The following is a 285,196-nucleotide window of genomic DNA, read 5'->3' as shown; positions in this document are numbered from 1 at the left end:
AGAAAAAAAAAAGTGCCTCTTGCCTCTCAGAGCTTCCACCATTAGCAGGTCAGTCATGAAAACGACTGTTAGCTTTAGCTATAAATTAGTAAATGTCCGAATAAATACATGACTAAAAAGACAAGTTTCGGTATGGTTTTCTCCCCCCCATACTGGATCAAAGTTTTGGTTCCACCTTAGAATGACAACTTAATGAAACGTTTTGAGAAATGATTTTTATGTTCCAAGACCTAAAATGCGAGGCCAGTGTTGACAGTAAACCAAGATGATAGAAAATGAAGGAATGGGATGATGGGAAGGTCAATCCTGTGTCTAACTCATGTTTTGACTCATCAAAACGCAGTTAGAGGGTTTTAGTGTCCATCATCTGCTTGACGGAACCCGACGGCAGTTTGATTACTCTACATAAATACATTCTCCATGTGAGCCAATAGGTCAATGCCATCCAGTCCAGGAAGTACGTAAGAAGTGATCCCGAGGTGGGCAGCAACACCATTGAGCTTTGAGTCCAGCAACCGTTCACAGTTTGATCCTTGGAGAGGTGAGAGGGGGAAGGGGTTCCGTGTCAACAGTCAAAGCCTCAGATGATGGACAGGAGACGAGTGGGCGAGGGAGGGGCAGGTAATGATGTCACTGGAGGACCTCAAAGTAATGCAGGATGGCCATGATGTGCTGCGGCATGAAGACATAGCCGGTGTAGACAGCCATGGCAGCCACCGAGATCAGCAGCGAATCTGAACGCATGTCGTTGAGGTAGAATTTGAGTTTCACAGAGACACACTGATGTAATTTAAAATTAAATGAACCAACAATTTATCCAAACCATTGTACACCCAATATTTTAAACCTAAAAATAGTCAACCAAGGAGCTGTGCGGTGGGGACAGGGGGAAACTACATCGCCTATATCAACCTATCAAATTTCATTCTAATGAAATCATGTCCAACTAATTGACCAGCCAATTATTTAACTCAACTTAAAGTGCCACTATAAGTCAGACAATGAGGCACTGAACCAATCATACAGAAAATCCTGTTTTCGTTGAACAAATCAAATCACTTCGCAATCTATCTCAACATTTAGTTTCATTCTTAAACTGAGTACACAACTAATCAATCAACAAACCATCAAATTATTCAATATCCAATCAGCCAAATAATTTACATGTTTAACCAATTGGTCAGACATCTGGTACAATCTGTTAATAAGTAATGTAACAACAATAGCTACAATACTCATGTTTCAAAATAATCTAATTTTTTCAAATAAATCAAACAAATAATTGTCAGATTTTATCCATTTGACCAACTTACAATGTTATCAATCGTTGAAGTCATTCTTTGACAGACATCAAAACTCCAACCTAAAAATCAAACTTCTCAGACACCTATCAAGGTAATACCTTAATTGTCATAAATTCCAGTTGATAGTCAACATAATCTCTCCAACTCTTCAAAATAACTGACATTCTACTCACCGTTCACCTTTAAATCAAAATGACCAAATCAGTCCAAACCACCCTTGCCACTAATGAAATGAATGAAATGCAAACAGATGATGGACCAAACATCTAATGATGTAAACAACTGTGCAACCCAGAATCCAGTTAAGATTGTAATACTTTAATTTTAAGATTTCACTTTGTATGATTGATTGCTCAATAACTTGTAAAAAGTCTGCTGATTGTCAAACGGTCTAATACATCAATCAACTATTAATCTTCCCGTAAATAAATCAAAGGAAAGTCAAAAAAGTCTTTTTTCCTGTGAATAATTGTTTAATTATCTATCTCATCATCCAAATATTCATAAGTCTGATAATTCAACTCATTGGTCAACAAATAAAACAAAGTCTAAAGAACCAACCATCTAACTGTTAAAACAGTGACAGATGTCCCAAATAATATCCATCTGATATTTTGTGGATTTTTTTTTCAGTTCTGCAACATACACATGTGAAGGAACACAAGAAACTACATGAAATCAATCCACCTTACAAGTTCATCTTTAATTAATAAAGCAGCTGTATCCTTCACAGTGAAGGGAGAACTTAAGGAATTAAAAGTGAGACTATTGAAAATTCAAGCAAAGTAACAGGCTATGACGTCGGAGAGTTTTTTTTCATGCAAGTGTGAATCACCTGACTGCAGATCTAAAGTTCTATGGCCGCCTAGATCCTCGCAGGTCAACGCAGTGCACAACTCCGGTTATAGGTATCAAAAGTGTGCTCTTGCAGACAGCAATGTCCGGAGTCTAACAACCAGAGACAGTAAGCCTTTCTGCACCGTAGTGGGAAGTATTTCTACTCGGTACCATTTTGAAAGTTAAACAACGATCATCTATTTTGTAAAATGCATTGACTGCGGCCAAAAAATACCCACTTTTACTTGAGTAAGTTCACGTTTCATCGTGAACAAGAAAAAGCAAACACCACCACAACAACTGACACACTACTATTGATATTTCAACAATTCTATCATTAACAGTAAATAAGTTAGTACTTGAGGTTGTCTTTCCTAGGGCACCTGAGGGCGAATGGGTAAAAGCTAATGAGTGCAGAACTCCCCTCGGAATTACGCTGATTTAAATTATTTAAACTACCACACTACAGCTTGAAAAGTAACCGCGACGCTGTTATTACATTCAAATTCATAATAATCAACTCACAATTAAGCATCAGTTTCAAATTACAATTAACATGTGCCTCTTAACCCGATGTCAACCTGTCGACTTTAGCTTTACGTAGATTCGCTTGTAAACGGTTAAAAACGATTGCATAAAAGACAAGGGAAGTTCCCTAAAAACCTTTATATTTGGAAAGACAACTGTAATACATTATGGAATGTTTTAATTAAAAAAACGGGACAAGATATATTAATCACAGTGTGACTGAAGCTGGGTGACGCTCCGACTTCGGTTAACATGTTAGCCGGCCCGAAGCTACTGAACCCGGAAAAGGATACTGAAGACGGTCCGCTCCCAGGGCTCCAGCATATAGAGTGCCGTCACCAGCAGGTACTGATAGTAAAACCAGGACAGGTGCTTCCAGCAATCGCCGAGCGCCATGGTAGTACCAACCTTAGTACAGCAAAAGTTAGTTCACCGACGTTACAGTTTACCCTTCCACTCCGGGCATTTCCTGACGCCCCGTGACGTATTATCATCAGCACCTCACTTACAGCCAATTAGAACTCCGCTTTCTCTTGCGTGATCCCGGACTGGCCAAAGGGAGTTCCAACATCCGGTATTGTCAAAGTACAAGTCCTGCTTCCGGGTGTGCTCAAAATTATTTTGATTTTCAAAAATGGTTCAGTGTATGACATGACAACGAACTTTTTGATATATAAAGAGAGATATCTACAGATGTTGCCAAATGTATTGGTTTTAAAAGATAAAGGACATTCAGTTTCACAAGAATGACAAGCAAACTGACATTCACAGAAGCATAAGCTACAGTATATCAAGAAGAATGAAGAAGCTTTATTGTCACCTTACTATACATACCAGGTAGGGCAGGAAAAATTACATGTTTCACCGGGACTCAAAAACAACATATCACACACACCATATACCCCCTTCCCTGCACAGGCACCCACTCACAGACATCATGTATGTCTGAGACAAGTAACATCACAGATAAATAATATGGAGTGAATATAGAAAAAAAATTAAACTGGGTCAAAGTGCAGGCAAGGTGGAATAATTAAACAAGGTGCAGAATAATTCTTTAAGGTGCAGTTGTTCTTCCTGTTTGGGATGAGCAGTTCAGTTCAGCAGTTTAACAGCTTGCGGGAAGAACTATGGATCAGCCTGTTGATTCTGCCTTTCCTGCTCCGGTGACATTTGCCTAATTGCAGCAGCTCAAAGTATTTGTGGAGAGGTTGTGAGGCATCCCTGACAATTTCCAGGGCTCTGCTCCGACAGCGGCTCTTGAAAAGAACTTGGATAGAGGGGAGGGAAGCTACGATGGCCCTCTCTGCTCCCTTAACAATCCTCTGCAGGGATCTTTCGTCTGCAATACTACAACTGCAGAACAATTCTGAAAGGCAGAATGTCAGGACATTCTTGACCACACGTCAACTGAAGGCCCTGATGATGTTGGTGGGGAGAGAGAGGTGTGTGTCAGCTTCCTCAGGAAGTGCAATCTCTGTTGTCTCACTATCCCGGACGTGTCCTTATTCCACCACAGATGCTGCAAGATCTTCACTCCTGTTGTCCACTCTCTCCACTATGCACTTGCTGATGCAGAGAGGCGCATACTCGAGCCATGACTTCCGGGACTCAATGATCATCTCCTTCATCTTGTTCATGTTGAGCAGCAAGTCGTGGACAGGTGTCAGCCAACCAGGTGTCTAACTTCCTCCCTGCACAGTGGCTCCTCATTGTCGTGGATGGGTCCCACCACTGTGGTGTCATCTGTGAACTTGATGATCTGGTTCTCCTCGTATCTGGATACACAGTCTTGTGTTAGCAGTGTAAACAACAATGGACTGAGTACACAGCCTTGAGGCAATCTGGTGCTCATTGTTATTGATTTGGAGATGTTCCTTCTGACGCAGACCGACTGTGGTCTCACGAATAGAAAGTCCAGGATCCAGAGACGTGTGACAGTATTCAGGCTGAGTAAAAGGAGTTTGTCCATTACTCTCTGGGGGCAATGGTGTTAAACGCTGAGCTGAAATCGTTGTACAGGGTTCTGGCGTAGATGTCCTTGTGGTCCAGATGTGTGATGATTGAGTGCAGGGTGGTGGATATGTCATCCTCTATGGAGCAGTTGGGATAGTTAGCGAACTGGAGTGGATATTTGCATAAAGATGTACATGAAAGATTGAAGCTCAAGTTACTCTTCCCTCTTCGAGGGGAACTGGACTCTGTCCCCTAATGTCTTCTATTAAAAGTACAAACTGGTAGAGAAGTAAAGATCTTTTTTACAAGCTTCCGTAACCTATGTAGAGTACAAAAGAACTAAGATGCTAAAATATCTCCCTTGTAAGAAAAAAGTACATGTATATTTTTTGGATCCACAGTGGGGTAAAACTACCTGATTAAGTTTAAGTCAGAAGAGGATTACGCTTTCAATCTCAGGGATGTGGTTTCAAGTCCTGAACTGAGTGTAAAAGAAAATCTCAGAAACTTGATTTGTCCAGGGAAAAATTTGCAAAGAAAACTCAAACCTTCAGAGTTTACAGAGAGCCCAGTCAGGTCAGCCAAAGAATATTGAATTTTGAATCTCAGACAAACCAGTTTGTGGCAGTAGCACTTGTTTGGAGTTTTTTTGAGAGACTTTTAATCTTAGGGCTGTGGTGGATTTGGGTACACTTTCATTAACTTTCCTTTTTTGTGGGGTGAGCAAGTTTGTTGTCCAATTTAAAAAAAAAAAAACACCAGCCTTTTTGCTCTATTAAGGAGCCCAGCTAGCTCTGCGCATGAGACTTATAATCTCAGGGCTGTGGTGTATTTGGGTGTACTACGTTGTTCACTATCCTTTTTGGTGTGGTGGGGCAGTTTGTTGGACACATTTTTTGAAAAAAAAAAGCCCACTCACTGTGGGACTTCAACTGAGTGGACAGTAAACATGTCAGATACTTTCTCAAATGACCACTTGGTTGGACAATCAGCTATTTTTGTTGGAACAGCAATTTTGAATTTTTTTAAATCTGGTAGAGCATGAAACTTTTAATCTCAGAGCTGTGGTGCATTTGGGTACACTATGTCATTCACTTACCTTTTTTGTGTGGTGAGTCAGTGTCTTAGACAAATTTTATAAAAAAAAAAAAAAAAGCCTTTTTGCACTATTAATGAGCCCAGTTTGCTCAGCTTCTGGAGCATGAGACTTGTAATCTCACGGCTGTGGTGTATTTGGGTGTATTACGTTGGTCACTATCCTTTTTGATGTGGTGGGGCAGTTTGTTGGACAAAATTTTGAAAAAAAAGCCTTTTTTTAGCAAGAAAGGGCCCAGTTAGCTAGGTTGGTAGAGCATGAGACTTTTAATCTCATGGCTTTCATCCGTGGGTTCAAGTCCCACAGTGGGGGGAAAGTAAACATGTTAGAGGCTTTCTCAAATGACCACTAGGATGATAACCACCTGTTTGTGTTGCAAATGCAATTCTTTATAAAGCGTCTGGCATTTTGAAACTGTGAAACTTAGAGGGGACAAAAAACAGGTTCTAAATAAACCAAATTAAGGACTTCAGAGGAAACAAATTTCCATGTTCCAGGGGCACTTTTATATCCCTTCCCTTGGATATTTGCGTGCACTTTACAACAACTAATCTGTTGTCTGTGTGGTGGGAGATTTTGTTGGACAAAATTGTTTGACATAAAAAAAGCTTTTTTTCTGGTGACAGTTAGCTTATCTGGTAGAACATGAAACTTTTAATCTCAGGGCTGTGGTGCATTTGGGTACACTATGTCATTCACTTACCTTTTTTGTGTGGTGAGTCAGTTTCTTAGACACATTTTATTAAGAAAAAAAAAGCCTTTTTGCACTATTAATGAGCCCAGTTTGCTCAGCTTCTCGAGCCCTAGACTTGTAATCTCAGGGCTATGGTGTATTTAGGTGTATTACGTTGGTCACTATCCTTTTTGATGTCGTGGGGCAGTTTGTTGGAAAATTTTTTTGAAAAAAGGACTTTTTTCTGGAAGAAAGGGCCCAGTTAGCTCAGTTGGTAGAGCATGAGACTTTTAATCTCAGGGCCGTGGGTTCAAGTCCCACACTGGGTGGAAAGTAAACATGTTAGACGCTTTCTCAAATGACCACTAGGATGATGACCACCTGTTTGTGTTGCAAATGCAATTCTGTGTAAAGCGCCTGGCATTTTCTTTTCTTTCAGTCCTGTTAAACCAACAAGGGCCAAAAAAAACAAGTGCTGAACACCAAATAAAGGAGTTCAGAGGAAACAAATTTCCATGTTCCAGGGGCACTTTTATATCCCTTCCCTTGGATATTTGGGTGCACTTTACAACACCTAATCTGTTGTCTGTGTGGTGGGAGATTTTGTTGGACAAAATTTTTTGACATAAAAAAAGCTTTTTTTTTTCTAGTGACAGTTAGCTCAGTTGGTAGAGCATGAAACTTTTAATCTCAGGGCTGTGGGTTCAAGTCCCACGTTGGGTAGAAAGTAAACATGTAAGAGCCTTTTTCAAATGACCACTAGGATGGTAACCACATGCTTTTGTTGCAAATGCAATTCTGTGTAAAGCGCCTGGCATTTACTTTTCTTTCGATCCTGTTAAACCAACAAGGGCCAAAAAAAAAGTGCGCAACAGCAAATTAATGAGTTTAGAGGAAACAAATTTCCATGTTCCAGAGTCACTTTTTTATCCCTTCCCTTGGATATTTGGGTGCACTTTACAACACCTAATCTGTTGTCTGTGTGGTGGGAGATTTTGTTGGACAAAATTGTTTGACATAAAAAAGCTTTTTTTCCATTGACAGTTAGCTTATCTGGTAGAGCATGAAACTTTTAATCTCAGGGCTGTGGTGCATTTGGGTACACTATGTCATTCACTTACCTTTTTTGTGTGGTGAGTCAGTTTCTTAGACACATTTTATTAAGAAAAAAAAAGCCTTTTTGCACTATTAATGAGCCTGGTTTGCTCAGCTTCTCGAGCCCTAGACTTGTAATCTCAGGGCGGTGGTGTATTTGGGTGTATTACATTGGTCACTTTCCTTTTTGATGTGGTGGGGCATTTTGTTGGAAAAATTTTTTGAAAAAAGGCCTTTTTTCTGGAAGAAAGGGCCCAGTTAGCTCAGTTGGTAGAGCATGAGACTTTTAATCTCAGGGCCGTGGGTTCAAGTCTCACACTGGGTGTTAGACGCTTTCTCAAATGACCACTAGGATGATGACCACCTGTTTGTGTTGCAAATGCAATTCTGTGTAAAGCGTCAGGCATTTTGTAACTGTGAAACTTAGAGGGGACAAAAAAAACAAGTTCTCAACACCAAATAAAGGAGTTCAGAGGAAACAAATTTCCATGTTCCAGAGGCACTTTTATATCCCTTCCCTTGGATATTTGGGTGCACTTTACAACACCTAATCTGTTGTCTGTGTGGTGGGAGATTTTGTTGGACAAAATTTTTTGACATAAAAAAAGCTTTTTTTCTGGTGACAGTTAGCTTATTTGGTAGAGCATGAAACTTTTAATCTCAGGGCTGTGGTGCCTTTGGGTACACTATGTCATTCACTTACCTTTTTTGTGTGGTGAGTCAGTTTGTTAGACACATTAAAAAAAAAAAAGCCTTTTTGCACTATTGATGAGCCCAGTTTAATCAGCTTCTCGAGCATGAGACTTGTAATCTCAGGGCTGTGGTGTATTTAGGTGTATTACGATGGTCACTATCTTTTTTGATGTCGTGGGGCAGTTTGTTGGACAATTTTTTTGAAAAAAGGCCTTTTTTTTAGCAAGAAAGGGCCCAGTTAGCTCAGTTGGTAGAGCATGAGGCTTTTAATCTCAGGGCCGTGGGTTCAAGTCCCACACTGGGTGGAAAGTAAACATGTTAGAGGCTTTCTCAAATGACCACTAGGATGGTAACCACATGCTTTTGTTGCAAATGCAATTCTGTGTAAAGCGTCTGGCATTTTCTTTTCTTTCGGTCCTGTTAAACCAACAAGGGCCAAAAAAAAAGTGCTCAACACCAAATTAATGAGTTTGGAGTAAACAAATTTCCATGTTCCAGAGGCACTTTTATATCCCTTCCCCTGGATATTTGGGTGCACTTTACAACAACTAATCTGTTGTCTGTGTGGTGGGAGATTTTGTTGGACAAAATTTTTTGACATAAAAAAGCTTCCTTTCTAGCGACGGTTAGCTCATCTGGTAGAGCATGAAACTTTTAATCTCAGGGCTGTGGTGCATTTGGGTACACTATGTCGTTCACTTACCTTTTTTATGTGGTGAGTCAGTTTGTTAGACACATTTTATTAAAAAAAAAAAGCTTTTTGCACTATTAATGAGCCCAGTTTGCTCAGCTTCTCGAGCCCTAGACTTGTAATCTCACGGCTGTGGTGTATTTGGGTGTATTACGTTGGTCACTTTCCTTTTTGATGTGGTGGGGCAGTTTGTTGGAAAAATTTTTTGAAAAAAGGCCTTTTTTCTGGAAGAAAGGGCCCAGTTAGCTCAGTTGGTAGAGCATGAGACTTTTAATCTCAGGGCTGTGGGTTCAAGTCCCACACTGGGTGGAAAGTAAACATGTTAGAGGCTTTCTCAAATGACCATTAGGATGGTAATCACATGTTTTTGTTGCAAATGCAATTCTGTGTAAAGCGCCTGGCATTTACTTTTCTTTCGGTCCTGTTAAACCAACAAGGGCCAAAAAAAACAAGTGCTGAACACCAAATTAAGGAGTTTAGAGGAAACAAATTTCCATGTTCCAGAGGCACTTTTATATCCCTTCCCTTTGATATTTGGGTGCACTTTACAACACCTAATCTGTTGTCTGCGTGGTGGGAGATTTTGTTGGACAAAATTTTTTGACATAAAAAAAGCTTTTTTTCTAGTGACAGTTAGCTTATCTGGTAGAGCATGAAACTTTTAATCTCAGGGCTGTGGTGCATTTGGGTACACTATGTCATTCACTTACCTTTTTTGTGTGGTGAGTCAGTTTCTTAGACACATTTTATTAAAAAAAAAAGCCTTTTTGCACTATTAATGAGCCCAGTTTGCTCAGCTTCTCGGGCCCTAGACTTGTAATCTCAGGGCGGTGGTGTATTTAGGTGTATTACGTTGGTCACTATCCTTTTTGATGTGGTGGGTCAGTTTGTTGGAAAATTTTTTTGAAAAAAGGCCTTTTTTCTAGAAGAAAGAGCCCAGTTAGCTCAGTTCGGTAACGCATGAGACTTTTAATCTCAGGGCCGTGGGTTCAAGTCCCACACTGGGTGGAAAGTAAACATGTTAGAGGTTTTCTCAAATGACCACGAGGATGATAACAACCTGTTTGTGTTGCAAATGTAATTCTGTGGAAAGCGTCTGGCATTTTGAAACTGTGAAACTTAGAGGGGACAAAAAAAACAAGTTCTCCACACCAAATTAAGGAGTTCAGAGGAAACAAATTTCCATGTTCCAGGGGCACTTTTATATCCCTTCCCTTGGATATTTGGGTGCACTTTACAACACCTAATCTGTTATCTGTGTGGTGAGAGAATTTGTTAGACAAAATTTTTTGACATAAAAAAAGCTTTTTTTCTAGTGACAGTTAGCTCATCTGGTAGAGCATGAAACTTTTAATCTCAGGGCTGTGGTGCCTTTGGGTACACTATGTCATTCACTTACCTTTTTTGTGTGGTGAGTCAGTTTGTTAGACACATTTTATTATAAAAAAAAAGCTTTTTGCACTATTAATGAGCCCAGTTTGCTCAGCTTCTCGAGCCCTAGACTTGTAATCTCACGGCTGTGGTGTATTTGGGTGTATTACGTTGGTCACTTTCCTTTTTGATGTGGTGGGGCAGTTTGTTGGAAAAAATTTTTGAAAAAAGGCCTTTTTTCTGGAAGAAAGGGCCCAGTTAGCTCAGTTGGTAGAGCATGAGACTTTTAATCTCAGGGCCGTGGGTTCAAGTCCCACACTGGGTGTTAGACGCTTTCTCAAATGACCACTAGGATGATGACCACCTGTTTGTGTTGCAAATGCAATTCTGTGTAAAGCGTCAGGCATTTTGTAACTGTGAATCTTAGAGGGGACAAAAAAAACAAGTTCTCAACACCAAATAAAGGAGTTCAGAGGAAACAAATTTCCATGTTCCAGAGGCACTTTTATATCTCTTCCCTTGGATATTTGGGTGCACTTTACAACACCTAATCTGTTGTCTGTGTGGTGGGAGATTTTGTTGGACAAAATTTTTTGACATAAAAAAAGCTTTTTTTCTGGTGACAGTTAGCTTATCTGGTAGAGCATGAAACTTTTAATCTCAGGGCTGTGGTGCATTTGGGTACACTATGTCATTCACTTACCTTTTTTGTGTGGTGAGTCAGTTTCTTAGACACATTTTATTAAAAAAAAAAGCCTTTTTGCACTATTAATGAGCCCAGTTTGCTCAGCTTCTCGGGCCCTAGACTTGTAATCTCAGGGCGGTGGTGTATTTAGGTGTATTACGTTGGTCACTATCCTTTTTGATGTGGTGGGTCAGTTTGTTGGAAAATTTTTTTGAAAAAAGGCCTTTTTTCTAGAAGAAAGAGCCCAGTTAGCTCAGTTCGGTAACGCATGAGACTTTTAATCTCAGGGCCGTGGGTTCAAGTCCCACACTGGGTGGAAAGTAAACATGTTAGAGGTTTTCTCAAATGACCACTAGGATGATGACCACCTGTTTGTGTTGCAAATGCAATTCTGTGTAAAGCGTCAGGCATTTTGTAACTGTGAAACTTAGAGGGGACAAAAAAAACAAGTTCTCAACACCAAATAAAGGAGTTCAGAGGAAACAAATTTCCATGTTCCAGAGGCACTTTTATATCCCTTCCCTTGGATATTTGGGTGCACTTTACAACACCTAATCTGTTGTCTGTGTGGTGGGAGATTTTGTTGGACAAAATTTTTTGACATAAAAAAAGCTTTTTTTCTGGTGACAGTTAGCTTATTTGGTAGAGCATGAAACTTTTAATCTCAGGGCTGTGGTGCCTTTGGGTACACTATGTCATTCACTTACCTTTTTTGTGTGGTGAGTCAGTTTGTTAGACACATTAAAAAAAAAAAGCCTTTTTGCACTATTGATGAGCCCAGTTTAATCAGCTTCTCGAGCATGAGACTTGTAATCTCAGGGCTGTGGTGTATTTAGGTGTATTACGATGGTCACTATCTTTTTTGATGTCGTGGGGCAGTTTGTTGGACAATTTTTTTGAAAAAAGGCCTTTTTTTTAGCAAGAAAGGGCCCAGTTAGCTCAGTTAGTAGAGCATGAGGCTTTTAATCTCAGGGCCGTGGGTTCAAGTCCCACACTGGGTGGAAAGTAAACATGTTAGAGGCTTTCTCAAATGACCACTAGGATGGTAACCACATGCTTTTGTTGCAAATGCAATTCTGTGTAAAGCGTCTGGCATTTTCTTTTCTTTCGGTCCTGTTAAACCAACAAGGGCCAAAAAAAAAGTGCTCAACACCAAATTAATGAGTTTGGAGTAAACAAATTTCCATGTTCCAGAGGCACTTTTATATCCCTTCCCCTGGATATTTGGGTGCACTTTACAACAACTAATCTGTTGTCTGTGTGGTGGGAGATTTTGTTGGACAAAATTTTTTGACATAAAAAAGCTTCCTTTCTAGCGACGGTTAGCTCATCTGGTAGAGCATGAAACTTTTAATCTCAGGGCTGTGGTGCATTTGGGTACACTATGTCGTTCACTTACCTTTTTTACGTGGTGAGTCAGTTTGTTAGACACATTTTATTAAAAAAAAAAAGCTTTTTGCACTATTAATGAGCCCAGTTTGCTCAGCTTCTCGAGCCCTAGACTTGTAATCTCACGGCTGTGGTGTATTTGGGTGTATTACGTTGGTCACTTTCCTTTTTGATGTGGTGGGGCAGTTTGTTGGAAAAATTTTTTGAAAAAAGGCCTTTTTTCTGGAAGAAAGGGCCCAGTTAGCTCAGTTGGTAGAGCATGAGACTTTTAATCTCAGGGCCGTGGGTTCAAGTCCCACACTGGGTGGAAAGTAAACATGTTAGAGGCTTTCTCAAATGACCATTAGGATGGTAATCACATGTTTTTGTTGCAAATGCAATTCTGTGTAAAGCGCCTGGCATTTACTTTTCTTTCGGTCCTGTTAAACCAACAAGGGCCAAAAAAAACAAGTGCTGAACACCAAATTAAGGAGTTTAGAGGAAACAAATTTCCATGTTCCAGAGGCACTTTTATATCCCTTCCCTTTGATATTTGGGTGCACTTTACAACACCTAATCTGTTGTCTGCGTGGTGGGAGATTTTGTTGGACAAAATTTTTTGACATAAAAAAAGCTTTTTTTCTAGTGACAGTTAGCTTATCTGGTAGAGCATGAAACTTTTAATCTCAGGGCTGTGGTGCATTTGGGTACACTATGTCATTCACTTACCTTTTTTGTGTGGTGAGTCAGTTTCTTAGACACATTTTATTAAAAAAAAAAGCCTTTTTGCACTATTAATGAGCCCAGTTTGCTCAGCTTCTCGGGCCCTAGACTTGTAATCTCAGGGCGGTGGTGTATTTAGGTGTATTACGTTGGTCACTATCCTTTTTGATGTGGTGGGTCAGTTTGTTGGAAAATTTTTTTGAAAAAAGGCCTTTTTTCTAGAAGAAAGAGCCCAGTTAGCTCAGTTCGGTAACGCATGAGACTTTTAATCTCAGGGCCGTGGGTTCAAGTCCCACACTGGGTGGAAAGTAAACATGTTAGAGGTTTTCTCAAATGACCACGAGGATGATAACAACCTGTTTGTGTTGCAAATGTAATTCTGTGGAAAGCGTCTGGCATTTTGAAACTGTGAAACTTAGAGGGGACAAAAAAAACAAGTTCTCCACACCAAATTAAGGAGTTCAGAGGAAACAAATTTCCATGTTCCAGGGGCACTTTTATATCCCTTCCCTTGGATATTTGGGTGCACTTTACAACACCTAATCTGTTATCTGTGTGGTGAGAGAATTTGTTAGACAAAATTTTTTGACATAAAAAAAGCTTTTTTTCTAGTGACAGTTAGCTCATCTGGTAGAGCATGAAACTTTTAATCTCAGGGCTGTGGTGCCTTTGGGTACACTATGTCATTCACTTACCTTTTTTGTGTGGTGAGTCAGTTTGTTAGACACATTTTATTATAAAAAAAAAGCTTTTTGCACTATTAATGAGCCCAGTTTGCTCAGCTTCTCGAGCCCTAGACTTGTAATCTCACGGCTGTGGTGTATTTGGGTGTATTACGTTGGTCACTTTCCTTTTTGATGTGGTGGGGCAGTTTGTTGGAAAAAATTTTTGAAAAAAGGCCTTTTTTCTGGAAGAAAGGGCCCAGTTAGCTCAGTTGGTAGAGCATGAGACTTTTAATCTCAGGGCCGTGGGTTCAAGTCCCACACTGGGTGTTAGACGCTTTCTCAAATGACCACTAGGATGATGACCACCTGTTTGTGTTGCAAATGCAATTCTGTGTAAAGCGTCAGGCATTTTGTAACTGTGAATCTTAGAGGGGACAAAAAAAACAAGTTCTCAACACCAAATAAAGGAGTTCAGAGGAAACAAATTTCCATGTTCCAGAGGCACTTTTATATCTCTTCCCTTGGATATTTGGGTGCACTTTACAACACCTAATCTGTTGTCTGTGTGGTGGGAGATTTTGTTGGACAAAATTTTTTGACATAAAAAAAGCTTTTTTTCTGGTGACAGTTAGCTTATTTGGTAGAGCATGAAACTTTTAATCTCAGGGCTGTGGTGCATTTGGGTACACTATGTCATTCACTTACCTTTTTTGTGTGGTGAGTCAGTTTCTTAGACACATTTTATTAAAAAAAAAAGCCTTTTTGCACTATTAATGAGCCCAGTTTGCTCAGCTTCTCGGGCCCTAGACTTGTAATCTCAGGGCGGTGGTGTATTTAGGTGTATTACGTTGGTCACTATCCTTTTTGATGTGGTGGGTCAGTTTGTTGGAAAATTTTTTTGAAAAAAGGCCTTTTTTCTAGAAGAAAGAGCCCAGTTAGCTCAGTTCGGTAACGCATGAGACTTTTAATCTCAGGGCCGTGGGTTCAAGTCCCACACTGGGTGGAAAGTAAACATGTTAGAGGTTTTCTCAAATGACCACGAGGATGATAACAACCTGTTTGTGTTGCAAATGTAATTCTGTGGAAAGCGTCTGGCATTTTGAAACTGTGAAACTTAGAGGGGACAAAAAAAACAAGTTCTCCACACCAAATAAAGGAGTTCAGAGGAAACAAATTTCCATGTTCCAGGGGCACTTTTATATCCCTTCCCTTGGATATTTGGGTGCACTTTACAACACCTAATCTGTTATCTCTGTGGTGAGAGAATTTGTTAGACAAAATTTTTTGACATAAAAAAAGCTTTTTTTCTAGTGACAGTTAGCTCATCTGGTAGAGCATGAAACTTTTAATCTCAGGGCTGTGGTGCCTTTGGGTACACTATGTCATTCACTTACCTTTTTTGTGTGGTGAGTCAGTTTGTTAGACACATTTTATTAAAAAAAAAAAGCTTTTTGCACTATTAATGAGTCCAGTTTGCTCAGCTTCTCGAGCCCTAGACTTGTAATCTCACGGCTGTGGTGTATTTGGGTGTATTACGTTGGTCACTTTCCTTTTTGATGTGGTGGGGCAGTTTGTTGGAAAAAATTTTTGAAAAAAGGCCTTTTTTCTGGAAGAAAGGGCCCAGTTAGCTCAGTTGGTAGAGCATGAGACTTTTAATCTCAGGGCCGTGGGTTCAAGTCCCACACTGGGTGTTAGACGCTTTCTCAAATGACCACTAGGATGATGACCACCTGTTTGTGTTGCAAATGCAATTCTGTGTAAAGCGTCAGGCATTTTGTAACTGTGAATCTTAGAGGGGACAAAAAAAACAAGTTCTCAACACCAAATAAAGGAGTTCAGAGGAAACAAATTTCCATGTTCCAGAGGCACTTTTATATCTCTTCCCTTGGATATTTGGGTGCACTTTACAACACCTAATCTGTTGTCTGTGTGGTGGGAGATTTTGTTGGACAAAATTTTTTGACATAAAAAAAGCTTTTTTTCTGGTGACAGTTAGCTTATCTGGTAGAGCATGAAACTTTTAATCTCAGGGCTGTGGTGCATTTGGGTACACTATGTCATTCACTTACCTTTTTTGTGTGGTGAGTCAGTTTCTTAGACACATTTTATTAAAAAAAAAAGCCTTTTTGCACTATTAATGAGCCCAGTTTGCTCAGCTTCTCGGGCCCTAGACTTGTAATCTCAGGGCGGTGGTGTATTTAGGTGTATTACGTTGGTCACTATCCTTTTTGATGTGGTGGGTCAGTTTGTTGGAAAAAATTTTTGAAAAAAGGCCTTTTTTCTGGAAGAAAGAGCCCAGTTAGCTCAGTTGGTAGAGCATGAGACTTTTAATCTCAGGGCCGTGAGTTCAAGTCCCACACTGGGTGGAAAGTAAACATGTTAGACGCTTTCTCAAATGACCACTAGGATGATGACCACCTGTTTGTGTTGCAAATGTAATTCTGTGTAAAGCGTCAGGCATTTTGAAACTGTGAAACTTAGAGGGGACAAAAAAACAAGTTCTCAACACCAAATAAAGGAGTTCAGAGGAAACAAATTTCCATGTTCCAGGGGCACTTTTATATCCCTTCCCTTGGATATTTGGGTGCACTTTACAACACCTAATCTGTTGTCTAAGTGGTGGGAGATTTTGTTGGACAAAATTTTTTGACATAAAAAAAGCTTTTTTTCTAGCGACAGTTAGCTCATCTGGTAGAGCATGAAACTTTTAATCTCAGGGCTGTGATGCATTTGGGTACACTATGTCATTCACTTACCTTTTTTATGTGGTGAGTCAGTTTCTTAGACACATTTTATTAAAAAAAAAAAGCTTTTTGCACTATTAATGAGCCCAGTTTGCTCAGCTTCTCGAGCCCTAGACTTGTAATCTCACGGCTGTGGTGTATTTGGGTGTATTACGTTGGTCACTTTCCTTTTTGATGTGGTGGGGCAGTTTGTTGGAAAAATTTTTTGAAAAAAGGCCTTTTTTCTGGAAGAAAGGGCCCAGTTAGCTCAGTTGGTAGAGCATGAGACTTTTAATCTCAGGGCCGTGGGTTCAAGTCCCACACTGGGTGGAAAGTAAACATGTTAGAGGTTTTCTCAAATGACCACGAGGATGATAACAACCTGTTTGTGTTGCAAATGTAATTCTGTGGAAAGCGTCTGGCATTTTGAAACTGTGAAACTTAGAGGGGACAAAAAAAACAAGTTCTCCACACCAAATAAAGGAGTTCAGAGGAAACAAATTTCCATGTTCCAGGGGCACTTTTATATCCCTTCCCTTGGATATTTGGGTGCACTTTACAACACCTAATCTGTTATCTCTGTGGTGAGAGAATTTGTTAGACAAAATTTTTTGACATAAAAAAAGCTTTTTTTCTAGTGACAGTTAGCTCATCTGGTAGAGCATGAAACTTTTAATCTCAGGGCTGTGGTGCCTTTGGGTACACTATGTCATTCACTTACCTTTTTTGTGTGGTGAGTCAGTTTGTTAGACACATTTTATTAAAAAAAAAAAGCTTTTTGCACTATTAATGAGCCCAGTTTGCTCAGCTTCTCGAGCCCTAGACTTGTAATCTCACGGCTGTGGTGTATTTGGGTGTATTACGTTGGTCACTTTCCTTTTTGATGTGGTGGGGCAGTTTGTTGGAAAAAATTTTTGAAAAAAGGCCTTTTTTCTGGAAGAAAGGGCCCAGTTAGCTCAGTTGGTAGAGCATGAGACTTTTAATCTCAGGGCCGTGGGTTCAAGTCCCACACTGGGTGTTAGACGCTTTCTCAAATGACCACTAGGATGATGACCACCTGTTTGTGTTGCAAATGCAATTCTGTGTAAAGCGTCAGGCATTTTGTAACTGTGAATCTTAGAGGGGACAAAAAAAACAAGTTCTCAACACCAAATAAAGGAGTTCAGAGGAAACAAATTTCCATGTTCCAGAGGCACTTTTATATCTCTTCCCTTGGATATTTGGGTGCACTTTACAACACCTAATCTGTTGTCTGTGTGGTGGGAGATTTTGTTGGACAAAATTTTTTGACATAAAAAAAGCTTTTTTTCTGGTGACAGTTAGCTTATCTGGTAGAGCATGAAACTTTTAATCTCAGGGCTGTGGTGCATTTGGGTACACTATGTCATTCACTTACCTTTTTTGTGTGGTGAGTCAGTTTCTTAGACACATTTTATTAAAAAAAAAAGCCTTTTTGCACTATTAATGAGCCCAGTTTGCTCAGCTTCTCGAGCCCTAGACTTGTAATCTCAGGGCGGTGGTGTATTTAGGTGTATTACGTTGGTCACTATCCTTTTTGATGTGGTGGGTCAGTTTGTTGGAAAAAATTTTTGAAAAAAGGCCTTTTTTCTGGAAGAAAGAGCCCAGTTAGCTCAGTTGGTAGAGCATGAGACTTTTAATCTCAGGGCCGTGAGTTCAAGTCCCACACTGGGTGGAAAGTAAACATGTTAGACGCTTTCTCAAATGACCACTAGGATGATGACCACCTGTTTGTGTTGCAAATGTAATTCTGTGTAAAGCGTCAGGCATTTTGAAACTGTGAAACTTAGAGGGGACAAAAAAACAAGTTCTCAACACCAAATAAAGGAGTTCAGAGGAAACAAATTTCCATGTTCCAGGGGCACTTTTATATCCCTTCCCTTGGATATTTGGGTGCACTTTACAACACCTAATCTGTTGTCTAAGTGGTGGGAGATTTTGTTGGACAAAATTTTTTGACATAAAAAAAGCTTTTTTTCTAGCGACAGTTAGCTCATCTGGTAGAGCATGAAACTTTTAATCTCAGGGCTGTGGTGCATTTGGGTACACTATGTCATTCACTTACCTTTTTTGTGTGGTGAGTCAGTTTCTTAGACACATTTAAAAAAAAAAAAAGCCTTTTTGCACTATTGATGAGCCCAGTTTAATCAGCTTCTCGAGCATGAGACTTGTAATCTCAGGGCTGTGGTGTATTTAGGTGTATTACGATGGTCACTATCTTTTTTGATGTCGTGGGGCAGTTTGTTGGACAATTTTTTTGAAAAAAGGCCTTTTTTTAGCAAGGCTATGTCATTCACTTACCTTTTTTGTGTGGTGAGTCTGTTTGTTAGGCACATTTCATTAAAAAAAAAAAGCTTTTTGCACTATTAATGAGCCCAGTTTGCTCAGCTTCTGGAGCATGAGACTTGTAATCTCAGGGCTGTGGTGTATTTGGGTGTATTACGTTGGTCATTATCTTTTTTGATGTAGTGGGGCAGTTTGTTGGAAAAATTTTTTGAAAAAAGGCCTTTTTTCTGGAAGAAAGAGCCCAGTTAGCTCAGTTGGTAGAGCATGAGACTTTTAATCTCAGGGCCGTGGGTTCAAGTCCCACACTGGGTGGAAAGTAAACATGTTAGAGGCTTTCTCAAATGACCATTAGGATGGTAATCACATGTTTTTGTTGCAAATGCAATTCTGTGTAAAGCGCCTGGCATTTTCTTTTCTTTCGGTCCTGTTAAACCAACAAGGGCCAAAAAAAAAGTGCTCAACACCAAATTAATGAGTTTGGAGTAAACAAATTTCCATGTTCCAGAGGCACTTTTATATCCCTTCCCCTGGATATTTGGGTGCACTTTACAACAACTAATCTGTTGTCTGTGTGGTGGGAGATTTTGTTGGACAAAATTTTTTGACATAAAAAAGCTTCCTTTCTAGCGACAGTTAGCTCATCTGGTAGAGCATGAAACTTTTAATCTCAGGGCTGTGGTGCCTTTGGGTACACTATGTCATTCACTTACCTTTTTTGTGTGGTGAGTCAGTTTGTTAGACACATTTTATTAAAAAAAAAAAGCTTTTTGCACTATTAATGAGCCCAGTTTGCTCAGCTTCTGGAGCATGAGACTTGTAATCTCAGGGCTGTGGTGTATTTGGGTGTATTACGTTGGTCACTTTCCTTTTTGATGTGGTGGGGCAGTTTGTTGGAAAAATTTTTTGAAAAAAGGCCTTTTTTCTGGAAGAAAGGGCCCAGTTAGCTCAGTTGGTAGAGCATGAGACTTTTAATCTCAGGGCCGTGGGTTCAAGTCCCACACTGGGTGGAAAGTAAACATGTTAGAGGCTTTCTCAAATGACCATTAGGATGGTAATCACATGTTTTTGTTGCAAATGCAATTCTGTGTAAAGCGTCTGGCATTTTCTTTTCTTTCGGTCCTGTTAAACCAACAAGGGCCAAAAAAAACAAGTGCTGAACACCAAATTAAGGAGTTTAGAGGAAACAAATTTCCATGTTCCAGAGGCACTTTTATATCCCTTCCCTTTGATATTTGGGTGCACTTTACAACACCTAATCTGTTGTCTGTGTGGTGGGAGATTTTGTTGGACAAAATTTTTTTGACATAAAAAAGCTTTTTTTCTAGTGACAGTTAGCTCATCTGGTAGAGCATGAAACTTTTAATCTCAGGGCTGTGGTGCCTTTGGGTACACTATGTCATTCACTTACCTTTTTTGTGTGGTGAGTCAGTTTGTTAGACACATTTTATTAAAAAAAAAAAGCTTTTTGCACTATTAATGAGCCCAGTTTGCTCAGCTTCTGGAGCATGAGACTTGTAATCTCACGGCTGTGCTGTATTTGGGTGTATTACGTCGGTCACTATCCTTTTGATGTGGTGGGGCAGTTTGTTGGAAAAATTTTTTGAAAAAAGGCCTTTTTTCTGGAAGAAAGGGCCCAGTTAGCTCAGTTGGTAGAGCATGAGACTTTTAATCTCAGGGCCGTGGGTTCAAGTCCCACACTGGGTGGAAAGTAAACATGTTAGAGGCTTTCTCAAATGACCATTAGGATGGTAATCACATGTTTTTGTTGCAAATGCAATTCTGTGTAAAGCGCCTGGCATTTTCTTTTCTTTCGGTCCTGTTAAACCAACAAGGGCCAAAAAAAACAAGTGCTGAACACCAAATTAAGGAGTTTAGAGGAAACAAATTTCCATGTTCCAGAGGCACTTTTATATCCCTTCCCTTTGATATTTGGGTGCACTTTACAACACCTAATCTGTTGTCTGTGTGGTGGGAGATTTTGTTGGACAAAATTTTTTGACATAAAAAAAGCTTTTTTTCTAGCGATCGTCAGCTCATCTGGTAGAGCATGAAACTTTTAATCTCAGGGCTGTGGTGCATTTGGGTACACTATGTCATTCACTTACCTTTTTTGTGTGGTGAGTCTGTTTGTTAGGCACATTTCATTCAAAAAAAAAAGGCTTTTTGCACTATTAATGAGCCCAGTTTGCTCAGCTTCTCGAGCATGAGACTTGTAATCTCAGGGCTGTGGTGTATTTGGGTGTATTACGTTGGTCACTATCTTTTTTGATGTGGTGGGGCAGTTTGTTGGAAAAAATTTTTTAAAAAAAGCCTTTTTTCTGGAAGAAAGGGCCCAGTTAGCTCAGTTGGTAGAGCATCAGACTTTTAATCTCAGGGCCTTGGGTTCAAGTCCCACACTGGGTGGAAAATAAACATGTTAGAGGCTTTCTCAAATGACCACTAGGATGATGACCACCTGTTTGTGTTGCAAATGTAATTCTGTGGAAAGCGTCTGGCATTTTGAAACTGTGAAACTTAGAGGGGACAAAAAAAACAAGTTCTCCACACCAAATAAAGGAGTTCAGAGGAAACAAATTTCCATGTTCCAGGGGCACTTTTATATCCCTTCCCTTGGATATTTGGGTGCACTTTACAACACCTAATCTGTTATCTGTGTGGTGAGAGAATTTGTTAGACAAAATTTTTTGACATAAAAAAAGCTTTTTTTCTAGTGACAGTTAGCTCATCTGGTAGAGCATGAAACTTTTAATCTCAGGGCTGTGGTGCCTTTGGGTACACTATGTCATTCACTTACCTTTTTTGTGTGGTGAGTCAGTTTGTTAGACACATTTTATTAAAAAAAAAAAGCTTTTTGCACTATTAATGAGCCCAGTTTGCTCAGCTTCTCGAGCCCTAGACTTGTAATCTCACGGCTGTGGTGTATTTGGGTGTATTACGTTGGTCACTTTCCTTTTTGATGTGGTGTGGTTGGAAAATTTTTTTGAAAAAAGGCCTTTTTTCTGGAAGAAAGGGCCCAGTTAGCTCAGTTGGTAGAGCATGAGACTTTTAATCTCAGGGCCGTGGGTTCAAGTCCCACACTGGGTGGAAAGTAAACATGTTAGAGGCTTTCTCAAATGACCATTAGGATGGTAATCACATGTTTTTGTTGCGAATGCAATTCTGTGTAAAGCGCCTGGCATTTTCTTTTCTTTCGGTCCTGTTAAACCAACAAGGGCCAAAAAAAACAAGTGCTGAACACCAAATTAAGGAGTTTAGAGGAAACAAATTTCCATGTTCCAGGGGCACTTTTATATCCCTTCCCTTTGATATTTGGGTGCACTTTACAACAACTAATCTGTTGTCTGTGTGGTGGGAGATTTTGTTGGACAAAATTTTTTGACATAAAAAAGCTTCCTTTCTAGCGACAGTTAGCTCATCTGGTAGAGCATGAAACTTTTAATCTCAGGGCTGTGGTGCATTTGGGTACACTATGTCATTCACTTACCTTTTTTGTGTGGTGAGTCTGTTTGTTAGGCACATTTCATTCAAAAAAAAAAAGGCTTTTTGCACTATTAATGAGCCCAGTTTGCTCAGCTTCTCGAGCATGAGACTTGTAATCTCAGGGCTGTGGTGTATTTGGGTGTATTACGTTGGTCACTATCTTTTTTGATGTGGTGTGGTTGGAAAAATTTTTTGAAAAAAGGCCTTTTTTCTGGAAGAAAGGGCCCAGTTAGCTCAGTTGGTAGAGCATGAGACTTTTAATCTCAGGGCCGTGGGTTCAAGTCCCACACTGGGTGGAAAGTAAACATGTTAGAGGCTTTCTCAAATGACCATTAGGATGGTAATCACATGTTTTTGTTGCAAATGCAATTCTGTGTAAAGCGCCTGGCATTTTCTTTTCTTTCGGTCCTGTTAAACCAACAAGGGCCAAAAAAAACAAGTGCTGAACACCAAATTAAGGAGTTTAGAGGAAACAAATTTCCATGTTCCAGAGGCACTTTTATATCCCTTCCCTTTGATATTTGGGTGCACTTTACAACACCTAATCTGTTGTCTGTGTGGTGGGAGATTTTGTTGGACAAAATTTTTTGACATAAAAAAAGCTTTTTTTCTAGCGATCGTCAGCTCATCTGGTAGAGCATGAAACTTTTAATCTCAGGGCTGTGGTGCATTTGGGTACACTATGTCATTCACTTACCTTTTTTGTGTGGTGAGTCTGTTTGTTAGGCACATTTCATTCAAAAAAAAAAAGGCTTTTTGCACTATTAATGAGCCCAGTTTGCTCAGCTTCTCGAGCATGAGACTTGTAATCTCAGGGCTGTGGTGTATTTGGGTGTATTACGTTGGTCACTATCTTTTTTGATGTGGTGGGGCAGTTTGTTGGAAAAAATTTTTTAAAAAAAGCCTTTTTTCTGGAAGAAAGGGCCCAGTTAGCTCAGTTGGTAGAGCATCAGACTTTTAATCTCAGGGCCTTGGGTTCAAGTCCCACACTGGGTGGAAAATAAACATGTTAGAGGCTTTCTCAAATGACCACTAGGATGATGACCACCTGTTTGTGTTGCAAATGTAATTCTGTGGAAAGCGTCTGGCATTTTGAAACTGTGAAACTTAGAGGGGACAAAAAAAACAAGTTCTCCACACCAAATAAAGGAGTTCAGAGGAAACAAATTTCCATGTTCCAGGGGCACTTTTATATCCCTTCCCTTGGATATTTGGGTGCACTTTACAACACCTAATCTGTTATCTGTGTGGTGAGAGAATTTGTTAGACAAAATTTTTTGACATAAAGAAAGCTTTTTTTCTAGTGACAGTTAGCTCATCTGGTAGAGCATGAAACTTTTAATCTCAGGGCTGTGGTGCCTTTGGGTACACTATGTCATTCACTTACCTTTTTTGTGTGGTGAGTCAGTTTGTTAGACACATTTTATTAAAAAAAAAAAGCTTTTTGCACTATTAATGAGCCCAGTTTGCTCAGCTTCTCGAGCCCTAGACTTGTAATCTCACGGCTGTGGTGTATTTGGGTGTATTACGTTGGTCACTTTCCTTTTTGATGTGGTGTGGTTGGAAAATTTTTTTGAAAAAAGGCCTTTTTTCTGGAAGAAAGGGCCCAGTTAGCTCAGTTGGTAGAGCATGAGGCTTTTAATCTCAGGGCCGTGGGTTCAAGTCCCACACTGGGTGGAAAGTAAACATGTTAGACGCTTTCTCAAATGACCACTAGGATGGTAATCACATGTTTTTGTTGCAAATGCAATTCTGTGTAAAGCGCCTGGCATTTTCTTTTCTTTCGGTCCTGTTAAACCAACAAGGGCCAAAAAAAACAAGTGCTGAACACCAAATTAAGGAGTTTAGAGGAAACAAATTTCCATGTTCCAGAGGCACTTTTATATCCCTTCCCTTTGATATTTGGGTGCACTTTACAACACCTAATCTGTTATCTGTGTGGTGGGAGATTTTGTTGGACAAAATTTTTTTGACATAAAAAAGCTTTTTTTCTTGTGACAGTTAGCTCATCTGGTAGAGCATGAAACTTTTAATCTCAGGGCTGTGGTGCCTTTGGGTACACTATGTCATTCACTTACCTTTTTTGTGTGGTGAGTCAGTTTGTTAGACACATTTTATTAAAAAAAAAAAGCTTTTTGCACTATTAATGAGCCCAGTTTGCTCAGCTTCTGGAGCATGAGACTTGTAATCTCACGGCTGTGCTGTATTTGGGTGTATTACGTCGGTCACTATCCTTTTGATGTGGTGGGGCAGTTTGTTGGAAAAATTTTTTGAAAAAAGGCCTTTTTTCTGGAAGAAAGGGCCCAGTTAGCTCAGTTGGTAGAGCATGAGACTTTTAATCTCAGGGCCGTGGGTTCAAGTCCCACACTGGGTGGAAAGTAAACATGTTAGAGGCTTTCTCAAATGACCATTAGGATGGTAATCACATGTTTTTGTTGCAAATGCAATTCTGTGTAAAGCGCCTGGCATTTTCTTTTCTTTCGGTCCTGTTAAACCAACAAGGGCCAAAAAAAACAAGTGCTGAACACCAAATTAAGGAGTTTAGAGGAAACAAATTTCCATGTTCCAGAGGCACTTTTATATCCCTTCCCTTTGATATTTGGGTGCACTTTACAACACCTAATCTGTTGTCTGTGTGGTGGGAGATTTTGTTGGACAAAATTTTTTGACATAAAAAAAGCTTTTTTTCTAGCGATCGTCAGCTCATCTGGTAGAGCATGAAACTTTTAATCTCAGGGCTGTGGTGCATTTGGGTACACTATGTCATTCACTTACCTTTTTTGTGTGGTGAGTCTGTTTGTTAGGCACATTTCATTCAAAAAAAAAAAGGCTTTTTGCACTATTAATGAGCCCAGTTTGCTCAGCTTCTCGAGCATGAGACTTGTAATCTCAGGGCTGTGGTGTATTTGGGTGTATTACGTTGGTCACTATCTTTTTTGATGTGGTGGGGCAGTTTGTTGGAAAAAATTTTTTAAAAAAAGCCTTTTTTCTGGAAGAAAGGGCCCAGTTAGCTCAGTTGGTAGAGCATGAGACTTTTAATCTCAGGGCCTTGGGTTCAAGTCCCACACTGGGTGGAAAATAAACATGTTAGAGGCTTTCTCAAATGACCACTAGGATGATGACCACCTGTTTGTGTTGCAAATGTAATTCTGTGGAAAGCGTCTGGCATTTTGAAACTGTGAAACTTAGAGGGGACAAAAAAAACAAGTTCTCCACACCAAATAAAGGAGTTCAGAGGAAACAAATTTCCATGTTCCAGGGGCACTTTTATATCCCTTCCCTTGGATATTTGGGTGCACTTTACAACACCTAATCTGTTATCTGTGTGGTGAGAGAATTTGTTAGACAAAATTTTTTGACATAAAGAAAGCTTTTTTTCTAGTGACAGTTAGCTCATCTGGTAGAGCATGAAACTTTTAATCTCAGGGCTGTGGTGCCTTTGGGTACACTATGTCATTCACTTACCTTTTTTGTGTGGTGAGTCAGTTTGTTAGACACATTTTATTAAAAAAAAAAAGCTTTTTGCACTATTAATGAGCCCAGTTTGCTCAGCTTCTCGAGCCCTAGACTTGTAATCTCACGGCTGTGGTGTATTTGGGTGTATTACGTTGGTCACTTTCCTTTTTGATGTGGTGTGGTTGGAAAATTTTTTTGAAAAAAGGCCTTTTTTCTGGAAGAAAGGGCCCAGTTAGCTCAGTTGGTAGAGCATGAGGCTTTTAATCTCAGGGCCGTGGGTTCAAGTCCCACACTGGGTGGAAAGTAAACATGTTAGACGCTTTCTCAAATGACCACTAGGATGGTAATCACATGTTTTTGTTGCAAATGCAATTCTGTGTAAAGCGCCTGGCATTTTCTTTTCTTTCGGTCCTGTTAAACCAACAAGGGCCAAAAAAAACAAGTGCTGAACACCAAATTAAGGAGTTTAGAGGAAACAAATTTCCATGTTCCAGAGGCACTTTTATATCCCTTCCCTTTGATATTTGGGTGCACTTTACAACACCTAATCTGTTATCTGTGTGGTGGGAGATTTTGTTGGACAAAATTTTTTTGACATAAAAAAGCTTTTTTTCTAGTGACAGTTAGCTCATCTGGTAGAGCATGAAACTTTTAATCTCAGGGCTGTGGTGCCTTTGGGTACACTATGTCATTCACTTACCTTTTTTGTGTGGTGAGTCAGTTTGTTAGACACATTTTATTAAAAAAAAAAAGCTTTTTGCACTATTAATGAGCCCAGTTTGCTCAGCTTCTGGAGCATGAGACTTGTAATCTCACGGCTGTGCTGTATTTGGGTGTATTACGTCGGTCACTATCCTTTTGATGTGGTGGGGCAGTTTGTTGGAAAAATTTTTTGAAAAAAGGCCTTTTTTCTGGAAGAAAGGGCCCAGTTAGCTCAGTTGGTAGAGCATGAGACTTTTAATCTCAGGGCCGTGGGTTCAAGTCCCACACTGGGTGGAAAGTAAACATGTTAGAGGCTTTCTCAAATGACCATTAGGATGGTAATCACATGTTTTTGTTGCAAATGCAATTCTGTGTAAAGCGCCTGGCATTTTCTTTTCTTTCGGTCCTGTTAAACCAACAAGGGCCAAAAAAAACAAGTGCTGAACACCAAATTAAGGAGTTTAGAGGAAACAAATTTCCATGTTCCAGAGGCACTTTTATATCCCTTCCCTTTGATATTTGGGTGCACTTTACAACAACTAATCTGTTGTCTGTGTGGTGGGAGATTTTGTTGGACAAAATTTTTTGACATAAAAAAAGCTTTTTTTCTAGCGATCGTCAGCTCATCTGGTAGAGCATGAAACTTTTAATCTCAGGGCTGTGGTGCATTTGGGTACACTATGTCATTCACTTACCTTTTTTGTGTGGTGAGTCAGTTTGTTAGACACATTTTATTAAAAAAAAAAAGCTTTTTGCACTATTAATGAGCCCAGTTTGCTCAGCTTCTCGAGCCCTAGACTTGTAATCTCACGGCTGTGGTGTATTTGGGTGTATTACGTTGGTCACTATCTTTTTTGATGTGGTGGGGCAGTTTGTTGGAAAAATTTTTTTAAAAAAAGCCTTTTTTCTGGAAGAAAGGGCCCAGTTAGCTCAGTTGGTAGAGCATGAGACTTTTAATCTCAGGGCCGTGGGTTCAAGTCCCACACTGGGTGGAAAGTAAACATGTTAGAGGCTTTCTCAAATGACCACTAGGAAGATGACCACCTGTTTGTGTTGCAAATGTAATTCTGTGGAAAGCGTCTGGCATTTTGAAACTGTGAAACTTAGAGGGGACAAAAAAAACAAGTTCTCCACACCAAATAAAGGAGTTCAGAGGAAACAAATTTCCATGTTCCAGGGGCACTTTTATATCCCTTCCCTTGGATATTTGGGTGCACTTTACAACACCTAATCTGTTATCTGTGTGGTGAGAGAATTTGTTAGACAAAATTTTTTGACATAAAAAAAGCTTTTTTTCTAGTGACAGTTAGCTCATCTGGTAGAGCATGAAACTTTTAATCTCAGGGCTGTGGTGCCTTTGGGTACACTATGTCATTCACTTACCTTTTTTGTGTGGTGAGTCAGTTTGTTAGACACATTTTATTAAAAAAAAAAAGCTTTTTGCACTATTAATGAGCCCAGTTTGCTCAGCTTCTGGAGCATGAGACTTGTAATCTCACGGCTGTGCTGTATTTAGGTGTATTACGTCGGTCACTGTCCTTTTGATGTGGTGGGGCAGTTTGTTGGAAAATTTTTTTGAAAAAAGGCCTTTTTTCTGGAAGAAAGGGCCCAGTTAGCTCAGTTGGTAGAGCATGAGGCTTTTAATCTCAGGGCCGTGGGTTCAAGTCCCACACTGGGTGGAAAGTAAACATGTTAGACGCTTTCTCAAATGACCACTAGGATGGTAACCACATGCTTTTGTTGCAAATGCAATTCTGTGTAAAGCGTCTGGCATTTTCTTTTCTTTCGGTCCTGTTAAACCAACAAGGGCCAAAAAAAAAGTGCTCAACACCAAATTAATGAGTTTCGAGTAAACAAATTTCCATGTTCCAGAGGCACTTTTATATCCCTTCCCCTGGATATTTGGGTGCACTTTACAACAACTAATCTGTTGTCTGTGTGGTGGGAGATTTTGTTGAACAAAATTTTTTGACATAAAAAAGCTTCCTTTCTAGCGACAGTTAGCTCATCTGGTAGAGCATGAAACTTTTAATCTCAGGGCTGTGGTGCATTTGGGTACACTATGTCATTCACTTACCTTTTTTGTGTGGTGAGTCAGTTTGTTAGACACATTTTATTAAAAAAAAAAAGCTTTTTGCACTATTAATGAGCCCAGTTTGCTCAGCTTCTCGAGCCCTAGACTTGTAATCTCACGGCTGTGGTGTATTTGGGTGTATTACGTTGGTCACTTTCCTTTTTGATGTGGTGGGGCAGTTTGTTGGAAAAATTTTTTGAAAAAAGGCCTTTTTTCTGGAAGAAAGGGCCCAGTTAGCTCAGTTGGTAGAGCATGAGACTTTTAATCTCAGGGCCGTGGGTTCAAGTCCCACACTGGGTGGAAAGTAAACATGTTAGAGGCTTTCTCAAATGACCATTAGGATGGTAATCACATGTTTTATTTGCAAATGCAATTCTGTGTAAAGCGCCTGGCATTTTCTTTTCTTTCGGTCCTGTTAAACCAACAAGGGCCAAAAAAAACAAGTGCTGAACACCAAATTAAGGAGTTTAGAGGAAACAAATTTCCATGTTCCAGAGGCACTTTTATATCCCTTCCCTTTGATATTTGGGTGCACTTTACAACAACTAATCTGTTGTCTGTGTGGTGGGAGATTTTGTTGGACAAAATTTTTTGACATAAAAAAGCTTCCTTTCTAGCGACAGTTAGCTCATCTGGTAGAGCATGAAACTTTTAATCTCAGGGCTGTGGTGCATTTGGGTACACTATGTCATTCACTTACCTTTTTTGTGTGGTGAGTCAGTTTGTTAGACACATTTTATTAAAAAAAAAAAAGCTTTTTGCACTATTAATGAGCCCAGTTTGCTCAGCTTCTCGAGCCCTAGACTTGTAATCTCACGGCTGTGGTGTATTTGGGTGTATTACGTTGGTCACTTTCCTTTTTGATGTGGTGGGGCAGTTTGTTGGAAAAATTTTTTGAAAAAAGGCCTTTTTTCTGGAAGAAAGGGCCCAGTTAGCTCAGTTGGTAGAGCATGAGACTTTTAATCTCAGGGCCGTGGGTTCAAGTCCCACACTGGGTGGAAAGTAAACATGTTAGAGGCTTTCTCAAATGACCATTAGGATGGTAATCACATGTTTTTGTTGCAAATGCAATTCTGTGTAAAGCGCCTGGCATTTTCTTTTCTTTCGGTCCTGTTAAACCAACAAGGGCCAAAAAAAACAAGTGCTGAACACCAAATTAAGGAGTTTAGAGGAAACAAATTTCCATGTTCCAGAGGCACTTTTATATCCCTTCCCTTTGATATTTGGGTGCACTTTACAACACCTAATCTGTTGTCTGTGTGGTGGGAGATTTTGTTGGACAAAATTTTTTTGACATAAAAAAGCTTTTTTTCTAGTGACAGTTAGCTCATCTGGTAGAGCATGAAACTTTTAATCTCAGGGCTGTGGTGCCTTTGGGTACACTATGTCATTCACTTACCTTTTTTGTGTGGTGAGTCAGTTTGTTAGACACATTTTATTAAAAAAAAAAAGCTTTTTGCACTATTAATGAGCCCAGTTTGCTCAGCTTCTGGAGCATGAGACTTGTAATCTCACGGCTGTGCTGTATTTGGGTGTATTACGTCGGTCACTATCCTTTTGATGTGGTGGGGCAGTTTGTTGGAAAAATTTTTTGAAAAAAGGCCTTTTTTCTGGAAGAAAGGGCCCAGTTAGCTCAGTTGGTAGAGCATGAGACTTTTAATCTCAGGGCCGTGGGTTCAAGTCCCACACTGGGTGGAAAGTAAACATGTTAGAGGCTTTCTCAAATGACCATTAGGATGGTAATCACATGTTTTTGTTGCAAATGCAATTCTGTGTAAAGCGCCTGGCATTTTCTTTTCTTTCGGTCCTGTTAAACCAACAAGGGCCAAAAAAAACAAGTGCTGAACACCAAATTAAGGAGTTTAGAGGAAACAAATTTCCATGTTCCAGGGGCACTTTTATATCCCTTCCCTTTGATATTTGGGTGCACTTTACAACACCTAATCTGTTGTCTGTGTGGTGGGAGATTTTGTTGGACAAAAATTTTTGACATAAAAAAAGCTTTTTTTCTAGCGATCGTCAGCTCATCTGGTAGAGCATGAAACTTTTAATCTCAGGGCTGTGGTGCATTTGGGTACACTATGTCATTCACTTACCTTTTTTGTGTGGTGAGTCTGTTTGTTAGGCACATTTCATTCAAAAAAAAAAAGGCTTTTTGCACTATTAATGAGCCCAGTTTGCTCAGCTTCTCGAGCCCTAGACTTGTAATCTCACGGCTGTGGTGTATTTGGGTGTATTACGTTGGTCACTTTCCTTTTTGATGTGGTGGGGCAGTTTGTTGGAAAAATTTTTTGAAAAAAGGCCTTTTTTCTGGAAGAAAGGGCCCAGTTAGCTCAGTTGGTAGAGCATGAGACTTTTAATCTCAGGGCCGTGGGTTCAAGTCCCACACTGGGTGGAAAGTAAACATGTTAGAGGCTTTCTCAAATGACCATTAGGATGGTAATCACATGTTTTTGTTGCAAATGCAATTCTGTGTAAAGCGCCTGGCATTTTCTTTTCTTTCGGTCCTGTTAAACCAACAAGGGCCAAAAAAAACAAGTGCTGAACACCAAATTAAGGAGTTTAGAGGAAACAAATTTCCATGTTCCAGAGGCACTTTTATATCCCTTCCCTTTGATATTTGGGTGCACTTTACAACACCTAATCTGTTGTCTGTGTGGTGGGAGATTTTGTTGGACAAAATTTTTTTGACATAAAAAAGCTTTTTTTCTAGTGACAGTTAGCTCATCTGGTAGAGCATGAAACTTTTAATCTCAGGGCTGTGGTGCCTTTGGGTACACTATGTCATTCACTTACCTTTTTTGTGTGGTGAGTCAGTTTGTTAGACACATTTTATTAAAAAAAAAAAGCTTTTTGCACTATTAATGAGCCCAGTTTGCTCAGCTTCTCGAGCCCTAGACTTGTAATCTCACGGCTGTGGTGTATTTGGGTGTATTACGTTGGTCACTTTCCTTTTTGATGTGGTGGGGCAGTTTGTTGGAAAAATTTTTTGAAAAAAGGCCTTTTTTCTGGAAGAAAGGGCCCAGTTAGCTCAGTTGGTAGAGCATGAGACTTTTAATCTCAGGGCCGTGGGTTCAAGTCCCACACTGGGTGGAAAGTAAACATGTTAGAGGCTTTCTCAAATGACCATTAGGATGGTAATCACATGTTTTTGTTGCAAATGCAATTCTGTGTAAAGCGCCTGGCATTTTCTTTTCTTTCGGTCCTGTTAAACCAACAAGGGCCAAAAAAAACAAGTGCTGAACACCAAATTAAGGAGTTTAGAGGAAACAAATTTCCATGTTCCAGAGGCACTTTTATATCCCTTCCCTTTGATATTTGGGTGCACTTTACAACACCTAATCTGTTGTCTGTGTGGTGGGAGATTTTGTTGGACAAAATTTTTTTGACATAAAAAAGCTTTTTTTCTAGTGACAGTTAGCTCATCTGGTAGAGCATGAAACTTTTAATCTCAGGGCTGTGGTGCCTTTGGGTACACTATGTCATTCACTTACCTTTTTTGTGTGGTGAGTCAGTTTGTTAGACACATTTTATTAAAAAAAAAAAGCTTTTTGCACTATTAATGAGCCCAGTTTGCTCAGCTTCTGGAGCATGAGACTTGTAATCTCACGGCTGTGCTGTATTTGGGTGTATTACGTCGGTCACTATCCTTTTGATGTGGTGGGGCAGTTTGTTGGAAAAATTTTTTGAAAAAAGGCCTTTTTTCTGGAAGAAAGGGCCCAGTTAGCTCAGTTGGTAGAGCATGAGACTTTTAATCTCAGGGCCGTGGGTTCAAGTCCCACACTGGGTGGAAAGTAAACATGTTAGAGGCTTTCTCAAATGACCATTAGGATGGTAATCACATGTTTTTGTTGCGAATGCAATTCTGTGTAAAGCGCCTGGCATTTTCTTTTCTTTCGGTCCTGTTAAACAAACAAGGGCCAAAAAAAACAAGTGCTGAACACCAAATTAAGGAGTTTAGAGGAAACAAATTTCCATGTTCCAGAGGCACTTTTATATCCCTTCCCTTTGATATTTGGGTGCACTTTACAACAACTAATCTGTTGTCTGTGTGGTGGGAGATTTTGTTGGACAAAATTTTTTGACATAAAAAAGCTTCCTTTCTAGCGACAGTTAGCTCATCTGGTAGAGCATGAAACTTTTAATCTCAGGGCTGTGGTGCATTTGGGTACACTATGTCATTCACTTACCTTTTTTGTGTGGTGAGTCAGTTTGTTAGACACATTTTATTAAAAAAAAAAAGCTTTTTGCACTATTAATGAGCCCAGTTTGCTCAGCTTCTCGAGCCCTAGACTTGTAATCTCACGGCTGTGGTGTATTTGGGTGTATTACGTTGGTCACTTTCCTTTTTGATGTGGTGGGGCAGTTTGTTGGAAAAATTTTTTGAAAAAAGGCCTTTTTTCTGGAAGAAAGGGCCCAGTTAGCTCAGTTGGTAGAGCATGAGACTTTTAATCTCAGGGCCGTGGGTTCAAGTCCCACACTGGGTGGAAAGTAAACATGTTAGAGGCTTTCTCAAATGACCATTAGGATGGTAATCACATGTTTTTGTTGCAAATGCAATTCTGTGTAAAGCGCCTGGCATTTTCTTTTCTTTCGGTCCTGTTAAACCAACAAGGGCCAAAAAAAACAAGTGCTGAACACCAAATTAAGGAGTTTAGAGGAAACAAATTTCCATGTTCCAGAGGCACTTTTATATCCCTTCCCTTTGATATTTGGGTGCACTTTACAACACCTAATCTGTTGTCTGTGTGGTGGGAGATTTTGTTGGACAAAATTTTTTTGACATAAAAAAGCTTTTTTTCTAGTGACAGTTAGCTCATCTGGTAGAGCATGAAACTTTTAATCTCAGGGCTGTGGTGCCTTTGGGTACACTATGTCATTCACTTACCTTTTTTGTGTGGTGAGTCAGTTTGTTAGACACATTTTATTAAAAAAAAAAAGCTTTTTGCACTATTAATGAGCCCAGTTTGCTCAGCTTCTGGAGCATGAGACTTGTAATCTCACGGCTGTGCTGTATTTGGGTGTATTACGTCGGTCACTATCCTTTTGATGTGGTGGGGCAGTTTGTTGGAAAAATTTTTTGAAAAAAGGCCTTTTTTCTGGAAGAAAGGGCCCAGTTAGCTCAGTTGGTAGAGCATGAGACTTTTAATCTCAGGGCCGTGGGTTCAAGTCCCACACTGGGTGGAAAGTAAACATGTTAGAGGCTTTCTCAAATGACCATTAGGATGGTAATCACATGTTTTTGTTGCAAATGCAATTCTGTGTAAAGCGCCTGGCATTTTCTTTTCTTTCGGTCCTGTTAAACCAACAAGGGCCAAAAAAAACAAGTGCTGAACACCAAATTAAGGAGTTTAGAGGAAACAAATTTCCATGTTCCAGGGGCACTTTTATATCCCTTCCCTTTGATATTTGGGTGCACTTTACAACACCTAATCTGTTGTCTGTGTGGTGGGAGATTTTGTTGGACAAAAATTTTTGACATAAAAAAAGCTTTTTTTCTAGCGATCGTCAGCTCATCTGGTAGAGCATGAAACTTTTAATCTCAGGGCTGTGGTGCATTTGGGTACACTATGTCATTCACTTACCTTTTTTGTGTGGTGAGTCTGTTTGTTAGGCACATTTCATTCAAAAAAAAAAAGGCTTTTTGCACTATTAATGAGCCCAGTTTGCTCAGCTTCTCGAGCATGAGACTTGTAATCTCAGGGCTGTGGTGTATTTGGGTGTATTACGTTGGTCACTATCTTTTTTGATGTGGTGGGGCAGTTTGTTGGAAAAAAATTTTTAAAAAAAGCCTTTTTTCTGGAAGAAAGGGCCCAGTTAGCTCAGTTGGTAGAGCATGAGACTTTTAATCTCAGGGCCGTGGGTTCAAGTCCCACACTGGGTGGAAAGTAAACATGTTGGAGGCTTTCTCAAATGACCACTAGGATGATGACCACCTGTTTGTGTTGCAAATGTAATTCTGTGGAAAGCGTCTGGCATTTTGAAACTGTGAAACTTAGAGGGGACAAAAAAAACAAGTTCTCCACACCAAATAAAGGAGTTCAGAGGAAACAAATTTCCATGTTCCAGGGGCACTTTTATATCCCTTCCCTTTGATATTTGGGTGCACTTTACAACACCTAATCTGTTATCTGTGTGGTGAGAGAATTTGTTAGACAAAATTTTTTGACATAAAAAAAGCTTTTTTTCTAGTGACAGTTAGCTCATCTGGTAGAGCATGAAACTTTTAATCTCAGGGCTGTGGTGCATTTGGGTACACTATGTCATTCACTTACCTTTTTTGTGTGGTGAGTCAGTTTGTTAGACACATTTTATTAAAAAAAAAAAGCTTTTTGCACTATTAATGAGCCCAGTTTGCTCAGCTTCTCGAGCCCTAGACTTGTAATCTCACGGCTGTGGTGTATTTGGGTGTATTACGTTGGTCACTTTCCTTTTTGATGTGGTGGGGCAGTTTGTTGGAAAAATTTTTTGAAAAAAGGCCTTTTTTCTGGAAGAAAGGGCCCAGTTAGCTCAGTTGGTAGAGCATGAGACTTTTAATCTCAGGGCCGTGGGTTCAAGTCCCACACTGGGTGGAAAGTAAACATGTTAGACGCTTTCTCAAATGACCACTAGGATGGTAACCACATGCTTTTGTTGCAAATGCAATTCTGTGTAAAGCGTCTGGCATTTTCTTTTCTTTCGGTCCTGTTAAACCAACAAGGACCAAAAAAAAAGTGCTCAACACCAAATTAATGAGTTTGGAGTAAACAAATTTCCATGTTCCAGAGGCACTTTTATATCCCTTCCCCTGGATATTTGGGTGCACTTTACAACACCTAATCTGTTGTCTGTGTGGTTGGAGATTTTGTTGGACAAAATTTTTTGACATAAAAAAGCTTCCTTTCTAGCGACAGTTAGCTCATCTGGTAGAGCATGAAACTTTTAATCTCAGGGCTGTGGTGCATTTGGGTACACTATGTCATTCACTTACCTTTTTTGTGTGGTGAGTCAGTTTCTTAGACACATTTTATTAAAAAAAAAAAGCTTTTTGCACTATTAATGAGCCCAGTTTGCTCAGCTTCTGGAGCATGAGACTTGTAATCTCAGGGCTGTGGTGTATTTGGGTGTATTACGTCGGTCACTATCCTTTTGATGTGGTGGGGCAGTTTGTTGGAAAAATTTTTTGAAAAAAGGCCTTTTTTCTGGAAGAAAGGGCCCAGTTAGCTCAGTTGGTAGAGCATGAGACTTTTAATCTCAGGGCCGTGGGTTCAAGTCCCACACTGGGTGAAAAGTAAACATGTTAGAGGCTTTCTCAAATGACCATTAGGATGGTAATCACATGTTTTTGTTGCGAATGCAATTCTGTGTAAAGCGCCTGGCATTTTCTTTTCTTTCGGTCCTGTTAAACCAACAAGGGCCAAAAAAAACAAGTGCTGAACACCAAATTAAGGAGTTTAGAGGAAACAAATTTCCATGTTCCAGGGGCACTTTTATATCCCTTCCCTTTGATATTTGGGTGCACTTTACAACACCTAATCTGTTGTCTGTGTGGTGGGAGATTTTGTTGGACAAAAATTTTTGACATAAAAAAAGCTTTTTTTCTAGCGATCGTCAGCTCATCTGGTAGAGCATGAAACTTTTAATCTCAGGGCTGTGGTGCATTTGGGTACACTATGTCATTCACTTACCTTTTTTGTGTGGTGAGTCTGTTTGTTAGGCACATTTCATTCAAAAAAAAAAGGCTTTTTGCACTATTAATGAGCCCAGTTTGCTCAGCTTCTCGAGCATGAGACTTGTAATCTCAGGACTGTGGTGTATTTAGGTGTATTACGTTGGTCACTATCTTTTTTGATGTGGTGGGGCAGTTTGTTGGAAAAAAATTTTTTAAAAAAGCCTTTTTTCTGGAAGAAAGGGCCCAGTTAGCTCAGTTGGTAGAGCATGAGACTTTTAATCTCAGGGCCGTGGGTTCAAGTCCCACACTGGGTGGAAAGTAAACATGTTAGAGGCTTTCTCAAATGACCACTAGGAAGATGACCACCTGTTTGTGTTGCAAATGTAATTCTGTGGAAAGCGTCTGGCATTTTGAAACTGTGAAACTTAGAGGGGACAAAAAAAACAAGTTCTCCACACCAAATAAAGGAGTTCAGAGGAAACAAATTTCCATGTTCCAGGGGCACTTTTATATCCCTTCCCTTGGATATTTGGGTGCACTTTACAACACCTAATCTGTTATCTGTGTGGTGAGAGAATTTGTTAGACAAAATTTTTTGACATAAAAAAAGCTTTTTTTCTAGTGACAGTTAGCTCATCTGGTAGAGCATGAAACTTTTAATCTCAGGGCTGTGGTGCCTTTGGGTACACTATGTCATTCACTTACCTTTTTTGTGTGGTGAGTCAGTTTGTTAGACACATTTTATTAAAAAAAAAAAGCTTTTTGCACTATTAATGAGCCCAGTTTGCTCAGCTTCTCGAGCCCTAGACTTGTAATCTCACGGCTGTGGTGTATTTGGGTGTATTACGTTGGTCACTTTCCTTTTTGATGTGGTGGGGCAGTTTGTTGGAAAAATTTTTTGAAAAAAGGCCTTTTTTCTGGAAGAAAGGGCCCAGTTAGCTCAGTTGGTAGAGCATGAGACTTTTAACCTCAGGGCCGTGGGTTCAAGTCCCACACTGGGTGGAAAGTAAACATGTTAGACGCTTTCTCAAATGACCACTAGGATGGTAACCACATGCTTTTGTTGCAAATGCAATTCTGTGTAAAGCGTCTGGCATTTTCTTTTCTTTCGGTCCTGTTAAACCAACAAGGACCAAAAAAAAAGTGCTCAACACCAAATTAATGAGTTTGGAGTAAACAAATTTCCATGTTCCAGAGGCACTTTTATATCCCTTCCCCTGGATATTTGGGTGCACTTTACAACAACTAATCTGTTGTCTGTGTGGTTGGAGATTTTGTTGGACAAAATTTTTTGACATAAAAAAGCTTCCTTTCTAGCGACAGTTAGCTCATCTGGTAGAGCATGAAACTTTTAATCTCAGGGCTGTGGTGCATTTGGGTACACTATGTCATTCACTTACCTTTTTTGTGTGGTGAGTCAGTTTCTTAGACACATTTTATTAAAAAAAAAAAGCTTTTTGCACTATTAATGAGCCCAGTTTGCTCAGCTTCTGGAGCATGAGACTTGTAATCTCAGGGCTGTGGTGTATTTGGGTGTATTACGTCGGTCACTATCCTTTTGATGTGGTGGGGCAGTTTGTTGGAAAAATTTTTTGAAAAAAGGCCTTTTTTCTGGAAGAAAGGGCCCAGTTAGCTCAGTTGGTAGAGCATGAGACTTTTAATCTCAGGGCCGTGGGTTCAAGTCCCACACTGGGTGGAAAGTAAACATGTTAGACGTTTTCTCAAATGACCACTAGGATGATGACCACCTGTTTGTGTTGCAAATGCAATTCTGTGTAAAGCGCCTGGCATTTTCTTTTCTTTCGGTCCTGTTAAACCAACAAGGGCCAAAAAAAACAAGTGCTGAACACCAAATTAAGGAGTTTAGAGGAAACAAATTTCCATGTTCCAGAGGCACTTTTATATCCCTTCCCTTTGATATTTGGGTGCACTTTACAACACCTAATCTGTTGTCTGTGTGGTGGGAGATTTTGTTGGACAAAATTTTTTGACATAAAAAAAGCTTTTTTTCTAGCGATCGTCAGCTCATCTGGTAGAGCATGAAACTTTTAATCTCAGGGCTGTGGTGCATTTGGGTACACTATGTCATTCACTTACCTTTTTTGTGTGGTGAGTCTGTTTGTTAGGCACATTTCATTCAAAAAAAAAAGGCTTTTTGCACTATTAATGAGCCCAGTTTGCTCAGCTTCTCGAGCATGAGACTTGTAATCTCAGGACTGTGGTGTATTTAGGTGTATTACGTTGGTCACTATCTTTTTTGATGTGGTGGGGCAGTTTGTTGGAATTTTTTTTTTAAAAAAAGCCTTTTTTCTGGAAGAAAGGGCCCAGTTAGCTCAGTTGGTAGAGCATGAGACTTTTAATCTCAGGGCCGTGGGTTCAAGTCCCACACTGGGTGGAAAGTAAACATGTTGGAGGCTTTCTCAAATGGCCACTAGGATGATAACCAAATGTTTGTGTTGCAAATGCAATTCTGTGTAAAGTGTCTGAAATTTTCTCTTCTTTTGGTATTTGAAACTTAGAGGGGACAAAAAAAACAAGTTCTCAACACCAAATAAAGGAGTTCAGAGGAAACAAATTTCCATGTTCCAGGGGCACTTTTATATCCCTTCCCTTGGATATTTGGGTGCACTTTACAACACCTAATCTGTTATCTGTGTGGTGAGAGATTTTGTTGGACAAAATTTTTTGACATAAAAAAAGCTTTTTTTCTAGTGACAGTTAGCTCATCTGGTAGAGCATGAAACTTTTAATCTCAGGGCTGTGGTGCCTTTGGGTACACTATGTCATTCACTTACCTTTTTTGTGTGGTGAGTCAGTTTGTTAGACACATTTTATTAAAAAAAAAAAGGCTTTTTGCACTATTAATGAGTCCAGTTTGCTCAGCTTCTCGAGCCCTAGACTTGTAATCTCAGGGCTGTGGTGTATTTGGGTGTATTACGTTGGTCACTATCCTTTTTGATGTGGTGGGGCAGTTTGTTGGACAAAATTTTTCCAAAAAAGCCTTTTTTCAGGGAGAAAGGGCCCAGTTAGCTCAGTTGGTAGAGCATGAGACTTTTAATCTCAGGGCCGTGGTGCATTTGGGTACACTATGTCATTTACTTACCTTTTTTGTGTGGTGAGTCAGTTTGTTAGACACATTTTTAAAAAAAAAAGCCTTTTTGCACTATTAATGAGCCCAGTTTGCTCAGGTTCTCGAGCATGAGACTTACAATCTCAGGGCTGTGGTGTATCTGGGTGTATTATGTTGGTCACTATTTTTTTTGATGTGGTGGGGCAGTTTGTTGGATGCAAAAGCCAGGAAGAAAGGGCCCAGTTAGCTCAGTCCGTAGAGCATGAGACTTTTAATCTCAGGGCAGGGTTTCAAGTCCCAAATTAAGAATGTGCACTTTGAATTCAGAAATGTATTAACTGATGCTACATTTTCAGAGAAACAGCAAATTATCACTCTTAATTATTTGGTGGCTAAAACATTGTTACTCTCTTCATAGAGGAAACGGGACCCTTTTTTCATTGTTTTGCTTTTTTTTTTTTTTTTTGTATTGATTTTATGTTCTGATAGTGTTTGTTTTATGTCATTTGTTTGCTCCAGCCATCTGTACAGCCATCTGGCCTTGGTCCTTCTTTTAAAGATGCTCGATAAATAACGCGATAATGATGATGTTTTAAGTCTCTTCTTCTTCCCCTTTCGGCTTTTCTATTTAAGGGTCGCCACAGCGATTCAACCGTCTCCATCTCACCCTTTTCTCTGTATCCCCCTCTCTCACACCAACTACCCTCGTATCCTCTCTCACTACGTCAACATTTTGTCAAAAGCTTCAGTAAAATTCAGTTCAACAGATTATATTTTAGCTTCTAAATAAGTTTCAAAAATGGGCACCAGAGCCTCGCGATGCCGCCGGAGTGTGGACATTTCCTACAGTCTCAGAACGCATCCTGGATCGCAGCAACGCGGCTCTTCGGTGCAGCGTCAGATTTTTTTTTTGCGGGAGCGCAGGACGTGGAGTGTCTGGGACGCGGCTGCCGCTTCCCGGCTGATGGTGTGAGTGACGGGCCGCGAACACCGCCATGGCCCCCGATAGTAAGTGCGAGCCTCTCCGCGTCCGTCACACCGTTCTGTGTGCGTCGCCGCAGGGTCGGATGCAACCTCATCTTCTCGCGTATTTTCCGGTGGCGGCCGGCGCGTCGGCGTTAGAATGAGTAGGCCACTTCGCCCGTCGTGACACAACACCATATTGTACCGGGAGTGCAACCTGGATGTGACAAACCGATCGTCCCCTCAGACGGATAGATCGAGCTGCAGTTTATTAGTCGAATCTTCAGGCAGGTGTGATTTTCAGCAGGTTCACGGCCAGAGCGGCCTCATCATGGCCCCTTCAGGGCAGCTCGTTTTTTTCAGTTCTATCATCGCGGTCGATCACAGCTTTGCTGTGAAATTGTGGAAGTGTTAAAAGTTGCCGCAGCAAACGGTTAGAAATCACCCCGATAACCAAGATAAAACTATTAAATAAAACGAATAAAACCAAACGGTAAAACAATCTATATGATAAGAAAGTATTGAAAGATCAAAATAACGGCTGTCAAGAAAAAACAGAGACATGCAATAACGAAGCAACAGAAAACAGAAAAACTAAACATTGTATAGTTTTTTTTTCATGGGGAAAATTTGATTTTATTAAAACTGTATTTACAAAAGACCTAATGAAAAAAAATCAAAATTCATACATGTGGAAAAGAAATGGATCATTGTTTAACAACTCCAGGTGAATGGTGAGCCTGTAATTTTGATTCTTATTTATTTACAGTTTTTTTCCAAACTGCCCTTGCCGATTTGACAGGCATTTGCATTCTTCATGCCTCTAAGAATCGTAAATGTTATATGTTATCACTGGTCATCCTCGTTGCACTACATTAAGTGCAACGAGGATGCCGAGAGTTTTGTGGCTAACTCTCAGTTACAGCAGTTTTAAAAACATCTTTGTGACTTCGTCAAACCTTTTATTTACACTTTAAATTTATAACTATATAATAGATTCAGAGCTCATCTTTCATAAAATGTGCTCCAGATCATTTTTAGGTAAATAGAACTTTGTAAATAAGGTCTCTTGCATTGCTTTTCTTACTCATTATTTCATGATTTTCATATTTTATTTTTTTGTTAATTTCTCACTTGTTTTTTTCAGGTATTTTCCCTTTCTTGATCGTATCCACTAGAATTTTAGTAGAAACTGTCATTTTTTTAACATCATTTCTTGCAGGTTTATTCCTATTGTTCATCTTAAAAAAAATTCTAAGGATTAAATGCCGGTATTTTACTAGACCAGTCTTGTCTAATTTATAGGGGGCCAAGAGAGAGGGCACAATATTTAATGGTTCAACTTTGCACATGTCATTATGTTAATTTCTGTCATTAATGTGTATGTATTTGTTGGTGTGTGTGTGTTTGCGCTTCCATCATTTGAGTAGAAAAAAATACAGTAGAACCTCTGCTTACGAAGACCCCTAATCACAAAGAAATCGAACAACAAACAGAGTCTTAGATCAAATTTTGAATCGACATCCGAACAAGCCTCGGTGCACAAACACATATACAAACAAAATCACAGGCTTTTTGCGTTGTAGCGTAGTGGCAGTTGTGCGTGGTACTCTGCGTTTTTTTACACTGTTCATGTGTGCTTGCACTAGTGATGATAAGAACAAATTAAGAATTAAATTCAATCTGATGAAGGAAATACTCGCTAGACACAAGAGTGGTGATTGTGTTACAGATCTCGCAAGCACTACAACATGGCTAACTTAGCCTGATGTGGCTGAAGGGGTGACTACATTAATGAGGCAAAGGTCTCAAATCTTCGTAGATGTTGAAAAGTGATTGTTAGTTTGGATTAATGAAAGATAGCTTGCTCTCATATGCAAGGGATGTTGGGTCTCATATGTGAGAAGGCTTTATTTTAGCACGTTGATTTAGTGACGGAAACTCCAAGTACAAGTGCTGGCAAGAAGAGAAAGAGCTCCAGAAACACACTAATCATTGGCCATAAATAAACCCATTAAAATTTAAAAGAGCACAGTACATTTTTGCCTGGGGAACGGATCAATGGGATTTATATTGATTTCAATGGGAAAAATGATTCGGTTTGCAAACGGTCTAAGAACAACTAAATTTGTAAGCTGAGGTTCTAAGTAGGCTCACTGGTGATTCTGTAATTGTTGTTTTATTTAAGCCTCTGCAACGAAATCAGAAACATAGTTTGAATTGAGGTGTTGCCTGCAGTACCCCTGGGCACTTCAGTACACTTCAATAAGTGCCCTACTGGTTCTGGGAGGGTTCGCTTTCATTGTTACATAATCCAATCCACTTTGGTCAATCTAGATAATTTCATTCGTGAACATTCTTAGATGTACCTTCATGTAGCTTATGTAGCTAGAGGGAACATCATGTTTATTTTGCTACCTATTGCTTCCAAGTTGTGTTGCTATATAATTTTGACACGACAAATAAATTGTGACAATTGTCTAGTCACCTCTTGATTTAAAAAAAAAGGACCCCCCCCAATAATTTTGTCAGGAGCTGCTACTGCTGTGTGGTTGATGTTTGTACTGCGTTCAGGAAGCACAAGGCCCCACCTCCCTAGACAGGAAGTCTTTGCTGAGTGACGGCTCCTGCTGGTGCTCAGGAAGCAATGAGAACAACGAGAGATGAAGAGGAGACAGAGAAAGTAGGACAGAAAACTAAGGGGAGAAATGAATCTTGAAGGAGGGGAAAACATATATGGGGAGAGAAACAGGACACAGACGCTGTCGTCAACAGGTTTGGTGCTATTCTTTCTAAATGTCTATCCTTAGGGTGGCGGGTGTGTCTTTGAGTGTCGCCAGGTCCCAGCAGGCCGTTTTTTTTTTTTTCAAGTCTGACAGGATTTTGGTGAACAGCTTGAATCATTTTGCCTTCACCCCCCCTTCAAGAAAGGAAACAAAGAATTATTCTCTTCTGAACCCTTTCTTCTTCCTGTTATGTCATCCATGTTGATGAAAACGGGATAATCAGTATCAAATTTTTACTATGAAATATCATTTTCAGTCACTGAAATTGTTAATTTATAGATTAATTCAATGTTATTGATATTTCTTTATATTTTCAACGCCTCATTTTATTCTTGTTGCACATTTTTTTTTGTCAATCAATCGAACTATCAGCGAGAACCTTTTTAAAAATAATGTTAAAATAAAAGTGCTAAAAATATCACCTCAGGCTTACAGCCTGAAGGACTCTGGTTCAGTTCTGACACCTTTCTGTGTGGAGTTTGCATGGTTTCTTTGTGCAATTTTTACAAAATGTCAATCTCCATCCAGAACCTATCAAAATATACAATTCTGCAGTAGCTAAAAGACTCTTCACATTGATTTAACTTTGACAGTACACATATTGTTTTCAGTCAGACTGAACAAAGTTATTTTTTCCTCCCCAATCCCTTGGATAGTTGGGTATTACTATGTTGATAACTATCCATTCTTGGTGTGGTGGGGCAGTTTTGTTTTGGATAGAATTAAATAAAAGGTATTTTTAAAAAGTGCCTTTTGCAATAAGCACTTCTTCGGAGAAGTGCTTGTTGTTGCATATACATTCTGTGTACAATTTCTACAAATTGTCACTCTGCCCTTATAAATCACCCTGAACCTGATCAAACATACTATTCTGCAGCAGATAAGAGATTCTTTATTTGCATCTCATTTGTGTTTTTGACAAACAGACGGTTACTTTTCAGTCAGAAGAAAGAAACTAATTGGGCGACGCAGTGGTGCGCGCTTTGGCCTCAAAGCATGAAGAACTGTGGTTTGATTCCTTTCAGTGTGCATGTTCTCCGTATGTGGGTTTCTTCCCACAGTCCAAATACATGCAGTAGGTTAAATTGTCCCGAACGAGTGAGTGAATGGTTGTCTGTCTGTATATGTGGCCCTGCGATTGACTGGTGACCAGTCCAGGGTGTACCCCGCCTCTTGCTCGATGACAGCATCCCCCATGAACCCTGGGTGCAGGATAAGTGGCAGACGATGGATGGATAGTTTGTTTCTCTTGTCCAAAATATTATCCAAAATTTTTGTTTTATTCATTTATGTATTGATTGCTTTCTAAGCATGAATTCGCCCCAAGCCGAACTGCCGCCCTCTTCCTGGAGTTCAGCCTGTGAGCAACAGGGGGCGCTTCGACATCAGGTTTTTACCCCTTCAGACTGGTTGCATAAATGTGTAAAAATCATGATGTAATTTATACTTGTAAAAATTTTTTCAGTCCTTTTTTGCGAGTGCTTTGAATGAGATGTATTAATTTCATGAATTGAAGCAGCTTTTGCAGAATATCCGTCTTAAAGCAGGAAATATAATATCTAAACAAGTGAAGAGTTTCATCCTTTTTTTTTTTTTGACTTGCTTTGATTTCTTTCAAACAGAGTTTTAACAAAAGTCTTCAGGCTCTATTGATTCATATGTTGATCAATCATATTTTTCAGGTGTCAGAAAACATCTGAATGAATAACATTTAAAGAACAACTTTATCAAGAATCATTTCTGTTTTTTGTAGGTCATTTTGTCTTTATTTTCCTCTCCATTTTTCTCTTTCTGTTTTCAGAAAGATTTTATGCAATTACTCTCTTTTCTTTGGGTGTTTTTTAGGTACTTGTCACTTCTATTTGCAGATGTTTCTTTTGTTAATCATTGGTGTATTTTTAGATCATGTTTGACAACCTTTTTCATCAGTATGTTGATGAAACAATTTGTGATTTATTGCTACAATTCTCTCTCATTCATAATTCTCCCTTTTAATGTCCAACAATAATTTCCCTGCTTGATTTTTTTTAATGTATCCATTGAACCCCTATATTTTAGGATGTCATCACTATTTTATGACATATTTTCAAATCATCATGAATTTCTGTGTCCTGTCCCACTGGGCAGAATCAGAATCTCCAGGTTTTATTAATTCCAATCCTGGTTCATGCTCATTTTAGGTTATCATTCTTTTGTACTTGTCAAGTGCCTCATTTCCAGTTTGCTGGTTACATAAGTCCCACCCCCCACCCTCCACAGTCACCGCTCCATCCCCTAGGCTTCAACTCCACCAAATGAACAAACAACCGAATCAGGGCTAGAAAGTGCAGTTTGGCTCTGAACCGAAAACGAGATCAAACTTGCAGCGCGTGACCAGAATTGGAACGTCAGGAAGGAGATGGCACCCTCTTTTGGGCGGTAGAAGCAGAGGGGGAGAAGAAGGAAGGGGTGAGAGGAAGTCAGAGAGTCTCCTGGCATGTTCTCAGGCCCTCTTTCTAGAATCAGAGGCTTTTTCTGTCGTGGAGGTTTAAGTCTTTACTAAGGAATTCTTGAGAATTTTTTCATTTTCAAGGAGCTTTAAGTAGTCTCTGACATTCTTAGGGATTCATTTTAGCAATTTTGTAGCAATTTTGAAGGAATTTCATGTTTTTCCTTTCCTTTTTTCATTCTTCAGGATTTTTTCTATTCTTGAGGAACTTCTCTAACATCCTAAAGGATTAATTTTAGTTTGCCTTTAAGGAAAGTCTTTGTAAAAGAGTTCATTAATGATTTCAAGTATTTTTTTGTAATTCTTTGTAAATTTTCTCAAGAAATATTTTTTTTTATAACCTTTGAGAAGTTTCACCCTCAGTCTTAAGTAATTTCTTTAATTCACGATTATTGATCATATACTAATACACAAATCCCAGTCTATCTATTTTTACTCCCCTGATAATACGGAGGTAATAGCCTCATCATCAGCTTTCATTTGAAAAACTAACAACCTAAAAATGAGCCAGAACTCAAATAGAAACAAACTGAAGCTTGAGTTGAAAGAAGAATCTGGAAACATATTTAGGACTGACAAATACTTTGTAAGTAAATAATAAAAATCCAGAAAAAAATACCTGAAAGTTGGAGAGAAACCTGAAAATTAAATATGAATCACTGGTTAAAGAGCTCTCCTCTCTTCTTTTATTCCTCTGACTTTTTTTTTTTCAAATTATTCGTCATCTAAAAGATGCTCATGTCCTGCCCTCCAATCAGAACGAAGAGACATATGGCTCCATGGTAACCATGAGACCTTCTTACAAGTGGGTGGGAAAAGGCGCATTCATTATACCTTGATAAAGCCACGGGGCTGTTTCCACGGAAACCGCGGTTTTATCAAGTGTATACGTGTGTGTGTGTGTGTGTGTGTGTGTGTGTGTGTGTGTGTGTGTGTGTGTGTGCGCGCGCACGCGCTTCAGTCAACGGGTTTGACTCAGAGTGAAAACATAATGTTCTTATGTTTGTGGGTTGGCCCTTCTGTCCAACAAGTGTCTGTGTGTCTGGGACCACAAGGTCAGTTAATGTCACATGCAGTGTGTGTGTGTGTGTGTGTGTGTGTGTGTGTGTGTGTATGTGTGTGTGTATGTGTGTGTGTGTGTGTGTGTGTGTGTGTGTGTGTGTGTATGTGTGTGTTCAATTTATTATAGTGTATAGTGGAGTAAGAGTCCAGGGAATAATAGACAGTCTTATTTTTTTGCACAGAGAGCAGAAGGCATAGAGTAAATATTAAACATTTTGTTAAGTTTTCAGTTTTTTTCAAAATTCCAGGGATTTAAACACTAAAAATGTCAAATTCTCTGATATTTTTGAGGGGTCTTATCACTTTGTACAATTTTCAGGAATTTTACTGAATTATCCATGAATTTCCTTTTTGTTGTATTTATTTTAGTTTATTTTGAGAACATTTCCCACTTTTTTTACATTTATATTGACATTTTCAGACTTGTAGTTTTCTGATGATGAATTTTACAAAGAAACAACAATATAACATGAATTTCTGACTGCTTTAAAGAGTTTTCGCATTTCTGACACCAGATCATCATTTTGTTTGTGTCCTGTGATGTGTATCTGTGTGCGCGTGCGCATGCGTGTGCACACACAGCAGGTGCGAGGCTAGACTCCTGTCTGCGGGCCTCTTCCTGTCCATCTGGCTGCAGACACTAGGAGTCTTAGAGTCTCCAACACTGAGCTTCTTGTCCAATGCTCAGAGCAGCTCCGCTTTTCAGTTGCACCTGAATGCACCATCTGAGACATTCACCATCACGCTGTTTTCTCTTTTTCCTATTAATTTAAAGTCTAATTTTGTCCTAAGTATGGTGCACCTCTGATTTTATTTTGTCGATCAATATTTTTCTATATAAATTTTTGTTCTTTGCGTCTGTGAACTTTATCGATCAGTATTCGACTTTATCAGAAGTATTATCATATTTCTTCATAATAGGGTCAAATCTTCCAATATCTGATCAGTTTTATCAATTATTTCCGGAGTTTTGAATTGGTTTTCGTTTCCATGCATGCAGTTTTTTTTAACTATGTAACCACAACAAAAACAGTTAAAACATAATTTGTGTGTGTCTCAAGATTTTTATCTTTAATGACAAATTCAGTTTTGGTCATTCTTTTTTGTGAGTCTCTGATGTCATGTACAAAATAACCATCACTATGCCACTTTTGTAAAAAGTTGTTAATACATAATAATGCAAGTGACTGCCTGCTAGACATACAGTACTACTCATTCGTGAGTAGTCTTGTACATCTAATACGTTCAAATAGTCAGATGTAGTTTGCGTGTTGTTGCTTGTTGAACCCAGATTTAAGTGAAGAGTTTGATTTGCTGGTGTTTTACTCTTCCTTGACTTTGCCTCCTCACCCAGTGTATCCGATCATCAGAACGGTTAAAGTTTAGACATCTAAGCAGGGAGGAGCCATTCATTGTTCAGACACTGGAACAGCAGATTAATATTATTAATGCTTGCATCACCTGCAAAAAGAAAATGCTAAATAAATAGAAAACTTCAGCCAGGGTCTGGAAATTAAAGCAGCTAAATGGAAGTGCGTCCTCCCCTCTGCACACTGCCACTAGCCTTTTTTTTACCATTGTTTTGGCCCACTGTCACCATGGAAACGCTGCGTTATCTGTATTCATGTTTTTGAGAGGCGTCTGAGCCAGCTCACCCTGAGTGGAGCGACCTGCAGCTCCTCTTCGTCAGCTGTGTTTTTCCTCTCAGCTGCGATCTTTGTTCAACTATGTCATTTGACGTAGTTTACATTTTACATTTATTTATATTTTCATTTGTTATTGTCTGCTTTGTTGCACTTTAACTTTTATAATTGTGATTATTGTGATTCTTCTTCTTCTTCTTCTTCTTCTTCTTCTTCTTCTTCTTCTTCTTCTTCTTCTTCTTCTTCTTCTTCTTCTTCTTCTTCTTCTTCTTCTTCTCTTTATTATGATTATTATTATTATTATTATTATTACTACTACTGTTATCATCTTCATGATTATGGGGGGAGGGGGGGTGCTTTGTCCAGTTTATTCAGCATTTTGACCTGGAAGAGGAAGTCAAATACTAAAGTATCTTGTTCTGTCTGTGTATCACATGTACCATACGTATTGTGTGTGCGTGTGTGTGTGTGTGCGCGTGTGTGTGTGTGTTTGTGTGTGTGCGTGTGTGTTCAGACTGCCTGTTTGTGTGGTCTGATCAGTGTGTCATTGTGTGTCCCCTCTCCCTCCCCTTCCTCCTCCCAGTCACCCCAGAAGCCATCAGCTTCCTGTCGGCGGTGGGCGTCTTTATCATGGCGCTGGCCGTCCTCTTCCTCCTCATCAACAAGAAAATGTGTTTCTCACGCGTCGGGGGGATCCCCTGCTTGGAGCATCCTGGCCAGCAGAGGAAGGGTCAAGGAGCTGGGGTCCGACCAGGGCTGGGTGAGTGGTGCCCAAGTTCTTGATCATGGGATCAACGGTCTTGTGGTCACTGAAAATATTACCGTCAGAAAACTGTTAACCATCATCTGAAACCCACAAGAAATATATTGGAATCATTTAAAAGAATCTTCAATGAACAATTTAAGTATTTATTTTCCTAAAAAATTGTCCCAAAACCCAAGCATTCAACCAAAATATCCATAAAGCATCAAGAAATCCTAAGGTATGCAATTTATTTATTTATTTATTTTTTTTTTCAAAAAAATCTGCTTTGAATTTTTACAAAAGTCCTACAGTTAGGGTCATTGGAGGTGCCATTCCACCTGCTATTGGGCGAGAAATGACGTCTAGCCTGGACTGGTCCCCAGTCAGTCACAGCGCCACATACAATCAGGCCAATAACTTTTTGATCCCCCCTGTGATTTTGCAAGTTCTCCCACTTAGAAATCACGGAGGGGTCTAATATTTGCATTGTTGATCCATTTCCACTGTGAGAGACAGAATTTAATAAAAATCGGAAATCACACTGTATGATTTTTTTTAAACAATTTAATTTTAAATACAGGGTCAAATAAGTATTTGATCCCTTGAGTCAAACAATTGTAATATTTGGTACAGAAGCCTTTGCTAACAATTACAGAGGTCAAACAATTCCTGTAGATCTTCACCAGGTTTGCACACACTCCAGCAGGGATTTTGGCCCACTCCTCCATATTAAGCTTCTCTAGATCTCTCAGGTTTCGGGGCTGTCGCTGAGCAACACAGAGTTTCAGCTCCCTCAAAAGATTTTCCATTGGATTTAGATATGAAGACTGGTTGGGCCACTCCAGAACCTTGATATGCTTCTTATGGAGCCACTCTTTGGTTTTCCTGGCGGTGTGCTCGGGTCATTGTAATGTTGGAAGACGCAGCCACGACCCATCTTCAATGACAGAGGGAAGGAGGTTTTTGCCCAATATCTCACAATACATGGCCCTGTTCATCCTCTCCTTAATGCAGTGCGGTCGTCCTGTGCCCTGTGCTGAAAAAAAAACCCAGAGCAGGATGCTTCCACTCCCATGCTTCACTGTAGGTATGGTATTATTGGGATGATACTCATCCTTCGTCTTCATCCAAACATGGCAAATGGAGTGAAGACCAGAAAGTTATATTTTGATCTCATCTGACCACAAAACTTTCCCCCATGACTCCGGATCAACAAGATGGTCCCTGGTAAACTTCACGTGGGCCTTGACATGGGCTGACTTGAGCAGCACCTTCCGTGCAATGCGTGATTTTAAAAAACCATCACGTCTCAGTGTATTACTGATAGAAGCCTTGGAAACGGTGGTTCCAGCTGTCGTCAGGTTGTCGACCAGCTCCTTCCGTGTAGTTCTGGGCCAATTCTTCACCTTTCTTAGCATCACTGATACCCCAAGAGGAGAGATCTTCCGTGGGGCCCCAGTCCAAGGGAAATTGACAGTCATCATTAGCTGCTTCCATTTTCTGACAATGGCTCCAACAGTTATTCTGTTTTCACCAAACTGCTTGGCAATTGCTCTGTAGCCCTTTCAGCCCTTTGTAGCGTTGTGAAGGTCGGCAATTTTGTCGCGTGTCTTTTGACAGCTCTTTGGTTTTACACCTATTGGCTGCTACACTTTTGACAGATTATGGGGTGCACATGTGTCTTTCAGAAAGCTAACAACCTCAAATAGGTGCTACTCAATTAGAATGATGAGCAGAGTGTAGTTGGACTCTTTAAAGTAGAGGAACAGGTCTTTGAGGGTCAGATATCTGGGAGAACTAGCAGAATCACAGGAGGATCAGATACTAATTGACCTGACTGTGTAGGGACAAGCAACCATTCACTCTGTCGTTCACACAAATGGGCATTTTTTTCCAATTAACCTTCTGCATGTATTTGGACTGTGGGAGGAAACTGGAGCACCCGGTGGAGACCCATGCAGACACGGCAGACACGGGGAGAGCATGCAAACTCCTCACAGAAAGGATCCCTGTCAAAATCGAACCAGGGTCCTTCGTGCTGTGAGGAAGAACCACTGCGCCAACCACTGCAACACCGTGCTGCCTTCAAGATAAATATTTCCATTAAATTTCCTAAAATGCAATAAGAAAATGCGATAAATATAAATATAACAAATTAGTAATAAATTACCACTAGTCAATAAGTGATCTAAAAAATCAACCCAGAAATCCTGTCAAAACCTGCAACATCTTACCTATACCTATACACAAAATACTATATATACAAATCACTCTGTATTGACATGGAAATCAGTAAGAGCAATGGTGAAGCTCCACAGGAAGGGTGACGTTCCCCTCCCTCCCTGTTCAAACACCTTCACCTGCCACAGGTGTAGCTGCAAGTATTTCCAGTTGCTTCCCTGAACAAATATCCTGCTCCTGTTTGCTCCGAGTTCTCCGCCGCTTTCCTCAAACCAGGTAGGAGCTGACGGCTACGGCTGACACTTAATCTTAAAAAACCTAGGTGGGATTCCAGTAACACCTTCTAACTTGTACAGCACTTTGATGATAATCAATAATTAATATTAGCAATAACCACAACTATGGGAAGTCTGGAATTATTGCTGAAATAGCCTCAGGTCAGCTGCTGGTACAAGACAACATGTAGGAGTGGAGGGTTTATTTATAAGATTAATAAGCTTCTTCTTTTCCTTTCAGCTTTTCCCTTCAGGGGTCACCACAGCGAATCAACCTTCTCCATCTAACCCTGTTCTCAGTATCCTCCTCTCTCACACCAACTACCTTTGTATCTTCTCTCACTACATCCATAAATCTTCTTTTTGGTCTTCCTCTAGACCTCCTGCCTGGCAGCTCCAATTCCAGCGTTAGTCTACCGATATATTCACTCTCCCTCCTCTGAACATGACCGAAAGATCTTAGTCTGGCTTCTCTGAACTTTCACTCCAAAATATCTATGTTAAATTTACTTTACATACTTGTCACCATAATGCATTTTTTTCGTTATGAGTTTTATTTTAGGAATAAACTATAAAAATATAACCAATGTATTTATTATAATACACATGTATATTCTCAGTGATATTCATGCATAGACATGTTCAGATCCTCATATCCACATTTAGGGAAGTTTTCTACACTTTGCCTTCCTAAATTAGACTCAATGTCATGTAAACATTTCCTTTAGAGTGAAAGAGATTATGATTCCGATTTAGTGCCTGCAAGATACAATGACAGATGATGATAGAAGATGAGAGACAATGAAAACTCCGTCAAATAAAATAAACAGTGTCCCCTTATGAGGACGCTTCATTTAAAGTTGTCAACACCTTACCCTCTTATAAAGAGGTTTCATGCCTGCTTGTGGCTTTTTCTTTATTGTCATTCAGGTAATATGGAGGAAAAGGGGAGGAAAAATTGTGTCTGAAGGCGATATGATGCAGGTTGTCCTCCACATCTATTTTTGTGTCCTTTATCCTGGACAAATTGTTTGAACTTAAGACTGGAGGGTTTTTCAGAAATTTCCAGGCAGATACATTTTTCTGTTGTCAACCTTGTTAACAGGATAACACCCCAACCCCAATGCTTAGCAGCATCAGCTGCTCCTCAGAGGGCAGTGTCCTTCATTCAGTAGTCGTTGAAGAACTATTCTCAAATTGTGGCAGAAGAGTGGCCGGGGATTGGTCGTTTTCTCACTTTGAGAGACGACTTGAGTTCACACTTGTTTTACAAAATCATTTGGGAGTAGATTAAAACTGCCAAATACAGAGGAAGAAATGAATTATTTTTTTCAAATTCTATGGTAATGTTCTTTCTATCTTAGTTTAAAGGTCCAGAAATCTCGAAGGTAGAAGACGAAATGTAAAGAAAATCAAAAATATTTTTTGGGGGCTGGGGGTTGTTAGAAATTAAAAGTGTTTGTTTGTTGTTTTTTAAGCACTTTATGGAAAATAGTTTGAAATTATTTGTTTATGGAAAAAATTTCTACCCAATAACGAGTCAGAAATTCCCTAGATATTTGACAAAATTACACAGAAGAACGAGTCCAAAAATTGTAAATAGGCTTGAAAATGATCTTGAATTAGTTGAAAACTAACATATGCAACAAACATAATAACATTCAGCTACTTCCTGGAATAAGTCGTACTGAAAAAAAATGGTCAATGTTCTCAAATCTGGATCTCCCCTCCCAACTGTCCTGCATCTCCTCAACCCCCAGCTCCTTCTCTTCCTCAACCCCTGTGTGTTCTCCCTGTGTTCCCCTCTTTCCAGTGAGCAGCTACAGCGGTGATGGCGACGACTATAGCTCATCTGACAGTGAAGCTGAGATCCTGAAGCAGTTTGAGATTTCCGTGTCCCGTTCCCAGAGTTTCCGCAACACAGCGGTGGCTGCCGGCATTGAGCAGCAGCAGCTTCCGGCTATTCAGACGCCACTGGGTAGAGGCCATAAATTCAACCGCTTGTCAGACAAGGAGGAGGGCAGCACTGAGCCCTCGGACTGCGACGGTGAGTTTGGATGTACCTTTTCCTAATTTAAGAAACAAACAAAAAATAGCAGGCAAACAAATAGCAAAAATATCAAGATATGACATCTCAAATTATTAAAGGTTTGCTGAATAACGCATGTTGCCATAACACCTTTAATAGTCTCCATATGCACAGGTTCAAGTGTTGTTTTCATTGCCATCTGACTGTTGGGATTGATTCTTGTGTCTGTCATAGCTGTTGTTGTGAGAGACCACAAAACAGATTCTTCAGAGCTAAATATTTCCCTGAGGTGGTGGTTGAGAGTATAAACATCAAAAAGAAAGGGAACATTAGATTCATGTCCATCACCGAGTTAGTACAATAGTTTTTGCTAAAATAGTAGTGACAGCAAAATTGAACTGTGCTTCTTTTTATGCGCACAGTGTATTCTGTTGTACATAAACATAGGTATTGAAAGCAACATATGACTCAACTATTTAAACTACAGAAGACCGAAATTAGAACCTTGATGAACCCCACAATTAACTTCTGAACACCTCCATTGATATAATGCTATTGCTGATAAAGTGGACAGAAATGTGAACATCTCTGTATGCGGACATGTGATTTTCCGCTGACCCATCCAAGTTAAATCCCCACTCTTGCCTGATGTAAGCCCCTCGAGACTGCAGAGAGGAACTGATGTATAGATTATGGATTCATTAATTAATAAATCTTTCTGATCTACTTTTCATATTCTGCCATCAGGTCTTAAGTTTTAATTTGATGGCGTGTCAGATCCTTTCACAGAAACTAAAATGCTAAGTTATTTGAGGTGTATTTTTCAGCCGCGTATCTAAGCTGAGGCTTAATTTCCAGCAGACAGACAATGACCCCGAAAACAAGCATGTGATGTCGAACTCTGGAGTTCAGCTTCTGCCAAACAGACAAATCTAGTCCACTAATCCGGGCCAGTGTCGTTTTCCAAAAGGCTCTGAATAATCTTTCCTTTCGGCAGATTAGAGCTAGTAAAGAGCTCAGAGGAGCTCAGTGCCATCGGACCGCTGAGGTTTTGAGGGGGGGGGGGTTCTGGACCCACAGCGGTGGCTTTAATTAGAACACACATTTGCATTTGGGTTTTTTTGCCTGGGTATTTGACGAGCGACCTCACTGCAAACAACAGACCTTACAGGCTTTTACTGTGAAACTCGTTAAATCGTGTTTGATCCGCTTGTTTGTTGACATGTAAATGTCCCAGCAGCTTTTTTTTTTCATTGTTTCTACCACATTTGGCCACATTTTAATGAACAGGCTCGATGAAAATCGAGTTGAAATCAGCTAAATTACGTCAAGCTGGAGAAAATCTGAATGACTGAAACTACCATTGTCATAAATCATATTTAATTCACCAACAGTTGAGTTTTGAGTCCACATGCTCAAACCTTTTTTGGCACATTATATATTTATTGATCTTGTAGTGCCTCTCTATCTTTTACTTTGAAAGCATTTATTACCTTTTATTTTTTCCAAACACATCTTCTCCCTGAGGCTGTGTCTGTTATTTTGAAGGGCGTTTTCCTCTGCCCTTTTATGGCATGTGTCGTGACTAGTGGTCTCGCCCTCCGTGTTCCGTGCCAGTTAATACTCTTGTGACTTCCTGTTTTGGTATGTAGTATTCTGGTTTCTCACTTATCACTGTATTTCCTCCCTTTGTTCAGTTTCCCTCATGTGTGTTATTTTTTGCCTGTATTTATTTTCTTTCGATAACCCGAGTCTTGTCAATGAATCAGCAATGAATTCCCCCACCACCACCATGTGATCACCTGTCATTTATTAGCGCAAAGTTTGTATTTTAGGTGTGTGTCCAGTTTCGGCCCAGGTCAGATTGTCTCACAATATTTTGTTGGCCTTGTCATGGATTTTTTTCGCTGCACCCAATTAAACAAGCTTTGGCTTTTTTTTTTTCTTTTTTTTTTTTAAGATCTATAGTCCGTTTTTATCTACATCCTTGTCTCAAATACTTGACAATGAGTGGAGTATTTGTATTTGATAGAGGTAATTGAAGTGACAGGGAGGGAAGCCCTTGCTGAGGAGGTGGACGCCTGACAAATATTTGGTTCCCCATTTCAAACAGGCTGACATGTGAGCCATAAAACACACATGCACACACATGGGTTTATGATTCACCTCAGCCTGTTGCCATGGCGAGCGCTCAATGCGGCCATTGATATAACAGTCAGGCCGACATTAATGGGTATGAATTAGAGATGATTGCTATTGATTGGAAAGAGGGACAACTTGTTCTCCGAGTCTTTCTTCTTTTTTTTTCGGAGAAAGGCCCAAGTTTCAAAGAGACGCTGGCGAAGAGGGTGAAATAAATACAAAATAAACTGAGACTTCAGTGTCTAATCGGTGAATCCAGGGGTCTCTTAGCCAAGGGGAAAATTACCACATTCTAGTAAATTATATTTTCATAATTGTAGGGAGCACTGTAAATTTTTTCTGCGTCTTTCCTTATTAGCAAGGCCGTCTATGATCAATTGCCTGAAACGTAGTAGTTTCGCATGTGTGTTTGTTCCTTGTAACATAAAAAACGAACCCGACGTTTACCAGGAATTCAAGCTACAATTCATATTGCCTCTGTTTGTTTTATTTTAATAAGAGATTTGGATTGACGCTGTATTATGATTGGACTAAAAGAACTAAAAAGCAAAACAGAAAGAGCACCTGCTGTGTGATCGCTTTGAGCCTGATGCATCACTGGCCAACAGGGGCCTTAATGCTGAACTTCTCCGCCATCTCATCTCTCCTCCTCAGACATGGATGCCCAAAGCAAACCTGGATTCCAGGACCAACTTTCTGCCGCTCCAGTGGAGGCTGAGAAGACGCCGCCTGTCTCTCCAGAGGTGCCGGCCAGACTGGAAGCAACAGCAGGCCCCACCCAGGTCAGGCCCAGCACTAACCGGCAGGCCGCAGACGGGAGTGAGGACATGAATCCTGACAGAGAGGAGCCCGTGGACAGCTGCTCGACCTGGAGCCCTGAGGTACCAGAGTCTGGGGTTTCGTCTGCAATTTAATCGACGATTATCAGACAAGCTACAGTTACAAGTTGGGGGGCTGTCTTAGAACCAGTTTGAAATCTATACAGAGACAGCATCCTCCAGGCTATTCAGGTGTTTCAGCAAACACATGGTTCTGCGATCCAGGTCGTTTTTTTTTTAAACAGATCCAAACAGCTCTGGTGACTGGAGTTTGACCTGTTAGTCCTGTTCACAGGCTCCACATATCTCTCACACGGTACCTTGGAAACCCCTTTTAGAGAACTCAGAATTGGATTGATTAGATCATGGTCAGTGTATATTTTTGGCCATATCTCAAGGATTTCACAGGTAAAGTGAGGCTAACATCATACAAGTGTAGTCTTTTAATTTACCTGTTTGGTCCCAGGTTCAGCCCAGGCATGTATCTGTATTTACCCCCGGGTGGGGAGTGAGGATTATTTAATGAGTACAGTTACTGGCCATCACCCGTCGAGCCTGCCGGAGGTGCGACGGTTCAGCTGTGATAGGATTATCACTTCGCCATCCATGCCCTCAGGTTTAATTTTTTGATTTTTTCTTTTCAATTCAAATCCCCAATGTTCAATGTAAACATAATTGTAAACAGTCCATGGTTCCTTCAGCGCTGCATTAGCTTTCCATCAGCTCATGAATAACCACCTGTGTGTGTGTGTGTGTGTGTGTGTATGCATGTGTGTGTCTTTGCATGATCGCGTGCATGTGTGTGTTTTCATGTAGGACAGCCAAAATGCAAAGTCTCAACATCTCAGATCGTCAAGCCACACTTTTGAAATAGGCAGCAAGCAATCTGTGCTGTAAACACCTCCCACACAAACATACATACACACACGTACGCATGAAAGTTTCAATCCCATAATACTGACTTGTCTTGATTTTAACATTATTTACCGAAACCCCCCCCAAACATTTTTTTATCCAGGTGGATAAAAGGTATATACAATTAGAACATTGAATAAGATAAAATCATTTTTGATATATTTCCTTATATATGTATTCAATATGAAAATGTTTACAGAATTTAATTTCTCATTCTTTTTAGCCCCGACATGTTTCACAAGTACTTTCACAGTTGAAGGGTTTCATTATACTTGAACACAAAATTGTCTGCAGGAAATAGTTTGGTGAATCACGTCAGACCCCTGACCACTTCCACTTCATCCAGTCATCTGGAAACTGACTGAGTAAGATGTCGGAGGGAGAAGGGATGGGGCTTAACTTGTTATTCATAAAGATGTCCAAGCATTCACTCTCTCGTTCAATTCCTTTTGTCAAAATGTTCAATTGAACTGAACTGAACTGAACTGAACTGAATGATCAATTCAGTTTGTTTGAATATTTTCATAACCAGAGAAAGAGAGACTCTTATTCAAAAAAAAAAATTGAAAAAATGCTTAAATTGTTCTTTTCCAAGACCCTCCAATTTAATTTAGTCATTCTGCTGCTCCTCGAGTCATTTTCATTCATTCATCCCAACCGCACCATCTGCTTGTCAGCCTCCTTCTCAATCGTGACTATGACATAGTTGCCACTACTGATGGATGGTTTCTCGGGCTGTTGCAGCGGCAGCAGGTGTCGGTGGTGTCTGGGGCACTTGCCAAGCTGAACCTCGCTCTTTGCGATTCCTCTGACCTTCCAACCCGCCCCTTTGATAGGCTGCAGCCCGAGCAGCGTGATAATCTTATCTCTTCCCTCGTTGCCATGTCGATGCAGGCACTCTGTCAACACGGCACATCATCCGCACAGTGTTTGCAGACTATACGAGGATGGTGACATGGTTTTGTGTGTGTGTGTGTGTGTGTGTTTCAGGAGGGGGGGGGGGGGGGGGGGGGGGGGGGGGGTCCTGTTTGACAGGATTCCTTCCCAGTTTGTATCTCAGGCTTTTCATACAGACGGTAATAAGATGGCGTGTCGTGGGTGAACATGGCGGAAAATGATGGAGGATTCTGAATGCCGTTTGACAGCTGAAAAGCAAGACTACTTGGCTTGTAAAGACAAAATTCAAAGCACTTTGTATGAAACACAAAGGCGGGAAGATGAGGTAGAACAGAGCCAGAGAGACATTTAAGGTTCCCCAAATTTCCCAATTCCCCAAATCATCTTTTTTGCAATAGCTGGAATGTACTTGTGGTCTGGACCATAGAACCATTAATGGGCACTAACCCACTTCCAAGTGAGCGCCAGCTATAAATTTGGAAGAAACCTTGTCCTCTGTCGGTCCCGTCCTCTTCCCTATCTCGCAAATAAAGATGGTATCGATTAGTCATGCTAGAATGTATGGCAAACATGGAGATGCAAACATAAGGGGGAGACACTGCAATATCCCTTGTCTTTTTTGCAGTAGGAAATTTGGTGAAACCGAACAATTCTACTGAACTTGATTTAAAGAACTGACAAATTATCAAAAGATTTTTTGTGTTGTTTTGAAGATCAATTTCTAATGTAAAGATAATGAAAAACAGTATTTTTCTTGTCCTATATACCCAGCAGAATATACTCCCCCCAGATGAGGTCAGCTCGCAACCAGTGAGCTCCTCTCCCCGATCCCCAATCTCAAAGTGCGGCGACCTGGTCCTTTCCCTTGAGTACCATCCTGTCACTGAGAAGCTTCTGGTCTCCGTGATCGCCGCCCGGGACGTTCCTGACAAGGCTCGCAGTGGAATGGACTCCTGGCAGGTTCACATGGTCCTGCTCCCTGCCAAGAAACAACGCCACAAGACATCAGTACAGAAGGGCTCGCTCCCTCATTTTAACGAAACCTTCCGCTTCTCACGCCTGGAACCATCCAACATTCACATGTTGGCCGTCAGGTTCCGCCTCTACGCCCTGGAGGGCAGGATGTCCCGGGCGCGGATGATGGGGGAGAAGGTGCTGCATTTAGACGGGCTCAACCCGGACGGCGGCACCATGGAGACAACACTGGTTCTGGAGCCGCGAAGTAACCTCAAGGTGAGTCACTCTGGAAATGATACAGGCAAACGAAGGCATTTTTGTTTTAAACATCTGGTGAAGCTATCGAGTGATGATTATACGACAAAATGAGAACATCGGCAAATCTAGTTTTCCACGAAGGGCTGGATGCCGCCGACATCACTGAAGGTAAACTTTGAGATGGGTAAAAAAAAAATGTCCTTCTCTGTTTACAAACAAATGTCTCGAGGGCAACTTTAAATCATTTTATGGCGATTAACAGTTCTTCATGGCAGGTTTTTTTTTCATTTCCAGTGTCTAGGCTCCCAGCTGAGTCTATCCGCCGCATCTCAGAGTGACAGCGCTTCGTCCACCCAGTCCCTCACCCACGGCGGTGTCCCCGAGCTGCTGGTGGGCCTCACCTATAACGCCACCACAGGACGCATGTCTGTGGAGCTCATCAAGGGCAGCCACTTCAGGAACCTGGCTGTTAACAGACCTCCAGGTGTGCAGGCGAACACACACACACACACACACACACACACACACACACACACGCACACACACACACACACACACACAGAGTAACATTCTATCATGTAACAGATGTTTATTATGTAATATTAAGTCATCATAACCATAACATGTAAGAAAACTTCATTTTATCGTCCCAGAGACATTTGGTCACAATGTCATGCTTCAAGAATAATTTGACTGGATGGATTTTTAAGTGCATTTCTTTTACTCCCTGAAATTCAATTTCAGCATCAAAACTGTAGCATCAGTCAGTTTTTATTCATACATTGGGTAGTTTTTCTACCCAATGTATTTTTCTGTAATACATATTAAAGCTCTGTATATATTTTGTTATGCATTATGTTGATTTTGTATGTCTTGTACTAATGATTGTGAATGTTTTTTTTAATGTTTTTGTCATTTTTCATCTTATTTTGTGTCCCTGAAAACCTGGAAAACAGGATAGCAAGTTTCCAATCATAGTTTTTGAATTATGAAATATGAAAAATTGTTAAATCATAGTATTTGAATGTCCTGTCTTAGTCCTTTCTTGTTTTTTTTCCTCTTCTTTTTGATTCTCTACTTCGCTTCTGAGCCAAATTAACAGGAGCTAAAAAGGGGCAACATCAAAGAATGTCCGGGGCACCCCAAAAACATCACACAAAATAACATTTACCTTTCTTTAAATGTCAATTTTTACAGAGCCCTGTCTTCTGCTTCCTTTCTCCAGACACCTACGGGCGTCTGACACTATTGAACTCGGTTGGTCAGGAAATCTCACGGTGCAAGACGTCGATCCGCCGCGGGCAGCCCAACCCAGTCTACAAGGAGACTTTCGTCTTCCAGGTAGCGCTCTTCCAGCTGTCAGATGTCACGCTCCTGGTCTCCATCTACAACCGACGAAGCATGAAGCGCAAGGAGATGGTGGGTTGGGTGGCGCTGGGCCAGAACAGCAGTGGTGAGGAGGAGCAGCTCCACTGGCAGGACATGAGGGACAGTCGAGGACAGCAGGTCTGCCGCTGGCACGTCCTGCTGGAGGCGTAACGCCCCCTGCTGGGCAGGAAAGATCCCGCAGGAGAGTTTAGGTATTTCGGTTTCTCCCCCATCGCAGCAGCCCAAGGTTTACAAAACACGAGACCAGGGTTTTGAAGGTCTGATCTGTGACTTGATACCAAAATCATCTTAGACACATAAAAACAAGACATAAGATATAGATGTTAATATAGAGGTGGCCAAAAATGCTAATGTGAACCTTGTTTTCATTCGCGAGGGTGATACTTTTTTTTTAAGAAAATGTAAAAACTTAGTGTTTTTTTGAGGTTTTTTTATTAATTATTAAGACATTACCTTAACAGTTGGCACAAGATTTTCTGAAATATGTGAAAGCTTAAAAGAAAAAATTATAACCACAAAAATATCCTTTCAAAAAGTTATTCTTAAAACTGACATTTTAGTACTTCTGAGAAAAAAACACTTTTGATCAAAACAGAGATTGGGATGTATTTGTGTTTCATGTTTCAAATTTTATAATTTGATTAGTTTAGTTTACTGATTACTTAGTTGGGTTCTCTCTATGCTCCTGGTTCCTGGCAGGGTCAGTAGATTCATTGAAGACTAAACTGTTTGCCCCCCACCCCTAAAAAATAAGTATTTGTGGTAGAAAAAATGTTACTGGTAATGAATGAATGAATGGATGACATTTATAGTTGTTGGTGTGGTTGTTCTGTGTTATGTTCCCGCCATGCTTTCATTTCAGGCGCACAAAGTCGTGTCGACTGCCACCCTCCTGCTTCTCTCACACCAGTTCATTTGACACAAACCCACCATTTTGAAACTGGGCCTGTCAGATTTGGCAGGGAAATAAAAGCAGGTTTTTTTTGTTTTGGAGGAGGGAGTTGGCCTAAAGAAATAGATTAAAAAGATAGTTATAACCATCAATCAGTGTTAACGTTTGGAAAGTGTTTGATTTTTGAACAGGTGTTAACATCCCAATTTGTTGGCACCCCATGGGAACCCGCTCTGCATTATTGCAACAATGTCATTAGCACAGGCTCACATTCCTGACATGTTTGCCAACTGTTGGTTTTCATGTCACGTTTTTGCTGCCAAACAACCTTGAGCCGGAGTGTGTTTTTATGCCACGGCTCCTCTGATGTTACCTTCGATTTTCGGCTCAGCAATCCAGATAATGTTTACTCCAAGCTACCAAAGAAGCAAGGATTATACCACATCCTGCTGAGATTGTGGGATGATCAATTATGGCAGCGGAATAGATTTTATAATTTTAGGTGTCTCATTCAGATTCTACTGGCGACAGGAAGCCAAGCAGCTGGAGACTCTCGCCCTCCTTTCAGAATGACTAACCCTCCCCCCATACCTCCACCCCACCCCATCCACTTTGAATGATGCTTGGTTTCGGCTCCTTCACAGGCCAAAGCTCTTTTCACCATCCATCAGCACCGAGCCGAAAAGAGGCTTTAAATATCTCTGTGCAGCTGCTCAAAACACGCAACACATTGTGTTGGGAAGTGCATGTGTGTGCATGCGTCCATGCGTGCGTGCGTGTTTGTGTGTGTGTGTGTATGCGCTACCCATGTCTAGATGACCTCGGTAATTGGTAGTTACAGCTGTTGAGCTGCGCAGGGTGATGTTGGTGATGCCAAGGCTCATCCTCTGTGATGCTGTAGCATCGAGTCAGCCGGCTACAGTGTGTGTGTGTGTGTGTGTGTGTGTGTGTGTGTGAGATCGGTGGGGGGGGGGGGGGGGGGTTTGTTTGTGTCAACAGATAGTGGTGCTGAAACCCTCAGGAGTTCTCAAACACACACATACACCAGGAGCTCAGATGTGTTAGTCTGAGGGTTGGTTTTCTTTGGCAGGAAAACTAGATCCGAAGCATAGGACCTGTTTTAAATGAGAAAACAAAGAATGTGAGACAAGAATTTATGAAACACGTAGTCTCAGCTAAGCTCACAGCTATTTTGAGTCACAAATTTTCCGCTTGAGAATATCATGACAATGGTTAATGATTCTATTCAGGTGAATTTGGTTTTGGCACAAAATCAAATTGGTCCAGAAAATTGTGTATTGGATTAAACTTGGAAAGTGAGTGAAGAGAAGACTGAAGGGAAAATGTCGTTGAATTTAGGTTTTTCTGTTCTCTCCATGTTTGTGTTTGGGTTCTCTCCAAGTTCTCCATCTTCCTCCTAGTCCCTAACAGTCAGTGGGTTAATTGAAAACTAAATTATCCATACTTAAGAATAAGGGAGTAACTGGCTGGCTGTCTCTATATGTTGTCCTGTGACTGACAGCTCACCTGTCCAGGTGTAAACTCTGCATCTCAGCACAGTGATTTGCGCTAGCTACCCTTTGAGCAGAACCAGTAGTTTAGTTGATAATTGATATACTATAATGTATCATAGAGAATTAAGGAATTCTTGAGCTAATTAAACTATGTGTAATTATATTTAAACTCTAGTTGTGGAACAGAAGCATGGATTTTATTCATTTGAGCCTATGGCTTTTTTTTTTTTTGTGAATGAATTATTTAAAATGACATAAACATTATATCATATTAACATATTTTGTGCATTTCATTAATTTTTTAGTTTATTTCATGAATTAAAAACAATGGGGAATGGGAATTCTGAAACATTTCCACCCATTTGTACATTTATGTTTTTAATTTTATTTGATATGTATTTTCTAAATGTGCATTAATCAAAGTTGTATAATTTCACGTCAAACCAACATGGCGGGCAGGGAGAGGTCATGTTAACTTTGTGAATCCTACCTCTATTCAGATTTGTTTCTTGTTCTTGAGGCAAAGCTACACTGTATGCACCTGTCAGTTAGACCGTCTGAAACCCTGATATTTTCACCCAAAGATTCAACAGCAGTTGATGGTTTACAAATCCATGCACCTGTTAACAATTTTAAGACAAATTGGCTTATCAACTCATAGAGCTGGAAGTGCAGTTTAAAAAGTCTGTCTCTGAAGGTTAGATGACTGAAGAAGACAATCATAGATGGTTTATTTCACTTTATTAGTCAGTGGTTTGAGGTTAACATGTAAATACTGTGTATTTGATAGACATGCTAACTAACTAATTTGGAAGACAATGCTAATTTAGCACCTGTTAATGATGCAAAAAAAGGCTACAGTCTGTTCAAATTGTATTTTTAGCTGCACAGACAAAGACCACAAGGATTTCTTTTTTTTTTTTTTTTTTTTTTTTTTTTTTTAAATAGTTTTAACAATTGCAGTGGCCAAAAGGGAACAAGTTGCTTGCATTAGCCTGAATTGCTACAAGTGCATCATTCAAAATTTGTCAGGGAGTTGATAACGTTGGCCCGGCTTTTTTTGCAAACTTCTAACAATGCAGAAATACTCGAGGCTGTGATATGTTGCGTTTAGTTGTCCAAAGTGGTAGTCTGCTAGTTGCCAGGTAGGCTTATGATAGCATAAAATTTTCCCTACAGACTTTTTTGGGAGACCTCACTTGATGTGGTCTAAGTTTCACATATGTTGCCAAGTTATAGTTTCAAATCACCTTTTGTTCAACTGAAAAAAAACAAGCACCAAACAATTAATTTGTTTTTGTTCTTCAAGTTTGCCAGACTCTGCCTAAGCAAGTGTTTTGAGAAAAGATCTAGAATGAACACTAAAAAATAGTTTTGTCATGTTTACACACAAATGAAAGGTTTGTTGATGTTCCTCATTCCTAATATCAAGTAATTTCACTGTAAAAAACTTTTGAGACAGAGTAGTTTAGCAAACAGTTAGCTCTTTGTTACAAATCATGTTTAGCTCGCTAAGCTAGTCCTTGTGGAATGCAGTTCCCTTGCATGTACATAAAAGTTAAAGTTCCTTGGATGTTAGTTGTCAGAAGTACCCACTCGATTGAAAAAAAAAACAATTTTATACACAAAGTAGTTTAGCATTCAGTCATTTTCTTTTCTGTAATTCAGGCTGAGGTAGCTAAGCTAGTGCTGCAGAATCCCACCTCATTTGCACACTATAAAAATGAGCAAATTTCAAACAGGTATGTCATGTTTGCCCTAGAAACTAAGGTTTCTTGATATTGCTTCCAATTTAATCTACCAATTCAAATAAAAACGACAAAAATAACTACTATGAAGCAAAGTGAAGTTTAGCAGTCTGTCAGTTAACTATTGGTGATTTATGTTTGGCCATCCAAGTGAGCGCTTGCAAAATATCATCTCCTTTGCAAACCAGGTACCTCGAAGAACAATTTATGAACCCGAATGGCTTTTTCACCACAGCAACAGCATTCAGTCGAGTTTTGCTGGTAAGAGTATGTGACCAAGGTCAAAGTATCACTACTGCACTGTTGTATTTCATGCATGAGAAGTTTTCTGTACAGAATAGATAATACCCGGTCTATATTTTTTTTTAAAATGGTAAACATTGAGTATTTTCAAGGATTTCTATAAAAACCTGCATGCTGAGATCCAGATTCCAGACTGTATTACGGATCACATTATGCTGCAGATGTAATACAGTGATGAAGTGCCTGTAACTTTGGGGGTTATTTTGGTATGTTTTTGTGTTTTGTTTTGGTTTTAGTAGGAGTTGAGTTACTTTAACTCAATACCATAAGTCCAAATCTTTGCATGAAGCCGTGTGGTTGTTCTCCCGTGTTCTCCTGAAATCCAGGGCCGGCTTGGTCCAGGTATTATTGAGCCTGCAACGGCATGGGATCTAGAGTTCAAAATGGCAACGTCGGACACTAAAACCATAGCGGTGTCTGTAGGCCTTCACATGAGACTTGTTTTACCAAATAAAAGCTACAGATTATGTAAATTACATAGAGTAATTTCAGAGTGCTCTTACCACGATGTCACCTTTTGTCATAATTAAACATTAAGGTTTGTGTTTCTTACATGATCCTTGCTTAGTTGTCTGTTTGAGTTAGCTTAACAGTTAGCTAAACCTGTTTTTAGAGGAAATATTTGACAGAACACACATGTCAGTAATGTAATCGGCCTGCTACCATGTACTGTAGAAGAGGAGCAGAAGTTTCTGTTTTCCCTCATTTTTTTATTTTCCTCTGTTTTTTTCCCCACCTGTGGAAATTCAAGATAATCTTGCTAACCAAAATATGATCCTGTCCTATATTATCTGGAGAAAACAATAAAAATTATTCGAACGTTTATGCGAAACCCCGGCAGCACCAGATATCCACTTATGTTGTTTGTGCGTACAGAGTTGTTTTTTGACATTGCCTCTAAAACCTGAAAGATCCGGCTGTGGGAGTGCCTGTCCACCATCTGTTTGATTTGGGTTCTTCTCCACCACTGAGACAGTCAGACGTCTTAATTGTGACTCTCGGGTTGTAAACACAGCAACAATATCGCCATTGGACATCATCCTATTGGCGGTGCAGATTTCCAGTTTTCCTAAGGCAGAGGAAATCTCTCTGACTGGATTAGAGATTAGGGAAAGTATCCAGCGAGTATGTGTGTTTTCTTTATTTAAATCTAATCTCTAGCAACAGATGCTGTAGTTTTTCAGCTGACACACTTGTTTATTAGCTGCTGGGTATGGAGTCTGACCTCCTTCAGGGATTATGACATAATTTATTCCCTCTTTCTTATGTCTTCGAATATAATTGTTTGCCAGTCAGAACAATTAGGTGCCATTTAATCCTGATTGATTAATGGAACTTTAATGAAAATGCAATGAATCCTGGTTGCCGGAAGTCTCCTTCCCAGCAATCAATTGATTTATGAGTCAAGAAATTGTAATCTTACTGTTCTGAATTCCAGGTTTTAATCCCAATATATCATTCTCACAATATTTCTGCATACATCTCTGATATAACAGAAATGTTCCCTCCTTTGTTATATCCAATTTTACCTTTGATTTCATTCTACTTTCACAATTATTCAAAGCCTTTCCAGCTAAATGCATTGTAATGTTTCAAGGGAAACAGGTCAAGGTTAACAAGGTGGCTAGAGCAATTTAGATTTAAGTTAATGGGATTACCTTGTAAATTGTACAGTTCTAGTCGTAAAATGGAATTAAATGAAAGGACTGTGTCTTGATGATTAGGAGGGAGTCAAGAAAATTTTTGCCAAAAAGGAAAGGGCTAAACAGGGAGTATTACAAAGTTGTTACTATATAATATTCACAAACAATCATCTTTTGTATAATTGCGCACACAATTTGTCATCAGACTGTCTAAACTACGCCCCAACAACAAAAATAAAGAGAATATAAATATAGCATACGGGGGAAAATCCCATTCGTTCAGACGTGTGCTCACGACTACTTTGCACAAGGGCCAAATTTATTTGGGAGATATTTCTTGAATCGAACTTGGAAAAAAAAAAGCGCCCCCCCCCAATTAAAAATAAAATCCGTGTATAAAGTGATTCGAAGGCGCGTTTTTGAACAAAAATAAAACATTTTAAAATTGCCAGAGTTCTAGTTTTAGAGGAAAAGGCTGTGTTTTGGTGTTTAAACAAGAATCGGGATGTTTACAGGGGGACAGTTAGCGCACGCGTATTTGCGCACAGAGCCGCCTCCAATGCGGTAAACTCGCGATCTCACGTCGGCGCGTCGCCGCCCGGCTTTCGCAGTCTCCTAGCAACAAGAAACATCTGCCTCCGCGGGGACCAATGGGGACGCGCGCCGAGCGGCGTGCGCCGTCGCCGGGAGCGGGATATTTTAGGAGGCTGAGAGGGGAAGGCGGGAGACACCGATGCCCGGAGGAACCGCAGCCTGACTCGCGTAAAGACGCCAGGCCGAACCGGAGCGGTGTGGAAGAGGACGAGGCTGCGAGCTGGATTTGACTGACTGACCAAACTGCCGGACGCGATCAGTTGAAGGTAAGAGCGGGAATTATTCAAATAAAATCAAAAATGTAACTTTCAGTCTATATTTCAATTCTACCCATGAAATATTTCAGAGCCAAAAGAACAAAAATATTGCAAATATGGTGAAATGCGTTTGAAAATTACCCTCAATGTGGGAATCAGAGATAAATCGCAACAGCTGTGACACCCAAACCTTATATTAACCTTATATTTTTGTATCATGTACTCAACGTGCGCGCACGTTTAATTTCAGTCAGAATTTAACAAAAAAAAATCTGCACATTTTCTTTCTCCAAATGAGAATGTTTGAGCTCGGTCACACGCTCTTGCATCCGTGCAACACATCCGTGAGTGTTTGTGTTTGTAAAGAGTCCAACACGCCACGCAAACAAAATACACACGTACAAACACTTCCCACGCACGCTCCCTGCTCCTGCCCCTATCATCTTGCATCATTTCGCCCCCAGATGAAATAATCTTGTTGCAGCTCGACGCTTAGAAGCGTGAGTCACCGCAGCGGCTGTAACGTTTCGCAGCCACACAGCTTCCCTCTGCATGATATTTGAAAGCGCAACACACACACACACACACATCCACTCACTTTCTTATCTTGGTAACCTTATTCATCTTCCTTTTCTTCCAAATCAAACGAGTCTCTTCTGGGCAGGAATGAAAGTGTGTTCTTCAGACTGCGTAATAACAAATACATTTGATGGAATTTTTAATCGATGCATTAAACACGTACTAAAGAAACTTTCAGATAATATTATTTTATGTTCAAAACATCAGACCGTCTATATCGTTTGCATGTTGAAGCTATGTGTTATTTCCATGTTTCGTTTTATTTTGTGAACCTGTTTCCCATGGCCCAATTAAAAAATTAGCAGAATGCTTGGGAAAGAAAAAGCAGGAGTTAAATCAACCTAGTTTAGTTTGGTTGGCGGTGCTCGTGTCCAATATGGTATTTTTTTCTTACATCTGTTACCCTCTTCCTGATGGCACCTGACTCAAGACCAGATACTATCCCTCCTTGGTTGTTTATGACTTTTGTGATATTGTTCTTTTCTACATCCAGATCTGAATCAGTGCAGTGTGATATCACAGGGGGAGACAAATTGGAAACCATGGTGTCACTACAAATGCTTGACGGTGTGACTTAGCTTAGCTTACTTAGCTTATGTCAGCAGAGGACAACACCAACACATTTGTGGACCAGAGAAATGCTCCAACTTTAGCTTTAAATCAACTATCAACTTGTAGCCTCTGGTCCAATTTCCTTTTGCTTGCCAATTACAACCCATTATTTCTTAAGGGTTGGGCTCAATACAAAGACTGATCAATAGATACAGAAGAATAACAAAATCCTAGATTGGATCTCCCAACTCTTAGTACAACATCATACATTCTTATTGGTTTCCATGGCTCCACTCCTCTTGCCTTCTGATTCCTTGCTGGGTGCAGGTCTTGCTTTTTATTTTCCCAGGAATAAGTTTAGGGAACCTGATGCTAACAGACAACAGCGCAGTTCTCCTGATCTGACACGCTGAAGGGATTCAGCCATTTTTAGCACACATTTTGTTGCACTCAGCATTTCTTTGACCCTACTACTAATAATAACGCATTTCATTTGTGCTGATCGAGATTACAGGGAGTAGGCAAATTTGAACAGATGGGTTTGAGTTTTGGCTTAAACTGAGAAAGAGAGTCTGCTTTTCACGTATCAAGAGGGAATCAGTTCCAGAGTCGGGGAGCAGAATGACTTACTGCTGTAGATCACATGGCGCTAAGGTGAGCAGGGGGAGCAACGGATGAAGTCTCAAGAGAGGAGGCGGGAGTGGCAATATGAAGCAGGTCGGATAAGAATAGAGGGGCCAGTTTGGGGATGCACTTCAACAAGAGGATCAATATTTTCCAGTTGATCCTAGAGTCGATGGGCAAGCAGCGGCGCTGTTTGAAGAACTGGTGTGATGTGTTCTCTGTGACGTTGCGTCACAATTTACCCAGATACTTATTCAGTGCTTGCGTTTGAAGGGGTTAGTGCACCCTCTCAGACAGTGCGCTACCCCCTATTGGCTTGGAGAGTCCTCGTGACCCATGGCTTGTCAGTATCAATGTGATATCACCAAACTGACACCTCCCTGACAAAGAAAAAAGCCTCAAATGTGTCGCCTATTTATTTGAGAGCAGTTGCCATCTGTCAAGAGTGTCATTCAACCAGTGGAAAACGAGCATTCGATGAATAGGCAACGTCACTGTGCACTGAAAGAACGCTCAGCGGTTAAAAAGCATACTGTTGACCATTTCCAGTGCTATAACCTTGAATTGTGCCATCATACAGGAACTGTTGCATGTTTTATTTGCAGTGTTAAAAAGAAACCATATTTTCACCCGAGTCTTGTCCTTCAATCTGTACGTTCCCCTTCCGCAGCGGCTGCTTTTACAGCAAGAGAGACCAAACCATTTAACAACGTCGAAAGTTGCCTACTTCAAGAGGAAATATGCGGAGGAGGAGGTTTTGCATCGAGGCTTACAGGGATATTTTCAAAAAGTATGACCACGTTCTTTTCTTCTCCTCTTGCTGTTCACATCTTATCTCTTTTGTGTGATTCAGGGCCAAACAACACCAGAGAGGGACAGATTTGATTTGCTGCGACCTTCTCCATGTGTGGATCTCTTTATCAAATGACATCCTTTAAGTCAGACTGTTTGTGCTTTATTTCTTTTCAACCCATCCTGTTTTTTTCTCGTTTTTTTTCTCTCTGAATACAACATATACCCTTTCCTACCTGTCATCCATGTGCGATGTTTCCCTTTTCATTTTTATTCACTCTCTTTTTGTTGTCCTTCAGTGTGCAGCAACACATGTGTTTTTTTTCCGATTCTATGCAGACAATATAATGTTATAATGACTGCAGACACACCTCAGAGAAATCTCGCTGCTTCTGTTTTGTCCTGCGAATAACGTCCATAAAATTTGAGCCAAACATAGTTACAGAGTTTATTAGGTACACATCAGGTAGTCAAGCTCAAATAAAATGTCTTAACTTGGTCTAACAATGTTGTGCAAAAAATTGGGGTCAACACTTTATATTGACAAACAGCAGCAGAAATACAAATATTGAGTTTGGTGTATCAGTATGATGACTGCCCGTATTTTGAAGCATTTATGCAGTAAAATTGAAATGGAAAGAATTTTATTTTTTTTGTCAATTTATTTTCCAAACTGGCACTCCTTCTCAGAAAAAAAAAACATATCTGTAGGATGCTTAATTGCAATTAAGTGATACAAAAAAATATTGCTGAAGTAACAATGCTTAGAGGCTTATTATTCCAAAAAGTTAGAGTTTTCCAAAATGTTTGAATTTCACTTCAAAACATTGAAATATCATCAAAAAAAAAAACTTGCGTTATTAATCTAGTTAGCTTTGATGGTTTCTTTCTGTGTGGCGCCTCTGTTTTCCCAGCCCGGACTCTCTTCAGATTCTCCCTCTCCCTTTCACATTCCAAATAAAGTCAGTGCGTGCATTGAATACATGTCTGTTGATGTGAATGAAAAAGTGAGTGATGGGATTTCTCTCATTGTGGTTTTGTGATGATTGCTACCCCATCCACGTTAGATGGGACTGGCCATCGAACACTATTTGAAGGATTAGCCTTTTTGATGAATGTCTGAGTGTACCTCTGTTGGTGGAGTTATCGTGTACAGAGAGCTGCTCACACAAGGAAATACCAAATACCTACTTTATTCTTCTTCTTCTCCTTTCGGCTTTTCCCCTCAGGGGTCGCCACAGCGAATCAACCTTCTCCATCTAACCCTATTCTCTGTATTCTCCTCTCTCACACCAACTACCTTCATATCCTCTCTTACTACGTCCATAAATCTTCTCTTTGGTCTTCCTCTAGAGCTCCTGCCTGACAGCTCCAATTCCAGCATCCGTCTACTTATATATCCACTATAAAATACCGACTTTATATCAGACCAAATTGTCAAACCACACCATCCAAAGTAAAGATGACAAAAAATACCTGATTCATCGTAAATATTGTTCCTAAGTTCTGCTAAATTCTTATATATGATGTGGAAGACATTGTGTAATACTTTTCACTGTTTCACAGTCATAATGTCTCATTGTTCATTTTCTTTATTTCTGTATTCACTTCTTGATTCATTTTCTGTTGTGTTCATTCATGGTTCAGATGTTCTTGCAATAGAATTCTGATCCATTTCCTTGAACAGAATCAATAATATTTTTTTGCTCAGCACCTGATACTGCAGGAGGACCGGAGCTGCATCCTGAAACTGTCCCTGGAGAAGCTACGGTTCCTGGAGGACCCTGAGGCGTACCTGCGGCGCTCCGTCCTCATCAACAACCTGCTGAGGAAGATCCACCATGAGGGTGAGGAGCCAGAGGCCGAGGGGGAGGAGGAAGAGGAGGAGGAGGAGGAGGAGGAGGCGAGGGGTCAGCGTAGGCTGATGTTCTCAGACAGGAAGCGGGTGAAGGTGCTGGTGAAGGGCTGCTGCTCTCCGGCATTCAGGCTGGAGGAGCTGCAGGAGTATCAGCTGGTGCCCTGCTGCCCAGCGGCCGGCTGCCTGTATCGCCTGGGTTCCAGCCCGGGCCTCAACGGCAACCACCAGGTCCTCCTGTGCAACCTAGACGACGACAACGGCTGAGCCGAGGCCCCTCCTCGTATCCCACCACCGCGCTGCACTCCAACGCCGGGGAGATGCAGCCTTCGCGATCAGCAGGGAGGACCAGGTGGTTCTCGATTGTAAAACAAAACCTTTTTCGGAAGACAATGCGTCTTTTTTCCGCCTCAGGATCAACAGGGTCTCCCGCCTGGTCACGGTGGGTAAACTGCCACTCACCGTGTGTGAAAATGTGACAAAAGCAGCTTTCTGGATATTTTTTTTTTATTTACATTTATTTCATTTTCAATGTCGCTCGCTTGGAGTGCGAGTGGAGTCAGGGATGTTCACAACAGGTGGGGACAGAAACCGCACCGATACACTTTCTTCGTTGTTTTTTTTCTCCTGTGATTTCCTCTACTATCCTTGGTGGTGTGTTCATTTCCCGTGTTTTGGTATCCATTCTGTGTGCTGTTATTGACCGTCAACTAATGTCTCTGTCGCCCTCTGCTGCCGACGCTCTTCAGTGAAAGTCAGCAACAGGAAAAGATCATTTTTGTTTTGTCTTTCCCTTTAAGTACCACGAAATGAGCCATATGATCGTTTGTTTGTCGTTTCATTTTAGGGCAAAATGAGGAAAGTGTTATTTTTTTCTTGCCTGTGAAAAATTAGACAGTGTTTTACGGCTGCGCTTTTTTATAAATAGGCATCCCTTTATTTGTCATATTCAGTTATACATGCAGCATAACAGTGAAATTTGACCATGGGATTTTACCTATCATGGATGAACCATGAGCAGAAGGTAGCTACTTAGCATCGCTAGGGGATCAGTGGCTTCTTCAACAAGCTTGGGGAAGCGCGGGGATCGAACAGTAATCGACCACTAATCGATTCCAAGGATGATTGTTCGAACCCAATATGCCTAATTGTATAATTCGGGGGAGGACAATGGTAGGTCTTAACCACAGTTGTTAAAGCTAAACATCAAATTGTATTGAAGGAAATCTCTGTGTTTGTTCTTGACAATTATTTAATACAGAAGGTATTTAAATGAATCTTTTTTTTACTCAATTCAAAGTTGTTGTTTTTTTTCTGGTTTGTTTTGTTTTTATTATGAGTACATTGATTTGACTGATTTTAGACTCAGAAGATAATGCAACATTAACATTTGGTAAGAAGTTACCCTGCAACCTACACAAACATCCTCAAAAAAAGAGGAATAGGTTACTTTGATAAAATGTGAGAATTTCCAAAAATATCGAAAAACAAAGTGCTTTATTCAGTGCTTTGGCGATTTGGGCAGCTAGAGGGACTTTCAAAAATGTTGACAAAATTCAAAATCGTTTAAAATCAACTTTTAGCCATTATTGCAATTTTCAATTCAATTATAAAATGCCCAAAATGTAAAAAAAAAAAAAGGTGTCAATGACTTTCATTTGCCTTTCTTTGGACGAGCCTTTCTTATTTCTTTGCTTTCAGGTTCCCAAGTCTTCATGCAATTTTTTTCTAAGTTTGAGTGACTATATTGATGAGACATTATGTAGTCCTCAAATACCAGCCCATCTGAAGACAAAAGGCACTCAACGTTTGTGGCAAGGCAAGTGGCGTTTGATGAAACTCAGAGAAAATATTTGCCCCTGTAAAAGCCTTTTGTTTTCCTCCGTTTGACAAAAGTAAATGATATTTCACATCTTTTCAATGGATGCTTTTGTTATGTGTGGAGTTTCTGTCCGGAGCTTGACTGGACTTGAAACATGTGCATCTTGATAACAATCACTGAAAATGTATAAAAAAAGAGACGCTCCTTATTTTATGACAAAAGAAAAGATATATATTTTGTTGAAAAATATATTCAATTTTGACTAAAAGGGGCCTTTCAACCTTTTTTTTCAGGTGATTGACTATCAAATAAAGTGTATAAAATGACGTTTTGTGAGTCTCATCTATCTGAACGTCAAAGCTTAGCGTCAAAGCTTAGCGCGGTCATGTGACATCTTAGGGGCGTTTTTTGTGCGTGCGCGCCGTGCTGCATTCAGGTGATGATTACGGAATGCGTTTTTTGTAAACCCCCCCATGAACACACACTCACATGGGCCATTACCATGTAATTTCTGCATACATACAGCATATCTTTCGTAACAGACAAACTGGGTGACGTATTTTAGTTTAAACAGGGGTTTTGTTGGCGACAAACGCAAGCCGACTGTTCATGCAATAAAAAAAAACCTGCATCAGCATGCGAAGCCACATTTAATTATTAAGGCTCATTCCATTTTACAGCAATAGATACTTGGACTCAAACTTGTTAAAACATCACAACTAAGAATAGATCAACATATACAAAGTGTTTGTGCAAACGTCGATATTATTTAAATTGTGTTAAAAGAGCATCTTGGAAATATCTTGGAAGCCTGAACCTAAACCTTTGATTAAAAACAAATCCTGCGTTGGTTTTCGGAAATATCAAAACTATCACTTCAGGCATATCATACATAAAATCTTGTTCACTTTACCGGAAGTTCTCAATGGTCCTCTCATTGGTCTGAGATATCCGACAGTCCCTGAACACACACAAGACTGCTCGCTCCCGGCTCTTACTTTATCTGTCAGTTGCCGGATCCTGGTCAAACAGCTGGACGCCGAAAGGACCGGGACCCCGCTGACACCGAACCGCCACGTTCGGTATCCGGAGACCATTAGCGCCGGGTTTTTAGTTTTCCCTGTTCGGGGAGAGATAGACCCCCGACGCGACACGCCGAGGCGTGTAAACGTAAACGTCTCTCTCCCCGACCAGCACCTTCGCCGCGATGCTCCAGTTAGCTTGCTAACGTTAGCTAGCCTCCATCCTCCGCCGCTCGGGTAGAATCCAAGCGGGAGCTCGCGGCTCCACTTTCGGCGGCAAGGCTCTGGTTCCAGCCCGGTGAAAACATGGAGAAAATCCGCCGCTTCGCCGAGCTGTTCCGGTACCTGCAGGACCCCTTCCTGGTTGCCCGGTTTCAGCGTGTTTGCGGGGTTCGCGGAACGTTTTCTAGAAGCGTCTGCGAGGAGCGGACTCCGCCTTTGAACAACGGGGCTTGTTGCTTCCGGCGCACCGGGGAGCCGGGGAGCGGTGCTCCGGGAGGAGCGAGGGAGCGGGATGTTTCTAACAGCACTGCGGCGCGGAAGAGAGACAAGCACCCGGGGGGACTCGTGGAACCGGCTCCGCAGAACGGGGCAGTGCCCTCGGCGGTAGCCGACAGGTTTGAAGAGAGCTGCACCGGTGCGGAGAGGAGCCCGAGCCGGGAGGTGGACGGCGAGTCCCCGGCTACCGTGAAACCTCTCCGCAAAAACTCCTTAACGGGCGACGCTGGGCAGGAGTTCCTCATCGAAAACCGGTTCTTGTACTACCTGTTCACTTTCGGAACTGAACTGGGCAACGAACTGTTCTACATCACCTTCTTCCCCTTCCTCATGTGGAACGTGGACGCCTTCGTGAGCCGGCGGCTCATCATGGTCTGGGTCTGGGTCATGTACCTTGGCCAGTGCACCAAGGACGTGATCGGTTGGTCCCGGCCCGCTTCGCCGCCGGTAGTGAAGGTGGAAATGTTCTACAACTCCGAGTACAGCATGCCGTCCACGCACGCCATGTCTGGAACCGCCATCCCCTTCTCCTTGTTCTTCATGACCTACGGCCGCTGGGAGGTAAACCGTTACATTCATCTATTTGAGTGTGGATGTCTAAAAGCAGAAATGTGAAAATGAAGTTCAGCAGTCTATTTCCCCTTACTACCCACCCCTTGCAGTAAGAGGCGAAAAATCCCTTGAGTTCACTCAGGAACACTAAAAGTCACCAGACAACTTAGTCACTTTCCTGCTTTCTAAACTGAAAACATCTGCGGTGACAAGCACAGTTAAAAACACCTTCAACATTGCCGGCCCTCACATTTCCAGGCCCAAATCCAGATGCAGCCAAAACTGGGGAATCGCGTCCTTTGTGACCGATGGTATTAATGTGCAAAAATTGCATTAGTTCTGTCAGCTAATTCTAGAAAAAGGACCAACACTGATGTTCCAGCTGCACTGGACTCCCAGCAACTTGCGATGCAAAGTTAAAATAACTTATCAAAGAAGTCTGGAGTAAAAATATAAAGTGTCAGTTGAAACTGTGAATATCTCAACTTTGAGATCTTTTGAAATATGTGAACCTTAGCTTCATGACGACATTGGCTGGACAACTGCTTTAACGACAGGATCATGGCCATTTCACATCAGAAGGACGTTATGTCATTTAGGCTGTGGTAAAAATCCAAACCTGAGTTTGAAATTAAAATTGTCAGTTTCAAAAAGACAGGCAATGTTTGGTGGACGCTGGAATTCTGATTTTGGATGTCACGGCCATTGTTTATCTGAACATCAACGGCTATACGTCTCCAAAGAGGGAATTGCACTGAAATTGTTACTTTATGCTACAGATTACAGCCAAGTGGTTTGTCGCAGGATTACTGATGAAAAGACATAATAATACTTTATCCTTTATTGATTCCAATGGGGAAATTTGTTCTCTGCAATTACCCGATCATGGAATCGATCCAGGACTGTTTGGTTCCTAAGACGTTTGCTCTACCTTCTGTGCCATGCCGCCCCTGTTGACATAGTGTCCTGAGGCGCCAAGCGCCCAGCATCTTGTCTGACCCAACAAATCATTTATGTTCTTGATGTCTCTATGGCGCTCTGAGATAAACCATCTTGACCTTTGACTGTTCATATTCATATCTATAATCATATTTATGATAAAGTTTACACTCTTCCTATCAGCACATATTGAAATACACTGCAGACAGCAGTGTTGGAAAGTTGGAATTTCACTGTACAGGGAAACACGTTTTTACACTGTGCATGTGATAATAAACGCTTTGAATTTGATTCCCCCCAGCCGCCAAGTGACGGCGATGGCCGACTGCCTCTCAGGCCGAACTTTCACCCAGTTGGTGGCCGTTGTCAGCCATGAAAAGAAAACAAGCAGCAGACATGTGGCTGCGACATGCTGGAGAGTTAGCGTCTGCTGCTTTAGCATAGCATGTGGTGTCCCTGTCAGGAAAGGGGTCTTTTTAGTTGTTTTATTTTATTCATTTTACTATTGTTGATGTAGCTACAGACCTGACTTATTTTCGAAAGATGCACAAATGTCTTGTTTTGAAATTTTCCCAACCCTCGTCGTAAAACTGCTTGACATTGGGAAATCAAGTGGAAATGAGGAAAAAGTAAACAAAGCTGAACTTACTTGGAAAATCTTGATGTCATAGAAACTTTCTCCGATTGATTTTTTTTTTTCTGTCCTTGTTTCCCCGGTGAGGTCATGTGATGAATCCTGATAAGAAATAAATATGTTTATAGCCAAGAGAGATTTTACTATAAAGATTTAAAAGTTTAATTTTCTGAGAAGGACACCAGATACTTTGAACCAGATATTGTTTCTCTTCATCATCCACTGCCTTTGTTTAAGGAAACCGGAGTATTTCAGTGGCCAGTCTGAGGAATCATTAGCCGATGAGTTGCTCACTAATCAATGACCCCATCAGATCATATGACCATAGTATTGGAAAAGATAGACATCTAAAGTTCAGGTCACTGTGTCTGTATTTCTCGCCGGACAGTACCTTTACCAGCCGGACAATACCTTTTTGTGATGTGATGTGATGACAATGTTTAGATCCTGACATGGCAAACATTTACATTTCATATGTGTTTTGTGACATCGAACAGTGTGGTTGTTTGTCAGCAGTGTGCAGGTGGGAATTGGTAACTAAATTATGCTTAAACATCGGCAGTCAGAAATATCTAATTAAAAATTGATGGGGCCATCATTCTCACGCAGGAACCATTTCACTCTGCTGGAGGCACTGATGTACTTTTACATCGACCCCTTTTATTGATAGAATTCAAAGAATTTGTCTTCTCTATCCAATATCATGTGAAGGCCAGCGGCCTTAGACAGATGATTGAAGGCGCCACGGCATTGACCTCCCTCTGCCCAGAACACATTCTCTTCTGCAGCAGAACAGGACTGTTGTTCTAAAAGACCAGACATAAACCAACCTTGTAGTCTGTCAGCAAAATGTCCATCCATCTGTCTTCCGTGCACTCTTGTGCTTGCTTGTGATTCTCCGCCTCATGTTTTCAGGTTCGAGCGCCAAAGTGAAATCATTAGAAATAACACAGAGTGTTGGGTGTGTGTGTTGCTCTTAAGTGTCTCCTCTTCTCTCAGGAAGAATAACATGGCTTACGTAGACTGACTAGCGTCGTCGACATCCATTGTCTTAACAGGGGAGACGTGATCTTCCACCTGTAGCAACTTCCCCCTGCAGAGCAGAGAAGTAGAGCAGGGGTCACGTGGAATAAATAGAACTGTTGCTGAACTCTGGAGGCCTTTTCATTATCTGGAAACAAAAGCAGCTCAGAATTAGAAAGCACTACTTTAAAAATCATTAATGGTTTATTTCTTCATCACAAAGAAGTTTCTCAGAAAGGAAAAGCCTCTCAAAAATCAGAGGACTTACCAGAAAAAAAAATCAGTTTGAAAGTTACATTAAATCACAGAGGATCAAAAATTCTCTGATGGAAATTATTTAGCCAGAAGTGGCTTACATTTCTGCTAGAGGTGACTTTAAATCACCACATCACTGTAAAATAAGCCAGAAATAAAAAAGACTAAAGAGACCTTAGCCTCAATTCTGTAATAAAAAAAACATGAAAAAAAATCCCATTACATAACTAATTAGCAAGAATTTGCCAACAGTTAACTTCAGAGATAAGACAGAGCAAAGCTAATCTGTAATCAAGTTTCCTGATATTTAGCAGGAAATTTGCTTTGAATTAACTCTCATTTGAGCAAGAAATGTGCCCTGCCTCCTACCCCCACCCCCACCCCCCGTAGACGCCTCATGGCTGTGACCCATAATGTACCCTGTCTGCTGAATGCTGTTCTAAGCTTAAAGCTATTTAGGTGGGAAAGTGTGTGGGAAAGTTGAGGCTTTTAAATCTCAGCAGGCGAGAGTAATTTATCGCCCCCCTCCCCCAACACACACACACGCACACGCACACGCACGCATGCACCCCACCACACCAGCCTCACCCCCCACCCCCCTGTTTGTCTGCCAGAACACCAGATAAAGATCTGACCTTCGACCTCAGGGTGTGGGATGGTCAGATAAGACAGATCCAGACCAAATATTTTTTCTGGGTCAGTTCAGGAGGCCAAAACACACTTTGCACCAGTTGCTGACTTCAAATAACCACTGGACAGACGTTGACCTCCCCGGACCTGGTCATCACGTTTCCTCTGCTCTCATTTCAGTGAACTTGTCCTCAGAGTGGAATTCAATCCTAGTACTTGCAGCGTCCAGTCACAATGCAGCAGGAACAATACAGCAACTAAGTATTTTGAAAGATTGAAAATGGTAAAATAACCTCAAAATTACCATTAATCACATTACCTGGAGATTTCTGAAGAAATGGCCTGAAAATCAACTGAGAAATTTTACAAAAATTGGCAAGGAAAAAATCCATGACAATTTTAAAATGGGCAAAAAATCAACTGAAAATCCAACAGGACCTGAGTAAAAATGACTCCTGCGTTCTTGTATGACTCAGCCGACCAAACTTTTCCTTGTGATATCACAGCCAGCCTCCAGACTTGGTGGTGGAAGGAGGAAGTGCAGGAGTATATTCAGAGAAAGCAGTTAGCAAAGAAGAAGTGGGACACAGAGGACTGAGGAGAACAGACAGGAGTACAGGGAGATACAGCATAAGGTAAAGATAGTGGTAGCAAAGGCAAAACAGAGGGTGTACGATGACTTATATGCTTGGTTGGACAGTAAGGAGGGAGAGAATGATCTATACAGGTTGTTGAAACAGAGAGATAAAGATGGAAAGGATGTACGACAGGTCCGGGTGATTTAAGGACAGAGAGGGAAATGTATTGACAGATGCTAGAAGAGTGATGGGAAGATGGAAAAAGTACTTTGAAGAGCTTATGAATGTGGCAAATGAAAGAGAGGCAAGGGTAGAAGAGGGGACTATTGTAGACCACAAAGTTGCATCGATTAGTAAAAGTGAAATGAAGAAGGCATTGAAGAGGATGAAGAGTGCAACAGCAGTTGGTCCTGATGAGATACCGTATTTTCTGCACCATAAGGCGCACTGGATTATGAATTGCACCTTCAATGAATGGCCTATTTAAAAAAAAAATCATATATAAGGCGCTCTGCATTATAAGGCACAGATAATAGAAGCTACAGTTGTGGCTGGGGTTGTGATATGCATCCACTAAATGGAGCTGCTCTAAAGGGAATGTCAAGAAAACAGTCAGATAAGTCAGTCAAACTTTATTAATAGAATACAAACCAAGGTTCTGACAACTCCGTTCATTCCCAAAACAAGTTAGTGCATTCATTTATTTTAAGAATGCTAATCGAAAACCCCGTTCACTCCCAAAACAAGTTAGTGCATTCACAATACGGTACTGTATGTACCGGTAGCTCTTACTGGTATTTGCGCCGCCTTCGTTGAAAACAATGTATTTCCAACTCAATTTGTCACAATTCAAAGCATTTCATAAAACAAAAGCACCAAGAAAGACCACCTCTAAATTAATTGATGTTCATGTCGCTAGCTAGCGCTGTAGCTTTCATTTGAATGGTGGTTGTATAGACGCTTCTACTTGCTGCTCTCTGTTCAACAACCCACTGTTCAAGTTTGTCCTTTAACTGTAGCCATTTCGCTCTGTTTCCTCAGATACTCCGTTCAGTCTTCTTTACTTAGCCCAGGTCAACCTGGCCCCTCCACCACTTCTGTACCATTGACTCTTTAATGTTGAATTCTCTCACTGCTGCTCTATTACCGTGTTCTACTGCCTTGAGTTAAACTATGCGTCGTAAGCATGTCTCTTGAAAGGCGCCATTTTGGGGTCTTTATACACACACAAGTGGTGTAGGACTGGTATTCCCCTTTACCGTTTTTACCGTTGCTACTTTGGCGACGCACGCACACAAACACAAATGGAAATGAAAATGCATGCTTCGCGCAGTCATACATCCCAGCATGCACCGTGCACTACTTCTTCTATGGGAGAAAATGGAGTCGGCGGCTGCTTCCCGTAGTTGCGAGACCTCTTGCGACTTAATATTGATCCATATATTGATCCATATATGAGGCGCACAGCAGTATAAGGGACACTGTCGGTTTTTTAGAAGATTAAAGGCTTTCAGGTGTGCCTTATATTGCGGAAAATATGGTATACGTGGAGGTGTGGAAGTTTCAAGGAGAGGCAGCAGTAGAATTTCTGACTAGATTATCCAACAGGATCTTAGAGAGTGAGGAGATGCCTAAAGAATGGAGACAAAGTGTGATGATGCTCATTTTTAAGAATAAGGGGGTTAGGCAGAATTGTGGCAACTATAGAGGGTTGATACATACAATGAAGTTATGGGAAAGAGTAGTGGAAACAAGACTGAGAGCAGAAATCGGCATTTGTGAAAAGCAGTATGACTTCATGCCTAGAAAGAATCCCACAAATTTGCTTTAAGAATGCTAATCAAGAAGTACAGAGAGGTCAAGAGGGAGCTGCTTTGTGTTTTTGTAGATAGCATATGACTGGGTGCCAAGAGAGGAACTCTGGTATTGTATGAGGAAATCTGGAGTGGCAGAGAAGTATATTAGACTGGTGCAGGACTTGTATGCTAGCTGTGAGACAGTGTTGCGATGTGCTGTAGGGGTAACAGAGAAGTTCAAGGTGGAGGTGGAACTATGTCCGGGATCAGTATGCAGGGGTGATGGACACACTGACAGATAAGGTTAGACAGGAATCTCCATGGACCATGATGTTTGCGGATGACATTTTGATCTGTAGTGAGAGCAGAGAACAGGTTGAGGAAAATCTAGAAAGGTGGAGGTATGCGATGGAAAGGAGAGAAATGAGGGTTAGTTGCAGCAAGACAGAGTATTTGTGTTTGTGAGCTCGAGGAGTCCGGGTGGAATGGTGAGGCTACAGGGAGTGGAGATCAAGAAGCTGGAGGATTTCAGGTACTTAGGGTCAACAGTCCAGAGCAACGGAGAGTGCGGAAAAGAGGTGAAGAGACGGGTCCAAGCAGGTTGGAATGGGTGGAGAAAAGTGTCAGGGGTACTATGTGATAGAAGACTTTCGGCCCGAATAAAAGGAAAGGTTTACAAGACAGTGGTGAGACCAGCGATGATGTATGGACTAGAAACTGTTACAATGACCAAAAGACCGCAGGCAGAACTAGAGGTTGCAGAGATGAAGATGTTGAGGTTCTCTTTGGGAGTGACCAGGATGGATAGGATCAGGAATGAGTCTATCAGCGGGACGGCACATGTTTGATGTTTTGGAGAGAAGGTCAGAGAAGCCAGACTGAGATGGTTCGGTCACGTACAGAGGAGGGATAGTGAATATATTGGTAGACGGATGTTGGAATTGGAGCTGCAAGGCAAGAGCTCAAGAGGAAGACCAAAGAGAAGATTTATGAATGTAGTGAGAAAGGATATGAAGGTAGTGGGTATGAGAGATGAGGATAGAGAATAGGGTTAAATGGAGAAGGTTGATTCGTTGTGACGACCCCTGAAGATCACAGACAGCCTCCCCCAGACTCAGCATATATGACTCTTGTGTGATGCCCTTGACCTCGTTTGTTTTCAAACATACACGTTAAGACCTGTAACATGGATTCAGGTGTCTGTGAGAATTATTAATCAAAGATTTTCCGGTTGGGCAACCTGGGTGTTAAACTTGTAGTGGTGAGGTGTGCACTTGGCAGGAGGCAGATAATGGCTGGCGATGCACCTCTGGGAGCAGGCGCCTTGATGCGTTGTTGAGATTTCCCTGCTCTGGCTGACGAGTCTGAGCAGGGCAGGAATGTTTGGAAGGGTCTCCTCCCATAACCCCCCACCACCATCTCTCCCCTTCTCCCTCCCACTGAGCCATTATAACTGGAGCCAGATGTCTCCAACTGGCAAACATCAGCAAAGGGGGCATAAAGACAGAGCAATCATAAGAGATGAAGCTTAGGTGATGTTAAGAAGAAAGCACTGAAGAAATTGTTGTTTCTAAGATAGTAAGGAAAAGTTATACATTTAAATTAATAAATCATTACTTTTAAAAATCAGCAGAGGAGTTAATTACAAAAAATACCAGCATAATAATCCTTAATAAGGGAGTAGAAATGACCTTGAAAAAAGATGAATAACCAAATAAACATTGAAGTTACAAAAATTGTCAGAAATTACTCAGTTATCTCAGAAATGACCCCACAAAAGTCCAGTACATACAGCTCGGCCCAGAAATATTTTGACAGTGAGTCTTTATGATTGGGGCTCTGCATCCCACTACATTGGATTTGAAATGAAACAGCAACAAAGGAATTGAAGTGCAGACTTAAAGGTTTAATTCAAGGGGTTGAACAAAAAAATACATGATTAAACATTTAAGAACTGTAGCTATTTTTATACAAACGCTCCTCACTTCAGGGGCTCAAAAGTAACTAGACCAATAACATAACCCTAAGAATTCTCTGCAAGCAATGACTGCCTGAAGTCTGGAACCCATGGACATCATCAAATGCTGTGCTTCCTCCTTTGTGATGCTTTACCAGGCCTTTACTCCAGCTGTCTTCAGTTGTTTCTTGTTTGTTGGTCTTTCTGCCTTAAGTTTTGTCTTGAGCAAGTGCAATGCATGCTCGATAGGGGTGAGATCTGGTGATTGACCCTGCCATTGCAGAATAACCCACTTCTTTGCTTTAAAAAAAACTCCTTGGCTGCTTTTGCAGTATGTTCTGGATCATTGTCCATCTGCACTGTGAAGCGCCGTCCAATAGACTTTGCCGCATTTGGCTGAATCTGAGCAAAAAGTATATCCCAACACACTTCAGAATTCATCCGGCTGCTTTTGTCAAGTCATCAATTAACACAAGTGATCCAGTGCCATTGGAAGCCATGCATGCCCATGCCATCACACTGCCTCCATTATGTTTTACAGATCTTAGTCTCATCTGTCCAAAGAATGCTGTCGTAGAGCTGGGCTGGCTTCCCCTGGTGTTTTTTGGCAAAGTCAATTCTATTTTTGAGGCTGATTAATGTAATGTAATGTAATGATTAATGGTTTGCACCTTGTGGTGAATCCTTTTTACTCCTTTTACTCCTTTTATCCTTTAATCCTTTTTACTCTCATGAAGTCTTCTCTTTATTGTAGACTTAAATGGAGAACACTCTCCAGGAAGTAGGTGTATCGGTATATGAGTGGATGTTGCGCAGGGGTTTTTCTTCACCATTGAAAGGATTCTGCAATCATCCGCCACTGTTGTGTTTTATGGACATCCAGGCCTTTTTGAATTCCCAAGCTCACCGGTGCACTCCTTTATTTTCCAGAATGTACTAAACTGTTGATTTGGCCACTCCTAACATTTCTGCTATCTCTCTGATAGATTTCTTCTTTTTTTCAGCCTAGGAATGGTCTGTTTCACCTCCATTGAGAGCTTCTTTGACCGTGTGTTGTTTGTTCACAGCAATAGCTTACAAATGCAAACGCCTCACCTGGAATCAACTCCAGACCTTTTTAATTGCTTAATTGATGACAGGTTGCTGAGGTAAATGGTTATGCAGTCTTGTTATTTTCTTGCAGCCTTCTGAGTCAATTGTCCAATTACTTTTGGTGCCTTGGGAAAAAGAGGTGGCTACAATTAAGGGGCTGTAAATCCTTGCTCCAATTTGGATGTAAAAACTCCCAAATTACAGCTCAAATTACCTGCACTTTAAGCCCATATTGATCATATAATTGTACCCTGAATTTGATTTATAAAATAAAATAATAAAACTTATGTCACCATCCAAATATTTCTGGGCCTAATTGTATTTTGAAAATCAGGGTCTGGTCATTTAATCAACCAGTGATGAGTAGCAAGTTCAAAATTCCTCCCCCAGGTAACATAATGATCATGTAGCTGGGGCTTTAAGGTATGCATACATGGTGATTATGTTTTTAAAAATGGCCTGAGATTCACAGAAGTATTTACAAGCACGCTAAAAGTAGCAAGGAATCTTGCCAAAAATTAGCCACAAATTAAAAAAAATGTATTAAAAACAATACAAATAAAGCAGGAAGCAGGAGAATTAGAGGAGGGTGTCACCACTGAGGAAGATGAGAGGAGGAATAGTTTGGCAGTACAGTAGTCATAATTTTAAACATATGTAACATATATTTTCACATCCAGAAATCTCCACAATCAATTTTTGTGTGTGTGTGAGCCACTTCCTCCTGGAAGCAGGAAGTGTGAGGCGGGACCCACAGCACTTCCCGTCGGCATCAATACCCTAACCCTGAGCCAGAGAGAGGGAATTTTGGTTTTGCAATTATTGTTATTCCTTGTAGTCGCTTATTTCTGGTAGTTTTATTTTGACAGAATTCTGAGGGTAATTTTCACTGATGAATCTTTTCACTCTTTTTCACTACTTTTTAGGTTCTTGAAGGTTTTTTCAAAGTGGGAAAAGGAGCAGGCTGTAACTGGTTGATGCCATCCTCGGTTTCTGTTTTTGCCCGTCAAAGTCAAACACAATACAACTCGCCATCTGGTCTGTATGTTTGTGGGCGTACATATGTATATGCAATGCCAGTCACGTGAAACTAGCTGGGAGCTAACCCACAGGCTAAATGTCAATAAGCACTAAAACACTACACACCAGTTGCAGCCTCCAGGAGATGAGCGAAGCTGCACTGCTGAGGTCACAGGCGTCCGGCCAAAGCTAGCAAGACGTTGACACAAAATCCAGTGGCACATGCTGGACATGGTTGGTGTTTAGACAATGCACACCGCACCGCATCAGGCAGGCCTCAGTCATTCCAACGTAAAAAGGCCTCACTGGGGGGATTCTAGGAAACTTTAAGGCAGGATATGTGTTTCAGAGATCTGCGCCATAGAAAAAAAACAGAAAATCAGCGTGAATCTTATTTCGGATTTCAAGGTAAAATGTTAGAATATATAATTTAATGGTGAAAATTATAGGTCAGGTAATCCATGACGTGACCGTTTTCTTTTATTTGTTAATTTTTCCCTCCTTTTTAGAGTGTCAGTTTTTCCTTGGACGTTGTCCCCCGACAGTCACATTACGAGACATGTGACCGTCACTTGACCCAGATAAAACCTGCAGACCTGTGATTATTCCCCAGCTTCCTGCACTGATTAGAAAACAAATAATCGCATGCTATGGGAAAAGTTTTCTCACTCTCTCCATGTTTGAGGCCGCGAGCTGCTGATAAGGAGCTACTGAAATGTGAACAAACTCATTGGCTGATAATTACATCGTCATGTTGCTTTAGTAGCCCAACATGGCTTTTAATGACAGGGTCAGAGTCGAGGCAGCACAGGAGGGGGCCAGGCAATACACGCTGTAGACCTGTTACAGAGCCTTTCTGTTAAAGGGGCAGTTTACTTATTTAACCTCAGATTCTGTCACAGTCATATTATACTTATAGTCATATACAGTCATATACTTTGAAATCTGGCAGGTTTTTGAGGATGGTATGCTGTGGCAACCCCTGAAGGGTAAAGCTGAAAGAAGATTTGCTTGTGAAAAATATTTTGGTCTCCTAAATGGGCTCAAATATTACCTAAAGCCTTAAATTAAGTTCTTATATGCTTCGAGTGAAGAAGCGGAAGCAAAGAAATTGGAGTGAGTGGGACTATCAACAACAAACGCTCCTTGGCTTGGGAAAGAGTATGAGGGCTTTGTTTGAAATAAGAGTTGAAATAAGCAACACTTGACTGAAAAATCATCACATCGATGAAAATGGATTGATTCTCCGACAGCTAGTCTCTATCACTGTTCCTCGTCGTTTTAATTTTTTCTTAATTATTTTGGCAGTTTGAAGGTTCTTTGACTTGAGGAACATGTAATGGGATGCTGCAGGTTTTGCTGTGCCGTTATTAAATACTCTGTTCTCCCCCTGCAGTACCCCTTCAGTCTGGGCTTCAGCCTCGCCGTCTGCTGGTGTATGCTGGTGTGTGTCAGCCGTATTTACATGGGGATGCACTCGGTGCTGGTAGGTCCTTATACACACACACACACACACACACACACACACACACACACACACACACACACACACACCAGTCGCAGCTGCAGTCACCTCATTTGTCAGTCAAGTTCTTCAAAAACCTGGGAGAAATATAAGTACGTCAATTGAGAAATTTTTCTAGAATATTAAGAATTTTCCTTAAATTGTACAGGAACCAAGGAACTTAAAGTCACAATAGGCTGAAAATTTAGGACAGTAATGTATCCTTTATTAATCCCCATGGGGAAATTTGTTCTCTGCAATAACCCATCATGGATGAACCATGAGCAATAGGCTGCTGTCAACCAGCGCTAGGGTAGCAGTTAGGGTCTTGCTCAACACCACTTCGACACACTAGGTGGAGCCGGGAATTGTACCAGGAATGTTGGTCTACGTCCTGTGCTTTACCACCCCTAAAATAAAGGGGCAAAAGGGACCAAAATGTTTTTTCAAAAAAATTGTTTTTTACTTTATTGATCATATGATTGGGTTGTCCTTTAAATATCATTATAACAGGTTTTCTTGGTTGTATGGGAGACAGAGCAATTATTAGGAACCTTCCTGTTTCTGTTCTAGCGGTTGATTGGGTACTCTTTGTGTGGGTTCTCCCTATCCTCAGGGTTCCTGCCTACATTCTCCCTAGGTTCTCCTTCTTCCTCCTACAACCCAAAAACAATTTAGTGGGTCCATTGAAGAGTCTAAATTGTCTATGGAGATGAATGAGAGTGAATGGTTGAATTTTTTTTATGTGCCACTGTAATAGACACCTGATCCATCCAGGTTAAACCCTGCCCCTCTAACCCAACTGCAGCTCTGTGAACAGCTTAATATAATCTCAGAACCAACAAATGTGAAAGCCTTAATGATATTGTTTGGCTAAAACCTCTTCACCTTTTCACTCAGTTGCTGTTCACTGGGGATGGTCCCTTTATTTCAATATGATAATGAGGAATCACTGAATAAAATGGATGTAGCAGGAACCTGATGAATGTGATCCGTCGACCATCTAGCCAATGTTCTAGCCAGCTGCTTTTAAAGATTAGATCCCCCCCCCACTGCACACTCTTCCCACCCTCGCGGTTGTACCAATTGTTGCAGGGATGTGAGGAGCTCTATCAGAGAACCTTTTGTCTTTGTGCACTTACGTCCAAGTGTGGTTGGCATACAGCAACCATGTTTGGTGGTGTCTTCAGGCCTCTATCAACAGATGGAGGGGGAAAACAAGCAGTAGCATCCTGTCATCTCCATGTAGGATATTCATAGCTTCAGAAAAACAACAAAAAAAAACTATCGCTGGTCCCAGCAGGACCTGATAAATCCACCTGAGAAGAAGGTGTCTTGGTCATATGTTAGCTGCGGTTTTGGACAGCAGACTAATGTTCGGTGCTTGTTTAGGGATTAATATAATTCAGCTATAAATTAATTGATATGGAGTTCCTCTTCTCAGCACTGCTCTTGACAGACATAAATCAAATCACTGATTTTCGCCTCTGCTCCTGAAGGAACTGGAAACATTTGAAATGATGGCAGAAATGCGACCTCAAAAGGTGACGGCCCAAAGGGAGTGCAAGTTGAACCGCAGAATGTGGACTGTACAACAGTTGAGTTACATTACATAGCCTTGTGAATCTGGAGTGGGACAATTTTTTGGGCCAGATTTTTGTACCTGCCAAGTTGGAAAAACAAGTATAATCATATACTAAAGAAATAGCCCCTGAGTTTGAAAAAGGTATTTTGATGTATATTTTGCCCAGATCACAGACCTTAGACCAGCTATCTTCTCATCATACCAATGAAAATGTACATCCAACAAATAGTTACATTTCAGTCCAGCCAGCTGGCAGATTGAAGGTCTTGTCATTTACCTATATCCAGAACAGGATTCAACAGGTCATAAAAAGACGATTCTGCCACATCAAGGCCTTGTCAAAAAAATCTACATTTTTTTCTAAAATAACTGAGGCTGTCAGGAGGTCGACTGGAAAACCCCAAATATTCATGATATCACAGAATCCAAAGATTATGCCACTTAGGGACAATACACAAGGCAATGGTGGCATCAGGGAATGAAATGGAACATAAAGTTCTAACTCTGTTTATGTTCCGTCAACTGAGAGTGACTCCCCATCTGTTAGCTTTAATTATATGATTGTAAAGGAAACAGAAGAATGCTTATGACTGAAGGACCCCTTCTGATATTGGCCTTGTATGTCCTCCGACCACCACTGGAGGGAGGTTTCATTTCGGGTGGGGAAACAAAAAGTCTCCCTTGTGCCTCTTCCCCGAACATTTCTTTCTCCACTTAGTGATGTCATGCTGCTTGTGGTGGGCTTGGGCGGTTTGTCGCTGCGGCAACAGCCCAGCAGTACCCCGGACTGCGTCACAGAGACTGATTTATGTTGGTTCGGTACCAGAAGCAGCAGCGAGCCTGAGCCTTCTGGTTGGCCCGCAGCCCAGACAAACTTCAGAGGGTGATGCCACATCAGAGTCCCTCCCCGCAGCTGCCACAGAAGGTGGTGTGGTTGAGACCTCAGTAACCACACGGACATCTGCCGCTGCTGAAGGAACATCTCAGGACGATCACAATTCGTTGGTCAGCTGATTGGACGAAGGTTTAAGACTGCAGGCAGAGCCATCGAACATGCAACATCAAATCATCCTCCAATTCATCATCCTTAATGGTTCATTTATACCCCATTCTGACCTACTCCACTCCACTCCACACACACATCCCTGACCTCAATAATCTGGCTGAATGACCTTCAGAGTCCAAGGTTGAAGGGTTAACAGAAAACTTATGTATGAGAAAAAAAGGCAGGAGAAACATGTTCATCCCCATCACCGCCTTTTCAGTGGCTTCAGCAAATTGTATCCACACACATACACAAGGAGAACACGTTGATTCCATGTGTGTTCCCCTGTGAGGAAGAGTGAAGAGGTGGAATGAAGTTTAGCGTCTGTTACAGTTTAAAACTCCCATCTAATCATGATATTAGAAGGTAGAGTAAGGTTCATCAGGATCTCCCCTGGAGACTGTTCCATTTGTTCAGTCTGAAGATGAAGAGAAAAACAGCGTGCAAGGAGTCAGCTCTTTATGCCTGAAGGAGAAGACGGAATTTTCTGCTCCTCCTGAAGGACCATGATAATCAGTCTGTATTTACCACTGAGAACCAACCAGAGGTGAATTTCTACTAACAAAGAAATTAACTCTTTCCCTGCTGACGTTTCACTGCAGAGACATCTGACGGTGGTGCAGGTCAAACCTGCTCAAAATCAGAAAGATGGAAATCTGAATTTTGTCTGATGGCCTCTTCATCATTCACCAGGATTCAATGAGGAATAAAAAAAATATACATTGTGAAGACGCTACCTGTTGTCATCCTTTCTGGGAGCTGAAAGACTCAGTCAACCTATAGTGGATTAATATCTACTAAAACATTTTTGTTTGCAGAGAAGCCATAGTAGCTGCTGAGTAAAATAGAAAACTTTTATTGTTATTGAACAAAAACATACTTTGATATTGGCCATTAGATATTAAGAAAGACATCCAAAAGTTTCTGGAGAGAAGCTGTCTCTATCCGAAGACATTTGTGGAATTAAAATACACAATAGAAAAATACTGCAGGTTTCAGAGTGGGTCAGATGGCTCTGATCTGCTGGATTCTGGAGCCTCTATGTTCTCCTGGTTCCTGCCTGGGTTCTCTCCACGTTCTCTGTCTTCCTCCTACAGTCCAAGAACAGAGATCACAGATGCCACATGCCACATTAGATTGATCTTCAAATCCACTTATGTAGAAAAGTGAAATGAAACTCCTGGTTCTGCTGCTATGTGCATGTGTATGTGCATGCGTGCATACTGCCTTTCTGTCTCTTCCATCAACATTAAACTACTTTATTCCCTAATACTGAAACCACATGTGGTGTTTGTCATTATGTAAGGATGGAAAATCTGAGTGTTCTGCTCATGTTTGACATGAAGATCCTCTCCTGTCTATGGAAACTGGGATAAAAGAGATGCAATAACTCCCCCCCACCCCAGTCCTTAAATAGTTTTATCATTTGATTCGGACCAAAGTAAACTACACACACTTACATATGGGATTTGTGTGTGTGTGCGTGTGTGTGCGTGTGTGTGCGTGTGTGTGCGTGTGTGTGTGCGTGTGCGTGTGCGTGTTTGAGTGTGCCAAGCACATGGCAGGCCATTAGTGGTTCTGCCCGGCCCAGCAAGCTCTTAAAGACATGCTCTGGAACTAATCAGGTCCAATGAAACTTCCTACAGCAGTGGGGTCTGTTGCTGGATTGTGTGTGTGTGTGTGTGTGTGTGTGTGTGTGTGTGTGTGTGTGTGTGTGTGTGTGTGTGTGTGTGTGTGTGTGTGTGTGTGTGTGTGTGTGTGTGTGTGTGTGTGTGTGTGTGTGTGTGTGTGTGTGTGTGTGTGTGTGTGTGTGTGTGTGTCATTTAATGCACACAGCTAATAGGGGAAATACGTGATCTACACAGTGATAGCTTCTGATTACGAACTAATTGTCAATTGACTAATTGCTACATTGTTAGATAAATAAACTTCGCTCTTGAGCCTCAGTCCAGGGTCACAACGCACCTGCTTATCCTATGCTCATCTGTACCACCATATGATGTCAATATATGATTACCCACATGTTTTAAGTGTATTTACTCTATTTGTTTATACAAATTGAGGATTATCCTTTCAACAGAATCTACTTGAAAGCACATTTTTTTGGGGGAAAAAATTCAATTATTAAATGTGATTAAATAAACAAATCCATTATTCGAGGCTAATGGTATATCAGACAGCCAGGTGGGTTTCAATGATGCAGTGTTGGGACCCTGTTTTGTCTTTTGCCTGTTAAAATCTGAACTGATAGTCTCGAGGCCGCAGGATACAAAACCTACCTAGACCCGAACTTCATCCTTCAGCTTGCCGGTGCTGTTTTCTCACACAGGCATCCTCGCAAACGTTAGTCTGTTGGAGTCAGAGGTTCTTTGGGAAGGATCTTAGCTCCTCATGGAGGATTTGAGACCCAGCTAGTTCAGTTCAAACCTAACAAGCCCCGTGAGCTCTTCGGTTCATAGATCTCTATATTTTTGTAACGGCAGAAATATGGACTCTGTTGAGAACACTAAAACTGAAACTATGATCCCAGCAGGTTTTTTGGATCAATGGACTAGCTCAAACTTCCACAAATATCCCGTTCACCAATTAAAAGTGGAAGTTATCTTTTGAGCTGCAGCTACACGTATGAATTGGGAAAGACAGTCTGCTTCTACAACAAATTGCTAGCTCATTTTTAACAACCAGCTATCATTTCACAATCCGGGTCAGTCAAGGAGTGGAATTCAAAGGTTGTCACCAGATCCAGCTGATTTCCTGTTCCCTGTCAGCTCTTCTCCACTTCCTATATCCATCCTCAGGAAAAAACACTAGATTTATTTAGATCATTTATTTAGCATTTGTTCTAGGACTGACAAACCAAACAGTTTAGAATTTCTACCCAGATATTGTTTAGTTTCCTGTAATTATCAGTTTTATGTAAGTCAATAATAGGTGTCCGGGCAGGTAAAAGGTGAGCCTCACAACAGGAAGGATCATGGTTCTAATTCAGTTTGAGATTGGGTTCCCTCCAGTTAATCCCACACTCTAAAAACAGTCAGTAGATTCATTGAAGACTAAATTGCTTGTAAGAGTGAATGCTTGAATGTCTCTGACAGCTGATACATACAGGTTAACCCCCCACCCCACCCCGGCAGTTGTGAGTGGCTTCTACCCTCTAAGCAAGAAAAGATGCATGGATGATGGATGAATGCTTGAAATATCCTTCCTGTTCCACTCTGAGGTCTATTCATTCTCTTCCCTTGCTCTCCTTTTCTCCAACGCACTCCTTGTCAAGACAAGGATCGGGCCTCTAAATATCGGAGCTCCACCTCCTAACTATCAGCTCTTCAGTGAGTGTCCTGTTCCATTGTCAGACTGGAGGAGCAGGAATAAAAACAAATTGACTGGAGGGAGAAGAGGAGGACTGAATGAACTTTTCTGTCCTACCAGTTGGAAAAGACTAGTGAGGGATTGTCTTTAACAAGTCCCAGTTGCTTTTAATTTAATTCTGAAATAAAAATTTAAAGGGGGTTGGGGTTCAATCAAAGGAACTCCAGGCAGAAGGTCCCAAGATCCCGAAACATGCCGGAGAGATTATACTGTATGTACTGTACTGAATGTAACAAATCATTTTATTCATCTCCTAGTGGCCTCTCACCCTCTGTGCCTCCTCCTTGCAGGATGTCATCGCTGGTGTTCTCTACAGCATCCTCATCCTCTTGGTCTTCCTGCCGGCACTGGATCTGCTGGACGACTTTAACCTGATGTGCAGTGTGGCGCCACTCATCATCGTGTGCCTTCATTTGGGGCTTGGCCTCTTTTCCTTCACGCTGGACACCTGGAGCACCTCCCGCGGAGACACTGCCCAGATCCTGGGCACGGGCGCCGGCGTGGCACTGGCCTCCCATGTCAACTACCAGCTGGGGCTGATGCCAGACCCCCCCACCGATCGGCTGCCGCTGTCGCTGCCAGCCCTGAGCGCCGGACTGGTGGGTGTGGCCATACTGCGCCTTGTGCTTGGCGTTTTGGTGCTGGTGGCCACACGGGCGCTGATGAAGGCTTTCACCATCCCGCTAGTGTGCCAGCTAGCTGGTGTCCCCAGCGGTGATGTGAGGGAAGCAAGACAGCGTATGGAGGTGGAGCTGCCCTACCGTTATATTGTGTACGGGACGGTGGGCTTCAACGTTCTCTTCCTCGTCCCCCTCCTCTTCAGATACATGCTGCTTTCCTGAGCATCACACCTATCTTCACCTGGACCACCAGGAATCCAGAAATAAAACTTAAATAATTTGTAATATTTATTTTATACATTTGAAAATGTAATTTGTATCTTGGCTTTAAAACTGACTCATCAGTCGGTCTTATCAGTAACAGACAGAATTACAAAGAAATGATAAGATATCATTAAAATAATTATCTTTATATGTGTAAGACATATTTTAGATATGTCTTTTCCATCCATTAGGAGGCATCTATCTGTTAAAATTCTTCACTCATTGCTGTTATCAATGGGGCTCTTTGGCCTGTGGCAACAGAAGTGTTTGAGTTTTGTTCACTTCCTGCAAATTCTTGCAGGCGGCCCCTTGTTAAGAAACAATTTATCTCAAAACATTTCATGCTCCTGAATGCGGCACCTCATTTTTTTCACTCGACGGGTGTTCAAATTTTTAAGCCTTTCCCTGTTTGATTTTGATCTGCTTCTTTTTTTTTTTCTCTCACCTCTTAAAGCAATAAGATCCCCACAACACGTCTTCCGTGACCAATGATCCCCCTCCCTCTCATGGAGCAGAAACCCCTGTGTTTAAAGTCACTGAACTGCAATAGTTTAAAAGTATTTTCTCCTTAAAGGGCTTTTCCACTGTCATTGTTTACAGTCCAATCTTCTGCCTTTCTATGAGGACGAAGATGGTGATGAGGCACATATGGAGGGTAAACGTTAAGAGGTTTTTCATATTTTTATACAATAGAGTATTCACTCAGCTCAGCCTTTTTTTTTTATGAACACTGTAAATGTGACTTCCTGTTTGTGAATATGGAGACGAGATTATCACATCTGGTGGAGGGCAGAAGGTTTTCCGAGGGTCGCCTAACAATCGGAGGTTGGATTCCCGGAAGGGAGGAGGAATCCCGGATCCTCCGCCACCTCTGACTTTTAGTCCACAGTCATCTTTCCCAGCCTGTAGTTTTCTAACGGCTCAGAGCACTAACATCTCGATCAATGATCGATTTGTGATTAATTGACCATTTGCATCAGATCTGTCATCCTTTCAGTTTGAATTTCAGCTCCGGGAGAAACCAAGTCATTTGTCTCTTCTTCTTTTCATTTTATTCGTCAGCACACAGACCAAGCACTGATTTCATTTTGACTTCCCCAACATCAATGGAGGTCAGAGGCTTTCTCCACTCTTACCACGAAGGTTTTCTTTCTCTGCTGACTTTAAGGCTTGTTGAACTCCTGACCAATCAATGAATTATTTCAAAACATGGCTTCAGCTGTTTGCCCTGCGGTTTAATCCCCATTCCATACTCTCTGACAGATTCTGGTATGAGGATGACTCTTTCACTTTGGGGTTTTATGAAAAAAGTAATACCCAAAGCAGTGTCTTCCTGTCGGCTCCCTTCCTCTGAATGATGATGAACGACAAGCCTCTCCACAGGCCAAGACTTTTAACCTCCTGCTGGAGACCAAAACAGTGACATTGTGCATGTCTGTCCTCTTCTCACCTGAATGCTCTGTTCCCAGAATGCACTGTTCTACCCACACATACATAGACACCAGGATCCTGTTTTGGCTCTGCCTTTAAGATACAATAAAGTGTCAAATAGGGGTAAAGTAATTCAAATATTTAGATTTTAAGGATGTTTACATGTCATTGCTTCAGTTTTAGGCCATTTTTATTGTCTGTTTTTAATGCTTCAGCCATTGTAAAGACCTTTTTACAACTAAACGCAACTTCATTTTTTAGCAACTGTGTTTTAACCTAAAACCAGATACATTTTGTCTTTTAACATCTTTTGTCGTGTTTTTAAGAATTTGGTCCCATCAAACATTCCAGAAAATCATGGTGTGATGAAAGTTTGTAGCGTCAAGCTTTTTTTTTTTCTGAAGTATCAGCCAGTATGCTTTAGTACTGCATAAAGTAAAAGTACAGTTAGTAGGACAACATTAAAGTTCTGGTGTTTTCTTTTTTTTTTTTCCATCCAGGACTTATTCCACCTTTGAGCAGGATTTGAATGTTTTCATAGTTGAGTTAACTAAGTGTGGTGTCTGTTGCAGCACTAGTACTTACAATACTTCCTGGTCTTCATGACTGGTTGGGTGAACGCATCCATTGGATGGCAACCCTCTCTGCTGCTGCTCTCCCACATCCTGCTTGATGCCGATATTTGATGCCTTCTTTTCATTCTTCAGCTGTTTCACCGTTAACCCTTTGTCATCTGGGGCCCTGACTTATGACGGTATACATTTTGATTTTGTTTGTTTTCAGTTCAGATCTCAGCTCTGGAGATAGTATTATTTTCCTTTTTCCAACTTATTTTTTTAATTTCAAGGATTATTTTTCATCTAGATGATTATTTCCTATGTATTAAGGTATTTCGTGATTGAATTTCAAGTCAATTTTTTAGGATTTTTTTTTTTCCAATTTCTTTTTTTTGGGGGGATTTTTTTTGTTCGTAACACACTCAACTCGTAATATGCTCCACCCATAAGTTGAAGAGAACATTCAAAGGGGCACCTGTGTTTTGAACTTCCTGGCAACAAGACATTTTCTCTGTATGTCATAGAAATGAAATGAGACCAAGAAAAACCCAAAACAGCCTGACACTGATGATGAATACGTCGCTATTGTGAGGCTGTTAGTGTGTGTTTGGATCTGCCTGCATACCCCAGATGATTATCCTGTAATGCTGAATCTGAACTGCATATTTGTTCAAAACCCAAATTGTAGTGCTTTTTTTAATGGATTTTTTCAAGATTTGTATGATCTCTTTTGTACTTTCTGAAAATCTCTAAAATTTGTAAATCAAAATTGAAGTCATCCACTGGAAACACTTTTTTTCTTTTACTTTTTTGAGGGTTGGGGTAATTTAGTCATATCTCCAGAAGAATATTTTTGTACCTATATTTTTTAATTCAATAAATCCAAAAAGTTTAAATCCACCATAAGATATCATACCTTTTTCAATTTAATTTTCCAAATCTGCACCTTTTCAGCCCAAACACAGGCTGTAAACCAACTCAGGTGTTTAGCTAGTTTGTTTTATCCTGATTTTATTTTGGAGGAACTTTTTTGAAAATAGTGAATTTATTTTCACCTCTCTCCCATGACCAAATGTAAAGGGCTTTGAATCCATTAGCCAATTGCTGTTAGCCGCAGAACTACTCTTTAGTGCCTTGGAGATTTTTATTCTGCATGAAAACTGTTCCCTACTCTCACATTGCCTTTTGCACTTAGTTGCAGCGTTAATCAAAACGCTTATTTCCAAACTCAGGCGTCAAGCAAAATTAACTGCCTTGCACTGTTTTCGCAGCTGGTGAATCACCACAGATATAAACTTGTATGTCTTGAAAGTGTGATTTGAAGTGTGTTAAAAATTTTTGATGGTGTTCTTCTCACTTTTCACAAGAAAACGTGAATCAATCAAGAGTCCTGTCCTCTTGCCGGAATGTCTAGTTTCCTTGAGTAACCTAGAAGTTGTGATTATGTGAAATCTTTTGTCTAAACCTTTATTTTCCAAAATCTGAACCGGAATTCCTCGTGTTTTGATCTTTTAAATGAGTTTCAAACATGTGTTGATCTGAGTGAATCTGAACTCCAGAGGGCCATTCAACCAGTTTCACTGTATTTTTATTCTGTTTTTTAAAGATCAGATTAATACTGTCAGATTTATTCTATAGATCATATTGAGGTTGTATTTTGTATGTTTTGTGAGAAATGAACTGCAATAAAATTGAGTGTAAAGTAAAAAATAAGCCCTTTTTTGCTACATTTATTTTTAACTATCTTAAAAGTAACAGCAACAGTAACTGAGGTTTAACATAAATATGACATGTTTTGAATTGGGAAGCAACAGGCTAGCTCGTGATTAATGCAACCAAGGGCTGTGTCCACCAGCTAACTAGCTGACATTCTTTGTTGATAATTTGAGTCTTACCTCAGCCCTGGAAAGTTTACTGACCAGTTGATTATTTTCTTATTACTGCTGGAAATTGCACATGTTAATATGCAAAATAAAGCCTATTAGCAAGTGTTAGAGTTGCTCATGGATTAGGTCGATGGCAGCTGTGTGTTAGCGGGTAGCAAGGGTTGGCATTTCTTGCAAACACCTCCAAAGCAACCTGGACTCTGTCCTTCGCAAATCATTATCAAACATGTAATGAATCAACCATCGGTAATTTGTAGGTAATTATTCAATGAGCATTGTGGGAATATTTGGGAATATTTACTTTCTCTGCATTGTAGAGATGAAAATCATGTAAGGCCCAGAACTGGCCACAGTATTCATATTTGGGGGTTTTAATACCGCATCAGTATAGTAGAACAAAAAACTGTTGAGTTGTTCACAGCCAGACAAAAGGGTAAGCATGATGAGTGAGTTTTCGTGATGAGAAGAAAGCACTTCATCAGCAATATTCAACACATCAGTGAAATTCAACCAATATTTAACCATCATGGATGAACCAGCAGAAGGCAGCCATGGAGCAGTGCCAGGGTAGCAGTTAGAGATTCAGTGTCTTGCTCAACAACACCTCAGCAGACTTGGGAAAGCATGGGAATCCCAATCCTAGGACCGAGAATGTTCACTTCCAAGAGGACAGCTCTAACCCCCTGAGGAATGACACCCCAAGGCAAGTGGGTAATTGTTAGTAACCACGCTGGTTGACTGGCCTGACATGGATGGTCAGGGAACTGTGTAATCCCTTTTTTATTTTGTGGCTAATGCATTAATTTAATGGACGGTAAAGCCAGAAATGTAGTTTAGTTTATAGTAAACATGCTAAACAATCAGCATGAAGGCTGTAGCAGGGAGCCCACTGAGTTAAGAGAAGTGAGATTTAGCTGTTTATTCTGATATTAACAGCATGCTAGCTGTTGATTATTTTCTATCTAACATTGTAGCTTGTCTGCCTCAAACGGACTAGCGATCACTGACTAATCTGCAGCTGCATCAACCACGAAAAATAGAGGAAAACTATCTGAAAGTTTGTCTCAAGGGTAAAATTGCAGGTTTGAAAATCTGTTTATATTATTTCATTTTCTCCCGCTGGGCTGCTCATATTTGTGGCCTTCGGCTGATATTTCAAACTTCCTATTTGGATGCCAAATGGATTCCGTAACGTGCGACAGGACCCGGTTTTATGTTTTTGTGGCCAGTATTGTTTGAATAAGATGTTCCAGAGGGTTTGGTGACGTCGCTAGCGGCAGACGGTGATGCGGTGTCACCTGACCACCAGTTTTTTATCTTCTTCTTCCAGGGTTCTTGGTTGCCAGAGCCGCAGCTGCCGGCCAGGATGTTCAACACCTTCTCAACTCCTCAGAAGGCCAATGTCCGTTCATTTTTGGCAGGATGATGCTATAATAAGAAAAACACTAAAATAAACTGAAATCAGAGTAACATGATCAAAAGACATCAATATTTGAAAGCTTAGGTTGTTTTTACTTTCTTATGACACTTTGTCCTTGATCACAGGAATTCAACTTTCATATAAAAATCGTTCCGCAGTGGGAAAATTTCAAGAAAAAAGAGAAAGTAGAAAAAGGAAAACAATGGGGGAGAAGAGGAGGAAAAAATCCATTCCCAAACAAGGCTCCTGTTGGGGGACACAGTGTGGGATTAGGAAAAAAAACACAGCAGCACTTAAGCAACGTGATAAGACATTACAAATGAAAAGATATTACAACAGCACTCAAACACTCGCACATGTGGTGGTGGTGGTGGTGGGGGTGGATGGGAAGGTGTTGCAGCATAGACACTGGACATGCTGCAACACTGGAGGCGCATCACACTGACTTCCATTATGATACTCCGCAACAAGGGGAAGGAGAGGGTCGGGAGACAGGAAGGCGTTGAGTTAAGGAGGTGTGTGCATTATGTGTCTTTACATAGTCGTTGCTGTGGAGACGACCTCAGAGAATTCCGATCAAGAGACAAAGTTCACAGGTGGAGGGGGGTGGTATCTTGTCTTCATAACATCTAAGAGAGTGGAGAGATACCAGCCTTCCAAGGCCGGCGTTGGGGAGCTAATGAAGATAACAATTGTTCTGGGTTCAGGCCAACTCTGTAACTTTCCATCTGCCTTAAGTCTGTCCCGTTCTCTCGGTGGCATCCAGTTGTCTGAATTAGGTGGCTAATTTCTGTCGAGCCCAGCTGTCAACTTCTCCAAGTTACCATCCATCCTTGACAAACCTTAATCCTGTCTACGAGAGTGCTCTGCAATCATATGAGTCTGAGAGTTGCCAGCCCTGCCCATTCCCTCAACCATCTATTGCATTTTGTGATAAATCAGGTACCCACCATCTCCAAATAGCAGTTGTCATATGTTGACATAATTCCAATTATGTAGATGTCTTCAGCGTCCTCTATGGAAAGGATCGGCAGGCACACGATCCTCCACTTCTCTCAGAAGTTTATTGTGTATCCGGCTATAAATGTGGATATGAGGGCTCATCTTTCATTGAGAAAATTTGATCAATTAGATTGACAGGTAAGTTTCGGACGAAATGCGAATAGTTCAGACACAGACTGTACAAGACAAAGGGCGGCAAGGGGGACAGATAAGGGCAGGGAGGGAGAGAGAGAAGTGTCCGCCTCCATTGAGAGCCAGAGACTAACTTTTATATATTATAGGACTGTCTCAGAAAATTAGAATATTGTGATGAAGTTCTTTATCTTCTGTAATGCAATTAAAAAAAAAAAAACATTTTCATGATATTCTAATATTTTGAGATAGGATTATATATATATATATATATATATATATATATATATATATATATATATATGTCAGTATGATTGTTTTATTATCTTTATAAAATATGTTGGGTCGTTTAGCTGTTTCACTCAAAAACAAAAAACTGTTATCCAGGTAATGCAAGTAAACAGGTAATGCAATATCAAGTCAATATAATAAAAACTACATCTATCTTGTCCGCCACTAAGAAAACCATTAAATTCTTTGTGATCTTAATAGTTGCCGAAATCCCTCTATATAATGTCTTATATTATGAGCCACTATTCTGAGCCACTATTCGGAAAAAAATAAGGTTAAGGTTTTTCATCCCTGACAATTGAGTTGTCTGAATATACTGTGGCAAGCCGTGCATTCTTCGCAATTTAGAGATGATGAGGTAGTAGTATTGCTCAGTCATTCTTTCATTTTGGACATACAAATCATTGGATAACAACCAGCCATCAACTTCACTCCCATCTTCAATTCTGGTTGGATCCCTGTGGGACACAACAATATAGCTCACGGCATGGGTCAACAAAGGAGTTGACAGTTATTTGGAAACCTTTTTAAAAATTAAAAGGATATATAAAGACGGTTTAAGTACATTTTTGTAGACCCCTGATGACCGAGAAGTCTCAGAATCAGAAGGCTGCAGTTCCAAACACGTCTGAGTGTGAGAAAGAGGCTGCTGCTGCCACCTGCTGGACATCAGAAGTCTCACACCTTTTCCACCCTGACGGTCACCGTATTTGATCGACACCTTTCCACTCGTTTGAAGTGGAAATAAATAATTGTAAGAATGTGTGTGACTCTGTTAAGGAACCTGTTCTAATAAATGTTCAAAAAAAAAAAATAAAGTGGAAATAAATCTCGTTTTGATAAAGGACCTATCTTTATCATGAATTATTTTACAATCTTTATATTTTCATGTATTGGTTTCGCGAACAAAAAAAATATGCATGAAAATTAAAAATTATTCTACAGAAAACATTTAAGACAAAAAACCCACTAGTTTTCAATATCAATGATCAAAATAAAAATGTAGAAGATTTAGAAAAGCAGCGAACGGTCTCTTGCGCTCCCCATCCCGGAACCTTCATCAGCAGTGTGTTTGTTTCCTGACGAGTTGTAAATACTGTGACACCTTGATCCATCATGCTTTGCTGTCGTAGAAACCATGTGAAAGAACATGTCTGTTTAATTCTTTTAAAGCATTTTAACGTTATTCGAGGAACAGGCTAAATAAAAAAAGAAATCAACGAGCAATTCGTTGATTTCTTTCGTTGGGCAATTTGATATTTAAGTTCTTGTACCCGGAGAAATTTCTAGAAAGTAGGTCCATCGTCTCTTTGGCAGGGCAGAACCCGACGCTAGATAGTTAACAATTTAACTAAACAAAATATTTTGAAATATTTTTTACGTGGCATAGCATAGCATAACATAGCATTCGGCTGATTTTGTTCTCACGAAAAATTACATTTTTATCGGGGGGAAAACGCGTATATACTTAACATTTGAGTTAGCAGAAGACAGGAATTCTGCGGGAGGAGAAAAGGTAAGCATTACATGTAACGTTTGTTATCGCTGCTTTTTAGCTTACTTTTGAGCTAATTTTAAAGTAATTTATTATCCACTTGTCTGGTCTAACTGTATGTTTGTCTCTCAATCCTTTATATTTCCCCCCTATTGTTATCTTTTGCTTTTGGAATGAGCTGCAGAGCAGAAAGGGTTTGTTTCTGTTGTTTCTATTGTTTTCTTGAATTTAGCAAATCTATTAATGATGCCTTGCCTTAAATTTAAGCTTTTGCTTATTCAACGTGGTTTTTACCTTTTTAGTCCCTCACTTAAATATTCTGTCAGTATTTGTTTCTGTAATTTTCTGTTAATAAATGCTTTATAATGTTTTTGTACTTTAATTCAATTATTTTCAGGCTACAGGGATTTTATGTGATTTCCTGTAATTTTCAGTTATTGACAGTTTTTTTTACGTTTGTTTTGGAGATTTTAGGCTGATTTATTGCAACTATTTGGGAAATTCATGAATGAGTAATGGGTATTTTTTTATATTGTTCAGGCAGTGTATAGGTGATTCCATGGAGGCTTTGGAGGAGAAGCTCAGAGGGCTGTCTTTGGTGCGGCGATCCCGTCCAGGGCTGCCCACATATCTACTGAACTTGACCCAGCAGCCCAGTGGCCTGTTGGCTGTCTCCTGCTCCAACTTCACTGTACATCTTCATGACCGAGACAGTCTGCGTCCGCAAGGCGAGTATCTGGGCCACAGTAGGCCGGTGTGTGATGTCAGTTTTGCTCACAACTCCCCTCACCTCCTGTACTCCGGGTCAGCTGATGGGACAGTGAGAGGTTGGGACGTACGCCATCCTGGCACAGACGCTGTGCAGCTGTTCAAGAGTGACCCAGCGCACCACTACTGCAGCTTTGACTTGAGCTCCGGTGACACGCTGCTGTGTGCCGGCACAGAGCAAGTTGACCAGGAGGACAGTTTCCTGGTGTTCTGGGACGCCAGGAAGCCGGGGGCATCTGTGCTGGGCTTGTACTCCGAATCCCACAGTGACGATATCACGCAGGTCCGCTTCCACCCTCAGAATAAAGACCGAATGGCTTCTGGCTCCACGGACGGCCTGGTGAACGTGTTCGATTTGAGCAAGGGAACGGAAGAGGAGGCTCTTCTTGCTACCTGTAACAGTGACTCCTCTGCAGCTGTGGTGTGCTGGTGCGGCCCTGATCTGACGCGCCTTCTGTGTCTTGGTCACAGTGAGGGGCTTCACCTGTGGGACCTGAGCCACCTTGACTCAGACAATGCACTCACCATCTTCAGTAGTGCTGACGCCCGAAGTCAGGTGCCACTGCCAGACGGCAACAGCCTGGACTACCTGGTGGGGGGCTGCTGGCTGGACGAAGCCCAGACACTGCTGGTGGTGGGAGGGACGAACAGAGGTGACCTGCACCTGATGGACTGTGATGGGGAAGGGCTTCGTTTGCTCAAGAGCTTGAAAGGGGGACATGGCGCTGTTGTGCGCTGCTTCCTATGGGACGCGGCAGCAGACGCCCTGGTCACAGGAGGCGAGGATGCTCAGCTGTTGCTATGGAAGCCCGGTGGCATTGAGCTCACAGGAGGTAGAACGGAGATGATGAAGAGCGAGTCGGCCCTTAAAGTGAAGTCCAGGCCTCACAAACACCACTGTTTCCATAAGAGCAGGAAGATGTAGAAACAGAATCACAAAATGATCAATGAATGGGCCATCAGTTTTCATCTTTATAAGGGTTTTAACAGGTTCTCAAAACAGCAGAACTGAAGACAGGCGATCGAGCTGAACTGAATTCCAACTGTGTAATGATCTTACTGTCAGAGCGTCTGCATGGTCATCATTTTCTGCCTTTTCTTTGCAAATTGAGTGTTCATTTATAGACATTTTCCATTCAGTTTTTTTGTTGTTAAGGTAAATGTTCCTTTACAGCTGCTCAACTGAGGTCACCACAGCAAATCAACCACCTCAATGCGACCCTATTCTGTTAAGGGAAATTGATCAGAATTAGTTTTGTGAAGGAAGAAAATCAAAAGTTACCTGATTATTAGCATGAATCTATTTCAAAAAATATCTTAACAAAATAAGTTTTTTTTTTAAATGTCAGAAAACTAGCAAGAAATTCCTGAGCAGTTCAAAGAAAGTAAAGTGTTACAAAAGCATGACTTAAAACTCTTTTCCAGTTACTCTGCTGATTCCAAGTGTTCTAACACCAGATCAGGGATTGTGTGTTTAATTTCTTTTGCTTTGTTGACAGCAGAATCGTGCTTGGCTGTGTGTGTATGTGTGTCATGATAAATCCTGAACACTATATAAATATGCTTGTGATACGATTAGAGGAAGATAGTGTTTCTTGTTTTGTTTTTTTTTTTGTGTTTTTTTTTTTAGATGAAGTTTATAATCACCTCTGTGGTGTCCCGTGGCTCCACTTTCCATCCGTACCTCTGCACTATGTCCTCCAACAGCGTTTGCTGTGACATCTCTTCTTCCAGCTCTGCTGCTTGAAGGATCCTACTGGGAGTTTTCATGCTGATGATCCTGGAGTCCTCGCTCACTGGGAATGACCTTCAGGGTGCACTTCTCTGTTACATGTCGCCGTGGAATAACATGAATGGCAGTGTTTCTGTGTGTGTGGGTGTGCGTAAGTGTCTTCTGCGGTGATCAAGACTGTCTCTGATTAAAGAAATCTGCTGTGACTCGATGTTTGTGAGAGAAGTTTTTTTCTGAGTTAAAAAAAAGTTATGCAGTGAGAAAACTTATTAAAAGTAAGGAAAGATTTTTTTTTTGCAGTTTTTTTGTCAGTTTAATGAAAATATTGACCAATCACCTAAAAACTAAAGGTGTAAAAATGAGAGCGAAAAACCCAAATATTTTTATTTTTTTTGTTTTGTTGCTCAAAATAATGTGTGGAGGTTCTCAGTCATCCAGGTCATGATTGATTCTTGTCAAAATCTTTTCATGGCACCTGTACTTGATTTTCTTCCCTTGAAGAAGTTTCGGCTCTCATTCGAGAGGCGTCTTCAGATCAGATGGACTGTGGGGAGTTTCAAAAAGTAGTCCGGTTGCTACAGGAAGAAGATTTTTAAGACGAATGCTTAGAATAATGATTTACAAAGATCGTTAAATGTGACTACCCTGCAATATGAAGTCACTTCTGGTATATTATCATCATGAATTATGTAAAATTAGTATTAGAAATGGGCAGGACATAATGAGAGTATATAGGAGATTAATTTAGAAATTAAAAAATAGTTTCCTAGAAACTAATCAAATCAAGGAAAGAACAAAAGTCACTTATTAAACTCTAGCACCAATAATTAAAATTCAAAAAAGCTATTAGTCCTTGGGAAATTCAAGACAAGTAAGCATGGACTGCAGAGTAGAAAGAAATACATGTCAGAACAGATAATACAAAAAAATAAAAGATGATAAAAATGAAGGAGAAAAGAAAACTGCACAAGCTGTGTGACAAGCTGTACAATATATCTTAAGCTGTACAATGTACTGTATGATTAATGTTTAAAAAATAGTAAGATACCTATAAAGAGAGGGTTACAGATTAGTGCATTGCAGAAAGAGAAAAGAAACATCTATGTTTACAATGTCATTTGTTTTTGAGTAATAAATAATCAATAACTTTGAATGACAAAATCATGATTTTGAAGGTCACATCTGTGAAAGACCTGTGGCAGATCTTTTATTCAGAACTATTTTGATTAATCAGAAGTATTTACATTTTTTCTGAATCAGGTTAAAATTATATTTTCAGTCCATTTTGTGGGTAAATTGGTTAATCATTAAAATATAGTTCTTCGGGTTATTCTTTGTTTCTTTTAGGGACATGTTCTGACATTATTTTCCATAAAATTAAATGTTTCCATTAATTAAAACGGTTTTTATTTATCTATTTTGTTTTAGCTACATTAAAATGTGTTTCATTTTTCCTACCTTTCCTCATCAAAATAAAAAAATCGTATTAGTTTCGGTTGAATTGTTTCTGTTTTGTTCTTTTCTTATTTCCAAGCCAAAGTTGATATGAAATGTTAAATCGGTGTAAAATCAAAATTGTTAACGGGGAACTTTCCCCTCGCCCCAACGCAAGGCGTTGGAGTGAGTGCGAGGAGGAGATGAGGAGGAGCAGGGCTGGGTCTCCGACAGGTTTAGCTTCATTCCGCCACACAAACTACACACTTGGCTCCGTGCCCCCGATCCCTTTCCTTGTCCCTTCTCCTCCACCGAACCGACGGCTACACAGCCGCGGTTCGCTCCACCGTGATTGACGTGTTCCTCTGTCCAATTGTAAACGCCGACATTTCCTCCCGGCAGCCAATCGCCGTCGCAGGAGGCTCGGAAGCCCGTCCAGCAATCTTCGGTGCGTTTCTGTTATGTGTCTCAGCCCAGCAGTGTTGACAATAGGGTGAAAAGAAACAGCCCCGAATTAGAAGCGAGCTGAGGAAAATACCAGCATCCAGGGGGTTTGGGGGAAGACACGCAATCGAATCAGTCCCAGGAATGTAATTGCGTTGATTTAATCGTTTTATACAGCCGCGTTTTTGTTATTAATGGGAGTTTGAGGGTTTTGCGAGGTTAAAAAGACAACTCGTGGGTTTGGCTGTTTCAGGCCAAAGATTTTCCTGCTGTTCCGCCGCTGCTGCTCTGGAAAGGTTGTCCGCATCGAGCTGGAGGTAGCCCGATAATTAGCCCGCTAGATTCCCCCCAAAACGTAGGATATAACTCCTCGCCGCCGTCTCCGTCACGAACCCGCAGAGGATCAAGGTAAAGTACCTGCGACTGGAAGCCCTAACATCGGCAGCTGTTCGGGGTTCGGGACTGTGTGATCGTCCCCCCCTGTCAGTCTGAGCGCTAGCTAGCGGTAGCAGCAGCATTAGCACTGCCCGTGTATTTACATCTGAGATGATGGGTGATCGCCCGAGCCCGCCCAGGTAAAGTCATCCCATTAGCACACTTGTCAAAGTTAGATAATATGTATTCCATGTCTATGTGGTCTATGTGTTTTTCATTGCCGTGTAAAAAAAACGCACGCTAGCTTATGGCGCCTAGCAAGCAAGGGTTAGCCACAAGTTTAGCTAACCCGCGGTAACCGCAGCTCCAACGGCTGCTAGCTTAGTAAAATCTGACTTTTCTTACACGGAGCTTCGCCAACTCCAATAAAGGCCCGACTGGTCTCCCTCTTTGTCTTACGCCAGTGCGTTTTCAAGTGGGAGGAGGCCGCTAACTAACGATATATAGGCGTCGAATCGCGTGTTACAGTAAATCGGGAGGCTAACGACGCTAGCCATAGACATCGCGCTGTCAAGTTTTGAATGTTGTGCCGCTGCCAGGCCCAACATGGGCTCCTAGGAACGGCACGGTTTGTGACCTTATGCAGCCCATGGCCCGCTTCTCCACCTCTGCTTAAATTTACACCCTTTGAAATTCTACTATTACCCACTGCACCACAACACGGGTATAATCTTCATTGTGCTGTCTGGCTTAGGCTGCTGGCTTAGTGGCTGATCTTTCCGGGCTGAGCTGCTCTCGGCGGAATCGAGCGGCTTGCTAGAAAGTTAGTGTTGCTATTTCAACCTCATGCGTTGAATTCGAAAAATAAAATAAAATTAATTTAAATCCACACATGTAATGTATGTGTTACATGGTAAATCTAGCTGTCCTGTCAAGTGCAGTTAGCTGTGAAATGTGTCTTGATGTGAACTTTGACTGGCTCAACACTGAGATAATGGGCCTCATAAACTGCGGACAGTCTGGTGTTTTATGGAAAGGTACATTTGACTTTAACCAGGGCAGGTTTAGAGGGGGTATCCAATTCAACTCTGTTCAAAGGTCCATTTATTCAGAATTCATATGTGTATGATGTTGTTAAAAACACTAGATATTTAAGACATTAGTTTGTTCTCAAGTCTTGCTTTTGTTTTGTTTTTTGTCCAAAAAGTCAGGATAAATCCCCTAAAATCAGAAAGCAATTATCCCAAACAAAGTTTAGACAGTTAAATATTCCTAAAGAGGAAGTAGATATTCTGAGCATATTGGGAAGACATTGTGTGAAAATTATCAAGGGCTTTTGTGAAAATTGGCATACATTTGCCTCAAGAATAACACGTAAAGCAAGAAAAAGAATCAGCAAATCAAAATTAATTTATTGAAAAAGAGGGGATAAAAAAATCTGAGGTTTGACTTGTGAAACTAATAAATTACTGGATAATCTGCCCTGTGAGGGCTTTTAAGGGAATTTAAACTCCTTGTGTTTCTGATGACAGACAGTAGCAGTTTATTTACTCACTTTGACTTGAAGAGAAAGGTTTTCTTTTTTTTTTGTCCTGTTTTAATGACAGAATTGTGTATCACATTTGATTCATGTTGAAGTAGAAAAGTGCAGATGTTGTACAGCCCTGGGCTTAATCCGCTCTTATAAACAGGAGTATATTTATTACAGCTGGACTAATGTCATGCTTTTATCCCATTGAACACACTCTTCCTCTGTGGTTTTGTCTGTGCCAGTCATGTGTGAATGACAGCTGAAAAATACCAAACCACAGGTGTGGTGTTGTTTTGTGACCTAGTGTGTGTGTGTTTGTGTGTGTGTGTGTGTGTGTGTGTGTGTGTGTGTGTGTGTGTGTCCTGACAATTATGTTGTACCCGCCATTTTCTTATCAGTGTGTTTGTGTCTAAAAGTTGCTGAGTTCATTTGTTGTCGACTGAGGACTCGGTGGTCCCATGTTTGAATCGCAGTCGTTAACAGCCGTCATTTGCAGTGTCCAACAGTCAAGGTGCTGGATACACTCGGGTGTCTGTTGTGTCCTGCAAGGAGGCTGGTCTAGTCGGGCCTGATGGGCGGGTCAGAACTGTCCGAGTGCTGAACCATAGACGAAGGAGGAATGTTGCAATACTTAGAAACATTCAATCCCTCATTGAAATAAAGAGCAGATTTTAATATAATTGGCGGTCGTAAAATTTTAAGCAATTTTTTTTGTTTGAAAGTAAATACATTTTATAAGTCCCTTTTTACACATTTAAAGACAACCTTTTATTGATCATGAGGAAATTTATTCTTTTTCCTTTATTCCCTTTATTTCCTTACTTTTAAAGTTTTTTCTGTGCCCTTTACTTTGTCAATGTCATTATTGTGTGGATACTTTTAGTTTAGTTTCCCTCGAATGATTTTCATTTTTCTATATTGCAAAATTATGTGCTGATTATAACAAAATTGCTTTCTGAAGAAATCCGTAAGTTAAACAGAAAGTGAAATTTTTGCAAAAGCTTTGCATAGAATAAGAAAAAAAATCTATAGAAATTAATTCTATCAAATTGTTTTGCAGAAGAATATACCAGGATAAAAGTCAAAGCCATATATATGTAATTTGTGACTTAATGATAAGTAACATACTGATCTTTCTCAGCCCCATATGAAGAAACTGTTTATCATTTGGTGTAAATAATGACATTCAGTGATGTGTGAAGGCTTTGTTTGGCTTCAGCACAAAATAGTTGTTTCTACTGAATGAAAGATCCCAATTCTTCTTCATACAGGCTCTACTGTTGACTGAGGCACACACACGTGAACACACAAACAGGAAAGTGTTGATTTAAAAACAAAAAAAACACTTCGCCTGTAAGTAGAATTGAATAGTCAGCAGTTAAATTCAGGCTTTTCTCTTGAAGAAACATTATGAGATGATCAATAATATATTGATCTTCCAGTTTCCCTGCTGTGGGACCAGTAAAGGACAATCTTAGCTTGTTGTGCTAAAACACAGAGTCCTTCCTGGCTGCAGAGGAAAAGGATGACAATAGTTGGTTTACAGATAAAAAAAAAAAAAAGTGTCCTGCCTCAGTTACAACATGTTATATAAAGGACCTTGTCCCTTAATCCTTGACAGGATTAAAAAGACAAACAAAATATATGAAAAAATAAAATAAAAAGAAACTCTTACATCAATCTAACCAGTGTGTGAATCTGTGAAAGACATTAAAGGTTCAATTGTAACTTGTTTAACAATAGCTCCAGCTACTTATGGGAGGATACCATTTAGAAAAATGTCTTTTTATATTCAGATAATTCAATGTACTAAAGCGTAGTCAATACTGGATACTCGTTTGGGTCAACATTAAAACTTGAGAATTAAAAAAAGTTAAACATAAATACTCAGTAAAGTATTACAGTACTCAGCAGAATGTACTAAAGATGATAAAAAATAAAAAATAAGCCCATTTACTTTGACTAATCCCACAGTGCTTTATTGACATATTGATAAAAATAAACTTGAATAAAAAATGTAAGTTCAAGAAATTGAGCATGTGTTTTATGTGTTTATTTTGGACATGAAAATAGGATCATTATCTTTTGTACATTATAGAAAATATCCAGAACGAGCAAGCTACAAAATAATTTCCAGTGAAACATCAGCTGCAGCTAAGTCAGAACAGTAATTTCCCTTTAGCCACGCAATTACCAGAGAATCAGCCATTAGATTCTGCTTTTTTCATTTCACTCAGACTTGAAGCGGATGTTATTTAGATTTTTGTGACGTGACAATTTCACATATATGAAGTATAAATCTTTGCGCCAGTCCTATTGTAGCCATGCAGGTAGTTAGGACTTTTATTGTGACAAGAAAGGATCCATTGCGCTTCCCGAAATCCTCCAAAGCATCTAATCTGTGACCAAAGCCAATTGATGGAAATTTACTCCTGGGGGTGAAACACTGATGACATGAGGTAAACAAGACGTTTAATGATGCCTAAGTACTTCAGGTCTGCATCTTCAGACATAGGTTCTTGAAATAAGACTTTGATGATGTTCAAGATATATTTCTTCTGCACTGCAAAAACAATTGCATAAAATACCAGGAGAATTGGAACTAGATTGTATAAAACTGAGCGATAAAGTCAAAAAGAGAGTAAATCACAGAAAGCAAAACAAAATACTTAGTTAGCCAAAAAAACAATTGGTAAAAATCAGCAAATCATTAGCTAGATATGGCAAGAAAAACAAACAGTTGTAAAACACATTCATATAATGTTAGAAACTGCCTGTGGATCAGCTGGGGGCCACAGTGCTCTGGTACTTTTTTCCATAAAAAATTCTGGGAACCCCCTTAACAACGTTAAGAAAAAAATAATAAAAATAAACCAAATAAGCTTGGCTTTTGTTGCTTTCAGATCATGACACTGAGCACAATAATAATATAAATAAATGATAACTTCCATTGAGGTTTAACTTTGAGTAATGGCGATGTGCCATTATGTGACTTGGTCTTACATCAGATCCCACTGTTTTCACATGGCACACTTAAGTATTGCAGTAATTTTTGTGGTAATCATGTATTCTCTCACCTGTTGTTGTCCCATTTGGCACGGCGTCTCTTAATCTATGACTGTACCATAATAGGAGCTGCTGAACACCCTAAACAATCAGTGTTGTCAGGCATTTCCATGTGTCAAAGCAGGGATTCCTTGCCTTTAAAGAATCTGCATCACAATATTGTGACTTTGTCACCTTCTTGACCTGATCTTTACGACAAAAAAGTGTCAATCTCACGGTTTGACTGTCGTTTTTTTGAGACAGAAGATAGTCTGTATCTCCTTTTTCACAAATGGGGGTAATATTTAATCCCGGCTTCAATTGAGATCCCGCTGAGTCAATATTTCACGTCTCGTCATTAAAGATCATTTAAAGATCATAATAATAAAATCCTCTAGTTCCAGCTGCTCTGGTGGAGTCTCTCTCTTTGACCTGTAACCTAAGGTCTTTTTTTTCATTTTTCTTGGTTCGATCATGTTTATGCAAATTTCAATGGTTATTAGACTGTTAGTCGGGAAGTTCAAAGACATAACCCTGGGCTCTGGGACCTCGTGATTGACATTCACTATGTCTGGTCCCTCAACAGGAATATTATCTGGACTATATCAGATTGGAAAAAAAAACAAAACAAACATATACTATATTTTATTCATGCCAAGCAGTGTGTTGCAATTCTCTGATCTTGTATATGTGTTCCTGCTCAGAGAAATCAGCATTCAGCCTGTTCGCCCATCCCACTGGGCGCCCAGCGTGTTTTCCCAGGTTTGGTACCTGAATTTAGATAGAGCTGAACATCAAAGCAGACATAGGAGCGTATAAAAACTACTGTCACGTCAGATTTTTAACTGCTTTGAATTTTTATTTTAATTTTTTTTTTGCTTTGGACCACAGGCATGATTCTTGAGCTTTGCTCCTGCCAGCCTCTGTGTGTGTGTGTGTGTGTGTGTGTGTGTGTGTGTGTGTGTGTGTGTGTGTGTGTGTGTCTGTGTGTGTGTCTGTGTGTGTGTTGCATTCACTTGTTTCAATGCAGCTCCCTTCAGTCAGCCTCTCCGCTCCCTGTTTGTTGACTTCCTGTGGAATAGCAGCTCCCTCCCTCCCTTCAGACTCTTCCTCTCTTTCTGTTGCACCCCCACCTCCCTGTTGTCTAATCCCTCCCACCCTGACGCTGTGTGTGTGTGTGTGGATGTCATCTGGTGTGTTATATAAGCGGTGGGGAGGGGACTGGCTGTGCTGCTCAGGGGCCGTGTGCCTGGCTGGCCCTCCTGTGCTGTGGTGCCTTCGGAGCGTTTCCACCATTAAGCCGGTGACTGTTAGCCCAGAGGGGGGAGACAGGGAGGCACTGATGGTTGTACGCGGGGACTCCAACATCCCCTCCCAAAGGTACGTGCGTCCTGAGTCATTTGAGAAGGATCAGAACGTGTTCTGTTGTGTTGCAGCGGTTTCACAAGTGTTGGATTGGCTTTGAGTTCTTCACAGCTTGAAGTGACAGTTTCCTCTGAGAGGTGCTCTGCTAAAATAGCCAAGGGCTCTGTCAATTAATTTAACCTACTAATAATTTCATAACTTTATTTAAGATAAACTTTATTGATCCCCATCGGAGAAATTCCTTTGTCACAGCATCAGCAGTAGCAGTTATAATTTCAAAAATAAGATAAATATGAGTATAAATATAAAGAGACAGAAGATAGCAAGACATTCACAAATAAATAGACAGCAGGGAGAACAATAACAGCAGCAACATCAGGGATAATAATAGACAACATAATGGAACAGTAAGAGTGGAAAAATACACAACCAGGACTAAACGACAATATAAATAGAGTGACAGTAGCAATGGCAAGAATAGAATAGATAAACAAAAATAGGATGTGTGGGCAGGGACCAACAAGGAGAAGAAAGTGATGGAGTTAGGGCATGACATGTGAATGGGTGAGGTAGTGAATGGGGTAAGGTAGTGAGGTTGTGGAAGCAGCACAGATGCACCTTAGGACGTTCAGGGTTGTGTGCCGTTCAGACTGCTGTTATACAGTCGGATGGCCGTGAGCACAAAGGAGCATCTGAGTTCTGAGTTCTAAGTTCTGCACCGAGGTGAGATGAACTGTTGGCTGTAGGAGCTGTCCATCAGCCACAGCTCATCCTGCAGGGAGTGGGAAGGATTGTCTAGGATAGCTCCCAGTTTGTCCGTCACCCTCCCCCCCTCCACCAATTGAAGATGGTCCAGGTTCAGTCCCATTACTGCGCTTGTTTTCCTCACTATCTTGCTGAGCCTATTGACCTCACCAGTCCTGGCACCGCCCCACCAGCACATCATACTGAAGAAGAGTGCACTGGCTACCATAGACTGGTAGAAGGTCTTTAGGAGCTTGCTACAGACACCAAATGACTTTAGTTTCCTCAGAAAGAACATCCTGCTCTGACCCTTCCTGTAGAGATGAGAGATGATGAGATGAGATGAGAACAACTTCATTAATCCCGAAGGAAATTGTTGTGCCAGAGTTTCAAGTAAAAAACATAACAGTAATAGATAATAGTAGAAAGGAGGAAGAATAAGAAATATAATGAAATATGTATTGCCTTAACTGTTAGCGGTAACTACAAAGATTGAAGATTCCCTGCGGCTGAGTGTTGTGTGACCAGTCCAATTTATTGGTACTTGCAGGAGTCCACTATCTCCATCTCTTCACCCCGGGAGAAGGTGAAGTTTGGTGGTGGTGTTTGCATACGGGTTAGAGGAGATTGGGAGGCTGGGTGAGGGGGGCTGTCCTTAGAAGCTGATGCTGGTCGGCAGGGGGGCGGGGGGGGGGGGGGGGGGGGGTGGCTGTGTGTTGTTTGTGGGGGGTAGCAGAGCATACAGCTGAGTTGTGAGGGGATGGGAGCCCAGAGCTCACAGGGATGTCAAACCTATTGATGAAAAGGTTTAGCTCCACAGCAAAATCAGGGCCAACTTGGCTCCATCTGTGATTTTCTCACAGCCTGTCATCATCCTCACCTCCTTCCAAACCTTCCTTGTTTTACTCTGCTCCATCTTGGACTCAACTTTCTCCTTATAGTTGAGTTTTGCCTCCTTCAGTTTCCTCCTCAGCTCCTTCTGGACGGCCCTGAGGGACTGGTCTTGTCTGGTATGGAGTTGTCCAGGTAGACGATAGAAGGCCCATGATGTGTTTAACAAAGAGGGTGGAGTTTTTGTCCACCCTGGACTGTCTGCTTATCAGTTCATCTTCATTCAATGTAAGGTCATTGTCAGTTATTTTTCTTCAAAATTGATGTAAACTATAAGATTAAAAAAGGACATTCAGAAAATTTTGTGCCAGATTTTATAATTTAAGGTTTTTAATATGTTGCTCATTTGGAGTCAGGTGAATTGTTTTTGTATTCCCAGGCGAAAACAGTTCATTTTTAAGAAATGTTCAATTCTATTCAATGAAGTCTGCTTTATTCACTGAACACGATACTAAGATTTCAAGGCTGTCGACTAACATTTGCCATATTATTTAATCACAACAATTTTACTGTTTTTAGCGTCTGATAAATGTTGAACGGGAAGTCTTCAAATGTCGTCATTCTGGATTATAGAAAATTAAACCATTTGTTGAAATCTCAAGCACCGTTTTTAAGAATATACAAAGTACTTTTATGATGTTTGGGTTTATCAACACAGTTTTTTGGATGGTTTCTTTCTCACGCTTCGGTAACTTTTCCTGCTAAATTAATAAATATAGCATTTTCACCATCATAAAACAATGAAGAGAATTGGCTTTGGGATAAGAATAGTAAATTGTGTAAATTTTTGAAGCCATTGCAGGATAAAAAAATGCAGAAAGACAAGTTAAATCATAGCTTAAAGGGGTTGAATTTCAAATATCAAACACCGTTGACACAATCATTCAGTGCTTCTAGTTTGTTTAGGCAATATTGGGAAGATACTCCTTATTTCCTCTGCTTGATTTGAACTTCAGTCTGGGTGTGGGAAACGCCTCCGACTGATGGATGTGCTAATCATCACAGGATGACCACCGTGTCCTGCAATAAGAGGCTCTTATAAGCTTTTAGCTTATTAGCTGTGACATATCCGTTTGGAGTTGATTGACAGTCTGCAGGTGTTCAGTGGCTGTCTTACAAGTTTCACGTTGACATTTTTGGAACTTGCAGGTGTTTGAATTATAGGTGTTGAAAGGAATTGGGTGGATAGGTTGAGATGAAAATCCTCCTCCAATATTTTAGACCTAAGTCTATTTTTAGGGTCAATTTGATGTTGGTTTGTCTTTTGCTAGTGTTGGTCACTAAACGTTCTTTGCTGGATGATCTGGTCTACTTGTATATTGAAATGCTACCCAAAGTCAAACATTTTTAGTGATGTACCTGCCAGAGATGGATTGCTTGGTGGGTGGGGGTAGGGCTGGAGGTATCCAGCTGACAGGCTGATGGCCGACACATGGCAGGGACTAGTTAACAGCATTGTGGTTATGGAAGAGAAAGATGAGCTGAGTCGACAGATGACTGTTATATTATTCTTGTAATTGGTTTTGTCATCTATAAGTGTTTAGCGCTGCTCTTTAATTGAAATGTGGAAGGATGACAATCATCACCACACCAGAGCTGATTCTATTTTTTACACCTGTCAGTGTAATAATCTACATACCTTTCTGTTGTCGCTGGTGATATTGAACACTTAAAACCCCATTGTAAGGCATCATCCTTCTGGCATGCTGTCTAGTCTCAGCTGTGTGTTTCAGGGATGTTTGAATAAACAGGAGGAACAAGCACGCCATGTGGATGTAAGCATTCCCAGCTGCCAAATAGTGGAGTTGCAAGCATGGTGCCAGTCAGTTGACTGGGGAAAAAAAACAAAACAAAGAACTTTTCCCCAGAGGCGTAAACTGAGAAATAAGTAACTGTAGACTGACCCCTTAACTCAAGATTGATGGATTGATTGATTTGATGTGTGTGGTCTGATAGCAGTTTGAAAGTCCATTGTAGTCCAAATGGGGAGATGATTTCATCTCTGTTCATTTAGCTGAGAGAACTCTCAGGTAGAAGAGAGTCTCAAGTGTTCTTGCCTGACAGAATCTGTGCATCTAGTGATCACTTGCATCACGTGACCCTGAACAGCTTTTCAAATAAATGAATCGAGGCCCCGTCTGTCAATCTTTATCTAGTTCTATTTAGATCCATTAAGCGCTTGAGGGACTCCCTTAAGGGAGTTTCAGTCCGACCGTCCAGTGACTCTCCTCTACTGTGACCAGAAAGCAGAATTGATAGAATTTCAACATTTAAATACTTTAGTAACATTTAAAAGCCTTCTTAACATCAGTGGACTATTGACTATGTGATTTCTACATTCAGTACAGACTTTTCAAGTCGTACAAGGTACATTCAAGTACATTTGAAAGCAGTAAACTTTAGGAGTTGAAAGAAACAGCAGAATTACAACTGAGGGTTTTGTGGTTTAGTTAATCATGAAGTCTTAAAGAAAAAAAATAATCAAGTAGAAATTATTCTACTTAATTGATAAATGTTTGACGTAAATTTCACACTTATTTTTGAGAAACCTTCCTTTTTGTAGGCAGGCATTTTTATAAAGATAATGATTTGCTTTTTCTCCCCTAAATTGTTGATACTTTTTTGTAAAATTATCATAGGCAACTGTTAATGAAACTTTTTTGTTCCAAAAAATGAGTAAATAACTTTGAAAGCTTTTTCCAATACAGCAATCATCTCACCCTGACATTGATTTGTCTGTTGGGAAAATGACGAGTCATCGCAGTAAGGATTTGGCATGTGTGTGCATGTTTTGACATGTCACAACTCATCTGCAGCCAATTGATGCTCTGTTTTCTGGCTGTTTCACACAAAAGACTGTCCAGAGTTGAGGGGCAATGAGAACCGGTTTCAAATGGACAGATGAAGCTGATATGATCAGCTGTGTCAGCAGCAGGCGTATCTCTGTAAACACGTCCTTGTCTGAGGACACTAAAACCCACGATGAAACCTGAGCAGTTAATAGGAATCAGCAAGAGAGCTTGCTTTCACAAGATGGGGTGAAAGGTTTGTTTTTAATTTTTTTACCCCTGAGCAAGAAATTATTTCTGCAATTAAGCTGAACAAGTACTTCCAATTTTCAAAATGTATGAAATTTGTATGGATCATACAAACAAACCCCAAGCAAGTGCAGCATGATAGAAAAAATAGTGATAATGCACTTCTTAATATTACCCTCTGAAGCACTAACAGGGGAATAGATTAACAGACTTTAAAGCAGACATGCACAATGTAGTTCAGCATCAGATTCATTTCTGTGTAGTCAACAAACTATGTTGAAAAATGGTCAGGTTAGTTGATGTCTCCCTTTTTAAAAATGAGTGAGTAGAAGAAGAAAGTTTGGTGGTTTTCAGTGTCTTCCAGTGGCTGCTTAGGTCAAGCACTGCTCGCATATCCCATCTCATTAATCACACACATCCAGTAAAAAACTGTTTTGATACGTATTGGTTAAAAGACACAAAGTGTAAAGAACATTTAACACTTATCTTGTGTTCCTTACGCTTCCGGGCTGCTTCCTAGCAACTGACTAATTTTCTGTTAAATAAACAATTTTCATTCCTTTGACTTGAAGCTTAAAAATCAAGGATAAGTCAATAAACCATTCGGTGACCAAAAATGTCATGCATTTAATTTGAAAGGACCCTATCTGAATAATGGTCAACATTGTTCTAGATTATCAGTTTGATTCAGCATCTGATTGATTGTCTCATGACAATACTTGCATGTGTGTGGTTATGTAAGAAGCTCTTGCTGGGTTGGCTGTGGGATTAGACATGACCTATCCCATCCTCCTGTCACCTGTTGTCACTGCTAACTTCTCGCTAAGCTGCTAATTTGCTAAATTACCCGGGCAAACCTTTCATTGAGACTCAAGTTCAGATGAAGCTTCAGCCGTTAGATCAATCCCAGCTGATAGTGATCTGATGCTTAGCGCTTAATAATTAACACAGTCAACACTGTTCCTGAATTTTGGTTACATTTCAAGGTTTTAAATGCATCAAATTTAAAGACATCATGTAAATCAAAGGAATTGTTGAACATTTGCCAGAAAATAGTCTCAAAATCTGAAACTTCTGAATGAAGAAATTAAGAAAGAATAGATGAAAATTATTTGTTAATCATGTTTAACTTATAACTGAAAAGTTAAAAACAAAATTTCCCCAAAGTCTGTGTGCACAGCCTATTTGTGTATGAAAGTGAGTTGTAAAATGTGTAAGGGTTGATTATATAACCCATCATCTGTCAGATTTCAAGTAAAGGGCAACAAGTTGCCACGTCAGGATGTTTATTTCCTGCTTTGCCTGGCTGACGTGGTAGCCTTTGACCATCATTCCATGCACAAGAGCACCTTTACATTTAACATAAGAGGACTTTGTTTTTTAGAGCATTTTCACTGGGAACTTTTTCTTTCAAAGTGAAAAGTAGAGCTGGTATCTAACATATATTTACTGTGTGGTATCTCTGTGCTTCAGGAACAAACTCCCACAGTCCTTTTGACCGAGAGTTTTTTTTTTTGTCTGAGCAGCCAGTTATTTAGTTGTAATCAGCGGCGAACACAACCAGTGCCGCCACTCCCGCCACTTCCTCCCCTTCTTCCCTCAGCAGCTGTGAGCTCACTCAATTGTTGTTGAAGATGATGGTGTTTTGCTGTGTGTGCATGTTACTGGCAGGTGAGAGAAAGACAACAAATTCTGTTATCCCCCCTCTTTTTTGAGCTCTCATCAGCATCACTGTCTCGGCAGAACATGGATTCCTTGTGCCTGGAGATCAGGATTTAGCACAGCTCCTGCCGTGCAGTCCTTTCCTGAGAGAGGCAGTCACAGATTTAACAAGAGACGGCTTACGCAGACAGAGGGTGTAGGGTTGTGTCCCGGTGTTGTTGCCGTTGTCTTCTCAGTGCTCTCTTGGTTTTTTTTGGTGTTCAGCTTGGAAGGCTTTGTTGGGGATCTTGCTTACAAGTGTCATTTTAGCGATGCTTATGTCAAACAGCAGGTGATTTGCCATATGCCAGTTATGTATCAAGGATATCCTTCGAAATTCCTCCATCATCCACTCTAGTACATGTCCAAGGCAGTACACATGGCAATGCAATAAAGAGAAAGTATATGCTCAGAAGCTTTGCTCCTTCTGGGACTACTGCATTTTATATTCTGTCCTTCTTGGGGATGCCCATTTGGTGCCCCCGGCAGCGCCAAAAAGGAGTGATCTGATGACATAGGCATTGTACACCTGTATCTTTGTCTGGACTGAGAGTTTGCTTTCAAGCCACACTCGTGGTAAACTTTTCCAAGGTGGAACTTACCTTTTCCTCTGTGGTTATTGAGTTCGGTGTTGAGTGATAGATTGCTTGTGATGGTGGATCTTAGATGACACGCTGTGAGGGGGATCTACTCGTGGCCCATTTTCTTTGTCTAGTTCCTTTGGGATCACAGCGACCACATCTCAGCTTCTCAGAGGTGTTTGGCTCTGTTGGTGTTTGGCATCTCCAGACCCCCACTAGGCTTTTCTTGGAACAGAGGAAACGAGCGGTGTCTGAAACAGTTCATTTTCAGATTTCAGATTTTCAGTTAAGTTGATAACTGGAAGAAAATGTTTGGTCCTCCGTACCTGTTTGTTTTCTGTTTTTCTGGTCTCTGTCCGTCTCACAGGTACAAACAAAAACATGAAAACCAAGAGTAACTTAAGAAAGTTAAGACAACAACAACAGCAAAAAAAATCATAAAATGTATTAGCAGTAGCAATCATTGCATAAGAGCGTTAAAATGTGTTTTTTTTTTCTTTCTTTTTTTTCTTATTTTTTTAATACTGATATGAAGCACTTTGCACTTAATTGATTGTTGTTTTTAGTCCTGGGAAAATCCGGGCTTCTGACAGGAAAATGATTGAAAGCTTGACGTCATTTTGTAAAACTTGAGAATTGTGATGATGCGAGTTAATGGAAGCCGCTGGCTTACCGTGGCATAAAAGGAAGCTGCAGGAGTCTCGACTTTTCCCGAAACGTTTCAGCTTTGAGTGAAAAACACACCTTTGTGTTCTGCCTTTGTGTGTTCGTTTGAGAGGACGGTCCTCATAAAAACTAAACCCTCAGAAGTAGCCGTTTCATTGCTCACCTCACCACATCTTTTCACATAACATCTCATTTAAGCCATGTGCCGAATAGTTGAAGTCATGCTGAATAGAAACGTTCTTTTCAGTTTGAGCTTATCCCCTCTCCGCTTTTCTCTCTCTGCCTCTCCCTAGCAGGGCTATGTCCTCGGCAGCCACCACGTCACCCTCTGTGGACAAAGTGGATGGATTTTCACGGAAGTCTGTCAGAAAGGCCAAGCAGAAGCGGTCGCAGAGCTCGTCCCAGTTCCGCTCTCAGGGCAAACCCATCGAGCTCACGCCCCTGCCATTACTCAAGGGTGAGTTTGGGAATTGTGGGGATGGTGGGATACAGAAAGGATCTTAACAAAGACTGGTGTCTGAGGATACTGACGTCCTGCAAAATCTGATGTATATTATAAGCCATGTGCAATTAGCCCCTGTTACTAAGAAATAGTATATTTTTGCAGTGTGAACTGGAAATCCAGATACTAGACTAGACTTTGTTTTTGACATTTCTTTGCTAATTTTGAAATTTTTAATTTGTTGCCTTAAAAAATGAAGCCAAGAAAAAACAAAATATATGTGTGTGTGTGTGTGTGTGTGTGTGTGTGTAACTGGGCAGGAAGAAATAACCATATCTGCAAGAACCTTTCTAGAATGGGAGTAAAATACATTGATGTTACTGATGTTAAGTTTCAAGTATCAAATAAGTGACACACTATTCTTAAAAGAATCTTTTGCAGTTATTGAAATTAAACGTGACACTGTATACCAGAGACATTCGGGCTGTTTTTTCTTCACCTGAAAGAAAATCTAATAGGCTGTCAGTAAATCTTGATATGAAATAATCTTATTGTTGTGTTTCACACCAAAGTGTCCTAGTTTTATTTTGAACCTCTTGTACTATTTAAGAATGGTACCAGTTGATACTCATCACGTATTGGTGGTGTGTTTTGGGCAAAGCTCCACTCTGTATCTAAGTTGGTGAAACAAGACTGTTTAGGACCCCCCCCCCCCCCCCCCCCCCCCAACCCCAGTGTGGTGCTTAAATACTCGACACCTAAATCCAGAGGACGATGGCGGGGCTGGTTGTAGTGACTTGGCATCTTGAAACTCTGGAATCGCTCATTCTACTGCCGTTTACATACCTTCTGTGTGTGTGCATGCGTGCATGTCTGACGGCCATGGCAAGCCCAGGCGTGCTGATGATTCTAGTAGAGGCATCAGCAGGTCACTGCTGCGGTCTGAAGTCCCATATCTTCATCTACAGGCTTGTGATCCCTGGTTAACCCAATGAACGAGCGAAAACCTCAAGGTTCTCTCACTGATTCCAACCATAACGAACAACTGGTAGATATTTATCCCCCTCTGAGCCTCGGGTCTCATAAGCCTCTGAATCCTTTGGTCTTAAAATTAACCTTGATGAATTAAGGTAATTTACGAATGATAGTTATTTTCTGACTCTTCAGTTTTAAAATGTCAGAAGTTCCCTGGGATCAGTTGAACCAGGAGGACTGCTGGATGTTTTCTGGATAATCCTGACCGAAGGCTAGACAGCCTGGGAGGGTGAAAATAGCAGAAATCGGGTGCTGGTGCAACAATTGGTTTCGTGGCTTGATCTGATAGGTGAAATGCCCCAGCTGAAAAGGTGTTTTTGTTTAGCATGAAGTCAGTTTAGTCATGTCAGTTAAGATAATTATCTTGCTCTTCATTCAGCTTCAATCCTTAAAAGTCTTAATCTGACTTTGTGCAGTTTTCATCAGAACTGAACATTAGCTTAACCCAAGTTATTATAAAGAACCGTGATTTAGAACAGAACCATTCAATTAGTATTTTATGTCTCTTTCTTTTATTGAATTTTAGCTGAGGACATTGTGTATATATAAAAGCGAGACACCAAAGCTGGAGTAGGGGGAAGGTATACATGCACCTTCCAAAAGGAGTCTGTTCAGAGTGGGAACAGCAACATGTTTGAACATGACCAGTCTTACCAATGACCTGAGAACTCTGTGTCAGGAAGCACCAGGACGTAATAAATACAGAAAATGTAGCAGTATTTTGTCCAAAATAAGAGTATTAGTAAAAGTAGCAATAGATTAAATAGTGGTAAAAGTTTATTTACAAAGCGCTTCCTTAACAATGATAAAATATTTATATATAATAAATGAATAAATTTAATATCTAATATTTCAGAGAAAATAATAATTGTGAAATGAAATTGAAACAAACTCATCAGTTTGAAACTTCATCTTCTGTTTGTAGAACGAGATGGAATAATAAATATAAGATGTACACAAATCCAAGCTTTTCTAGATCTCACGAACCTGCAGTTTCCCAGCTGGGAACCACCTGAGCCCCGTCACCCCCAACCATCATTGCACCTATAGCTGTTCTGAAACAGAACAACTATATGGCAATACTTCAAACAATATTAGTAGCAGTTGCAACAGTAGTGGTGATAGTAAGATGAGTAATCATTATTAGTATTAACATATATAATGTTATTCGCATTACTGGAAAAGAGTAGGCCCTGCGATCGTTTCGCGACCAGTCCAGGGTGTACCCCGCCTCTCACCCGATGACAGCTGGGATGGGCTCCAGCATCCCCCGCAACCCTGAGCGCAGGATAAGCGGTAGAGGATGGATGGATGGATGGATGGATGGATGGATGGATGGACGGATGGATAGATGGATGGATGGATGGATGGAAAGAAAGAGAGTATCTGTTTTTTAATAGGAGAGGTCCGACAATAATAAACTGGGCATGTTTTTCCAATCAGCTCTGACCTCTGACATAGTGAATTGTTGACTATGAAAGCTGTGTGTGTGTGTGTGTGTGTGTGTGTGTGTGTGTGTGTATGTGTGTGTGCGTGTGCGTGTGTGCTTGGAGAATCCTGCCAGACAGAAACCAGACTGACAGACATCAGTTTCAGTCTGCAGGAACGGGTCTGTCAGTGCCGGTGTGTGTTGAGATCTGGCTCCTTGGACCAAAGAAGCCATGGCTGTGTGTTTGCTTCGTGATCCTCCACCGCAGAGCTGATCCGGTAGAGAACAGAGGGCTTCTTGTGAGAAGAAGCCCAGAGTCAGAGATCTAGAAGAGCACGCGGGCTGTTCTGGCCTGTTTCACAGAAGAGGAAAACTGAAAGCTTAAAAGCTGGTTGTACCCCTGCTTGTTTTTTTTATGTTGATTTGTGGAAAAAAAAAACTCTGAAAATTGGCATGGATTGCAGGAATCTGCTGTCTGTACTCAAACAGCATTTGGCAAAGTAACATGAAGGTCACTTTTTTTATGAGGAGCTTCCATCCTGTTGTTTTGCTCTGCTGCAATTCCAGGTGTATCCCACACAGCAGCCAGCGGCAGTGGGAAAAGTTGTCCTGTTCCTTTTTTGTCCAAACGTCTGTCCGACATCTGGCTGAGATAATCTCACCCTTCGAGTTTCTATCTTGTGAACTGGAGGTGCCTAATGTACTCCACCTGTTACTCCGCGTGGTTCTGTCCACGTCATCTCAAGGCCTGCTGGGGAAGCATGATGTGCTTGTTGCCAAATACTTAATCCTTTTCCTTTAATTTGTTTTTTACCAATATTTTTCTTCCTTTTTTTTTAAATTTTTGCCACTCTCGAGACAAATTTCTTGACAATTTTTTTTATCTTAAACTTTAAACTAAATTAATCAGCTGTTATGCGCTGAGGAGAGGTACCTCTCACCGAGCTGTGAATTGACATGGGAGGTTATTTCGATTTCTATACATACAAAACATTTTGGGGCAGCATTTCTCGTGACCATGGTTCAACGTTACTATGACAACAAAGCAGAAACCCTAATGGCTGGGTCTCTGCATAGGGTCTTCATGAACAGCAGAGGTGAAGAGACAGTGGGTCCACAAATACATGACTCTTTGTGAACTTGACAATGGCTGTTGAACCAAGTCTATGATGTGTTGATAACACCAACATGGAGTCAAGAAAGGCAGACTTAAGAACTAGGGACTGTCAGATATTGAAGGACACCTGAGAACTTAAAAGGGCTTGTCTGAAGCATCCCTGCACCCACAGGACAAGAAGAAGAGGGATGAGCTCTTGCACGAAAAGCTGAGAGCATCTCGTCAGAATCCCCCCACCCCCAACAATCTTAAAACTAAAGCCAGTGAAAAATATGTTTACATCCCATCAGTCGATGTCCAAATCAGCAAAATGACTGAAGCTCCTTTTATCAGGATGGACATGGAATAATGGATCATGTGATTACAACAAATGAAGGGCCTGTTAGAAGGAAGTCGGTACTTCGGCTTGATGAATCCTGGCTCTGCAAAGCTGCATTATTTAAAGAATGTGACTCTGTCTATGAGGGAGCGCATGCGTCACGCGCTTCACTCCACATTGGGTTCTTCAGATGCAGATGGAGGAAGTTAGTAACGGAGCTGTGGCAATTTCACTGGTCTCCCAGGATGCGGATCAGGATGGGTCAGCAGACCTCACCTCCTGCCGTGCTCCGCACCTTATATGTCCACGTAAAACAACTGGAAGGGCAAGGATTAACTTTACCTCTTCCACTTGACTTTTGAAATAAATAGACAGAAATACACGGCAGGCTCTCTACCATGAACCCCCCCGCCATGTTAAGTCACCAGCCAGTGGGATTGAAGGGATGAATAGAAGCGACCTTTGTTGACCTAATTTGACTGCATCATGTGACCTTTCTCAGGTATGACGTTCAGAGGATCCCTTTTATCATTAAATTGGCCCCCTTTTTTTTTCACTGACAGGCCTGTAATCCCTGAGCGTTGCGTAATTTTGTCAGCAAGATGCGTATCAGGTCCAGCCTGCTGCCCGAGTCAGTGGCCGCCCTCCAGGCTTGATCCGTTCGAGAATGTTTTACACCGACATTTTGAGAGGAAAAAAAGGGCAGAGAAGCAGTATATTCCAGTAAGTCTTTGTTGCCTCCTGGCTCTGTCTTATTTACAGTTGTGGATAATTCAGCTGCTGAGGTTTTACAGTGTCTTTTAATATTCCCTGGACGTCATGTGCCCATTTCCATTTCATCTGCACACTCCTGCTGGGCTGCGTAATTTTTAATTTTTTTTTCCCATAATGTTTATTTCATAAGAGAACAGGGGACACAATCGACTCTTTCACCACCAAGTAGTCGGACCCGTCTCTTTGTGCCCACGGCAGGTGGGAGCATTAGATAGATGTCTTAAAAATTCTTAAAAGTTTTTGATTTTTCCTCAGCATAATTGACATTTATCGCTAATTTCCTTCTTTTCATTTTTAAAGAAATGTTATTGCCAGTTATCACACTTAAATACTTTCCGGATGGCTACTTGTATCGTTGAAAGGATTTTTCCTTTCCTTTCTATTCTCCAGACATTTTCAGGAAACTTATTTATTTATTTATTTATTGAAGCTAATGTTTTTTTTTGTTTAATTTCAGGTAATTCAATCCCCTAATCTGTATTTTTAGTTTGTCCCTTTTAATGCAGACCACTGATTCCATTGATTCTTGGGGTCAACAGCAGATCAACCAAACACCACTGACAAACCCACAGCGCCCCCTGTTGTTTTAGAGAATTTCAGCCCTTTGCATCGCCCCTCATTCAATTTCTTTTCTTTTTTCTTTTTTTTTTTTTTGTAATTTTAAATTTGATGAGAGAGAGAGAGGCCCCGGACCTCATGTGGCTAGTTGGTTCACACTGTATCCGTGCAACTCTTGCTTTAGGAACACCTCTGTGTTCCAGCGCCAGTTGATGACACTGCTCTGGCCTCAGACAAACAACATGCAGGTTCCTTGTTGGAAACTCTGGATTATGTAAAGCCTCCCAGCGGCTGTAGCGCCTTCCCAGACCTTTTTAGAGGAAGTCAGGGAGGGTGTAGTTTCCTTCGGCGGGGGGGCACAGGAGGATGACGCCCACCGAAGGAATGTTGACAATAGACCCAGGCACTTTCATATCATGTGGTTCCCCTGGTCACACCCTCTTTTCAGCAATGTGCTGATTCAACACATATATTTACAATCACTTTTGACCTTCACACAGGACATGGTTGTAAAAGACATGTGACAGCACTGGGAGTAATTATTAATTTTTACGATTTATGTCATTATTATAGTAGAAAGCACACAGAGAGCAGCACTTCACTCCGCCATCGTTAGATGGCTACGAATAGAAATTCCCTTCATTCGTAACATTCAGTGATACATACAGCACAACGTCGGCAAAATTCTGACCATTGCATTTTACCCATTATGGATGAACAATGAGCAGAAGCCACTTATCAGCACCAGAGGGAGAATTTTTAGTGTGTTTTAGGGTTTAGTGTTTTGCTCAATAACACGTCGAAAGGCAAGGAGGAGTGCAGGAATTGAACCAGGAATGTTCTGTTCCAAGGATGACTGTTCTAACCCCCTTTGCCATGCTGCCCCAAATAACCTTGTAATAACATAATGCAAATTTGTAATTAAATAGCACAGCACACACTCTGTACTCAGACAGTTACCTGCAGGAAGTTGGTTTATCCTCCTGCCTGCCAGGCTGTATCCAGAAGCAGCTCACACACACACGACCAATGTGTGTATATAGAATTATCTGAGGTGGCCATGGATCGTCCACAGTTCAGGGAGTGCGTAGACCCTGATAGGGTTAATGAGACTGCAGTGGAACCCAAGCACAACCAGTTTAAAGGGATAGCAGGGTGACACTCTACCCCCGCCAAACCTCAGCAGCAACCATCCACTTTTTTGATTCATTTCTCATTCGTTTTCTCCACAGAATGTATGGAAAAAACTTGAGCAATTTTTTTGAACTGGAATTAAAATTGACTTTGAATGGAAACAACATGACAATAACGACTCTTGAGCTTTAGCTTTCAATCAACAGGCCAGGTGTGGAAGAAGCTGTGCGGTTTGCTTGATCGACTAATGTAAGCGAATAAGGTTTAGCATGAAACTTGTCACAGAGAATCAAAAACTGAGGTTTAATTGCATTCCATTGCAATATCTCAGCAACCTGTTGACAACCTAGTTGAGCGTCAGAAATAGTCACGTCAGTTGTATAAACAAAACAGCTGAGTTGTTGTGCCCCCCACTGGACAACCATTGTGAAGGCACATTTTCTAAATTTCCAGTTTATTTGCTTAGGCACTTATCAGCCAATGTATCGCTCTGACTGTAGAGCAAAGATAGAAATGAATTGAAGATGTACCGCTATCACTGATGACATGCAATCATTGACAAGACGAAAAGTATCTAAATAAAAAAAATAAACAGCCTCCATCTCATTGGCTCAAAAGACTTACTTCCTCCCAAGGTGGCACCATCATCCTAACCTCTCAACCCAGTGTGACGTCAGCCTGACATTCTCTCCCGGCAGATATGTACATGTTTAGTCATGCATCGCTTGGTTGCTGCTGGTGGGGCCACAGAAGATCGTATGAATATGAGGCACAAACTGAGGGAGGTCTCACTCTCCTGATTCGGTAAATTTCAAGACAAGGGGAAAAAGAAAAACAAAGCAGAAATGGACACATGAAGTGCTTGGCTGCTCACCCCCCCTCCCCCCACCTGAGATGCTAAAGTTGCTTTTCTCTGCCATTTATGTACTCAAGATTAAAAGATTTCTCTCCTCTAACATACGTCCTTAAGAAGATTGCAAAATGCCAGAGAGTTCCTTGGTTTCTATTGGGGTTGTTATGGCAACAAAAATATCACATAGTCAGAGCCCTTCGCTGAAAACAGTATGACGTGAGCCTGCAGCAATACTTGCAGTGTATGGATGGGATTGCATAATGTCATTTGCATAGCAAGTCCAGCACGTGACATTCGGTGAGTGTTTTCTGTGGAGATCAAGGCCCGCAGGAGACAGTGTGAGGGAGGGGCCGGGCCAACAGAGGTAGGTTGTAACTGCTGAGAAAAGGATGTAGAGGTCTGTAATGTGTAGGGGCAGAGGAACAAGAAGAGGAATAGGAAGGCGAAGGAAATAGTTCTTGTCATGCGCCACTCAAAACACAGAAACCCTACAGTCGTCTGTCTGCACTGCTCTTGTCAGCTATTTCCCGACCGTAACATTATAGATACAGTGATTTGATGGGATCTTTGGGTGGTTGATGGAGTTTCAGAAAGAACAGGTGCATCGAATGCACCTTTTGACCTTACCCGCAGCGACAGGTCAGCGAATTAATGAGTGCTGATACAACATTAGTGATCAATAGTGTTTTACAATGGAAGCTGATATTTGTGGCCGATACTTGCAAGCAGTAAAGGTTTTTTACCAAATATATTCTGAATGAAGCACAGTTAATTGGAATAAGTGCATTAGGGTCCATATAATGGTCTCATGATGGGTCAAAGGTCACGAGCTGGGAGAGGAATGGGTTCTCGCTTGCTAGAAGTATTCATGTTCTCCCTGTGCTTGCTTTGGTTCTAAAGAGGTTCCCCTTAGTGGTGCCTCTATGTCTTCAATGGTTCTCTCTCCAGGCTCTACATCCTCCTCACACAGTTCAAAAACAGTCAGATAGTGAATTGAAGACTGACTTGTCCTTTGGTGTGAATCAGAGAGGAGCCTTTCCCCTCCCCCCGTCCCAGTTAAAAAAAGCTGGGATTAGGTGCAGCCTGCACCTCGACCTGTGAGCAGCATCTAATGTCGACAATGAATGAATGAATGAATAAATTTATAGTAAATTGTGGACTGTATAGCACACCTTTGTAAAGGCCGCACCTACTAATTTGTAAAAGAAAAAAAAATATGTACATGAATAAGCTCCACTTGCTTATAAGCCGCAGGTGTCCCTGTTGAAACATGAGATATTAACGCAGCAAGGTGTTATAGGGAAGATTTTGTTTCGAAAATTTTGAACTAAATAAATGACGGTAAAATCTACAACAACCAGTACATAAAGCAAATGCTTTTTTTCAGAACAGATGTCTAGCTCACTTGCAGCAGCTCGATTTTCCTTCTTGGACAGCCAGACTGATTGCTTTCAACGTGAAAAGCATCAAATGCATCTTTGCACGTCTTTTTCATGATTGGGGTGTGTGCAAAAACCCAAAATGGCTGATCTGACGAAATTATCGTAAATGTGAGTGAGTTTGCCGACAGTTTCGATTGTCCACTGTGTGTTGGCAGAAGGAAGCCACCGTAATTACCCTATAGAAATCTAAAAATTAACTGCATCAAAGCCCCCTCTTCAAAGCGTGTGAATAAAATAGTGGCTTATATGCCGGAATTTGCAGTATAAAGTAAAGAGCCATCTGTCCTGAGGCACAGTCTAGTAGCTGGAGAACTCCATAGAACTTCTGGCTCTGGAGTATTCTTTTAGTGAGTGTTCTCTGATCTGAACCCCGTTCACCATTAGCTTGTGGAGCATCTTAGCCAGTGGTTTAGTCCCAGTGTAGTATCAGACTGTTGCTCAGCTTGCACAGCTGCGCTGATCTGTCTCTGACCTCTGCAGCCTGCAGGCTTTTTTTAAAAACAGAAAGCGGGGCAGGAGCTAAAAAATAGAAATCCAGCCAAGCTGGGACATACAATGGTGCAGCCAGCCCGCCCCCCGGGCTGTTACCTTGGGCCTCGCTCCGGCCAATGGAGCCCACCGACACGGCGGCCTCGTCTTCCCTCCCCTTAGGAGAAACCCGATCCACGAGGTGTCTCTTTACATTCTCCAGCCTCGCTCACCACAAACAAGCCACGAGAGGAGACCAACGCTCAAACGCCTATTGTCCGCATGTCAGGCACACTTTGGAAACGTTCATGACCATCTTTTCTCCCGTCCGTGCCGTTACTGGGAGCGGGAACCTGACTGAGTGAGTGCCCGCTTACTAATTGTGTGATCGTAGGGGGAAGAGCAGAGGCAGCCTGAGGGGCTTACAGGAGTGTTAAAGTTAGCCTCTAGCTGTCAGACCAGTGCTGTTGCCACCCAGCCTGTCCTGTGTGAGAGGCAGATGGAAAGGTGGACTCAAATGGGCTGGTGGTAACAGAAGAGGAGTGGTTTCACTAGGTGTGAGGAGAATGGAAAGTGAACTAGTTGTTCTTCTGTTGCCGTTCTGGAGTGTGGTTGTTGACATGCATGAGGAGAGATGGAACAGGCTCCAAATTTAGTTCTGACTGGTGTTTTGGTTTTGAAGCCAGAGGTCTGGAAAGTGTATTGCAGGGCCTGCAGAGACTGCACATAAAGGACAAGACATTGAAGCTAATCATATGCAAGTGGAAAACTTATTTTAGCGATGTACTGCTTGGTTTGCTGTTCTTCAGTTTACAGTTTGTCATTGTTTTCCTCCCATTATCAGGACTAGATTAACCTCGGCTGGGCAATACAGTGTTCCTTTGATCCCCCTCATGGAGATTTCGGAGAACATTTATCTGTAAATTGGTCTCAAGATTAATTTGAAGGGGTTCAGGTTCCGTGGTGTCAGTTTGTGGCGGCAGGTGGATGGTGGCGTTGCAGAGCTGCTAACTTATCTTGGCTGACATGTGATGTTGGTGTTAGCAGCTGTAATACCATGTACTCTTCTCTCAATCCATTATATTGATCGCCAAAAGACATTCCAAGATGGTCACGCAGACCACAGCGAGTGCTTGTTTCAGAAGGTAATGAAATTGAAGTTAAACACAAAGGGACCTAGCATCCCTGTAGTTCGCTTCGCAGGCGAACCGTCTGTGCTCCTTTTTTCAAGGATTAGCTACCTTAGTGTCGAGCTTGACAAATAGCGAAGACAAAGAAAATAGCTGACAACATCTTATGGTCTGATTACTGACAGATACCTTGTTTGCAAGAATATCTTGTTTGATGTGTCGAAATCCTGTTGTATGACAAATGGCATCTGGCTAAGAGTTGCTGTTAGGTGAGTGTTGAAGGGAGACTGATGTTTTATGTGTTGCTTTAAGCCTTGAATCCCAGAAGACTTGATTTTCATTTCTATGAAACATGTCACTACCTTTAGCGTACTTTGTAAAGCGTACTCGCCAGGGACATCAAAATAAAAATTTGGCTGTTTAAGAATTGTTTTCTCTTAATAATTATTCCAGTTCTTATCAGTGGAACAGTCACCTTAATTTTAAAAAGTAACTTAAGTAATTCTTCTCTTTTGTCTAATTTAAGCGTTAGAAGTTCAAGTACGGGAATCTTAGAATCCACTTTAACTGCTACCTGATCCCACAGAACTAGACTTATTTTGACTATTTCAATGCAGAAATGTTTGCTATTCTACCTGGAGTTTGATACCTTTACAGATGATGATAACATTTAGGCAGAACTCCGCTTTAATCCACCTCTTTACAGTTGAGAGTAGCGCGTGCTGAGATTGTCTGCTTCCTTTTGACGCGACAAAAACACCCCTGCAAGCTGGCATGTGACCTGTTGCTGCTGTTAAGAAAACATAGCAGCAAAAGGCTGCAAGCTGAGGGTGTAGTCACAGGTACTTCCTGTGCTGATACTCATTGTCGCTGAAGGCGGTTGGAATGCCTGCTATGCCCGGCCTGCTACTGCCTCACCTGAGCCTGACAACGCTGCCTTTGTGTGGAGGCGCGAGGTGAGTCTGCTCTCAGGACGGTGTTGCACTCAAGGAAGCTTTGATACGACACATCAGCTGTCAGGGGGTTCAAACCGGTGACCCTCTAGTTATGTGAGGCTCTGTGGCCAAAGCACAGTATACCAGCACTGGATACTCTAATCTGAGAGCCGCAGCGAGTGAAAACAACATTAAAATGTCTTATATGTTGGCATCTGCTCACCTGTAACAAACAAGAGGGAACCACCATCATGGACAGGTTAGATATTTCCCATATTTATAAGTGATTTCTCCCACAGTCTTGTCTATTGGCTCACATTTAACCCTTTGTGAGACATGAATAAGTCAATCCTAGGTAAATCTTTTTTTGTTTCTGGAAGAACAAGCCAGCATAATGTTTGATCGGTCAACAAGTGTCGATTTCAGAGAACGAGTGGGCCTTTGATCGCAATAACAGCTGTGCAATATTTCCGACAATATTTGCCCCCCCACACACCATCATACCATACATTCATCCTGATGTTCAGCTTTCCAGCTGTAGACTCCCAGATGACTTGACTGTTACTGTTAGTTAACTACCATTTAGCAAAGGGTAATCTCCCTAAACCAAAGTGTGTCTCCATAAACCGGAATGTCAATAAAACAGTCAGATAAGTCAGTCAAACGTTATTAATAGAATATAAACCAACATTCTGACAACTCCATGCATTCCCAAAACAAGTTAGTGCATTCACATAAAGGTACTGTACGCACCGATAGCTCTTACTGGTATTTGCGCCGCCTTCGTTCAAATAATGTATTTCCAACTCAATTTGTCACAGTTCAAAGCGTTTCATAAAATGAAAGCACCTAGAGGAACCGCCTCTTAATTAATTGATGTTAAGTTTGCGTGCTAACGCTGTTGCCGTCATTCGAATAGTGACCGTGGTGACACTTCTACTTGCTCCTGTCATGTTTGTCCTATAACTGTAGCCATCTCGCTTTGTTCGCTCGGAAACTCTGTTTGATCTTCTTTACTTGGCGCAGGTCATCTTATTGCTTCCTCCACTTCCGCACCATCGATTCGTTAATGTTGAATTATCTCGCTGCTGCTCCATTCCGGTGTCCTACTGCGTGACTGATAGCCTTGAGTTTAAACTATGCGTCGTAAGCGTGTCTCTTGAAAGGTGCCATTTTGGGGTCTTTCTACACACACACACACACACACACACACACACACACACACACACACACACACACACACACACACACACACACACACACACACACACACACACACACACAAGTGGTGTGGGACTGGAATTCACTTTTACTGTTTTTACCACTGCTACTTCGGCGACGTGCCCACACACACACACACACAAATGGAAATGAAAATGCATTCTTCGTGCAGTCATATATCCCAGCATGCACCGCGCGCTACTTCTTCTACGGGAGAAAATGGAGTCAGTGGCTGCTCCCCGTAGTTGCAAGACCTCTTGCGGCTCAATATAGATGCATATATAAGGCGCACAGGATTATAAGGCACACTGTCAGTTTTTTAGAGGATTAAAGGCTTTTAGGTGCGCCTTATAGTGCGGAAAATACGGTATATAGCTGCATGGATGATATGGCACAAAATTATTGTTGTAATTTTTTTTAGAGACCTATTGGGACATTAATCAATATAGCCGAAAGTTGATTTTCTTTAACATCATAGACAGTGATACTTAGACAATTTATCAGCGGAATGTGTACAGGTAGCAGACTTTTTAACTCCTCAATATAAGGTTGTGTTCACATCCTAGACATTCACCATTTCATATAGAAATCTGAAGAACCCAGAAATGTTTCACATTTAATGAGCCGAGATTTAAGAACTATGATTCCTCAACAACTGGTGGGACTACCTGTTGCAGCTCGGCTCAGCATCCATGGACTGGAGTGCATGAACAACCACTTTACTCTGTGTGCGTGCGCCATTATTAGCATGTATTGTCCAACACGGGATTTACCCTCCCCAACCTGAAGGTGTTAATGTGTGAACACCAGACTGAGCTGCTGTGTCACTATTTTCAGAGAAATTACATGCAATTGAGTGAGAGAGAGTGTTTGTAACCGTGTGTGTGTGTGTAATTTGATTGCTCATCAGTGATTGAGCCTCCTGGAATGTGTTGATCTCCTGATGACTGGCCCTTCTGGGGTGAAAGTGACGCTGCCATCTGCCGCAGCAGGAGCACAGTTTAGCCATGGCAGCCGTCAGTGATTGACGGCACCCTGGCGCCTGGCAGGAATGCCTCTTTGAGACCTAAGATCATGTCAATGTGGCCACGTATTTGGGTCAATATATATTTAAATCCATTACGTTAATCTGGCTCACTAGCCTCCATCATCCTGATACATAGTCACGTATTATATCCATGTTCTTTCTACTTTCAGTACTAATGATTACTACAATACGGAGAGAAATGAGACTGTGAGAGGGTCATTAAACATTTTCTCCTTGCTGGAACCTCCTTTCTTTCTTTCTTTCTTTCTTTCTTTCTTTCTTTCTTTCTTTCTTTCTCTCTTTCTCTCTTTCTTTCTTTCTTTCTTTCTTTCTTTCTTTCTTTCTTTCTTTCTTTCTTTCTTTCTTTCTTTCTTTCTTTCTTTCTTTCTTTCTTTCTTTCTTTTTTTTTTAAACCATCATACAATGATAAATAAACATTATAGAGGAAAAATAGATCACCTATTATATAACCTAATTACTCTGAAACAGCTCTATAAAAGTTGCAGACTATTTAATCTTTTTTTTTGTCCTCAAAGCAATCGTAAAAATAGCAACATTTACTATTAGTGGAGTAGCATACTGTGTATGTAAACAAAGATGTACAGGTGTTCGTTTTTTTAATTGCATGTTTAGGTGGTGGTGGTGGGTTTATTATGTTATTGTATGTATATAATATATGTATTTTAACCTTAAACTTGGACCCCAGGTTTAGCCACTGTTGCCTTGGTAAGAAATTAAACCTTTTGAAATACAGGTGGTCCTCACTTAATGACAGTGTTACGTTCCAAGGGGTCTGCCGTTAAGCCAGTTAGTCATTAACCGAAACACCATCTCTCCCGTACAGTATTTGTATACATATCGGCCATTTGTGCAGTGCTATTTTACATTTTTTTCCTGTAATGTTTATATTTGCATGAATATAGGCCAGTTATAAGCGTGGGTAAGCGTGTACAATACATACTTACAACTCCACTGCCAGTGCATTCCGCGCATATTTTAATATTATCATAAGCCCGTCGTGACCCTGAGTCATCGTTAAGTGAGGACCACCTGAAAGCAGTAAATGTTGAGGTGGACAGTGATAAGAGCACTGAGCTTTCAGACATCTTGCTGACATAGAAAGTCAAAATCATAGAAGGGTACTTCCATCGAGACAAGTCTACACATGGTGAGTCAGGATGAAAGCTTCTAATTTTGTCCATTAAAATATGGCTTCAACCCTATCATCAGATTCCAAATTTGTAAGTGATTACCTCAAAAATTGACAAATCTGCTTCAGGTCAAAACTGCTCTTGTCAGTTTTGAGAATCAAAAAAATGGGGCATACGCAAACACCCGTCAATGGCTTTGACTTGGTTTCCATGGTTACAAGAGATGCAGCTTCTCTGTAAAGTAAAACCCGCATATTCACATCCCTGTTGTGACATTACCAAACCACCAGATTAGCTTGAATACATGTAGAGGTGTCTTTCTGACAGTGACCTGCCAGACATACATGTTGCTTGTACATCTGTAACTGCGGTTCGATTCATGTCATGAGACAGTATGAAGGTGTAAGGGACTGGTGCTGAATTCAAAACAAGTGGGAAACACAAGAAACTTTATGTGTTCAGGACAGCATGAGATTGTGGCTATAAACACTACGATTCCCTTTATGTGAGACATTGGGCCATCCGCTTCCCTGATGGTTGCAGATTTTGTGGGATGATGTTTGATTCTGCATCTCAGACGTTGGGTGGTCTGAGTGGAGAGAAGCTGTTGCATGATGTATTCAGGTGTCTCACTGTTGAGCTGATGTCTGTTCTCCACCACCGACGCTCGAAGAAAAAATTAAAAAGCTGCAATTATGTACCTTTTTTGAGGGACTTTATAGCAACATTGTACAAAGGAACACCTGCTAAGGAACCCAAGATCTTCCAAGAGATGTAACCTTTTTAACCTTTTTTGTCTCAAGGGCGCACAGTCTGGGCTCCCCCCAGTTGTCTGCAGGGTTCTCAAATCTTGGTGGTTGTATGTTCAGACAATGAAGTTGACTGGTTGTGAACTGTTGGACAAATCACCATCTTCTCTGCTGATTAGGCTATCCAATGGAGAATTTGGAATAGAATTTTTAAGAAAAATTTGGATCAAACTTTTTCGACATTCAAACGATTTCTGACATTTTATGTACCTTTATACAGAATTTATTAACTGATAAAGCGAAGAATCAACCGTTACATCGAAGATGATTATGCTCATATCCCCAGTGCAGCAAATCGACAAATCCAGTTATTAAAACCATTTTATACGGAGGAGTAATTTCCAGGTCAGTCTGACAGGACAGCGTGCGGTGACTCTTGATGTGTCCACTTGTGTGATGGTGCACACAGCCCATGCCTGTGTTGTTGGTGGTGTGTGCATCTGCATGCACACGGCCGTGTCACTGTCTGAAGACCACACAGAACAGATGTTCTGACAGTCAGCCTTCATCATTTCCCTCACTCTAATCCTTTATGCAACATTTAACCCTGGTGGCCTCCAGTGGCAGCAGCAGTGGCTGCTGGGTAATTATACTGCACAGCAGGAAACAAATGGTGTGTATGTGATTATGCTGTGTTACACCAGTGTGAAAGATGGAGATGGATTTATCTGGACAGAAATATCAGTGACAATAATCCCACCTGATTGCACCGGATGTCAAGAGGATGCAGGTGTTTTGTTTCTGAGCAACGTCGAATCAGTGTGTGTGCGCATGCGCACACCGACTGTGGGGTGAGACACAAACCATATGTGATATATGACCACAGGTGATTGTTCTGTCAAACAATATTCGTAGCTTCATCAGAATTACAAAAGAGCAGCATCTGGCCAATATAAATAACCCCTGTGGTTACTGCAGATTAAACACACTTTTAACCTATTCAACATACGGAGTTGCTTCAGGCAATTATTGCAATATAATTGAAAAATATACACGAAATTGTAATTCTGCAAATATATACGTTGTGTGGTTGTAAATCATGCTGTAGCCCAGAATATTGACATGAAAATCTGCAAATGAAATGCAGAAATAAGTTTAAAAAATATGTAAAATTGTGTGTGTGTGTGTGTGTGTGTGTGTGTGTGTGTGTGTGTGTGTGTGTGTGTTTCTATAAATATATTTTTTTCTTTACTTCAAGATGACTATCTATCTCTCTATCTCTCTATCTCTCTCTCTCTCTCTCTCTCTCTCTCTCTCTCTCTCTCCTTCACAAGCTGACAGAATTAAAAATAAAGACACAACATGTTGGGAGTAGGAAGTTGGTAATTAATCTGACTTTTTATGTGAAGTTCATTGAAATTCTTTCTACATGGTCAAACTTAGAACACACACACACACACACACACACAGGAGGTGTGCTTGAGGTTGTTGACGTGCTAGGTGTCACCCACTGGTCTGCTATTCTTAGATCAGTCCCGTGCAGCTCTGCACTGCCACTTCACTGGAAACACAGGTCTAGGAAGGTGTAAGGAGACAGGGCAACACACTTTTTAAGAACACACACACACACACACACACACACAGTAAAGGGGGAATTCCCCAGCGTGTGTGCGCGTGTGTGAGTGAGACTGGGTGAGCAAGCTTCAGTTACAGCAGGAGAGATTCCAGCAGATGACTGGACCTCTGACTGAAGGTCACTTGGGAGGACATTTAGAAGTGCGTGCGTGCGTGCGTGCGTGCGTGCGTGCGTGCGTGCGTACATCCAAACCACAGCTGTCATAAAAAGTATAAACAGCAGTAGAACAATCATCAAACGGACACAGCATGGATGTAGGAATGTGGGTGTGATCTTTTGACCCTGCCCTGCCTCTTGTAGCTTGTAATTAACCTTCCCGTGGCCCATACAGTTTACTCTTGAATCAGTGAGTGGGAGGGGATTTAATGGTTAAACCCACCTTGAGTGGCTCCCTGGGGGATGAATATTTGTGCATTCATCCGTTCATTTTCTGCACCACTTATCCTTTACAGAAGGTTGTGGGGGTAGCTACAGCCAATCATAGCTGGCACTGGGCAAGAGGTGGGGTTTCACTTGTCTGTCGCAGGCGGCACCTTTGGAGTTGATCCTGCTTTGGTATGAATTTGAAATTCTTTGTATACAAAAAGTTAATATTGTATTTTTCTCTCAACATATTGGGGGTTAAAATGTCAGGTTCTGCAAGTGCCTCCCACCTTAAGATCGAAGTGGTGGCAATTCTGCCAACAGCAGACAGATGCTCAGGTGTAATTAGCTTAGGAGCAGGGACTTCCTGTGGTCAGCCTCGCTCAACAATGCCTGCCCCACTATTAATGAAGTAGCCAAGACTGGCATTTTCTGTTCCACCAAACAGCAGGAGCCTCAGTGTCTCCTCTAATGCTCACCACTGGCGGCCATGTGACCAAAACACCAGTCTTTTCCAGGAACACATGGATTAGCTCTTTGTTATGATGGTTGGGATGGGGTAAAGCTGAAAATCACTGCACAATTAACTGTTCAAATTCAGTTAACATTAATGGGTTAATTTCTATTGCTTGGTTTTTGGGAAAATGTGATAAAACATCAAATAACTGATTTCAAATTCACTGTCACTGGTTTGTGTCTCAACTCCTTTATTGTAAAGCAAGCAATTACCTGTAAATTGGCAAAAAAAAAAACAAAAAAAAAACAATAATGGTCTATATAAATACATACATACATACATGGAGTCCATTCTCATCTTGCAGTTTGAAGGGCTTGCGCTCAGCAGATTTCATTCACGTACTGTTGCACTCAAACACACTCAACACTCATTGTGACAGAGCTGCTATGCAAGGTGCCAACCTGGCCGTCAGGAGTAACTCAGTGTCTTGGCATTTGGGCATGCAGACAGAAAAAGACCGGAATCGGACAGACGTTCCCATTGGCGGAACACTCATTCCACCAACTGAGCCATAGCCGCCCATAAATAGCATCAAATTAGCGTATTAGTGTTCCTAAAACCCTCAAAAACTCAATTAAAATCAGCCTTAAAAATGATAATTTATGAGAAAAAAAAATCATAAAAATCTGCAAGAGACTATCAGAGAAATCAACTCAGAAATCAACAGTGAGTAGCTGCTGGAACATTCATTGGAAATGAGTGGCAGGAAATGAGCAAAAAACCGAGGACAACTAGGAACAAAACTTTATTTAGTTTTAGACAATGGGAAGACTTTGGAAAAAACAAAATGAGCTTTTCTGACTTTTATGCCGCCTGTATAATCCTGAGAAGGCCTGATGCTCTGTGGCCCACCGAATTAAGAATATATATACAAGAAACACCTCATGGATGCACTGGGACACATTCCCAGTGATGTATCCTGGGGTCATTGGGTTTTTCGCATCTCGCAACATCATATACCCTTGCCCAAGCAACCCAGCTGAGGTTGATCAAGTCCTGACTTGCGTCGCGGTAGCAATCCATGGATCCGTCCTTTTTAATCCACTCATTGGGTGGTCTTCTCTGCGGCTTCTCTTGCGGATGTAATTGCCCTCTTTCTTGCTGCTCTAACAATGCCTTTTGTATAAGGCGTGATTCTGCATCCACTGCTTTTCAGTCTTTCCACTTCCTTCCTGTCCTCACCTCGATGCCGGCTGATAACATATTACATTCCCTGGAGTCTCTGTACTGTAGGGCTTCTCTGGTGCGAACCACCATAAACTCTTCAGCGAGGCCACTGAAAAGTAGCTGCAGGATGTTGCTCGTCCCATAGAGTGCAGCGCTGGTGAGGCTGTATGGGAGGCCCAGACACTTTCAAAGAAAGCCACTGAGCTTCCGTTTGAGGGACTCAACTGCTGTCATTGGAACTGCATAGATCAGCAGGGGCCACAGGATTTGGGGAAGGATAGTATGCTGGCTTTAACTCTACCAGGCAGGCCAGACTTGTGAGCCATGTTCCAAGTTTTGTGCTGTACTTCGGGATGCTGGCTGAGTCTTTAATGCTGGAATTGGAAGAGTTTCCCTAAGCTCTTGACAGGTGACGGCTGGAATGACAGTTCCTGAGATGGAGAACTGGAACGTGTCAATTTCCCACTCTCCCCTTCTTTAGCACCATGGATCTGGAGTTGGAGGGCTTAGAACTCATCCTTGCCCAGGCCATGAGTGTCTTGAGCCCTTGTAGGATCCACCTGCACCCTGGGACCAATTTTGTTGTAACAATGAGGTCGTCCATATAGGCTCTTATCGGGAGCTGTTGTACATCTGACTTGGTCAGGGATCGTCTGAATTCCACCTCAGCTGACTTGTCCACCATGTTCATGGCTAGCACGAAAAGGATGACCTAGATGATACAGCCTGTTATTCTTCCTTTCCCAATGCGATGCCAGTCTGGTGTTTCTGACATGATGGAGGTGAGAAGCTAGCATGACAAGTTTGTGGGGTATGGACTCATAAGCATTGTCCACGTCCAACCACAAGACAGCTAGGTTGTCGCTGTCGTCATGGGCCTTGCTGATTAGCTGTGTGACGACTCCAGTGTGCTCCAAGCAGCCAGGTGCTCCAGAGATGCCGCCACTCTGTACTGATGGGTCAATAAGGTTGTTTTTCGAGGAGAATCTCTGTCAGTCTTTGTGAGACGATGCTGAAAAACACCTTCCCTTAAACACTCAGGAGTGAGATGGTTCGAAATTGGTTGATGTCTTTCAAGTTCTCCTCTTTGGGGATTCATACTCCCTCAGCACACCTCCACTGGTCAGCAACTTTTCCCCTTCTCCAAATCACCTCCACAGGTGTCATAGAAGCTCTGGGCAGTGCTTGTATACCAGATAAGGAATGCCACTGGGGCCAGGAGCAGATGCTGAGTGGGCCGCTGTGATGATCTCCTCAACACCCTTCAGGCTTGGCTTCTTCAGGTTGAACTCTGTTATTGGAGGGGTGGGGCTGATGAGAGCTTTGCTGGGTTTCAGTTCCTGCTCTCTCAGGGGATCGCTCACTGTATCCTGGAAGAAGCGATTCACTTGCTCTTTTGAGCACTCAAGCTGGCCACTGCGCTTGCCCCCGAGCAGTTGTTTCATAAAGACAAAGGGATTTGCAATGAAGGCTGCTTGCGTTCTCGCTCTCTCTCTTCCCCATCTTTGATACCACTTTGCTCAGTGAAGGCTCATCAACTTCTGCCGCAGGATGTTTTGCAGTTGTGCTAAAGGTAGCTTATCCTTATCTGTAGCAGTCTTGTACTGCTTCTTTAGAGTGTGAAGCTCCCGGCACAGGTGGTGTATCTTGGTGGCTCTGCGGTTCATTTCGTAGGAGGTGGGCTAGGATTTCCCTCTCTCTACTTGCCCAAATCCTTCCATGGTATAGCTGAAGATGATGGTGGTCATCATTTGGAGTCGGCTGTCAGCATCTCTTTTGGCTGTGGCTTGGATGATGTTGGACACATTCTCGTCAAACTGCAGCCACTTGCTTGCTTGCTGAGGGCCACTTAATCCGCTGCTGCAGAATTACGCTGCTGGGATTGGGAGGCTCAGGTACGTGGATGGACTGGGCCCTGGTCAGGTTGCCTCCTGGCCAGGCGCCTGCTGCGTCTCACCAGGTAGAGGACCTGTGCAATGTACCTCATTCCCCTCGCTCCAATCATTTGATTCTGGTCTGATGTATTTTCAGGCCACAGTGGTTCTTGCACAGCTTTCCGCAAATACATGTCCCGTTCGTCGTCTGTCCGTTTGCATGGGTTGTCAACCTTTGTTCCGTCAGATTGGAGATCTCACCACCCCTCTCCGGATCTATTGGGAGTATCTCTCTGTAGGGCTTTCCATAGCTTGTTTGGGTTCTCTCTCATGACAGGATAGGATGCTAAGCCAAACTGTCCATGGTGCTGTCTTTCTGTGCTGTCAACCGTGTCTCTAGCAGTCGACCAAACTGTTCTTGGTTGTCACCTAGTCTGTTCCTGGGGGTCACTGGCTGTGCCAGACAATTAAAAATTAAGGGAAAAAAGAGCCCCCATTTGTGCAGTTAAATGGATTTGGGGATAAAGATGGCGGTCAAAGTAAAAGCTCCTGGATGATAACGGCTAGTTGAGCAGCCAACAAATTGCTCTGTCTGCATTTGAGCCGATCCGCCCGTGTATTATAAATCAGAGTTGCAGGAAGTCACATGATAGCAGCACATTTGGCAGTTTTGAACAGATTGATCTGTTTTTGACTTTGGAGGCAATAGAAGGCACCCGTTGTCCCTCACTGGGACACACATTTTATGTTTTGAAGATAACAATTGCCTTGGCACCTGCCACCTCTGGCAAGCAAGTGCGGATGACCTGCGGGATTTGGCGCTGAACACGTATCTTCTTCTTCTTCGTCTTCTTCTTTTGGCTTTTCCCTTCAGGGGTTGCCACAGGCGCTGAACATGTATACAAGTTTAAATTAAAACATACAGTTAAAAAAATGTTTAAATAAGCATTCGTCATCTGGAATTATGTAAAGGATGTAGTCAGAAGGTAGAGATAGCAGAAGGTATTCCTGTGGATTTACTTTCCTGCTTGAAAATCTCAGACACTTGTTTGAATGCAGATTGTCTGACGTCTGGATCAGTCATGTTTCTTTCTTCTAAATATGTTGAGGTATTTCATGCACATTTTCTGGCCCAAAGTATCTTTCTTGTCTAACACACACGGCAAGAATCAATCGTCAGACGTTGTGAGACAGAATTATAAACCTGATGAGGTGAAATGGAAACATCAGGCAAGACTGGTGTCATTTGCATGCAATAACCGAAAAGGCACATTAGAGAATTGATCAATCATTGTTTGAGGCTGGAATGTGCCTGTGCCTGTGTGCTCGCGCATATATGCGAATGTGCGGGTGCGCATATATGTGTATGTGCGTGCAGCCACACATGTGTGTGTATACATACTTGAAAGTCTAGTAGACTGGAAAAAGCAAAGCTACATTGTGTGACTGATGGATGGGAACAGTACGCACATGCACACACACACACACACACACACACACACACACACACACACACACATTCTCTGACCTCTTGCTCTCTCCCCATCCTCATTCTCCCCCTGGTCTTCCTAAAGTTACTCTGGTGTTCCCTTGCCCAGTTTCAGTCTAGTTTTCAGTGCTCGCAGTGGGATTAGTGTGTCCTATGTGATTATCTGTCTATTAATAGCTTCCTTTAAGGCTGTTCTCATGCCCCTATAGAGCAGAGCGGCAGGATGGAGAGCCCACCCCCAAATCCTGCAGCAAATGATTACTGTAATGAAGTGCAGCGCTGCACATGCATGCACACACACACACACACACACACACACACACACACACACACACACACACACACACACACACATACACATACACACACATACATATTTACATGAGCACGACTGAAAGTCACTGTCAGCAATCAGAACTTGTCATTCCAACACTTTCATTCTCCAGCAAACCCTTTTGTATGAGTTTAAGTCATTGAAGGTTTTGTCATCGAGCCTGTCTATGAACTCTCTTGGTTACTATTCTATGCTTAAATAAGACCTTTTATTTGTGTGATTAAAGAATGAGAAATATAGTGACACAAAACACAAGAAACACCCATATAAATGAATGATAAATGGTCTCAAAAGGGCAAAAATCCTTTACAATTGAAAATAAACAAATAGATTAAAAAAATAAAGAAAACTAAAGATATCAGGAAATTAGAAATAAAACCCATGAAATTGAAAGCTATTCATTAGTTAGTTGGAAACTACCTTTAACTTTTACTGCTGCCATTTCAAGAAACAAAATGGCTTATCATTTTGAGCACAATTTTTCTGTTTTCCTTGACCTTTTCATGAGTAACTTTCATGAGAGTGTCCTGTCACACTGGTAGGTCACCTGACTTTTTAGCTCCCACAGCCAGCAACTGAGGATCAGGTATTCTTCCTCCAGGTCGTAATTTGCCGTCTCCCCAAGGTTGAAAATCTTCAACACTGGTTTTGCCTGTATCTCAATAACGATAACGAATGAACACGTGTACCGCACCAGACCAATTTCATTGAGCCAAAGTTTAAGTACTGATGCTTTCTACAGTCCCTCTAAGGTTTGGGTCGATGTTAGAAAATACATTTAATTCTTATGTTGGCCAAAAGGGCATTTAATAATCCAGACCCAAAAAATCATACAAATGACTATAAGGATAAAATTAGAATGTTCACTATCTAAGGGGTCAAAGGCCATTTTCCATCAGGTGACGTAACAGTTTTCTGGCTCTTGGTTGCTTTCAGACCTGATGAGGCTCTCAGTCGGACAAAAACAACAAATATTGATTTCACCCTCCGTAAACTCAAATAATGGAAAAAAAAAGGAAATTATTCTTCAAGGAGAGGTCAATGGCAGGGCTCTTTTGTCTTTTAATATTACAGGGGTTTCTTCGACGTGCCCAGGTTGGAAACTCCAGCCAGGTTGTGAAAAGTTGAATTAAAGAGGGCCTGTGTTGTCAGAGCACGGAGCAGAGATTTGAGCCTGTGGAGTCCAGGACTCCTGCCAGTCTGTCGGGGGTTTCGGCTCTTTTTATGGACAGAGCATGGAAAACATGTTGACTGTAATCGCTCAGAATGTGGCTGATGAGGTGATTTGTGGTTTGCTTTCCGGGACTGAAGCTTGTCTTGCTCTCTGATGATCAGAAAAAGAGCAAATATTGATTTGCCAGTGTAGGTAGTTACAGTGCATTGAAAATTTAGCTTAGTGGACAGAAAAAAAAGAAATGTTATCAAGTATTACAATTTGATACTTGATGAGACACATCAATCAGTAAAAACTGTAATGCATTAATATGAGCATGGTGATGCTGCTATAGGCAAAGGTCAGTTATCTGTCCAGATTAAACTCTCCCTCCAGCCCAGGACAACCCCCACTCCCCTATCCCCACCCCCTGACGCAGGTTCCACTACCCACCTCAAGTAAACTCCAAGTGTGTGTCTTTATAATAACCCTGATTTGACACAAAGTGTTTGATCACATTTTAGCCCGTTGATCAATATGGATCAATCAGTCAATGGTTTCAATTTGAAGTGACTGATCGATCTGTCAATGGTTCAAAGTCCAAAAACGTAATTTGTTGCCAGAGGGCAATTACGTGTCAGCATAAAAGGGCCGTTTCCCATTCACTGGAAAAGTTTCCCCTTCATTTCTGTCAGTTGACATTCAGCTGAAAATGTGACAGAATTCAAAAAGGCAATCGAGCACTTTGAAGTTAATTTCAGATGCGCGCACACAGACACACACACTCACTGAAACACACACACACACACACACATGCAAACAGTTACTGGTGCCTTTGGAGGGGCTTATCTCTTACATAATGGCCAGTCCTGCCGGGAAGGGGGAAAAAAATGGCATCATGGTTAAGTTGCGGTGATGAGTAGAAGAGCTGAGGGTCTCCCTGGAGCTGTGAACTCCCCATGACCCCACTGCCATGTCGACCCTTGCGGAATCAGAACGAAAGGCACCTGTCTGCCTGGTAGTGGTCTGTCAGCTCAGCCTGGATAATGAGGGCCATCACACCACTGAGCTCAGAAGGAAGGTGAATTAGTAGAAAGATTTGTGCTTCACCTGAAACCTGCCTTGCTTTCTCCCAGCAAGAATTTTTATTTCAAATTGAATCTACCATTTAAAATTCTAATTTGGAGTGCTCTATTACACCACCTTCTATAAAAAAACAGACACAATGAAATGTAATACAGCCACGAACTGTCCTGGGTGTTTATTTGATTAAATGATGATGTCATACATCGCTAGACATATCTGTGATCCCGGAATTTAAATAAATGCTTTGAATTAAATCTAAACAGCCCGAAAAATATGTGAAAGGAAAACCAGGAATGTGGACAAAATTAGCGTTCAATGGACCAAAACAACAAAATGACCTGACCATTGGTTGAAAATCCCTGGAAATTTGGGGAAAAATAGAAAAAACATGGCTATACAAAATACCTGATTTTTAAATATTTGTTCATCCCTGTCACCATTCCTGTTTCTGTAGATAAAAATGACAATCATTTTTGGGCAACTTACTGCCGGTGTTAAGTGAATATATTCGGTTTACTTACAAATAAACAGAAATAATTAATAATAATGATTAATAATTCAAATCCTGATTTATGGTTACGAACTAAACAAAGCAGAATCTAAAGAAAACATTTCCTACCAATTATGGAAATGTTTCACATTAAAATTGAATGCTGGTGGAGATTATCACCATCCCCACTGTGGCCTGAGATATGTGAAATTCTGTTTTTTATCTTTTTTTTTTTTCAGGGAAGAAACTGTTCAAAATACCCACAGAAATGGTTTTCAAACTGCTATATCTTTAAGGACAAAGTGAAAACTATTTTTGGTTTTCATTCTTTAATTGATGATGATTATATATAGCTTAAAGTCAATTTTGCATATCTTGTATTAGGTAGTAATACATGTACAGCACACAATATTTTGACTACATCCTCCTTTACTTCAGTCCTATCTGAGTCTGGTACCTAGAGTACCGACCTCTGCAGGAGCACCGGTCATATTCATTATGGTGACTGACATCCATCTCTGTTGGGTGTTGCAGACGTGCCGGCACCGGAGCAGCCGGAGCTGTTCCTGAAGAAGTTGCAGCAGTGCTGTACTGTCTTCGACTTCATGGACACGCTGTCGGACCTCAAGATGAAGGAGTACAAGCGCTCCACGCTCAACGAGCTGGTTGACTATGTGACCGTGAGCCGGGGATACCTGACGGAGCAGGCCTACCCAGAGGTTGTCAAAATGGTGAGTCTGTGAAGCACTGCAGGGGCATCATGTCAAGCCAGGTGCTGAACTTGGTCATATATTGTTGGCAGGATGCCCAGAATTTTAGAATCTCAGTGACATACGAGCATGAAAGTATACCACCTGAAATATAATGGAAGACAGAAAGGCCAAACAAACGAGGACAGTCATTACACACTAGGTTTTGAGTTGCTTAATAGCATCATGAAAATGATAAACACAATTCACATTGATATGTTTGTCACCTGGATACATGAAGGTGACTAACCTGTAAACAGAAGAAGACAGCAACACTAGAATTTTTAGAACAAGACCACCATCAGTGCGACACTACCTGGTTGTGTCCCATTGGACCGAACACTGGCCGCCATTAGTTAGCTGCCTATCTACTGCTCTCAATGAAATGGGAGAAATGTCCAGTTGGAAATAAGAGTTGGATGGCTGTTTGGTTTGGCCTGTTTGCAGACTCCTCGAGTCACATGTGACTTGTCATGTGACTTGTGATTCTTGATCCGCTTTTAAGTTTGTTCTCTTCTTTACCGTTTGACCCCACCAATTCTTTTTTTTTACTTTACGCCATGTTTTGTGATGCCAAACCAAAGGAGTATCTGCTGTCTGGTGGTTTAAGATTTGGGACAGACAACCTTCGTGTGTAGAAGCAGCTGTTTTGCTGTTTCTGGAGGGAGATGCATTGAACCCCCCCCCCCATCATCATCTTTTATGTTGACCGACATACATTCCCCTTGCCCCGCCATCCCACTTCCAAACAGGACGAATGGCCCACTGAGCAAATCGCTATTTCACACTTGGACAACATCAGCATCAGTCCAGATGAGTGACAGCTCTGCTGTTCAGTCAGCTGTTGTCTTCACTTCACCGACCCCCTTGCAGCAGCTGATCCCCCCCCCCCAACTTGTCCACTTATCCCCCCCCAACATAAAAACCCAAGCTGGTGTTTTATTACCTGCACTCCCTTAGCTGTCTGAACAAACAAACCATGAAACAACCCTTGACGCTCTGAAGGTTCTTCACACCTGCGTAATGCCGATGTCGAACAGTGCAGTGAAGATAACTGCCAATCATGTTGGCTCCACTGCAGACGCTTAGCGGCCCCCGTACCATTTTCCCACAATAAATAATATCCATGCTGACAAGTACGCAGAGCACTCAGCAGCTGCTGACCTTATGGCATGAAGTACAAAATACAGTCCTGTCTTTACAAACAGCCAGGGAGAATTCCAATGCGTGGACAAGAGGGGTCGCTGCAGCAAGGCTGCATGAGTGTTTGTTTTATTTGGACTCCTCATTTCCCTACCAAACTGTCCAGTCTGAAAACTCTGCTGGTATCTGATGAAGAGGATTTTGCTCAATGTGTTACCCGTTTTTAATTGGTCCATAAAACAGTGTGAAATACAAACAAATCAAAAGAAATTCGAGGGATATACCGGACTGCAGGAGGGTTAATGATGTCTGAAGTCAATGAGCCTACCTAATCTCAGGTCAGTATAGTGGACCCCATCACTGTGAATCCCTGAAGGGGTGTGGTGTGTTGCCATAACTACCCCACTACACCAACATCGTCGGTTGATTGGCCAGCCAACCCTGTGTGTTATCAGATATGGATTTGTTTGCCACGCAAACAATTCCTGATACTTACTGATGAAGACATACTGGTATTGATGGATTGGCTTTTATTCTTTATGTTGTAGATTCTGCTTGCGACAAGCATAGTATAGAATGTACCGTTTCTGTTTTAAGACCTCATTTAAGGATTTCAACATGAATCTGAGCGATTCCTGCTGTGTTTCAGCAACTTAGGCCTGGGTTGTCACTGAACTGTCCAATTAAAGTGTGTGCGTGTGTGTGTGTGTGTGTTGCCCCCTAGGTGTCTCACAACATATTTCGGACCCTCCCCCCCAGCGACAGTAACGAGTTTGACCCTGAGGAGGACGAGCCCACACTCGAGGCCTCTTGGCCACACTTACAGGTAAATGATAGTCTGTGAGTTTAAGTGTGTGTGTGTGTGTGTGTGTGTGTGTGTGTGTGTGTGTGTGTGTGCGCGTGTGGCTTTGTGTATGTGTGTATTTGCTTCTAGGGTTGGGCAGTCCAGGTTTAGACCCTTCTTGTCTCTCACCCCCCCTCCTCAGGACTCCTTTAGAAATGAGATGCAAATCTCAAGGAGAAGCTTCCTGGTAAATCCTTCTTTTTGTTTCTTTTTCCGTTTCGTCTCATTTCCCTGACTTTCATTTCTCCTCAATTGAACCTGAGTCACCACCTGCCCCCAGACACCGGGCCACAGGGGCGGGTTTTCTTTGCCCTGTTCCTCCTTAACTTCCTGATCTTCCTGTGCCTCTTGTGACCTTTGACCCCTGCCCCAGACCAGTCCCAGTGTTGACGGGGTTTAGAGGAGGCAGTCTTTACTTCGTGACAAACTTGCAGCGGGAAGATTGGTGTGATGGACGTCTCGGGGGGGGGGGGCTTGTAGAGGCGGAGCCATGACCAGAAAAGAAATGGGATTGGAAAATAAGAAGACATAGCATGGCTAATGATCTGGATTGACAGACAGAAAATAACAGATTAAATTTAACTCAGAAAACCCTGAAAGTGACTAAAATTTTCTCTTTCAATGAATGAAAGAATACATCTGAAAGAGGTGGATCAAAATAAGTTACTGATATTTAACATTTTTGTAATTGTGACCCTAAAGTTCACTAGGCTGTAATGAATTGGGAAAAAATCTAAATTTACTCAAAGGTAATGGGTATTTTAGCGTAGTCTGACGTATGAATCTGTGAGTTAAAAAAAAAAAAATCCTGTAAAATTATTGATAAGAAATTACTTCAGGTAGTGGTATGACAGTTTGCGGAAGATTCCATGAAAACTAAAAGCAAAAAATCTGAATTAGAACATTTAGAAATAAAAAATTCTTGAACTGTTTTAATGACGTTAAAATTATAATGTCTTTAAATATGACACCTCTACACGGATGTCCACCAATCTTCAATCACAGCTCTTAAAGTTTTATTTTTTCTACTTTGAACGCCCGGCGCAGATTCAGTGTTGACCTCCTCCTCTCCGTCCGTCTCCTCTTCCTCAGTTGGTATACGAGTTCTTCATCCGGTTCCTGGAGAGCCAGGAATTCCAGCCCAGCATTGCCAAAAAGTATATAGACCAGAAGTTTGTCCTACAGGTGAGTCTCCCTTAGCCTCTGTAATACACCCCTGGCTTCCCCCACTGCTGTGTCATCTTCCACTTCCCATCTGTCCCTTTCCAACAGCTCCTGGAGTTGTTCGACAGCGAGGACCCTCGAGAGAGGGACTACCTGAAGACGGTCTTGCATAGAATCTATGGCAAATTCTTGGGGCTGAGGGCTTTTATACGAAAACAGATCAATAATATTTTTCTACGGTGAGTGGGCCAGCAGCGCCCCCCCCCCCAAAAAAAACAAAAAAAAACAATAAATTAAAAAAAATAACAGCACTTCGATAGTGCTGAGGTTTGGTGCCTAACTTCTTGTCTCTTGTCGGCAGTTTTGTTTATGAGACGGAGCACTTCAATGGGGTGGCTGAGTTGCTGGAGATTCTGGGCAGGTATGTAACCTTTTGCCCATGGGCACTTGCTGTTCTCTGCCCGTGAGGGGTTGAATGTGTGTGTGTGTATGTGTGTGTGTGTGGGGTGGTGGTGGGGGGGGGGGGTGATTAATTTAGCCAAAGACAGAGAAAATCTTGTGATTTTGAAAGTGCAGACGTACATGGGCTAGATCCTGCTTATCCATATATTTACTGAACATCAGTGAAATCAAATGATGTATGGAAGCATATCAGGATCATATTTAAATTTAAAATGGTTGAGCAGAAAGCTTTTTCATATCAGAATGTGGCAACATATTTTGACTCGTAACTAAAATTAGTAATAAGTTGGTCAAACTGCATTTTAATTTATGTGATTTTGGCCGATTTTCTTTGCTGCTTGTTTGTGCACTGGAATACAACACACACCTAGCTAATTACCTTATAGCTGAACGCTGAGACATGTTAGCATGGCACTCCCTAACTTTGTCACGCAAATCTCACAATTACAGAACCAGAGGGAATTACAGACAATTTCTGAATCGGATACCCGTGACCCAGTGGCTTGAACAGATTATAGACAGCGGAGTTCAATGCCCTGCCCTAATAGACACCATTATCAATTAAGTTCCCCTAGATAGGCTCTTGTCAGTCCTTCAACAACTTGTTGCAGTGGTTCCTGGAAGGGGATGTCCGGTCATCATTATCCCTTTTCAATGTGATGATGTGATCTAATGCATTTTCATTTGAATTATGATACCTATACGCTTCCATAATGGTGTGCCTTTTGCATTTCAGTTTACTTTCAGACTCCAATCATCATTTGATAAAAGGCTTATATTTTTCACACAATGTTTGAAAGCATCAGGAAAAGGGCAAGGCCTCTGGTAGAATTCATTGAGGATGTCCTCTGGGCTAAATTATAGCAAAAAAACTGTCTGGGAATGAGCAAAGAAAGTTGTAGCAAATTTGCTAAAATCCACATGGAATTCTGCAATTAATTCCCCAAAATGAGTGAAGAATTCACAAAATAGCTGAGAAAGAAATCTGTAAATTCTACCTGAAAAACAGTGAAACCAAGTCAGTCTACAAGTGGTTAGGAACTTCTTTGTGAAATTGATATTGACCAGAAAGAAGTACTGTAAAACCTAAATTATTTGTTCTAATTTGTGCCAAAAATAATCAAAAACCCATGAACACAATGAACCAAAATATAAGATTTGCAAGTAATGTGCCAAATAATCAGAAAAAAAAATCTTGGGCTTTTTGATAAACGTCCCAGTGGTCAGCTAAAGAAAGTTTAATGAATCACTTAAGGTGCTGCGGGCATAGTCAACACCTTCACATTGTCCAATATCACATTGTAATTACAACTATCAATGAAAAGTGCTGTTATTTTGGGGGCCAGAGGGTTAACTGCTTAACCTGCTCAACAGCTTAGCTTTTGTGACCTTTTTTTTTCCCCTGCTTTGAGACGTCCTCGAAACCCCCCCCTCTCCAAACCCTCACAATCCTCCCTGTGTGCCCAAGTGTCTTTTTATATCTGGTAGCTGTTTGACATCCAAGGCTCCGGGTCCCGACTCAGCAGCTGACAGTGCCGTATCTCCTCACACATCAGTTCCATCAACAGGCTCCCTTTTGTCTCCTGCTCATTGATCTCCCACCTCCTTCTCTCTCTCTCTCTTCCAGTATAATCAATGGTTTTGCTCTGCCCCTGAAAGCGGAGCATAAACAATTTCTGGTCAAAGTGTTGATTCCCCTCCACACTGTCAGGAGTCTGTCCCTCTTCCATGCACAGGTAACAAACGTGTGTGAATGTATGCATGTGTGGTCAATCGTCTCCTGCCATAATTTGTCTCTGGGTGACTGCCAGATGTTTATAAACCCTTTCATGGCCCATGCAGCTGTTCACGTCCGCTTATATGCTGGCGCTAAATGGATGCCATAGGTGACGGAACAGGTAGCCATCGACAGGTGACCCAGCTTCACCGACCACCAATATTAACCTGATTCAACATTTATCAGTTCCATGACCCACCCCAGCCATCAATGTTTGACTCGCAGAAACACCTAGTGTCTTGCTGTTGTCATGGCACCAGGACGCAGCCACACACACCACGGAAAGTGCAAATGTCCACAGTTGGTACCAGCTGCTACGTGGAGTCCATGTTAGATGATGCAGACATTTAGATGTTTTCCAAAAAAAAAAAGAATGAAACAAATGAGCCACATCAGGATGGATCAAAAGTTTTAGCCAGTGCTCATGACTAAGGGGCATCTATTCTGTTGAACAAAGCTCCATTTTTATGTCAGAAATCAGTCCAGGGGAGGTTTTTCAGTTGTTTCTCAGATCATGCCCACCATAGTGGATTGCAACTATACTCCATGAAGTCAAACTGCTTTTAGTCAGTGTGCAAGCAAGGGCAAAGAGGTCCGACGTCTTCATAAAAAACACGAGTCACGGGGAATACATTTTGGGGAGAAACTAGTGAACGAAAACCCAAATATAGTGGACACGTACCGTATCTACTTCAAGTCTCACCACTGTCTCCGGCCACTTCATTGGAAAAAATCGAGTGCCGACGACCTGCCAGGCAGCGGGCGGAAAATACACCCAGTTAGCAGCCGACCCCAGCGTTACAAAAGCGGTATTTAAGCGTCTAAAAAGAGTGCTTATCACCTGACAAGCAACTGGTTGCTGGTCTCAGATCAGAGTTCAGGACCAGAGGGGCTTCACCTCCGGCTGCCGTCACACAATCCAAAACTGGATGTGTGACGCCGGAACTCTCACAGTGCACCTCTGTTTGCCCGTTCCTTCTGACACACGCATTTTTTTAAATCATACTCAGGCTCTTTTTTTGGCCTTATTTTCTTCTTTTCGATCTACCTTAGTCATCATTTATACACCCCCGCCCCCCCAGTAAGTAAACGTGAAGTTTGACCTCGTTTGATAACTTTAAATATATCACAAAGCATTTGGCTGTGCTTTACCATGCCAGCAAAAACAGAGAAATTGATTCAATGCTTATTTGTGAAGAGTGATTATCTGAAGTCCAGTGGTGTGCGAAATCAGTCATCATGGTGTCCTCTGCTGTCCCCTGCAGTTGGCGTATTGCATTGTACAGTTCCTAGAGAAAGACCCAACATTAACAGAACCAGTGAGTATAAACATGCTTCCTTTATTACATATTAATACACACCAGTGATTCTCTGTGTCATCTGGAGGTTTGGGGAGGGGCATTACATGTTTGCACAGGAAAGTGGAACTTCAATCTTTGACTCCTCTATCATTTAAAACCCTGCTCTGATAGCGTTCAGCAAATCGCTATGTTCTGATTGGCCGATTTCCTCTGGTCACCCATTAGTTGATCATTTGCTTTTGAACCTAAAAATTGTAGAATTTAAAAAATCTAAAAAATGTTCTAAAGAAGACATTGAAGCCCCAGGGAGGGTATATCTTGTCACTTGACATGGATTTTATATTGGAGGGGATGATTTGATTTGTGTCCACCATTAAGACATGACTGATCAGCTGATCTGCGGAGTCTTCCTCTCATGTTTGCTCATGGAGGCGGCCTCCAACGCCATCTCCTGGCCAGACCAGGCCACATTAGTCTTATACAGGGAGCCAGACTGCAAGCCAACTGGATTAGTTCTATTAGCTATCATTAACAGACCTCTTCAGGTAGACAAGGGGTTAACATCGACATTTATAATCAGTGATAAACATGTTTGGCAATTATTATCTATAAAAGGTTAATTACAGTGAAACAGAAACCAGTTACTCATTTGAGCGATTGCTTACAGTCTTAAATTTGGCCAAAGGCAATTTTAATCAGATGAATTTATTGATTAATATTTTGATTATGAGTCAGTAACTGCAGTCCGATGACTTCTGTCCACTGGAAATTAATTCAATCTGCATGTGAAAGCTGCTAGCTGTAGTCTGGCTACTGTGTGAGATTTTGCCAATTACGTGAAGTTCACTATAGAATTTCCTCTTGTTGCACATTTATCAAATTTTGAAAATGAGAAAACCTCGCAAACGCACATGGAATTTATGGAATATCGTAGTTCTGACATCAGATCACCAATTAGGTGCTTCCAACCTCTCAGTCCCATCTGTCACAGTGTTATTTTGTGAAAATGAACAGCAGATTCTTTGGGAATGTGCCTCTGCCCCCCAATGTCTACAGGCAAAGACTGGATTGTAGAAGTGCTAGGAAAACAGTCCTAGAGAGAATCTGCAACCTTCATTTAAAGTTTAGCCCCACAAAACTCACTCATCACTCTTGAGACTGTGTGCACACACACACACAATCACGGGCTTTGCAAGTCAGCAGGTGCTACCAGCCCGTGTCACCAGTATGCAGTTGCATCGTGACCAGTTCGCCCCAGACTAGGGAAACATCCCCTGAGCACAGGCTGTGTTCTTCCATCTGATGAAATAGTCCATGTTAACACCGAACAGATATCGGCAAGCCCAGCCGAAGGGGGGTGTCACTTTTTTTTTCGGGTTCCCCAAAGTGGATGTGGAAGCAGGTGATTTGTCAGACATGGCGGGTTGGGGGGGGGATCAGTGTTTTTACAGATCTAGAACAAAAGGCTTATTGAAGCCTGTTCTCCGCCAGGGGCTTGTTACCGGCTGCGTGGCTTCTTTCTACCAAATATCTGGAAGCTTAAAGAGTGCTTGTGTGTGTGCGTGTGTGTCTTGTCCTCAGGTCATCAGAGGATTATTGAAGTTCTGGCCAAAAACCTGCAGTCAAAAAGAGGTGAGACTTTGTGTCCTTGTATTTGTGTTCGTGTTCATGTGCGCCGTAGCGTGCTAACACTTGTCACGCGGTGCCCCCTTGCAGGTGATGTTTCTAGGCGAGCTGGAGGAGATCCTGGACGTCATTGAGCCCACACAGTTCGTCAAGATCCAGGAGCCGCTCTTCAAACAGATCTCCAGATGTGTCTCCAGCCCGCACTTCCAGGTCTGTGACTGTTAATCTATTTTTACCATAGTAATAAACTAGAAGGGGCGCAGAATCAGCAGAATAGAAGGGGATAAAAGTTGAGAACATTTCCCTGTCAGAACCCTCTGTTTATGAAGTAATAAGTTGTACAATAAATGGTACCACGTGACAGATAAGATATCATTTTAGTCGTTTAGTCGTCTCACAAAGGGGAAATTCCACAGTTTATAGCCATGAACAAGCAGCTGATATGTCAAACATCAGTCTTCAAACAAAACTAATAATAAAAAAGCAAACACTGAGAGTGAATTAAAAAAAGATTAGTGTGAACAAAGAAAGACAAAATTTGTTTTGGTGCAAGAAAAATGATAGGAGAATAAAAAATGATAACCAAAAAATGTTAAATATACAACTTACGCTGATATGTAGATTCATCATATTGTCATAGTATCATGTTAAAATGTATGTAAAATGCTGCAGTACTGCACTGTCATATCAGGTAATACTGAGACCAGAGTGGGAATAATCTTGCACAAGAACATGAAGATTCAGTGATGCTGAATATTGTTATTACACATTATGTTAATGATACTTATCAGTCCTGGCAGAACAACTGAAAAATTAATTTTGAGAAAGGAATGATTCACATTGATGAAGAGCATTTCTGGGTCAGTAACAGAGCCATAAATGAATGAGTTTGTGAAAATGAATTTGGCTCCAAACAACATGGCAACATCTTTGAATTAAACCGTTAATAAAGTAGAATAGAAAGGATAAAAAAATCTCGGTTGGCCTTGAAAACCTCAACTCACATCCTTTTCTTGTGACTTATTTCAATTATTTTAATTTAAACTACCTTTTTTTCCTTATACCATAATTATTTTCCCATGAAGCCACTTATTTGACCAAAATACCACAGCGGTTTCTTTGAGCCAGGCAAATCCTTCCTATTAAATTTCTTGACAATCGTAGTGACACATTTAATTAGGTTGGTTTAAAAAAAAAATCCCAAAAAGGTTACAAACCTCCAAATATAGATATATTTTACTATCTGTTTGTTTTTTTTTTTATTTGGAGATTTTATTATTATAGGTTTATGGTGATTAGTGTCATATTGTTGTGATTATTGTTATTATTGTACATAAATTGTCCTTTAGTAGTTTTTGTCTGCAGAGGCCCATCTTCTAAACACCAAAGTTGTCTGTGCGTGCGTGCGTGCGTGCGTGCGTGCGTGCGTGCTTGCGTGCGTGCGTGTGCGTGTGTGTGTATGCATGCATGTGCGTGCGTGTGCGCGTGTTTTTGTTTGTGATTGTGGCAGGTGGCAGAACGCGCTCTCTACTACTGGAACAACGAATACATCATGAGTCTGATTGAGGAGAACTCCAGTGTCATTCTGCCCATCATGTTCGCCAGCCTCTACAGGATCTCCAAAGAGCACTGGAACCCGTGAGTGACCATATAGAAGGTCCCGATGATATCCATGCCTGTTATTGATGAGGCTGTGGTCATGTGACGCTGACTTTCCATCCCCTCTACAGTGCCATAGTTGCGCTGGTCTATAATGTGCTGAAGGCCTTCATGGAGATGAACTGTACCTTATTTGATGAACTCACAGCCACATACAAGTCGGACCGCCAGCGGTAAGAACCCCCAAAGATCAACTCATTCAACATGTTCCTCCTCAATGCTCAATTAGGCTAGCCACAGGATTTCGGAGCTTTCCTAATGTGTTGTACCTAGAGGGAAACCTGTTGGATCACATGAGCCACAGCTCATGTAATCCAACAGGTTTCATACTTTGTTTAGCTCTAACTTTTCATATTCCAATCCAGCTAATCCCACAAAAGTTGCTCTTTTGTCCTTATGAACAACACCCCTATTAGCATAGCAACCCCCTTAGGCCTTGGTTGTGCTGATCAACTCTTACACTGACATAACGAGGCACCATAACCTAACTTGCCCAAAACTTTGGCAGATATATTCGGAAACTCCCAACAATTCATTAAAACTGAAGAAGCCTCTTGGATGAGGGGTGACATGTCTTCAAGCGAAGCAATTCCAATCAAATTGCCACAAGACGATTCTGACAAGAATATACCATGACCTGTATGACTGAGAACCTCCAAAGACAGAGATTATAGTTGTTTACATGCCTTCCTGTAGCCAGTAAGGCTCTACACCTTAAAAACGTTCTATAAATGTCTCCAGATGGTTTTTCCCTTCAAACATAAGTTCTGGTGCAGACACGACCTGGTAGAGGGAAATTACAAATATCTCTCTATGAATAACTGGGGCTCAAAATCGGAACCCTTTGGAAATCCAGAGCTCCGCGATGGTTTTTACGATGGCCGTCTGATGGTTTCAGCGCTAAGGCTGTTTTTCCCTACCATCCAGTGAAAAGAAGAAGGAGAAGGAGCGGGAGGAGCTGTGGAAGAAGCTGGAGGACCTGGAGCTGAAGCGAGGCCTTAGGAGTGATGGGATCATCCCAACTTAACGAAGACAGCTCTGTACCCCCTCCCCCCCCACCCACACACACACACACACACAAAAAAAAAACCTGCCCCACCCCACCCCCACCCCCGACTCCCCGATTCCTCCCCCTCCTGCCTCCATCTTGTCCCCTTCCACCCCTTCACATCAGCCATGGTTTCGCAGAGCTCCACGACCCCCCTCCCCCATAAAGGCCATCTCCTCTGGATGGACACGGAGCGCCCGCTGGTTTCTCAGTTGTTGTTTTGTTCTTATGTTTTTTTTTTCTCCTGTGTTTGTGCGACTTACTTTACAGTAGATTCATCACATCTGTTTTCATTATTTCAACAACACTGTAAATATTTTTTTCTTTTTTTCCCTTAAACTGCTATTATTGCAAACAGAAGAAAACAAAACATTAATAATAAAAAAGGAAGAAAAAAATAGAAAATGAGAAAATGACTTGTGTGGGAGGGGGGGATTGAAATAAAAAAAAAAAATTGACTGTAGGACATGAAATGAACTTTTTGAGAAAAAGAGACAATAGATTGATTTTAACTCTTCATCCCACTCTTCCTCCTCAGTACGGTCCTGTATGTATTTTTCTTTCTTGGTTCTTCCTCTTTGCTTTTCCTCTCGACATTGCCATCGCTCTGCTCGCCCCCCCACACACACACACGCCCTCAGTTTTACCGCCTAAATGGGACATCCAGACTGATGGCTCCCATCTACCCTCTGACCCGCTGGGTCTCCCTGCCCCCAGTGTTATGAAACAGGGAGTTGAACTCAAGGCGGCAGAGTGCGTCTACGTGTCCAACCTGCTTTTCCCTCCATAGTTAATTTCTGATGGGGGAAGATAACTTCTCTCTGGGAAATGAGAAAAAAAAAATGTTACTCTGAAACAGAGAACTTTACAGAATGATGGAGGCAGAGTTTAGATTGGTCCCATTAGGGGTTTTAAGTTCTGTCCCTGGAAAAAAGAAAAAGAAAAAAGGCGAATTCGCTCGTTCACTAAATTCAGAACTGCTTTTTTTGTCATGACCTCACTGTACCATGGCAACTTGCGTTTTTTACGTCACCAAAATGCAGGATTGTGCAAATTTAACAGATTAAGAAAAAAAGTACGTTCTTCGTCCCGTTTTCAAAGTCTCCGTCACACGTACTCAGTGTTCGTATGAATGACCAGCAGCAAGCCAAGCCTGTCTATCTGGCAGTCTGTTCCTGGCATCCGGCTCGTGGGCTGCGAGCAAATGTTGTTTTTCCTGCTCCATATACTTAAGATTTTTGCTTCAGTCTGCCAACAATGTATGCTTTCTACGCTACACTGAAGAGGCAAAAAAAGAAAAGATGTATGGAGCCAATTAATACTATCCCCTGGTGTAGACGCACTTGCTGCCATCCGAGTTATAGGTTGCCCCTCTTCATTGGACTCTAATCGCCATCATGTTTTTCCTGCTGTTACTTTTGACCCCCCGCTCACCAGCTGCAGGGCACACTGGGTATCAGTCTGGCACTGATTACCTTTTTTTTTGCTGTTAACGCCAAGTCTAACCTACAGAGGAGCACCAAAAACCTTCCTGCTGTCGTGAAAGATGAGCGCCCCACCTCTCCTTGTCCTCCTCCTCTAGCCCATTGGGGGGCCGTTGCAGTATAACAGCACTGACACCCTGTACATGTAATGAATGCAGTACACTGATAACCTTGTATCTTGTAGTAATTTAGGCTGTTTTCTGCATAGAGGAGGAGTATCCAGTATATAAAGAGGTGTTATGGAACACGACTTCCTGGTATTTATGATAGCCCCCCCCTACCCACCTGTGCACTTTTTGCCTCTTTTCTGTCTCTTGGTTTCTATCTCATTTTGGAATTTTTGATGGAGTTTCTTTTGACCATCGGATATATATATTTTTTTTAGTTGGGGTGGGAGGGAGGGAGGAGGGTGGACTGGTGGGAGGGTGGGTGGGGGGGCATCATGTAGGCTGAAGGGGTCAGGGGTCAAATGAGGGCTGGGAGGGAGGGGTGTGGTTGGAGAGAGGAAAGGCTCAGAGCGGACCACTTTGCCCTGCTGTGGGGGGGGGGTTGTTGACGATGAACTTCCCCCTCCCTCGAGGAATTAATGTGTGCTTTAGAATGGCCCAGAATATCATATGATTTAAAAACTGAAAAAAAAAGTTAAGGGTTGGAGAAATACAAATGTTTAATTATTTTAAAAAATAAAGAGATATTAAATTAAACCTGTTTTGTGATAAAGCCCAGATGCTGGATTGCTTTTATTGATTGTTTGTATGTACGTGTGTGCATTTAAGAAAATCAATGTACCTTTGACACATTTTTTTTCGAGGATATTTTCAAAGCATTCAAGCTCGCAATTTTCCTTTTTAGGGCTGAACCCCAAAGACAAAGGAGGCTCAGATTCCTTGGGATCAGACATTATATCAATGTCCATGCATTATTATTAAAGTATCTTTTATTGATACCATTAGTGGCCTCAAGCAGATTAACAACTCTGCTTTCCCTGGGAAGTTTTGGTATAGTTGGTACAGTTTGGGCTGTTACCTCTGCTCATGTGGCCAGATTCCATCTATGAAGTCACTCTGTCCCATGCCACTCGGCCGGAGAGACCAAGGGACCAGTTGGCTTGGACTACCAGCATAGTATGCCTGTATAGTAATGGAGCCCTCTCCCTACCAATCTCAAGCCTGGTGGACGAGTACAAAGGTGCCAAATCAAGGCTGGAGATGACCCTCGGAATCCTGGGATTCATATGTCAAAGGTGCTGCATCAACCCCAGCAATTGGAAGGAAATGGAAGCCAGCTGCAGCGGTAATGGCGACAAAGGCTGTCCTCAGACACCAGGAAATATGGGGCCACGTCCAATATGACAGAGGGGGCCTTGCCTTGGAGGCAACAATCCCTACATGGCAAAAGGCTACTCCAACCGAATGGCAGCACATGGTGGTGGAGGAGGCGTGTCACCAGGAGGAAGCAGCCAGGTGTGCCAAGGCCGTCTCCAGAGCCTAAGGCTGGGATACACTGATTTAGCTGCTGAAGCAGAGGGACAGGGCTGGAAAGTGAAGGTGTGGCCAATAGAGGTGGGCTGCAGGGGCTTTCTTAGCCAGTTCTATCACGAGGCTACTAAGGGAGGACGGAATCAGAGGATAGGCCCAACGGAAGGCAATCGGGGAGCTTGGAACTGCAGCAGAACGGGACAGTCACTGGCTGTGGCTGAAGCGTACGGACGCATAATGGGCTGCGAATTGCCCGCACGGTGCCACCATAGGACTCACACCGAGGTCTGATCAGCCTGTGGTAGACCTTGGCAGAGGGTATCTTGTGAGTAAATGGCCGAAACACCCAATGAAGTTGGGAAACACAACTGATAATGGGTCATATTGGGGGCACCATACAAGAGGACACCTATAACGCCACAAAATTGTTGTCCTGAAACTTAGGGACCTCTAACAGCTAGTCCTAGTAAGAATCATGTGGGTATATCGGACTTTTTACAAAGACTGTAATTCAAGTAGATCAATTAGGGTAATTTCAAAATTGGAACGGGATTAAATTCATATTGGAATAAAAGCCGATGCTGGTTAAAATAGTAATTGAGATCACATATCAAGAAAATAATTACAATTAAGGGAAAAAAATGCCCTTAAAATTAAGTGTTTGAAGCTTGAAAATAATACATTCACATGCTTTTTGCCACAGAAGTAGGAAAATGTTCATTTTATTTATTTTTTTAAACCTGTTGGAAATTTGGTGATTTTTCTCATCTTCCTGAACTCGACATGCTTCCCAGTGGTACAGCTGAAAGGTCAGTCCTCATCACCACAGCAGCTGTTGATTATTACTCCTCTAATGATTATTTTCTTTGGTTGTCTAAGAATGATGTTTCATGTATTCAGTCCAAAAGCAAATGTAAAAGGTGAGTGACAGTGACACAAGTCACTTAAAACAAACAAAATACTAGTTTTCCATTTGATAAAGGTTGCTCAGTTTTGACGTGGTGATGTTTTGACTTCCAAAGCTTTTTCCGGTGCAGCAATTCTGACACAAGGTGGCTTCCAACGACTGAGCTAGCACAACTCCGCAAGGTAAAACCATTCATCACACACCATTAGACTAGAACGACAAATAGACCAACACACCATTGCGAGTTGTGCTGTGAGGTGGGATTAACTGCTCCGGCCACCCGAGGGATCAGTTATTGTATACTTTCGTTTGTAAGGCTATGCTTGTATTACTACCCACCTGCATGTATACCTTAGTTGGAAAGCGAAGTGGTGATCATTATTCTGTTCCACATGCCTGTCATGAATACAGTACAACAGGCAATTCTCCACCCTCTGCATGGAGGGTGGCGGAAAGGCTGTTTATTTCATTCAGTTTTAAATCGTAATTGAATTTTCTTGGGGCTAATTCCACAACATGTTCTAGTTTCTTTTAACTAGGCAGTCAAATTATAATTTTATCAATTTATTTTTCTTTAGCATGGGTTTTAAGTGTGTAACTTTGTAAAAGTGTTTTATATTTGTTGCTGCCTAAAACTTCCCCGGTTAAATAAAAGTGAAATATAAGATAAAAAAAATATATATATATATATATATATATATATATATATATATATATATATATATAATTAAAAATATATTATTATATTAATAACAAATAAGATTTAAAAACAAAATTATGTAGATTTTCAATTAGTGGCTAGGTTTAAGATGACTGAATAAAATGGTTTCTAATAAAATATCCAATCAGAGATCCTGTGACAGAAATTATCTGAAGGAATAATGATTAAAAATGTTCACAAAAGAATATAAGATAGGGAAGATTGACTTCATTGAGCCCACAATGGGGAAATTCAATTGTCACAGCTGCATTTCAGGGTAGCCAGTGTGCAAATAGTAATACAAGAAAGAATATGTAAAGGATATATATACAAATATACAAAATACACAAAGAAGTACAAAAAGAAGTATTTTGTGCAGAAAATGGTTACAAAAGCAACATGTGTACAGTAGACAATGTGGGTACTAAAAATGAAATGAAAATAATTATGGTAACCTGAAGAATATCTAATATAAACATATCAAGAGTGAGAGTGGTAAGTAGATATGGAGGTCATAGAAATGTTCATGTATTTGTGGTGTCTTGCAGTTTGACGGCAGCTGGAGCAAAGGACCTGCGGAATTCATTCTTGCAACTTAAAGCAGCAGTCTGCTGCTGAAGGAGCTGCTTAAAGCCCCCACAGTGTCATGCACAGGGTGAGTGGGATGTCTGTTGACAAGTTTCACAAAGACCTGATTTAAAAAAAACATTTATTAAAAAATCCCACATCAAATAATTTTAAAAGTCATCCGCAAAAGATAATTACAATGTATCTGAATACCATAGAAGTCAAAAACAAAACAAATGACATATGATTGGTGCGACAGCTAAGATGACCAATCAAATCACTGTTTTATTAAACTTGACTGGCCAATCCGAAGGCGAGGAAAATAAATGCTAACGGACATGTGGCTCGCAAACTAACGGGGCGTTGACTCGATTGTATGTGTAAACACAAATTCGAAAGTTAACTATATTTTAAAACAACCCCACAAGAGTTTAACTTGGAGCTTAAAAGAAACTTATTCTTTCTTTTTCTTTTGTTTAATTTCATGGATGACGGGACTAGCTTAGCCCGAACGACAATCCAGCCCTCTCTTCTCCGCTTACAACGAGCGCTTTACCCTTGGACGTGCCGGATGATTTAAGAGGTTTAGTTGAAGAATGAATAACAACGTGAGTTTGCATTATGTGTCATGACGACATTGGCTGGTACCCGCTTGTCAGCGCTTCCTGACTCCTCCCGTGGAGTCAAAATGGCCCGGCCAGCCCTCTGCTTAGCAGCATGGCGCTTATGCTAATAATGTTCATTTGCAAATGCTACGTATTTAACTCATGCTCTTCTTTTTTTATATGTATCTGTAATTTGTTATCATTTAAATAGTGGTAATATGGGTGAACAGTGTTGTCTTTTTGGGGTCCGATCTGGGCAGCAAGTGTTTGGCAGCTGTTGACCCCCTGAGCCCTTGGAGGAACTTTGTCCAAATCCCATTGGATTAACATGAATTAAACCAATTTCAGCACTTCTGCTGGGCTTTGTAGTTTAAACCTCTTGTGTGAGGGCCTGTTGGATCCAAGTCAGAACTTAGATTCCAGATCCTTCACGGAACTGAGAACATGTATGTTTTGGATCAGTGTTCTATTGTTCCAGCCGGCAGACATTTCATTCAACGGTTCTGCCATTCACTTGAACCTAAACAGTCTACATTTGTCTGCTGCTTCAGGGCGAAGCACTGTGTTGTTTGGCCATGAGAGAACGGCAGACAGCCTCACAATTCAACATGTCTTCCTTGGCCCATAAGTTAAACATTGATTTTTTTTTTTTTCCCTCCCCCATTATTTATGCTAGACATCGATGCTAAATTGCATATTGGTTATAAAATACATCTTGTGATGCAGAATCTTGGACACAACATCAGTAATAGTACCTGGGATCATGGGGGGTTTCGGGGTCTTTCAACATCAGACCCCCTTCAGCTCCTGGCCGTTGTCCGAGAAACGCTCATCCACTCCTTGTCCCTCTGTATCCACAGCCATCGTGATGCTCTCAGCAGCCTCTGAAGCTGAGTTGATGGCTCTCCTCTTGTGTGCACCTGTGATGCCCAGGAGACTATAGGCCTTACAGAGTGACTTCCCAGCCTGAACGAGCAGGCATTTTGCACACCACCCTCGTCTGCGGCAATCCTCCACTAACTCTGCCTATTTCTACTATCAGCCATAACATGATGACTTGCTTGAATGACTCAGAGTGCACGTATCTGTCTGGTTTCCATGATGTTTTCAGGGAACTTCAGTTGTCCACCCTTAGCTGCCAGTCCTTTGCTGTTCCCAGGAGTACATTGTACTTGTGTACGTATTTGTGCATATTGTACACAAATGAACCACATTGTGAAAGCATTTTTACACCCATATTATGGAGTCAGAACAACGATCTAGACAGCTTATATTTTCTGGGGGGGGGCAAGTGACATATTGATGAAAGGTTAAGAGTGACTTTCCAGTTTTACAGTGATTAAAGTCCCCCATAATGAGACTTGGGGCATCTTGTGCGATATCACCATGACACATGTGGCGTGGCTGTATTTTCCTGTACGTGAATGTACACAAGAGTTGTAAATAATTGCGGAAACTCACTCGGGAGATAAGACTGGCACAAGGAGACAAAACTTCAATATAGGCGCTGCACAGGGATTCTCTGGCCACTGCAATTTTTTGTACCAGTTTTCATTTACGTATAGACAGAGTCCACTTCCCAGTGATTCTTTTTTTTTTTTTTTTTTTTTTTCCCCCCATCACTGTGGAGTCTGTGAAGATGCAACGGCTCCCAAAAACCACCTATTCACAGATTGGTTTGAGGATCATGCTGTATGAGCCATGTCTCTAGTGGTATAAGGCAAGCACTTATGCAAAAAAAATGTAAATTGGTGCCATTTACACCATTTGTTTTCCTTTTTTTGAAAAAGTCCACTCAGCTCGAACTAGATCACGTGGTCTGTCTCTGAGAGATGTCGTTTTTTTAAAAGAAAACCCCAAGTGATATCTTCTCATCTTGGAACGATGGTGCCATCTTGTGAGTATTTTGTAGATCTAGAGCGCTGAGCACTGTAAATTGGTTTTAGGTGTCAGGGCTGGTCGGCAGTCAACTCCCACCTCACGGCAAGAAGGTTTCTGGTTTTAATCCAGTGGTGGACTGTTCTCTCTGTGTGCAGTCTCCAGGTTCTCAGTCTTCCTCCTACAGTTCAAAACCATCACAATTTTCCTTCAAGACTAAATTGTCCATAGGCGTGAATGCCACCCCCCCCCAGAATTCATCTTTAGATGTGTTTTGAAGTGTAAAGCTCAATAATATTTAAACACGGTTCATAATAAAGTGCTGCCTTTAATTTTTTTGATGTCTCAGCCAGTGTTCCTTCCTCTTTCTCCAGAACGGGTTTGCTTCAATGCTGGCATTTGCTGCCCCGCCGCTGCTGTTTGACTGCATCCTGTGACTTTATGCTGCTACAAATCCAAAATAAAATGTTGTAGCTATCATAGATTAGAATGAGTATAGTCTTAATGATTGGTGTTGATTCTCCCTCTGGAGGGTAGTAGTGAGTCACTTTCCAAAGAAATTGAACTGAACCTCGCCAGAAGGTTCTTCAAACATCTGCAGCAAAATCTAGCCAAACTCTTTTGTTTTTCATTTTATGTCACAAAACCTGCAGTGTCACACATCAATTTTTTAACAGTTACTGATTTTCAAGATTTTTTTTTGTTGAATTATTATTTATATTGCTGTTTGCCAAGTACTCCTTTTTTTGCTTAATTTTCTTTTCTAAATATATAAACCATCACACCATTGTCCAGAAAATAGGCAATGTTTCAAAAGGAGAAGCCACAGGTACGAGCAAGAAGCATTTAAACTGCAATAAGAACAGATTAAATGAAAGGTATCCACATGCCCCCCCCACACCCCCCAGAATTCACCTTTAGGTGTGTTTAAAGTTTGATAATGTTTAAACCCAGTTTATATTAAAGTGCTGTCTGCGCTCTGAGGAGCCCCACCTTCATTGATCACCCCCCCAAACTGCACAGGATGCCGCGTTTGACTGTCTTTTGTATTTTCAAATTGAACACATGCCAGGCAGCAGGTGCTGTCACTTGCAGCTGAACTGCACACATTCGTCCGGAGGTCTAGCAGGTTAATCCAACCAGAAATTGATGTAGCTTTTAATTTACACACACACACACACACACACAACAGAATCTGGAGACACCTTTATCATGGACACCAGCCGTTCGTATCCTGTCCCCCAGCCTGCACTGCACCAGCCCCCCATCCACCCCTGCCTTCCCCGGCTCCCTTTAGAAGGTGGTGGGTGTGTTGGAGTGGATGGACACCAAAGCGGTGAGTTTGGAGGCCAGTGCTTTGATGTTCAGCCTTTCTTCTGTTTTTGGGACGGGAGAGACGGCGAGGACAGACTAATTAATCCGGAGATCAATGGGGGGTGGGGGTGGTTACTGCTACCCCCCTTCCTCCAGATGTTCAGGCACCACATTGATCTGGCCATTCGATACACCTCCACCCTTGGCTCCTTCCGCTCTCCCTCTCAGACTTGAGAGTTTTGACATCTGCTGCTTTTTCAATGGCATTTTCAGATGCAAGCCAGCTTTTCTACCACAAGGTGGCCCCCTACCTCAGTTGTCTCACTCCAACATGTGTTAGATCATTTCTGGCAGGAATTCAGCTGATCAGTTTGCTTATTTTCGATTTTGTTTTTAGTCATATTTTCATGTCATTACTTGGATTTTTATTGTTTGTTTTCTGCTCTTGTTGACCTTTTTCGCAATTTAGTTCACTTTTCAAGCATTTTTTTTTGTTTGTTTGTTTTGGGCTGTTTAGGGAATATTTCTGTTTTTTTAGCTGGGTCATTACTGACTGGTAAGGAATTCCCTACATATTTCTATGCAAGCTGGTTTTTTTTTTTTTTGAACATTTATTAGAACAGGTTCCTTAACAGAGTCATACACATTCTTACAAAACCTCATAACAAGATATACATTATACAATAATCTTTATAGGTCACTTATTTCCTCGATAGCGAACGAAAAATAAAATTAAAAAAATTAATTAATTAATAAAAAAAAAAACACAAAAAGACATCTAACTCAGTTAAATAGAGGTAATATCTTCAACTCTCCAAATATTTTTTAATGGGTGCCCATTTGTCAATATATAGGTCTGTCTGAAATCGTAAGTTTGCTGTTAGGCGTTCCATGCAGTTTACATCCTTAAGTCTCTGACGCCACTGGTCCAGGGTAGGTGGGTGGGGTTTGAGCCAGTTTACTGTGATCATTTTATGTGCAATTAATAGAAGAACTCTAAGCGAAAACACCTGGTTTTTCCTTAGGTTGCTTGTTGATGCTGTACCCATAATAACTTGCTGTGGATCAATTGGTCTGTTTAATTTTAAAATCTCACTTATTTGTTTTTTCACCTCTTCCCAGAATTTCAACAGTTTAGGGCAGTCCCAAAAGATGTGGGAGAAGTCCCCCGTTATGCCACAGCCCCTCCAACACAGGGGAGAACAGTTATTATCATACGAAGCTATCATCAAGGGAGTTTTAAAATACCTTATTCTTAACTTCCAGCTGAACTCCCTCCATGTTGGGCTGCTTAAACATTTTTGCCAGGGCAACCAAGAACTCTCCCATTCTCCATCAGCAATCACGGCATTAGATTCCAGTTCCCACTTAGCTTTCGCATCCAGTGTGTCTACTGAAGTGTCCATACGTATCCTGCCATATATATCTGATATTGTATTTTTAATGTTCATTTTGTTCTCAACTATCTCAATCCAATATTGTTCAAAATTAGTTGAGGCTTCTTTAATATTGTCCCATTCTTTGTGTGTCATCAAGTAGTGTCGAATTTGAAAATATCTAAATAAATCCTTAGAGTCAATGTCGTATTTTGCCTGAAGTTGTGAAAAAGGCCTCAGAGTTCTTCCTTCAAATAACTGATTTATTGTGATTAAACCTTTCCCTGCCCATCCAATGAAACCACCGTCCATCTTTGCTGGCAGAAAGTCACCTGCTGCTGTTATTTTTGCTGCCCTTGATAGGGATAGAGGTAGATTCAGGAATCGTCTTGTCTTTTCCCAAACCTTAAGTGTATGGTTGACATATTCATTTTGTATCTTAAGTCCACGTCTTGCTTTTGAATTTAGAAAGGGGAGAGTTGAAAGCGACACGTTTTTAACTGAACCTTGCTCTATATGCACCCATCTTGTGTCCATATCTAGTTTTATCCATGAGACCAATTTTCCAAGTTGTGCTGCCAGGTAGTAACTTCGGAAGTGAGGCAAGGCCAATCCACCCTTATCTCTGGGTGCACAGAGTATTTTCAATCTCACTCTGGGCCTCTTGTTCTGCCATATATATTTGGAAATGAGCTTATCCAGTGATGTAAAGGTAGATACAGGAACAGTGATCGGCAGAGCATTGAACAGAAACAGCATTCTAGGTAGGACATTCATCCTGATACTTTCTATCCTCCCAACTAAGGACAAAGGAAGCACCTCCCATCTTTCCATGTCATTTTTGATCTGAGAAATTAGTTTACCATAATTTGCCTTATATAGCTGACTTGTGTCGTGTGTGAGAATGATTCCCAGGTATCTAAAGCCCCCTTTTGACCACTTGAATTTCACCTGTCCATCCAAGCATGTCGGCCAGCATCCTGTTCTCATCATTGCTTCTGATTTCCCCTCATTCACCTTGTAGCCTGACATCTCCCCATAGTCCCTCAGGCATTGCATAAGGGCCGGTATAGATGACTGAGGGTTTCGTATAAACAAAAGACCGTCATCCGCGAACAACAAAATTTTGTGTATCTCCCCTTCTTCATCTACTATTCCCTCGATCTGATCGTTTGTCCTTATCAATTCAGCAAGCGGTTCAATGCACAATGCGAACAAAATAGGCGAGATTGGGTTCCCCTGCCTGACTCCTTTTTTAAGGTGAAAAAATTGGGAGCAGTACCCATTCACCCTGACCCTTGATATTGGGTCTTTATTCAGTGCTTCAATCCATTTTATAAATGTCAAGTTAAATCCCATTTGTTCCATAGTAAATTTCAGATATGTCCAGTCCACCCTGTCGAACGCCTTCTCAGCATCTAGACTGAGAAGCATTGACGGGTGAACTGAATGTCTTGCCAATGATTGTACATCTAATGCTCCTCTAACATTGTTTGCTCCTTGTCGACCTGGTATGAAACCGGTCTGGTCTGGATTTATCAATTTACCTAAGTATTTCTGCATTCTGTTTGCTAATATGGCACTAATAATCTTTACGTCATTCCCCAACAAACTGATCGGTCTATAGGCACCACAATCTAATGGATCTTCCCCCTCTTTGTGCATAACCGTTATTACTGCCTCAGACCAGCTCTGAGGTGGGTCATTTTCCTGTAAGGCATAATTAAAGATCTGGCAAAGTTTTGGCACAAGCTCCTCTCCAAAGGCCTTATAAAATTCACCTGGTAGACCATCTGTGCCAGGGGATTTGTTGTTTTTTAATGATTTGATAACGTCTTGTATCTCGTTTTCTCAGATAGGAGCTATTAATTATGCAAGCTGTTTTAAGTAAGCTCTCCTATTTTATCAAAACAATTCCTTCCTTCTCACAAAACTTTGGATAATTAAGTCTTTTAAATTTGTCTTCCAGGTGAATGTTGATTCTAGATCACTCTTCAGTGTCATTTAATTTCACTTTAAATCTATTTTGCATTCTGCAAAGTTCTATTTTGACCCATTTGGCAACAATTTCTTCTCTTAATTTAAGTCATTCCTTGAAAGTTTATCAAGTTGCGGGTGGGTTGTGATATAATCGAGTTTTAGTCTGGATTTCCCGTGCAATGTTTTGATTTTTAGTTGCGTCCTTGATCATTTCTTAATTTTCATTTATTTATCTATTTATTTTCTTGATGACAGGTTTTTTTTTTTCCTCCTGGGAAAAAAAAATAATGTGACATGCTCATTCTTCGGTTGTTAACATTATTCGCTCCGCGTCAATTATTGTAATCGCCTGGTGGTTCGGCTGTTGTGCAACTTCTTGCGGGGCCCGGTGGCCACAAGCTTTGTCCTCACAATCGACGGTGTCCTGCCGGCCCACTGCTGATAAAATGTAATTGGGAGGTAATTAGAGTAATTACAGCCATCAGATTCCCATGGAGACGCTGCTCTCTACTCCGTATGTGGCCGCAGACTCGTATGACCGCTGCGTGGCAAGGCATCTGGCACTTGACTTTCTGGACTGTGTTTCAATGCTGGAACATGGAATGTCTCACTTCAAAATGACAGAATAGAGACATTTTGAAAACTCAACTCATTCAGAAAACATCACAAACACAAATTTGACTTCTATCTGTTTTTCTGGGTTGGTTCATCAGAAAGCAACATTTTTGAAACCGTCTCCTTTTTCATGAAACTGTTTTTTTTTGATGAAACAGAACATAGTGAAAATTATAAAACAGAAGTTTGTACTCTTGATTCAGAATTTACTTGTTTTGTTTTTCTTTAATCAAGGTATCTTTTCCAGCACGTTCATTCGTATTCAGACTTCAAACGAATGAAGTCAATGAAATGTATTTTATATAAATGAATAAAAAATAAAATAATAGAAAAAAAATCAAATCTTGAAACGACCCTCAAAATAAATTGAATTGGAAAAAAATTAAAATGACAGAGAAATAGCAGCCCGGGTATCCTGTAACAAATTATTTATGAAGAGCGGTAACGGACAGGATGCCTTGTTGTTTTTGACATGTTAAAATTCCATTAAGCCACTATTCCCCCCACCCTGCAGTCTCTGACGTGTACTGAGCTTCTTTGGTAGCAAGAGGAGAAGAGCACGAGCCGCTATTTCTGTCTTTGTCGTTACCACGTTAGTACAACCCTTTAGTAATGTCATGAAGAGAGAATAATGCCTGACTCCATGTAGCTTAATCTCAAAGACAATGACTGTGGAAGTGTGACTGAACCTGGACCTTCATTTGTGCCTAGTAAAGCTATCCCCTGGTCAAAACAAACAAAAAAATAGGTTGGAATTCCAAGACAAGACCTGGAAATGTGAGACTTAAGCTGTAAAGGCAAAAACATCACATCAGCAGGACAGGTCTAATCATTTAATCTCACATCTTGTGGACTTTGGTATTGTTGATAGGACCAAACAAACCAAATGGAGAGAATTAAACCCGCCATTCTACGGGTTGTGAATGGGGTAAAAAAAAAAAAAAAAAAAAAAAAAAAAAGGCAATCCAGTTTTGCAGTTGCTTGTCATTCAGTCCTGATGGCTGATGCTGAACTTGCTGTTCCACAGTTTGGCCACTGGGACTATCTTTATCAAAGCCCAGCTTCTCTTGTACCCAGCTTTTGTGGAATCGGTCGCCAGTCCATTGCAGGGCCATATATAGAGACAAAAAACATTCACTCTCTCAATGTCAGACATGGTTTTATTTAATCTCAAACAAAAAAAAGCTGGTTCCCATTAATTAATGGAGATTGAGTGTTCTATTGAGTGTTTTGCATACTGCATTTTAGTCATCAATGGGAGAGACATTAACTAAACATGACAGAGAAAGAAAGGAGAAAGCTAGAGCTAGCTAGTAGCTGCTGTTACACATGTTTAACTCGCAATGACGCACAATTTCTATCAACACACACACACATACACACACAATGGATGACAGTTAACAGTTGGTGACATTACATTTGCAGTTGAACATTAAATGGAGTGTGTCAGAATTCAAGTCTGACTGCTCCAGAAAAATGTTATCATTGAATATAAACACTTTGCACTCCCACTTTTCTCTGGGATGGGAAAAACACACAGTTCTATGGAAATGCTTAAATTTTAGTTTAAAATGAGTTCTAACAATCTCCAATTTCGGTCATGTGACCTACCGCCTTACTCCCCTTGTAACTGGCTGAGTTTTCTGGGGTGCGTCACTGAACCCGACTCATGTTGTTTGTGTTGTACTGCAAGTCGTAGCTGTCAGTTGAGGCCGGAGGGCCCCAAGCCTCATCCATAGCTGACGTCCTCCTCCGTCACATGGACCTTACAATTTCCTCTGTCCACCGTAAACGTCAGCAGAGGGGGTGCACAGAAAAGACAGACGCCCCCTGTTGGCTCCCTTGCAACCCTGTTAGCCCTTCGTGTGTGCTAATAAGCATTCCCTGGGGGGGGGGAGACAGTCTCCCCAAGCGGTAAGGATGAGAGAGTCTATAATTGGAGGCGTTGGTTTCTGCTTTGTGTGACGGCTGAGAGTTTGAAGAGAAGATCAATAGCACTTACAGCGTCACTCCCAACTAATTAACTGCCATCCAGCTCCGACTGAAATGAAATTAATTTAAATCGACTCAGACAGCGTTTCCATCTCCGGGCCGGTGCCAAGGATTTCAGTCAGCCTTCATTGACATCTTCGGTTCACATCATCAATGTGTTCCTTTTCTTTCCTCCAGTGAGAAGGTTGTTCCTGTTTCATGACACTGCACTCGCCATTGCGTCACGCTTGCTGGTTACGCGCACACGGGGACATACACGTCACACACAGACTCGTCCCAACCGTAACCAAATAACCTATAAAATCACATCACACACACAAATGCTGTGAAGGCAAACACAAGCAAATAACACACACCTTCACATATCAAACTCTTGACATCACACAAATGAAAAAGAACACATCCATTGAGCGATGACACAATCACATCACAACTAAATCCAAAAAAAACACACGAGAAACTAACAGAGACACAAATGAAAGACTTAAATACGTGAGCAAACCCCATGATAACAGTCACATGGTTTTGCACACTGACGAAACCACTACCCAACATGCAATTTGCAACACACATATTCAGCCTTTAGCATTTTTCATTACACAAATACTATACCACTGTAACCGAGGGGTTGCGAAAGTCGCCTATACTGTGTACAATTACAAAAAAAAACAACACAGGAACTACCTTTTCTCTTGGGTAATGTTCTTGTCTTCCCTTTTTTATTTTACTTTTTCTTCATCATTCCGTTATCCCCCAGTAACCACTCATACCACATTTCCACCTCAAACTGCCGGCCCTGATCACTCATTGTGGATCGCTTCCGGAACGCCATTCACCAGCACATAATCCTCAGACGAACACTGTGCAACTGTTCGGGCAGTCTGGTTAGGTAGAGCATATAGATTCACAAACTTGGTAAAGTAGACCTCCACCACTAACACATACCTGTTCCCCTTAGATGTCACCGGTAATTCTAGAATGTCAGTTGCCTCTATCTGAAAAGGCGGGGTTGCCTGCACACCCCCCATCGGTGCACGAAGCTTAGGCACTGGGGACCTGTGGGTCCGATGGGATGCACTGTTCACACCACTGTGGTATGTCCTTGACCATGAAGGGCCAGTAACAAGTTTTCCTTGCACGTTCCCACACTCATTCCCCTGAGAAATGGATGTGTTGCAGCACCCCCGGTGCAGGTGCTGCAACACATTGGGGGGTACAACAGGGTACAACAACTTGCCACAGTGTATCTCCTGTAAGGGGCGAGTTCCCGCTCCTGTAGAGAAGCCCATTAACAACAGAGAGGCAAAGATATTCGGTCCATAGTTTACAAATCCACCGGGAGCTACCTCTCATCTGCCCCTTGGGTGGCCGAGAAACACCGCCTTCAAGTGAGCGCAACATCTGCTAAATATCTGGATTGACCTGTTGTAATGCCTTCATTTCTGTTCCATCATGTGTGTTCCCTCATGAGTGTCTGCATGAAAGACAAGTCTGGTGCCTCACTGTCCACCCTTGGTGAAGTCAGAGGCAGGAGGGAACACAGTGAGAGGTTGAGCCAGCTGAATGTCTGTTTGGGGAACATCGGGTTTGCTGTCAGAGTCTATTGCATTCACCTGGGTGGTCACTTCAGGTAGGGTGGTTGTTACTACACCAGCATCAAGGTCTTGCGGCCAACGTGAGTCCGTCAGCATTAGCATGTTGTTGCCTGTCTTTATGCTTTGTAACCCAGTTAAATGAGTCCGGCCCCAATATCCATCTGGCTCTGCGTGCTGTGGTCATCCTTGTCAATGGACATGCCCGTGCAGATCTAGCAGAGGCTTGTGGTCAGTGATGATGGTGAAGGCAGTTGATCCAATGTAATGCTTGACCTGGCGGACAGCCCATACTATAGCCCACAGTTCTCTGTCAAATGGGGACCAACGTTTCTCTGGGGAAGTGAGTGATTGGCTAGAGCACACCACCACTCGCTCTAGTCCATCTCTGTCCTGGGCCAACACAGCTCCAACTGCTTTCATGGAGGCATCTGTGTATACCTTATAGGGAATGCTAAAGTCTGGCGTGGCGATGACAAGGGCAGATAAACCCCCTTCAGGTGTTCAAAGGCCATGTTACAGTCAGTCGTCCACTTGAATGCTTTGTCCTGGCAGGTGGGGCGGTATTTATGTAGCTCAGTGGTAGAGTGCATGCTTTGCATGTATGAGGTCCTGGGTTTAATTCCTGGTGTCGCCACGGTAAGTTGCTTTGGTTAAAAGCGTCTGCCAAATCACTTGACAAGAAACAACATGCCCCAGGAACACTAAATGACCTTTAGCCAGGTGATACTTTTGGGATTCAGCCTGAGACCCGCCGCCTGACTCCTGTCGATGCGCGGAATGGAAAGATGGTCTCCAAAGGTGGGGCTATATATCAGGAAATTGTTGCGATACACCATACACACCTGCCAGGGGAGCCCTCTGAGCACCAGGTCCATCATACCCAGGATGGTTTCAGATAGCGTCGATCGCCACTGGTAGTCCCAAGCCCGTTGTGAACGCAGTTTTCTCCCTGTCTTCCTCAGCGACCTCGATCTGCCAGTAGCCATCTGAACCGCAAGGAGCCCACCAGTGCTTCCAGGGTCTTGTCCACTCTGGGGAGTGGACAGTCAGACGACGATAGTCTTGGCAGAACCTCCACTCACCGTTCTTCTCTTTTGCAAGGACAACAGGCGAGGCCCGGGGGCCGCAGCTTTCCTGAATTACCCCATCCGCCAGCAAGGCGGCCTCCTGCCTGTCTATTTCCTCCCTCTTTTCAGGTGAGGTCTGGTAGGCACGTTGCCGTAGAGGGGGATGATTCCCGCTGCTGATGTAGTATTGGATAAGCGTAAACTTACCCATCCCTCCTTTTGAGGTGCTAAATATCTCCTGATATTCCACCAGCAGTGCAGTCAGTTGCACTTTCTGCTGCCGCGTAGCTGGCGATTCCTTCAGTGACGCAACAGGCACAGCACCGGATAAAAAGGCACTTGGAACTTGTGGGAGCGACACAAGGTTGGGCTCGCCCACCGTGAACAATTCCCCCAAATGCACGCCTCGTCTCATTATAACGTCCCGATTGGTGAGGCTCAACACACAGGCTGTGGAAACCCCGTCTTTCACAGATGTCACAGTGTGAGCTATGACACAATCGCTTTTGCTCTTGCGATTCAGTGATAAATAGCCCACTAAGTCAGGGAGCTGGTCAACAAGCCCGGGTAGGGACACCCTCACAGGAACTAGCGCCTCGCAGAGTGAGGGCGGTTTCGTGTCAGTGGTGATGGAAACATTGCAACATTCAGGAAATAGGTCCTTGACCCTCAACAGTGGAAGTACCGCGTCTCATAGATGCAATTCCCCACTTCCATAATCTAGTAGGGCACAATTAGCAATAAGGAAATCCCGACACTGCAGGGCTGGTTGTGAGGACCCCCTAATGATGTGGAAAACCTGCTGCTGGGAGGCCTTCCCCCGATGCAGAGTAGCTATTATGGCGACCAAGAGTGTCAAGCATCTGACCATTCACCCCTTATGCTGCAATATTGTCTATACTCAGGGCCCGCTTGTGTAGGGCTGGAACAGACATGCGAGGACGTTCACTAATGAATGACTCTGTTGCTCCAGTGTTGACCAATATATTTATTTCCATCCTTTCAATGCATCCCCTCACATATGAGGTCAGCTGCTCTGTCTTGTCCGGTATTATTGTTGTGCTTGCAAACATCGTTCCTTCTAGAGGGCCCATAGGTTCTTCTGGTGTTTTGGCCGGAACATCTGCTGTATCTCTTTTCCCAACTTGTATGCTTGGTCTTCCCTCTTTGGCGAAAGGAAGCGCATCCCTCGCCATCTCTGCATATCATCGTTGGAGGGTCTGGGACTTCGCCAATTTAGTGAGCAGGCTTGGTTATGATAGCGGGGCCTGCAGTCCTGTTTCTCTCTGTAGCCTCCTTCCGCTCCCTGCTCGCGCCAGGCGTGGTCTGGTGAACGACCTCTCTGTTCGAGACGGACAGCCCTGCTCCTCAAAGTTACACTGGCGTTGGCCTCCACATGCCAGTTGAAGGGTTTTCTGTTCTTCTTTCCAATGGTTGGCTTTCAGGCGGTGGGTTTCCTCTGCTAAAGGCCTAATCTCCATCCTCATTTCTCTCATATGGACCATGTCATCGCCTTGGGCGCTGACATAGTCCATCTTTAAGGCCTCTCTGGCCATCTAACATTGGCTGGCGACGGTCAGAGCCTCCCCCAAATCAGCGGCACCCTGCTCTTGACATTTTGCTCCGAGAGCTGGCTGCAGACTAACCAGAAACCTGCTAAATTTCTCCTCTTTCTGCTTATTTAGCTTGCTTATTTGGTGACATACACTCCAAGGCTCTCTCCAGGAGCAAGGGGACAGTTTGTTCTGAACAGGTCAAATTAATGCTTTTGCTCATAAGCCACTAGCAACTTCTCCTTAACCTGATCATAATCTGCCTGGATGACCGCTGGCAAGCTACCCCATAGAAGAAGCGCCGCTTTTGTCGGACGGGTTGGTAGAATCCTCACCAACTCATGGTCAGAGTTATCGCCAGAGCCTCCGACCAGAGCCTTCGCCACTACTTTGTATCGCCTGGTCCAGCACGGTGAACTTTGTGTTTCCTCCCTGGATGAGAGCGGCGGGAGGTCAATCCTCACGTCGCTGTAGAATGGCAGTCCTCTCCGTCACTCTTTGTAGCTATAGTCCAGTGGGTCCTCTTGATTTTCTTAAACCTGATGGCAGAAAGACAGTTGTGGACCTCACGCACCTCCGGCTTTCCGGCCCTGACACCGCCGTTCACTAGGCGGTGCAAACGGGTAAGCTCGCTGCCTCCCCAACTTTTCCTTTTGGCCGTAAAACGTCTCCCGCTCTCTGAATGCGGCCATGCAATCCCACCGCTTCCGTCAGGGGTTGCGAAAGTTGCAGATACGGCGTACATTTACAAAATAACAATGCAGGGACAACCGTTTCTCTCGGGTAACATTCCCGTCTTCCCCTTTTTATTTTACTTTTTCTTCACGCCGTCATCCTCTAGCAACCACACATACCTCACCTCCGCTCTCCATTACGGTTTCAAAATAAGAGCTTGAGGCATCTACTGTGGTCGCAACTTATGACAGGAACCAGGTCCAGAAAGATGTTACATCACCCTGTGCCCAGCGGGGACGTATCTTACCCGCCACTCTTCACCCTGCGGTAAACAAATACTCCTTTACACTTCATTCTGGATTGAATGCAAAATGCTTTTCTGATGCTGCTGTACACAAATACTCTGTAACTCTCCCAACCAAACCCAACCCTGCAATGAAACAACACTCAGTTTTTCTCCAGTCTTTACATACACTGTAGACTCCTCACCTTGCAGTAAATAATCCTCAATTGAAACCTACTTTAAGTACTGCTGCAGTAGAGAAATATCTGCTCATTCCTCTTCCCCCACCGGTAATGAAACGACTACACTGTACTCTCCTTCCGGCAGTACAACCACTATGAAAATATTCTCCATGCCTGCAGCCCGCAGCGATACTCCCGTTACTCTCATCCGTCGGTCCCACAGTATTTTTGGACCGTGCCCACCGCAGCAGCCGCGCATGCGCCGTGTCTCTCCGTGCGTGCAGCTGGGACGCCGCGCCTCCGCCGCCTTGGCTCCAGTGCGCCCCGAGCAGCCCGAGCGCACGGTTACCATGATCATCTCCACCGGTCCGTCTGAGAGGCAGCAGCGTCACACCGGAGTCCCGCACCGCCGAGCCGCCCCCGCCGACCCCGAACCGCGCCAGCCCTGGCCGCCCGCAGCAGGATGCCCGGAGGAAAGAGAGGGCTTGTGGCGCCGCAGAATACTTTCCTGGAGAACATCGTCCGGCGCTCAAGCGGTGAGTCCCCGCGCGTCCCGGCGCTCGTCTCCCCGCCTCCGATCCCCGGTGCCTCGGACCCGGACCGTTTCTGGAAGGGGGGGGGGGTCCAGCGTGTTTCTCCACGCCCGAGGATTTTCTTTCCACGCACTTTATGTAACCACCGCCGGTGTGTTCGAAGCAGCGGAGTTTCTACCGGAATCTCTTGGTGTTTTTGCGCCCCTCCATCCCTCGAGGAGGAGCCACACCGTGTCTCGCCGCATCCTTGCGTGGAATTCTGTGAAAATTGTGTCACATTTCACGGCCAGCTGGTTTCGTCACGGAATGCGCTGCGGCGCCAACGCACCACGGGACGAGGATGAAAAGTTTAATTGCGCTCTTTAACTGGCCTGCATTTGTCAATTAATACCGTATTCCATGTAATAGATGTGTAATATCGGATGCTTCTCCCTGCATCATGATTTATGTCTGTTCTTTCCGTTGTCACAAAGTTATAAATATGTATCATCCCAATATGTGCAGGTTTTAAATCCAATTCATTTTATTTTTCTGTGCGATTTTTTCTTTCCTTTCCTTCTGGGCTGCTCCTGTTGGCAGCGTCTCAGACGCACGCCGATTGATTGATGGGCTTCGTCCTGCCAGGAAGCCAATCGTCCGGAGCGGGATGCTCAAGGCGTGTGCGTGTGTGTGCCGACGCGTGTGTGTGCGTGTGTGTACGCGCTTGCGGCCCAGGGGAGCTGAGGTTGCTAATTGGCCAGATTTGGGTTGTACAATTTGTTTCTCTATGAGGCAGGAGTCAAGAGGGGGCAGCGGGGGGCAAGCAAGCATCTCAGGATGCAACAAATGCTTAAAAACCACACCAGCCTGTTGTTGAGACTCCTTTAAACAAACGCTTCAGCACCAGAATCTCAGGTCTAGACCCCCCCCCTTTCGACACTGCGTGTCATCTCAGAGAATCGTCCTCAAGTCATTTTTTTTTCCATTTTTTTTTATTTTTATTTTATTAGTTTGACAGCATGTTCTGCTGTTTTTTGCTCCTGAAGAAATGATCTCACTCAGGTTAAATTGGGATGAATATCAACCGGGATGTTTCTGTTAATTTTCAGATTAAAAAGAAGTAAAGTTAATGACAGATTCCAGGGACTGTGGTTTGGAATCACCATCCAGTGAGCCTCAACCTTTAGGGGTCTGCTAAGCTTTAGCAAAAAGTTTTGCATTCCTGGGTTTGAACAGAAAGACCCATGGAATTTGATTTGATGACTTAAAAAAATGTCTATCTGAAAGTAGCTTTAAAAAAGGCAGAGCATGAATTTTCTTGAAATTTTAGGTGGCCTCTCCGAAAAATATCAAGATAACATCTAAGTCTGTTATGATGTAGCTAAAATCTGAAAGAAATTAATTACAAATCAGCAAAAAATCACAATATAATAATGTGATATATAATATGATCTATAATGTGACAAGGTATCAGCTTGGAATTGGAATACAAGGGAAGAAGTTACTGCAGTAACACCCCGGATACCTCAGTGACCAATAATATTTATTGGTATTAGTAACCAATAATATCCTAGCTTTACTTCAATAATATGATAATAATAGAATTGCACAGCAAGCTCATGTTTCACTTGCACTGCAACACCGTTCATAGTTATAATTATTGTTTACACTACCTATTTATTGTCAGCACAAAGCCAAATTCACTGTGGACAGCAAAGTACGAGTGTCATTGTACATGGAAACATATTTCCACACTGTACATATGACAATATGTAATACTTTGAATCTTGAATTTCTTGAATGATAACAGTTAGAATAATTCAAAAATGAAACAACCACAACATACAAGACATGATGGCACAAAAAGAAAAAGGTAATTGGACAGGAGAAATTACAGATGTTAGGTCATGCATGTGTTTTAGACGCTCGTGAAATGGGCCTCAGTCAGAAAAGTGTCCTTGACACCCCTAGAGGTCAGAGGTCATTTGGCTCTGAGTCTTCAGGGAGCAGCTAGCGGCTTGTCGAGGTTTTCTGTTTTTGCTTTAATTCAGATGGATTGAGATGCTTTATGGGCTGTGAAAAATTACCAGAGGTTTACAAAATGTCCCTGAAATGAGCAATAAGTGTCTCCATAATGAGCGGGAAATTATGCCAACATTTATTAAAAATTAAGAAAAAAGAGCCAAGACCTGAATTAATAATTAGCAAGACAAATCTGAAAACAGCAGCAAGTAAATCAGTCATCATCAGAAAGTATAATGAGGGAAAATGTCTGAAAAATCAATTAACGTGACCTCAAAATCAGTAAACGATTAAAAGTCATCAGAAGCTGAATAATAAAAATAACCAGCATGCCCCCCCCACGTCAAAAATATATAAAAAGTCTCAGGGACATGAAATTGCTCCCATCCTCCATACACTCAATCCCTCCCTGGATCACTCAGCTCTTGTGACCTTGTGATGTCCCTGTTGCATTAAACTATATATATATATATATATATATATATAATTATTATGATTTTCACTGGCTGTAGTTTGTACATAGTGCAGACCAGGAAGAAGGGGGGCCTCTGGCACCTGTTGAAGGCACCAACCTGTCCATCCTCTCCCTAGATTTAACACCGTGTTTATGCACAAAGATGGCCTGGTTGGATTCTGCAGGCAGGTCAGAACCCGGGATGTACGTTATGACAATCTGAAGCACACAGTGTCAGTCAGGTGCTCTGTCCAGGGGGTCAGAGGTCAGTGGTTTGTGTGATGTTTGGACCCAAAAAATGTACGAATATGATTCTATAATAAAATGTAAATGTAATGAGAAAATTGGATTTAAGTCTTTTGGCATTACACATGAACTAGTGCAGGGCAACAAAAAGCAGTTTAGCATCTACCCAGAAGTGAAAAAAGCTGCAGGTTCAGATATAATAAGTGAATTAACAGTCTGGTAAATAAATTAACAGTCTACATGTGCATTATGTTCATAATATACAAGTGATATATTTCAAATGTTTCTTTTATTAAGTATTTCTCAGCTCTTGGAATTATCTGTCTCAGAGCTTTGAATATTTTATCTTTTTAAAAGTAAAGTAAGCATTGTTTTCAGTCTCATTTTGCTCATTTTTTGATTTTTACCAGTATTTCAATGGTGTTGACGTCCTGCTGTAAATCTTTAACAGTACTAAAATTAGTAGTTTTGACTTCCTGTAGCAGAGCAGGGTGGAGGGGAGGGGTCAGCGAGAAACCCTGGGTTCAAAGAGTTTTCCTGCTGGTTGAAAACCCCTTGAATCGCCCGGACTTTGATCCTTAAATTCCTGAGGTGAACAGTTGGTGGGGTCATCGGCGCTGAAGGTTCCTTTTGAATGTTTGATGTGGATGGAAATTCACCTGGCGAGTTCTCCACTGTTTGACTCCCTGGCAGTGAATATTTCATGTTCCATCTCTCCTGGTCAGTATTCTGTCCCCAGTGCCCTTAAATGTGCCTGGAAATGTTTTGAATAGTTCTCTGTTTGAGGGGAACGGTTTCGGTGATGTTCTGGAGGGTTGCCGGAGGTAGCTGGGCGTCGAGGAAGAGGCAAGTGGGTCTTCGCATAATGACCGATCTTTGCAACTGGATGAGGTTCCTCCTTGGCTAGATGGTGCCTCCATTAATGACAGCCTTTAATTTAATACTGAAATCACCCAAATATCCTGGAGCAATTTTTGATTTCCAAGTTTATTTTGATACATTTATTGACCTCTAAATAAAAACTGGATAAGATTGTTGATGACTCCCTGGCTGTGTTGCTCTGCCGACTGGGGATGGAGTGGTTTGAAAACATTCGCTTCTGTGGACATGATGGCCGTATAACCGCTCATCACCTCCAAGGCTGATGAGAGTCCAACAGACCCAAGTGTTGGTCAGGCTCCGGCGATGCCAAGCCCCAGTGTGTCTTCTCTGGCTGACTGCATTCAGAGTAGAAACGACTTCCTGGTGGCTCAGTGAGTTGACGCGTCTCTCCTCTTCCTCCTTGCCAGAGACCAGCTTCCTCCTGGGGAACGCTCAGATCGTGGAGTGGCCTGTAGTGTACAGCAATGACGGATTTTGCAAGCTGTCTGGTTTCCATCGGGCCGAGGTCATGCAGAAGAGCAGCACGTGCAGGTAATGTATGTCACCGAGCATGACCCAAAACCACTTTCTCTTCAGGACTGTCTCAGAAAATTAGAATATTGTGATAAAGTTCTTTATCTTCTTTATTGCAATTAAAAAAACAAAATTACTTTTTCAGGATATTCTTATATTTTGAGATAGGATTTTTGAGTTTTCTTAAGATGTAAGCCATAATCAGCAATATTAAGATAATAAAAGACTCGCAATATTTCAGTTGATTTGTAATGAATCCAGAATGTATGACATTTTTGTTTTTGTAATTGCATTACAGAAGTTAAAGAACTTTATCACAATATTCTAATTTTCTGAGACAGTCCTGTAGATGCTGACTCTTGAGTTTTTTCAAATGTCTAATTTTTTGCATATGTTGGCCCAAGTGATGGCATTTAGCTTTAACGTTAGCGCCTCCTTCCTTTTCTTTCAAAACCCCAAGAGACTTCTGACCACTTTATCTACAAATGTAGGTTTGACCCAAATTTTGTCGGGATCAAACCAAACTAATGTAGAAGCTGTATTCTGGAGTCAGACAAAACCAACGCCCTGCGTGAGGTAAAACCCTGTAAAGGTAATGGAAAATGTCAATACCACAGCGCACAACAGGTAATTCGGACCCTAATGAGAACCCCTACACTCGGGACTTCGTGTCCAAATTATTCATCCTTTAATTCATCTGGAACAATCACGCTCTCCTCCCAGGGGGAGATAATCTGGCCGCTCGTCTCCGCCCACGTGCCGAAGGCAGCTCGGATAAGATTTCATCTTTGCCCCAAAGTATCTTCCTAGCGTCTTATTACAGAGAAACATTATTTAAAAATCAGTCAAATTTCATGTGCTGTGTGTAAAGAATCCCTTAAGCTCCCTTCCATCTCCTCTGGTATTTTATATTCACTGTGCGCTAAACTCATTGCTCTGTTGTAAGTCCTGTTCAGGTTGTAACTACAGGTGCATTAATATTCATTCATAATTTACATATATTTTCATCTGGATGTACAGTTGCCATGTTTTATTCAGCCCCTAGATCGATGTGTTTTAATGTCTGAGCTGCTTCACACTAAATGGAATCTATTAAATAAAAGAAGAAATAAATTACAATATGTTTCTCAAATCCCGGCAGTTTTGTAACCAAAGGAAACTGTGCCGTGAGCTTTTAGAGATTTTTTAACTGTTTCTCATGCTTAACTGAAGCACATAGGGGTAGGTAAATTAAAGATTGAAAATGCTAAGCGCTTCTTGCTTCAGTCCCGTCGCAGTGATCATTATGACTGTTTACATCGGAGCTTTGAGACCCCCCTACCCGTCATCCCCACAGGATAAACCTGGAATGAGACGCCCTTTGGTGACTTCAGTGCAGAAACAAACGCCAATTACTGAGCGTCATGCCGTCTTCACATGCCTGGCGCCTGGCCAGCTCCCAGTTTTCATATCAGCAGCCATGTTGCATGTTGAAAGGTTAGCGCAGCCAGTTGGTTCATGTGGGATGAAGGAGGCTGGAGTTGATCCCAGCTAACGGTGATTGGTGGACTAACCCAGACAGGTCAGCTGTCAATCACAGAGACAGCCAACCATTTAGCTCGCTCTTTCACACGTAGGAACAATTAAGAGTCTTGAAAGATCCCTCTGACTGGATTTTGGGCTGTGAGAGGAGGACTGAGGACCTGTAAAGAACCCAGACAGGAGAACATTGAGAGAATACACCCAGTTCACCAGCAATTGACAACCAGGACCTTGGATTCTAGCCATTTAGTTAGTAAACCAGTCCAGGCCTGTGCCTGGACGGCTAACTCGTACAAATTTAATGTTGTAGTCCGCTTTTTTATGGTAGATTATTTCTGTATCTCTTAAGTTCTTTAAGAGGAAGACAATTAATTGCTAATTAATTTGTGAATCACAGTCTCTGTTAATTGTAGAATAACATGATCAGTAAACAACAAAACACCAAATGACATCATTATTCCGCAGTGCAAATAAAAAAACAATCTACAACTTTTCCAAAAGGTTCCTTACCACACACAGCAGTTCTTACTGTTACTAGGGCTTTAACATTAATGCAAGTGTGGGTAAAAACAAAACCGGTGTGTTTTTTTTTTTTTTTTTTTTTTTTTACACCGTTCATCCATCCATCCATCTGTCTTCCTCCGCTTATCCGCAGTTGGGTCGCCGGGGCAGCAGCCAGAGCAGCGAGGCCCAGACCTCCCTCTTCCCCGCCACATGGTCCAGCTCCTTTGGGGTGACCCAAACGTGTTCCCAGGCCAGCCTGGAGACACAGTCTCTCCAATGTGTCCTGGGTCTTCCCTGTAGCCTCCTCCCAGATGGACATGCCTGGAATAGCTCCCTGGGAGGCGTCCAGGAGGCATCCTGATCAGATGCCCGAGCAACCTCATCTGACTCCTCTCTATGCGCAGGAGCAATGGCTCTACTCCGAGCTCCTACCGTATGACCGAACTTCTCACCCTATCTCTCGGGAGAGTCTGGCCACCCTGCGGAGAAAACTCATTTTGGCCGCTCGCTTTCATCTGCAATTTCGTTCTTTCAGTCACTACCCACAGCTCGTGACCATATGTGAGAATAGGAACCTAGATTTACCGGTAAATTGAGAGCTTCACCACAGCAGACCAGTACAGAGTCCACATCACTGCAGATGCTGCACCGATCCCCCTGTCGATCTCCTACTCCATCCTCCCTTCCCTTGTAAACAAGACCCCAAGATACTTGAACTCCTCAACTTGGGGTAGCACCTTTTCCCTGACCAGGAGTGGGCATTCCACCCTTTTCTGATTGAGCACCTTGGTCTTGGATTTGGAGGTGCTGATCCTCATCCTGGCCGCTTCACAGTTGGCTGTGAACCGCTCCAGTGAGAAGTGGAGATCATGGCCTTATGAAGCCAACAGAACCATATCGTCTGCATAAAACAGACTTGATCCTGTGGCCACCAAACCGGATCCCCTCAATGCCCTGGCTGTGCCTAGAAATTCTGTCCATAAAAGTTATTAACAGAATTGGTGACAAAGAGCAGCCTTGGCTGAGTCCAACTCTCACCGGAAATGGGTCCGACTCACAACCAGCAATGCAGACGAAGCTCCGTCACAGATTATTCAGGAACCAAACAGCCCATGTAACAGGGTTTGGTACCCCATACTCCCGGAGCACCCTCCACAGGATTGCCCGTGGGACATGGTTGAATGCCTTCTCGAGATCCACAAAACAGATGTAGACTGGTTGGGCAAACCCCCATGCCCCCTCAAGGACCCTGCTGAGGGTTTGGAGCTGGTCCACTCTTCCACGACCAGGATGAATTCCACACTGCTCCCCCTGGATTCGAGGTTCAATGACCCTTTACTTGAATTTCAGCTGTATTTTAACAGACTCTGATATATCAGATGATACGCATTGGCTGAACTAATATCACACTCATCTGGTGATTGTACTTACTTTACTCTATTGCCTCCCCCCGCTTCCATTTCACCCATTTTACCACCAATCACAAGGTGAGGGGTAAAAATGGCCGCAATGGCTGTTTCCAAACACTAGATGGCTGCAGGTGAGGAAACAAAGATGGAGCTGCTGGACACTTGGCTTTTTAACACTCTAAAAAAAACAAGTAAATAAAAGTATTTATTGAGAACAGAAGTAATGGACATCTGACCACCTTCTGAGCCTTCTGCTAACAGTCAGTGTCAGATTTTACCCTGCCTGTAAGGGTGAAAAAACTGGAATGTGAGAGCAGGCGTGCAGACCTGAAGGTTCAGTCCCGCCTCAACACAGGAGGCTGCTGTTTGCAGCAAAAAGTTCAGTAGTTAGGTTGCTGCTGCTTAAGAAGGGAGTAAAAGGAGCAGGATGAAGAGGGTTAGGAGGAGGATAAGGAGATGATGCAGACAGACGGCTCTGACATGCATCCGGAACTCCGGCCTGGCCAGTCTGTCTGGCTTATTCTGGGATGTGTCTTGCTCCACTGTCAAGTCTGTCCCCTCCAGTGTGAAACAGTGGGTGGATGAGTCTGACAGCCATTTGCTTGCGGGGGCAGGGGTTAGTATTCAGACACTGACACCCCCATCCCTTGCCCTTACACACACACACACACACACACACACTCCACCCACTCCTCGAGCTGTATCTCTGACAGGAACCTCCCGCTGAACCGGAGCAGATACATGTTCAGGCACGGGGTGACTTTTTAGTAGTCCTTTCTGATATTACTATGGCAGGGTGGGGACTTCATCCCTTAATCTCACAGGGATTACAGCATGTCGCTGAGTGTGATGCTAAGGAGGCTGCAAACTCAGCAGGTTTGTCCAAATTTTCTTAAAAAAACAAATTCCCCTTATTTATTCACACCTGACTTGGCAGTACCTCTCTGGTATTTGAATATGGAAAATGGAAGAAATGTATCTATGATATTGGTTTTGAATTTCATCTTTTTCATAGTGATTTTTTTTTTTTAAATCTGTCCTTTTTTTTCCTTTTTTTTTCCATCCTTTTTTTCATTAGCAGCTATGTTCTTGCTGCTAATGCAAGCTAAAGCTTGAGGTACAACTGGTATATTTATCGAAAGAATCAAAAATATCAAAACTTCAAGTAATCCTAAATATTTATAACTACATGTCATTTCTCCTGGGTCAGTCAGCAAGAAAAAAGGTCTTTTTAAGAGAATGTTCATAGTTGTTTTCTAATGTCAAGGATATCATGTGGGCGACAAAAAAAGTCAAGGACAAACAGTGTAAATAAAGATTATTTTCAAGTCGGTATCGCTTGCATGAGGTAGTCTGTCTGCTGGGGAAATTTCCTCGCTGCTTCCACCGTTGTCGTTGTGGCAGACACTGTTGGATGATGATGCTGTTAGCCCAGATTCTAAGTTTCCTCCAGGGGAAGCACTCTCCGCTACTCGACCTTCAAATCATCGCCAGGAGATGAACTGATGCCATCAAAACAAACCCTTTATCCTAATGGGGGTTGGGTCAAAGGTCAAAGGCCATCTCTGATCCCCTCTGTCCATCTGTATTGCAGTTTCATGTACGGAGAATTGACTGACAAGAAGACCATTGACAAGGTGCGGCAGACCTTCAACAACTATGAGTCCAACTGCTTCGAAGTGCTGCTCTACAGGAAGAACAGTGAGTCCGGTCCCATCTTCACAGCACCACTTCACCATTTCTGGTTTTGATGTGCTCAGATCATATAAAATAGCAATCAAAAAAAAAAAAAAAAACGGCTACAAGCTTAAAAAAAAAAGCTGTTTAACTAAACTGGTTGAAGGAGCACCACAGGTGGATTAAGTGCGTACCCCCACTGAGAGGGTATACACTGTGGTGACATACAAAAGCTTCACATCCAAGCAAATTAAGATTTAAAAAAAAATGTACAAAATATCTAGAATATATATATATATATACATATATATCACTCAATATACAATATATGGCCAAAAGTATTCAGTCACCTGCCTTGACTCGCATATGAACTTAAGTGACATACCATTACTAATCCATAGGGTACCGACTTCGGTCTGCCCTTTGCAGCTATAACAGCTTCAAGGCTGTCCACAAGGTTCAGGAGTATGTTTATGGTATTTTTTTGACCATTCTTCCAGAAGCACATCTGTGAGGTCACACACTGATGTTGGATGAGAAGGCCTGGCTCTCAGTCTCCATACTAATTCATCCCAAAGGTGTTCTATTGGTTTGAGGTGCAGGCCAGTCAAGTTCATCCACACCAGACTCGCATGCATGTCTTAATGGACATTTGTGCACTGGTGTACAGTCATGTTGGAAAAGGAAGGGGCCAGCTCCAAACTGTTCCCACAAAGTTGGGTGCATGGAGTTGTCCAAAATGTCGTAGTATACTGAAGCTTTCAGTGTTCCTTTCACTGGAACTAAGGGCCAAGCCCAGCTCCTGAAAAGCAACCCCACACCATGATCCCCCGTCCACCAAACTTCACACTTGGTGCGATTCAGTCAGACAATTACTGTTCTCCTGGCAACCGCCAAACCCAGCCTCATCCATCGGATTGCCAGATGGAGGAGCGGGATTCGTCACTCCAGAGAATGCGTCTCCACTGCTCTAGAGTCCAGTGATGGCGTGCTTCACACCACTGCATCCAAAGTTTTGCATTGCACTTGGTGATGTGTGGCTTGGATGCAGCAGCTTGGCTATGGAAACCCATTCTATGAAGCTCTCTGCGCACGTTTCTTGAGCTAATCTGAAGGGCACATGAAGCTTGGAGGTCTGTAGCGACTAACTCTGCCGAAAGTTGGGGATATATTCGCACTATTCGCTTCAGCATCTGTTGACGCCGCTCTGTCACTTTACGTGGCCTACCACTTTGTGGTCATTCCCAAACACTTCCATGTTCTTATAATACAGCTGACAATCGACTGTGGAATATTTAGGAGTGAGGAAATTTCACGACTGGATTAGTTTCACACTTGGCATCCTGTCACAGTTTGTCGCTGGTATTCACTGAGCTCCTGAGAGCGACACCGTCTTTCACAGTTGTTTGTAGAAACAGTCTGCATGCCTATGTGCTTGATTTTATACATCTTTGGCCATGGAAGTAATTGGAACGCTGTCTGACCAACATCAGCCTCTATGGCCAAGGAGTTCTTCAACTTCCTGTCACAAGTCTCGCCAAGGAGTACAAGTGCTCAAAAGTGAGGCTCCAAATGGCCCTAAAAGACTCCAAAGATTGGATGGTCAGCACTACTGCACCACCTCTGGCAATGAGAGGGAAGTGGACCACATCCAACACAGTGCAGAATGCTGTCTCAGCCTTAAGGCCCAATGACATTGTGGGGCATGTCCAGTTGGGAAGAAGAAGCTTTGGTTTGTCAGCAAGTAAACCGACTTGGCACAAGGCTTCCACAGCAGAAAGGAGGAAAATGGTGGTCGAGGAGGTCTGTTGCCAGGAGGAAGCTAATAGAACCGGAAAGCCTTTTTCTCTTGCTAAGCAGGGGCAGGGGATTAAATGGGGAGGTCTTGAGAGAAGAAAGCTCAGCTGGAGGGAGCTCTGGGAGATGGAGGCAAACAACTGAAATTTCATCATCTGAGCTACCTATGATATACGTCCATCGGCAAAAAATCTTCACCAATGGTATGGCGTAGACCCAACCTGTGCCTTTTTCCCGTACCATGCGACAGACACATTCTGACCGGTTGCAAGACTGGCCTCACAATAGGATATTACACCTGGTGGCACAACTTGGTGTTGAAGTGTCTGGCAGTAGTACTGGAGAGCAAGAGAAATGTAGTCAACTCCTTACCCCTGAGAGCAACCAATTCCACCATGGCAGCCTCATTTGTCCGAGAGGGTCAGAAAAAGCCTAACCATCCTCCCACCACATTGAAGCCTGGACTGCTAGCCATGGCCCAAGATTGGAAAATGTTGGTCAACATTGGCCAGCAGCTAATCTACTACCCTAAGGCCACATTTGGTACTTTGGTCCCCATAACTGAACTCTGTGTACATCATAGAACTTACTATTCCCTGGTGAAATGAATTGTGAAGACCTATCTTTAGCTCTAACAGATATTTTCACAAGACTGCTTTCTGTCTCGTCCTCAATTTGTTTGTTTGTTGTATAGTCGTTTCTCGGGCCTGGCATCCTGAAGCTGCACCCTTATATTTCGGTTTGGGTTGTAAATAATAATAATAATGGTGATAACAAGGCAATAATTGTCCCCTGATGGAGGTGATGCTTGTAATTGATGTGAGGTGCCGATCATTAACTTCCTCTTTCGCTGCCCCGCTCTCATCGTCACGCTGGCTCCTCCTTTCTCCCCAGGAAAGAGGCGTCAGCTTGCTCCATTATGATTTCTCATCCCTGTTGCCACTGGGGGGGTCAAAGGTCTGCAGCAGCCAAAGTGCGGGAGTAATGGGTGACGAGTAGCGAGCAGTGCTGCATGGGTCTTCATTGATTCGTTTTATACTTGGTTGAACTTATTTTAACAAATCACTGCTTTTCAGAGGCTTAGGCCGAAGACTCTGTGTGTGTGCGTGTGTGTGTGTGTGTGAGTGTTAGTGCGCGTGTGTAAATTGTACAGTTGTTTTGAGTCCTATCACACTGCCAAATTATTTGCGTGAACGATTGATTATTTGCGATTGTGAACGTTCAAGAAAATTCACCATGAAATAGACTGGACTAGACTAATGAATAAATTGATAATATTATATATTATTTGGAATCTTCTTCTCCTTTCGGCTTTTCCCTTCAGGGGTTGGTACAGCAAATCAACCTTCTCCATCTAACCCTATTCTTTGTATCTTGCTGTCTCATTCCAACTACCTTCATATCCTCTCTCACTACGTCAATAAATCTTCTCCTTTGTCTTCTTCAAGACCTCCTGCCTGGCAGCCCCAATTCCAGCATCCATCTACCTCCTCTGTACATGACCGAACCATCTTAGTCTGGCTTGACTGACCCTCTCTCCAAAACATCTAACATGTGCTGTTCCCCTGATAGACAAATTCCTGATCCTATCCATCCTTGTCACTCCCAAAGAGAACCTTAGCATCTTCTTCTCTGCGACCTCTAGCTCTGCCTCCTGTCTTTTCGTCATTGTAACTGTTTCCATTCCATACAGCATCGCTGGTCTCACCATTGTCTTGTACACCTTTCCTTTCATTCTGGCCGATAGTCTTCTATTGGATAGTACCCTTGACACTTTTCTCCACCCATTCCAATCTTCTTGAACCCGTCTCTTCACCTCTTTTCCACACTCTGTTGCTCTGGACTGTTTACCCCAAGTATCTGAAATCCTCCAGCTTCTTGATCTCAACTCCCTGTAGCCTCGCCGTTCCACCCTGGTTCCTCTTCTTCACACACATAGACTCTGTCTTGCTGCGACTAACCTTCATTCTTCTCCTTTCCAGCACATACCTCCACCTCTCTAGATTTTTGTCAATCCGTTGTCTGCTCTCACTATAGATCACAATGTCATCTGCAAACATGTTTTTTTTTTAATTTAGATATATATATTATTTGGAATTAAAAAAACAACATTTTTTATCTTTATTTTCTCTGATGTTCCTGCTGTGTTTCAGCAGATCGTGTTCATGATGATGTTCATAATGGTGACCATCTCTCCTTGCGTGTTCACATTGAGATGCTGTTTGATGGAGGTTTCCGGTAACCATAGAAACCAAAATCATGACATACTATGTAAAAGCAAACAAAATACCCTTAGGTATGAACCGGGGGTTCCCTGTCTCAAGGAGGTTACCAAAAGAACACGAGATAGAATGTTCTTGTGCATTGTTTCATATCAAATTTCTCCTACTAAACATCAGGTCTCAGCAATCTGACCTACACAGCTTTTCAATTACTTTTTAGTCATACAACTACTTTTTAAGTAGTTGTATGACTCCTCAGGTCACTTTCACAATTGCGCTTTGTAGTGTTTTGCTGCTGTATATTAATTATATAATATATATTCGATTATGAGCCAAGCCCCATATGATAATTTTTTTCGGTGTGTACACTGAAAAACCTTGTGTCTAAGTCTAATTTTTAATACTTAAACAAGGGAGCTTTGTTTCTAATAATTTACTAGGTGACACCAAGAAAGTATTCTGTCATTCTGATAAAACTATATTAACTTTGTTCACGTGGATTTTTGCCTCTCAACTCTTAATGTTTTGAGTCATTAGCGGATATAACAGTGTTGTAATGCTGAAAAACAATAACTTGTCTCCACAGGAAGCCCTGTCTGGTTCTATATGCAAGTGGCTCCCATTCGGAACGAGAACGACAAAGTGGTTTTGTTCCTCTGCACCTTTAAGGACATCACTTTGTTTAAGCAGCCCATCGAAGACGAAACCACCAAAGGTGAGCGAGCTTCTCTGTCTCTCTTTCACACACACACACACACACGCACACTCACACCTGAACAGTTTGGTGCCTGTAGTCGCTGACGTTCTCGCAAGGGGAACCTCTAATGTCTCGTCCGAGGATTTTCAACTTTAAGACTCAGAGATTTTGAGATTTGAAGAATAGACTGAGGAATTGACAGAATAGAATTAATAGAAAATCAACCTGCCCACGGATTAATCATTTTTTGATGTCAGATCGCCTCTTAGCCGACGGTTCTCCCTGTTTTTATTGTCCTCTGCTCCAGCCACTTCTTTGCGTGTTTTCACAATTGCGTCTCCTCAGTCAGAAACCTCATCTGTCTTCCCTCTGTGTCCTCCTTCCTTGGTCCACAAATCAATGCAACCAATTTAACTTTCAAATAAATATTTATGCTTAAGTTCTTGATTAATTGCCAATAAATAAACACGGCCAATATCCTGTAACTTTCCTTTTTAATGTCAAAGTAATTTACAGGTAAATTACAGTTAATTTTCTTGTATTTTTAGCGTTTGAATAATTTTTCGAAAGTTACTACTTTTTTTTCGTTCTTCCCTCATGATGCAGACCAGTAAATGGAAAGAGGCAAGTAGTGATACTTCTCTCAGTTTCAGGATATAAGCTGTCATATTGTTGCCTGGAAGCATTGTGTGGATGCAGTATGACCTCCCCCTTCAACTGCAGTAAAGTCATACTTTGGCTGAAGTATCATAACATCAGCTGTTTCTCTGTACTCAAATCACTCTTGCTTAATTACCTTGCCATCTAGAGTCATCCTCTTCCTCCTGAAAGATCTTCCACTTTTTCTCCCTCTTTTGCGCTATTTTTTTATTTCTTCCTGGCTGTGAATCGTGCTTCCTGTTCGTTCTCCCGCTGAGCCGTGGGAAATGTCCAGCCCTGTTCCTCACCGAGTGTCTCAGCCTGTCAGCTCCTGTTGGAGGAGCTGGCATTACTGTCAGGAATCACGGGAGATGTGGGCGTTGTCGCCTAGGCCGCTGACTGATGCACATTGTCAGGTTCCACCCCCCTGGGTGACGCACTCGCGGCACCACCGAGCGGGTGTATTTGCCCTTTGAGAAGCCCCCCACCCACCCACCCAACAAACCCGCACATTGGCACGCTTGCCCTTTATTATCTTCATATGTTCATGCATGTTAACACGTGTATGTGCCCCCCGCCACGGTTGTCGTGTGACGTGGCTATTCATTAATGTGCTCGAGGACACGTGTGAAACACAAACATGCAATTAGAGCTTTGTTGGAGTTTGTAAGCATCACGGCAGTAGGAGCTGACTCTAATGGAAACGTGGCAGATGCTTGCCAAATGTCAGATTTGCGATCCATTGAACCAGAGGTGGAGCTGAGGAGACGAGGAGATGGGATGAAGTTTCCTCCCTTCTCCTCGATTTGAAGCCATAATAATTTAGGACCTACATTACCCCAAAAACATTTCCACCTTGAATGATAAGAAGCAACTGACGTCAGTTAGAAGACGGTATTTGTTTGGAAGTTGGCGAAGAAGATGCAAAAAAAAACAGTATCTGAAAAACTGAACCGTGTTTGTATGCTATACCTTGAACTCTGAAATCAGAACTCTGGATTGAGCACTTCCTCTGCTGCATCGGGTTTTTAATTATAAAGGCTTTTGTCTCCCCGTAATGGTCAGCATCACCTTGGCAATTTTGCCACTCTTTGCCGAAAGGGTCAGGTCGTCTCTGCAGCAGAATGATGCTCCCTCAGGGTTTTTGCTGCTGCTGCCGTTCAGCCGCTGCTGACCAGAGGGACTGGGTAGGGTTTGATAGGATTGTTGCCGCTGCTGGCCTTGGCAGCTGAGCTCTCTGGTTCCATCGACCGAAAAAAAGCCCACCCTGGGCTCCGTCCCCAGCGGCTTTGAGGGCAGAGCACGCCACAACATGTCAGCATCAGGCCGCCTGCAAGAGGCCCCAGTTCGACGGACCAGAACCGGGGAATCGGGCAGGAATCCAGTATTCAGGAATAACGGCGACAACTGAGAATCATCAGGCGTCTGTTAGCTTTTATTGGATTCGCATGATGACCGGTTGCATGGCGTCCACCCACCTCTGTATCCCGCCAGGAATGTCAAGACAGGGTCTCCAACCAGACTTAAGCGGTTTGAGAAATTTTGAGTATTTGTGGTTGTGTTCTTAGAAGAAAAGCTTCACAGAGGGAAATGGCTGCTTTGGTCGGGGTTCTGATCGTCCACGTGTGATTACCGGTAAGTCCTCTGTGAAGCTGCAAACCAAAGACTAAAGAAACAGCAGAGCTGTGTTCATTGGAGTTTAGTTTCAGGCTAGGATGAAACTTTGCTCTTTTAATTTGAATAAATCCTGAGACTGGTGGATTTGATTACATAGATGGGACTTAATTTACGATCAAGTATCTGTCCAGGGTTTTATTTTGAAAACCAGCCAGCTGCTTTTGTGTTTCTTTGTTATTTTTTTGTCTGACGGCCCGCACCACTCGGTCAAATCTTTCTAATCTCTAACCACTCAGGCTGTTTTTACAAGACAGAAAGTAAATAATGGAAATATATAAAGTTTACTCATTAATTCAAGTCAAGTATGTAATAAACCAAATTCTAGTGTGAGTAAGCAAATGGTTTTGTCTGTGGGCAGAGGACAAGTTGCCACCAGAAACAAACGTGAACATGAATATGACAGGGCTCACAGTCACGGTATGTGAATATAAAAGATGTTTGGATGTATGATCCCTCATGGCTTCAGTGGAGCGCAAGACACTTTGGTGGCTTGGGGTACTCTGCAGGTAACAATATTAAAGGGCAGGGTCTTGGAACCAGCTCCTTTTTCAGAAAAGGTCACTATCTTCTGGTCCAGAAAGGATTGTCAGGAGGCTTCCTTTCAAGGACAGAATTTGCAGTTTTTGGGATTGAAAAAGGGACGATTTATTCATTCTTTATGTATACATTAATTCGTAGTTTTTTCTAGTATCAAGTGAGATATCGTAATCCCACTGTCACTGGGACAAGAGGTGGGTTTAACAACAAACCCTGAGTGACCAAAGCACTAAAAAAGATTCTCAATAAGAAAAAAAAAATATCTTCTTTACTGGCTCTGAGGCTGAGAAGGAGGAGGTAAATAAGGAGGCCAAATAAGCCATAAGAACTGCCAAGCTGAGTGAAAAGAACAAGGTGGAGCAAGCCTTTGCACAAGGGGACCTCCGCTCAGCTTGGCGGGGGATCAAAAATATGGCCTCGATGAGCACTGCTTCCCCCAGTCGTTCACCCGTTCGAATCCCAGAGAGTAACCCAACATCACTCCCCAACCACCTCAACTCCGTCACCTGCTTTGAGAGTGACAACAGACCCCAGATAGAGACCTTAGTCTCCACTCGCAAACTGGATTTCCCTGGTCTTCGACTCCGAGAAGGTGGTGAGAACCCTAAGGAAAACTAGGGTCTCTACAGTGTCTGGTCCAGATGGGATCTGTGGACGTATCCTCAAGCTCTGTGCCGAGCAGCTGGGGGGAGTTTTCCAATCCCTTTTTCACAACTCCCTGTCCTGCTGCACAGTGTTCAAGGTGTGGAAACACTCAGCAGTGATTCCCATCCGTAAAAGGGGAACCCCTAAAGCCCTCAACGACCTCGAGTCAAGTCTCACCTCTCTGGTGATGAACCAGAATTGTAATTGGAGAGAAAGGTAAAAACTCACATCACCGGAGGAACTGAATCCCTGGTTGATCCTCTCCAATTAGCCTGTAGGGCTAATAGAGGGGTAGATGATGCCAAGATCTTCCTCACTGACTATACACAGATACCTGGAAACGCCCCTTATCACAGCCAGGCTCCTTTTTGCCGACTTCTTCTTTGTTTTTAACACCCTGCAACCGTACATACTGGTGGAAAAGCTGATGATTGGATGACCACCGGCCCATCCAGTAGATGATCAGCTCCCTCACCATCAAATCCCAAAGGGTTCTGGCGAACAACATCCTCTCCGATACTCTCTTCACCTCCACGGACTCACCGCAAGGCTGCACCCTGTCTCCTCTGCTCGTCCTCTACGCTGACGACTGCAGGTCCAACCGACAGGACTGTCACCTGGTGAAGCAGGCCGACAACACTGCCTTCCTGTCCCTACTGTCCGGTCCCGCACTCCACCACAGCCCAGCCCCCCAGGACTTTGCGCTCTGGTGCGAAGCCTCCTGCCTGACGCTGAATGAGAGCAAGGCTAAGAACATGGTCATCACATTCTCTAGGAGCAGGGGCAACTGGCAGAGGCAATCGCCACCACCATAAAAAGGGAGCCAGTTGAAACGGTGAAGGAGGACAAATACCCGGGCACTGTCTTTAACGACCTCCTGAGGTTCTCCTCTAACGCTGAGAAGATCATCAGGAAATGTCATCAGCGGCAGTACCTGCTCAGAAAGCTGAGTTCATTTGAGGTTAGCAGCACAATCCTAACCACGTTCTATTATACCAACATTGAAAACGTAATGAGCTTTTCCTTCACCTGCTGGTTCCACTCCATTACCCAACAAGACAGGAATCGCCTGGAGTGCACCACCTTGGTCTGCTCCAAAATAATTGGCCGACCCTCAGATCTCTCACCTGCTTTAACGACACTCAAATATTAAAAACAGATAAAAAGATCCTTGCAGATCAGTCCCACATCCTACACCCAGCTTTCGAGTGGCTCCCCTCTGGTCACAGACTCCGCTGCCTCGTCTGCAAAACCCAGAGCTGGCAAACTCCTCAATGCCCAGCAACCATGCAAACCCTCATCACCAAGCCAGTACCCCCCCCCCCCCCCCCCCCACTGAATGTAATTAATGCTGCTCATGTTATTTTTATTATAAAAATGCTGAGCACTTTGGTGCCGAAAATGTTCACAATACTGTAATTTATACATATATGCAGTTGTGTATATATATATATATATATATATATATATATATATATATACTGCTCAAAAAAATAAAGGGAACACTTAAAAAACACATCCTAGATCTAAATGAATGAAATATTCTTATGAAATACTTTGCTCTTTACACAGTTGAATGTGCTGTCAACAAAATCACACAAAAATGATCAATGGAAATCAATTGTATCAACCATGGAGGTCTGGATTAGGAATCACACTCAAAATTAAAGTGTAAAAACAAACTCCAGGCTGATCCAACTTTGATGTAATGTCCTTAAAACAAGTCAAAATGAATCTGTGTTGCTTCCTGAGTGGACACTGATTTCACAGAAATGTGATTGACTTGGAGTTACATTGTGTTGTTCAAGTGTTCCCTTTATTTTTTTGAGCAGTATATATATATATATATATATATGCATATATGTATGTATGTATGTATAAAGTACTTTACAAATTCCCTTTTCTCCCCTGTTTTTACTTTTTTTTTTTTTAAAGTTCACGCTTGATGTTTACACGTTCACAATTTTGATGCTGCTACCCTATGTGCCACCAAATTGCCCCTCATGGACACATAAAGTATTTCTGATTCTGATTACCAGCATGGCTCATTGTAAGGCCATATACTGTACAGAGAACTCCAACCATTCACCTTTAGACAATTTAGAGTCTTCAGTCTTCCGACTATATTTGGACTATGGGAAGAAGTCTGAGAGCCTGGAGAGAACCTAGGCAGGCATTGGTAGAACATGGCGAACCCAATTGAAGAAAACCCAGTCAAGAACTTTGAATTCTGAACCGTGGGTCTTAGAGTAATGCTATTTCAATGTTCCGCATGTGTGAACGTATGACAGGATTGACAATAACATTGACTTTGACTTTATCTCAGTGACACAGGCAGATTAGCCATTTCGAAGTTTGGAAGTCAAATATATGTTTCATTGCCTTAATTCCCCCAGTCTCACACCTCACAAGGTCGGACTCAGGGCCATCATGTACATTCGACATGTCACATTACACGCTCAGCTTGTCCACCAAAAACAACAGGTGTTCTCCCATCCCCAGATGAATTCAGTCCTTCTGAGCCTTGAGGGCGAGCGTCTGTTCCGCCAAAACAAAACATTTCATTTTGCTTGTTGTGGGTAAGTGCACCCAGCGGACCATCCGCCTCCATATTTACATATAAACTGTTCATTCTCAGCCAAACCCCTAAACAATGTTCAGTTTCAGGTGATTCCGCAACAAAAAAAAACACTTTTAGAACTAATCCATCCCTCACGCTCATCCTCGAAGTTCTTCTCCACACAAAATAGATCCCTTGTAAGACTTTAGTTCTGGTCCATTAAGTTCCTGCAAACATCCTGACAGCTGTAAAACAATGCGTTCTCCCTGCTGGCTGGTGTCTGAGCTGTTTTGCGAGTCATTTGCGTCTTTGAGGACCTGCAGGGGTGAAGACAGTGAATTAATTTGAAGTGCTGGTTCAGCAGAAGACTAGCAGAAATATCTGGTGAGTGGACTTAATGTCAGTGTCCGTCCCTCATGAATAATTTATGTTTATCAGCAATGAAGCACCAGAGGAGGCGAGGGAGAAAAGCACAACAAAACAACCAACAACAAAAGAAAAAACAGGTTCTGTGTGAAATAAACCCCAGAGCTCGAACCACAGATGTATTTTAATGAAGATGATGTCCTGATCTCTTTTCCAGCAAACATGGAAATTGGCTATTTTTATTAAGATTTTTATTCTAGCATAAAGGGTCTCAGACATCTTGCAGAATAAATCCAAACAAATGTGATCTGGTCCTGGTAACCCTGATGACCCTCAGGTTTGCTTCGTCGGGCCCAACAAAGAACTCAAAGGCACAGAGATCCTGAAAAGTTTCTCCAAAGTCTGTGCTTGGTCTGAATATCCAGACTGCTCACTTTGTCTACTAACTAAGTAATTGTTTGTTAAAACCCATTTCTCTTGTTATTTTACCTGCTCTGGTCTGGTCTGGTCATCCCCGCCCTGCTTCTCTTCTTCTACTATAAGAGGGCGGCTGAATCCCCTGCCTCAACTTCTTGTCTTTGGCCTGAACCTCTAAAACCAGTGTTTTCAGGCAGCCCGCTCAATGTTCTGGCTTTGCCCAGTACCCAGATGTGGTCTTCAGGTGGTACCAGATGTTAGGTCTTCGTTTCCCCTCGCAGCTGATTTCAAAATGCCTGAGGACCTAGATATAGAGACTGTCTGACCCAGTTGCAGATTCTGTGTTGAGTATTGTTGTTGCAATCAGAGCTAATTGTTTTGTTGAGTCTCTCGGGTGATGGACACATTGTCTCATACGAGACGGGTGGAGGTATGAAGCAATAATATTTTAAAAACCCAAAAAGAACCATTGTTTTAAATGTGTCAAATCAGTGGCCAGTCTGAAAGGATGGGCCTCAGAATCGTGTCTTACCATGATTATGAGTCCTCTTATTTAGCTGTGAGTAGTTCATTTTCACATGTAGCCTGGACTTCTCTCAGCTGCGTGGTCTTTTCCTGTTTTATTTTCAAGTTTTGATATCCTGTCAGTTTTTTTTATTCATCTCCATTCTTTATTTCCTTTCCTCTTTAATTGGCTCACGTCTCCAAAGTGGCCTTTAGGCGATGATTTTTGAGCCTTGCTGTGGACTTTTCTACACCCTCCGCCTCCGCTCTATGGCTTTTGGATACAATTGTTTTTTAGTTGTTACATTTAGGCTCATTCATCTCTAATTCTCTTTTTGGATTTATCAAAGAGTTACTGCCCTTTTTTTCTTCATTAAAGAACAATTTCTGGCTTGTGGGTCAGACCTTGGCTGTGATGCCAATCATTTGACTTCAGAAAACACACATCCACCTCTGATAATCAATTTAAGCCAGGGTTCATCTTTCGTGAGATGTCCTACATCAGCCTGCCAAAACACACTTCCCCGTTTTACTGTGTTCAGGTTGTCCTCTGTTGATCACAATCTCATTCTAGAATTCACTTTGGTGTTGCGTGCACCAGTTCTGCTGTGCCGTTATTTTTAGCTTTACCTTTTCTCTCTTTCCCTCTCTTGTGCACTCTCTCTCTCTCTCTCTGTCTCCCTCCCTTCTTTTTTTATCACATTTTCAAATTTCCACCTCCATTGTGCTCTGACCTGATGAAGCCGGCATTCTCGAAGGAAAAAAAGCATAGGCATCTCACCATGAAAAAGACTTCCTTGTGCTGCATTTTTTTTTACTACCATGCTCTGTGCATGGCGCTTTTGTCCTGGCATTCAGGGGAAGGCTGTAAGCTGTCAGGATGTGTTTACACAATTGCCGCCAACACAAATTCCTCCATTTTAGCTCTTGGTTAACGCAATGCTGACTCTGAGAAAGAGCACATTTACTTGCTTTCCAGGCCGGGTGGTTTGTTTTTATTCCTCAACACGTTAACGCACCTTGGTCTGTTATACATGCCTCCTTCCGAATAGACAATTCCCACTGTAGTCTGTACAAAAGAGGCACTGGCCCAAAGGACACTAGCTTAACGCTGGAGCAGATAGTCCATTCAGCATGTATTGTTAAGGAAAATAAACCACCTTTAGCTAGCAGTGAAAGTAATTTCTGTAAATTCATTTTATGTAACTTTCTGACAGCCTATTTAAAATTTAGCTGCTCCATCAACTGAGAAGTTCCTTAATGTAAATGTCTTGGAAATGTTGTCATTTGAATGGAAAACACGGTTACTGGTTCAAAACCTCCAAGTAAGCAACATTTGGTACAGCCTGAAACAGTTGTTGGTCTGTGTTCATATTGAAATAAATTTTGTTTTGCTGCGTTAAAGTCCTGGTCGAAGAACATCAGTTATTGGTCAGAATAAAAAAAATGGAATTGTTGAAAATGCCAAACTCATAATAAGATTTTGATTCTGTCTATGGAGGTTCACGGTCAACACCGTGAATTCAAATCTTTTCTTGGAAACTGCACTTGAATACGGTATTTTCCTTGAAAGACAGTTCATCTCTCAACTGAGAGGATGAACTGCAGCAGCCTCTCAGATGAGAGGTGAGACAAATACATTTTAGTTCTGTTCTTCTCTTTTTTTTTTTTTTCTTTTTACCACATCTTACCTTCCAAGTCCTCCCGCTAAGAACTAACATTGCTTTTGCGGTCCGCTTGGTGCAGCCAGAGAACTAAACTGCATGTTTTCTGTTAAATTACTGGCCAACACCCCTTAAAGTTTTATGCTGAGTCAAGTAGCTTAGACCTCTGGTGAGTCACCCGGCAAACCAAACATGTTCTCATTCCCCACTGTGTCGACAGCCTGACAAATTCTGAAGGTTCCTTTATTGTAAAACACTGACGCATTCGAACCCCTTTCTTGTAATTTTTCAACCTTGAGCGTCATGCCAACATCATCTGCATCTACAGTGGGGAGAACAAGTATTTAATATACTGCTTATTTTTCAGCTTTTCCCACTTGCAAAGCATGTAGAGGTCTGTAATTTTATCATAGATACTTTTCACTCGTGAGTGACGGAATCTACAACAAAAATCCAGAAAAGCACATTGTATATGTTTAAGAATAAGAATAAGAATAAGAACAACTTTTTTCATCCTAAAGGAAATTGCTGTGCCAAAGTCACAAGAAAAATGTAACAATAATAAATAATAGTAGAAAATTGTATAAACAGAAAAAAAAGGGAGAATAAGAAATACAAATAAACTATAACGTGTCTTAAGTAACAAGTGAAAGATAAGGAGTGCACAAAAGTAAGTAATTAATACTTAATTAATAGGTAATACTTATGCCATTGCATGGCAAAAACAGAATGGTACAGATCAGACATTTCCTGTAGTCCTTGCAGGTTTGCACACAGTGCAGCAGGGATTTTGGCCCACTGCTCCATTCAGATCTTCTCTGGATATGCTAATGGGAGTGTAATTCGTTGGGGACAAAGGAGCAATTTAGGGGATTTCCTGGATTGGAATGTGAGAAGGTAAAACCAGACAAATGAGTGTAACCTGTTACGCTGCTGTGACGAAAGAATTTCCCATATGGGGATCAATAATATTTATCTTATCTTAACCTGTTGGATCACATGAACAGAGGCTCATGTGATCATTTGACCTTACCGGGGGCTGGTTCTGGTGGTGAATCTTTCCTGGTTGTTTGTAGGGTGCTGATTGGCTGATCTGTGTTTGCAGATCTGTCTTGGTATTGATCCCAGTATGGTGTTTTACTTCTGTGAAAGGTTTCTCCAGAGATATTGTTTCTGTTTTGACCGTTATATTCAGAAACTCCCAGCAGTTCATTAGAACTGAGGAAGCCTTTCAGGTGAGAGCTGAAACATTTTAAAGTGAAGAAATTCAATTCCATTTGCCACGCCGAGAAGATCTGGGCGAGTATTCACCATGACCTGGATGACCGAGAACCTCCACAGACTCTATTGTAAATGAGAAATCATGGTCCTCCACTAATGCTGCACCTTAAAAAAGATGCTTCTCTGCATTAGAGACCCCTTACTGGTAATTTTCGTAACACAGGCTTGGGAGTGAGAACATGTAGACCAAACGGGCTGACTTGTTTATTCACTTTTTTTTAGAACTCTGCTGATTTTTCTCGCTTACTTGAAGTTTGCTTGATGATGTTGCATTTCTTCAAAATTTCCCGGGTTGTATTTAGCCTGGGATGCCCGATGCTTTGTGCAGCACTTTGACGGAAAGCGTTTCATAAATCTAAATGTACTTACTAAGCATCACGCACAGCATCATGTCAGCGTGATGCCATTTGCAATAGAGGAGTATATCTTTGTACATCTTCCTCAAGGATGCACTATTCTGCAGTCCTTGTCTTGGACTGTCTCCTTTAAGAGGAGTGGGCTCACTGACAGTTGGCTCCTTGGCTCAGACCCCTGGAGTCCTACCAGTGCCAACAATACAGGGTATGGTTTAACAACACTGCAGCAAATCTGCCCCCTCCCATTCTGGAAACTTATTGAAAAACATCCATTTTGACTCTGAGCCCTTCCCCCCCTGGTTCTGGAGCCAAATTTATGTATTAACGTATTGAAGAATCCCATAACAGAGGCAGCACTTAAGAGGGAGGTGAAGAAGTCACAAAGGAGATTTCTTGGAGTGAAGATCAGAGATGGAGGCGATAAATACCCGTGTCTCCCTGAATCCAGTCGCAGTTTGGAGAGGATGGTTAAAATCACCTCAGATTTAGCGGAATGGAAGGCTTCACACAGCTCGAGGGTTAAAAGCTACTTCAAAGTCCACTATTTACCCGTAATGGCTGCCTTCAAAAGGTCGGGTTGATGGCAATGTATGACGACTGTGCATGATGTGCCCTTTGAAAGGCATTTATTTTTTTGGAGGCGTACAATAGGATCCAACACACACACACACACACACACACACACCTCTTGAACACCAAATTGTGTTTTGACCCCTGCACATCTGCCTCACAGCCTGCGGCCCCTCCAAGAAATAACCACCACTGACTATTTTTTGGACAGACTTCCAGGTGGCATGTTCTAAGTTATCTGTGCTCTGATATGATATGGAGAGAAACAATTCCTCAGACTGATGAGGAAGAGATGATGCAACCAGAGGTATAACTAGAGTGTAACATTATTTCCTGCTGTGCCTTTTGCAAGGAGGTAAATCTGTGGTAATTTTATTGGTAAAAAATAACAGGAATACCAATTCTATCATTTCTAATACTGCTTCCATGGCTGCTGCGAAAATGAATGATTTCTGTCACTTCTTTGACTTTCCTGTCCTGTAAACATTCTGCTTTCTGCTCTGAACTTATAATTCTCTGTAAATTGATTCATTTTCACAATTTTTGGCTCAGTCGGTTTGTGAAAGACACACAAGCACAAACACACAGGCTTCAGGCTACGCTTTGAAAACATTCTGTCACTTGTGTTTCTCCAGATTTTTCTTAATCCAGTGTGCCATGTCAACATTGTGCAGACAGACTCTCGGGAATGAGGGGTGCACTTAGGTGGGGTGTGGCTGGAGTTTGGTTACCAGCCAGCTGTCGAACACAGGGACTGGTCTTCAGATAAAGATGTGTTTAATGTCCTTAGGATTCGTCACTGCTGAAGACAGCCTTATGGTTCCATTCCTGATGAAAAACTTAGCCAACAGGGAGCTGCTTACCTTTTTATTTTCATTTTCTTTACAGTGTTCTCCCAGCACTTTCCCATGTTCTTCATATAAAAAATTGGATTAAAAATAGCCAAGTGTTCAAGTTTCCTTTATGAATCACGACGATTAGATTTAGATTAGATTATCCTTATTTTAATTATATTATACCTCAAGTTAAGTTAATATTTACCCCTCGTATTTACAATAGATGGATGAATCTGTGGGGGGGAAAGGGCAAGTAGTTTAAACTATGAACAATAACTTAAAAGATTTAAATACAGACTTAATCTCAGTTTTTTACAGATGTCATTTGTTACTCTAGTGTAAGCCTTTGTGTAAGCCTTTTTTAAATTTCATAATTCATTCGACTAATTTTTTTTACAATGTTTTCAAGTCTGTTTTTCTACAAGGGTATTTGCCATGTTTAGAAACAATTAAGATACTTATCCAAAAACTTTTGTCCTTATCTAATTTGCAGTTTTTCGGGTTCCGAAGTTGTGGTCAGTTTTTTTTTTTTTTTTTGGCAAGTTTTTTTTACAGTGAACGTGAAGCTGAGGGTCTTTCTTAACCTGCTGTTCCCGTCTCGGTTCTTCAGGTTGGACCAAATTCGCCCGTTTGACTCGAGCACTGACCAACAACCGCAACTCATTGCAGCAGCTGGCGCCCATCGGCAAGCATGAGGTCAGCCACAAGCAGTCCAGACTGGCCGAGGTGAGGCAGCAAGCAAGCACATGCGTGCACGCAAACACACACACACATACACGGACTCTCTCGAGCGCTGGTATAAAGGGGCATGAAGCAACTGTTGTAAAATACAGGTAACCATAGCAACCAGTGCCTTTGCTCTGCGGTGTCCATTAGGTCTCCCGGTGAGCTTCACTCCAGATTGTAAAAAAAAATTATTTTTACTTTTCAGTCATGAGTCGCACACACACACACACCGAGTTTCCTCCATGTGTGAAAAAGACATCCTGCTTCTTTGAAGGCTACTGAGATAATCTGGCAAACAGCCGTGATGGGGAAAATATTGCTGCCCGAGTCTTTCCTCTTATTTCTGTACTCATACCGTAAATTCCGGACGATAAGCCGCGACTTTTTTCAAACGCTTTGAACACTACGTCTTAAATAACGATGCGCATAATTTATGTTTTTTTTTGGGGGGGGGGGCTAACGAGCTTCACGCCGCTAAAACAGTTATCCTCGTCACATCGGGCCAATGAAATGACCGGGAAAATCTGAGGCCGTTCAACTCCGACACCCAGGACGACGACTTCGACGGTTTTAGTGCACAGGAGGAAGCCCAAGATAGTGATCAGCTAGCTGCTGTGGCTTATATTGAGGTGCGCTCAATAGTCCGGAAATTACGGTATTCCATATTTTGTCATTCCAGGCTAATACGGTTAAACTAGATCAACTTGTCTCATAGAGTGTCCAGGAGAGACTGGAAGATGTTCTGCAAGAAACCGTGTTCTACTCTTTGTAAAAATGGGCGTGAAAGCTATACCCGAATCCCGACAGATATAACTGCAGACTGACCTACCAGGTTCAGTCATTTATTTTCAGTTCCTGGTGTAGCTTTACCAGTCTTCTCCTCTGTTAACATTCGGGTAACGCTATCATGTGGTTGCAGCCTCCATCTCTGTTGTTGAAGGTGTGCCCCTCCTGGCCAAGAACATTGGTGAAACACCCAGATTTTTTGCCCCTGCTTTCGCCAACACACCCAGCTTATCTACGTCTTGTATTATTCCGGCCGTTGCCATGTTAACATGTTGAAAAATGGATCGTATTAAGTCATCTCCGTATTTTTTTTAGAATTTTGTTTCCACTGTTTCTAAACTACAGGGATTGTGGGTTAATTAGACTGACCGCTAACATTAGCATTGCTAAGCTTCAAACATCTGTGCTGTCTGACCTCCCCAGCGTCTGCAGCGATCACGGGCTCTGATCCTTCAACCACATATTGATGAACAGAACCACATCTGAGATCAGTTCGCTGGTTGTCATGTCATTACAACTTCCAGCTCATGTCACCAAAAATGCCTTTTCCAAATTAGTTCTAAAATCCCAGCTCAGTTTTGTCGCAACATCCCTCATAGAATCAGTTTCGGTTTTAGTTTAAATAGAGAGGGGCAGTTAAAATATTGTTGTAAGTTAAATAGTTTAAACAGTATGTTGTAAGTAATGTATAATACAGTAAGTAACGAATATCCGAGGTCCAGGATCTTTTAATAACCAAGCCAGAAGCCAAGTCACATGGTTCCTACTATGACTCTGATATATTTCTATTCAATTCATTTCGTCCTTCTACCACAAACAGCTCTCACGAAGAGCAGCACTGAAGACAAATCAGGCACTGCTGCTTAAAAATGTAAAGTTATCTTCCCCAAAATGAACAATAAATCAGAAACAAAAATTCCCTGTCTGGAAAAAAATGACCATTCCTGACCATCATCCAATATTTGCACATTCCTGGCTCAGCTCTGACAGACTGACAACCCGTCCAAATGATGCTCGGGTGGATTTAAACGACAAAAATTTAAGGAAATTCATGGAGGTGCCGTTTTCCTCTCTCCTTCTCCCTCAGCTGTTGGGATCCAACGTTGTAAAAGGCCGGAAACACTGTGAACCTGCAGTTGAAGTGGCTCCTGCACTTTGCATTATTTCTGTCCAAATAAAGCCTCATATAAAACATTCACTCTGACAGTCAAACTGTTTCTCACACACACACGTATATACACAGTCACATACACACACATAAGCGAAAGAACCCGACGAGCTGTACCCCTTCTTCCACGGGATGCGGCGCTCCAGCGGGGCCATTAATATTTCATGTTCTTGGGGAGACAAAGCAGCGGCACTCAGTGTGATTGGGACGGCTAGAAATTTAGAAAATGGATTTCAGCAGCAAAGATAATGTGGGTGGAGACAAATAGGAGGGGGCCTCATCTCACAGACCAGTTTTATTCAAGTAGGTTTAAAACAAAGTGTGTCTTTATGTTTCTTTTTTTAGTTCAAATTTACTTTAATTTAGTTTCATCCCAGCTCTTGAATTCCACAACAGGAGAGGGCAGGGGAGGTGCTGACCGGAGGAAATATGGAGGAAGACGGGAAACGGTAAAAGACAAGAGATGAACACATTAATAGTGAAATGGAAATTATTTAAAACAATAAAAAAATGTACACAAGAAAAATCAATGAAAATACAGAAATGAAAAAAAAAGTTGACATACAAAAAGAACAGCCCAGTGGGTAAGACCGTTACCTCAACAAGAAGGTTGCAGATTCTGAACACATGATCGACTGGGTTCTCTCCGTGTGGAGTCTCCGGGTTTGTTATGTAATGACACTTAGTTTAAAATTTAATAAGGCTCATGGAGAGTACATTCATTACATATACGGATTGCTGTTATACACTTACTTCATAATTACATCACACTCTATCTATGGGCCCCTGACAGGTACAAATATCAATATATCATAGGGTTCTCCTGCCTGGGGTTTCTGTCTCCCAGAGTCCAAAAAGGTCAGAAGTTTTTTGGAAGTCTAAAGTGTCCATAAGTGTCTCTTACCTCACTTCCAGTTGCCGTTGGCTCAAGCGGGACAATATGTATGGATAAGCAAAGAATTACGCTCGATTGTCTTTCAGTCAGTGATTTGGTCCGACTGAGTTTCTTTATTTTCAGCTGACGCTATTTCTAGTTAAACCATAGCTGTTAACTTTTGGTCTTGTTGGTGAAGTGTTTTTGCCGTATCAGGATGGAGGAGGTGAAGCACGAGCTGAGAGCTGATTGGATCTCACTCTAGAAATGACACCGGTGATTTGCAACCCGACAGAAATTAAAAGTACTGTAGAAAATGACGTGGAGGGAGTTCAGAGGCGGCAAAATTTGGAAAAAAAAAAAAAAAAGAAATTAAAAAGAGCACATTTATTCCGAGATACTTCCTCCTCCCTGCTGTTGCCGGCCGGCAGAACGTTGCGTCGCATCCTGTAGATGATGAATCCACATTGCAGGTGATCCGTCTCCACTTCAATCTGAAAGCCACAGCTGGCGACCTCAGTCGAGGACGCCATTGAGTGTTACACTCGTCTCCTCTCCTCTCTGCCACAGTGACACTCTGCTCCTAATTGGCGCCCTCTTTGTTGTCTGAGTGGCAGCTGCGACGGCGCAGGTCAGATGAGAATGTCTGCGCCGCTCGGACCTGTCAATCAAAATCAGGCACGGTCCATGTTTGAGGACAAATGAGGCTAACAAGGGTAACAGTGGCTAACTGGATGGTTCTAGAAATAGTCATGCTTAACTGCAGAGACATGCTCACACAAGGCATGCCAGCACGAGCAGCATTAAAAGTACTGAGGTAGTACAGGCTGCAGAGCCAGCAGCAGCAATATCAGTAGTAGTTTAAGTAGAGCCAGTCCTTGTACTATTTGAGCCTGGAGTCAAGACAGCAGAAGCTGGAGGTGTAGAAGTAGTTTTAGTCGTCCGGGTATCTACAGGACTGTCTCAGAAAATTAGAATATTGTAAAGTTCTTTATCTTCTGTAATGCAATAAAAAAACGAAAATGTCATACATTCTGGATTCATTACAAATCAACTGAAATATTGCAAGCCTTTTATTATTTTAACATCGCTGATTATGGCTTACAGTCCATGAAAACTCAAAAATCCTATCTCAAAATATAAGAAAATCATGAAAAAGTAATTTTTATTTTTTAATTGCATTACAGAAGATAAAGAACTTAATCACAATGTTCTAATTTTCTGAGACAGTCCTGTATGCAAGTAGTTAAATCAGGAAATGTAATAAAATCAATTGTTGAAGGCAGAGTAGAATAAACCCACTCATGTTTAGTTGTAGGAAACACATTGGTTGTAGAATTGGTAGTTGCTCTTGGAATATTTGGAAAAGCATCAGTAATTGTCATTGTTGTAAAACCTGTGATAGTACAAGCAGTTTTAAAGGTACAAGATCCGGATCCCACCAATGTGTTTTTATAGCAGTCTTCAACAACTACGGCCCTTTTAGATGTCATGTTGTTTCCTGCCAAAAACTCCACCTGGAAATGTCAGGAAGTTAGATCCATAAACAGCAAAGGGTCTGACTGATTTTTCAAAATAAAGTGCCTCGCAGGCTCTTTTTGTGCATCCCAGTAGTACAGCAACCGCTTGAGGCCATGTATTCAGCAGCAACAAGAGGCGTCTTAGTAGATGAACTTTGATTTAACTTTGCAGCCTGGACACAAAGCCACAAACATTGTTGGAACAAACAGACGGATAAATCACTTAAATCTCCTTATCATGATAGACTCAGCCAGTCTGGCCCAACAAAGCACTCCTCTTCTGAAACATTCCCTGTGAGAATGAGAAAACTTTTGCCGTCAGAATTTCAATGCAATTTCAATGCAACAGATAAACTAATAACAAAATAAAATATACAAAACAAACCCAGCTGGCAGAATCCCCCCCCCCCCCCCCCCCCCCGCCTCCCCATCAGTGGGCGTTTGTCTAAATAACAGCATCCTCTATTTGTTTAGAAAAAAACAAAACACGGTCATCGGAGGACTTGTGAGCTGATTCTCCGCAGCAGATGAGATTCGACTAAAACAACAACCTTAAAAGGTCAAGACCAAGAATGTTGAGTGTTCGGTAGGTTTGTTTACATGTACAGTATGTTATTTTTGAGAAGGGGTCATTCAAGGATGAGAGGATGAGATCGGGTGTTTGATGTCCTCTGACATAAGTTAGATGATTCCTATCCCAATGCATCAAGATGATACTAGTTTGTCCTGCAGTTTGTAAATGGTAATTATTGTGAGTCTCCAAGGCCTCGTTTTGGTTGAACTTTTAAAAGATGCTAAATCTATCCTGGGGTTTCCTCCAATGTTACTCTTCCTGGAGCCCTATCCTCCAGTCAGTGAGTGCTGGGCTTCCAGGTTTGAATCCGTAATGACCTGGGTTTGGATTCAATGTTGTTTTTATTTACTGCTAGAGCCTCCTCGGAGCCCCGTCCCCTTCTGATAATCATGCCAGGTACGGCAGGATACAACCAGAACCGAAATCAGTTCAGGCTGAAACCATCAAACCCGGCCTGGCGTCGAGTCATAGACGGTAATAGGCCGCCATCTTTTGGGTTTATGTAGCATCAACCTTTATCTCCTTTATCTGGACAAATTTTGTTGCAGAGAGCAACAATGAATCGGGATGGAAAGTGAGGAAAGTTGCTTTGTTTTGTTGCAAAAGAATCCTTGCAGGTCGATATGATGATTTTAGTGCATTAACATTTGTTCTTACCTCTGGATTTTGAAGAAATGTCTTTTCAAACTTCCTATGCTTGATCTCATTAAGCCGTTTGAGAGTGGAGATCTTTGTAATAGTTATGGTCTCCTGATATATCAATTATATTGTGGTGAACTTTGCACGTAGCATTTTCATCCAGTTCGGTTCCTACTGCTGGCGACATGTCAATAAGCAAACAGTTCCAAAAGTGATAGTTAAAAAAAGTGCCGCCTTCACTGCAACAGTGAACTCTGCGTGACTCGGTGTCAGGCTGTCAGAGTATTGTTGGAATGAAGATGACGGTCCACGTTTACATGTGCTGACCAAACCAAAACACATAGTAAAGGAATCACAGTTCGGGGGCCAGAAATAGGTGGCATCTGGCATGTGGCAGGGTATTGAGGACTGCCGATTCAGAGCCTTCAGTGAACCATCTGACGGTTTTTGGACTGAGAGAAGAGGGCAAAGAACCTGGACAGAACCCAAGTAGGAGACATGGTGATGCCACACAGAGAGAGAACCCTAGCAAACACAACAATAACATGAAGAACAATTTTCAGACTATTGAGCATACCTTGAAAGTAAGCCGCAACCAAAAATTTGAAAAGAAAAAAAAAGGACATATCTATGTCGCACTTGTCCGTAAGCCACAAGTGCTCGTTTGTAACATTAGATATTTCTACAGAAAGTTGTGACACAGAGATTTTTTTTAACTTTTATTTTACTAAATGCTTTTTTTGAACAGTGCCGAACACATTTGGCTAGAAGAAAATACACTATCCTACCAGGAAAAGTCATTGATCGGTATATTTATCTTTATCCTGCGCACTAAAACCACTAAAGTCATCTTCTTCGATGTTGTAATTATACCCCCGTCAGAATTCCTCCGTCACACACTTCCTTTGTCTCTCTTTTGGTGTCGCTCTGAATGTCACTTGTGTAAACCAAACGTGTGTTCTGTGGTGTCTAAGTATAACCTCAATGGTTTACATGACGGGGCTAAATATTTTAGCGGCATGCAGCTCGTAATCCGGTAAAAATCCATGAATTAGCTGCAGCAATAGTATTTAAGCCGCAGTGTTCAAAGCGTATGAAAAAAGTAGCGGCTAATAGTCTGGAAATTACGGGACACAGAAAATGTGAACTGTCTCGCCATTATGCAAATGCTAGGTGATGTAATATAAATGTCAGGCTTCTTTTTCCTGGGGATTGTTTCAAGATGGTGCCTCCTGTTTGGCTGCCTGTTCCAACAGCTCTCGCTACTGGTGTACCTTCAAACTAAAGTATTTTCTTACCTTGTTAAAGTGTTTTTTTGTATGCTGGACATGGGCTACACTGTGCGTGCTGTGGCCCTTTGGCTGCATTTTTTCCGTTTTCAACTTTTTTTGGGAACCCTGTGAAGCTGGTTGCTTTTACAGCATCGATGCTACGCTGGGGCTGGTAGTATATGTGCAGCTGACGGGAAGAGGCTGGACAGACTGATGTCTGAAGGCGCGGTATCACAGGTGGATCCTCCCTGCTGCTGTTAAACCTTTCAACCAGCACCACTTTCAATAGACAAAATGCTTTTTTGAACCATGTGCAACGTGAAATTTGCCATCTCACGCATGTACAATCAATCTTTACACTGTAAATAAATAAACTATCTATATTCCATGTATTTTGGGTGATAATGTCCTTATTAAGTTTTACATTGCAACTGTTGTCAATATTTTTCACATTCATAGTTGTAAAAATTACATTCACAGAGGGATATTTTTTTATGTACATCCCTCATTTAAATCAAGACTTTGCACATTCGTTGACGTTTTTTTCTGTAGTTCACTTACCACAATCATGTACACTCATAGCTGTAAATGTATAATGTTAGAATAGGAACATTTTTTGTGTAGCTTAATGCATGAATACAGTATATCTCTTACTTGCTTTATCCTCATTGTTCTTGCTGTTGTTAACATTAAATTTCCCCACAAAGGAACTAATAAACGACTATCTTCATGACTTTTATTAATGGGACGTAATCACCGATTAATGCCTTGTGTCACCTGTTCCATCACAGAATGATAAAGCAGATCTTTTTATACATACATATATATAAATACAAGTTAAAATAAAGAGAGATTTTCTACAATTTCAGTCTTTATTGTTGGCTGACTTTCAAGAATCTGTTGCTATTATTACATAGTTTGAAAAATTTAAATAATTGGTGTGGGCTCGTGAGGATTTTTGAATTAATGTTGGTCCCAGGTTTGAGATGCTGTGCAGGCTGGTCCTGCTGGAGCTACTCCTTGAAGAACTGGCCTTTATATTTCAGTATATTGTCCGTCTTTGCCCTCCAGGTACTTCAGCTCAACTCGGACATCCTGCCCCAGTACAAGCAGGAGGCCCCAAAGACGCCCCCACATATCATCCTCCATTACTGCACCTTCAAGACTACCTGGGATTGGGTAATCCTCATCCTGACCTTCTACACAGCCATCATGGTTCCCTACAACGTGTCCTTCAAGACCAAGCAGAACAACATTGTGTGGCTGGTGCTGGACAGCGTGGTTGACGTCATCTTCTTGGTGGACATTGTCCTTAACTTCCACACTACCTTCGTGGGTCCCGGTGGCGAGGTCATCTCCGACCCCAAGCTTATCCGCATGAACTACCTGAAGACCTGGTTCGTCATTGACCTGCTCTCCTGTCTGCCCTATGACATCATCAATGCCTTTGAGAACGTGGACGAGGTATGCGGGGGGGGGGGTCTGTGATGGGTTGGATCCACTATATAACGCTTTTCCCTTTAAAAAAAAAACAACCAGATCTGCTTCGTCGGCATTAGCATTTAGCCACCTGCCTGTCACTTCACCCATCTCTGGCAACTGACTACCATAATTTTACCTGGTTAGTCCCCGATCAACTTGTCATGGCTTGCAGCTGTTTTGATGGACAAAAAAAGTTCTTGAGGTGTTTTCAGTGTGAGCTGCGATAATCATCAGCCACCAAACCAATCCTGACAGGAAGTCATACTCAAAAACATAGCAATTCATGTTGTATATAATATGATGCCCAGCCGGACTGTATGTCATAATGCTCCATTAGTCATCATCCGGCAGCTGTTGTTCAGGGGATATCCACCAAAAATGCAATTGACTGTTTTTGGGCTGCGCGTTTATTGTGAAATATTATTGCTCGGCAGGAAGAGGGCTGCTTCGGGGTTTTCATTAGCTGTTTCAGAACAGGGCTTATTTACACTGAACTGGTCACAGTGAAACGCTTGATGGTTATCACACAACAGTGAGAGCACTCTCGGTGCTTTAAGAGATTCATTCTCTGACGAGGTGTGATGATTGATCATAGCTTGACGATAGGGGTCTGGGAGTGCCTGGAACAAATTTTAAAATATTTTCAAAGACATTTAAATTTTTGGATATGTTTGATTTGCCGTGGAGCCTAAAACAGCTCAGAGAAATTTGAACTGCGTATTGAGACTTGAAGAACAGGACGTGTCTGGCTAAGGCCTGTGTTTCACGTTTATAGTGGAGACTAAAGAATGTGGACGATCTTCAGTAGATGTTGAATGCGGGGATGCGTATTTTGGTTTGATTTTATTGGAAACATCATCTCCGCGCAGTTAAAAATAGCTGTTTTTTCTCTGAATAGACTGTAATAGTTTCATTATTGAGATTCATTAAAACAAGTCCCCAGAGGCTGCCGGGTGGAAACGTCAGATTCGGATCTGCTGTGGGTGGGATCAGCTGCTCCGATGAGCCGATACAGCAGGGGGGTGGGGATGGAGAAATAAGACATTCTGCTGCATAATATTTGGGTGAGAAGTTCTTATGCTGCGCGATGCTGATGGTTTATTATTTCTCTTTGTCTGCTATTTGACAGTAGAATCTGGGTTTTCGGCCTGAGGTCGAGCTCCCTCTGCAAGATTGTTCTCAAGTTTCATCAACGTGGCGCGAAATACATCAGATGTGATTTTCCGCTCTGTTTCCCACCAAAATAATGAGATAAAATCTGCCATCTCCATTCACTCATTCATCATCTATACCACTTATTCTGCTCAAAGGGCTGGGTGGGGTGCATGGTGCTGGGGGGCAAGAGGGTGTCAATGGAGCAAGAAGCGGGGTTTAGCATGGACTGTAAATGTTGATCTCAGGGCCACACAGAGACATCCATCGATTGACCTGCCCTCTCTTTCACATCTACAGACAATTTAGTCCTCAGTGAACCAAGTGTTTTGGGATTGTGGGAGGAAGACAGAGAACCTGGAGAGAACATTCAACTCATAGATCAGAAACCCAATACAGTCTTGCTGTGTGGGAGCAGTGCTGAACACCGAACCCCACAAAGCCCCCATCTTTGGGTATAAAAATGAAAAAATGAACTGATGCTGTTGTTTTTCTTAGTCTTGATTTGTCTCTGAGTGGGTTTTTGGCAAACAGTTGTCTAAAACACACACGCAGTTCTCTATTCGTGTACATGCACTTAAAAAAAGTACCCGTCGTGGGAGTGCCAGCACAAAAATCCATCATTGTGTGCTTCTGTGTGTGTGTCTGTGTGTGTGAGTGTGTGTCTGACAAGTGGGTCTTAATCACATGGGTCTTTGAAAGCCACCAATAATTATAATAGCAGTATTTAAGCTGCCAGCAGCTAATTTTTTTTCCGTCTAGTAATTCCTAATGCTAAAAAAAGTCTGAGGTCTGAGACACAACAGCTGTAGAGCCAGAACACACACACACACACACACACACACACACACACACACACACACACACACACACACACGCACGTCACTCGCATACAGACACATACATACAATATTGAAGTCTTTGTTGCTTTGAGAAGTTTATCAGGTCACATTTAAGGCTGAAATGACCCAATATTTCCTAAATTTCTACTGGTTGCCATTTTAAGCATAATCCCTAGCAGGAAAATCAGTTAACCCACAGAAAACCAAGCCGGGGAGGCTGGTGGCATCACTGCGGAAGTCTGGAGGTGGCACTAGGCTCAGGTTTAGCTTTTTCCCCACGGTCAACGATGGATCCACTAATTTCCTGTTGAGTTAGTGCTCAGATTTCAGCAATTTCAAGGGAGTGGGTAACATGCTATGGTGGGAAAATCAACACTAGGCCTACGTGAACTTTCTGCCTATGATCATGAAAATGCTGAAGACAGGTTTCCCCTCCTCCTCGTCCACCACTGTATTCGAACTAATTGACATATTTCATACAACTTTCTTATATTACCTGGCCACCGATGGATGGATGCAGACTGAGGATACTGCATGCGGGCTTCTGATTAAACAGGAATGAAAGCAGGTCATTACAGAGAGAGCTGCCACTGTGATGGAAGAAGCTGCCAGGAAGTATTTTTACTGCAGTTTCTGGTCTAAATGCCCGCAATTCGGGCGTCAGTCTGAGTGTCATTAACAACATTGACGGGATCATTACTGAACTCCTCGATCCTGGTGGACAGTTGTGAGAGCTCACAAATCCTCTTCTCAGAGGTCAGTTTGCACTAGACGAGACATGAGGAATTTAGAAACTGAAGGCTGGAAAAATGTGGACTATCAGATTGAATAGTACCTTACTTACTAATGAAAGCAGTCTTCTTTTCCTTTCCACTTTTCCCTTCGGGGGTCGCCACAGCAAATCAACCTTCTCCATCTAACCCTAGTCTCTGTATCCTCCTCTCTCACACCAACTAACTTCATTTCCTCTCTCACTACGTCCATAAATCTTCTCCTTGGTCCTCCTCGAGACCTCCTGCCTGGCAGCTCCAATTCCAGCATCCGTCTACCGATATATTCACTATCCCTTCTCTGCACATGACCGAACCATCTCAGTCTGGCTTCTCTGATCTGCTCTCCAAAACATCTAAGATGTTCTGTCCCTCTGGTGGACCCATTCGTGATCCTATCCATCCTCGACAGGGGGGAGAACATCCTGTTGAATAATCTAGCCAGAACCTCTAACGCTGCCTGTCCTAGACACTTCCATACCTCCACAGGTATATCATCTGGACCAACTGCCTTTCCACTCTTCATCTTCTTCAATGCCTTCCTCACATCTCTTTCACTAATCTCTGATACTTTGTGGTCTACAATAGTCACCTCTTCTGCCCTTCCCTCCCTTTCATTTTCTTCAGTCCTCAGCTCTTCAAAGTACTCTTTCCATCTTCTGATCATTCTTCAAGCATCTGTCAATGCATTACCCTCTCTATCCTTAATCACCTGGACCTGCTGTACATCCTTTCCATCTCTATCTCTTTATTTTGCCAACCTTTATAAATCCTTCTCTCCCTCATTATTGTCCAACCAAGCATACAAGTCATTGTACGCCCTTTGTTTTGCCTTTGCTACCTCTATCTTTACCTTACGCTGTATCTCCCTGTACTCCTGTCTGTTCTCTTCGGTCCTCTCACTTCATCTTTTCTAACTGCTTATCTATTTTGTCTCCTTATCTACTTGTCTACCTGTCTCCCTGATCACATTAGCTGTAGTTGTCCAGTCATCTGGGGGCTCTCCCTGACCACCCAGAACCTTTTTCCACGCCTCCTTGAAAACCATACCTCCTCCCTTTGTCATCTTGATCTTCCTTGTCGCCAGAGTCATCCTACAAACAACCAGCCTATGCTGTCTGGCTACACTTTCAGCAACCACTACTTTGCAGTGACTGATCTTTTTCAGATTACCTTGTTATACAAGATGTAGTCTACCTGTGTGCGCCTACCTCCACTCTTATGAGTTACCCTATGTTCCTGTCTTTTCTGGAAAAAAGTATTCACTACAATCATTTCATCCTTTTTGCAAAGTCTACCACCATCTGTTCATCTCATTACATTACATTACATTACAGTCATTCGGCAGACGCTTTTATCCAAAGCGACTTACAAAAAGTGCAATTCAGACAAAAAAGTGCAATTGTTGGTGTTGCAGGTCAACCAGCTTTCTTCTCCACATTTGATGCTCTTTGCTTCAATTTGATGGATCATCTCCTACATTTGGTTTCATGGAGGAAGTGTTGCAATCAAAGTGAACATGTCCGTAAGAGCCTCGAGGGCGGGGCTTTGTTCAGAATGGAAAGTGTGTGTTTTTTATGTTTCAGTAAAGCGGAGAGTGGAGAGTTGGCACTTTTCTTTGACGCTGGTCACCATGTGGGCCACATATCAAGCCAGATTTTATATTTAAGCAAAATTCCAGTCAGCATCTCGAAATCATGGTGACGCTTCAAGGGATGCGGAGAAATAAAAGATGCCTGTTCGATCTTGGACCAACTTTATTGTTTCCCTGTACCGCTGGATCAAGCCTATTCAAAACAATAAGAAACGCTTCCAGGGTTCAGTGTTTAACCTGGCCGAGAAAGGTGTTTATTTTTTATAAACTATTTAGAGCAGTAACACTTTTGCGCAGGTCAGCGGGAACGTAAGAGGGTGAGAAGAAGCAGCACAGAAGTGATGTAACCTCCTCCGCATGAGGCGGCTAAAGCTCCCCCGGGCTTCCGTGGAGGGTGGTGTGATCACCACAAACATTTTCACCCACCTTCAACCCCGATCCTAGAGGCACCTGCTGTCACGGAGCAGCCTGTAGCCCAGAGCAACTCCCAGTGTGGAGTGTCTCCAAGGTGCCGTGGAGGCTCGGAAAGGTCAACTCTAACTGACCTTTGGGTGACGGGAGAGCAGCGACCATCATGAACACGCAGTGTGACTTCAACACTAGGGGAATGGGGTGGGGGTATAAGTAAGAAAGGAATGTGTGAAAAGATGACGTTCTATGTCAAATCAAGAGAACCACAGAGGGAATATTCTGTTATTTTGGGAATGTCTCTTGCTGATTGCCTTATAAGATCTTTTTTTTTGGGGGGGGGGCATTCTTGAAAAATGAATGGACTTTTCCGTTTTTTATTCTATTTCCTTTTTCTCCAATTAGAGAAAATGCATTGGGTGGCATGAAGCGTCTTTTGTTTTCAATAAATAATTTTACAATAAATTCAATAGTTATTTCCATTACTGAATTCAATATTCTTCGAAATGTCTGGGGATGTTTAGTCAGAATTTCTGGGGACATGTATCTCCTTTTTTGCTGCAGAACAGGGGTCTTCAACACCATAAGGAACTCAAGAGACGGGCTCTCGAGTGACATGAAGGGAGGGTGAAGTGGTTTGGAGGGAGTTAGATGAGGAATGTGGCAAAGGGAGCTCCTCTTCCTCCTGTGGGAGGAACCAGAGCAGTGTCTTGTGTCCCTGTTTGGACAAACAGGTGCGGCTCAGTCTCGTCACTCCTTCCATCTGCTTCGTCCGTCGTCCTGCTGGACTCATTAGCACCTCGGGCCCCAGGGATATGTCTTTGAAGCTGTGGTGCTCGAAGGAGGGAGAGAAAGAGATAGAGTGAGTGAGTGAGTGTGTTTGGGGGCATATTTAACGCATATGTCTCAGGAGGAAGTATATTGAGAAGATGTAGTCACATGTGGTACAAATCGATTCCCCTGAAATGAATGAACTGATTTATCAGCAATACAGGTTCCATCGGGGTAGGTGGGTCCGATGGTCAGCTGGTGACGGTTCAGATCAATGAAGTTTCTAAGAAAAAACATCATGGCACTGTTAAGGAAAGACGGTTCCAGGTTCTGATCCCGTGATAAAGTGGGTTCTCTTTGTCTGGCGTCGATGTTCTCCCATGCCTACCTCAGTTCTTTCTGTGTTCTCTCTCACCTGGGCTCCCTGCAGGTTCTCCAGCTTCCTCACAAAAACCCTCAGTAGCTTCATCGAGAACTCGTACATTGTTAGTGTGTGTGAATGAGAGGGTGATTGGGTTGATGTCCCTACATGTGGCCCTGTGATTGACAGGCGATCAGTCCAGAATAAACTCCGCCTCTTGCACCAATGTCATCTGTGACCGACTCCATCACCCTGAAACCCGAGAGCGGGAGAAGATTTGTAGTTAGTGAATGGATGAAGGCTGATAACGTTCCTAACTGATACCAACCCATTTCAACCCATTTCTCTATCTCTATTTTCCACTTCCTGCTTCCCCCTCCGCCTCCCCCCTCAGGGCATCAGCAGTCTGTTCAGCTCTCTGAAGGTGGTCCGCCTGCTGCGTCTGGGCCGTGTTGCCCGGAAGCTGGACCACTACCTGGAGTACGGAGCGGCCGTCCTGGTCCTGCTGGTCTGCGTGTTCGGGCTGGTCGCCCACTGGCTCGCCTGTATCTGGTAAACGCACCTAGACCGTAGAACCCCACCCCCGGGGGGGAAATTCCCTCATTTTGTTCCCTAATTGGTTCTGTGTGCCGACATTACTCCATTTTCCCATCTGGACTTTTGCAAAACACCTGCTGTTGCTGTTTGCCTGCTGCTATTGCAGCCAAAGTCTCTCAAAGTCGTTGAAGATGAAGCGGTTTATGTAATGCTTCTGGAGGAACATGGCGGAGGAGGTGTCATTTTTCAGGCGCCCGACAAATAACAGCGCTAGGGTGCAGTGGTGGTAAATCACCTCCTCTAATCAGCTGCGAGCATCCGACGTCTTGTTTGCAGGGCAGCTCCCTCAGACCCGCTGGAGGCCAAGGGTCAGTACTAATGTATTGATGGTTCACAGCCTCGTGGTGCTTTTCATTGATCGATATCAGTATTGGCGACATTGATATGTAAACCCAGCATAGTGGAGTTAATCTGTTTTCAATTTAAAGTCAGTCTAGAGATTCCTTTTCTACTTTCTAGAATTGTTTCTGAATTTGATTTTGATGCATTCAACAAATTTCCACTAATTTGACATTCTTTGTTATTGTTTCATTCAATATTTTTGACAAATAAGCCCCCCCCCCCCAATTAAAGAATCTTGGTTTAATATTTAATATTTACTGCAGATTCCAAATAGCTGTAGTAAATGAAATAGAAAAATACAAAGGGTAAAAAACAAAATGCCACAAAATAGCAATTATTTTTCAAACCACTAAGATATTTTAAGAATACCTGGATACTAAAGTTGATGTGACAGTGGTCAAATATCAGGAAGTCATCAGTTTTTGATCCAGCGATCAGCTGGGTTCACTCTGTATGTTCTCTCCAGGTTCTCCTGCCTGGGTTCTCTCCATGTTTCAGTCTTCTTTCCACAGTCCAAAGACAGTCTGCAGGTGCACTGAAGTCTCTAAACCAGGGGTCGGCAACCCGCGGCTCTGGAGCCGTATGCAGCTCTTTCATCCTTACACTGCGGCTCTGAGTGGCTTGGGAAAATAAATTATAAGTGTTTAATTGAAGTGTATTTTATTTGTTTTAGTTCCTTTATTTGATTTCAGTTCTAAATTGGAAGATTGTTGTGATCTTGAAATTTTAAAATAAAATTATATGTATTATGTTTTGACGCTCAAAATATACGTCACACTCGCGGAAGTCGGTTTACCTGCTAAGCAGTATATACAGTGGCATATTTTAAAGTAACTGCAGCTCCCACTGTTTGCTTTTCTGTGGAAACCGGGTCCAAATGGCTCTTTGGGTGTTAAAGCTTGCCGACCCCTGCTCTAAACTGTCTGTAGGTGTGAATAAGAGACTGAATGGTTGGATGTCTCTTTGTGGTTCTGTGATTAGCCCTTCAGGTAAACATCTGTCTCAACCAAATGTGAGCTGGGTTTGGCTGTAGCCCCATGGCCTCGCTTTGGGCAAGATAAACACCGTAAATCTCGGGGTCTGGTCAGATGTGTGTTGCTGGTCTAAGTTCTTGAATGGGTTTGGGGGCGTGGGTTCTGGGATTCTAAATGCCGGCTCATCCGTTTCCAAAAGGTGTGGGTTTTGGTCTGGAGATGGTCCTGGTGGGATCTGGAATGGCTCCTCTGGGAGAGAATAAAAGCCCTGGATGTAGTTAATCCATCCCTTTAATGATTAATAGCCTTAATAACATTAGTTTAGTGATCTTGGAGTGGCCTGGCACATATTCCACAGAAGTAATTTGGCCAAATGGGTGGTGGGGGATTTATGTTACGATTCTATCAAAATACAAGGATTTTTAGAGTTTTTTAAATAGCATTTTTTCCTACCTCAAGACCTGGGTCTGCCATGCTTCGTCAAGAAAACCTTTGGCGCCATAGAGATTCATTCTCCCTAAAGAGCCTGGACTCTGATAGTTTTTTTGGTTGTTTTTTTTCCAGTTCATACTCTATTTGTTTTAGATTCATGGTTATTCAATTCTCATTTTCATTTTCAGCAATGGCCCTGCCCCGGTTCCCTACCCGCCCCGTCCTCTACCCCCCTCAATACCCCTCTCAAAAGCTGGATTTGAAAACTTCCGCTGATGATTATGAGAAAAATCTGGTGTGAGGGAGTGAATGGTTGAATGACTTTATGTGGCCCCTGTGATTGCCAGGTGACCCATTAAATGCTTCCCCACAGTCTGATGTCACCTGGGATTGCCCTGTTAGCAGTATTGGCATTCAAGATTCAAAGTGTTAATTGTCATATGGACAGTCTGGAAACGTGTTTCCCTGTACAATGAAATTCTCACTTTTCCATCTGCAGTGCATTCAGGCATTGCAAACTTTTTAATTCTCTCCAAAATGCAGCTTCATTGTTCATAGCCATCATAGGAAGATGGTCTTAGATTTTAGAAAAACATCTAAATTCCATCTTTATAGATCTGGACCTTTATAGATATGGATATTTTAATTGTTGCAACTGTTTTTCTATGAGAACAACTTTATTTATTCCGAAGGAAATTGTTGATTCCACCCTGTTCTAGTCCATAATGTTACGTTTGTCCTCATCATTCAAGTCATGCCACTAAGTGGTCATGTTTTGCCCTGCAGGTACAGCATTGGTGACTACGAAGTGATCGATGAGGCCACCAACACCATCAAGAGGGACAGCTGGCTCTATCAGCTGGCCATCAGCATTGGCTCGCCATACCGATACAACGCCAGTGGCTCGGGCCAGTGGGAGGGGGGGCCGGGCAAGGACTCGCTCTACATCACCTCTTTATACTTCACCATGACCAGCCTGACCACCATTGGCTTCGGCAATATCGCCCCGACCACGGACGGAGAGAAGATCTTCTCGGTTGCGATGATGATGGTGGGATGTAAGTACTATTAACGCCACCTTGTGACCGGAGAAATCGTGGTTTTATGCTTCATCAGCGTGTGTGAATTAAATGTCTGCTGGTTCTGGATGGTGTTGTTCATTTTCCAGCTGTTTTCATGGCTGCACTGCCCGAGAACATGGATGCCTGTTGATTTGAGGTAACAGCTGACGACCCTAATATGTTTTGAATCTTTCGGATGATCGGCAGTGAAGTCTCTTTATTGGGTCTGGTCACTTTGGACGATGGTGGTTTCTCATTGAAAGAAAGTTGTGGGTGGTTTGCAGTGCAAAGGAGCCTGGAAAGTAATGATGGGTTCAGTGACACCTTAAAATGTACAAAGACACAACGTGAAAATAACAATGAATCACTTTAAACTACCAGCACTGATAGTTATAAACACCTTCCTGACAGGATGTTCTCTCCATCATGATCTCTAGAAAAGGTTTCTAGTGGTTCTGACACCATCAGATGGGAGTCCACGGATCAACTTTTTATTGAGAACATGTGGAAGAACTATGCCTTAGAACCTGCATTTGTCCAGCTGGACATGTTCAAGTATTTTTGTTGTTGTTGAATGCTACAATGTTGTTTTATCTAAAGAGCAAACTGATTTGATGAGTTTGCTCATGTAAACGGGTATTTAAGTTTCATAAACCTTGCAATTTGTTTAATAGCAATGACAAATAACTTTTTCTAATCGATACCTAATTTTCATTTTCAGTCGTGACCGAAACTAAGCAAGTAGTTTGTCAAGTGGTAATTTGTTGTTTTGGTTGAGTTGAACTCGATCACAGACCTGCGGCTGCAGAGTGCAGTTACTTCGTAGTTTCATTGTATGGGTAATTTATTGGCAACTTGCGGATAGTAGTTTTTCTTTTCCTTCGTTGATGCTGGTTTGTGTTTTCACACCTTCTTCTTGTTACTGGCGTCTCTATGAAGGGTTCTCAGTCATCCAGATCATGGTTATGGTTATCTTGTCATGGCAATCGGACTTGGTAATTTTTCACTTGAAGACATTTCCTCAATGCACATAGTAAACTGGGGACTCATTTATCAACCCTGCGTACGCACAGAAGTGTATGCAAAGAATGTATACTAACATTTCCACGCAAAGTATGGTATTTATCAACTTGTATCTGTGCATAAGAACATGCATAAATTTATAAACATATAAGTGTGTGTGTTTGTGTATGTATGTCTATATGTATATATAGTATTATATATATATATATATATATATATATATATAAGTATTTGTATCTATATTTTTTACTATAAGTGATGGTATCCCTTTTTTCAAATCTGGTGGCACGTTTTGACTAACAGCAGGTCAAACTCAGGCTAACTTCTTGCTCGCTTTTTTGTCGTGATTGTGACATATTCTTTGGGTATTCTGAGCCTAGGGGGATTTGGGAGGGAGGGAGGGTGTTAAAAGGGCAATTCCAGGCCTGTGTTATGCCTTGGACCCCTGGGATGCAGCCTAAAGAGCCTTTGATCAAAGGTTTGTCTTTCTAGAAAGGGGTTCATTTGTCACCAGGTCTTCCTGTCTCCAGTTCCTCCCGTCCTATGCTGGTGTAACACAGTCTTAAGTCCTCCAGGAGAGGTTCCCTCTCAGCCTATCAATTATTCAGCACTGTTCTGCAGAGAAACTGAGAGCACACGTTCCTGCAATGTCTTTACCCGAATGCCCTGACGATAGGATCAAGGCCGGGTTGGGGTGATGGCTAGCCATGTGTTTGCAGTGTGTTTAAATGCTTGTACAACAACTTTGCAACTGAATTACATTTAGAAATATGCATACTTTAGTTTCCTCACAGCGCTATTAATGTAACAGACAATCCACAAACCCCAATGTGAAATATCCAACAAGCAGCAGCTATCCTCTGACATATTTACCATATTTTTCCCCCAAAGAAGGAAAGGTCATGAGTCGTCTTCTTCTTCTTCTCCCTTCAGCTTGTCTCTTCAGGGGTCGCCACAGCAAATCAACCTTCGCCTTCTAACCCTATTCTCTGTATCCTCCTCTCTCACACAAACTACCTTCATATCCTCTCTCACTACGTCCATAAATCTTCACTTTGGTCTTCCTCGAGACCTCCTGCCTGGCAGCTCCAAGTCCAGCATCCGTCTACCAATATATTCACTATCCGCCTTTGTACATGACTGAAGCGTCTCGGTCTGGCGTCTCTGACCTTCTCTCCAAAACATCTAAGATGTACTGTCCTCTGATAGACTCATTCCTGATCCTATCCATCCCGGTCACTCCCAAAGAGAACCTCAAAATCATCATCTCTGCAACCTCTAGTTGTGCCTCCTGTCTTTTCGTCATTGTAACTATTTCTAGGCCATACAGCATCGCTGGTCTCACCACTATCTTGTACACCTTTCCTTGTATTCTGGCTGATAATATAGTATAGTATCATAGTATAATATGATCATATAGCTTCGATCATATAGTACCCCTGACACTTTTCTCCACCCATTCCAACCTTCTTGAACCCGTCTCTTCACCTCAAGGAAGGTTATGAGTACATTTGCACAAATCAACAACCTAAAATTGGTGATGAATTACAAAGAAATTGGGAATCATTGATGAGAGAACAAATAGAATTTGGGGAGAACAGTATCCTAAGTCAGAATATTGGGAACAAAATTTTGTACATCAAAAAAGAAATTTTCCCCAATGCCTCCTCTGTGTGGTCAGTCCTGATCTGAAGAAGAGACAAGCAGTCATCTAATGCTGACACTGGGTGTGTGGGAGATACGCCACATTGCAGTGACTGTTCAGTTCCTTCAATTGACTTCTATTTTATTTTTTTTTCCCACTGGGGGTGACAGAGGGTCGAGACTTATTCCATTTCTGTTACCGTCACAGTCGGCGCTCTGGGTGACTCCATCTGCTGTCCGTCAATGATGAAAGGCTAAAGTGAGTTCAGGGGAGTCCCAAAGAATATTCATACAGACCGTCACTCAGTGCTTGCAGAATCCGGGCCTTCTCCGTAACCATGGAAACATCCGCTAACCATCAAGGGCAGAGGCCAACGCGCGTATAGTGCAGTGGTGCCACTGCTGGTCAGGCTTAAAGACTGTGACAGATCTGTCAGGTCAGTTGACTGAAGCCGTCCCTTTAAGACATATCCTGTTTTATTGCGAATAGGTTTCTGGAAAGATTTGGCCCCACCCCAAATGAGACCGAGAGCCAAAACAACTATAGCAGACGAGGAGTGTCTGGGTCCCCCTTTAACTTAACTTTTCACAGGCCCCTTTTTGCTTTCTTTAATTCTTAATTAATCCCGCTTGACACCCTTTGCCCCCGCTGGCAACAGTGGCCGAGCGCGACACAGATGTTGAGATGTGGAAGGAGTGGTGGCTGGCCAGCCACCGATTGGCTCGCTGCTTGACGGCGTTGAGGCCAAGTTTGTAGGCGTCTGTTTTCGGCTACGAACGAAGACACAATGTTGTCTGGTGACGTCTCCCATCAAACTGGAGGCACTGTGCTGTCACTCATTGCAGGGAAGAGCAAAGTTGATGTGGCATCGTTTCACCCCAATCTGATCGATGTGTAGCCTCTCAGAGAGAATGGTGGAGCAGTGATAGGGATTGACGCTGATATGAATCCATCCTGTCACAGATCACCTGACGAATATGAGTAACAGTATTGTAATAACAACTCTAGACTGCTATTAGTTCAGTGATTCAATCCCTCAGGGGTTTGATATCAAAACTGGGCTGCTGACAAGAGATGAAGAATCAACAGCAGAAACTACAATTGTAGGACAAAGTTACATTTCAGCAGCACATCAAATTTTTCTTTTAAAGGTCAAGTCGAAGTAAAGAATATTGATTTATGCCATAGAGATGCATATTTAGCAAGATTTAATTTAAATACAAGGATCAGACTCAGCTTTATTGACCAAGTCTGTTCACATATACAAGGAATTTGGCTTCGGTTGACAGCTACACCTTGCACTGGCATGAAGGTAAACAATGACTTGACAAGAACAAAACACAATAAAAAGTGTAGAGTGCAGAGTGCAATGTCTATTTAAGTATTAAGGTTACATGAGTAATCTGATCATCAAGGTAATTCAAAATGAAGAAGTCAAATAAGTAAAATGATCAATAAAGTGATGATCAGGCACTCAAGACTCACGTTTATTGTCATTATGCAAGCATTATGAAATTTTGTACAGACCTATAACTAGAGGCATGCATGGAAAGAGGCACAAAAATTTGACAATGAATTTGCACAGTCAAATACCAATAGATAAAAATAGTTTATGACAGCAGAAAAGTATTGTGAATCATCTTCTTCTTCTTTCAGCTTTTCCCTCCAGGGGTCGCCACAGCGAATCAACTTTCTCCATCTAACCCTATTCTCCGTATCCTCCTCTCTCACACCAACTACCTTCATATCCTCTCTCACTACGTCCATAAATCTTCTCTTTGGTCTTCCTTGAGACCTCTTGCCTGGCAGCTCCAATTCCAGCATCCGTCTACCAATATATTCACTATCCCTTCTCTGTACATGACCGAACCATCTCAGTCTGGCTTCTCTGACCTTCTCTCCAAAACATCTAACATGTGCTGTTCCTCTGACAGACTCATTCCCGATCCTATCCGTCCTGGTGACTCCCAAAGAGAACCTCAACATCCTTATCTCTGCAACCTCTAGTTATGCCTCCTGTCTTTTGGTCGCAGAAAAGTATTGTGAATAAAGTGCAGAATTAGTGTATGTACAGGTACAGATGTTATTACAAGGGCATGACAATATATGTCAGATGCAGGAGGGATTATGCATTTACAAAGTGATGGCTTGTGGGAAAAAGCTGTTCCTATGTCTGGTAAAGCTGGCATACAGTGATCCGTACCTCCCTCCAAAGAGGAAAAGGGAAAATAGGTTGGGCTGGGGTATGTCAGGTCTGCAGTGATGCTTACGGCCTGGTTTGTGACTCTGGAGGTCCTGAGTAGAGGGCAGTTTGGCACCTGTGATGTTTTCTGCAGTCCTGATTGCCCGTTCAAGTCTGTCCCTCTTTTGGTGGCTGAACCAAACCAGGTGATCATGGAGGTGAAGGGAACAGATTGAGCGACTGCAGTGTAGAACTGGATCAGAAGCTCCTGATGTTGAGTTTCCTGAGTTGGCACAGAAAGTAAATTCTGTTTTGGGCCCTTTTTGATCACAGCATCTATGTTGGATGACAACTTGAGGTCCCGGTAAATGATGAATATGAGAAATCTGTAGATTTCCTAAATAGCCACAGTCTTTTTTAGTATGTTGAGGCAGTGGAGGGGGCTCTTCCCAATGTCCACTGTCATCTCCAAAATCTTAAGATAAGATAAACTTATTGATCTCCATAGGGGAAATTCTTTTGTCACAGCAGCATAACAGTTATAATGTCAAAAATTTGAAAAAATAAAATAAATAGGAACATAATATAAATAGAGAGCCTCTAGCTGACAGAACCCAGCAAGACATCCACGGATAAATAGACAGCAGAGAGAACAACTACACCAACAACATCAGGGATAATAATGGACAATATAATGGAACAGTGAGGGTGAGAAATACACAACCAGAGCTAAACAACAATAAATAGAGTGACAATAGCTATGACAAGAATAAGATAAATAAACAAAAATAGGCAGGATGTGTGCAGGCTAGGAGCAACAAGGACAAGAAAGACAGCAGAGTTAGGGCATGACGTGAGTAGGTAAGGTAGTGAGGTTGTGGAAGCGGCACAGATGCACCTCTGGCCGGTCAGAGTTGTGTGCCGTCCAGACTGCTGTTATACAGTCCGATGGCGGTGGGCACAAAGGAACGTTGTGCTCCTTTGTGCTGAATCTTGAGCAGATTCAGCTCCAGATTCTTCTGCCCGTACCAGAGGACCAGCTTTTCAACCTCCTGTGTGTATACAAACTTATTACTATCTCGGATAAGGCCGATAACTGTTTTGTCATCTGCCAAACTTCAGGAGTTTGACAGATGGAGTTTGCACCCTTGAAGTTCAGTCATTGTTGTAGAGGGGAGAGCACACACCCCTGGGGGATGCCAACACTGATTGTCCTAGTTTGGGATTTAATCCCCTGTGAAAGCAGTAAAAATAAAGAATAAATGAAAATATATCACTTAAATAGCAGAAACATGCTGGACCTTGCTGCCAGCTTATAAAGCTATATATATATATATATATATATATATATATATGTTTACAATTATGCATCCATTTTAGGTATTTTGTTTCATACTTTTATTGGAGTTTTAAAAATGGCTGGAATTTTGCATCCTACTGTAAACAACCCTGAAGACCAATCACAGATGAGATAATGATTCATTTTACCGCCGATACTCACACACACACACACATACACACACACACACACACACACACACACACACACACACGCACACACACGCACACATCAAATGTTAAATAAAATAAAAACACCTGCATTAGTGCTAATGGGAGCATCAGAGATGTTAAAGGCATAGAACCATGAAACTAGTGATGATTGTTTCGACCCAATAACCTATTTTTGTGGGAATGTACACTTAGTCTTAATTGATAAAACTCTTGACTCTGCACAGTTATGATGGAAAAGAAAAAAAGTTATTGACAAAGCAAACCAGAGTTGTTTTTCCCCTTAAATTGAACAAACCCTCCTGCTATGAATTCACATTTGGAGGAGTTCTGGAGAACATGCGGGGAGTAAAGCGCCTCTAAATCATTGATGGAGCAGCAGGAGTGACTTGATGCGGGCAGACACTGTTCTGTTTAATATTTCTGTCAAGCTCTTAAGTAGGGAGCCCACACACGCACGCATGCATATGCACAGTAAGAGCAATGCAAACAGATATGCCCTGATGAACGCTGGTAAGAGCAGATTGCATTTATTCTGCATGAACTCCGCAACACTTTGGAAAAAATATTGCGTAATTAGAGAAGGGGTTTGTGTTTAGGAGCTTCTCACTGTCAAATATTGCACACACACACACTTAACCTTTAATTAATGTGGTAACGTGTCGTGTAGCCAGTTGTGACTCCATTGGTAGAGCGGGAACCCCTCAAATCGGAAGCTAAGTGGTACAATTCACAGCTCCTCTTGTCTGCGTATCAACGTGTCATTGGGCATGGCAATGAACCCATAGTTGTTCCTGATGGCAAGGTAGAGCCTTGCATGGTAGCTCTTTCACCATCAGTGTGTGAGTGTGTGTGAATAGAATCCAGTGTAAAGCACTTTGAAAAACCACAGGGTGATGAAAGCAGAGGCGTAGAGAACATGCACCATGAGTATACAAGGGGGAATAAATACCACACCTGCATTATATTGAACTTTGTAAGAGGGGAATTTTAAAATCAAAACAAACACACACATGCACACACACACACACACACACACACACACACACACACACACACACACCACCATAGACTAAAACATTTTAACACCTGATGTCACATATATGCAGATACTTCTGCAAATACATAACCATAAAAAGACTGATACACACACACACACACACACACACACACACACACACCTTTAAACACAAATAAACAAATGTACAAGTAAACGCACTGGTATGCAAACTCACTCAAATACTCAAATATACATAAATGAACACAAAAATAAAAGCTCTCACAAATTCATGCACATTTTCAGAGCCATTAGCTCACACACACACACACACACACACACACAAACACACACACACACGGACGCACACCACACACACACATACATATTTAGCCCCCTTAGTGTGGGGGTTATCAGGACCCAGAACAGGGATGAAGTTGAGAAAGAGGGTTTAATTAAACAGCCTGGTGTTGAACGTGAAGTCGGCGGAGAGCTGGACAGGAGCTTCAACTCCTCCATCCGGTGGCACAGGAAGAGTCCCGCTCCTGTAGAGAATAACCCTTTGACTTTGAAATAGATATTTCCAACCACCCACACCCTTGAAACTGCTATTATTATTAAATAGATAGAATGAATTATTTTATGTAAGATTTTTATCTTCAAATTTCATCTTCTTTTGTTCCGCCCAACTGAGTTTTGTTCTCCCTTAAGCAGGGAACGAAATAATATAAACTAATTCAGTAGCGTTATCCTCAAAAACTATGTGGGTTAATATCAGGATTTTGCTGATATAGGCTTATAATGAAAAGTAATCAATTAATAGTAAGCACTTAATGAATGTGTCATCACTAATGGAAAATAAACTTTCTGACTTTAGGAAATTAAACATTTGTTAAGGGACTTAAAAGATCTATTTGGTAAAAAAAAAGTTGTCTTTCTTATTTCCTTTTATAAGTAATTGCATATATCAACATATTTAACTTTCCATTTTAGTCTTAATAACACATCACCGCCATACATTGATGGTAATTGGCCTATTAGTAAAGCCTCGATTAAAAGTTAGCATCAACAGTGAATATTTTTTCCCTTCATTTTTGGTTTAGTCCAAGTAAAGTGAAAGGGGAGCTGTGTTAGTCGGGGAGGGGTTACTATCTGGCAACAAGAGGGTCACTTGACAGGCTGCAGCTCCAGCAGGGGATTATGGGAATTACCTGCTCAGGGAGAAGCAGCGGCGGCACTGATGCGCTCAGCCAGGCGTAAGGATGCGGAAGATTTTGGCCCGAGGAGCCCGGCGTGACGGCCAGGTTTCCTAAGCGGAGGAGACTCTGCAGATTCAGCAGGAATTTAAAAGCGGGTGGGAATGAGGGGGTGTCAGGGGCTGCTCTCGCCGTTAGTTGAGCGTTCATCCACCATAACACACCCCTCCGATGTGGAAAGGGTCGCAGGGAGAAGCCGATCGATCCCTGTTTGGGTTCGTGCCAGTGGATTGGAACTGAATACATCTCAATCGCTTTTTACCCATTCTCCTTCACTCCTCTGGGGGTGGGGTAAATGATGCCTTGAAATAGGACGGTTGAAATAAGACACAGACAAACACACAGTGCCAGCCGCAGCTCGAAGTCCATGGTAAAAATAGCAGGTTGCTCCGTTTCGTGAGTATTAGCGAGCGTTGAGTGACTGTGTTAGCATCATAGTGTGAGGCTGCTGGACCTACACACTTTTGTTATCATTAATGTGGATGCTGTGACAGTCGCTTTTCAGGCTTACAGTGGAACTGTTTTGATCAAAACAAAAGACTTCCTTGGTCTTCTGGTCACTAGAAGTTATAGAAGTCATTCCCCCCCATAAATATCAGTTTTTTTTTTAGTAAGAACCCAAAATATTAGTATTTACCCATTTCACTTTGACTTTAAAATAAATCTAACGTTAAATCTCTTCACAGAAATGCAGAATGTGCTTCTGCCTTCAATTTTTTCAGGCCAAAACAATTCTGTTGACTTAAGCCATATTGAACAAGTTGAAGCAAAAAAAGAATATTGATTTTTGTGCCTTAAAAGAACCTCGCTCTAACAGTTCCTCACATGTTGATGGAGTTGTGATGCCTAAATTGTGGTGTTGATGCCCCCCTGCTGTCTGGTGCTACTCCAAGAGGAAACCAGGAGGTTTTCCCGCTTCTCCAGGGTGCGTGGGAACCCTGGAAAAATCATTTTTAGTAAGGATTGATTGGAGGCGGGGGGGCTGGTCTGTAGGGGATGCAGTGTATGTGGCCTATCGCACTCACACAGCAAGACGATTATTCCTGTAATCCATAAAATGCCTTTCTCCCTTCGTTGTTGTGTCGTATCATGGCAACCGGGCTTAATTCCTCTTCTTGAAGGTGTTTCACCTTTTATCCAAGAGGCTTCTTCAGTTCATGCCTCTTTCTTCTTTCCGCTTTTGTCACTTTATCCTCATCCTCCTTTCCTCCCCATTTCCTCCCTCTCCTTCTTCCTCTTCTCACTGCCTCCTTGTCTTCCCTCAATAGTGGCTCAGCCAACATGGCGGAATGGTTGTCTGTAAGTGGGCTCAGAAGTCAAGTTCTCAGGATTGAAAATACATTTTTAAAGGGGCCTCTGTTTTTGATTTTTGAGTCCGAGCAGAAAATCTAGTCTTCTATGAGCCTATCTAGTGTCTATGACTTGGAAGGACTTGCAAAGAATTCAAGCTGGCAGGGGTAGAACATGTGGACTCTGCAGTGCTAGAACCGACTCCCTCATCCTCTGCCTCACAGTGACCTACCGCTAATGCTGCCCTTTGCACGTCCGTGACCGGATACTTCAAACGTTCATTGGTGTTCCGTTCTCTGGACATTCCACTAGCCGATTCTCTTTCGCTGCCTGGCTGTCCTCTCTCCAGACGCCTCTGAAGGCCCATGGTAAACAAGCTGCAGACAAGGACAGGTTCCATCTGAGAGACTGCCATATTTGTTCTAGAATAGTCTTTAAAACACTGTTTTTTCAACAATTTGGTGATAAAGCATTAATAAATAATGTATTGCTTCAATAATTAATAAGTTATAAAGGGAAATACAAAGAAATAATGAAAGATTTAAATCACTGAGGCACCAAGTCTTTTAAATCCACAAACTGGATCAGGGTAGCTTATGTTGAGACCAAGGGGAAAAAAGACACATTTGTTTAAGCCTCTCTGTTCTTTACTGAGAACCGGAATGTTAGTTGCTTTGAATAGCTTCCAAAAAACCACAGAAGCTGAAGATTTTTCAATCAATGTGCAAAATTATTTTTTTTCAATAGTTTTGTGCAAATTCACACGTGAAGATGCCGTTCGTAATCGGATCCCCTGGGTTCTGCCTGCAGCAGGGAGGGTTCTCCGCCAAAACTGCCAACGTCCTGGCCCAACATGTTCTCAGCTAGGAAGAGAATTGTTTTTGGTATTGAAATAGTTTTGTTTTGGAATCACACACTGAAGCACTGTACAAAGTGCCTAAATATCCCATATGAAGTCAAAAACGAGTAAAACTAAATGAAAAACTTGAACCAAAACACTTTGATGGGTGAAACCCCGTCTGCAACTGTTTTAATACTAAGAGTTAACATTAGCATTAGCATCAGTGACCGTAGCTTTCTCTGACTCAAGAGTGACCACAGTAATTGAAAGCATTGCCATTGGCTCATGGCAAGGTGTGAGAGCAAATTTAACTCGCAAATTGCATGTTTCAACTGAAAACCTCTATGCCGTTTTAAAAGAGGTCATTTTTTAGTGCCAATAAAATTGTCAGCACTTATCAGGTCTTTTTTGACCTTTGTGTGCACAAACGCACTAGTCGGGCTGCAAGCTGGTTCCACAGGGAGCAATTTGAGAATCAAAACGCAAACCTCGAGATTAATGGACAGCCGGCAGCTTCTCTTGGAGCTTCAATAAAGCTGGCAGATTCACCAGAGACGCCTTATAAAGAATGGTTTAAAAGCAAAAATAAATCAGTGCAGCACAGGCTGCACCTTCATACACTCCGCATCCAACTCCAAAACCTTGATCCCTCCTCCCGTCGCCAAGTCGGACAGTGTGTCCGGTCATTTGGCTCGGCCTCTTGGTGTTTGAAATGTCTCCTGTCCGTTCAAAGCCATGCTGATCAATGAGGTCTCGCTGGGGTTCTTTTCTCAACAATTTTTCTTTTCTCTACATCATAAAGAAAACCGTGTCCGTCAGTAACTTCACACACGTTTGCCCGTGTCATGTCACATGTTTGAGCGAGTCATAAAGAGCAACCCTGTGGGGTTCCGATATTGGTCACTTCGGGGGACGCCATAGTCGTACGCCAAGAAATCTAGACCGTACACCGAGACTGTCATAGGATTTTGAAAAAGATGTTAAATAATGCCGAGTCAGCTTTTTGCCGTCCAGTAGTGCCCCGCCCCTGTTCAACTGATATGTTCGTCAGCTTGAAAGTGGGACAGTCTTCAGACATGGCGTGGCAGCAGCAGATGTTTCCCAGCTTCAGCCCAGTAACTTGACGGAGATTCTGAGGTTCTGCTGACGAGAGAAGAAAAGTTACTTTATTTTCACGGTGGAAGAAGGAGAGAGCGAGTACAAAGGAGTTTTAACAGCAATACCAGCTGGCAAGCAGTGATATATCTGCTAAGAAATGAAGGGCTTTGTGTGTGTGCATGTTTGTGCGCATGCGTGAGTATGTTAAAAGAAGTGGTCAGTCGTGTGTCAACTTTAGCTTTGAGGTCATGGGTAGAGACTCCATTCCCAGAGTTCGTGTTCTAGTCCTCATTCGCCTTCAGTTAGTCAAGTGCAGTTTTTATGTGAATGTGTGTGTTGTCATGTTTACGCATCGGAACAGAACAGAACGAATAGAGTCAAGGCTACAGTTTAGAACCTACTAAAATCAAAAGAAGTTCTGTAAATTGTTGTATGTACCGAGATTTAGTGTTGGTTGAAAAACCCTTATGAGTTTTTTTTTAAGTCATGCATGTCCAAAATCCGGTCCCCGGCTCAAATCCAAATATGCGGCCGCCAGCTCCGTTGACCACGGTGGCGTGACGCAGAGGGTTAGCGCGCTCATTCGTTGGAACCAAACATTCCTGCTTCGATTCCCGGCTCTTCCTTGCCTGTCGAAGTGTTGTTGAGCAAGGCACCGAACTCGTAACTGCTCCCCTGGTGCTGCCTTCTGCTCTTGGTTCATCCATGATGGGTTAAAGGCAGTGGTTAAATTTTACTGATGTTTGTGCTCTATGTATAACTGTATGTGACAATAAAATCATTTCTTCTTCTTCAATACAAAAAGCTAGTTTATATTTCACCAGAAGATGGTAGTAGACCTGTGGCCACACTTTCGCCCTCGTCGCAAGGGTCAAAAGGCATTGTGTGATCCTTTCCAGCCCATTTCAGAAATGGCGGCTGTCAGGAAAAAAAAGGGAAAATTGACAGCAGTGCCCACCGCTTTCAGAAAATTGGAGTATTTTTTTCACCGAAATACAAAACAACTGTGTCTGCCTAATATGCCAGGAGACTGTGGCTGTTTTCAAGGAATTCAACATCGAGTCTTACTGCCAGACGAAACATGAAAAACTACAAAAATCTCAGTGGGAATGAATGGGGAGAAAAATGTAAGCAACTGCAAGCTTTTGTAACGGCACAGCAGTGCTTTTTTACAAGAGCCCGCCAATCAAATGAAAATGCCACAAAGGGAAACTATGAGGTAGCAACGCTGATTGCCAAGCACTGAAAAACGTTTTACTTAGGGCGAATTTATTAAATACTGCGTGATGAAAATGGTGGAGAAAATTTGTCCTGAGAAGAAGCAAGAGTTTGCTAATTTTTCCCTGGGTCGTAACACTGTTGTAGGGAGAATTGAAGACGTTTCATCTGACATTAAGAGACAATTAGAGGCAAAAGGAACAGTTTTGACTTTTTTGCTTGCCTGCGACAAAAGCTTGGATGCGTCTGATACCGCTGAGTTACTGATTTTTTTTGTTTTTTTTTAGAGGAGTGGACAATAAAATGAATATCAGTGAAGTTGACCTCCAGAGCCTTAAGAACCAAACAAGATGAACAGATTTATTTGTTTCTGTTTGTTCCACCATAAATGACATCCTTGTACCTTCAGAGAAAAATCGCCACTGTTGAGGAGGGAACTTCAGGTTAAACTGCTCTCTCCTCACCGGTGTTGCTAATTGCTGGCAGCCCTTGCTTGACGCCAACTTGTAGCTCATTTCATTGGTTGTAATCGTCCCCGTAGTAACTAACACCACCCAACCTTTAATAAACCACCTGCTGTGCCTTTTAAAAGGAGCCAATTGCTCATGTTTTCAATACATATTTCAATAATATATATATCCTAGACCCCATCTCCCCACAACCTCGCCGGGTGGCATGTTGGCATGACGACATGGCAGCAGGGCACAGTGTGAGAGTGGCAGGTGTCGCGCTGAGATTTCCTGGAATTATTGATGGGTAATGGTCGTGGAGGGAGAAGAATCACCTCCTTCCATGTCAGAGGAGTCCCCCACCCCACTTCCCAGAAAAGAGGAGTCACATGACACCAAGAGCTAGAAGGTCAATCGATGTTGGGTGGGGGTGATATCTGATAGTGCCATGGCAAGGACTTAAACACACACACACACACACACTCAATGGCTGTGCATCAGCTGAGTTTGTAGGTAAACAAATCGTATGGAGGCATACGTCAAATTGGGGGAAAGTAAGAGAAACAACCGAAACCCTCTGCTTGACGTTTGAATGATTATAGTCCTCGTCATTGATCGCTGTCATCACATGACCGGCAATATTTTCTGCGATCATCTTTGTACTTTTCATGTTAGTTTCCCCGTCATCTGCCATGATTTCCATTATGTGACAAGACACCAGATGTCATGTGACAAAACCAGTACAATGTGGTTTCTTTTGCGAGGCTCCTCGGACAGCCTCCGCTGCCAAATGGATGTCATTTCAAACCTAAAACACACACAAACTGCTGAAAAAACATTTAGTACATAAAATAATATTAAAATATTTTGTAACAAAAATATTTTGTTACTTATTTTCCTTTTACGCTTTTGTATTTAGTATTTTTCCATCCAACCCTGTTAGCAAGATAAGCATTTGAGATAATGAATGAATGACTAATTGGAAAAAAAGGTACAGTAACTTAAAATGTGGTCAGTATTATTGAGCTGTCTAAGATTATACTTTATTCATTTTCGTTCCTATTTATTCAGCAATTTTAATTAGCTTTATCAATTTAATTTTCTTAAAAAATGCTTGATTTTACATGTTCATCATTGGAGATGAAAAATGTAATGAAGGCAGGAAAGAAACCAAAACACAAAATATAAAAATTTAAAATGCATATATTTAAAAATATATAACTAGGGAGTCAGCACATTTAACGTTTTCATTATTCATTTCATTCTTCTGTTTTTAGGTCACAGTTTTGAATTTGTACTGCGTGCAGCAGATTGAGTTGTCCCAGATGTCATCGTGATTGTAATTGTAATTGAACTGAAACAATAAGTGATTTTATTGAACCCGTCCAAATGGGAGGACCTGTGTTCTCGATGTTCTCGCTGCCGCAGATAGATCTTCACAAACAGACATTTGAAACCGTCCACACACACACACACAGATTAACAAATCACACAAACATATTGACTGGTTGTGGTGTTTCCACTCCTTTGTTTACCGGCCACTGCTATTGGATATGAATGTCTGCCCTCTATGACTTCATTACCAGTGGCCCTCAAGGAACCCACTTCTCCCAGCTCTGAACCCCCCCGCTCCCCCTGTGGCCCCCCGTGGCCCCCCGTGGCCTCATTACTTGTTTAAGATCCACCTCATAGTGCTTTACTGCCCCTGTGTTTTTATTCTGTCCTGTTAGTGAAGCAACTGCAACCGGAAGCCCATTGCATCCAAGGAGACAAGGTTGCTCACTCAACTGGCCTGGTTTGTTTTTGCGATAATCCCTTTTCTCTTGTGGTTCCCGGTCCCTCTGCTCTGTGTTCATTCAAAAGGAGTTGAAGAAAGGCGTCTTTGAATTAGAAGGCATTATTATTATTATAATTAGTATTATTACAGAGAAATAGATAGCCAGGAAAATGGTAAAATGTAACAGATGTAACTACAAAACAGTCATTGCACCAGGAGGTAAGCACTGCCACCAGCCCCCCCTTTGGTTTCTAAGCAAGGATGTCAGCTACGCTAGTATTATTCATAGTATCCAGTGAATCGATCGCTAACTCAATTTTCTCAGATTTTCATTAAAATCTTACACCAAGGTGGTAACAAAAGTAGAGGAAGTTTTTTGTTTGTTTTTTCAAAATTTTTTTGGCCATTTTAATTTATATTCTGATCCAGGCCTTTTTTTTTAACTATTAACTCATTTGTGACATGTAGATTAATCCTTTTATTATTTTATTTTATCTTAACGTTGACCTGCCTGCCCCCTCCAAGGTTGAGCCTTGTGACACGGCAGCTCATCCATCTGGACATCACACCTGCATTTAAATCCAGAATCCAGTTCTTTTTTTAAAATTAATTCATTTCTCCAAACTGAAATCAGCCAACAGTTGAAATAAGAAAATAATCCACTTGCATTTTTTTCTTTTCGTGATGAAAAGCTCTAAATTAAAACTCACATCAACTCTCCGTCACTTGCCGGTTCAGTCGGTCTCAGACATTCGTCTCGCCGCGTGCCGCCTCGGCCGCCCGTCCTCAACTCATTATCTTTTTCACGCCCACGTTAAGAATCCATTGAGCTGCGCTAATGAGGAGTAAACAGAGCAAGGTCTTACTTATCTTACTTAGTAAGGGTCACACACATACATACACACAATTTGGTGGTGCTGGGGAACTCAACTTTCAGTCTATTTATTTGAGACCATCAGCCAGACTGTTTCAGTTTCCCAGCTAGTAGCTGATGATCAATTACACCTTATCATAATCCATGGTTGTGTGTGTGTGTGTGTGTGTGTGTGTGTGTGTGTGTGTGTGTCTATATGTATTTGTGTGCACGCGTGCATTATTTTTCATTGTCATTCACTTGTTCATTGTCAACACTAATGTTTAATTTGTCACCATGGCGATTCCTGTTACCTGTTTTAGACCCTTGGTCATCTTTCTTTCCAAACTCTTCTTAGCTTGTCTTGCTATATGTATGGCAGTTCTTTGGTTGCAGAATGACTAACCTGCTGGGGCCTTGAGGTTTTTATGGTTATCTATGTCAATGAGTTGACAGAAGATGAAAGAAAGCCCTTTATTTAGTCATATTGTACATACAGCACATCAGTGAAATTAGACCACTGCATTTATTCCATCATGGATGAACAATCAGCAGCAGAAAGCCACTTAATACCGGGGGGACAGTTAGGAGTTCAGTGTCTTGCTCAACATCATTTCAGGCAGGCTAGAAGGAGCTCAGGAATTGAAGCAGGAATATCTGGTTCCAAGACAACATCTCTCAATAGTGTTTTAGTGATTTGTTCTTCTATCAATTTGTTTTGTGTATTTTTAATAACCAACCTTTTTGATTTGTCCTTTCCGAAGGTAGCTGCCAAAAATGAGCCTTCCCTTTTTCGCAGTGTGAATCCGCCAGTCTTTGTCCAGTCCAACAGGTGAAGTTCGGCAAGTGGCAACAGGAAGCGCAGAGGAATACCGAAATACTGCCGAAATATGTCATGTGAGCAAACAAAACCCAGCTGTCTGCAGAAACAGTGACGCATTTGGATGTGAGAGCGGAGCAGTTGCCATTCTCGTGTTCGTCTCCAGTTCAGTCGAGCGTCCGGATTCCAGCTGCGGCTTTTTGATAGAAGACTCATGCGCACACATGCAGGCAGTTTGCAGTCCTGTCAGTCCCGCAGGGCGGGCCAGTACATGACCAACTCTGAGGTTTCCGTTCAAACTGAACTAAAACATTGACTCTGCATTTCAGGTGATTTGATGATGAAGGGAATGAGATTTCTCACGAGTGCTTGCAGAACCTTCCAGCAGGTGACGTGATGCGTTTGTGTTCGATATTTATAGTTCGTACAGCAGTGACACGAATGCAGACTTGGGGCGAAATAGTATTTTAAGTGGTTCATACTTAGGAAACATAAGCACCATAAAGGTGAAAGAAGAACATGAAGGCAGTGGCATTTTCAAAGCAATTAGAAAATAAGTAAAAATACTGGCAGAAAAAAAATGGTTGAGTGTGTATCTCAATTTATAAATGAAACAAGTCCAGCTAAAAATATTGATTTAAAATGTTTATGAGCTTCAAAAAGGAAGAAAATCAAAAATTAGCGAACCACAAGACTGATCACTTTGGAGACAAATTTACGTGTAATTTTAAAAACTCTTGTGTTCTATTATAAGTCGCTTTGGATAAAAGCGTCTGCCAAATGTAATGTAATGTAATGTAAAAAAGACAAAATGATCTGAAAGAAAAATGTCTCCCAAAATGCATTTCAAAACAAATGACATTAAACTTTTTTGAGTGAAATCCCAGAAAACCAGCAGGAATCAAGATATCAGGAATAAATCAGCCTTAAAATCACAGAGATCTTTTTAAAAACAATCAGGATCCAAAAACCTTGTAAAGAAAGTGTCTGTTGGCAAATGTTGCTGTCATGGAATATGAAGACACTTCTTTAAACAAACCCTATTGGTTACAAGCAGTGTTCAGACTCTGCCCCCCATCACACTGATTATTCAGCTAAAGCCAGAAGTGAGCTGCCGAAGTGAGGTACCAAAGTTCAACTGGGTGTTAAAACCGCTGGGGTCAGGACCTCCTCCACGGCCTTGCCTCGTAACGTGCCGCCAAAAGTCCACCTTGTCTATTTAACAGCCATGTTAAAGCTGAGCCGACTCCCACCCACCTACCCCACAAGTCTGGATCCTAGAAAAGTCTCGAATATCTTCTTTCTTTCTTCTTTTTGGATTAGACTGGCACTTCTCCTCCATCACATCTCTTAGCTTTTTCTCAGGATGAAAAACAATTCTATTCTGAAGCGAAACCGTTTGGAGACAAATTCAAACACAATCATTGGTGATTTTAAGAGTTTTAATCAACAAGGAGTTGAAGGCTGATTTTTCCTAATGCTCCATCTCTCTCTCTCTCTCTCAATCCTTCTGTCCTCTCTCTACCTGTCAGGCCTAATTTCTCCACACCTTCAATCTTCTCCTGACTCTTGTGTTGAAGTTCCCAGGGGGTGGGCGGGGAGAGGGTTATTTCCAACCCAGTCTCCCTGGAAACAAAGGCGGTGGGAGAAGCGGCGTTGGCCTTCAGCTTCTCTTTAAGTTGAAAAGAGGAGACTGACTCCTTCTTCTCTTTCTCCCCACCTTATTCAGTCACTGGCCGCATAATAAGAGCAGGAAACATTAGAAGTTAAATGTTTTGTTCTCCAAAAGCTGATTAGATGCTGTTTATTTGTGATTGTACTGTCGGTCTCAGTGGGTCAGAGGTCTGCACTGTCGCCTCCATGTTTTCCTGCCCCTGTGTTTCCTCCAGGTTCTCTGCGTACCTTCCACCAAAAACATAATGCATATTGTCCAGTCTCAGCGTATTTTGAGTAGAAATAGATCCTGTTTTTTTGTTCTCAGAACCTTGGACTGACCGATAGCAGAATTGTATTTGGCTTACAGGCAGGAAGAGTCCAAACGCTGCCCCCCTTTGTTTAGAGACTGTTGCTCTAGTTTCCCAAGTATGGTGCCTTTCATTTGCCCTTAAAACTGCGTCCTCCTCGACTGGAGGTGGACTTTGATGAACAGCTGGAGCTGGTTTTCCTGTCCTGTTGTTCGTGACGCCCTTATTTACCAGTTTGTGTATTCCTCACCATATTGGACATTACATGCTGCTTGTCTGAGCTTGTGTCTAGGTGTCCTGGGAGGGCAGTAACCAGGATGTCTAGTAACCAGAATGTTTCTTTATTTATGCTTGTAGATATACAAGGAGCCAAGTTCACAGAACAACAATATGAGCATCTCTGTGTTTTCCCCACCAGCTCTGCTCTACGCCACCATCTTTGGCAACGTTACCACTATTTTCCAGCAGATGTACGCCAATACCAACCGCTATCATGAGATGCTCAACAATGTGCGCGACTTCCTGAAGCTCTACCAGGTTCCGAAGGGTCTGAGCGAGCGTGTCATGGACTACATTGTGTCCACCTGGTCCATGTCAAAAGGCATCGACACTGAGAAGGTCAGCCATGTGGCTCCGAAGTGACATTTAGCTTATTGTCATTCATGTGACAGCGAATTTATTTTCCCTGATTTTTAGCCTGCTTCAAGCTGAAATTCTTCTTTTCCTTGCAGACTTTGCTTTTTTATAGGTAATTTGTCTTCCACTTTGGAGCACTTTGAAATTCCTGTCCTGTATAATTGTGGCTCAGATATCGCACCAGTATTTTAATTTTTATCATCTTAAAATAAAATTGGTTAGGCTTTAGACAAATAGTCAGTATGAATTATTCAGTCTGACAATCAGAAGCAGCTAGAAAGGATGATCTCAGCTTTTACTGTCTGATGAAAAATGGTACAGTCTTGACTCCTGGATTTTCTTCTCATATTTGTCATCTTTCATCTATAATTGTGTTCATTTAGCCCCTCCCCACATCTAATCCTCCACTTTATGAGCCCCCACCACAACCTTGCATCCCATTTTTCCTGAGTTTCTGTTTGGGATAATGAGCCACTCCTGAAGACTCATGACATGCACCTCGCGGCCACCCCAGTATAATCTCCTCTTGGTCATATTGTGGCAGCCAATTAGTCCAAATTTTGTCACTTCTTACAAGGTAGAACCCCCCCCCCCCCAAAAAAAGGAAAAAAAAAAACACTGCGTCTCAGAAATGTTATTATCCTTCACTTAAAATGGGAAGCTGTTGTGTTTTGATGCTGCAGAAGTAGCCCCCCCCCCCCCCCCCCCCCCCGCGCGCACACACACACACACACACACGCGCACACACTCAGTCCATTTGTTCAGATTTAACAAGGCGGGGGTGTGGGGTGGGGGTGGGTAGGTAGTCTGTTGTTTCTCTTTTACCTAAATGCTTCAGCTAATTGGGCTGCATTTCACAATTTGCATAATGCGCTGGACAAAACGATTACACATCGTCGTTTAGGCTGTCTGGCAGACAGCGTTGTCCTGACTTAATTACTTTGTGATAAGCTGCTGCAAACTGCTGCAAAACATACAAACAACATGCAAGCCAGTTTGGCATTGAAGATCTTCCCCTGGTGGCAGGTTTGTGGTCAGGGAGGAGGTGTCAGCAGCAGGTTTAGGCATCAGCTTCAGTTGATTTCTTTAGGGCATTTGAGATCCTTCATTAAAATGTCAACGTTCTAGAACCGTAACAAATCTTTATACAATGAGGTTACGTGACTTCTCTTTATACAGTTTGAATTTTCCTGATGTTTTAAACAAATATGGAGTAAATTTGTTTCCACCAAACAAGAAATATCCCAAACTTAGCAATAAACTGTTAACAAACAAGCTACACAAAAGCTACCCAAGGATTAACCAGAACTATTTTGGAACCAGCAAGAAAATAGTCAAGAAATAGTAAAAGACATTTCCTGAGAATTAGAACATGAGTTCCTTGTTATTCGTCTGAAATTACAATTAGCAAGAAATTACTGCAAAATTAGCAACCAGCTACATGAAAAACTGTTAAGAGATAACCTGATTTACTTGGGAAGTAACTTTTAAGTGTGCATGAAATTACTTAAAAATTCCCTAGAGATTCCAAAACAATTACTGAGAAATTTGCTGATAATGTTGCAATAAATCCCTTGGTGTTTCTGTCCAGAAGGAACATTGCTGAGGCTAGACTGACCTCTGACCTTTGACCTTCCCAGAGCTAAAAGACAAGTGTGAGGCCTCAGAGGACAAGAACAGGACATAAATATATCAGCTCCAAACAGACGTCTGCCAGAACTGATTATTATTCTGGAAGGAAACCGGACCAGGAAACTTACATCATCTTTGGCAGCCATATTTTTTCAAAATCAGGATGAAGCCAATTTCTCCAAACTCCCGTAAAACCTGTCCGTCTGTCCTTCAGGTTCTGTCCATCTGTCCAAAGGACATGAGGGCTGACATCTGCGTCCACCTCAACAGGAAGGTTTGTATCCGATTACTTTCCACTACAAACGCACATCAGTCACGTTACAGATCTTAAGCTGATCGTGACATTGACGATGAAAGTGGTCTGGGGTGACCTATCTCAGACAGAAAGGTGCGAGGAGGTGACATAGCCACTGACAAAAAGTATAGCAGACCTGCATTAATAAATCCCTTCATAATCATTCAAGGTATCTTGAATGAGAGAACACAGATAATAGTAATATAATAATTTGAAATTTCCGTAATGATAACCATGCATGTGCATGTCCAGACTATCTATGTGTTTTAATATAAAAAAAAGAGAAAACTATTAACCGCAGAGGGCAAAACCATCTACAAGGCTAACCACCTACTGGTTGGTTGGATCTCAGAGTTGAGGCTAACATAAGCAGCAACATGAGCATGAGCAGCTAACATGAGCAACCTGGGTGAATGTTAGTGGGCATGTGCTACATTAGCATGTAGCATGTCCAGCTATTGGGTGACTCAATTATGATATGACAGCAGTGTCTATGATGATTTTCATGAAGTTTTCAATTTTTGTGTGTCAAGCTAGCTATCAAGCCAGCTCTGTGCCTGAGATAAGTTAGCTACACTTGTGGCAGACACATATCATGCACTCCCTGTTTGTGCCATATATTGATGAAAAACTAAAAAAAAAAAAAGAATTTTTTTTTTGTTTCTCTTGTACTCTGCTGCCTCCTCTGTGATGGCAGAATTCTGGCTTCTGCTGCTAATGGGAACTGTGTTTAGATTCTAAATGTTACGTTAGTCAGTCTCGGGATGGGAACCAGCTTAATAACAGTGTCATTACAAAGATGAAGAGCAAATGCCTGGATCCAACTTATCTCTAGTTAGAAAAAACTTCTCCAAACACCTGTTTGGGACATAATTACACTGACTGGTTGGTGGAGTCAGACATATCCAGCAGCAATCCATTTGTGGAGGTTAAAAGGAGAGTGTGTTCAGAGACTGGCACCTGCTGGCAGGGCCCAGGGAGCTGGCGTTAGACGAAGGGGGCTGCAGTTGTTTCACAGCCACAAACACTAAAATTAGTCATGTCCATGTCTGAAGCCACTGACTCTCTGAAAGTACTTGAGCTCTGCAGAAAATATAGATCATTGAGCTTATTCTTTATCAAGCACGACGAGACCACATTTACAGGCGCTAATGGGATTAGGGTGCTGATAAAGCTTCGCGCATTGTCCGGACATGGAAGGGAACAGACCAACAGAACCCACAAAAGAGCCATCTGGAGGAACTTTACTGATCTTGCTGAAATATTCAAGAGTCCAGAGTGAGGAACCAGGATTAAAAACAGTCTGCAAATTAACACTACGGAATTTGGAGGAAAGCAGTGTAAATCCTCTGGCATCCTCCGGCTGCCTTTTAAAATTGAAATTCTGTCTATCTATCCATCCATCCATCCATCTTCTTCTGCTTATCCTGCATACAGGGTCGTGGGGGATGCTGGAAACTATCCCAGCTGTCATCGGGCGAGAGGCAGGGTACAACCTGAACTGGTCGCCAGTCAGTCACAGCCCCACATATGTAGACAATCAACCATCCACTCACTCATTCATTCAATTTTCACAATTTTTTTTTTCAATTAACCTGCATGTTTTTGGATTATTGGAGGAAACCGGAGAACCGGGAGGAAACCCACGCAGACACAGAGAGAACATGCAAACTCCAAATGGAAAGGTCCCCTGGTCGGAGTCAGTTCAGGGTCCCTCATGCTGTGAGACATTTAATAAACAATTTAAAAAATTAAATGTAAAATGGCGGCACGGTAGTGCAGTACTTGCTGACAGCAAGAGGGTTTAATTTCTGGCATTGTTTCTTTCTGTGTGGAGTTTGCATGTCCTGCCCTTGTCTATGTCGGTTCCCCAGGGTCTTCCGGTTTCCTCCCAAAGTCTAAAAGCATACAGCAGGTTCATTGGAAAAATTGAGAAAATTGGCCATATACATGAATGAGAGAGTTAATTTATAGTTTAATTTATAGTTATCACTTTTCAATTGTTACTTAAGGCACTTTATAGTTTATTTGTATTTCTTATTCTCCCCCTTTTTTTTTTAACTGTTTATACAATTTTCTACCATTATTTATTATTATTATATTTTTCTTTTAACTCTGGCACAACAATTTCCTTCGGGATAGATAAAGTTGTTCTTACTCTTATTCTCATTATTCTTAATTATTGTCTTTCTACATATGGCCCGATGATCAACTGGCGCCCAGTCCAGGGTGCACCCCGCTTCTCGCCCTATGGCAGCTGGGATAGGCTCCAGAACTCCTGTGACCCTCATTGTAGGATAAGCAGTAGATAATGGATGGTAGATGGATGTTGCTTTTTGATCAATTGGTGTGCACGCTCCTCTCCAAATGACAGCTCGGATAGCCTGCAGCACCCTGCCACTCGAGCTCATAATAAGCAGTACAGAGAATAAATGAAATCATTACACAATATTATATTTTAGAGGGAAAAGGGTGTAACACAAAGATTTTGTGACACCACATCCTCACATGATGAGATCAGGTTTTTTATGGAAAGAAATCGGTTTATTTGTCACGCTCAGTACAACGTCAGTGAAATTTGACCAATGCATTTAAGCCAGTATGGATGAACGATGAGCAGAGGGCAGCTACTGAGCAGTGCCAGGGGTTCAGTGTCTTTCAACAACAATTTGAAAGGCTAAGAGGAGCCAGGAATCAAACCCCCTGCGCCACGGCAACCACTCCTATAGGGTGCTCTATTGCTTTTATGTTATTTTATTTTAACTTGCCCTTCTATATGAAAATGTTGATTTACCTTTCTGTCTTGAGAAAAAGAAGAAATATTTTTTAACAAGCTAAGACATTGCTAATTATAAAGTGACTTCTGCATTAGAAAAAAAAAAAAATCTTTGTCTCTGTAGGGGGACACTCTTTTAGTAAAAAGTGCTTTCAAAAACTTTTTCATCCTCTGCCATGTTAGTCTTAAGGTCCTTCTGACCCCTCCTAATCTCCATTATAGAATAAAATGATCCAGTGAAAAATTAATTAGCATTGTTTTGCATCTGCCCTACTGTGGTCATGAGCGCAAGGTATACAAGATGGCATCGGTCCCAGCCTCTGTAATGATATATTTCTTTTTTCTTCTTTACATTATTTCCTGTAACAGATTTAGCATAAGTATAATAAGTATCTGCCAACCCTCTGTCAGGTATTTAATGAACACCCAGCTTTCCGTCTGGCAAGTGATGGCTGCCTGCGTTCTCTGGCTGTGGAGTTCCAGACCACCCACTGCGCCCCAGGAGACCTGATCTTCCACGCTGGCGAGAGCGTGGACACACTGTGCTTCGTGGTGTCGGGGTCACTGGAGGTCATCCAGGATGACGAGGTCATCGCCATTTTGGGTAGGTGATGAAATGTGTTATTTATGGCATGGTGTTATTTATGTTATTTGTGATTGGTCAGTCGATTGAACTTGACTGGAAGTCCAACAATCTTCCTGTCCTGATCACAAACCACTCCCACAGAATCAAGGGTTGATCAGACAGGAGTTTAATGGTGTAATGCAAGTTGGGAATCCTGTTTTTGTTGTAACAGCTCAAGAATTGTCTGACATGGTTCAGTAACTGACTTCAGACAAGAGTCAGAAAATTGACTATATAACTCCTGTGTAAAAATCTTAACAAAACTTCACTTGTTTTCACTTCAAAATGTTTAATTTTTTTTTTTTTACTTTGGTTAATCTTGTGCCCTTCATAATATCTGTTTTTTTTTAATTCTGAGAACAACAGAGGGAAAAAAGTGATCAAAATATTCCTTAAAAGTATTTCAAAAATTAGACATTCGGAAATTCCTTCCTGACTATTAGTGGAAAAAAAAAGGAGCAGAAAAAGGTCTCTCTTGTCTCCATGGTGACAACATGTAACATAAACATGTTGCACTGTTGCAGTGAAATGGCTGCAAGTCCAGATGTCAGTCACAGCACCACCAAAGTTCAAAGTAACACATCAAACATCTTTGATCCACAGAAACTCTTGGATCTTCACTATGATGTTTTTTAATATTTCTCAACTAGACTCCATCAGTCCGCTTTGTGTTCCCAGATGATGGTGGCACCATGGGACCCGCTCTGTTTTAAACTTAGCATAAAACATGTAAACACACACGGAGTGAAGTGAAAAGCTGAGTCACTGCCATCCTCAAGTTATTTCTGTCTTTTTAGTGTTGAATGAAAGCAGCCGACACTTTGTACAACCTTCGGTTTCCATGTGCAAAGGAAGAGGAGGATGATGGTTGTATTTGTTTTGTTTTTTTTCCCCTATTTCCTGAGTAGCATTTTTGTTTTTCCCATCGACTACATTTGCAAAGACAAAAGACACAAAAAGAAACAACAAAAGGAAAAAAAAAAAAGCTGCCCATCTGGTGATGTGGGTAAAACTGGTGATTATTTGAAAACACAATTTCACTTCTCGGAAATAAAAAAGATCTTGTGACACCCCCCGACGAGTCCCCGAGCCCCATGTTGGGAACCCCAGTGTTGAGCGTGCTACATAAATGCATCTTTTTCTCTGAGGACGGGTGATCTGGCCTGGTGTTCCTCATCATAATTTCCATCAGCATGGAAGATGAGGAGCTTGGAGGCGGATCAGGATGTGCCGATGCTTCGCTTTCTGCTGAGAGAGCAGGAGAAACAAAGAGGAGGAGGAGGGGTGAAGATTTACTGGCAACGCAGGACGGAAGTGACAAAACGTGATGGATCGAGCAATTTGGAGATGAAACCGAGAGGGAGATCAGAGGCGGAGGACAAAATAATTTGCACAGCGTGAAAAACAGAGTGGAGGAAAGCCTGGGATGTTGCTGTTCTGCTTAGCCAGCTTCATCCCAGTCCGAACAAAAAAAAAAAACCCAGAAGGAACACATTAGAAGTCTGATGAATGTCCTCATCACGCTTGCTGCGTTCATCAGTCAGGCGCCTGGCAGCTGATGTTGAGGATCATAGCCTTTATTTACTTTATTTATTTTTATTTAAAACCTTGTCGCTGCTGCTTCGGGAACCCGCATTCCTCATGTGTCTGCTTTATTATCGTTACTACAAATGATAAAAACGACATCTTTCTTCCTCATGTTCTTGACCCAAAGTCAGGAAGGGGACCATTAACCTTTATGAAAACAAATGAGCTCAAAACACTTGAGCTACAGAAAAAAATATTACAACTGCAGTTGTAATTGTTTTTTTTTTAAACCAACACAAATTTCATCCCTTAGATTTGTGTCTTCTGAACATAAAAAAAATATCTATCATCATGGAAAAAGTGTAATATGACTTAGTATCTCATAACCATGTGAGTATAATCCACAGGGCCACAACCACAAGGCTGCAAAGAAAGAATAAAGTTATTTATTGTTAAATGTGCTTTATTTTCATTGGTCGTCCGTGTATTTAATTTAGAAAAATTGCCACTTCAGCCTGCATCACACTCCTCCAACTGACTCAGTCAAAGGGTTTTTCGGCTAGTGAGTCGGCAGGCTTACCCTCGTTAAAATGCCCTGCAAACAAATGTCAATTTGGAGCCTAGTTAAAATAGGAGAAAGAGGCAATCATGAGACACCAGAAGGTCTCGGAGTGCAATTAAAAGAAGATTCCCTACTAGAGTCATTCGAAAACGGGTTAATTCTCCCCTGGTCTTGTCTTGGATGTCAGCGGTCCGTGGCACTAAATAAGTTAGTGACCACTGATATAACCTATAAACTAATGCTTATTAGATTTTTTTTTTTTTTTTTTAGAATTTTTTACCATTAAATCCTAATTTAAACATTCTTGAAGTAATATTGAATTTTTCCTTTTTCTGCATCATTAAATCTCAGAATGTTCGCGAGAGATTTCTCTCTTGCTATTTCTCGATCAAACTCCCGATCAGTCGACTACCAACACAAACTGAATGATCTGTCGGGGGGGAAACAGATAAAGATGAAGAGTAATCCATTATTCATGGGGGGGGTGACATAATCTGAGCGCAGGTAAGAGGATGATGAAAGAAATCTGGGGACGTGGTTCCTTTAATGCGGTTAGTTTAGATGTTTTGGACCAAAGTATTTGAATAGAGTCTGAAGGTCACTCACCTGAAGGCTGACAGTTGCTCTATTTTGTTTTGCAAAATCAATGTTTGATTTTGCTTTAGAGAAATGTTACCCGGGTTTCCAGGTGACCGCTTATTAGACTGTGGGCTGAATGTTGTCGTTTATCAGTCGCTGCGAGGCCGATGTCTCTCCTTGGACTCGACACCTCATTTCCTAATTAGCTTTGTCCAAATGAAAGTTATGAATTAGCCAACTCTCTCTGGACAGTGTTTTTTTTTTTTTCTCAAAGGTAAATCTGGAAGCTGGACTGAAAGTTGCTGCATATTTGAACAGCAGATTTTTTTTTGTTTGTTTTCACCTCATTTTGAAAGTAAAACTGACTTATTTGTGCATTGTCCTTTTGGGAGGGTTGCTCTTTCTTAGGACTGCGAGAAGACTATTGGTTTTGGGCTCTGTTTGTTTTTTTGGGGGGATTTGAACTGAACTCTGCGTTTTTCCCATTTAAACATTACATCAATTTGCATTGTACTAAAAGTACTGAGTTTTCATGCTACAACTTGTGGTTTTGCCTTCTATATCCTACATGTTTTTTGGTGGGGAAAGCCTAAATTTATAGTCCTGTAACCACACAGTCCCCCCTCTCAGACCCAACATCATATGGCTCTCCAAAGGGCCAATAGTTCTTGGTGGTCGAAAGGCAGAGGCACAGAGAGAAAACTTTTGAATGTCAAAGGGTGGTTTCTGGACATGATTCATGGCGGGAGGTAAAAAGGCTCTGATTTTCTTGCTTCAAGTCAGGAGCACCCTCCTGCACCTGTTTGCAGGAGCCTGTCTTGAAAGGCAATATGAACCCATGTATTTGACAAATCCACTGCTTGGTCATTGAGGTCATGGCATCAGCAAAACCCCAGACACAGACACGCGCACACACCCTCGATGGCAGTGGCCGAAGCCAGCCGGAGTCGCTGCTCGTGGCTCTCCAGCCTGAGTCTAGTCCAAATCCGGACAACTAATTGGCAAGGAGCGAAGACTCCCAGGGGAGCTCATTCCTGAGGACACCCGCGGCTGAGGTTGCTGGATGTCTCAGAGAGGAAGAGGGGCCCCCGGGGGGACGAAGAGGAAGGATCATCAAGACAAGATCTGCTGGCAGTGACACAGAGTCTGTGTCACTTGGTCTGTTTCTGACAGACAGACTACGATTTGGACAAGCACTCCTTCCTGTCACAACCGAGCCCGAAGAACACGGAGCCGAAGGTTCAGACGCACAGGAGACTGGCTCACATCTCATTTCATCGGGTCAAAGTGATGGCTTTAGGTGGCGGTCTGATTTTATTTCCTGTTGATTGGATCCACATCGGGCATGTTGTCGAATTTTAATTGATAAATTGAGTAGCAGTCTCTAACTCAAATGTGGAAAGAGTTTGTGGGTGTTTGATTTTTATTGACTGTTGCTGTAATTTGTGCAATTATGAATGCAATTAGTCTTCTTCCCATTGTTGTTATCATAACGTTGCCCGGGAGACTTCGGCTGCCAGTGAAACACAGGTTCCGTTTGGCGGTGGGGGATTAGCAGCGGGGTATTTACGCTGGCTGTCGATGAGTCAAGTGTCCAGGTGGCTTGAGAAGCTGATTTCACTTTCATTCAGCTTGACTGCTCCTGTTTCTGTATTTTATTCTCCATTTATTCATCAATCAACAATACCAGTGTTTCCCCAACCTTTTTTTGAGCCACAGCACATATTTTACATTAGAAAAATCACATGGCACACCACCAAATAAATAAATCAAAAACGTTTTTAATGAAATAAAATGAAACTGTAGTCTCAATTTGAAAATTGGACCTGTTTGGTTGAACACAAAGATGATATTCTTGCGGGAACTGAGGAAACAATATAACTGTCATTGTATTGTCTTGGGGTCAACTTTTTTTTTTACTTTCTTCTGACCACTACTTACTTGGGCTTTCACTTTGATCAGAATGTTCTTCAGGACCCTCTGGTCCTGACTGAGTAGTTTTTCTTTTAAAATATTTGTCCATCACGTATCACTGTCGCTGTCCCACTTGAAGCATCACTAATCACTCAGCAGCAGCAGGTAGATGCGCAGGTTAATTCTCTACCTGTTGCCATCTAGTGGCATCTAGTCTTCCTGTCACTGCATGCTGCCCGAATATACAAGATAATATAAGATCGACTTCATTGATCCCCATAGGGGAAATTCCTTTGTCACAGCAGCGAAACAGTTATAATTTCAATAAATAAGTAAATATATGAATGCAAATATGAATAGAAAGACAGAAGACAGAGGATAGCAAGACATTCACCAATAAATGGACAGCAGTAGCAACATCAACATCAACAACAGCAACAACATTAGGGATAATAATGGACATAAGGGAACAGTAAGGGTGAAAATACAAAACCAGAACTAATCGACAATATAAATAGAGTGATAAAGATAGATGAACAAAGACACATTATTTGTGTTGAATAATTTTTTTTTGACCAATCAGGTGAAAGTGGGCATTTGCTCATGGCATACCTGGTGATCTCTCACGGCACAGTGGTTGGGAAACACTGATCTATAGCACTTTACCTGCATTTCAGGTTGCAGGGGGCTGGGGCCTATCCCAGCTGTCATTAAGCGGGGCAGGGTTCACCCTGGACTGGCTGGCAGTTGATCACAGGACCCTTTGATTTAACTTTTTCATTTATTTTGTCACATCCTTGAATTTCAGACATTTCAAATTCGGCAAAAGACTTGGTAGAGAAACAGGGTCCACACGGCCTGTCTCACTGAAGACGCTTGACTTAGTTGTGCATTCATCCGAATAGTAATGTGTTAAGGCCAAGGTCACAAGAATCATTTTCACATAGGGAAATGAACCTTAGGGTTCTGGGATTTATCTGTGAAATCCCTTCAAGGAACCCTTAACCTGAAAAGGTTCGAAAAGTGACCCCTGTACTAATCCCAGAACAGAACTGGACCAGGGTGGCCAGGGCATCACCTTATACTACTAATACCATTAATACAGTCGGATACAGTAGGATTCAGAACTGTTGCAGATCCAGTACTGAGATGGTCCTATGCTCAGCACTGTCAGCTCAAGGATAAGAACAAGGATAAGTGAGACAGCAGAGTAAGGACATGGCGTGAATAGGTGAGGTAGTAAATGGGGTAGGGTAGTGAGATTGTGGAATTGTGGAAGCAGCACAGGTGCGCTCAGGCTGGTCAGAGTTGTGTGCTGTCCAGACCACTGTTGTATACTGATGGTCGTGGGCACGAAGGAGCATCTGAAGTGCTCGGTTCTGCACCAGGCTGAGATGAACCGTGGGCTTAAGGAGCTGCACATCAGCTACAGCTCGTTTTGCAGGGAGTTGGAGGGATTGTCCAGCTCCCAGTTTGTCTTTCACCCTCCCCACTGCCACCGATTTAAGATAGTCCAGGTTCAGTTCCACCACCAAGCGGGTTTTCCTCACTATCTTATTGAGCCTATTGACCTCATCAGTCCTGGCACGGCCCCACCAGCACACTATACCGAAGAAAAGTGCACTGGCTACCATAAACTGGAAGAACTTCCTGTTCTGACCCTTCCAGTAGAGTACATCGGTGTTGAGTGACCAGTCCAGTTTGCTGTTGATGTGGACCCCAGGGTACTTGTAGGAGTCCACCATCTCCACCTCGTCACCCTGGATGGTGATCGGTACCTGTCTCCTCCGATTCTTCTAGAAGTCCACAACCACTTTTTTGGTTTTGGAGATGTTGAGTAGGAGTTGTTTCTGGTTGCTCCACTCAACAAAACTCTCAATCAGAAACTCTCGGTAGTCCTCCTCGTTGTCATCATTGATGCATCCAATGATGGAAGAGTCATCGGAGACCTTCTGGAGGTGGCAGGAACCGGAGTTGTACCAGAAGTTGGAGGTGAAAAGGGGGAAGAGGACTGGAGACAGGACAGTACCTTGGGGAACTCCTGTGCTGCACGCCACGGCCATTGAAACATAGCCATCCACCCTGACATACTGCGGCCATCTTGTGAGGTAGTCCAGGTTGAAATCAGATGGGTTCCTGCATAACATTCTGGAGGGAACCATATGATACACATAGTCTTCCTCTACTGATGGAGTAAGTGAAGTGACTTATGTCCGTGCTAAAACTCCCATATGTATTTCTCTCCAGGTAAAGGTGACGTGTTCGGCGATGTCTTCTGGAAGGAAACCACCCTGGCGCATGCCTGTGCTAACGTGCGAGCCCTGACATACTGCGACCTGCATGTCATAAAGCGGGAGGCCTTGCTCAAGGTGCTGGAATTCTACTCGGCTTTCGCCAACTCCTTCTCCCGTAACCTTGTCCTCACCTGCAATCTACGCAAACGGGTAAGGTGTGCTCGGCATGACTGAGATAAATGCTACACACACAGAGTAGCACACACAACCTTCTGGTCAGCAACGCCATTAAACCATAATTCATGTGGCTGAATGTCAGCAGACTCTTGAATGTTATTTTTAGTTCCACTTACGAGCAACAAATTGCCGGATTTGCCTGCCTGGGGTCTTATGGGCATGCGTGATGATAAATTTATACAGGTTGCTCTGGGCTAATTTCCTTGGCGGTGTAGAAATGTGAAGTCAGGCCTGCTGGTATTCTGATACAGAATACGACCAGGATACAGAATGCCATTTCTATAGAATCAGCGCAAACAGCTATCACATCACCAGAATGGTGTTTAATTCCATCCTGGGATTATCTGTTTGAATCCTAATTATTATTCAAATATTTATGGAAATAGAAGTGGCAACTTTTCCAATTATTCTTTTTTTGCAGGTTTCCTTTAAAGATTTCTTTTGTGCGGACCAGTGTTGATTTTGTTGTTGCATTGAGATGCAGGACGTTGTACTGCAGTAAAAAATTGGACCATGCTGAATAATAATGTGTCAGGAGTACAAAACAGCTCTGTTTTGGGGGGATTGTTGGATTAGGGGAGTGGGGGTGGGATGACCCCACAATTTTTGTTCCACTGCTTCTTAAAGGGAGTTAATTGTGATGACGGACACAGTTTTTTAATTTTTTTGCCACTGATTGCAGCAGGATATTGGAACCAGGGATTGCCGCATTTCCTGGGTGAGCGCTTATTGTGACGTTCACGAACCGTCTAGCAACAGTCTGGACCATTTTCCCAAGCTGGGACGGGGGTGGGGGGTGGACTCTACCTTGGCCATCACTGCAATAGTAACGGCCGGAGCTCCCCTATGTGCTTCCCTAAGCACTTTCATTCTGGGCCTGCCTTCGTCCTTATTAACCCCCACCCCCACTTTGACCCTAATTTCAACATCCCATACGTATGGGTCTCTCAGCAGATGCTGCCGAACTCAATGCTCAACTTCCAGCTCAGTCCATCATTTGTTCTCTAGACAGGACAAAATGAAACCCAGACCGACAGGTCAGTCACCATGCTGCAGTACTGCAATGAGGTAAAGAAGACATCTTCGGTGAGGGTTGGAGCCCGAAAGAAGGTCTCTTAAAGTAACGATACAAATCAGCTTCTTCCACGGGGGGCAGGGCTTGGCCTTAGAAGGTGGTGGGCAACACAGACATCCAGGGGCAGTTTTTGCTAGAGCTGCTGCTATTAGCCTGTAAGATACAGATATGGGAGCAGACAAGCAAAGTTTTGAGGAAAATTATCCCAGGCATTTGGATTTGGAGATTTTTTTAGCATCTCTTACAGAGCATATTAGACAACACAGGAATCCTGCGTCTACATTCGATGTCAAGAAGAAAAGCTGTGGAAAAGCTCTTAATTTGAAAACACTCTCAATTGAGTTCTGTAGCTATTGAACACATGCTCATCTGTTTGACAGACATAAACTTTCTTTAAGAAAACAAACAAACCTAACATTTTGAATTTTGACATTAGATCAAATTACTCTTCCCCTCCTTTTGACAAATTACTAATCAGCAGCCTTTCAGACTGCTTTAGCTCTGTTTTCTGATCTTCTATAATTCCTTGGTGGCACCATCATTTCGATACTGAGCACTGGAACCCAGCTCACCCACCTTTATGAAGGCTGCAGATGAAAGTACAGGGTTTGGCTGCAAATAACCCAGATATTTCGTTTTTGACGGTTAATGCAGTGCAGCGGGAATGATGCGTCTACATGTCAGACCCGAAATAGACACCTGCCAGTTCTGTCTTTTTAGACGTGGCACATTTTATCTGGTTCTGGATGGACTGTCGCCCTGCTCTGCTTGTATTTTGAATTTTGGGTTGTTTTAAACATTGAACATTTATTGGGGGTTAGAATTGTCTTTGAACATAATATCATGAAAAAACTTGTGTCATCATGTAGGGACAAAAGGATTCATTTCCTGTTCCATAACTGTACAGAATGATAAAAATCATATGGGTTTGTGTGTCAGGTTGTCATCCCTCAGATGGCATCCAACACTGCAGCAGGACACTCCGGTCTTTAAGTAAAGAGAAATGAACACAGTGTTATAAGACGAAGTCCCGACATCTCCCAAAAGGTTTTTCCTGAATTACAGTGTTTGCAGTTTTAGATCACTGATTAAATGAATTGTAATGTCAGTTAGATACGAAAGTTTCAGTAAAATAAAAACAAAACACTAGAAACTTATGTGCAACCTTCCAAACTAAAACCGCAATTCTAATCATATACTCAATCAATTTCTTGGTGGCGAAGTGGTTCTTGTTGGCTTGCGAGGGTGGTTCTCTCTGTATGGGTTCTTCATGTTCAAGGGAGGTAGGTACTTTAGTACGTTCCCCAAGGGGAAGCTTGTGGTTTCAGCAATATCCACAACAACCTGGTAAACTACCTAAAATGAAAATGAAGCAGAGAGACTTGCAATAAAAACTAGTATAATACAACACAACTGAACAACTACCCAATTACACATTTCAAGGTGCATGTTGTACCAGTCATAACAAAGCAGAACAGTGTGGAATGTCAACATTAACATTTTGTCCCCTGTGTGGAGTTAAAGACAGGAGCCTATCACTGAAGTTCATCTTTTGCCTGGAGATGGCACTGTGCAGTAAATGCAGCCTTCTCAGCGCCTGTCGCTCTGCCATGGAAGTCATGCGGTCCAGCTCCGTGCCTACAATGGTTTATCAAGATGTGAGGCATCCCTCTTCTTGATGTGGCCTCCCCAGCACACCGCCGCCAAGAAGAAGGAGCCCGCCAAAGCAGTCTGATAAACACCTGCACCATCTTTTTGCAGATGTTGAAGGATACCAACCCTCTTAGGGAGTACAGTCAACTCGGAACTTCCCTGCACAGAGAATCCTTATGGGCAGTCCAGTCCAGTTTATCTCGGATGCTGTGTTTGTAGTTTAGCAACAGTGGAGTGGATAATGTGTCTGTGTCAGCTCTGGAAGGGGTAGCAAAGTCTCTGGGCAAATAGTAGGGACACAAACTTACAGTCAAAAGTTCAATGTTCCCGTGGCAGGTTGAGATTTTGATATTCATATACCCAGGATTACACCACCTTTTGCTCATGTAGATGAGCATTTGGGAGTCCTCCTCTTTTCTGCTTCACACAGGCATTGGCATAACTGTCCAACTTGACTGTGATGGTCAGGTCGCTCAACATCCGGGATGCTAGTTGTGAGCCACGTTTCAGAAAAGCACAGCGAATTGTCTTCCCTTGTCTTTTCATTATTGGGGTACAACGCTGATATAGCATTCTTTCTGTAGAGCAAAGACCTGATTTCTGGAGCAGACTACACTCTGGATCTTCAAGTTTATGAAGATCCAGAGTATAGAAAGTGATCAGATGTGACAAAAGCAAAAATGACGGAAAGAAATAAAATAGCAACAAAAAAAGAAATAATGAAAGAAAAGCAGAGTAACAAAAAGAGCTCCTCACACTCAGAGCTGTTAAAAAGACTGCCGCTAAGAGTGGCGTTGGTCGTCCCATCAGTTTTGCTGCCCTGATTTTTCTTTCTGTGGGTTCTACGTGTTTTACAGCCTGAGTTCTCTCCCGGACTCTGTCTTCCTCCCACAGTCCACAAACCATCAGTAGTTTCATTGAAGACTAAATTGTCTGTAGGTGTGAATGAATGCGTATGTGGCCTGGTGATTTACAGCTGAACTATTCAGGTTAGACCCTCCCTCTCACCCAGTTTCAGCCAGAATTGGAGTAAATAGCTTTTACATTATGCTATGCTAAGGTTGGTCTGGTCTGCAGTGACTGGTCAAACTGTGGTTACCACATTGATCCATATCAGGATAAAATCTGATTGTGGTCCGTCTGAATCTCAGATTAAATCTTGGTGGCTGGTTTCCTGTCAGCTCTGCTATTTGATGTTATCACCCCGATAAAAGTCCCAAGCAATTTTACCCCTTGGCAGGTGAAACGAGGCCCTGTTGCAGCCATTTAGCAGCAATGGCTAGCTGATCGGATCTGAAATTTCGGGAGGAGGTTGAGGAGGAGGGTAGGAATCGGGGGGCTCTTTCGCTTCTCTTATCTTTTTCCTATTCTGACTAAACCAGTGAACAGTCAGAGGCTAGGAAGGATGTTAAGGGTGGACTGGTGTGTGTGTGTGTGTGTGTGTGTGTGTGTGTGTGTGTGTGTGTGTGTGTGTGTGTGTGTGTGTGCATGTTGCAGAGCTGGGAGGGGACTTCAGGGCTTCAGAGGCTGCAAGGCTTTTACCAACCCTCTATTGGATTATTTATGTAACTGAGCAATAGGGCAATTTGTGTTTGTGTGTGCGTGTGTGTGTGTGTACAGTATGTGTGTGTGTGTATAACACTGTGTGTATTGTACCCAGTGCATAGGCTGCGTGCGGTGCATCAGTTCAGTAGTTCGAGATAGTTGTGCAGCTAGTAGTTTAGTGCATCCTGCGGACTGCTTCTGCTTGCTACATTCTGTTTTCAGCTACTTCCACCAGCTAGCCCTCTTGGAACTGTTCATGCAAGTGACTGTAATTGTGGAATAGGTTAGAGTTGAGTTGGGAGGCAACTGTTTTTTTCAAGTATTTAGGAAATGAAAGGTAGATTGGAGATTTGACGGCAGTTGCTGAAGTTGGAGGGGCCGGCACCAGGTATTTCAAGATTGGAGTAATGGCAGCAGTTCGAAGGACGTAGGGACAGTTTGTGGAACAATAGTGGAATGGATGATGGTTGCAATGAGGGGAACGAAAACAAAACAAAAACAAAAAAACGCTCTGCTGCTACTCTCTCATGCCGTCAAATATCTCCAATCTACCTTGTTGTGGAGATTTTCACAGGCGGAGAGATTCTTAAATAACATAAGAGTCAGGACTGACAATAATAGTGGAATAAGATTTTATCTTGCATGCAAGAGGGGAAAAAAAGCATAATACAGAGTTCTTTAGGAAGTCTGTCTCAACATCGAAGGGCAGGTCACTTGTTGGAAGTTATTTGATAACTTCAAAATTGGGTGACCGAGGAGGCGTTCTTCTCTTCTTCGGCCAATTGTTTTCTTTTCTCCTTCTATGGAGTTGACTTTCATTCCCAGCCAGTCAAATCATTTTGGGCCAAGGATGGTAGCAGCCTTTGACGCTTTGACCATTTCAGTGTTCCTGACGCATTAGTGTACAAAAAGGACACCAATAACGCTAGTCTAACTATGGTACATGTTCCTGTCCACAATGGAGGTGGTGTATTCAATAATGTTTTCTTCCCACAGTACCAGAACAAATCTGCTCAAGCCCAGACCAGTTTAGTGGCATTTTCCCACCTGGACACATCATTTATCATTTGTACCCACCAGTCATTGGTTTTCCCCACCGTTTTCCCAGTCGCATTGCTTGGGACTAGGCAAGTATAATTGCCTTTTTGCAGTACAAACCAAGGTGGCATAGTTTTTTGCTTGCTATTGGGAATATGGACGCCAGGGTTGAACAATTACCATGGTCATTTCCCATGTGTAGTTTTAACATACAATGGAAACAGGCTTAGTATGAGTCCGGTTGGAGCATAGCTGGTACTGTGGGCAGGGTTTGTCGGGCGGAAGAGCACGCTACGCAATTGGACAGGTTCATGGTTTTGACCGTCTTGTATATCAATTCTAACCATAAGTTCTTTTCTCCGTATCCTGTTGCTATTTTTAACTAATCTTCAGATTTTGTGGATCAAAGGTGATTATGCCCTCTTCCTGTTCTGTCATGTTTCGGTCCAGGACCATATTATTGCTTCCTCCATTCATTTCTGTGACGTGTTTTTGTGCACATTTCAACTGATCCCCACACTTTCTTGTTTTCGTTTTTGGATCCACCTGACCCCAGTACATGCAAAAACAGCTGTCCACGTGGTGCACAAGCTATATTTACTAGTGTAGATTTACGTCATAAGCCCTCCACATTGTTTGACGGTTACCGCAATTGATGATGCTGCAAGGATTGAATTGGAAGCTGGTACTTGATCCTTTGGTGTTGCTCAATTGCAATCCATCACATCCCTTCAGGCAGTGGTCCATCCATGTTTTGGACACTGCGAGTTCCTTCACGGATCTCCTTCTTCTGGTTTCATCAAGGTTGACGGACGCATGTTTAAGCTTGAGCGTTGCTGTTGTTATACCTTCTTGAGCGGTGACCCTGGGTGGGTAGGTGGTTTATATAGACTACCCAGACTACCAAGAAGCTCACTGTTGTGAGGAAAGCGGTGATTCCTGTCAGTCAAACAGTCCTGGAAGGCAGTATGGGTGGCATGGTCGGTGCGAGTCCATATGATCTATTCTTCAGACTATCAGGTTTGTCCGTCCCCGGGCTTCTTGCTGTTTTCTGACCCTGGAAATCGTCGTATGGCTGGCGTGGATCCAAGTGGCCCGCTCAGCAACTTTTACTGCGGTATGGGTGACAAGGAGGATCGGGAATGGCCCTCTCCCCTGATGGTGATTCCATCTAGTAAGTTGATGGCCCAGTCGTTGGGCTTCAGACAATTCAAGGGTCCCTCAGCCTGCCCCAGAAGTGCTGCCTTTACCTGCGAAGACACTGAGGACAGCAGTGCACGCAACTCTTAAAGATAACTCATCATTCCACTATTGCTGGACTTGGCATTTTTAACCGATCTGACCAACATGTTGAATGACCTTAATCTAGAGCTGCAAGGAAAGGACAAAACTGTGATCAATATGATCAGCTCAGTTAATGCTTTCAAACGCAAAATGCAACATCTCTCCTCAAAGCTCCACCGCCATGATTTGGCAAACTTCCAGAACCTCGCGGCAGAGCTGGAGACACAAGAGCAGTCATATGCGCAGCTGGACAGTGCACGCTACATAAAGCAAATTGACAGTTGTCTGTCAGAGTTCGACAGACGCTTTCAAGACTTTGCTGTACTCGAGCCAGTCGCTACATTCATGTGCTACACTTTCCAGGAAGATGCTGAGGTTGTTTCACTGGCATCAAAAGTCGCAACACTGTTTCACCTGAACTCTTCTGGAGTGGAGGATGAGATTATGACACTTCAAGTCGACATTCAGCTGAAGGCCAGAGCTCATGGACAATTCTGGAACTTACTCACAGAGGACAAGTACCCCAACATCAGAAAATGTGCTACCTTCTTGACTGCATCATTTGGCTCCACTTATTTATGTGAGCCAGCTTTTTCCCACATGAAGATCATTAAGTCAAAGTACCGTTCCACCATGACTGATGAGCATCTGGAAGTCTGCTTGAGGCTGGCTATCAGCAGTTACTGTCCGGACTATGCATCCCTGGCTCATTCCATTCAGTGCAAGTCATCAGAGTAAGGTAATGACAAAAAAAATTTACAGAGTTGTATTGTGCAATATAGGTTGATGCAGTAATGCAAGGTACACCAACATATACTTTACATATAAAAATGATTCTCAATATATTTATAAATAATGTGTTTTGCATTTTTAGTGCGCGGTAGATCTTTTTGACTCGGTCATGTCATAAGTAGCTCTCAGGTTGAAAAAGTGTGGGCACCCCTGTCATATGGGCTAAAGTTTACTCTGCCCCTTTTTTGTATGTGAATGTACATCAGGACAAGTGGGACTGATTTGTCCAGGATAGTCTTTTGACAACATTTTGCCCATCAATACACTCTTCCTTCCACAGGTGTCAGCATGACAAAGTTCATCACAATTTGTTCAAATGGTCTCATTTGAGGCGGGTGTGCCTGTGGTTGGATATTCTGTGGTTTAGCTAGGTTGTTTTGTGCTCATTGAATCATGTGCTCATGATACCATTATCATCACGGGAGGCTGATCTATCTATGCAGTGGATCAAACCTGGGTTGATCAACAGGGCCTCTGACAGATCAGGTCAAGGAGAGTATATTTGTTGCAGTACTGAGATGCAGCAATGGTTTTCTCTTTCACCTTCAAGGGGCAAGAGTGTGGCTGGATTGAGCTGGGTGCATCGCTTGACAGTAATGTTGGGCATATCCAATAAGGTGGTGGTATGCCGCAAATAATGAGGCGCTGACCAACGAGACGTCTTTTGTTCTAGTAAAATAAGGGACACAGCATGCGTAACCAAGAGAGTGACTGGTGCGTAGCCCACAAAGTCTCTGGAGGCCATAACCGCTTTTCCACTGCGGCTATCACTTGCAGAAAGGAAGGCAGTCCAGCCGCTACCGTTTCCAATTTAAAGGAAAAATAGGCAACTGGACAGAGCCCATCCCCATGTTTTTGGAGTAGTACTGACACCATACACCTGCCCTTTTCATCAGAGGTTTGGATAAAGGGCTGAGATGGATCTGAAAGGCCCAGTGTGGGGGGGTACTGAAGCGATTGGTCCATCATGTGGAATGCCTCAGGAGTCCACCGAATTTTCTCCGAAGGTGACATTCAAGTGCCAAAAATTAAATCAGTCAGGGGTATATAGTGCACTAAATAGTTTGGGATAAACTGCCTGCAGTAGGAGCAGAAGTCTAGGAAACACATCTGCTTCTTTGTGATTGGCTTGGGGATGCTTTGGATTGCTGCCATGCGGGCAAGGGATAGAGATTTTCCCTCTGACGAAATCGTGTTCCCAGGAATGTCACTTGGGTTTGCACAAATTGTAACTTATTGAGACTGGCCTCATGCCCCTCCTTGGATAAGTGTTTCAGCAGGGCAGGGGTCTCTCGTTGGTATTGGTTTTGCGTTGGGCTGCAAATCAATAAATTGTCTATGTATTGTAGGAGAGTGGATCTGTTGGAGGGTTTGCGGGTTGTCAGGCTGTCTCTCAGTGCTGCATTATAGATTGTTGGGCTCTCAGAATAGCCTTGAAAAAGGCTACATCCATAGTTTGCCATGAAATTCGAAAGCAAACCAGAATTGAGATTCCCTTGGGACTGGAACCCTAAAAAATGCGTTAGCCAGAGCTACGATGGAGAAATAGGACGCCTGTTGTGGAATTTGAGATAGAAGGGTATAAGAATTGGGCACGGTGGGTGCCCTTGGCACCACTGCAGCATTGATCGCATTGAAGTCTTGGACGAAGTGCCATTCGGTGGGCTGTCCCGGAGGGCGGATCTTTTTTTACTGGGAACTAAGGGGTGCAAACTGGAGACGTGATGCAGGGCACTATTACCCCTGCTTCTTGAAGTGAATCGAAGACAGGGGTGATGCCTTTTAAAGCATCCGGTTTCAATGGATATTGTTTGTTACATGGCCTGTAGTCAGATTTGGGTGTGATTCGTATAGTCTCACAGTTTCTAATCAGCCCCATGTCATATTTTTCCTTTGCCCATAGTCCCTGGGGTAGGAGGAGATGCAGGAGATACGGTCATTATTTCTTGTTTTGTAATGAGACAGGAGTTAGTTGTCTGATCCCCCTCAACAATTTGGACTGTCAGTATTGCCTCCAGGCATAACAAGGTATCAGTTAAGCCCCCTCTGTAAATGCCCGTTGATGGGGAAACATAAATATCCCTCCCTGAGATAAGGTGCCAGTCAGTGACCTCATAACACTGGTTTGTAAAAGGGCCACAATCCTCCCAGCCATTCTTCTCCCCCTTTGACCTCGAGACATGAGGTTGGGAGTTAAGCATTGTAAAGAAAGGGTGCTGCACATAGTCCAGCTGGACAGACATGACAGACATTTTCCCCTTCAATTAAATGTAATTCACTCACAGTCTGTTTGCTAAACATTCCTCTCCATCTTTCAGGATGTTGGTTCCAAAATGAAAATCCAAAATGTCAGTGCTATATTTTTAGACAGGGTCACTTTTATACCCTCGGGGGTTGAGATCAGACTAATTCCGCCTTTTTGCATAAGATCTCTTCCTAGGAGACTCACTAGGCAGAGGTGAAATTAGGAAACTACATTTTTGATCATAATTGTCATGGACTGCCGCCAGAGGTACTACAAATTGCTCACACACCGTGGTTCCCGACGCTCCTGTAGAATATATGGATTTACTACTTAACTCTACCGACAGTAGTTCCCCAGCCCTTATTACCGAATGGGTCGCACCCAAATCGGCTAAAAACTTAATCTGTTTTCCATGTACCGTAAGGGGGGGCATGTTTGAATAAGATCCCAATGACATGTATGCATATGTTCCTTCCAATGAAGTTTTTGGTTTCACGGTTATGCTTTTCGTGTTTTTGTGTGAGCTCCGAGTGTCATGCAGCTCATCGCTCCCCTGCTCCATTGTTTCCTTCTCGAGGGGTTCCGAGGTTTCTTGATTCGGTCAAAGTCAGTCTGCCAGGGTTGATTGGTCGTAACTTGCGGAATTCTCTCACGCGTCCTTCTCTATGAGGGCAGTTTCTGGCCCAGTGCCCCTTTTCCCCACAGTGAAAGCATGTGTCAGGGTCCCGCTCTCTCCTTTGTCTCCCACAGCCACGTCCTCCTCTACCTCGTCCACGCCCTCTTCCTCATTCTCCTCTTGTCGGGCCGTGTCCACGGTCATCATTACGATCACTGGGATTTCCAAATCCCGCTGCAAATCCAGCAAATTTTTCCCAGGCGGACAGATTCTTAAATAACAGAAGAGTCAGGACTGCCCATAAAAGCGGAATGAAATTTTATCTTGCCTGCAAGAGGGGAAAAAAGCATAATACAGAGTTCTTTAGGAAGTCTGTATCAAAATCCTCCCCGTAGGAGGGTAGCTCACTCATTTTAAGTCACACGTCATGAGGGAAGATATTCGGACAAGAGATACAAATAGATCAGACAATGATTTTTCCATTACAATCTGCGTGCACTTTATACTTCATACCTCATAGTTTGATGTTTACTGTTTAATGTAACAGTGCAGTTTACTGCTTATTTGCACTATATTATTATTATTTTTTTAATTTCATGTCACCGTAGGATTGAGAGAAATGTCTTCTCGATTCCTCTGTATGTCCAGCGCTTCCGGAAATATTGACAATAAATCTGACTTTGACTTGAATCACATCCACAATGATAATATAAGTTATATCAGATTATCTTAAAATAATATCAAATATTCTCTTTTCAATCAAAGAGCAAAAATTCCCAGGAAAAGGCTCATTAATCATTTATTCTCATAAAACAGTACTTGTGGAAATATCTAGCATCTCTTCATCCCTGAGTGATGAAACACTGCCGTTCTTCATTAGGTTGTGTGTAGTGTGTGGTGAGACAGAGTGTGTGCATGAGTGAGCTCCAGCTGATGTTGATGTTTTAATCAGCATCTCCCCCGTCAGTAGCACTCTGTAACCTCTGTTCAAAGTACCTCGCTCTGTAGACAAACACTGAAACTGGAGGGTGTATTAACACCTGATTGTTACCTTGGAAATGCTCAGAGTTAACTGCATCCAAAACTTTCTTAAAATTAGCCGGAATTATGTCCCCAGGGGAAATTAATCTGGAAACTGAGCTGGTTTCAGATTATGTATTGTTTTCAAGATAGATTATGTGGAAAAACCTGCAAAAATTCTCAAATAATGATCTCAGATACAAAAATGATTGCTTGAAAGTTGGATTTTTTTTTTATTACTGAATAAAAATCTTGCAAGATTCCAACAAAATACAGTCGTTCATAATTAAAAAGAACATTAAAATGTCAAAGTAAACACAACAAATAGCAGCTTGAAAGAAAGTTGGAGAGCTGTGATTCATTTCTTTTTTAAAGCCTCTCTTCCCTGCATCTGAAACCACCAGAATTTTATGGACGTTTTTCCCTCTGTAAGTGTTAGAAACTCAACAGGTTTAATGAACCGTTATGTTTACACGGTTTTCATCAACACTTATTTCCTGTCTCAGGGGGAGGTCCAGGCCTTAACCGTGGACAAACGGTTATAGGACTGGTTCTTCAACTGACTAGGAGAGAGTTCAGCAGAGGATGTCAAACTGAGTGGTCAGAAACAATTTTAGACACGTATGACATCACTGTGGGCCAGACAAGCGCTCGCATTGCTGTTAAGTATGAGTCCTTTGAAAACCAAACAATTGCAAGTCTAAAGATGCTGAAGGTTCACCTAGATTGCCCTATTATCAATTGGAGGTTTGTTGTGATTGGTTGGCTGTCTTTTCTATCTCAATCTCTCAAAGTGGCGCTTTTTTTGTGAGGCCTTTGGCTGCCATTCTCCCTCCTGGCACTTTACTTGTTGCTGCTCTTCTGATGACTCAGCATTTTACGGTGGAGGCAGCGCTTGTCCGAAAATGAACCCCGCCCCTCCCATTTTAATCCCCAGCTGTACAGAGAGCCCGAGATGAACTAAGGTTTAGTGGTTCATCATGGAGGCAGATGTTTTTTTTTTTTTTTTAAACTCCCATCTCAGTATCCCGGCCGCCTCTGCAAAGTCTTTGTCCTGACAGATATGGTCACGCTCCAGCTGCGCTCTCTCAGGCTGCAACCGCTGCTCCTCCGGCATGGTTCTTATTTTAGTCCGTAGAGGAGAAGCTACTGCCGCTACGACACAGCAGATTTTCCACGTTTCAAATATGCCGTATCAGTGTTTCTGACTCTGTGCCTGTCACTCTTTTAGCCATTGGCTAAAAAGATTCTGGGATGTTGTATATTGGGGCACTCGTAGTTTCATGGGTTTCATGGCGGTATGGCTGCGATACGGTTCTAAAGTAGGCTAAAGGCTTGTTTGGCAGCAGGTTCAGACCGACTATCCAGGGCTAAAAATAGAAGCATAGCTGGGGGGTGAATGAGCTTATTTTTGGAAAGAGGGTGAAGCTGTGCTGCAGGCCAGATCTAGCCTCACAGAAACAGAAAGTTGCCATGGCACTGATGCAATATCCTCCTGCTAGGGCCATCATTTTTTAGCCACCACCTGTTACATTTTTCCAGAAACAAAATTGGCGGCACACTTGCCATTTTATTCATGATTGTGTTTTTGCAGTCAGCCGGTTCACAGAAGACTAAAAATTATTCATAGGTGTGAATGATTGGATGTCTTGCATTAACAACTGACCTGTCCAGGTTAAACTCCACTTTTCACCCAGCTGGACTAATTGGCCACGTCACTGTATGAAAGAGCAGCAGCCTCGTCATTTCAAACTGCCCCCCTCGTTACCTTCATCCTGGCGTTGGTTCTGACAGGATGTGATTCAGGGATAAAACCACCCTTACAACTCTTTCTTGCCAAAGCGCCTCTCATCCTCCTCATCTCACTTCCCAATGGAACCTTGAGAAAACTCCCAACAAATCGCCTAAATCAGGAAGCAGCAGCCGACCACCCTCAGCCAAAAATTGTGAAAACGATCTGTCAGAAACTACCCCCCAGGGCGCCTACTCATTTATTGTCCCATTTTGTGCCATCAAAGGCTAGGACTGACAGTTTTCAAACTCCCCCTTTTATTTCCATGGAGTAGAGCGAGTGCCAATCACCCAGTTCGTGACACAACGAAAAACAAGATCTTGCTTGTCCTTGAAACAAGTCAGAGAAACTAATTACATTTGGCCATTTAAAGGCAGGGAATCGCCACATGGTGGTGGCCAGAGCAGGCTCTGTTGACAAAGAATCGGTGCCTTTTCAAAGGTGATGAGATGCGTGCGAGGAATGAAGACCAGACCGGATCCTGAATCCTGTTTATCCTGGCTGTCCTGGAGTCTTGCCCAGTTTTGCCCCAGTTGTCCGTGCTTTTGGGAAATCAACAGGGGGGCATGGAAATCCTTTTCAGGTCACGATGCTCCAAATCAGGGGTGTCAAACTTATTTTGGTCCGGGGGGGCACATACGGCCTGATTTGATGTCAAGGGGGCTGGATTAGTAAAACCCCCAGCGTAATTACCTAGAAGTAACACCAAATTTTTCCTTTGTTTTACTGTAAAGGGGAACGGTTAAATAATAAAAATCTTTATATGTAATGAACTGTTCTTTTAAAAAAGTACATGACAAACAACCTGAGATTCCTGAAGGAAGTAAGTGCAGTTTCAACAACACTATACCTCAGTTCTGTCTTCCCAGTAGTTGCACTGAATCTTGCTGCATCCACACCAAACATATAGGTTTCTCATTAACCTCAACAAACAAATAAGAAGTTGTCCATTTTTCTTGGAAAACCCTACACTCGATGTCCACTTTCATCTGTTTCTAACAACGAAATCTTGTTGATAAGGGTGTTATTCTAAGAATAAGTAAAAATGCTATTTACAGACCCAGAAGCAGCATTGCTGCCATCTGCTGTAAATTCTGAATCACATAGTTTAGTGCCATGTTGCTAACACCGACTAAAACAGCGTGCCCTGGTAAACAATATAGGAACTGTATTTTTATTTTCAAAAAGTAGATCGTGATTTTTATGTATTTTTTCAAATTGTCGATTTATTCCATGAGTACGACCTGAGCCCTTGGCGGGCCGGGACTGGCCCGCGGGCCGCACGTCTGACACCCCTCCTCCAAATAAACGCCTCCTTTGACCCGGAACTGTGGCATCATGTCCATCGTGAAGTCAGTCGGTAGAACAGACGATTGCAGCCTCCTTTTCCTCAACTTCTCCCATCATTTTCCAGTGTCTGCAGCTAGTCACCTTTACAATTGTAACCCTGTTCCAGAACCTTCATAACCTTCACAACCTCCTCCTCACCCCCAACCATCTTGGATGGAGGGTGAACATGTGCGGCAGGCCAGGTCTCTGCTTACAGAACCAGGAAGCTGCTGGGCGCTGAAAACAAATCCATGCTCTCCTCCCTACAGTAAGATGGGGGAGTTTCTTGCTGAAGCCTGAAGTTTTGGTTGACCTGTTGCTCAGAGGCACTTCAATAGTCCGAGTCACAGGCCTTTGACATGCAGCCCACGGAGACGTAGGTTGTTTCACTTTCTCTGTGCGGAGCTTGAAGTTACTCCTAAACATTTCCATCATCATAGACCAAAAATACTCGGCTGCTCCTACAACTGACAGGGATCTGTTTACTCCAGAGAGCTGTCTTTATTTCTAGAAGAGTTGGATCTGTAGTTTCCCAACCGAGAGAAGTTATAAACATAAACACACTTCTTATCATATTTATTGTCATAATTGTTATTATTGTCATTATTTTTATCATCGCTGCATCATTACAATATTTATCTCATATGTCAAGGAGCCCTGTATTTTGTTCAGTTTCCTCTTAAGTTTATATTTTTGAAAATATGATGCTCAATACGCAGTCCATTCACGTACCCTTTTTAGATGCATATAATTGTGTTTAAAAAATCGGGGGGGGGACATTTTTAAACAAATAATTAACCAAGAAAAGTAGCGTTTTAAACAGTAAGGGATTTTGTTAACTTTCTTCTTGTCCAGCCACCGTGGCAGCGGCTCTGGGATCTGCTGAGTGTTTAAGCCCATCAGTTGAAAACCTCAGTAGTGGCTGTTAGGGAACGCCAATTGGAACAGAATCAGAAAAAGTTATTCTAATTCTGTCAGAATTACAGTCATCCCACAGTGGTGGAAACTCTCCTGATTGAGAGGTACCTTTCAAAACCAATGCAAATTGTTGCTGTTGGTTTTTACCAACGTGGGCAGAGTCACCTGACAGATCTGCTGCATCTGACTCAAACACTTAAGTATTTGAAGTGCCTGTATGTTCTTGGCGGTTTCAAAATGAATGTGAGACGTCGAGCGTATCGGGGGATGCCAAAGGGACCCCAGGGATGGGGGTGTTCTTTTGATGTAAGAGTCTGTGACACAAGCTGAGTTTTGCTGGGTCGATGGGAGTGGTGGCTGAGATGGAGCCATCCGTGCAAACAGGCTCATTTTCCACTCTGCCCCACCTGGTAATTAATGAATCCTCAAAGTTGATATAGGGACCAACCCTTTTAAATCCTTAAGTTTTACTCTCTAAAAAATTCAGTAGTGCATTTAAGAAGGATGGATTTCTCTATGGACAATGCGGCGTCAGGGCAGCATGGGCCAGTGTCTCCCTGAGCCAGCCTCAGGGGAGCATTGGCCAGCGCCTCTCTGAGCCGGTCCCAAGCCCGTATAAATGCAGAGGGTTGCGTCAGGAATGGCGTCCGGCGTAAAACGTCTGCAAAAACCAAGCATGCGAATCAAACCTAATAATCTCATACCGGATTGGTCGAGGTCTGGGTTAACAACGACCGCCATTAGTACCGATGAGCTACAGGTTACCAGTGGTACCAGGGCTACTGTGGGCCGAAGACGGATAGGAGGAAGGCGTGTTCGGAAGCAGAGAGAGAAGAGGAAAGGTAAGAGTCTGGGACTGAGAGCAGGGACTTTCAATATTGGGACTATGACAGGAAGAGCTAGACAGGTGCAGGCCTTAAGTTCCGACAGGAAGAGAAACGGAGCACAGGTTATCTCGATGGAGGGGTTTGTAAGGAGGTTTCTGTCTGTCAGATAGACTTCTGAGTCTGAGCCATGGCTATTGTAGACCCCAGAGTAGCAGAGATTAGTAAAAGTAAAGTGAGGAAAGCATTGAAGATGATGAAGAGTGGAAAGGCAGTTGGTCCTGATGATATACCTCTGAAGGTATGGAAGTGTCTAGGAGAGGCAGCGGTTTAGGTTCTGGCTAGATTATTCAGCAGGATCTTAGAGAGTGAGAAGATGCCTGAGAAATGGAGATGAAGTGTGATAGCGCATTTTTAGGAATAAGGCGTTGGTGCAGAATTGCAGCAACTACAGAGGGATAAAGTTGATGAGCCATAAATTGAAGTTATGGGAAAGAATAGTGGAAACTAGACTGAGAGCAGAAGTCAGCATTTATGACCAGCAGTATGGCTTCATGCCTAGAAAGAGTACTACAGATGCAGTATTTGCTTTGAGAATGCTAATAGAGAAATACAGAGAAGGCCAGGGGGAGCTTCATTGTATTTTTGTAGACTTAGAAAAAGCATATGACTCGGTGCTAAGAGAGGAATTCTGGTTTTGTATGAGGAAGTCTTGAGCAGCAGAGAAGTATTTTAGACTGGTGCAGGACATGTATGCTAGCTGTGAGATAGTGATGAGGTGTGCTGTAGGGGTAACAGAGAAGTTCAAGGTGGCGGTGGGACTCCATCGGGGATCAGCTCTGAGCCCCTTCTCGTTTGCAATGGTGATGGACAAGCTGACAAATGAGGTTAGAGGAGAATCTCCACGGACCATGATGTTTGCAGGTGACATTGCGAAGAGAACAGGTTGAGGAAAATCTAGAGAGTTCGAGGCTCTGGAAAGGAGAGGAATGAAGGTTAGTCGCAGCAAGACAGAGTATATGTGTGTGAATGAGAGGAACGAGAGTAATAATAGCATAAGAGCATGATCACAATGACCAATGCTATAAACATTCAGCCACCCTGTTTTTTTGCTTTTTCACTGCTTTTGTTTTTCTTTTTTTTCTTGATTTTTGGCCATTTTTTCACATTTTATTTTTTGTTTGTTTTCTTTTATATGTCATGTTTGTAGTGCTCCTATAGCCAGTTAATTACTGCAAAAAACAAATCTCCTGCCAACTGTATCACTCCCATATCTTAAAACATCCAAAAACCGGCTTTAGTTAAAAAAAAGTTAACGTTGTTGCTTATTTAAAAGATAAATAAAAAAACACAGGAAGACGCAATCGGAGAGTCTTGTAATCGACCCTTCATCTTCTCTACCGTTAGATCAGGGACTTGGTTTTAAATTTTTGTGCCGTGACGGCACAACTCCAGTCCACTTGTCGAGACTTTTTTTTGTGGCGAGACGACTGACAACAAGGCGCTGCCTTTGTTTCCCCTGTGTTCATCAGAGACGTGGATTCTCTCTGATCTGGGTCCCGTTGTTTCTCCGGAATCAGATGCCTCATCTCCTCCTCTCCTCCCGGCAGCCTCCAAACCGCCGTCTATTTATAGCAGTGTGATGCTAGCACACTCACACTCTCACTCCGTCATGCCCCAACGCCTGCACTTATTGTTATTTCATTTTCCCATTGGTTTAAGATTCCAGTCAATTGTCAGATCTGGGTCCCGGGCACTGGCGGCCCGAATCAGACCCTCGACTTCAAAGGAGTTGGTCAAGTGTCGATCCATCACCATGACCACCACCACCACTACGGGGTACTGAGACACAAACTTGATTTTAATCAAGTTTGAGAGTGCCTACTCACACAGACTTCCACACACACACTCTGACTCCTGCTCAAGCATTGGGGATTCAACTTTCCGCACTGCTATCGCAGACTTACTAGTATTATTCAACCCTTCACACCGACGGCCACCGGGTAGACTTTGGCACTTGTATCAAATGCGAGGCATATGGTGCTCCAATCTAGCCAGGCATCTCATTTCCCGGGGCCCAAAGAATCTGACCCACATCAATTCAGTACTGCGTCCAGGGATGATCCCTAAGCTGCAGGCTTAAATATATATTGCTGTATTTACCTCTTTCCTGAGAAGCTTGTTCGTAATATTTTAAGAATTTGATTTTTTGACACGGTAATAAGAAATAACGACAGTGGAAGGCAAGGTTTCCCATGGACAAGGCAGCTTTCAGTCATACAGATAAACCCAACCATTCACACCTACGGACAATCGAGAGTCGACTGACTGTTTTTGGACTGTGGGAGGAAGGTGGAGAACATGGAGAGAACTCAAGCAGAAGAAAGTTGAGAGAACATACAGTCGGACGAGAACCCAGTCGGACACTAGAACCTCATGTGAGGCAGCAGTGTCTCTGCTGCACTGCCCAGTCAATCAATCAATCACTGATTAGATTTAGACCTTAAAATGTTGTAATTGTTGACCTTGAGGCTTTGCCCTGCTGCGGTAGCATGGATCTCCTCCCCTTTGGGTGGAGACCAAAGAACTCTTGTCAGGGTCCTTCTAATGAGTGGAGTAAAGCATGTGGCAGCAGAGCTGTAATTTGTCAGAAGGGAACAGCAGGATTTCATTTTTATAATCTTTGCAGTTCTTCTTTGCACCGCCGTACTGCTTCTGTGCCGGTTGGCATGGCGACAGCTGAAGTAGAGATGAATAGAACTTTTTTGCTAGAGAGCCTTTCAGAGGCATAAAAGGGATCTTTTTTTTCTGCTGTTTCTTGAAGAGTCCTAATGCTAGTCTTCAGGTAACTTTTCCAAGATGCTCAGTTTTTCTACCTGATGGTCTTTAGGACCTTTTCAAAATTATCATAATACTTCACTAATCCCTTGTAGGAAATTCCTCTCTGCTTTTAACCCATCATAGATGAACCATGAGCAGTTGACAACCACTTGACGGTTAGGGGTTCAGTGTCCTGCTCAACAGCATGTCGGCAGGCTAGGCGGAGCCTGGAATGGAACTAGAAATGTTTAGGTCACTCCGCCCCTGAAGAAGACAAGTTGAAATGTAAAACCATACCTTTAGATAATTAGAGACAAAAATTATTTGAGGTTTAATTCATACCTCTAGGGAGATCTCACAGTCTTCTGTTTAACAGCTCTTGCCCTGAGCCCTGTGAGGAACAGGGTTCCACTGTGTTCTGACCTTACATTGTAAATAGCATTAATGGGCCTGATTCTGTAATTATTTGAAATCGACGTTCACTACTTTGCAGATGATCTACAACTGTATGTTCTGTTGAACATAGACGGACTGGATCGGAAACCTGTCTGACTGCTGCTCAGAGCTGGTTATCGGAAAAATGTTAGTTTCTGAATTGTGCAAAGAGGTATATTTACCAATGTTCTGACCGGAGCAAGCCAATTTGAATGTATTACTAGGGTACTGTCCTCTCTCCACTGGCATCCTGTTTTGGTGAGACCAGACTTAAAGGTGTTGCTCTTCATCTATTTGTATTGGAATTGCACTTACGGGTGGCTCTGGGGTGCAATGGTTAGTACCTCCGTCCCACAGCAAGAACGTTCCTGGTTCGATTCCGACATGGAGCTTGGAGTTTGTATGGTCTCCATGGGTGTCCTTCGGGGTTCCTCCCACAGTCCAAGAGCATGCAGTAGGTTATTCGGAAATATCTGAGTCCCAAACTATATGACTGGCGGAACAGACAAGGAATCCATTATTCTCTATTTCATTGTGTCCTACTCGTGTTCCTCCTCGTTTGTATGAAGATTTGGGAGAATGAGAACAAGACGTAGTCCACCCGAACAAAGAGAGGCACTGAAGAAATGCACGAGCACACTGAAACCCACACTAGTCATGAGCGGTTTGATAAAAAGCGCTGTATCATTGTTGTTATTACTTTTATTATATCTAATGCAGCTCCACAGGGGCACAGGCTTGTGTTCTCCTTGAACCGGTCCCAAGCCCGGATAAAGACAAAGGGTAGGGTCCGGAAAGGGCATCTGACGTAAAACATGTGCCAAACTAAATATGGGGAATCAAACTATGACTTCTATGGATCGGTCAAAGCCCGGACTAACAATGTCTGCCATGCTCAGAAGCAGTTGAAAAAAAGAGGGGAAGGCAGGCTCAGACTGAGCGCAGGAACTTTGAATCTTTGATCGTCATCATTCGTAAGCTGGACACTGAAGATTTGATGCTCTGTGGCGTTAGTGGTTCTGCCCCACAGGTGGGGTGTGAGTAAGAAGAGAAGGAGAAATTCCGGAGTGGATAGTGAAGATCTGGGTAGGAGGATAATAAGGTTGGAGCTGCCAGGCAGGAGGCTTACAGGAAGACCAGAGGAGATTTATGGATGAAAGGAAAGAGGACATGAAGTTAGCTGGTGTGGGAGAAGAGGACAGAGAGGAGAGGGTTAGATGGAGGAAGATGATTCGCTGTGGCAACCCCTGAAGGATAGCCAAAAGGAAAAGATGGTTATGTTACGTGTTTTTTGTTTAATATCCTATTTATTTTCAATGCTAACTTTTACCATTGCTTTTTTTCAATTTCACTTACATTTCAGTTTTTTCTTTTATTTGTTGTGTTTCGTTTGTTTTTTTCAGCTGTTTCAACGGTCATCCGTTAGCAATCCTTTGGTCAATTATTATTTTACCTCCTCTCGTATTATAATGAGCAGAATCGTTTTTGATATTTAAAACAGAGAAGGTCCTTCATTTTCCAAAATGAAGAATTGTTCTGCAGGAATATTTGTACGACCCAGTTAGGGTTTGAGTTTCAGATTAAAAGCTTTAAAGGACGCTAGCAGATCAGCACAGAGGAAATGCGGGAAAAAAATCTGACCACACCGCCCGTCAAAAGACGCCCGTCAAAGAAACGATCTGTCCTCCTCTTCAGCTTCATATTCAGTGCCTCTGAGATGAAACTGCTCATTTTCCATCTCAATTGAAGTCCGCTGCTCCAATTTCCCTACCGACTCGTCTCCAGATGAAGCTCAGAGACAGTTCAAAACAAACGCCGCTTCTCATATCTATCAACTTATCCCCCCAGCAGCAGGAGGAAAAGGAGGAGGCTACCATACCCTCCCTCCAACACACCTTCGAGGCGAAAGAGCATAGCTGTGAAAATGGGGGTGGGTGAAGGTTTTCTGATCGCCGCTTGTATTTATATGTGTGTAATGAGTGAGAGATTGTATCGCTTCGAGTTCCAAGGGCGCCGATATCAAGTTCTTTCGACTTTCCAGTCCGTGACTCCTCATCCTTAAACCCAGCACCGCCGTACTTTCAGCGGGTCACTTATGACAAGAATGTTAAGAAACGTAGGAAGTGAATTACTTTATTGATATTTTCAAGCAGAAGGTTATAAATTGTAACCAGGTGGCTAACTGAATTATCTCTGTTTGGAGCCTTCAAACAGCTGTAAATCAGCAGGAGGTTGGGTTGTTGTTGAGTCCACATCATTTCCTGGCAGAGGGGACTTGACCGGGATGCTGTTCGGAGATGATAAATTCCCATAAGTGTTGTCTTAAATGAGACGAGCAGTATCTCGTTTGTTGGCTTAGGTTTTTGGCTGGATATAAAGGTCTTAGTGACTTGAAATGTAACCTTTGACCTTTACCTCGTCTAATCAATCATCTAATGAATTTACCATGAAAAAAATGTATTTTCATATGAAATATCAATAACCAAAATTAAACAAAACAGTGAAAATGCAAAATTTGGGGCGGGAGGGGGGGGGTAAACCATTGAATATATTTTCACATATTTTATATTTAGCTATATATTAACATATATTTTAAGATACAACTTTAAAGCAAATGTATTTGTGATGAAAAATATGATTGATTCAGAAGAATATCCTCCAATTTCTTCTGTTTCCCTGCAGCTGGTTATGATACTAGCGTTAGCTTCCTGTCCAAAGGTCACAACGGAGGGAATTGAGATTTCATCTTTGCACCGCAGAATGTTCCTCTCAGGGCACTGGCTGCGTGTTGGTTGACCGTGTTATTATTATGGTGTCTGTTTGCATTAAAATAGTAGGAAGATTCTTGTTGCATTTCAGCCTATAAATGTTTTTTTTTTTTTTCCTTTTTTTTTTTAAATTAGTTTATTGTTTTGTATTTCTACATTTTTCATTTTCTGTCACATCTTGACGTTGCTCATCTTCTTCCTGCTGGTTCTGAGTGGTTCTTGTGCAAATATTTTTGCAAGCTCTTTGCAAAGTTTTTGGTGAATGTTCTGGAACATCAAGCTTTTTTTTCTCGTCTTATGATGGTCGTTTGACTGGTACTTTTTATTTAATTTTTTATACATTGGATCTTTTGGAAGTCATTTCTCTGAATTCCTGTGAACATCCAGAAAAGATCAAAAGAACCCTTTAGGAGTGGTTCTCTCATTTCATTCTTATTTTTAGCTGTTTTTTAGTTTCTGTTTTTGAAGTTGATCCGATGTTTCCTCTTCATTTTTGAGGAGACTTTTTATTTGTCATTTAAAAAAATTTAAAAGAGAAAATAATTTCTAACTAGCAGATGTGGAAACGGCGTTTTGAGCGGTAGGAAAATCACACACATAAGTTCCCTGTCTTGACTTTTACATAATCAGAATTAGAATTAGAATCGCTCTTACCAATCAATAAAATAGTTCAAGACATAACCAAAACAGGTAATACACTGTTATTATACCTTGAACGTACTACCATTATTGAGTATGCATTTTTTTCAAAATCCATTGACTTTTTTTCCTCACAATATAACTAATGTTCATATACATTTTGACTCATATTTTACTTAACTCGCTTCATTTTACTAAGATTTGCTACATTCTTAAAAGTGTCATTTTATCTTAAGCCTGTCAGCGAAATGCCTCCGAGCAATGCGTCGGCTTGTTCCGGCTGTTTCCTTCTGAGCGGCTGCTAAGGGGCCAATAATCCATCCCGTGTCCCCTTCGAGAACCCAGCGCTCGTCAGCCGAAGAGGTGGGAGGACGATATAATAAGGTCAGCCGGAGCAAGGCAGGAACGATGTGAGCCATGAGTCAGGACTCTCGACCCAAAGGTTTGCTGCGCAGCAATGATGGCGCTGGGTCCCTAAAGCCCGGCGGTGCTGCCAGCCAACACTGAAAATGGCAAATTATTTTCTCTGAGTCTTTTGAACAGAATTGTCTGTTAAATTACAGGGTGTGATATTTGGTGTGGAAAAAAAAAAAAAAAACATTGGGAGGGAGGACAGTGTGGTGTGTTCACTTGAGGTTCACTAAGGGAATCTATAAGATTTCACAGAAGTCAAAAGTCTGAGGCTTGATGCCAAAAAACGCGTTCGGACAGTTCATTTTGCATACAGTGGAGCAAAAAAGTATTTAATCAGCCACCAATTGTGCAGGTTCTCCCACTTAAAAAGATGAGAGAGGGCTGTAATTTTCATCATAGGTTTACTTCAACTTGAGGGACCGAATGGGGGAAAGAATCTAGAATTTTTAATGAATTAGTTGGTAAATTCCTTGGTAAAATAAATGTTTGATCACCTACAAACAAGCAAGATTTCTGACTCTCACAGACCTGTAACTTCTTCTTTAAGAGGCTTCTCTGTCCTCCATACGGTACCTGTATTAATGGCACCTGTTTGAACAGGTTATCAGTGTGAAAGACACCTGTCTACAACCTCAAACAGTCACACTCCAAATCCCATTATGGCCAAGACCGAAGAGCTCTCCAAGGACACCAGAAACAAAATTGTAGACCTGCACCAGGCTGGGAAGACTGAATCTGCAATAGGTAAGTAGCTTGGTGTGATGAAATCAACTTTGGGAGCAATTATCAGAAAATGGAAGACATCCAAGACCACTGATAATATTCCTTGATCTGGGGCTCCACGCAAGATCTCACCTGTGGGGTCAAAATGATAACAAGAACAGTGAGCAAAAATCCTAGAACCAAGTGGGGGAACCTGGTGAATGACCTGCGGAGAGAAGGGACCAAAGAAACAAATGCTACCATCAGAAACACACTACACTGCCAGGGATTCAAAACCTGCAGTGGCAGACGTGTCCCCCTGCTTAAGACAGTACATGTCTAGGCTTGTCTGAAGTTTGCTATCGAGCCTTTGGATGATCCAGAAGAGGACTGGGAGAATGTCTTATGGTCAGATGAAACCAAAATAGAACTTTTTAGTACAAACTCAACTTGTTGTATTTGGAGGAGAAAGAATGCATCCAGATAACTGTGGGCCTTCACAACTGTGAAGCATGGGGGTGGAAACATCATGCTTTGGGGCTGTTTTTCTGCAAAGGGACCAAGATGACTGATTCGTGTAACAGAAAGAATTAATGGGGCCATGTATCGTGAGATTTTGAGTGAAAACTTTCTTCCATCAGAAAAAGGGCATTGGAGATGATAGGTGGGTGAATCTTTCAGCATGACAATGATCCCAAACACAACATCCAGGCAATGAAGGAGTGGCTTCGTAAGAAGCATTTCAAGGTTCTGGAGTGGCCTAGCCAGTCTCCAGATCTCAACCCCATAGAAAATCTTTCGAAGGAGGTGAAAGTCCATGTTGCTCCGCGACAGTCCCAAAAATCACTGCTCTAGAGGAGATCTGCATGGAGGAATGAATCAAAATACCACTAACAGTGTGTGAAGACTTACAGAAAAAGTTTGACCTCTTTCGTTGCCAACAAAGGGTATCTAACAAAGAACTGTGATTAATTTTTGGTTTTGACTAAATACTTATTTTCCACCATTATTGCAGAAAAATCTTTAAAAATTCTTTAAAAAAATGTGATTTTCCTGCATTTTTTTTTCTCATTCTGTCTCATAGTTGAAGTGTGCTTATGACGAAAATTACAGGCCTCTCTCCTCTTTTTAAGTGGGAGAACTTGCCAAATTGGTGGCTGACAAAATTCTTTTTTGCCCCGCTGTAGGTGACATTTACCATGACGATGAACAGAAATTATGCATTCATGTGATCCTTGGATGGCCCATTTCCCGAGTTGAGAGGTGGCTCCTCTGACTGTAGTGCATTCAAGTGTCTTATGTTCCCGTATATGTCGCACCACTATTCAAAAACTTCCAAAGTCAGTCCTCTAAGGGCTCTCACGTGGATGTTGATAAGCATTTCAATGACTGACTCACATGCACATACCAGACCACAGTGTCAGGTGCAGTGCACGATACGATATATTGGTTAGCCTTACAGAGCATCAGGACAGATACGTCTCAGTTGAAATTTACGTTTTACAAACAAACTCGGGTTGTTGTTTAACTGAATGGAAGGAGTTAAAATAGAAGCTGGGGGAAAGTTTGGCACGGCGCTCCCGGCCAGTGCCCTGACAGACACCCTTCTGTCTCCTGCCCGTCCGAACGAGACTTCCTGACTTCCTTCACAGCTGATTAAACGCGAGACTCGCAGGTTTGGCCTCCAGGTCCTCACGGGGATCGACTGTGACTGATGTGGCGCCTCCGAGCCTCTGCTCTGATTGGAGGTGCGGTGGCAGCGGGGAAGTCTGGGCAGTCATTCAGGCCTGCTGTGGGCGGTTGGGGTGTCAATCAAGTCAACGAGATCTGATGATGTCAAGTTTCTTCTCCTCTCACTTCTTAATTTTAAGTTTCTGTTTTTTTTGTTAATTTTTCGATCATAATGTCCATAAGATGGTTTGTTGCGTAGATTGTCCATACATTGTTTGTTGCCGTTTTAAAATCTTAGTTTTATTCTCTTGCTACTATGTAAATACTATTTTCTCTGTTTGAGGGTTTTCTTCTTATCTCTTGTCAGCAATTCTCACTGATTTTTGGTCAACTCATTTAATTTACAGTCAATTTCTTTCAGTGTATTTTTCTTTCTTTTTTTTTTATTTTTTTTTTTTACAAAGTTCCACATCTTTTCTTCTTAATTTTATACAACATTATTATATATTTGATCTCAGCACGTATCATTGCCCTGTTCTGGCTGTTATTTAGCTGATTTCTAGAAAATGTTTGCAAAAATTTGCAGATTTTTTACTAATTTTAGAGAATTCACTCTTGTTTTTCTCCCAACTTTTGCACCCCCCCCCCCCACCCCCCCTAAGTTTCCGGTGGTTTCCGGCAGTGCACTTTTGGTTGTTTTTGCTGGCATGTTTTCTTTGTGCCATCATTTCCTATAGACTCCTATCTCCTCGGTAAAGATTCAAACTCCAATTGTCCATCTTTCCGTCTCCACCTCAGTGCCCCACACCAGCTGGTTGGCAGTGCGCCTCATTTACTACTGGTATAATTAATGTGTACGGTGGGGGTCGGGCTGGCTGGCGCCAGATCTGGGTGGTATGGTGCAGCAGAGGTGTTGTCGGGTAATTTAACAAAGATTTCCTGGAACCCGAAAGAGAATCTGATGCTGTCAGACTTTTATTTATTTATTTACTTTGTCACTGCCGGAGAAACGGCTGCCAGAAACAACAGTTTTCCTGCCAAATGATCCGAATTGCTGTTTTCCTTTCTCGCCCCTTGCAGATCATCTTCCGCAAGATCAGCGAGGTGAAGAAGGAGGAGGAGGAACGGCAGCGAGCGAAGAACGAAGTGCAGCTCACCATCCCGCAGGACCACCCTGTCAGGAAGCTCTTCCAGAAGTTCAAGCAGCAGAAGGAGCTACGAAACCAGGGGGCTGCCGCCGCCGCTGCCTCATCCCAGCTGGATCTGGAGAAGAACCAGCTGCAGGTGGAGCAGCAACTCCATCCCCAAAGCCTGCAGCTGGGTCACTCGTCCCTGCAGCACTCGCTGCCGCTAAGCTTGCAGCGTCCGCACGCCCCTATGCAGAACGGCGCCCCCCCCAGCAGTAGTGTCCTGACTGTGTCACAGGTCACGCCGATGCACGGCTCGCTGGCGTATGGCCAACCGGCCGAGCTGCACGGCAAGCAGAACAACTGCGAGGTGATGGAGCTGCAGCCCAGCTCTGGGGGTGTGGGTGGAGTTGGGGACGCAGGCAGGGGCGGTGAGCAGGCAGTGCGGCTCAAGGTGGCCACCAGCCCGGCGCTGGGGAAGCCGCTCGCCAAGCCCAGCGGCTGGATGCGGCTGAAGAACAACATGGCGCCCACTGATGTGAGGAAAGACAGGCTGAATAACAAGGCGGCGTCGGTGGAGACTCTCTCCCAAGAGGGCAAAGGTCAGGAGGCAGTAGGGGGTGGGAACATGGAGGAGGGCGGCGTGTCTGCCAGCAACCCCCTGCGCAAAACGGACTCATGCGACAGCGGCATCACCAAGAGCGAGCTGCGCATCGACCGGGCAGGAGAGGCCCGGACCCCTGCTGCCATCACCCCGCTACTCCACAGTCCCCTGCCCGGGGGCTCCCCCCACCCCTTCTGCCCTATCCCAGAGCAGGCCCTGCAGGCGGCGCTGCACGACACCCGGCTGGAGCTCCGGGGCGACATTCAGTCTCTGGGGGGGCGACTTGGCGCCCTGGAGAGTCAGGTGGCCCAGATAATCAAGCTGTTGTCGGCCGGGGAACCGGCGGCTGCGCTGCCTGCAGCACCACCTCCACCCGCCCCCGCCAAAGCCAAAATACAGCGTCAGGACATCTTCACCGTGTCCCGGCCCGTCTCTCCTGACTCAGAGCGCGACGAGGGGCTCTGAAGGTGGCGGGGCCAGCTGGCAGCCACGGGGGCAAGCAACGCCAGTGGACTTTCACTTTTGCACACCAAACTTTTCCTCACCAGGACTCATGTCCTGGGAGGTGCCTTTTTGTAAAGTTGTTCGGATTGTAAATACCTCTCTATGCATGTCCAGCTGGATTCTGGTCTGCCAAAGAAATGACTTCCTGCCTGTATATTGATGCTGTCGTACGCATGCCGACAGAACTAGCGACTCTGTATTTATGGATTATTTTTCATGGAGGATTTACTATCTGGACATTCAGGGTTTGCATACTGGTAGCACTAGAAACCTTCGACAACCTGAAGAAAGCAAACAGAAAAGGAAAAAAAAAAAAAGGTTTTGCGGGTGAAGAGTTTGTGCATGGATGATTTATGACGGACGGGTTTCTTTTCTTTTGTTGGCCAAAGGGATGAAACAGGCTCCAGGGTCACATAGCCCATAAAGGACACAGATCCCCCAATGTGAAAGAGCAGAGGTTCTCCGGGGAGTTGGGAGAGGCTTCCAAGGTTCTGCTTTCAGGGAATTTCATCATGAGCTCCTGAAGTATGAAGCCTGGAACTGCATTATTTTATCATTATCATTAATAATACCAATGTTATTACTATGATATTCTCTTGCTACTTGTAATCGCAGAAGGTGAATGCCCCATTTTGAGGCCGAGAGGAACATCGGCTGAGCGTCCCAGGCAAAAGGACAAAGCTGCTAGTTACTCAACCTTAAATTCTTTTTAAAAGAAAAAGGAAAGAAATCAAATGTTAATGTTGTCAATGAATTATTATCATCCCTGGAAATGAGTTTGAATCGTTAAGTTCTATAATCAGCTCAAATCGAATTTGCACGGCCATGCCTATCCATGAGGCCACTGACTCTTCCTGCATTACAATAACAGACCCTTCAAAACATTATTTTACAAATAAAACATGACTTTAGTCAAAAGCAAAGTAAAACCATACTTTTTATAATGGCCTGAAGATTAACATCAATGAAGCAAAATGTCAGGCCTGTTTACTGCCCTTTGTTTCCAGTAATGACCTCTGGACCTCTGACAGTGTTTTCATAAATTAACCAATAATTTAAAAATATTATATCGTTTATAAGTTTTAGAAATGTAATAGAGAAACTACTGTAGAGTTGAATCAGAATTGTTTATTTGCACATCAAACTTTACCTGGACAAGTTGCTAAATTGAAAAAAAAAAGATATATGACTTTGAATTATACTAAGAAATCACTTAAAAATGTCACTCCTTCCATCAACAAATCATACTATAACAATGTGATAATAATGGAGTATCATCAGGTTAGTGATGCTAAGTCAGATTTCTGCTGTTTAAGTGCTTTAAAAATAGGGAACTGGAAAAAAAAATGTCTGCTTGAGTCTAGAACATGGAGAACTTTGAGAACCTCTGTTGCCGATCTTCGACCTGTCCACTTCACGGGGCGGCGAATCTGTTGGTGAAGGTTTATCTTCTTTTTTTAAAATGTATTTATTTTTTACTGATTCTGCTTCTTATGATAGTTTCTATTTTTGATTACGAAAATGTCTCACCTCTGTTTGATGTAAGGTTAAAAAAAACAATAACTCCTGAACAGTTATTTTGTTGAGACCCTCCAGGTGTAAATGCATTGATTGAGTCCAGAGCCGTCCCCACCTCCCCACCCTTCCCCCGTCATGGCGTGTGCCAGTGAAGGCTTGCGTCTTTGCATGAAATGAATGGGGGGCGGCAGAATGCACATTGGCGGGCCGTCGACAGAATGTTCCGTTGGGAAAAACAAAAAAAAACAAAAAAAAAAAAAAAAAATGAAAGTCTACTCAGCACAATGACATGTACTCCCGCCGCACAGCATCATCCGAACAAGAAGTTCCTCAGTTCCATTAACGGCAGCAGCGTTGCCGCGAAAAATCTCAAGT

At 42.1% G+C, this 285,196-nt stretch overlaps 7 protein-coding genes and 44 non-coding genes across 60 annotated transcripts in view; 50 read left to right on the top strand and 1 right to left on the bottom strand.

Annotated features, from left to right (window-relative positions):
* The window catches only part of sptssa (serine palmitoyltransferase, small subunit A), a 4,121-nt gene extending 986 nt beyond the window's left edge, over positions 1-3,135 (bottom strand). The window contains exons 1-2 of the mRNA XM_086151713.1: positions 2,963-3,135; positions 1-734 (exon numbers count right to left, since the gene is read on the bottom strand). The exon at positions 1-734 is cut by the window's left edge and continues 986 nt beyond it. Of these exons, the coding sequence (XP_086007839.1) occupies positions 631-734; positions 2,963-3,065 (207 nt within the window). The 5' untranslated portion in view covers positions 3,066-3,135 and the 3' untranslated portion in view covers positions 1-630. The remainder of the gene's footprint in view (positions 735-2,962) is intronic.
* A 3,515-nt stretch (positions 3,136-6,650) lies between these two features.
* On the top strand, positions 6,651-6,723 carry trnak-uuu (transfer RNA lysine (anticodon UUU)). Its single transcript has one exon. It is a non-coding gene; the product is annotated as a tRNA-Lys (tRNA).
* A 1,018-nt stretch (positions 6,724-7,741) lies between these two features.
* trnak-uuu (transfer RNA lysine (anticodon UUU)) lies at positions 7,742-7,814 on the top strand. The gene has a single exon. It is a non-coding gene; the product is annotated as a tRNA-Lys (tRNA).
* A 600-nt stretch (positions 7,815-8,414) lies between these two features.
* On the top strand, positions 8,415-8,487 carry trnak-uuu (transfer RNA lysine (anticodon UUU)). The gene has a single exon. It is a non-coding gene; the product is annotated as a tRNA-Lys (tRNA).
* A 622-nt stretch (positions 8,488-9,109) lies between these two features.
* On the top strand, positions 9,110-9,182 carry trnak-uuu (transfer RNA lysine (anticodon UUU)). The gene has a single exon. It is a non-coding gene; the product is annotated as a tRNA-Lys (tRNA).
* A 625-nt stretch (positions 9,183-9,807) lies between these two features.
* trnak-uuu (transfer RNA lysine (anticodon UUU)) lies at positions 9,808-9,881 on the top strand. Its single transcript has one exon. It is a non-coding gene; the product is annotated as a tRNA-Lys (tRNA).
* Positions 9,882-10,496: 615 nt separating this feature from the next.
* trnak-uuu (transfer RNA lysine (anticodon UUU)) lies at positions 10,497-10,569 on the top strand. The gene has a single exon. It is a non-coding gene; the product is annotated as a tRNA-Lys (tRNA).
* A 602-nt stretch (positions 10,570-11,171) lies between these two features.
* On the top strand, positions 11,172-11,245 carry trnak-uuu (transfer RNA lysine (anticodon UUU)). Its single transcript has one exon. It is a non-coding gene; the product is annotated as a tRNA-Lys (tRNA).
* Positions 11,246-11,857: 612 nt separating this feature from the next.
* trnak-uuu (transfer RNA lysine (anticodon UUU)) lies at positions 11,858-11,930 on the top strand. Its single transcript has one exon. It is a non-coding gene; the product is annotated as a tRNA-Lys (tRNA).
* A 622-nt stretch (positions 11,931-12,552) lies between these two features.
* On the top strand, positions 12,553-12,625 carry trnak-uuu (transfer RNA lysine (anticodon UUU)). Its single transcript has one exon. It is a non-coding gene; the product is annotated as a tRNA-Lys (tRNA).
* Positions 12,626-13,250: 625 nt separating this feature from the next.
* On the top strand, positions 13,251-13,324 carry trnak-uuu (transfer RNA lysine (anticodon UUU)). Its single transcript has one exon. It is a non-coding gene; the product is annotated as a tRNA-Lys (tRNA).
* A 615-nt stretch (positions 13,325-13,939) lies between these two features.
* Positions 13,940-14,012, top strand: trnak-uuu (transfer RNA lysine (anticodon UUU)). The gene has a single exon. It is a non-coding gene; the product is annotated as a tRNA-Lys (tRNA).
* A 602-nt stretch (positions 14,013-14,614) lies between these two features.
* trnak-uuu (transfer RNA lysine (anticodon UUU)) lies at positions 14,615-14,688 on the top strand. Its single transcript has one exon. It is a non-coding gene; the product is annotated as a tRNA-Lys (tRNA).
* A 615-nt stretch (positions 14,689-15,303) lies between these two features.
* On the top strand, positions 15,304-15,376 carry trnak-uuu (transfer RNA lysine (anticodon UUU)). Its single transcript has one exon. It is a non-coding gene; the product is annotated as a tRNA-Lys (tRNA).
* A 602-nt stretch (positions 15,377-15,978) lies between these two features.
* trnak-uuu (transfer RNA lysine (anticodon UUU)) lies at positions 15,979-16,051 on the top strand. The gene has a single exon. It is a non-coding gene; the product is annotated as a tRNA-Lys (tRNA).
* Positions 16,052-16,665: 614 nt separating this feature from the next.
* Positions 16,666-16,738, top strand: trnak-uuu (transfer RNA lysine (anticodon UUU)). The gene has a single exon. It is a non-coding gene; the product is annotated as a tRNA-Lys (tRNA).
* Positions 16,739-17,353: 615 nt separating this feature from the next.
* On the top strand, positions 17,354-17,426 carry trnak-uuu (transfer RNA lysine (anticodon UUU)). The gene has a single exon. It is a non-coding gene; the product is annotated as a tRNA-Lys (tRNA).
* Positions 17,427-18,028: 602 nt separating this feature from the next.
* On the top strand, positions 18,029-18,101 carry trnak-uuu (transfer RNA lysine (anticodon UUU)). The gene has a single exon. It is a non-coding gene; the product is annotated as a tRNA-Lys (tRNA).
* Positions 18,102-18,951: 850 nt separating this feature from the next.
* On the top strand, positions 18,952-19,024 carry trnak-uuu (transfer RNA lysine (anticodon UUU)). The gene has a single exon. It is a non-coding gene; the product is annotated as a tRNA-Lys (tRNA).
* A 622-nt stretch (positions 19,025-19,646) lies between these two features.
* trnak-uuu (transfer RNA lysine (anticodon UUU)) lies at positions 19,647-19,719 on the top strand. Its single transcript has one exon. It is a non-coding gene; the product is annotated as a tRNA-Lys (tRNA).
* Positions 19,720-20,343: 624 nt separating this feature from the next.
* Positions 20,344-20,416, top strand: trnak-uuu (transfer RNA lysine (anticodon UUU)). The gene has a single exon. It is a non-coding gene; the product is annotated as a tRNA-Lys (tRNA).
* Positions 20,417-21,723: 1,307 nt separating this feature from the next.
* Positions 21,724-21,796, top strand: trnak-uuu (transfer RNA lysine (anticodon UUU)). The gene has a single exon. It is a non-coding gene; the product is annotated as a tRNA-Lys (tRNA).
* Positions 21,797-22,415: 619 nt separating this feature from the next.
* trnak-uuu (transfer RNA lysine (anticodon UUU)) lies at positions 22,416-22,488 on the top strand. The gene has a single exon. It is a non-coding gene; the product is annotated as a tRNA-Lys (tRNA).
* Positions 22,489-23,796: 1,308 nt separating this feature from the next.
* trnak-uuu (transfer RNA lysine (anticodon UUU)) lies at positions 23,797-23,869 on the top strand. The gene has a single exon. It is a non-coding gene; the product is annotated as a tRNA-Lys (tRNA).
* Positions 23,870-24,493: 624 nt separating this feature from the next.
* trnak-uuu (transfer RNA lysine (anticodon UUU)) lies at positions 24,494-24,566 on the top strand. Its single transcript has one exon. It is a non-coding gene; the product is annotated as a tRNA-Lys (tRNA).
* A 627-nt stretch (positions 24,567-25,193) lies between these two features.
* On the top strand, positions 25,194-25,266 carry trnak-uuu (transfer RNA lysine (anticodon UUU)). The gene has a single exon. It is a non-coding gene; the product is annotated as a tRNA-Lys (tRNA).
* A 608-nt stretch (positions 25,267-25,874) lies between these two features.
* trnak-uuu (transfer RNA lysine (anticodon UUU)) lies at positions 25,875-25,947 on the top strand. The gene has a single exon. It is a non-coding gene; the product is annotated as a tRNA-Lys (tRNA).
* Positions 25,948-26,571: 624 nt separating this feature from the next.
* On the top strand, positions 26,572-26,644 carry trnak-uuu (transfer RNA lysine (anticodon UUU)). Its single transcript has one exon. It is a non-coding gene; the product is annotated as a tRNA-Lys (tRNA).
* A 625-nt stretch (positions 26,645-27,269) lies between these two features.
* On the top strand, positions 27,270-27,342 carry trnak-uuu (transfer RNA lysine (anticodon UUU)). Its single transcript has one exon. It is a non-coding gene; the product is annotated as a tRNA-Lys (tRNA).
* A 614-nt stretch (positions 27,343-27,956) lies between these two features.
* Positions 27,957-28,029, top strand: trnak-uuu (transfer RNA lysine (anticodon UUU)). The gene has a single exon. It is a non-coding gene; the product is annotated as a tRNA-Lys (tRNA).
* Positions 28,030-28,651: 622 nt separating this feature from the next.
* On the top strand, positions 28,652-28,724 carry trnak-uuu (transfer RNA lysine (anticodon UUU)). The gene has a single exon. It is a non-coding gene; the product is annotated as a tRNA-Lys (tRNA).
* Positions 28,725-29,349: 625 nt separating this feature from the next.
* trnak-uuu (transfer RNA lysine (anticodon UUU)) lies at positions 29,350-29,422 on the top strand. The gene has a single exon. It is a non-coding gene; the product is annotated as a tRNA-Lys (tRNA).
* A 624-nt stretch (positions 29,423-30,046) lies between these two features.
* On the top strand, positions 30,047-30,119 carry trnak-uuu (transfer RNA lysine (anticodon UUU)). Its single transcript has one exon. It is a non-coding gene; the product is annotated as a tRNA-Lys (tRNA).
* A 627-nt stretch (positions 30,120-30,746) lies between these two features.
* Positions 30,747-30,819, top strand: trnak-uuu (transfer RNA lysine (anticodon UUU)). Its single transcript has one exon. It is a non-coding gene; the product is annotated as a tRNA-Lys (tRNA).
* A 625-nt stretch (positions 30,820-31,444) lies between these two features.
* Positions 31,445-31,517, top strand: trnak-uuu (transfer RNA lysine (anticodon UUU)). Its single transcript has one exon. It is a non-coding gene; the product is annotated as a tRNA-Lys (tRNA).
* A 624-nt stretch (positions 31,518-32,141) lies between these two features.
* Positions 32,142-32,214, top strand: trnak-uuu (transfer RNA lysine (anticodon UUU)). Its single transcript has one exon. It is a non-coding gene; the product is annotated as a tRNA-Lys (tRNA).
* A 624-nt stretch (positions 32,215-32,838) lies between these two features.
* trnak-uuu (transfer RNA lysine (anticodon UUU)) lies at positions 32,839-32,911 on the top strand. Its single transcript has one exon. It is a non-coding gene; the product is annotated as a tRNA-Lys (tRNA).
* Positions 32,912-33,535: 624 nt separating this feature from the next.
* trnak-uuu (transfer RNA lysine (anticodon UUU)) lies at positions 33,536-33,608 on the top strand. The gene has a single exon. It is a non-coding gene; the product is annotated as a tRNA-Lys (tRNA).
* Positions 33,609-34,235: 627 nt separating this feature from the next.
* trnak-uuu (transfer RNA lysine (anticodon UUU)) lies at positions 34,236-34,308 on the top strand. Its single transcript has one exon. It is a non-coding gene; the product is annotated as a tRNA-Lys (tRNA).
* Positions 34,309-34,923: 615 nt separating this feature from the next.
* Positions 34,924-34,996, top strand: trnak-uuu (transfer RNA lysine (anticodon UUU)). Its single transcript has one exon. It is a non-coding gene; the product is annotated as a tRNA-Lys (tRNA).
* A 621-nt stretch (positions 34,997-35,617) lies between these two features.
* trnak-uuu (transfer RNA lysine (anticodon UUU)) lies at positions 35,618-35,690 on the top strand. The gene has a single exon. It is a non-coding gene; the product is annotated as a tRNA-Lys (tRNA).
* Positions 35,691-36,316: 626 nt separating this feature from the next.
* On the top strand, positions 36,317-36,389 carry trnak-uuu (transfer RNA lysine (anticodon UUU)). The gene has a single exon. It is a non-coding gene; the product is annotated as a tRNA-Lys (tRNA).
* Positions 36,390-37,004: 615 nt separating this feature from the next.
* Positions 37,005-37,077, top strand: trnak-uuu (transfer RNA lysine (anticodon UUU)). Its single transcript has one exon. It is a non-coding gene; the product is annotated as a tRNA-Lys (tRNA).
* A 621-nt stretch (positions 37,078-37,698) lies between these two features.
* trnak-uuu (transfer RNA lysine (anticodon UUU)) lies at positions 37,699-37,771 on the top strand. The gene has a single exon. It is a non-coding gene; the product is annotated as a tRNA-Lys (tRNA).
* A 626-nt stretch (positions 37,772-38,397) lies between these two features.
* trnak-uuu (transfer RNA lysine (anticodon UUU)) lies at positions 38,398-38,470 on the top strand. Its single transcript has one exon. It is a non-coding gene; the product is annotated as a tRNA-Lys (tRNA).
* Positions 38,471-40,045: 1,575 nt separating this feature from the next.
* Positions 40,046-62,185, top strand: syt16 (synaptotagmin XVI). Of its 4 annotated transcripts, none has more exons than XM_086151823.1 (7): positions 40,046-40,153; positions 48,602-48,847; positions 53,102-53,335; positions 56,114-56,340; positions 58,864-59,322; positions 59,599-59,788; positions 60,530-62,185. In XM_086151823.1, exons 1-7 carry the CDS (start codon positions 40,141-40,143, stop codon positions 60,841-60,843), a joined length of 1,683 nt encoding a protein of 560 aa, XP_086007949.1. In that variant the 5' UTR covers positions 40,046-40,140; the 3' UTR covers positions 60,844-62,185. The 4 variants fall into 4 exon arrangements, with proteins under 4 accessions (XP_086007949.1, XP_086007965.1, XP_086007941.1 ...); XM_086151839.1 differs by having other exon boundaries at positions 40,047-40,153; positions 48,671-48,847; XM_086151815.1 differs by having other exon boundaries at positions 40,047-40,153; positions 58,861-59,322.
* Positions 62,186-67,629: 5,444 nt separating this feature from the next.
* On the top strand, positions 67,630-73,963 carry LOC147237602 (uncharacterized; the record flags this gene model as incomplete). Its single annotated transcript, XM_086151862.1, has 3 exons — positions 67,630-67,653; positions 70,070-70,189; positions 71,903-73,963. Coding segments are annotated over 3 exons (555 nt in total), but the record flags the coding sequence as incomplete, so codon positions are not given.
* Positions 73,964-74,459: 496 nt separating this feature from the next.
* Positions 74,460-97,949, top strand: sgpp1b (sphingosine-1-phosphate phosphatase 1b). The gene is made up of 3 exons (XM_086151801.1): positions 74,460-75,949; positions 87,261-87,350; positions 93,658-97,949. The coding sequence occupies exons 1-3, from the start codon at positions 75,197-75,199 to the stop codon at positions 94,207-94,209; spliced, it is 1,395 nt and encodes a 464-aa protein (XP_086007927.1). The 5' UTR covers positions 74,460-75,196; the 3' UTR covers positions 94,210-97,949.
* Positions 97,950-103,024: 5,075 nt separating this feature from the next.
* wdr89 (WD repeat domain 89) lies at positions 103,025-104,158 on the top strand. Its single transcript, XM_086151700.1, has one exon. It carries the CDS (start codon positions 103,025-103,027, stop codon positions 104,156-104,158), a length of 1,134 nt encoding a protein of 377 aa, XP_086007826.1.
* A 2,723-nt stretch (positions 104,159-106,881) lies between these two features.
* ppp2r5eb (protein phosphatase 2, regulatory subunit B', epsilon isoform b) lies at positions 106,882-158,904 on the top strand. Of its 7 annotated transcripts, none has more exons than XM_086151765.1 (14): positions 106,882-107,418; positions 121,077-121,237; positions 147,208-147,404; positions 149,290-149,391; positions 150,502-150,594; positions 150,682-150,812; positions 150,935-150,994; positions 152,663-152,771; positions 154,078-154,131; positions 155,695-155,745; positions 155,830-155,949; positions 157,250-157,377; positions 157,470-157,571; positions 158,326-158,904. In XM_086151765.1, the coding sequence occupies exons 1-14, from the start codon at positions 107,390-107,392 to the stop codon at positions 158,423-158,425; spliced, it is 1,437 nt and encodes a 478-aa protein (XP_086007891.1). In that variant the 5' UTR covers positions 106,882-107,389; the 3' UTR covers positions 158,426-158,904. The 7 variants fall into 7 exon arrangements, with proteins under 7 accessions (XP_086007891.1, XP_086007906.1, XP_086007898.1 ...); XM_086151780.1 differs by having other exon boundaries at positions 106,900-107,251; XM_086151772.1 differs by having other exon boundaries at positions 106,900-107,251; positions 121,074-121,237.
* A 20,050-nt stretch (positions 158,905-178,954) lies between these two features.
* On the top strand, positions 178,955-258,298 carry kcnh5b (potassium voltage-gated channel, subfamily H (eag-related), member 5b). The gene is made up of 14 exons (XM_086148800.1): positions 178,955-179,063; positions 179,141-179,233; positions 183,221-183,344; positions 188,355-188,461; positions 193,043-193,171; positions 205,816-205,931; positions 213,835-214,227; positions 220,538-220,695; positions 223,275-223,546; positions 242,890-243,089; positions 244,954-245,013; positions 248,222-248,414; positions 255,265-255,461; positions 258,257-258,298. The coding sequence occupies exons 1-14, from the start codon at positions 178,955-178,957 to the stop codon at positions 258,296-258,298; spliced, it is 2,193 nt and encodes a 730-aa protein (XP_086004926.1).
* Positions 258,299-285,196: the final 26,898 nt, after the last annotated feature.

This window comes from Fistularia commersonii, chromosome 1 (genome assembly GCF_037954325.1).
Source record: "Fistularia commersonii isolate RoL2024-O1a breed Wild chromosome 1, RoL_Fcom_v1.0, whole genome shotgun sequence".
Lineage (NCBI taxonomy): Eukaryota > Metazoa > Chordata > Actinopteri > Syngnathiformes > Fistulariidae > Fistularia > Fistularia commersonii.
The sequence above is the reverse complement of the archived record's forward strand: the minus strand, read 5'-3'. Positions and strand labels throughout refer to the sequence as shown.

Coding starts and splice junctions, on each gene's coding strand:
- syt16 (XM_086151815.1), top strand. Junction 56,341..58,860: donor GCTCGACCTGGAGCCCTGAG/GTACCAGAGTCT, acceptor CTATATACCCAG/CAGAATATACTCCCCCCAGA. Junction 59,789..60,529: donor GGCTGTTAACAGACCTCCAG/GTGTGCAGGCGA, acceptor TCCTTTCTCCAG/ACACCTACGGGCGTCTGACA.
- sgpp1b (XM_086151801.1), top strand. CDS start 75,197: ATGGAGAAAATCCGCCGCTTCGCCGAGCTGTTCCGGTACCTGCAGGAC. Junction 75,950..87,260: donor TGACCTACGGCCGCTGGGAG/GTAAACCGTTAC, acceptor CTCCCCCTGCAG/TACCCCTTCAGTCTGGGCTT. Junction 87,351..93,657: donor TGGGGATGCACTCGGTGCTG/GTAGGTCCTTAT, acceptor TCCTCCTTGCAG/GATGTCATCGCTGGTGTTCT.
- wdr89 (XM_086151700.1), top strand. CDS start 103,025: ATGGAGGCTTTGGAGGAGAAGCTCAGAGGGCTGTCTTTGGTGCGGCGA.
- ppp2r5eb (XM_086151748.1), top strand. CDS start 113,137: ATGGTTGTACGCGGGGACTCCAACATCCCCTCCCAAAG. Junction 150,813..150,934: donor ATCAATAATATTTTTCTACG/GTGAGTGGGCCA, acceptor TCTTGTCGGCAG/TTTTGTTTATGAGACGGAGC. Junction 157,378..157,469: donor TCCAAAGAGCACTGGAACCC/GTGAGTGACCAT, acceptor TCCCCTCTACAG/TGCCATAGTTGCGCTGGTCT.
- kcnh5b (XM_086148800.1), top strand. CDS start 178,955: ATGCGCCGTGTCTCTCCGTGCGTGCAGCTGGGACGCCGCGCCTCCGCC. Junction 223,547..242,889: donor TGCGATGATGATGGTGGGAT/GTAAGTACTATT, acceptor TTTCCCCACCAG/CTCTGCTCTACGCCACCATC. Junction 243,090..244,953: donor AAGGCATCGACACTGAGAAG/GTCAGCCATGTG, acceptor TCTGTCCTTCAG/GTTCTGTCCATCTGTCCAAA.